Genomic DNA, 212,053 nt, shown 5'->3' with positions numbered 1-212,053 from the left:
TAGCTTAACTATAAAAGAAAGAAAAGAGGTAGCCTGAAGGCTGTCTGGTAACTAACAAGACCTTGGTGTTCACCTGCTTGACCTACACAGTTTCAGAGAATACCTGCAGCTGACAGAATAAAATCAAATCCAGGCAACTCTAAAGAACACTTCAGCTGGGTGTGGTGGCACACATCTGTAATCCCAGCACCGGAGAGGCTAAAGCAGGAGGATCATTTCAAGTTTGAACCATGCTGAGCTACACTGTGAGTTCAAGGCCAGCTTGAACTACCTAGCAAAGCCCTGTCTCAAAAAGACCAGATAAATAAATAAAGATAAAAAGAAAGAAAGAGATAGGAATACTTCAGAAACCGTATGTTATTTAGTTCCATTTTGAGAATAACAATTTTATTAATTATTGAATCAAGTACTTGTGAAATTATTAAAAAGTATAAGTAAGCAATACTCTTTTTTAAAAATCTGTTTATAAGCATTCTTAACTAAATGAAAAGGGAGTGAAATTATCCCACGTATAATATCTGATCGTGGCACACTAAAATTGGAAATCAATGGTGGAAAAACTGCACAAGCTGCATAAATGCACGGAAATTAAATTACAACCTTGTGAATAATCAGTGAATTATAGATGAAATTAAGAAATAAAACAATACCTACAATACAATGAAAATGCAGATACAACATACTGTAACCTATGGGGCGCAATGAAAGCAGTCCTAAGAGGAAAATATTTAGCAATAAATAGTCACATCGAGAAAATGGAACAAACACAAATAAATAACCTAATGCTACATCTCAAACTTTTAGAAAAAGAAGAGTAAATCAAACCCAAAATTCATAGAAGAGAGGAATTATAAAGATTAGAGCAGGGGCTGGGGATTTAGCTCAGCGGCATAAGCGCCTGTCTTGTAAGCAGTCAATCGTGAGTTCAATCCCTGGTACCGATAAAAAAGGAAAAAGACCAAAAAAAAAAAATTTAAGATTAGAGCAGAAATTAATGCAATTGAAACTAAAAAAAAATACAAAGAATTAATGAATCAAAGAGCTGGTTTTTTGGGAGAATAAACAAAATTGATATACCTCTGGCTAACCTTAAAACAAAAAACTCAATAAGGACTGAAAAGAAGGAAATTACTACAGATCCCATGAAAATCCAAAAGATCATGAACACCTACTTTGAAAATCTCTACTCACATAGGGTGGAAAATACAGAGGAAATGGACAGATTTCTAGGAGCATATGAACTACCAAAGCTCAATCAAGAATATATAACGATTTTGAATAACCCAATATCATCTACTGAAATCAGAAATATGATTAAAAACTTACCAACAAGGAAAAGCCCAGGTCCTGATGGATTTGCAGCTGAATTCTATAAGAAATTTAGAGGAGATATAATGCCATTCCCCCTTAAACTCTTCAATGAAATTGAAAGAGAAGCAGTCCTCCCTAACTCATTTTTGGAGGCAAGTATCACTCTGGTATCAAAACCAGAGAAAGACCCAACCAAAAAGCAGAACTATAGACCAACCTCACTAATAAACATTGATGCAAAGATTCTCAATAAAACATTGACAAATAGAGTGCAACAAATCATTAAGAAGATTATACACCATGACCAACTGGGGTTTATTCCAGGAATGCAGGGATGGTTCACTATACACAAATCAATAAATGTAATACACCACATCAACAGAGCCAAAAATGAAAATCATGTGATCATCTCAATAGTTGCAGAAAAAGCTTTCAATAAAGTCCAACACTTTTTCATGATGAAGACCCTACAGAAACTCAGAATAGTCGGTATACCTCAATCTCATAAAAGCCATCTATAACAAACCAACAACCAACATTATACTAAATGGACAAAAACTAAAAGCCTTCACTCTAAATTCAAGAACAAAACAAGGATGTCCACTATCACCACTCCTATTCAATATAGTTCTGGAAATATTAGCCAGAGCAATCAGACAAGAGGGAAAAATAAAAGGAATAAAAATAGGAAAAGAAGAAGTTAAATTATCATGATTTGCAGATGACTTGATACTCTACATAGAAGACCCCAAAAACTCTATTAAAAGACTACTAGAGGTAATAAATTCAGCAGCATAGCTGGTTACAAAATCAACACTCAAAAATCAATAGCATTCCTGTACACAAACAAAAAACTCACTGAGAGAGATATTATGGCAATGTTGCCTTTCACAATAGCATCTAAAAAAATGAGATACCTAGGAATCAACTTAACTAAGAATGCAAAAGAACTATATGCTGAAAATTATACTACTCTAAAAAAGGAAATTGAAGAGGAGTAGAAAATGGAAGGATATTCCTTGCTCTTGTTGGTTAGGAAGAACCAACATTGTGAAAATGGCCAGACTCCCAAAACTGTTTTACAGATTCAATGCAATCCCAATCAAAATACCATTAATATGCCTTACAGATCTAGAGAAAATAGTCCTAAAATTCATCTGGAAACAAAAGAAACCGAGAATAGATAGCAAAGGTGATTCTGGGCAACAAAGACAAGACAGGTGGCATCTCAATTCCTGACTTGAAACTATACTACAAAGTCACAGTAATAAAATCAGCATGGTACTGGCAAAGAAATAGACTTGAGGATCAATGGAACAGATTAGAAGATGCAAACACTACTACAAAGACACTCGGTCTTATATTTGACAAAGGGGCTAAACATGTTCACTGGGAAAAAAATAGCCTCTTTAATAAATGGTGTTGGAAAAATTGGCTCTACACATGCTGAAGACTGAAAATAGACCCATGCATATCACCATACACTAAACTAAAGTCAAAATGGATCAAGAAACTAAAACAGAAACACTAACTCTACTGGAGGACAAGGTAGGTAAAAATCTTGGAGACATAGGAGTAGGCAGAGAATTCATGAATAAAATGCAAACCCCACAGGAAATACTTCAAAGAATCAACAACTGGGATTTCATATTACTAAAAAGTTTTTACACTTCAAAAGAAATCACCAACAAAGTGAAAAGAAAGCCCACAGAATGGGAAAGAATTTTAGCCAACAATCCCTTAGACAAAGGACTTATATCCAGAACATATAAAGAACTGAAAAACAACAAGCCCCCCAAATTCAAAGACTCTCTCCTAAAATGGGCATCTGTGATGAACACACAGTTCTCAGATAAAGATATACAAATAACAAATAAATATATGAAGAAATGTTCACAATCATTGGTCATTTGAGAAATGCAAATTAAAATAGCATTGAGATTTCATCTCACTCCATGAAAGAATGGCTGCCATCAAGAAATCAACTGTTAACAAATGTTGGCGAGGATGCAGGGGGAAAAAGAATCACTTCTCCACTGTTGGTGGGAGTGCAGATTGGTGCAACCACTGTGGAAATCAGTATGGAGATTCCTCAAAAAACTAGGATTGGAAGTTCTATTCAATCCAGCTATGCCTCTCCTGAGTATTTTCCCAGAAAAATTGAAAAAATCAGGTCACAGACATATATGTGCACCCATGTTTATAGCAGCACAATTTGTAATAGCTAAATCTTAGAAACAACCAAAATGCCCATCAACCACAGACTGAATGAAAAGATGTGGCATTTTTATACAATGGAATACTATTTAGCTATTAAAAAGAATGATCTTGAGGCCTTTATAGGTATATGGAGGCAACTTGAAAATATCCTCCTTAGTGAAATAAACAAGACTTACATTAGTAAATATTTCACTGTCTCTCTAGTGTAAAAAATAATAAGAGCTGACAGAATAATGGGATCCAAAAAGTATAATAGATATTGTAAAAATGAAAGGGAAAGAAAGTGCTCTAAAGGATATAGTGGTATGCATAGTGTGTAAGATAGATGATCGTATTACTAAATTGGTATTTGGACCATTGAACAGAAGAGAATGCACTGTCAGTGTTTGAATGTCTAGCAATTTTTTATGTTTTGATTTGTAACTTTAACAACTATTGTTAAGATGACAATATGTAATGTATTAACTAGCAATTTTATGTTAATTTTTTTGAATTCTGTATTCTATATTTTTTCTTATTTTTTAATTTTCTTTTCTTTCTTTAAAATAAAATTTTAAAAAATTTAAAATATCTGTTTATACATTTGAAATATTTTAGTTAAGTTGTGTTAGGAAAAAGATGCATTTTCTTTTTCTTTTTTCTTTTTATTTTTTAAATTTTATTTAGGAGAAAAAGAAAAAAACAGAAAAAGGGTACAAGTTATACAGAATTTCAGAAAAAATAAACAGTAGGAAATCACTAGTTAATAGATTACATATTGTTATCTTAGAAATAGTTGTTCAAGTTACAAAATTAAAGCATATAAAGTGATTTTCAAACAGTAAGACTGCAAACTGTTCTGTTCAATGATCCAACAAAACTCAGTAACATGATTATCTATCTTGTACATTTAAATATACATGTGGTTATATCCTTTAGAGCACTGTCTTTTCCTTTCTTTTGTACAATGACAATTACACATTTTGGGTTTTATTATTCCCACAGTTCTTATTACTTTTTTTTGAAGAGAGTAAAACCAAATGTGACGTAACAGAACAGAGTCAGTCAAATCAAAAGGATGGACATAGTACATAATGTAAAAACAAAATACAAGGTGATCAACAATGGTTACCATACTGCCTCTTGCTATCTTAAAAAGAATTGCCTATATCATCAGTTATAATAAAATTGAACAAAACAGTAAAGAATAAAACCAAAACATTGGAGACATTATAAGACTTTAAAAGAAGATAATAGTCAACTAGAATGGGCGTCATAATGAATCTTATTGTCTTCACAGTTGTTGCCTATACTTTCGAACTTGGTACTATCAAGCAAAGCAGAATAGGGGAAAATCGGTCAAAACAAGATGGTGAGGGCAATACAGGGTTTCAAATCAAGTTAACAGGAAATCAAAGTGGGTTACTATAATATATATTCTGCTATTATTTATTTTTCCCTTAATTAAAAAGATAAAAATAAAAAAGTAAATAATTTAAAATAGGGGATTGAGATAAAAGAGGGCATAACAACAAAACAGTGCAGGTAAGCGTAACCATTTAGGGGCTGGGGATTTAGCTCAGCAGCATAAGCGCCTGCCTTGCAAGCAGGCAGTCGTGCATTCAATCCCTGGTACTGATAAAAAGGAAAAAGACCAAAAAAAAAATAATAACCATTTAAGCAAAATAGTGTTTCACCACAAGATATCCTGACATAAAAGTAGTTACCATAGTGTCTCTTTCCTTGAAATCTTTGAATATAACTTCATATACTGTAGCACCAAACATATCAAGACAATGTAAAACATTCAAGAGAATGATCGTATTACAGGGTATTTAGAACCAACTATCAGAAAATGAACATGGTTTCTGTATAATCACCTTGTCTATAAAAGTTTTTGTTTATATTACCACATATAATAAAATCCAATAAGATACAACCTGTTAAGACTGATGGAGACAGAAGAATAAAAGCTTGATGGGACTTCAAAACAAGATGACACTAAATCAGCACTAGCTATTATGATGTCTTGTTTTCTCCAAAATAGCTGTTCCCACCATCCGATCTTCTCTGCCTCATTTCTGTTGAGCTCTTTTTCTGTCATTTGTTGTCGGTTTGTCTTCTTCATTTCACTTTCTGCTCCATTCATTGTGGCCTCTCTGCCACTATTTCTGGAATCTTGGTATTTTTCTTTTTTAGAATATCCTGAAGTATTCTCTGTAGAATTGAATTGGTGGTTGCAAATTCCCCTAGTTCCTCTTTATCCTGGAAGCACCTTGTTTTTCCATCAGTTTCTAGGGACAGTTGTGCAGGATATATCAATCTTGGCTGGAGGTTATTATCTTTCAAAGCTTGAATTATTGCCCCCCACGCTCTTTGTGATTTGATGGTTTGTGCTGAGAAGTCTGCTGTAATTCTGATGGGTGTTCCCTTGTAAGTGATCTGTTTCTCGTCTCTGATGGCTTTTAATATTCTGTTCTTATATTGGATTTCTGGAATTTTGATTATTATATGCCTGGGTGTAGCTCTGTTTGGGTTGTAGGTGGCTGGGGTCCTGTATGCCTCATACATCTGAGTATCTTTACCTTTTGCTAAATTAGGGAAATTCTCTTGGATTATTTCTGTGAATAGCTTTTGTAGTCCATTTGTTTGTGTCCCTACATCTTCTTTTATGTTCTTAGTTCTTAAGCTATAGATCTTCTTATCATCTTCTAGCCTTTGTATTATTGCTGTTTGTTTCCTTGTTATTTTTAAGAAGTTTTTCATTTCATGCTCCCATATTACAAATCTGCCCTCCAGTTCAGATAATCTATCCTTAGTTTCTTTCAAGCTGTTATGCCAGCTTTCGATAGAGTTTTTAGTTTCCTGGTAATGTCTTTGAACCTGCTTCACATATTCTCTGTTTTCTCTATTTTCTCCATCAAACAATTCTCCCCTTTTTTTCTGTTCTTCTATTCCACCATCTGTTTTTTCTTGGGTGGTGCTTAGCATTTCTCTAACTATTCTACTTATATTTTGCTTTATTTCATTAAATACTTCACTTTTGAACTCATCTATGAGGCTCCGGAGATACTGCTTTATGTCTATTGGTGCCATGTCTGATATTGCATATTTTCTGTCCTCCTTTGCATTTACCTTTCCTGGATCAGTGTTCTCAGGACTGGGAACTGAGGACCCTTTCTTGTTGCTCCTTCTTCCCATACTTTTTGTTCCTTCCATACAAGCGTATATAGGAGGTCCCGTTTTTTTTCTTTGTCAGTTACAGTTTGTTTGAATTGCACTGGCTAGGTGTTCCTGCCCACTGCAGTGTACTAGGGAGACACAGACCTGGGCAACCTCTGCTTGACCCACCCCTCCAGGTCAACCTACCGAAGCTTCACTGCTAGGGTGCACCGACAGGTGCTGGAAACCTGGTTTGGGCTAGCCTACTGGGTCTTAGTCAGCAGCGTCACCCAGGCTAAGCGCTCCGCACCAATCCTGCTTGAGAGGGGAATATGCGACTAAAGTCACTGCAGCGTCCTGTTCCGGCTAGTCTGCCTGGTCCCAGAATGTCCTTTGCTGGAGCCTCCTACTTTATGGAAGGGTCCCCATTCCTCTCACTCACTGCAGGTTGATGCAGGGGTCCCTGCCAGTCCCGCTCTCAACTCTGTTCACTGATTCCTGCTCTCAGAGCTTTCTTGCATCTCTCCCTGCTGTGCTGATTTGGACACATCAGCAGCAGCAGGAAATTCAAATCTTTGCTTCCAATGGCGCGGGTTCCAGCTTCCATGCTGAGATTTTATCTGTTCCTGTTACAGCACTGGGATCGCATTTCCAGTTAGTTTCTCTCAGCATAGTTCATTCCTGGGTCAGCAGGGTATATCTTCCCTTGCTTAGGACTCCTCACACCGCACTATTCCTGGATTCTAAGCTAGGTATCTCAGAGAGCCTCCATAGATGCTGTTATCTATCCACCATGTTCTCCCGGAAACAAAAGATGCATTTTCAAAACAAAATATAATTCTTGTCAAACACTTAACTTAATGAACTATGTATACGTATCTTAAGGCACCAAAATATGATTAATAAATAAAATATTCAGGCCACGTCACAGCTTTTACTCAACATAATCTATATACCAGGCACTAAGGTAGGTGCTGTCAATACAAAAGTTCAAAATAACATAATACTTCTACACGTAGTTTGCCAGTCAGAACTTAGTGATATAGCCAAACTAACAGGGTAGGTTGAAAGGTTAAAGTCTCTGACAGAGCATAACAAAGCCTTGGATAAAGAAAGATCTTGTTTATCTCAAAAAGTAGAATGTTTTGAAGATGAGTCCACTTGAGATACATCTTGAAAGATACGTAGAGTTTTTTATATGAATCTCTTTTCCTCCAGGAGGAAAAAAAAAAACAACTCAATCAGGAAAGCTAACAATCTTCATAAGAGTTTATCAATATAATGTGTTTAAAGAGAACTTTGGGCATCCCTTAGGCATGCTTCTGTGTCAAAAAAGGTGTTAAACAAAATCAGTTTTCATGACAACCTCATGGTTTTATACTTGCCAGATGGAAGTATCAACCATATGATAATCCAGTTTTTTTCAAACTTACTGAAGCAATAATATCTGGAAATTATGGGTTTGGTGTGCTCACTATATTTTTAATATATTTCAAAATAGCATGAACTATTCTTGAGTCTATCTAAAGCCCACCTTATAGCTTTGCTTTGATATGAGAGCTCAGTCTTCTATTTTTTAATTTTAGTTTTTAATTGACTGATGATAAATGGTCATATCTATTAGGTACAGTATGATGTTTAAGTATATGTATACAATATGTAGTGATGAGATTGGGGCAAGTGACATATCCATTGTCTCAGATATTTATCATGTTCTTGTGTTGGAAAACATCCAAAATCCTCCCTTGTGTGCAGATGGGGATGGAGCTCAGTGGCTGAACAATGACTTAGCACACTAAGGCCCTAGGTTCCCAATATCACAAAACAACAACAAACCCAAACTTCTCCACTAACTATTTTGAAAATACAACTAAATATTGTCAACCGCAGTCATCCTACTGTGGTACAAAACATGAGAAATTATTCTTTTTCTCCAATAGCACCCAATCCCCATAGGAGACAACCTATCTGTCTCCCCTCCCCTACAAGCTTTAATTTTCTTATGATAACCTATTTATTTTACAAATTCATCATGGAATAATTTGAGTACAAGAAACTATCCATAAAGTCTACAGTTTGATGAGTTTTTACGTATGTAGGTACCCATGAAACCGATCATAATCAAGAGGATGAATGTATTTATCACCCCTGATGCCTTCTTGTACTCTGCTACTCCCAAACTTGCACCTGCTTTCCATTACCAAAGATAAATGCGCATTTGTTAGAATTTCGTACATATGGAATCATACAGCTCCTATATTCTGACATATTTTTTGTGTCAGGTTTCTTTCACTCATAATATTATTTGGAAGTATATCTGTGATGTTGTATATATCATTTATTTTCTTGCTTAGCATTTTTCCTCACAGAGACACACAACAATTTGTTATCCATTCCTCTGTTGTTGGGAATTTAGGGATTGCCAGTTTTGGACTATAAGCATTCATGTTCAAGTGTCTACATGAATTGTCTTCATTTCTCTTGGTAAACCCTAGATGTGGAACATCTGGATCCTGTGGTGTGTTTATGTGAGCCTTGTAAGAGCCTGCCAGTCTTTAGCTTCTACCATTGTACTAAAATCGTTGTTTATTTGTTACAGTTTTGGCGAGGTGGGAAGCTTTTTGGTTTTTGTCCGTACTAGGGAATGAATCAAGAGATTTATGCATGTCAGACAAGCATTCTACCATTGAACTACATCTCCAGCCCTTAAACCTGTTTTTTTCAAATCACTAATTACTTCCATGTTGCTAAGTCAGCTTTCATTACTTACCGTACCTGTAAACTTGGACACAATTGGTTTCTTCCTCCTACAAACATTTGGTTATCTGCTCTCTCTACTTTTATTAGGGGAATAGCAGGTTGAGACAGGATTTTCCTATATAGTTTAGGCTCCTGTTGAACTCACCATGTAGCCTAGGCTGGCTTTAAACTAGAGGTGATCCTCCTGCCTCAGCCTCCTGAGTGCTGGGATTATAGCTGTTCCCCACCAGGCTCAGCACCTTTAATTTTTCCTTGGTCCCCAACATTGTTTTTACATGTAGTGACCAGAGAGATCCTTAAAGGCACCAGATAATTTCTCTATTTCCCCCTGTCACTCATAGTAAAAGCTAGAGTTCTTTAGGGGCCTACAAGGCTGTTATGGATTTCATGCCCCCTGCTGCCCCATTTATGTGTTGAAATCCTCACTACCAATGGACAGTATAGGAGTTGGGGCCTTCAAGAAGTGAATAGATCTATGAGAGTACAACAGTCAGGTTAAGAACCCTTCTGATGGGATTAGTGCCCTACTGGAAAAGGCTTGCCGCTTCCTGGGTCTCTGCCACATAAGGGTACAGGATGCTATTGCTGGACATAGTGCATACTCCTGCAGTACCAGGTACTCGGGAGGTTCAAGTAGGAGAACTGCAAGTTAAAAGGCCCTGAACAACCTAGAAATGCTATTTTTAAACTAATATTTTTAAAAGCAAGAGACCTGGGAGCTGTAGCTCTGTGACAGATGTACCAGACTCTGGGTTCAGTCCTCAGTGCCAGGGTGAGGGTGGCTGTCTAATCTTCAAGAAGAGGGCCCACACCAGAACCAGTCACATCTGAGGAAGCTAGGTGTGCCACCCTCAGAAACAGGAGAAAGAAATGTTTGTTGTTTAAGTCACCCAATCTGAGGTAATCTCTTATAGCAGCCCAAACTGAGAAAAAGACCTCCTATGATTCAATTCCAAATTACCTCTCTGGGCTTTTCTCCGATCACCGTCCCCTTGCCCACTTTGCTCTAGGAAGAGCGACCTCCTAGCCTCCTCGAATTCATCAACCTTGAGGCCTGTGCATTTGCTGCTTCACTGAGGAAGCCTTGTTCTCTTGCTTCCTTCCACTGTGTGCTTAATAGGAGCACATCAGAGAGGCCAGCCTGACCTCCCAGCCCTCCTTCTCCCCAGCACACCCTTCCTTGCTTCACTTTTCCCATGGCCCATCAGTCTGTAGATCATATCTTCAGTAGCTTGTCTTTTTCTTAAAATGGTCTCTCCTTCTACACTAGAAGAGATGAAGACTTTCTGTTTTGTTCACCGCTTTGTCCTCAACATTTGGGGTAATACAGGGCACATGGTAGGCAAAAAGCAGCCAGTATTTGTGAAACGAACGAGTGAATGTGTAACCTCTGTACTATTTTCCATATCCTCAACTGTGTGATAAAAGCAAAACCCTAAAATATATACACAGACAAAACTCAACTCAAAATCATTAAGTAAATAACATGTCAATTCTAGCATATCATTAGAGACTGTCAAAAATACCTAGCTTTTGTTTTATTGGTACTGGGACTCAAATGGTGGGCCTCATGATTGGCAGGAAAATGCTGCACCGCTGAGCTACATCCCCAGCCCTTAGAACTACTCAGAAAATCTAAGCATGTTATCAGCACCTTCCTATGTAAAATAGTTTTTAGATATCGTTAGACTATCCACCAGAGGGAGCCCGTGCTTTTCTTTTTAACAAAAATCACACCAGTTGACAAAATGACCACAAGCAAACAGGAAACAGACACTAACCAAGTTTTCATCCTTTCCAGAGTTAATTTAATGTACGTTGTTTTTCCCCACTTACTTCCATACTTATTGTGAGTTTTTCCCACAAAACGCACCTCTTTCTTTTAGGCAGTGTGAACGTTTGGAACAGCATGTGAATAAAAGTATCAAAGTCAGATATAGCAGGAGCTGTTATAGTCATCATTTTGATGGTTTTTGTTTGTTTGTTTTGGGAAGTTTTTTGTCTAAAATTCACAACTGTTCTGTTCTACCTCGCGCGCTTATGCCATTGAGCTAAATCCCCCACTCCCCACTCCTTTTTGCTGTGGCTTTTTTTTTTTCTTGTTTGTTTGTTTTGATGCCCAGGGATTGAACTGGTGACTTCACATTTGCCAAGCAGGCGCTTACTCCGCTGAGCTAACCTCCCAGCCTTGCTGAGTTCTTAAAGACAAAATATTTCTAAAAATTTTTTTGGTTTATTTTGAGAACAGGTCTTGATACATATTCAAGCTGGTTTTGAACCCACTATATAGTCCTGGCTGGCCTTGACCTCAATGACCATCTTCCTGTCTCAGTCTCCAGAGTGATGGGATTACAGGAATGCACCACTGTTCCTAGCATTGTTTTCTTTTTCTTTTGGCACCACTGAATGATTTTGTTTGTATCTTTATTTTTGAAATCTCAAAGGGCAAAAATATTTTGTTTGTTTTCTTTTCTGTACTTTATTTTTTGAACAACAGCTCTATTGATGCATAAGCGAGAAACAATAAACTATACATGTTTAATGTATACAATCTGTTGAGCTTCATTGTATACATAGACCATGAAACCATTGCCACAATCAAGGTAATAGACATATCTATCACCTCCAAAATTTGCCTCGTGCCCTTTGTTGTGTATAGGAACCCTTACACATCTACTCTTTCAACAAACTTAAGTGCCTAATACATTGTCATTCGCTATAGGTGCCAAGCTGTGCAGCAGTTATCTGAGTGATCACATTGTTTTTGGAATCTCTTTTTAATGATTCTGTGACTGGGGAGGATAAACTATCTACTTTATAAATAGTCTGCACATTATGCCAATACTTAACCTTATATAGGTACCATCTTCCTTCCCTTCTGCCTTCCAAACCTTATACAGGTTCCTCCCTGGCTTGTCAAACTAGAACCACAGAGGGAAAGAAACTCCAGAAAATGTTCTCAGTCTAATCAAGGGAACACAGCAAACCCAGCAAAGCTGGGAATGGCTTATGTGAGGCTTGAAAAGGAGGTGGACTCAATGTGCCGAGAAACCGACTGAAGGCAAGGCTGGGGCTGCACAAGCTGGGAACTGGGAGCTCTGCTGTTGTCACCTGGGACCTGGAAGTTCTTGTCGCTTTCATATTAATTCTAAATTGAAGAATTTTAAGCAAGTTGGTGGTATTCTGAATTTCTCTTTACAAGGATCATTCTGGATCTTGCAGGTGATAAGAAAGCAAGAGAAAAGTTGAAAAAAAGAGGCAGCAGGGAAAAGGCAGCTGCTGAGGTAGTTCAAAAGAGATGCTGGGGTAGGCATGGGCTGTGATTGTGAAGACATAGATAACAGGGAGCCATCCGGAGGTGTGGAGCCTCATTTCTCTGAGATGCGAGATACTCTCCATCCAGAGGAAGGCGAAGCAGAGGTGACTGGGCAGGGAAGTCTGATACTTTCTAAGCACTGAGCTCTCTGCTGAGCCTATTCTTTTCTATGATCCTGAAGGAGAAGACTGACGTACAGCTAGGTTGTAGTATACTTCAAGTAAGGCCACACTGCTGCTCAGAAGCCAGAATCATGGCCCTTTTCACAGCATCTCGCTACCCCTCAGGCAAGGCCCTTATAAGAAATCAGGTCCATTAGCTGATATCTGCCCAAACATCGTGCTTGTCTGGCCTCTCATCTGTAGCTCTAATGTACAGACTGATATTCTCTGTCCAACTACAATTCTGTGTCATATTCTCCGTAAAATGTTTTTGTCCCTCAACAAGCCCCTGAAAAGACTTCCTGTCTTTATCTCAACATTGCATCTCATTAGACAAAGGCTAAAAAGTAAATGAATAAAGGACTTGTGAGAATTACTGCTAAGCATGCAATTGAGGAAGGATATGTTCAAGACACACACACACCAAAAACAAAACAAAAAACAGGATTTGTTTTCTGATAAATCTCTATTTATTGATACCACTATCTTTTAGCAAAAAAAAGTCTCAGAGTACAAAGTATATATGGCAATACTGCTTTGAGCTTTAATATTATTTGCTTAGAGTACACATGTGTCTATAAGTGATAAATGTTCATAATGTGGGAATAAATATATTTATCAAAGATATTTGGTAAAAATATGTATTTTTTTGGTTATTATTTATATACTGTCCACTTTTCCTGTGAGATGTAAGATAAGTGGGTCACAGACTCTCCTATTATGGAACTTTTTAAGGTTTTTTTTTTTCCAGAGAATTACATAGAAGGAATTGAAGAATTTCATGGGCAAAGATGTTTGGGTAGGATCATTAGTAGGCAGCCCTCCGAATCATCTGCAGTAACAATATCTGAGAAAGTAAATATAGCTTTCAGTTTCAGTCAAAGAACTCCTTTTGTTCTCAATTCACCAATCTCTCTAAGGAAGTTTTCAAGTTCACATAATCTAACTGGGCACCAACTACCCCTCCACTGAGTTTGCTGTCCCTCCAGCTCTTGGAACTTTATCATTCTCAACAGCTGGTGTGGGAACTGATAATCACAATTCACATTTGCCCCACAATGAGTTTTCTTTTTTTTTTTTTTTCCCCAATGAGTTTTCAAAAGATCTTGGCTTCTGTGTTCTCCCCCCATAGCCCACGCTTCCCTGTAGCACATACTTCTTTCCCTACTTTTTACCTGCCCCAAATTCGTTTTGCAGAGCATGTTTCTCCTCCTGTCTAATAAATGTTAAGCTTTGCTGCCATTTTTTAAAAAAAGAATCTTTGTGACTATCTTATTAGTCATAGAAAGCTTGTTAGGAATAGTACTGAAGGAATTTTTGTAGTGAATGGAGAAAGGCTGGACTGAATAACCTTTACACCACTTTTCTTTATAAGATTGTATGATTTCAGAGGTCTTGAAATTTTTATTTAAAAATTTCTAGACTATCCAAAAGTGTTCTAAAATGTGCTTCTTATTTGTTAGAGAAGCCAAGTTAACTTCCTGTCATAACAATACAAGAATGTTGCTTCATCGTTGATCCCTGTAGTGACTGTGGCCAGAAAATGAGTAAGAGGTTACTAGGGGTGAAACAATACAGAGCAGCCGGGAAGAGAAACTCCGATTGCAATCTCCTCGTATAACTACTAGAGCTGAGTTCTGGTTTTTTAGAGTTGGTGGCAGATTCAAGGAAATAAACTATGGCTGCTACACTCAAGGAACTGAATGTCTGATTAGAAAGAGAAAATAAACACTAATTAGGTAACAAAGTGCTCTTTCATGTTGTGTTAAACATAAGGGGAATGAGAATTTTAAGATGATTTGACTATCTAGAAGGTTTTAAAAATATTTTATTTAGTTATTTGCAGTGCCGGGGATGAAACTCAGAGCACTGTGCCTGTTAGGCAAATGCTCCATCCCAAGCTACACTCAGCACTCCAGAAAGGTTTAAGCACAACTTGAGCTGAGCCTTGAAGACTGTATCCACTGGAACTTAGTGGAGAGAAGACATCCTTGTGGGTTGGTGGGTGGGAAAAGGGGCAATGTCAGGCAAATAAGTCTCACAAATGAGAGAGCATAATTTGTGTAATGGAAGAGAAACAGGCATGGACTTGTGGCAGAAAGGAAAGTACTTGCCTATGTGAAGCACAAGGACACAAGGGGAAATTGTGTGGCCAGTGAGGGCAGGCAAGATGGAGCCACATCACCTCAAAATCCTGAAAGAAGTTTCCCAAGGCCACATGCTGGTGATGTCCAAAGGTGGATCCCTAGGAACAATCAGCGTGATCCCTCAGACACCTCATGTATGAGGTCTGCAGACTCTGACAGCCATTGCAGCTGGGCGAGGTCCAGCTCAGTTCCAAGCTGCTTGGCTTACTAGTATGTGGACAGGTGGGGACTCAATAACAGAGACCTCACAGTACTCTCTGGAGGATGCAGGCTGAGGCCTGGAAGCTGGCAGCTGTTGTGTGGGATGTGTCTGTGTGGCCACTTGTCCAGATGTAGTTATTACTAAGCATGTGATGAAATTCAGTTGGTTAGTGGTAAAAAGCACAAACAGCTATTGCCTCTAACAATTCTTAATTCTGTATTTTAAAATCAACTTTTCAGTTTTGGTTACAATTTCATAATAGTACTTTACATTTTCTAGTCAAATTAACAGGCCCGTGTTACTAAAGGCCATTACTTCTTAGAATTATTTTGATATAATTAAAAACAAATTTTAACACAAGGTACTTGTTGGCAAGGTGGGTTTTTATGTGTTCTTCTCTTGACAAGGAGCTTTGGATCTTTTAACTTTTATGATTTTCTTGTTTTTCTGATATTTTTTCGCTTTCTTTTGCTTTTTCTTTTGGGTGACCTGTGAAGAAAGGAAGGTGAAAGGACAATGTTTCTGAGTCTTACAATTTTTTCTTACTTTCATTGTATTTGAACTGCCCCTGGTTGTGATATTTCTTTATCCTCAAAACTAATTAAAAGTTGCCTTTCTCTCACAAGGATTCCTTTTGATTCTCTATTTTGTTCACATTGAGGAGGAACCAATAGTCTTCTAAATGCTTATTATTAGTAGTATTATTAATAATAATATTATTTTTAAAACAAGGTTTCTCTCTGCAGTCCAGGCTGGCCTCAAGTGAGTACTCCTTCTGCCTTAGCCTCCAAAGAGCTATTATAGGCACGTGCCACCAGGCCTGGCTTAAGTGCTTTGGTGTATTCTGGTTTATTACTGTTCTCACTCCAACTCCACTTACCACCTGCAGGTCCCCACTGAAACCCTCTGCAGTTTGTGCTATAATCATCTACTTTTTTACTCATGCAGAGATTTGAGACTATGAGAGGGTAACTTGCCCAGAGCAAGAGCTATTTAGTCTGTCCAACTCCTGAACTCAAGCTCCTCACCACGTACTACATGATTCTCCTCAAACCCAGATCCTCAGTATCTCAGGCAGGATTCTTCCTAGTGGTCTCAGTCTGCTTTCCCACCTCACTCCCTTTCTCTTTTCATATAAACTCCCTGAACATAGCAAGCTCTCTCATGATTTTCCTCTTGTTCCTGTGCTATTTTCTCCTCCTATTGATTTATATTATCTCTTAGCATCCAAATCAAACATGAGAAGTCCCGCTTAACACCTTTTACCTGCCTTTCTTCTCTAGCAAAGTTAATTACTCCTTCTTATATCATCTTCAAAAGTCACATATGCCTTTATTTGATATTTCTCCCATTGTGTCACAATTGCTATAAATTGTTAAAGAATACCTGCTATAGAAGGGAGGGTTTACATCTTATTACTTTTATATCTTCACTGTCTACCATTCAATTAAATACAATATAAAAGGATGAAAATATATCTTTAATGGAACTACATATATTTTTTGTCTTCCAAAGTTTACTTCTAACAGAAAGAAAATTTTGTTCCCTTGTTCACCAACCTTCTTCTCCCACTGTTTAATCAGTTTCTTTACTTTTGTTGAATCTGGATTTAGACATGTTTGATCCCCATTCCTCTTTGTAGCACTGCCAAAGAAACAGCAATGAGATTTCCTTTTCCCATTATTTATTTAGTTTTTTCACAGAAATAAGCATGAACTTAATTTATAATAAAATGTTTTCCTAGAACACAGTTAACTAAATAATTTCAAGATTTTTCATTAATTTCTCTGTACAGTATGAAAATAAGAGTCACTATTCCATATATCATCTTTGATTTAGCTATCCAAGAGCGTAAAATACCACTTAATCAAGCAATTCTAGTATCTAAAAGGTATTAACTGAGAAAGAATTGAAGACAAGACTGCCACAATAACAGTTTGACAACTGCCAAAAGTTTGAAATAACCTACATTTCTAGCAATGGCGATTGATCATATAAATTATGGCACATTCATCTGCCATTAAATTTGGCCATTAAAATTCTGTTATCAGCACTAGAGGTATACAGTTCAGTGATAGAACATGGCTCACCTGCCTGTCTTCAATCCCCAGCATACAGACATAAGACAACATTAGAAAAAAATGACATTACAGATTTACTAACATAAGAAATGTTCGTAATCATAGTGTTGTTATAAAACTGTATAGTAGCTTCCCTTATTGATGGAGCATACATTCTGAAATCTTGGGTGGTACCAAATACTATATAGGGTGTTTTTCATATACGTACATGATAAGATTTAATTATAATTTAGGCACAAACAATTATAACAATATACTATAATAAAATATACTATACTATAATAAAGTATATATAGTAAATAAATTATACTAATAAATAGTAAATAAAATATACTATACTATAATAAAAACTATTTTTAAATACTTGAATAAAAAACTATTTTAAAAACTATTTTAAATACTTGAATATTTTATATCTAGACTTTTCCATTTTATATTTTAGACCATAGTTGACTTTGTTTAACTGAAATCTAGAAAGTAAATCAGAGATAAACAAGGGTTACATTATGTGATTTATGATTTATGTGTGTATGTATAAAATCTAAAAGTATGTACATACAAAGCAAATGGAGGAACTTTGAAAGACCATATGCCAAGGAATTAATTGTATTTGTCACTGGACAATAGATTAGAAGTGGTTTTTATTTTCATCTGTTCAGTTATCTGCATTAAACATTTTCTAGGAGCGCTTTTTTCTTTTCTTTTTTTCTTTTTTTGAGATAGGGTCTGGCTATGTAGCCCAGGCTGATCTTGAACTCAAAACAGTCATCCTGCCTCAACCTCCCAAGTGCTGGGATGACAGGTATGCAACACCACACCCAGCTAGAACCCCATTGTTTTTTTAAATTTTTTTTTTGTCTTTTTTTGTTTTTATCGGTACCAGGGATCAAAATCACGGCTGCCTGCTTGCAAGGCAGGCGCTTATGCCGCTGAGCTAAATGCCCAGCCCCCAGGAGCCCATTTTCAAGATTACTTGAGTTTATGTTTTCCTGGATTACAACTCTAACTAGCTTTAGATAAACGTCAATTTTTTTTCTTTGATGTTCAGATGTTTTCTTTGATGAGCATAATATTATTGAAGGAATAGGAACCATGCTTGGTTCCTAATCTCTACCAGAAATTTCACTTTTAGGAATAGAAAAGAAAGGAGCAAGATCAGGTTTATTGAGGGGCTAATCATATAGAATTTAAGTGTCTGCATGGGTAAGTGTCCAGAGGGTAGTTAGTATTCATAGTAAATTTAATGTTCCTGGTAATATGGCATATGCCACATATGTGAGTTTTTACTTACATGATTTCTGTTTTCTCACACGAAGGAGATGGGACAAACTGTTTAAGGTCTTTTAAGGATTTGAGAGAGATTACATCATCACTGGAGTTGATGCAGTAACATCGTCCTTTCCTCATTACTGGGGTGCCTGTGAGAAAAAAAAAAGAGTACACGCCTTCTCTTCACTGTTTCAATAGAAGTGATTAACCAAAATGACACATTTGACTTAATCATGCCTTATACTATCCTTTTCTAAGTGTTTTTAAATCATCACCACAAGCTTTTAAAGTAGGCATTATATCCATTTTGTGGGTATAAAGTTTAGAAGTTAAGTAAAGAACAAAGATACACAGTTTTGATGGGGCAGGAATAGGGTTTCAGCTCAGGTCTGAATCCAAAGATATTTTTCTCAGCCATTCTCCCTTTCTTTTTTGGAGGAAAAAAAAGATTTTTACAATATTTAACAAATTCCCATTACACATTAGACACACTAGCACACAGTTTACATGTGCTACGTGGGCAAGTTTCTTAAGCAACTTCCAGATCCATTTTTACCTGATCTTGGTTGAATGGGATTCCTACAGATAGAAAGTTCTACTTAAAACAAATTACCAGTTCCATCTATCTCTCCTTCTAGATGCCTAGACTTTTCAATAGTATTTTAAATTATTGAAAAAAGTTTTTGAGACAAGGCCTTGCTATGTACTTTAGGCTGGCTTTGGGCTCACTATGCCTTGAACTTGCAGTAATCCTCCTGCCTCAGCCTCCTGGGTGTTGAGATTACAGATTATGTGCCACCACCTGGCTTTTAGAAATTCTTTAGAGTACATCATCTTCATATTTTTTACTTTCATTCAGTATATATTTCCTTATTATGCCACTTTTTTTGTTGTTGTTGTTCTGAGGATTGGACCCAGGGCCTCAAACTAAATTGTATTCCAAGTTTTTTTAAAAAATATTTTTAGTTTGAGACAGGGTCTTGCTAAGTTGCCTAGGCTGACCTCAAACTTGTGATCCTCTGTCTCAGCAACCCAAGCTTCTGAGAATATAAGCATGTACCACCTACCAGGCATATGAAGCACACAAACTACAAATTTTCTATATTACAGATAAGGAATCTGAGGTGTATAAAAGGAATTTGCCCAAGGTAACATAAATAGTTGTTGGATTAGGACAACCTCTCCTATTACTGGATTATCATTCAGTTAACCATAGACATATATATCAAGAAACAACACCAATGACAAAAATAATTTAGGAGACAGAGTTTTTCATTTCATTATCTGTGCCAGTGATGCTGATTTCACATCCTTTACTCTAAACCACCCATTTGTGTGAAATGAAAATGAAACATGCAGAAATTCCTTCTGAGAGAGAGCTTCCCATCATAAGTGTTCAAACTTCATCAAACATTTACTAGGAACACACACACCTAAACTTAGACTTTCGTTTGACTTGGCAGCCCCAAGTTCTGACCTTTGGATAGTTGACTACTTGTAAGTAACTGCTCTTTATGATTCAGTGTTATCTGGTTAATGAAGAGGTTTTCATATTGACGCACATGTCTAACTTCACTTACCTAGTATAACTCAAAACCCCTTACCTTGAACTTCAAATAGAACCAGGAAGATGATGCCCAAGAAGAAAGAAACACTATGTCCCTTCATTGTTGCAGAAGGAAGTTCTGCAAAGTCACTCCTATGTTGAATTTCAAGCCTGAGAAAATCTTCAGAGAACATGCTCCGGGGGATATTTATTTGGGAAATCTATTTCCCTCCTAAACCCTAATTGGGTGTTATCCTTGTCTGATGAAAGCAAAACTAACCACATGCTTGCTTTCCCTGGGGGAAACCCTACACTCAGATCCAAGGGAATTTCTGCATGTTTTTATTTCCATTTCATATAAATGAGTGTTTTATAGTAAGGGATGTGAAACCAATACACTGTCAGCCTTAACAAACACATAGCTGCTCACCTGGGTGAAGGACATGATGAAAACAGTATTGTGCAATAAAGGCCAGAAATGTGGCTTCCAGATGGAAAATATTAAAGTCCAGGCAAATAATTCCTTTATTATTTATAGCATACCTTTCTGTATAATAAATGGCTACATCGGTCTTATATTATCCACCCTACAATTTGAAGTACTTTAGTTTCTTCAGGAGTCAAACTATTTTCTGCTAGTAGTAAGTTCCTTTTTGTCACTGCTGCTACAGCTTATGTTTTATATTCTTAGATCAGTTAGCATAAGAGCTCAGCTTTGTGCAAGAGATTCAAATTAACAGAGGCTGAGATGGAAGCTTATTTTGCTCTAATAGAGATGGACAGACATTATGATTTGGCTCTAAAAAGGCCCCCAGAATACTAATGTACTGAGAGGTGGGACTTTTGAAGGTAACTGGATCATGAAAAGGGTCTAAATTCAACAGTGGGATAATCCACTGATGGATTCATAATCTGATGATATTCTTTGGAGGTAATGGAAGCTTAAAGGGGCTGGTTTAAGAGGGACACAGGAAAGCATGTCCCTGGGGGGCTATACCTTGTCTCTGGCCTCTTCCCACTTCTTAGCTGTCATGAGGTCAGCAGCTTTGCTCTGCCATGCCATTCCACTATAATGTTTCTGCCTCATCACAGGAACAAAAGTGATAGAGCCTAATGACCATGGACTGAAACCTCTAAAATCATAAGCCAAAGTAAGTGTTTCTTCCTGTAAGTTGTTTTTTTTTTTTTTTTTTCATTTTGTCATAGCAATGGAAAGCTAACAAAATGAACCAGCACTTGTATAGTAGCTCTTTCCCATAAGATAATCCAAGCTCCTTCTTATTGCTTATGCCCCATGTTAGGGCTGCTGCTCTCATGTATATGGTCAACAGTGACTTGATACCACATCCTTTTTCCAAGTATGGAATGGCAGAAAGGCACAAAAGTCACCTCATTCCTTTTTAGTTCCACCTTAGAAGTTGTACCCATCACTTTCCATTATCTGTCCTGTAACAGAACTTAGTCACACGATCGTATTCAGCTTCAGGGGAAGAGACGGTATCTCTACTCTGGTTTATTAGTTGAAGACTAGAGGTTCTATCATTGCATAACAGTGTTTATTGAATGGGTGACTGATCTGAGCAGTAGTCTACATCCCTCAGTGGGCCTATGACCTCTCCTGGCTCTGATTCTCCTCAATCCCCCTTGTTCTTCACTTTAGTGTTGTAGCAGCCACTTTTCCAAGCTTCAGAGGCACAATAAACTTATATTTGAAGGTAGTGGCATAAGAGGCAGATGGGCAAAATTGATACAGCTAAATAACTGAAACTGAGACAGGTAGGTTTGTTTAACTATCAATACTTGTTTTGTCATCTCCGAGGAACAGCAGAAAAAAGAACACAAATCAGGGGCTTTGTTATGGAAAAGAAAAAGTACTAAAATATCTTCAAGGAGTGAAAGTTGTTGTTTGTGGTTTTTTTTGACCGTCATATAACATACCAAGTAAAAATGGCACTAGTTCTAAATTTCCAAACAAGAAAAATATTTTTTCAGTATTAGGAATTAAATTCAAGGACACTTTACCACTGAGCTATATTCTCAGTCTTTTTTATTTAATTTTATCAGCACATATTTGCAGTACATAATGTTTACTTCCCATGTGTGGAGTTGGCACGTATATAACACGTCTCAATTCCTTTTTTAAAATTTCCTTTCCCTTTCCTGCCTCCCTCTCCTTTTATCTCTTGATCCCTTTCTTATCTGAGAAAGAGCAATCTCTCTATTTCTATCTTTAATTTTTCTCTTTATTTATGATTTAGGTTTCTCATATAAGAGAAATCATGTGAAATTTAAGCTTCTGTGTCTGATTTATTTCATTTAACATTATGTCTCAAGGTACATGCATTTTCCTACAAATGACTAATGAAGCAATGCTGAGAATCACTGGTCATTAGAGAAATGCAAATTAAAGCAACAGTATGATTTCATCTTGCCCCAGAAATAATGGGAATTGAGAAGTCAAATACAAATGCCAGTGAGGCTGTGTGGAAAATGGAGCCCTTCTACATTGTTGGTAGGAGTGAAAACTAGTATAATCATTATGGAGATTCCAGCAATTCCCTTTCTAGGTAGTTTTCTGAAAGAGCTATTTATTTATTTATTTATTTTTGGAATTGAACTCTGGGCCCCAAGCTTGCCAGGCAGGTACTGTGCTACTGAGCTATATCCCTGGCCCGCTGAAAGTTAAAGATGTCATATTACAGTAATCCTTACATACCTATGTTTATAGCAGTATGACTCATAATAGCTAAATCTTGGTAGCAGCCTATCAAGAGATGAATGGATAAAGAAAATGTGGTATTTACACACAGTGGAGTACTATTTTGCTACAAAGAAAGAATAATCTCTTTTCATTTTTGATCTTGAGACAGTCTTACTAAATTGCCCAAGTAGTCCTCAAACTTTCAATTCTGTTGCCTTCATTCTCCATGTAAATGAAATTACAAGCATGGACCATCAGGCTTATCTCAATATGCAACTTTTGAGTGAACTGGAAATAATTCCTAATTTAGGTCTTAAGAAACAGTGCTTAGGGCTGGGGATTTAGCTCAGCGGCATAAGCGCCTGCCTTGCAAGCACTCAGTCGTGAGTTTGATCCTTGGTACCGACAAAAAAAAAAACAAAAAACAATGCTTAGCTTCCACATGTGCCCCCTGCTATGCTGCCAAGATGCCCAAGAGGAAGGTCAGTTGGAAGGTACAGCAAAGGAGGAGCCCAAGAGGAGATCGGCAAGATTGTTGGCTAAACTGCTCCTGAAAAAGTGGAAATGAAGCCCAAAAAAAGGTAGCAGGAAAGGATATATCTTTGGACAAAAAAGTGCAAGTGAAAGGGAAAAGAGGAGCAAAGGGAAAAGGGGCTGACATAGCTAATCAAGAGACCAAAGAAGATTTACCTGCAGAAAATGGAGAAACGAAAAAGGAAGAGATTACAGCGTCTAATGAAGTAGAAGAGAAAGAAGCCAAGCCATGTCTTATCAGTGGTCCCTGTGTCCCTTCTCGTATAATCTGGAGGAATCTTTTTATCAACCATTTTTTAAATGCAAGTTTCTTAATAGCTCTAGAAATATTTTTTAAAAGGAAGGAATCCCACCCCATCACATGTTTTAAGTGTAAATGATTTTTTTAAGAGGTGAAATCATTTACTGGCTGTTCATTTTTTGGTACAACGAGAAAATAGTGGGATTATTGAGTTATGGCAGGCTTTACTGTCTTGGGTGTCAGCTTAACATTCCACAGGTGGTAGTTAGTTTTATATCCTGCAATACAAAGCATACTAAATGGCAATTTTAAGGACCTCATATTACAGTGACACATACCTATGTTTATAGCAACACAACTCATAATAGCTAAATGGAGAATTGCTGGGATCTCTATGCTGATTTCCCTAGTGACTGTACTAGTTTTCACTCCCACCAACAATGTAGAAGGGCTCCATTTTCCACACAGCCTCACTGGCATTTGTATTTGATTTCTCTATGGCCATTCTTTCTGAGGCAAGATGTTACTTTGGAATATGTCTTGGGTATTTTAAATGACTTTTATTGCCATTGTTGTTTTTAGAAGGATTGTTTCCTTAAGAAAACTACTTCCTACTATATTTTGGTCATGGTAGTTCAGTTTGCCTAATTTTGGTAATGTGCTGTGAAAGACCGAAAATTTGAGCATGTGGTATATATGACACGAAATTGTGAATCAGTGGGATATAAGCAACTCTATCAACATTTGAAGATTCTGGTACTTAATCCTCTTACTGAAAATCTGCCTCCAAATTTGACACTGGAAAGTCACTGGAATAACTGAAAAAGAAACAGTACATGGCTTTTTAGACTTTTTGTTATTGTGTGATAAGAGTTGTGTACAAAGTGAAATGTCTATACTGATCTTCAACACAATATAATATCAAATATGGAAGAAAAAAGAAACTGCTTTAAAATGCTACCTGAAATTTTATTTAAGAAAGAAACTTGATTTGAAAACATGACAAATGCATCAGTTTTATCTGGAAAATACTTCCTTTCCTGAGATTAATTTGAACAACTTATTATAATTGATAGAAATGACTTAGTATGATGAGGAAAATCCCCTTGATACTTTATGGAGGGCCCTTTGACTCAGTGATGATAGAAATTTAAAACCAGATCAAGAAGTATGAGGACACAGACAAAGCTTTAATTGAAAAAGAGCAGCTTTCAATGAGAAGAGAAAATGGGGAAAGCAGTTCCAAGGGAGAAGAAAAGTAAAAGGTGCACAACTCTGACAAAGTCAGACCAGCCTGTTCACAGAGCAAAGGGACAGGCTTTTATGGGGCTAAATTCTGGGTCAGGCTAAGCTCTGGTTGATGATTATCTTTGTTGTGGCTCTGGAGAAATCCTTTTCATTTAAAGGGGAATCTGGTTCCCATGGCATGATTACTCCTGCTTGGGTTCAGGGTGTCCTCCCTTCCTATCACAGAATAATTGCTCCCTCTTGAGTGATGGTTTACTGAAATCCCTTTTGAGGGTATCACACTAACCCTCTCGGAAATATGGCACATGGATGCAAGAGAGAGACAAAGAGAGAATGTTCTGCAGTTGATGGGCTCTAGGATGACTCAATGTTCTCTCTGGAACAAAAGGCCTCATCTCCAAAAGCCCATGGCTCTGATTGGTATCAATCAGGGAGGTGGGTGGGGGTCATGGCAGAGTGTGTAGGGAAAAGCAACTGTAGCCATACCAGGAACAGAGGCCTCCAATTGCACAGCACAAATAGTTTGGATGTATGCAAGGCTGGCACCTTTACTGCCAGGAACATACAATTCTTTCTGAGTGCCATGGCCTCAGGTGAGATGTTATCTCACAGTTTAACAATGGAATCACAGGCTCCTGCTCCTGCCTTCTTTCCAGTCATCAACATGGAGGCTATTCTCACCAGCATGTTGCTGCTTTGCTGTTAGTGAGACCACCAAGGCCTAGGCCGGACTCACAATTAAGAAACTGTTTGTTTCAATACAGTCAACTCTACACATCCTGGTAAATAGGGTGAAGGAGAGGTCAGGGACAGGTTGCAACAAGAGCTGTGTTTCTCAGGAGAGAGCAGCGTGGTGGTCTCCCACAGTGGCTGGTCTCATCATAAGGTAATTTGTACACACAGGCTCTCTTGTTCCTGGAATCCAAGATAACTGCAGGTTTAGATACTCCTAGGTGCCACTCCATGTGTTCTGGAACAAGGTACTGTAAAAGGAGGCAGTTGACCATCCTTGCACACTTTGAGAACACTTTCAGTTACTCTTATCGTGGTGTCTTCAGTTTTGAAGAGGAAATGATATATGGAAGGGAAATTTAGGACTAATAAGTAAGTTTTCACACAGAAATTCCTGAAGTCATTAACATGCTATGTGCTGAGCTGATAGAAATCTAATCCAAAGTTTAAAGCCAGACACAAATTGAAGATATAAAAGAAGACAGATAAAGTGAAGGGAAAGATAATGTATTACCCTACTTTTAATTATTCATTGTGCATCTCCAGGTCCAAATGAAGAGTCAGTACTTTTTAGCAAAGGCAGCTTTTAAATCCCTGTCACATTCTGACCCAATAAAGAATCTGTAGTTTTGAAGCACAAAGAAAATGAGGAAGAATCCTTGGCTATCACAGTTTCATCCAAACCTCTGTCATGGAAGTCAACCTGAGCATGAGATTTAGTGAATTTTGTGTTAAACACAATTGTTCCAACTTGCTTTTTCCAAATGTTTCAATGTGTCATTTCGTGCTTCTGATATTAATGGTGTAGCTATGAAGGATGAGATATTGTATATTTATGTCCATTTTCTAAGGGGTAAAAAGTGGACTGAAATTTTTCAGAAGTAAAAATTCAATAGCAAACAGTTTCAAATATTTAAAGCAGATATTACATCTGCCCTGGTTATTTAGAATTCTTCCTGTAGCAGAAGTTCAAGGGAAAAGTAAGACAACAACACTTAAAAGCCATGCCTAACATCCCTCAGAGAACAGTATCCTTGGGAACAGGATAAGAGTGGGAGGAAAACAAGACAAAAGAAGAATAATTCTTTTCAAAACAGAAGATGAGAAAAAAATAATTTGAACAAATAAAAATAAAAGAGCTTTGAAAGCCTTAATGCTACAGTTACTTGATATTTTAAGGTTAGACAAAAATAGCATTTGAAGATAATAAAAGAATTATAATAGTCTGAGTAAGAGGTAAATGATATTGGAAAAAATAAGTATTGGAAATATTCATTGGTCTGAGACTGCTGTACACCAGCAGCTCAACATAAATATTGAATATATTGTAATTAAAACTATAATATAACTTTCATTGTTCTATGTATTGACTATATGTACTACAATATAGCTAGGTCTTTGGTTTTTTTTTTTTCCACTCATTCTAGAGACTTCCAAAAATGGGGTTTCAATGAAGTAGCTTCTGGATTCTTCCTTTAAAGATTGCGCTAAGGGAACATCATTGGAAAAATAAGCAATTAGCATATAAAGTATTTTTTCTTCTCTCTCTTCCACCAGTGGCTCCTTCTCATCTGTCACCTTCCTTCTGGATTGATTGGTTTAACTCTTGATTTTTATCTAACTCTGAAGTCTGTGACTATTCAGGCAATCCTCCAACTTGAGGTATATCAGAAATTTCATAAAAATATTTCTGGAATAAAATAAAAATCACCTAAACAGTGTTCCTAAACATTTTTTCATTATATACTCCCCTTCCTTAAGGAAAATACATTTAAATTAACTAACATTTAAATTAAATTTCTCCTTAAAGGGAGAGATTAAATATTAATAGATCTTGTGGAGTAGAATTGAACTTTGGTAGGCCAGTATTCATGGTAATATCCAAGATGTTTTTAGCCTTCTATGAAGCAGTGTTTGTGCCCATGGAACAATAACTTCTTCCCCTTTGAGAACATATGCTGTAGAATAAGGTTAGAACAGATATCAGCAGTCTGTACCACATTGCTGTGCAAGATGGTATATGGAGGACTGGTGATGCAGATGCCTAAAGAATTTATCAACAATCCTAGAATATAGAAAAGTAAACTTACTGAGATGACAGTATACTGTGAAGAGGTGGTTGGGTTTTTTCTTTTTAAATAAAGGATTAAAGTTGAGGAAAAGTATGTTAGCACCTACTTCAATGTATTTTTTGTTCCTGTTTAATCTTCTGAGAACATCTGCATTTTAGCTAACGTTTTACATCAAAGGTTCAAAATGCTTTGACCTCACATAAGACTATTTACTGGGAGAAAAATTTACTTTTGGTTTATACTGATTTGGTTAGTGTGTTATTAAAGGACTACTTAGAATGTGTTGGACAGGATTACTGTAATGAGAGAGTTTTGCTGCTGAGGATTTTAACTCTTTGCTGCCAATTGATCTCTTCCGGACAAATCAGCAGAACGAAATCATTGATAAGGAAAGGTGGTTATTTCCATAGCTGCTCTGAGCTGCATGGGATATTGTTAGGGACATTTGAGTTTGTCGATCTGTCAGAGGTGTAGGTCTCATGTGAAATTTGAGTGTGAATCCATTGAGTGGCTTCATTAAGGGATGAAGGGCCAACACATTTTTCAGGAAGAGACCAGAATCCTCATCTTGTCATCATTTGAAGAATTTTCTGGGGCCTGGAAGACACAAATTTGACAAGGCAGTTGAGTAGACATAAGTGAAAAAATGAATAGCAGTACAATGGCAACCTGGGGCCCTTTTTATTTAGGTTGTGGCTGGTCCTTTTATATGTGAACATTTTAAGATCTGAATTTTTACTGGCAGGTCTTTTAAACTATACTTCCACTGATTGAAGACAAACATGATTCTTGGCAGAGTCCTTTGTGAGAGTTACTATCAGGCACTCATGGGTGAGAACCCTTCCTTACCAACTCTTGGCTCTATCTACCTTTAAGAGGGCTGATCCAAGTGACTCTTTCATGACATTTGCAGCTGTCATACTTTTTCTTACATTTCTCCTCATCTTGAGGAGAATTTTTCTTGGAAGGCAGCACCGCTCAACAGTTGTTTTCATTGGCCCTCTATTGGAATGCTGTTCCAGTTAATTAAGGTCTTATTTGGTCCCACATTGGAGAGATAGGTTTAGCAATTTAAAGTCAGTTTCATGGCCTTCTTTACCACATTTGAACAAATAACAGGTTTAGAAGGAGTAACTCAATCTAAGTTTATCTAGTGTCCATTGTTAAGTTTAATTTTACCTGTTTTGTAGGTGATAATTAACATCTCAAAACATTGGATTAGATCTCTTTGTTATTTCCATTTTGTAGAAGTTTGAGACACCAGTTACAAAGCTTTAAGGAAAACATAAAGTAAAACTAACCAGAGCAAAATTAGTTTTGAACCAAGATTTTTGTTGTATCCATTATTGCTAAAGATAATCAAAGCAAGAGACAATTTGTTGGTGGTACTTATTAGAAACAGCACTTCCATGAATCTGACTATATACATCAGAGAATAGTCAGAACTATTGATAACAAAAGACTTAGGAAAACCAGAATTTTGATGAGTTTAGTAATTGGTGAGATAATCTATATTATATAGCACTTTAAGATAAAAATCATGATTGACCTATTAGAACTAGGATCTCTTGTTTACAAATACATTAAATAATAGGCAATCTTTTTGATTACCAGCATGGCACTATTTGGGATGGACAATGTTTAGACTTATTTCATAATACAATTAGGAACCCATAAACATGGACTTGAAAAAGTATTATTATATCCTCTCCCTTAAAGAGGAAGGATAGAAGGGAAAAGAAAAAAATGCAAGTTAGATATACCATTAATGTCACTTAGTTCACTGAATAGGAAAGGTTGTGCTAATATTGATTGAAGAAATTTTTATGCCCATATTTTGTACTTGAGTAACTAAAGATAATGATGTGTAATTTATCAACAATTGTTACTTTTTTATTATTTTGTTGTGAAAATTTGTTTTACCTTTTCTCCTTAATATTAACAAATAAAGTAAAAAACAAAAAAAAGAAAAAGTATTATTATAAACAATTTTGGTTTGGGAAGGTGCCAATATGGCAAAATGTCCTTTCTAAACTCTGTACTTCAGAAGAAGGCTTGTATATCTGGCAAACACAAATGTACCCAACAAACAGAGAAGTCAGCAATAACAAGCATTACAGTTTTATAGGAATGTTTATGTATTATAGAAGAGCATTATATATCTATTTAGCTTTTTTACTTTTAAGGTGAAAGTCAGAAGCCTTTATAAGATTTTGACAGTACTGAAAAAATCGAAGGACAGCTTAGATCTCTTAAAAACTCAGAAACCAGGTTTAGTAATCACCTGGTGAGCGTTAGGTGATGGGAGGCAAGTTTGGTGGTGCATGCTTGTAATTCCAGCACTTGGGAGCCTGAGGCAGGAGGATTACATAGAGTTTAAGGCCAGCCTCAACTACACAGTGAGACTATGTCCCAAGAAGCAAACAAAAAACACACACACACACACACACAAACCACAATAAGTGTATCTTGCTTATATAATAGTGAAATGTTTTAGTTAAAGCCAAGAGATATAGACTAGATTTTAAATGATGGAATTGTATAGAGTACAAAGAACAGAAACATCAAAATGTTTTTATCATTTACATTTAAGGACTAGATGTATTTTATTATAAAAGAGAATCTTCACTGTGTGTATTAAACCCACATATTCTTCATCTTGCAAAATTTGTGCATCTACACATACACTCAAGTATGGGCTTAGTTATGTTTGTTTCTGTATCAGGCCAAAGGCTCCTATTTAGGGTAAGTAAATGGGTAAATTTAAGACCAAATGTATAAAGCAATTTAGTTAAGCTGTGTCTATGAGCAGTGGGTGTTATTCTAACAATATTTACTTTTATTGTATCAAGAGACATGATAAACATTTTTTAGGGGTGGGAAGCAGAAAGAAGGGATTGAACCCAGGACTTCCTGCATGGTAGGCAAGTGTTTTACCACTGAACTACATCCCGATCCCTTTTTATTTTTTATTTTGAGACAGAGTTTCATTAAGTTGCCTAGGCTGGCCTTGAACTTGTGATCTTCTTGCCTCAGGAATTGGAATTACAGATGCACGCAACCAAACCTGACATGATGCACATTTATTTGCTAGTTTCTATATGGATTATTAATGTTTAAATAGAGTATTACAGAAATCTTTTGGGAAGAAAAGTGTGGTGACATTCTTACATGGAATATTCTCATTAGCACCACTCCACTAGAGAAGGCAGGCCAGCGAGGCCCAAGTATGAACACAGTACTAGTTCTAGAAGAAGGTAGTAAAAGGCTGGCACTAACCACAGTAAAAACACACTCAGCAGCCTGTCAGGACTCCCTGCTGCGCTTGGGGGGGGGGGGGTTGTGTGAGCGCAGATCCAGCCACTTCCGGGGTCTTCACTGCGCATGCCTACGTGCTTGCGTAGCCAAGAAGGTTCCAGAATCTTTTTCAAGCAGACCTTCCTGCCAAGTACCTAACGCTCACCCTTTTTGTGGTATCGCTGTTGGTACCCACGCTGACCCAGACGCGGGAGAGACGCATCACAGGAGAGGCAGGTAGCATTTGGGCCCTAGGTCTCCCCTTCTGGGTCCCCACACTGTTTATACTGCGGACTGCTGACCAAGAGCGACCGACGGGGAGGCACAAGAGAGGGGGCACGAAGCTGCGGGATTTGAGGCCACGGGGCACAGAGGGCAGGTGTCCCGGGCAGAGCTTGGTGAAGACACAAAGATGGGTGGCTGCATTAGTCAGGGTGGGGATGCCTTTGCACAGGAGAAGGGCTGCTGCAGTGGGCTTTGCCTCCGAGTGCATGGCATGGGCTGGGCTGGGGAGTGGAGGCCTGTGAAGACGGGTGGTTCTGGGGCAAGGACCGCCTGCCTCTGCTAGTCCATAAGGAAGGAGAAAATCTCATTAAGTCTCCATTTATGGCTACACAGGGCTTTTAGGAGAAACAGAAACCTGGCCGTCTTTGACTGACCTGGGAAAGCAGCCAAGGATTGTCACGACTGGTAAAATCAACAGACAGTTACTAATTCCCTTTTGGACAAGAGTGTTTACCTTCTCTGGCCATGAAAAATTTCAGTTCCCTATCTCTGAGCAACTGAATAATGATGTAACTATGCTCCAAGAACCTGTACTTAGTTTTCACATGTGTTGTCCAGCCTCCCCCAGCGGCTTTTTGGTTATGGAATCTTTAATTAGGTACATACTGTGACTGATTATATCATTGTGAAGATGGTAGGCTTCCTTTAACTCGTGAGAGGGGAAGTTTCTCTCATATTGAAAGTTCCAGGCTTGTTAATTTCTCATGATGTGAACTTCCCCTCCTTTTGACAGCTATTACTGCTATTAAAAGATGCTGACTTGAAAAGGGTCTACTTCTTGAAAGTCTCAAAAACCCCAATTTAGATTCGGATTCTTTGTCTTTTCTCCCCGTTTGGGAATTCATTCCTTGCATTCAAAATATCAGTGTGGTAAGGAATAACAAGCAAAACATAAATTTGTGGGGATTTTATATCCTATGTTGCTTCTCAGATCAATAAGAATAAGTTCCTTCTTCATCACTCTGATCTCTTGGTTTATATTTCTAATATAAAGTTTGAGGACTGAGTTATAATTGTTAATAATTGATTTTGAGTGAGAATGTCAAGGCATCATTTTAAGGACATTTTAGTAAAAGTGATCGGTAACACCATTTGTGTTTTTATTTTTGGCAAGTCAGTTTACAATCTGATGACATAAGATTATAGTTAAGAAACTGCTGCCTAACCTGAAGACAAATGATTTTGAACAGAGAGAACAAATTTTTATTTTTAAAATAGCCATATCTAAGTGATTTGTTGTAAAATTGTTTAACTCTGCAGAGAAGTCTATAACTCTGGCCAATGGGCTCTAACACAACTGTTTGAAGTAGATCTGAAAGGGAGCCTTAGTTGAAGCTTGAAATATATTCTGAGCAAAAGGCATGAAATGTATGCTCAATTTCAGAAAATGTAAGTACTTTGGCAAAGGTGAGGGTAGTAGTGATTTAAAAGTTTAGTGACATATTTTGAATGTAGATTATGCTACACATAGTAAAGATCAAATTAGTATAGAAAATTGAAAATATAGTTAGTTGAGTGATAATGAAGGAGGGGTGGTAAATGAGGCTAGACTTATTTCAGGAGGATGAAGGGCCTTGTAAATTTCTAAAGTAAGAGACATCCAGGGATTTTTTAACCAATAGAGTGACATACAGACATGTATGTGTATGTGCACACATATATATGTACATCTAACATTTGTCATTGAACACAGTATTAAATCATATAATTTCCTTATCTATTTAGTTTATATATTTTTAAAATGTCTTCACATTTCTAGTGTGTTCTCAGTAGAGGGCATTTGAATTTCTAGTCTTTCAGTAATACAGTAGTGCTTTTATTTCTTAAAATTGTACTATATTGATGCCAGATGAAATGATGCATGCTTCAACTAATTTAAGAGATTAGGAAGAAAAGGGACATGAGAAGGCACGAAGAAGAAATTCTGCCACTGTGAAGTATTTCTCTGTCCTAACTATGGCTCCCACTATAATTGTGATATACTACATTCCTTTTTTTTGCATATCAGAATGTGATAATTATTTTTCCATTTTGCTAAGTGAATTCTCTTGATACGAGTGAAGATATTTTATAATTGGAAATATTCTAGAGCTTTCTTGCTTTGATTCTTTCTTTCTTTCTTTCTTTCTTTCTTTCTTTCTTTCTTTCTTTCTTTCTTTCTTTCTTTGTTTCTTTCTTTCTTTTGTAATAGGGTTTGAACCCAGGGCCTTCACCCTGAGTTACATCCTAGCCCTTTTTATTTTTATTTTTAAATTTTGAAACACAGTCTCACTTAGTTGTCCAGGCTGAACAATGATCTTCTTGTCTCCAGACTTTTGGAGTTACAGCATTACTACTACCCCTGGCCACTTTACCTTTTTAATATAGAGGATACATTAAAAAATAAACTGTGTAGGTACAGATTGAAGAATACCCTTTCATCTATCTGAGCCATCCCAAATTTTATGTCAGTTATTTCTTTGGCTTTTTCATATCTTACTCCTAAGAACAATGTTCAGTTTTCCTGGCTTAATTTACAGAAATGGAAGTATGCTTCATGTTCTTTACAGTGAAACACTTTTTTGTGCAAGATTGATTTTAAGATTCATTTATGTTGATATATACTTCATTTATTTTCACTGTTGTGTCTTTCATCAAACAAATAGTATCGACACTTGGATTGCTTCAGATTTTTGTTAACTGTGAACAATGCTGAAAAATGTCATCAAAATATTCTTATACATGTCATATGTCACAGTTAAAGGAATTTATCTGTGGTCTATACATAGCAGTAGTATTACTGGGATATAGGGAATATGACCCAGTAAGGTAAGATGTCAAACTTTTTGAAAGTAGTTATTTTTCTTTCACCTTCAGTAGAAGGACATTCTCATTTCTCTGCATCTTTACTGACAATTGGTATTACCCAAGGTAAAATTTCTTGCCAGTGTATCAGTGTTAAATGGTATCCTACAGTAATATGAATGTGTAGTTCCTTTTTTACAAATGAGGTTGTTCATTATTTTATGTTAGGAGTTTGTATCTTTTTCTTCTGTAAACTTTTTATACATTTCTGTTTCATGTTTTTCAAGTCTTTTTTTTAGCCATGATAATTTTTTATGTATTTTAGATATTAGTAATTTGTCAAAGGAGATGAGCAAGAAGTAGTATAGAATTACTTGTAGATTTCTGGTTTGGGGAACTGACTGTATGCTAGGACAATTAAACTAAGACTTAGAGTAGGAGAAAGAGAAGGAAATTACTTTTAGATACTTCAAAAATTGAAGTTCTTGTAGAATAGTGGTGGCAAACCTATGGCATGCGTGCTGCAGTGGTCTATTTCTTATCATTGAAAGCTCTAAAAAGTTCATCATTGCTGCAGTAGAATATTCAGGTTGAGATGGATAACAAAAAGCTCAGACCAAGTTCTCTTATGCCATATCAATCACATAGAAATCTTATGTGATAGGCCATTCAGAGGACTAAATTGATCTAGTGTCCACTATTGATACCTATCCCAACTTCTCCAGGCCAAGCTTATATAAAATAGAATCTAAGCTTCTTATAAAATAATGTCAAATGACGCACATAACACTTTGTCTTAGTTATAATTAATTTATTATCTTTTTTGTCTCTCAGTAGTTAATCATTTCTAATATTTCCAGCACAGCACATAATTTTTATTTTGAAAACCATTTAGCACATACAAAACATTTATCTAGATTTAAAAATTTCTCCAATTACTCATTTTTCTTATTTATACAAGTTGGTTCATATACAATGAAAACAGTATAAGAAACACAAAAAATTCTATTTTGTACAGTCTTTCATTAAATAGTATTTACAAATACACTTTCAGACATATTTAGCTTCCTGTAGGTATTTGGAATTGTATGTATATAATTACTGAAGAATATGAGTCCTTGGGAGGATGACAGTAGAAGCTAATAAAGATTGTTCTTAAAGAGAGGATGGCAGTAGACTACAGATTGGTCTTTAAAAAATAGATTATCACTCTGATTGTATACCTTTTAGCTACTTGAGAGTCAAAGAAGTCTGATAAATCAAGAAGTAAAACATTCCTTAAGAACCCTTAGAAAATAGAAAAGGTGAGGAAAGAGTCAATAGCAGTGTTAGGATTTGGCACACTTATTAAGAATGTAGCACCTTGGCATAGCTTATAGTATAGTGCCAGGACAGAGTTAATACTGGTTATTAGAACTTTTAGTAATACAACTAGTAACACTATTACTAGAGATATTATCAGCTCAGGATCATGACACACACATTCTCACAGGAGTGCTAGCAGCTAATTTGGTGACTGGTTGGTCACCTTTCAGAAAAACTACAAATCAGAGACAATAAGAAGTTGACATAGACTCTGTAGGGAAGTACAGAAGCAGCATCTCTGGGATCCATCTTTATCAGCACTGCAGTGATTTTGCTTCTGTCTGGTTTTAAGATCTTTTAGACCTGTAAGAAGAGAAAAGATACATAGAAGCTTGAAACTCAGACTCCAGCTTCTGTTTGGGTTCTACTTGACATACTGAGTTCAAAGCCCAAAGAGCCTCCGATAGAGGGTTTGATGAACTTCCTGCTGCTACAAAGTCATTGTAGATTATAAGGGCTTTTGGACAGAAAGAGCTTGGGGGAAACTTTGATAGTTATAGCTTGCCGTAAGTTTGAAGAGACATAACAAAATGAGTATATGATCATAATATGATCATATGGTTAACTTTTAGACAGGTAATCAGAGTGATTTAGACACCACACAAAATGACACTTCAGTATGTATGTAAATAGAGGTAAAAAAGGGCACGGTGGTAACTTTTAAGTCAGTGATCTTTCTGCAAACCCCATGCAATATTTCTAACTTCTCCAGATTGCCATTTCTGAAAAGTTCTGAAAACAACACCAAATTTACCTTTCTTTTCTAACTGCTTTCAGTAAATTCTTAATGACCTTAGATTCTGGATCCAGACATCTCTTCTCCCCATTCATTTTCATTGTGGCACTATGGAAATAAATCAAAGTAAAAATATTTAAGACAATATTGTGCCAGCAAAACAGATAGAGTACATAGTTCTAAAGCCAGACATTTAAATTTTACTCTATATTTTCTTTTGCTATACATTAGTTTTATGTCATCATAAACACTTCAACTGAGCTTTTATGATTATTATCACATATTTAATATATTATTATAACCAGGGAAGTGATTATTAAATGAGATTTTACTTACATGATCTCAACTCGTGGGCAAGATTGACTTGCAGGAATAATTTCAAGTTTCTTGAAGGACTTTGGATTAACAGGTTGAGTACTAGTCTCGATGCAGGTGCAGCGTATTGTTCTGGAATGAGGTATTCCTGTAGGAAGAAGAAAACAAGGTAGAACAGGGAAGGTTAAGACAGTGTTCCATTAGATGTGGACTAGGTAATATTTGGTAGGACCAATACTCCCATATTGTCACTATTCAATATGAGGAGAAATATATCTTATTATAACACAGGTCCGTATGTGCAAGAAGGGAACTGCAACTTGTGATCAGTTACTTAGTTATGAAATTATCTGTCTTAGCCTCTTTTATTCCTTCACATTTTTTTTGTTTTTCTCTCTTTTCTCATCTTTCCTCCTTTTATTCTACTTGTTTTTCTGACTTCATTTGTACTAGCAGAAGGAATCTCCAGTCATTTTCTTCTGTTTATAAACACACAATGAAACTTGCAAATATATTACTGGTATTTTTAGAATTTATATACAGTCTTGTTTTCTCATTTTGTAAGCTAAATATCCCTTGATGTTCCTTACCTTGAGTCCCACTCAGAGTCAGAAAGATGAGGCAGAAAATAAGAATAGTGTTGTGGTTCATGATGTGAGACTAGAGGTTCTTCTGTAGTAGATGCAGAATCTGTCTCAGCAGTTGAGGAGTGTCTTAGAAAGCATGGGCTAGTAAACGGCATTTATATGTAAAAGCACTTTCCCTCCCTAGCTCTGATTGGATAATGTGACTGTCAGCTCAGCAAAATCTGCTAGCTGTACTTTGGGGAAGTCCCAAATTGCAAAATCAAATGTATTACTTGTATTTATTATGGCTTTCAAGTTACGGAACTTCCCTCTGTCCTCTTTTAAATGAGAATGAGTTAGGTTTCACTTTCCAAAACATGAACTGTTTCTTGAAAATCAGAACTTTATTGCATGCATGGTAATTTTTAAATGAAACTTTCTTATCTTTCATCTCCTGTAAAATGCCAAGTTAATCTTTGTCAGAGTGCTAGTTTTTTAAAATTTTATTTTAAAGAGAAAATATAAAAATTTCAAAACACAAGAATTAGGGGGTAACAATGGCTAATCCATTGCATAGTGTTATCTTTACTCAGAGTATATAACTGCATTTAATTGCCCAAATAATATTAGCACAAACCTTTCTTTTCAATGAACTAAGAGAAATTAATAGTATAACTACTTTAACTATCTTTTATATATACATATAATACACATATAACATGTATAATTTCTTTCCTATTTTTAAATAGTGCACCCTAATGTTGTGCTTTGCATCCATTTTACTTGCAGCATTAAGGCATGAGTAGAAATAATTTACATAGCTTGGTATATATTACAGATATGTTATGCCTCATCATTTTCCCCCTATAATCACCCTGTGAAGAAGGTAGTAGATATTTTCATTTCATAGATCTATGAGGTTTAATGATTGTATTAGGTTGCACAAATGTTGCCATCCATTTATTATAGTTACAAAGCATTTTCTCGATATTTTTAAGCTTTCATAGTTGCTTTTGGAGGTTTTTTAAAATATATTTTTTGAGGCTGCCCTTAAGCTCACTGTGTAGTTGGGGCTGGCCTCAAACTTGTGGCAGTCTTCCTGCCTCAGCCTCAAGAGTGCTGGGATTACAGGTGTGTTCTACCACACCTGGCTTTAAAAATATTTTTAATATTAGGGCAATGTTTCATCTTTTATAGGTAAGTCTAACTTTTGGTAACAGCAAATTATATCTGATTGTTAGCTGTTTTTGCTGGGCAGTGCCCCTTGATCAATTCTATAAAGTAATATAATTGGTCTTCATAGGTGGTGCCAAATAATATGGAACTGAAAGATTTCAAAGAATTGTACTTTGACAATTCATAACATGTATAAAATAAGTGAATAACCTCTATATAACTCTTTTGAGAGAGATCATTACTTATTTGGATATCTAATTCCTGTTGCACTTCTGATTCATGTTTTACAGTGAATCCCTAAATGACAATGACATAAGATGACACCTACAGTGACTTGAGAAAAGGAGTCATAGCTATAAGAGGATTATTGTGGAAAGTGAAGTGTATTTTTAAGGAAATAAATTTAAAAGGAATTATATAATTGGAGTAGAAACCGACTTTGGTAGAACAACTTGAGCAGGAGGAAAACAGGTTGATTTAATATGGAATTCAGTTCCAGAAGATAGTCTAATGTAAAACAAAGAAGAAATTTATCAGTGGTTGAGATAGCGATGTAACTGAAATCATCACAGTTAAAACTGGGTGATAAATTGAGACAAAACTTAGTTTTTTAGCACTCAGTAGTACTTGACTGATTACCATAGTAGGTGGAAACAGTAGAAAGCATGTGATATCCTTTGTAGTGGAACAAGTATTGGATTTGACAGTTTAAATTTAATAGTATCCAAGGAATGTTGTACTGTATAATCATTGGTCATGTTCTTTATAAGTGAAGTGACATCAAGGGATTTAAAATGAGATACTGTAACAAATGCAGGCATAACTCTGTAGTAGAATAGTGAGGATGTTGATATTTCAAGCTTAGAAAATTTTAAAATAATAAAAATCTGTCATTTGCAGCAACACGAATGGAACTGATGATTATCATATTAAGTGAACCAAGCAAGACACAGACAATATCACATATTCTCACTCATTTGTGGAAAATGATAAGCCAGCCTTGAAGAAGAATGGAATGGAATGTTGGTCAGTAGTTACTGGGAAGGATGAGATGGTAGCAGAAAGATTTCAGTAATAGTACCAGACACACAGAATAAAGGAGTTATTCCTGGTTCTTCTTTAGCAGTAGAGTAACTACTGGGTAAAACAATACATTTTATATTTCTAAATGACTTCAAAAAAGTGCAAAATCCCTAATACATAAAAGTGATTAATGATTGAAGAGAGGGAAATGCTTGTTACCTTGATTTGCTGATTAATAAATATTATATAAACATTGAATTGCCATTTGCCCCATAAAGATGTATAACTTTTTTAAAAAAGGAATTAAATATCTAGAAAAAGTTTAAAATGGAATTGTCATATGCTGAATTTTATACCAAAATGAAAAGTGTAATTTCAGAACTCTGGGAGATTGCAAGCTTAAGCTCAGTTTGAGCAATTTAGTGACCTAGAAAAACCCTTATCTCGAAATTTAAAAAAAAATATTTTTTTGCTTTTTTGAGACAGGATCTCACTATGCAGTTCAAGCTGGCCTTGAGCTCACTTTGCAGCCCAGGCTGGTCTCAAACTTGCAACAATCCTCCTGCTTCAGCCTCCTTAGTGCTGGAATTGCAGGCATGCACACTACGCCCAGCTAAAAGTAAAACTTTTTAGAAAGGGGTGGGGATATAGTTCATCACAAAAGACTCTTAGTTCAATCTGCAGTATCACAACCAAAAAAGAAAAGGAAAGGCTATATATATGTGTATAATATATATATATATATATATATATATATATATATATATATATATACACACACACACACACACACAAATATGTTACTTAGTAAACAATTACACAGAGGTAGTTATTCACATATAGTATTTTTAAGAAGTAATGTTTCTCAAGGAAATAGGATGGGTGAAAAAGGGCAGAAGAGAAAAGGGAAAGAAATGCAAGTCAAGTTTACTGAGTTGACCTGGTTCATTAAAAGGAAAGTTTGTACTAATACCAATTGGAGAAATTTTTATGCCCGTATCCTGTATTATGAGCAACTACTTTAAAGGTAATAACATGAAATGTATTAACTATTGTTATTCTCCTATTATTTTGTTATGAAATTTTGTTTTACTTTTCTCCATTAAAAAAATGGTTTTCTCCCCTAAAACAGATCATATTGAGTTGGATTCTGTATTACATTATATTAAGCATTATATGCATACCCTGGAGTTTTTGTGACTAAGGAAAAAGACATTTGTTTCTTACTATAGTCTGAAATTTATATTCTAATCTTGTTAAATACATTAATTTGTACTGAAGAAGTGAATTTTTTTTTTGTCTTTTTTCTTTTTACTGGTACCAGAGATCGAACTCACAACTGCCTGCTTGCAAGGCAGGTGCTTATGCCGCTGAGCTAAATCCCCAGCCCCTGAAGAAGTGAATTTTATTGCAAATTAAAAATCACCTCAAGTTTTAGATATGCAACATTTTGTTATTTCTGTTGCTAGACAACTCCCAAGTCTTATCACCATCCTGAATGTTTTTCTTTTAGTACAAATATAAATATCTTCCCCATTTTTGATATTTTTAATTGTTTTTCCTTTTGGATTCATTATAACGTCTTTGTCTCTAAAAATTTTAGTCTTAAAATCTATTTTGTTAGTGTAGCTGGTTGGCTTTCTTTTTTTCATCATTAGCATGACATATCTTTCTCAGTTCTTTCACTTTCAATCGCTTTGAGTCTACAAACTATACCTCATATATGTATATAGTTGAATGATACAGAAATCCATTCTGCCCATCTATCTTTTATTTGCAGTGTTCAGTGTATTTACACTTCATATAATTAATGATACAGTAGGTCTTAACATCTACCATTTTACTATTTGTTTTCTATGTCTTGTTTCTTTTCTTTATTCCATTGCTATCTTCTTTTGTATAAAATGCATATTATCTAGTACATTATTTTAACTTCCTTGTTTCTTTTTAAAATTAACACATTAACATGTAAAATTAAGTGATATTTAATAGTTTCAAAGCTTTGTATAATCATTACGAAATCAATTTTAGAACATTTTCATTACCACAGAAAGAAACTCCATATTCCTTAGTTGTTACTTGACAGTGTCGCACTCTTCTCAACCTTTCTACTCTTCACAGCCCTGCAACAATGAATCCACTCTCTCTATAAATTTGCCTGTTAGGGAGATTTCACGTGAATTTAATCCTTTCACCTCATTTTACCTCTGACGTAGCCACTCATCCAATTTTTTTCACCTTAGATGGGTTTTGACTGTTTTAGAACTTCATATAAATGGAATAATTTCATTAGTGTATGCTTTTATGCAAGACATCTCTTTGTGTTTTACAGATTCATCTATGTATAGTAGTTGCATGAACCCTTTGTTCCTCTCTAAGCTACATTGGTTTGTTTCTTGTTGATGGACACTTTGACTGTTTTCAGGTTTCAGTTATATATAAGGCTGAAGATTGAAGATTTTTTTTGTATAAATATTTGATGGGGGGGGAGCCAGGGCTATTGCTCAGTTGGCACAGTGCCTACCTGGCAAGCATGAAGTCATGAATTCAATTCCTAGTACCAAAAAAAAAAAAATCAAATGATTCTGATCAAATAATTTGCTGAAGATTTAGCTCAGTGGCTCAAGCACTTGCCTAGTAAATGCAAGGTCATAAGTTTGATCCCTGATACCAAAAAAAAAATTTTTTTTTGATGGGGAGGCATAGGCCTTAATTTTGGGTCCATATTTAGCAGTAGAACAGAGTCGTATTCTAAATACATAAATTATAGTGTTAATACTCTGCTTAACATTTTCCAGAAACTTTTATTTATATTTAGAATAAAATCCAAAATTTTAATTAACCTATTTTACTACCTTCGCTGTGATTAGGCTGCTTCCTGTATGTCTAGCTTCATCTCACATTAAACTATTCATTACACGTCAGTCACAGTGACCATTACATTGGTACTTTTCTTATTTAGAATCCTTTTCTCTATTTGGGATCCTTTTCTTTATTTGGAGTCCTGTTCTTTGCATGGGCGGTTCTTCATGAACTTTTAGATTTTAGCTAGATTGTATATTCTATTCCTCCCCAATTTGAAGCATTCATGACCCTACTTTAATTCTCTCCAACGTTTCTTACCATCAGCTATTTGTTTCCGTTATTTATTTAATATCTATTTCTCTACACTGTACTGTAAATCCCAAGAGGGTAGGGATCAGTTTTTTTTTTTTTTTCTTATTCACAGTTGTATGCCCAGCAATGAGAGTATTATCTGGCATATTGGAGGAATTCAATAAATAGCTGGACTGATGAATGGATGAATGGATGGGTGGATGGATGAATTTTACAGGCTTTAGGTAGTAGCATAGACAGGTGTGATAGTGCCTGCGCTACATAGTTCAAGGCCAGCTAGAACAACATAGTGAAATTTTGTTTTAAAAAACAAAACAAAAATCACAACATAAATAATAAGAGTTGTATTTCTTCAAAAAGAATTGGATCATCAGATTTTGACACTTGGATATATTTTCCCTAACCTTAGGAACCAAGTTTTAGTTAAGATTATAATTTCCATAGAAGTTATTAAAGATATTTTCAGCTAACTATAGGTCAGAATCTTCATTTCAACAACTCTGGTGCATGTAAATAGTATTTCTTAATTACTTGTCAGTATCTTAATTATGCATGGAATGAATGAAGGAATAGAGCTCTCAGCACGTATTAAATATGTGGCTTTAGGTGGTCTTAAAAGAAGGAAAGAGAATTGGAATTCTTATAAATGTTTGTGTACTTCATTTAGGGAACTAAGTTAACAGGATCAGAGAACCTGGAAATTTGAATTAGTAATCAGTATTTTACCTCATGAGAATAAAATGAAGCAATCCTTTTCTTGTTTTGAATGGGGCCTACTAAGGACAAAAACTTCATAAATATGCTCGATGTGGAAAGTCAGGGAAAAAAATCAAAGTTTCATATATAGACAGTAACAGACCCACTATAATTTGTTTCTCTAGTATCCAACTGTATATGGGTTATTTGAATAAAAATCTAACTCTTTTTAGGTTTTTATTCAGTTCTTGTAAGGCTGTTGGTATATTCACTCTCCTAGTATTCACTGGTCTGAATCTAGTTTTGAAAGAAAATGAGAGTTAAGGAAATGTCCCATTTTAGTTTCAGTTTCAGCTGCCATTAATGTAAGTGTCTGATTATGGCATAAGGCCAAAAAACAAACAGTTTGCCTGGACAGGCTTGTGAATACAGACCCAGAAAAAAAATGCTTTCTGAGAAACTAATGTACTTAGAAGAAATTTCCTTAACAGTGAGAAGGAGGACTTCAGCAATTTTTGTTGAATGGAAATCCCCTCAGCTGGTGTAGGCTACTCTTCAGAAAGAATGAGAATTTGAGCAAAGAGGAACTACGTAGTTTTGACTTTGGGCTCTCAAAGTATTCCCTTAGCTGGAGGTGTTTGGTAATATTGGTTACATATTTTTTAATTACCCATGTATCTCATCATTCACAGCCATCTTGAGAGTGATGTTGACAGAATGGGAGTAGAGTCTCATAATCAGCATGCTTGAAACAATTGAGAATGGCTTATGTTTGGATACATTTAGACCTTGCAATGTTTTTCCTTCCTCACACTTGAGAGGGTGATGCCATAGGTCAATAATCCAGATGTCCAGTTTTATAGTTTTGTCTCTCACTTGTTCTATGATCTTGGACAAATTGTTAGGTCTATCTATGCTTCAATTTATAATACTTAAACCATTATCATTCAGATTATTCTAAACCTGACAGTAGACTTAAAAAGTTTTGGAACAAGTTGAATGACTTTTTCACTGATCAGAATTTCAGAAACATACCCATCTCTAAGTTTCAGCTTATCTTCTAGGTGTGATGAATAATATGCTCTTTCTGGATACTGCACTTATAATTGAGAGTGAATGCATCTGTTAGTCACAGATTGAAAGGCTGACTCATGGTAGAACTAAGAATTGGAATCGGGTAGCGTTTGTTAGAGGAAAGCACTTATATTGGTAACCTGGCTTTCCTATGATAAATAAAAACATATGAATTTACAAAGCAGGACAAAAATGCCCACTTTGTTACTTTTTAGATCCTAGTCTAAACGATATAATAGAGAAACTGAAGCCGTGGGAATTGGAAAGGAAGAAATAAACTCTTACACATGATAAAATTGTTTCACAGAAACCATCCCCCATAACAAGTATTAGAAACAGTAGCAAAGTTTATCAAAATGGATTTCTAGACTAGTGTATTTTATTTTCTATGCCAGTGGCGAGTAATTTAAAATGTTTTTGAAGAAGAAGTTTATAATAGCTACTATATTTACAATGTAAAATAAGCAGATCGTGGTAGTGCACTCCTGTAATTCCAGCACATGGGAGGCTGAGGCATGAAGATCATTGTGAGTTCGAGACCAGGTCGGGGTACAACATGAGCTCAAGGGACAGCCTGAACTGCATAGTGAGACCCTGACTCAAAATGACAAAACACACACACACACACACACACACACACACACACACACACATACACACACACACACACAATATTTATGGATGAAACCAACAAAAGACAAGGAGAATTTTTTATACAAAATGTAGGCAAATTTCTCTAAAATAATAAATAATAATGTAGAGATTAGATACTACACAATTACCCTTATAATAAAGTTCAGCAAAAATAAATTTAACACTTTGTTTAGGTATGTGTGTTTACATGGTAAAACTGTTTTTAAAGAGCAAAGAAGTGGTAACTGCACAACAGTGTAAATGTGTCTTAGTGCACTGAACAGCAACGGGTAGGCAGAAAAGAGCATGAGTTGGCTATTGATTTCCTTTCCTCAGTCCTTCCCTCTCCATTCCCCTATGTCCTCTCCCTCTCTGCTGCCCTTCTTCTTTTCCTTCCTCCTTTTCTTTCTTTTTTTCTATTCCTCTGCAGAGCAGTAAGACGATGGATTTGAGACTGACAAGACATGCATGGTTCTTAAAACAGAATGTGTTTTCTTATTAACTCCCTGTGTAAACTGCTAATATTAGACTTTTCTTTCTTAAAAAGAATACCAGTATTTATTGCATAATTTTTTTGTATTAAGATGTGCTGTTTTACTTATCAAATTTAACCTTAAGGATCACTTTATGAGGTATAACTTTTCATAGTAAGCTAATGTGAAATTCCATAGCAAGATGTGCATCCAGGAAGTCTAATTCTTGGTCTTCTATTACTGCCTCCATGAGTTACTTTTGTCATTAACCTCTGTTGACAAATCTGTGACATCAACCAACAAATCAGAATACTTGGTCATCCTAAATTAGAAGAGTCAACTATTCCTGAGGAAGAAACAGTTTGTTTTGCTCAGTTACCCTGAAGAGAATCAACAGGAGTATGTATCAGAAAAGGACTTGAAAGGAAACAGAGGATATCTGCATTTAGGATCCAAAGAATAGTAGATAATGATAAGTTAATGAAAAATATAAATTGTGCGTAAGGCTATCGCTATTATGAGTTAGATAATCACAAATATTCAAAGCACTTAAGTTTTCTAAGAACATTGTTCAGTATAACACATGCCAACTAAAGCATTTACTATGCAACTGGAAGACTATTTCATGAATACTTACTTCATGCAGAATTTAATGAAAACATTTTGCTCTCAGTACTAAGAGTCCTACTTTACCATAGGTAGTGAACACTTGCCAAGGTACTGTGCTGTGGATGCTACAAGCATATATATATAAGTATCACATGGTCTCAGTCTTGAAAAAACAAGTATCTTAAGATACTTAGTAGATGTTTTCAAAGTGGTGTGGTGGTACACACCTGTAATTCCTGTACTCTGGGAGACTGAGGCAGAAGGATTGCAAGTTCAAGCCCAGACAGCACATTTAGCAACTTAATGAAACCTTGTCTCAAAATTTAAAAAAAAGGGGGTGGGGTGGGGGGGTCAGGGATATAACTTAGTGCAAAGGTTCTGGATTCGATCCTCAGTGCCACCACCAAAAAAAAAAAAAAGAAACAAAGGAAGAAAAAGTTTTCTTTTGTTTGCTTCCCCCAAAGGCCTGCCATTAAAACTCAGAGATGACCAGTAGCAAGACCCAGTGATTCCTGGGTCTTCCTTCTAGGAAGGAAAGACATTATAGTTACATAAGAAGAATTATGTTTTATAAATGATAAAACACAGACACAATGGATACATTAAGAGGAAGATGATCAGTTTTTAAATGTATGTGTGGAATGCCTCAAGAAAGGATTATAGCAGGTAGATTTTTAGCTGAGTCCTAGAAATGGAATTGAACAATAAGGGCATTTTAGATTTAAAAAAGTAACGTGGAAACTGCATTTTCATGGCTAGAGTACAGATTGAAGGAAAATGATAGCATCAGTATTCAAAGAGGTATATGATATAATGCCATGCAATATGATCTCTAGGCAATGAAGAGGTATTAAAAATCAAAGAATATCATATTTGTATTTTATAAGATGCCAAAGAAAATCACAGTTGACATTAGTTACATCAATGGAAACAGATTTTTATTCAGAAACTGTTGCAGTAGGGGAAAGATGCCTTAATTTCAGTGTAGAAATAAGAGGTGTATAAATGAGCTTAATTTCAAATATAATATGGAGAAAGGGGATTTATTCAGGAATAGGATGGTGGTGGGGTTCAGTAGACAGAAAATTACTAAGGGGTTAGAGTAATTTTTGCTAAATTGAGGTAATGGATTCTTGCTGAAGGCAGGAAAATGTCTTCAGATATTGCCAGGGTGATGGTGAGAGTTGAAGAACTTGACCAGATACAGAGGGTGATCGAAGTTTAGGCATTGTCACTGAACTGGGTTATCCAAATTTTTGCTAAAATTGGATTCTACAAAAATGAACACAGAAGTTGAAGCCTTGTACAAAAGAAAGTTCAGAGAAACTTGACTAAAGTTTGGTGAAAAAGGAATCTTTTTTTTTTTTTTGTCTTTTTCGTTTTTATTGGTACCAGGGATCAAACTCACAATTGCCTGCTTGCAAGGCAGACACTTATGCTGCTGAGCTAAATCCCCAGCCCCAAGAAAGGAATCTTTGTCAGAGGTTTTTTCTTTTAATTTTGAAGAGAGTAACACCTAATGAGGCAAAACAGCACAAAGTCAATCAAAACAAAAGGATCAGCATAATATGTGACTTAAAATATAAGGAGATCAATAATGGCTACCATAATGCCTCTTGTTATCTTCAAAAGAATTGCCTATATCAGGCATTATAAAACTGAACAAAGCAGTACAGAACAAAACCAATAAAAACAAACATTGGAGACATAGGACTTCAAAAGAAGGTAATAGTCCAATGAGAGTGGGTATCGCAGTGTATCTCATTCTCTTCATAGTAGTTGCCTATACCATCAGACTTGACACTATCAAAACAGAATAGAATACAGTCAGTCAAAACAAAATAGTGAAAGCAATACAGGGCTTAATATCAATCCAATAGGAAATAAAAAATGGCTAATATATATAATATATCTTGCTATCTTTGGAATAGCTGTCCATGTCATCAAATCTAATACAAGTAGACAAACTGAAACAGAATAAAACCAAACTAAACAGAACAAAACAATATGGGCTTCAAATTATGATAATAGATTAATAATGGCCAGTGCCTTCCCTTTTTATGCAATTCTTCCCCTTTCACTTTCACAGGATGTATTGCACATTATCGTTTAGTTTTTATATTAGGGAGGCAATCTGCTATTCACCTAAGTAATTCTGAACATTTTTACCCCTGAGCATGATCTCAAGCTATTTCCATTTGTCTACAAGAGCCTCAAGGTTTTCTTTCTTTATTGCTGAGTTTTCCATTGTATAAATGTGTCATGGCTTTCTAACCAATCTTCAGCTGATGGGCAAGCTACCCCCACTTTGTTTCTGGTTCTCTGTCACATAGAGCATTGTTTTCTCATCTTTGACTTTCAGTCTGTAAACCCCTTTTCAGGCTAAATGTATTTCTTATATAAAGCATATTGATGGACCCTATCTCCTGATCCACTCTGCCTGTGTTTCTTTTTATTGGTGAGTCAAGGCTATCTATATTAGTGATTATGACCAACCTTCTCTGCCTCATCTCTGCCATGCTGTTTTTCAGCCATTGGTTGTTTACTTCTCCCTTTCATTCCACTGTCTGCCCTGTTCAGTGAGCCCCCTCTGCCACTGTTCCTGAAACCATGATCTTTTTTCTTTCTCTAGAGTGTACTTCAGTATTTTTTGTATGATTAGTTTGGTGGTCATGAACTCCCACAGTTCCTTTTGTCATGTAAGCATCTTATTTCTCCATTAATTGTGAGAAATAGGTGTGCAGGGTGCATCAGTCTGGGTTGGAAGTTATTTTCTTTCAGGACTTGGAATACTTCACTCCAAGCTCTTCTTGATTTGATGGTTTGTGTCAAGAAGTCTGCCATGATTCTGATGGGTTTTCCTTAGACATGATCTGTTTCTTTTCTCTGACAGCTTTTAATATTCTATTCTTGTGTTGACTTTCTGGGATCTTGATTATTCTATGTCTGGGTATAGGTCTGTTTTGATTATAGCTGGCTGGAGTTCTGTATACCTCACTTATCTGAATATCATTTCCTTTTCCTGTGCTTGGGAAGTTTTATTTCTACAAATATAAATAATCTTTGTATTTCATTTGTGTTTATCCCTGCTTTTTCACTCACATTTTTTATTCTTAAGTTATATATTCTTGTCATCTTCTAGTCTTTGTATTGTTACTTCCTGGTTCCTTATTATTTTTAAGAGATCTTTTCTTTCATGATCACAAACTGCCAACCTGTCTTCAAGGTTTGATAGTCTATCTTTAGTTTCTTTCAAGCAGCTTTGTCAGCTTTCAATGGGCTTTTTAATTTCCTGGTAATCTCTTTGAATCTGTTTATTGTAAACTAAATCTTTTTATAATTTTCATTGAAGGTTTCCCTCAATTTTCTATGGTCCTCTATTCTTGCATCTGTGCCTTCTTGGTTGTGATATATAATCTTTTTGATGATTTGCTGAATTATGTTTGCCAATATTTTACTGAGAATTTTTACAACTGTGTTCATTAGTGGGACTGGCCTGTAGTTCTCTTTTTTGGTTGGGTCTTTCTCTGGTTTTGGTGCCAGAGTAATACTTGCTTCCAGGAATGAGTCAGAGAGAATTGCTTCCCTTTCAATTTCATTGAAGAGTTTGAGGTGTGTCAACATTAAGTCTTCTTTGAATTTCTTGTACTATTCTTCAGTGAATCCATCTCAAACTTCTTTGTTTGTAAGGTTTTAATTACATTTTCAATTTCATGAATTGAAAGTGGATTATTCAGCAGTTTTACATTGTCTTGACCCAGCTTTGGTAATTCATATGTTTCTGCCCATTTCTTCTGTGTTATCAAACCTATGAGAGTAGAGGTTTTTGAACTAGGTGTTGATGATCTTGTATATTGCCACAGGGTCTGTAGTGATTTTGCCCTATTCATTCCTTATTACTTTCATTTGAGTTTTTTCCCCTTTTTTAAATAAGATTAGCTAGGGGCTTATCAGTTTTATTTAATCTTTCAAACAACCAACTCTTTGATTCATTGATTCTTTTGACTGTTTTCTTAGTCTCTACTGCATTGATTTCTGCTGTGATCTTTATAATTTCCTCCCTTCTTCTGGCTTTGGGCTTGACTTGCTCTTCTATTTCTAGATGTTTGAGGTGTAGCATTAAGTTGTTTTATTTGTGTTCGTTCTGTTTTCCTGTTGTGGGAATTCACCGCAGTAAATTTTCCTCTGAGGACTGCTTTCATTGTGTCCCACAGGTTCTGATAAGTTGTATTTGTATTTTCATTTGCTTGTAGATATTGTTTAATTTCTTCTTTAGTTTCCTCTGTGACCTACTGATTGCTCAGGAGTGTATTATTCAATTTCCATGTATCTGTGGGGTTTTTGCAGTTTCTTTTTTCATTAATTTCTAGTTTCATGACACTATGATCTGATAATATGCACAGGATAATGTCATTTCTTTTTCATTTACTTAAGCATATTTGTGAGCTAGGAAGTGGTCTATTTTAGAGAGCATCCAGTGTGCTGCTGACAACAATGTGTATTCTGATGTTGTTAGGTGGAACACTCTGTATATGTTCACTAAGTCCATTTGTTCACAGGTGTGATTCAGTTCTATTATTTCTTTGCTGATTTTCTGTCTAGTTGATCTATGTCTTTGTGTCAGTAGGATGTTAAGCTCTCCTATTATAATTGTGTTTATTGATTACCTGATTTTTCATTTCTGTTAATACTTGTTTTGTATATCTGGGTGCTCCCATATTTCATGCATATATATTTAAGATTGTTATCTCTTCTTGAAATTGTCCCCTAACTAGTATGTAGTGACCTTCTTTATCTCTTTTGATCATTTTGGTTTGAAGTTCACATTGTCTTAGAACAGAATAGCTACCCCTGCTTTGTTTTGATTCCTGTTGCATGAAGTACTGTTTTCCATCCTTTGACTTTCAGTCTGTGAATTTCTTTTTGGGTTAGATGCATTTCTTGTATACAGCATATGGTTCGATTGGTTCTTGATCCATTCTGCCAGTCTGTTTCTTTTTTTTTTTTTATTTAAGGAGAAAAGAAAAGAAAAAAAAACAGTGAAGGGGTACAAGTTATACAGATTTACAGAAGAAAAAAATGTGCAGTAGGAAATCACTAGTTAATGGATTACATATTGCCATCTTAGAAATAATTGTTCAAGTCACAAAATTAAAGCTTGTAGAGTGGACATTCCAACAATGATACCGCAAACAGTTCTGTTCAATGATCCAATAAAACTCTGTGATATCATTTTCTATCTTATACATTAAAATATACATGCAGTTATATAGTTTAGAGCACTTTCTTTTCCTCTCTTTTGTACCGTGACTATTACACATTTTGGGTTTCCTTGCTCCCACGGTTCTTACTGCTTTTTTGGAAGAGAGCAAAACCAAATGTGACATAACAGAACAGAATCGGTCAAGTCAAAAGGGTGGACACAATAGATAATACAAAAACATAATACAAGGTGATCAACAATGGTTACCATAATGCCTCCCGCTATTTCTAATAGAATTGCCTATATCATTAGTTGTAATACAATTGAACAAAACCGTAAAGAACAAAACCGACAAAACCAAAACATTGGAGATATTGTAGGTCTTCAAAAGTAGATAAAAGTCAACGAGAATGGGCGTTATAATGAATCTCATTATCTTCTCAGCTGATGCCTAAACTTTCGAACCTGATACTATCCAGCAAAACAGAATAGAGAAACCTCAGTCAAAAACAAGATGGTGAGAGCAATACAGGGCTTCAAATCAAGATAATAGAAAGTCAGAGTGGGTTACTATATTATATCCTGCTATTTTTTCCCTTTAATTAAACGGATAAAAATAAAAAAGTAAATAATGGAGTGGAGATTGAGAAAAAAAGAGGGCATAACAGCGAAACAGGGCATATCAAAACATAACCATTTAAGCAGAATAGTGTTTCACCACCAGATATTTCCAACCCAAAAGTAGTTACCATATTGACTCTTTCCTTGAAGTCCTTGAGTACAACTTCGTATACTGTAGCATTAAGTATATCAAAACAATGTAAAACCATTTAAGAGAATGACAGCATTATAGAGTATTTAGAATCGACTAACAGAAAATGAACAATGGTTTCTGTATAATCTCCTTGTCTTTAAAAGGTTTTTGCTTATACGATCGTACATAATAAAATCCAATAAGATACAACCTGTTTAGACCATTGGAGACAGAAGAACAAAAGCTAGATGAGACTTCAAAACAAGATGGTACTAAATCAGTATTACTTATTAAGATGTCATTTTCTCCAAAATAGCTGTTCCTATCATCCAATCGTCTCTGTCTCATTTCTGTTGAGCTCTTTTTCTGTCAGTAGCTGTCAGTTTGTCTTCTTCATTTTGTTCTCTGCTCCATTCGTTGTAGCCTCCCTGCCACTATTTCTGGGTTCTTTGTATTTTTCTTTTTTTAGAATATCCTGCAATACTTTCTGTAGGGTTGAATTGGTGGTTGCAAATTCCCCCAGTTCCTCTTTATCCTGGAAGCACCTTTTTTTCCCATCAATTTCCAGGGACAGTTGTGCAGGATATCTCAATCTTGGCTGGAGATTATTATCTTTCAAAGCTTGAATTATTTCCCCCCACGCTCTTCGTGATTTGATGGTTTGTGCAGAGAAATCTGCTGTAATTCTGATGGGTGTTCCCTTGTAAGTGATCTGTTTCTTGTCTCTGACAGCTTTTAATATTCTGTTCTTGTATTGAATTTCTGGAATTTTTATTATTATATGCCTGGGTGTTGCTCTGTTTGGGTTGTAAGTAGCTGGGGTCCTGTATGCCTCATACATCTGAGTATCTTTACCTTTTGCTAAATTAGGAAAATTCTCCTGGATTATTTCTGTGAGTAGCTTTTGTAGTTCACTTGTTTGTGTCCCTACTTCTTCTTTTATGTTCTTAATCCTTAAGTTATGGCTCCTCTTATCATCTTCTTGTCTTTGTATTATTGCTGTTTGTTTCTTTGTTATTTTTAAGAAGTTTTTCATTTCATTCTCCCATATTACAAGTCTGCCCTCCAGTTCAGATAGTCTGTCCTTAGTTTCTTTCAAGCTGTTATGCCAGTCTTGGATAGACTTCTTAATTTCTTGATAGTCCCTTTGAACCTGCTTCACATACTCATTGCTTTCTCTGTTTTCTCCATCAAGCAATTCTCCCCTCTTTTTCTGTTCTTCCATTCCACCATTTGTTTTTTCCTGGGTGGTGCTTAGCATTTCTCTAACTATTCTGCATACTTCTAGCTTCAGGTCGTTGATAACTTCATTCCTGAATTGGTCTATGAGGCTCTCTAGATGGCGCTTGATGTATATTGGTGCGGTGTCCACTATTGCCTGTTTCTCAGGATTGGGGGCCGAGGAGCCTTTTTTGTTGCTTCCCTTCCCCATATTTTCTGTTCCTTATAAAATGCAAGCTTACATAGGAGGCCCGGCTTCCCTGCCTGTCAGCCACAGCCTGATCAAATTGCGCTGGCTAGGTGTTCCCGCCCACCGCTGCACACCAGGGAGTCGTGGAGAAGGCAGCCTACGCGGGAGTCAGTCGCTCCTCCGGGCCACCGTCAGGCTCTGGGATCTGGGTTAGGCCAGCCTAGGGAGTCCGCCAGCAGCGTCACTCAGGCCAGGGACTTTTCACCAATCCCGTCCGAGAGGGGAATGTGTGGCTGGAGTTGCCACCGCGCCCTGCTCTTACAGGACTGCCCGAGCCCAAAAAGTCCTCCGCTGGAGTCAAACTGTGGTAGGGGGTCAGTTTCTCACTCACCTCGCCACCAGTCAGTTTTCGTGGACGCCTCCTTGTCCGTCCTGTTTTCGACTCCGTTCGCAGACTCCCGTTCCCGAGCTTCTGCGCGTCTCTCCTTGCCGAGCCGCTTGTGGAGGCAGCCAGCCGCCGGGCGGCGGGAAACTCAAATCGTGGTTTCCAATGGCGCGAGGTCGAGCCTCCACATCGAGCCTTTTCTGTTCCTATTTTAGCGCCAGGACTGTATTCTAAGTTGGTTTCTCTCAGCCCAGTTCGTTCCTGAGTCAGCAGAGCATATCTCTACTGGTTCGTGTCTCCTTAGTCCGCATCATTCCTGGCCTCTGAGCCGAGCCTTTCAGAGAGCCTTCGGTAGTTGCTGTTGTCTGTCCGCCATGTTCTCCTGGGTCCCAGTCTGTTTCTTTTAATTGGTGAATTGAGGCTATTTACATTAATGACTATAACTGAATCATATTGGTTTATTTTTGACATGTTATCTTTATGCTATTAATTCTTTACCTTTCCCCTCTGTTTGATTGTTTTCCTTGCTTAGTGATTTTATCCTATGTCTATCTAGAATGTCTTTCTGTATTCTTTGCAGTGTTGGTTTAGTGGTCATGGAGTTCTTCGTCTGTTCTTTGTCATGGAAGTATCTTATTTCTCCATCAATTTTGAAGGACAGTTTTGCAGGGTACATCAATCTGGAATGGTAATAATTTTCTTTTATGATCTGAAATACTTCATTCCATGGTCTTCTTGACGTCATTGTTTGTTGAGAAGTCTGCTGTAATTCTGATAGGCTTTCCTTTATGGTGATCTGTCTCTTCTCTCTTAACAGCTTTTAATATTCTATTCTTATGTTGGATTTCTTGAATGTTGATTATTGTATGTCTTGGTGTAGTTTTATTTTGGTTATGGCTATTTGGAGTTTTATATGTTTCACTTATCTGTATCTCTTTGCATTCTCATGTTTGGGCAATTTTCAGCTATTACTTCTGTAAACAGCCTCTTGACATCATTTGTATTGTCATCTTTTTTGTTTATACCTATCAATCTTATGTTATATTTCTTTGTATCATCTTGAGGCTGTTGAATTGTTATTTCCTGATTGTTATTTTTAACAGATCTTTCCTTTTCTGTTCACTAACTGTAATCTTGTTTTAAGGTCTGAGAATCTATCTTTACTTTCGGTGAGGGGGTTTTGCCAACTTTTGATGGAATTTTTTATTTGCTATATATCTCTTTGAATCTGTTTTATGCATTCTGTTTGTTTCTTATATTGGTTCATTCAGGGTTTCCATCTTTTTGCATTGTTCCTCTAATTTTTTAACGATGTGTTCAGCATTTCTTTCATTACATTTATTATTTCTTCTTTTACCTGGGAGATTATTTCTGATCTGAGTTCTTTTATATCTTCCCAGAGTTGTTTTCTTACTTCAGTTGCTATCATTTCAGGAAAATGTATGGCTTACATTTTCTTCTATGTCCATGTCACCTTGACTTGCTTGGGATGGGCTGGAGGTTTGAGATTGCAATTTGCTCTTTTGTTTTATGGTTTTCTTATATTCCCTTAGGGAAGCTGAAGGCAAGGTCTCAGTTTCTAGGGTTGAGAATATCTACCCCTGTTTCAGGGAGTTTCCTCAGTTGAGTGGAGGTCCTTAGACAGACCTTACCAGGTGGCTCCCAACCATTGGGGGTCACTGGGCTGGGCCCCACCACTCGTGGAGTGGTGTACCAAGGCTTCCTTGTGGGATGGAAATCATTGTGTGCACTTGCAGCTCACAAGGCAGAATGCAGGTGGCTGGGAGCCACTCAGGCTGGATAGAGTCAAATAGGTTCCCAAATAGGTCTAGTGCATCCTCTGGTGATGGGAGATGTTGGACAGGGCACTTCCAGTCTCAGAGCTATATGCCAAGGCTTCCCTGCGGGATGGAAATGTTGCATGCACTTGCCTGGCCTTACATAATTTTTTTTGTTTTTAGTATTGGTAATTGAACTCACAACCTTGTGCTTATGCAGCTAAGATAAATCCCTGGCCCCTTTCCTTATTTTTATTGTGGTAAAATATACCTAACACAAAATTTATCATTTTAGCCATTTAAAAGTATACAACTTGGTAGCATTAAGTTCATTCAAAATGTTGTGCAGCTATCACCAAAACACTTTTTATCTCACACAAAAATCTTATTCTCATTAAGCAGTTATTCACCATTAAACCTTCCTTGGAGTCCCTGCCAATCACTAATCTGTTTCTATTTTTAGGAATTTGCCTGTTCTGTATATTGATACGTATTTAATATGTATGAAGCATTGTACTATGGGTTAGGACCACCGTATCTTTTGTACAGAGCTTGTATTTATGGTGTAACATGATACCATACGTTAGATGGTTTTTTGTGCCTGGCCTCTTTTATTTAGCATAGTGTTTTCAAGGTTTATCTATAGTGTAGCATTTGTTAGTACTTTTTTCATGGTTTAATAATATTCTCTTGTATGTATACATAATATTTTGTTCATTGATTCATCCATTGATAACTATTTAGGCTGTTTCTGGCTTTTGAAGTTGCTATGAACATTTGTATACAACTTTTTATGTGAAAAGTTGCTAGAGTTCTTTAATGCGTAAGAGCAGTATTAATGTGTCATATAGTAATTTTGTTTAATTTACTGTAGATATAGTCTTTATTACTTTTCACACAAATATTTCTCAAAACATGGGACAATACTAAGTGGTTCACCATAGTGACATTTAGTATCAGTGAATTACTCTTAACTTCAGTTCCTCTCATTAAACTCTGGAGTCTCAATTTGGTATTAGAATGGCTTTCAGATAATGAACTGTGTTCATCTCCCTATTAGCAAATACACAGCAGGCTTGAAGCTCAGAACCTTTGTCACACAGTTCTATCTAGTTGGAATTTAGTATTTTTCCTTATTTTTCATTTTATCCTTATATTTTGTTTCTATAACATGTAATATTGATTTTACATGTAGTAGAAGTTTGCTTTTCATGTAAATGTAAGTGAAACAGTGATACACATCATACAAAAGTATTAAGAACTGAATAAATACAGTAAAAAATTATAAAAATATATGAGAATGACTTGAAGTTTAAAAATAAAGTCCTGAGGTTAGATGTGGTGGCACGTGTCTGTAATCCCAGCAGTTGGGAGGCTGAGGCAGGAGGATCACTGCAAGTTTGAGGCTAATCTGGACTGCAAAGTGAGTTCAAGGCCAGTTTAAACTGCATAGCAAGACCCTGTCTTAAAAAACCAACAACAAACAACAACAAAATAAATATCTGAGCTACTGCTATATAATCCTAATTTTCCCTTTCTTAGGCTTTCACATTATAGTTCACCTCATGTTCCATTCCTGGAACAATTTGGAATAACTTGGAATAACTTGCATAAGGTTACTCACTTATTGATGAGTGTTTAATGATTTCTTTTTTGCACAAAGTAAAATTGAAGGTTGTTTAGCTACACAGTTGATGCCCTTTATCCTTCACGCCAACCAAATGAATCTAATTATCATCCTGAAAAACCACCTTGTATGTTTTTTTAACCACTGTGTGTCCCTTCATGTCATTCTTGGGCTCTAAATTCCTTTCCCCTTACTTTGTACTACAGTTCATTAGGGTTTGATATCTATGAGGCATTGTACTATGAGTTAGGACCACAGTATCTTTTGTACAGAGCTTATATTTATGGAAGGACAGGTACTATACACAGGAATAATTCTTTAGTTACATTTGCAGTAGGTAGTGTAACAAAAAAAAGAGAATATTTTGAAAACAAATAGGATAACTAATCTAGTTGAGGTTGAAAGGATGTTTCCTTAGGCTTCCTGGAGAAAATGCCATTTAGGTTGAGTCTTAAGGGTGAGTAGGCATTAACTTAGTGAGGAAATGGCCAGAGAAAATATCTGATGATACTGAATGGGTGAAACCTTGGCTCAGGCATGCTATACTCTCATGTATTTATTTTTCAATGAAGACATATGTTACTTTTTCAATAATAATGTACTAGTATGTAATACATAATTCTGCTTTTTAAAAATGCTGACTTTACAGGCAACCTTGACTCAGTGAAATTTTTTGAAGATAATCACTTTTCAGAAATCATGGTAGAGAGGGCCAGGGATATTAGCCCAGTGGTACAGTGCCTGCTTGGCAAGTGCAAAGTCCTGAGTTCAATTCCCAGTACAAAAAAAAAAAAAAAGGAGAAAAGGTTAATGATGTAGCTCAGTGCAAAGACCATGGGTCCAATCCTCACTATCATAAAATAAAAGCAAATAAATAACTTTTTAAAAAATCACTGTAGATAGACAAATTCAGTTCTTAAAACTATCCAGGGAAGCTATATGAGAATTTATATGATATGGATTTATTGCATTAATATAGAGAGCTACATCTGATTATAATTCTGTACACATATTTTCATTTTTCAAATGTAGGGATGGCTAGTAGGTATGTCTAACCTTTTGGCTTGCCTGGGCTACATTCAATGAGGAAGAATTGTCTTGGGCCTCATATAAAATATATAGTATGGTTAATGTGTATAAGTAACAAAACTTTTTTACATTCATTAGCATAACATTAAAAAAAGTCAGGTGACTGTGGATGGTAGCCTAGACATGCCATAAAGAGTGCTATATCGATGTGAAAGTCTTTTTATTGCTGTGTATCCAGAGAAACCAGCTCTTGATAGCTTAAGGTAAAAAGGAACTTCTTTGGTACAGTAGTTGAAGAGTCCACAGGAAGATTAGAGAAACAGGCTTGCAAAATGGACAGGGTCCTAAGGAAGCTAATGTCGGGAAGGAGTAGTCACATAGTTCTGGGTGTGGATAATGGGAAGGGCCCACCCTGGGTGTGGATGCTGCCCACCCTAAGAGCATGTAACCTACATAGAATATAAGGGACAGAAAGAGGGGTGATGTTATTGTTTGTTGCTTTGCTACTTCACTGCTTGTTGCCTTCTTTCTGCTGTGCTACTCTGGGTCTGCCAACAAACTGTTTCTCCTCTGCTATGCCCCTCTGTTATGCCATCCTGCCTTGGAACCACCCAACTTTGAACTGAAATTGCTGCAAACTCTGAGTTACAATAAACCTTTTCTCTTTTAACTTTGGTTGTCAAGTATTTTATCTCAGCAATGAGAAAAGTAAGACAGGATAAGCTTGGTTGAGTCAAGACTAGCTGCTGCGTTCTCCTCCTTTTAGCCATGGTTCACATATTAAGGGATTTGCTCCAAGTAAGAAAGGTATTTACAGTAGAAGACTTTTCCCTTTCAAGTAAAACTAATTAGCTGTCCTTCACAACTACCTGCTGAAATAGAACTGTTCTGCCTGGTGACAGTAGCTGTGAGCTTCTGAACTATTAAGGTAAGATTATTAAAAGTTTTTCAAATGTTCTAGAAGGCATTTGTCTGTTTCTGTTTTATGAAGCATTATGACAGCTTACTAGGAAAAGCTGTTATTATTTTTTTCAAAGAAAACCAGTTTTATATATTTCTGAATTTCATAGTATAAGCATAACCTAATTTAAAGAGCACAGTAAAAGATAGACTACAGGAAACAAGGAGGTAGAGTTTTTGTAGATGTGAAGGAGATCTAAGAATGAATGGGGAGGAAAGTGAAGAGAGAGAAAGAGAAAATGAAATGATTGAGATGCAGTCTGTAAATGTACTGACTCTCCATGAGTAATATATTCATTGTGCATTGTAGACATACTAATTAAAAAATTAAATTGATTACGTATTTTTGTAACAAAAAGGAAAGATATTACTGGAGATGCATTTACTTTTTAGTATTTTATATTTAAAATGTGTATAAGATATTGTAATTTATAAGAATAGATAAAGCCAAAATGTACTACATATATATATTTTGATTGCTTTAAAATATCTCAAGAAAAAAGTTTAAAAACTAAAAGGATTAGTACTAATTCAAATTATAGAATATTTGTGCTTTTACCAATTTCTGAAAACTTACAGTTCTTTTCACAGTACATTTCATGAATTAGTCCTTTATGAGACATAAGAACTTTTTCTAGGTACTACATTACATTTGCTACATTACATTTGGGAAACTGTATTGTCATAAAAAATTATTTGAGGAATGTTTTGTTATACATATGCATGCTTTTGTTTCATAAGAACTTGATTCCATTAATAATGTTAATGTCACCTTTGTAACTACAGATAATATGGAATATAGCTCAAGTACCGAGAAATTACTTTTAGAGACAGAAATATAGTCACAGCAAAATAGTTACAAGTATTAAATTTCCTAGAAATTCTGTAACCTAGAAATCACAAGTGAATATTATAACAGACAAGAGAAAGAATCATTTTCCTATTACAGAATTCTTGGTGTTTCATTAGTCTCAGTTCAATTGTTCTAGGTTTTCAGATCATCTTTTCCAGGTCTTCATATATTTCAGTGTTTTAAAGAGTTCTTTCTTTCAACTTGCTGTAATGAGAAAAATGAGAATTTTACTTATTGAGCAATTGTTGTTTTTTCCTCAGTAATTATAGAATTGATACATAAAAACATATTGTAGGAAAGGGCTGCTATCATAACCAAGGTCTGACTGTCACACAGGATCATAGCAGAATCTTTCTGCAGTTTTCTATTTTCTTTTTTCCAAAAGGTTTGTTTCGGATAAAACTAATTACAACATAGAGATAATTGGGTAACCTACCTTGATTATAAGGCCTGCTTGTTTTGATCTGGGATTTAGGCATCGTTGTCCTTTATGTGCTTTCAGGGTAATACTGTGAAGATAAAAATGAATCTTAAGCTTTGGATGGGAAAACATAAACACAACAAACAAAAAAGCTCCATGATTGTCATATTCTGCAAGTCTACAACTTACATCACTTCGATTTTGTCACAGCTATTACTTGGGTAAATTATAGAGGCTTTTGCAATATCTGCCACTTTTACAGCTCTCAGTCCAGGACCAATGCATAGACATCGTCCCCTTTTGAACATAGGGAAGCCTAGAACAACAGGTCACAACACTGATTAGTAATACATCTGATAGCAATAGATGACTATGCTTTATTATCCTCATGAAAAATGTTTTCATTAAAGATAAAGTTTTCATTAAGGATAAAGATAATAATTTGTCAAAATGCACTTGTTACTTGTGTTACTGATAAAAGAGTTATTGATAATTGTTTCCTTAAATTTGTAAACTGTTAATTATAAAATCATACGAAATGTGAAGGTGTTTATTAGATGTAAAGCTGTTTGCTGCTTGCCTGTTTTTGTTTTGCCTCTTTTATGCTCAATTATTTTTCCAGGAAGTTTACATAATCCCCCCAAAAGTCTTCTTAACAGACATTAAAAATTGTTGGTAAACCTCTTGCTAGATTTTGTATCCAAATAAAAATTTGTTTGAAGTTTGTAATCTCTGGCTTTAGTAATTATCTTTAGTGTCTCCAAGATTTCTACATTTTCTGTCAAAGCTGTAACTTCTAATGTGTGAGATTAAATGAAAATTTCCATATATTTTAGGATAAAAGTGGAAGAAAAGACATTTGAAGTACTACAGAAGGAATTTATAAACTGAGAAGTAAAAAGTACAATATACCTTGAACAACTGTAGCAGAGAGTATCATAGCCAAGACTATAACCAAACCTTTCATGTTCATGTTTCTTTATTGCTGCTGCTGTTCTTGCTTAGGCTGGGATGCTCTTCGTGGAGGGAGTGGAAATGCTGAACCTGAAAGGAAATTCTTAGTTGAATGTAAAGTGCATTTTATATACCAACAACCAGCAATAGGAATTTCCCTCCTTCTTCATGTTCCTTTCTTTGCTTCCAGAGCTTTCAGTTTTGTTCTCATGTCATTGTTATTATCCCTTCCCATCTGTTTTAGTATTGAAAGTAAAATGAATGTGAAAGCACTTGGTAAAGACTAAAGTGGTATAAAAATGTAGAACGGGACAGGAACCAACCTTGTTAAGGTAACTTTTCTTAGAAGTGCATTTAATTGTTAGGCTACTCTGGGCAGTGAAATTCAAACTGAAGTTCATCAAGACTGTCTTCCTATTTTCATTCCTCCATTCTTCACATAACTGTACCAAAGGGCATTCTAAAATGTATATTTTAAGTCATCTGACAACTTTTAAGTCTAAGTTCTCATCTTGAGGAAGGCATATATTATTTGACATCAAACAAATGTTTCTTTAGCTTTTTATTTTACCTATAACTTCATGTATAAAGAAGTTTCCCTGTACTTCTATACTTACATCCATGTCTTTTTTCACTTTAAACTTTTTACTTTATATTAGCACTGTTAACTATAAATATATCCGAACAAAACACTGTATTTATAGACACTACAGGGAAAATACAAAAAAAAAAATCCTTCTTCTCTGTGAGAAAAGCTATTTAGTGGTTTGTTGGGAGGTGGTGGCAGCGGCTGCTGCTGCTGCTGTTGCTTGCTTGTGACCCTAAAAAGGAAAGACTTCATACCCATGTGGGTATGGTTTTGCCTACTTTTTTTCAGAGCCAAATGTTAGCATGGTTATTTAGTTCTTCATTTGAAAAGTTTTTAAGTAACAAATCCAAAATTATGCAAGTTATAAGAGAGGTTGGTTTTGTGCTGTAACTTTTTCACTTAATTTCCTTAAACTATACAAAAAAATAGGGCTAACTGGGCTTTGGCTGGCACTAATGTGTCTTTATTAGTCTCTTCATTAGTCTTTACTGCCTCTTCCGGTATTCTTGCTTTTCTATTTCCTGGAATGCATCATCTTTCTCTATAGTAATTAATTTGTTTATCCACTCATTTGTTCAACAGATGTTTATTTTAGGTGTATGCCACATGCTGAGCACTTTTAGGACTGTTGAAAATAAACGTCCAATAAAAACAATCAGATTCCTTCTTGTGTATTGCAAATTTTGCAACTTTTTGCCAATGTTGTAGACAACATCTGCCTGATTTTTGCTGGCTCTATACATAGGTTGAGTATTTCTTCAGGATTGATTCTAACTTGTGCTGGCCTAATTAATGTGATAGCAAATGTCTTCAAAAACAAAACAAGAAAACTATCCAAGATAATTTATTCAGTTAAATTAGAAATGGAAACTAATGTTGCCATTTACTGTAAATCAGCAGGACTTAACAGAATTGTTTTTTGAATTTATAGACAAGAGATGACTCACTGTAGTAGAAGAGATTGCCAAGCATATGTTAGGCACCTTAAATGATGTGAATAGACTGAACAGAAGGATTCATAATCCTAAACTGTTAAAATTACAGTAGTATAGTACCTGACACTCCTTTGTTAAAAAAATTAAGGAATTTAGGGAGTGGTTTGTAGATTTGGGGGGTACCTTTCATATGATGTTATTTTTGTGATTTTCTTGAAGCATTATTAAAATATTCATCCCAGAAATTAGATGTAGCCTGTGAGCTATAATCAAGGCAACTATAAGACACTGAGTAAGCCTATATTTTTTCCAAAAACATGAAATTGTATAGATAACAACAACCAAAATCATCAAGGCATTGAGACATAGCGCATAATTTATTGCTGTTGGAAGGAATTCCAGAGTGACAGTGAATTTTGTTTGTTTGTTTTGTTGGTATTAGGAATTGAACTCATGACCTCACACTTGTCTGGTAGGCACTTATGACACTGACCTAAACTCCTAGCCCAACAATGAATTTTGAATATTGCTGTTTCCGAGACTATATTGATTTATTTCTGGGACTTTGACATAAGACATTTTCAGAAATTTACTGCTAATAAAAATCTGGTATTTGAAAATAAGATATATCAGAGCTCCCATTTTATTAAGAATAACTTCATCCTTATTATGTGCTGTACTAAACATTGTAATTTCAAGTACAAACACAAAAGAAGTGACAGTTTTTAGTGGCCTCTATCACTTTATATTTTCACTTTATATCACTCTATATATCACTGATATTTCCATGCTTGAGAAAGCTGCTGTTACTTATCTATCTTTCCTTGTCAGCATGTCAAAAGGGATAGAAGCAAAACTATGGCATACCTCATATGAAGGATTATTGAACTCTCTGTGATGGGGCCGGGGATTTAGCTCAGTGGCATAAGCGCCTGCCTCGTGAGGTCGTGAGTTCAATCCCTGGCATTGCAAAAAAAAAAAGTGAACTCTCTGTGATGAATTTCTGATGTTAATAGAGAAGCAGTTAGCTAGACTCTGAAAACATCTATTTAAAAAACACAGCTTTTTAGCTTTTAGTCATTGTAGTACCAGTGTATAATGCATTTAGACATTGTAGTGCAAAAACTTTGCTTTTTAAATATGCCCATTCATGGCGATTAGATACAGATTTTCCATGTCTTATTCGTGGATTTGGATGGTTTCTTAGTGGCTTCATTACATTTATTGCACCGGAGAGGGTTTCCTGAAGTATTTAAATTATGAGCATTTTATTAAATTACAGCTCTTCTGTTTTTGGAAATCAGGTATTAAGAGTTTAATATACTCTTCTTCCTCTTCCTCCTCCTCTTTCTCCTTCTTCCTCTTCCACTTTATTTTATTCTATTCTATTCTATTCTATTTGTCTTTTTGAGACACATAGGGTTTAACTATGCAGTTCAGGCTGACCTTAAACTCACTTTGTAGTCAGGCTGGCCTCAAACTCATAGGCGTCCTCCTGCCTCAGCCTCCCAAGTGCCAGGATTACCAGGGGTACACCACCATGCTTGACTGAGTTTGACATACTCTTCTTCTGAAAAAAAAAATTGAAATATTTTACTGTCTTTTTTGGAAGAAGCTATCAAATTATAGCCATTCTTTGCCTATTTTTTTTAATCTGGCAAAGCACAGTATAAAAATACTGTTTATCTAAAGGCAAATTCATTTGCTTTGGAGTGTTACTTTTTGACATATTAGGGTAATTTTATTAGGCTCTGATTAATAAGTGTGATACTTGATATATTTTCACAGTAATTCAGGAGGACAAAAATAATATAGGTTTGAAAACAAATTCTTTTCCTTTAGAAGTTTAGGTAAACTTTTAAAAACAGTATGTCAAAATTTAGAACACAGAAGAAAGAGTAACCAAGTTCGTTACTGCACTGACTAGACCAACTCTCTTTTCCATGTCCTTTGTACCCCTCACAGAAGATTTGCTGTCATTTGTATGTTTTGAGCCAGGAGCACTGTGTAGTACAAAATAGTTTCAGTACCACTGTAAAATTCAGAGAAGTAATTTTTTCTCACAACAAAGGCAGCTCTGTGCATGGCCTTCAGTTGGTTGTCTGGAAAATGACTGTAGTCAACAACTGCTGGGGTAGTATGCGCATGTTAATTTTTCCAGGCTGTGAAACAACATGTCCATTGTTAAAGGACAAAAAACATGCGAAAGATTAGTAGTGAACAACTTTACAAACGACTAACTGAAGGAAACTTGGTTCATTAAGAAGGGAAAAATTGTGCAGTGGCTTACTTACTAGTTTATTGTCTGTGTGGGAGAGAAAGTAATACAGAAAAGGATCTTGGCTGAAGCGATAAACCCTGAATGTGCCTGGTGGAGGAGCTATGTCTGCAAGGTAAGAAGCTATATTGCGTTTATTAGTGTTTTTAATAGAATATAAATAAAATGGGCATTCATAAGAAACACTTTTAATACCAGTTTAAACTAAGGATTATGTAAATTTAATGTTTTAAATAGCAGATATAGTCAGAAATTAACAAAGACTGGAAGGACATATTTTGTTGCAAATATTTTACTTTTTATGTTAACTTAATATTGGAAACAAATGCCTGTTTTTGAATTCCAGTCAAGAACAACACCTACTTGGGTAGAGTTTTTTGTTTTTTTTTTTTTTTTTTTTTAAGGTACATTATGCTGACTGTTGCTGTTTTTAAGTAAAAAGCCAGTAAAATATTCTCATCATTTTCTTTTTTTAAGGCTTCCCCAGCATCCTAGTTCCAACTTAGAACCCACTTGCTTCTCTTAAGTTTCTTGCTTTCTCTCTCTGAGTATGTAAGAGGGTAAGCAGTAAATAATTAGAGTCAGAGAAATGTGACTCAATTCTCAGGTCTGAATGTCCACCTGCCTCTGTGCATCTGTACCATTTGGTGGGTGGGTATATGGTGGTAGCAAGATAGATAATGAAGATCAGAATAATTGCCATCATTTGTTGAATGTCTGCCATACTGTTTCACTAGTGCTCATAGCAATTTGTAAGAAAGAATACCCTTAGCCCCTTTTTAAAATTTTGTTATTATTTATTTATTGATACCAGGGATTGAACTCCTGACAACACACTTTACAAGGCAGGTGCTTATGCTACTAAGCTAAATTCCCAGTCTCCTTTAGCCCCTTTTAAAAGAAGAAACAAGCTTTAAAAGGTTATATAATTCAGTCTTAAATCAGTTAATACATTTATTAGAAAACAGTCGAATCAACAACAGTGATAAAGCATTCCCTTTTATGTTGAAATGGGAAAGAAAAGGCAATTTCAAATATCTGACATGTAATTCCCAGCCCCAGGTCTCCCTCTTAATAGAAAGTGCAAAAGAAGATTAGAGCAGAAGATTAAGTATAGGACAGTTTGAGATAAATAGAATCTGAAAGTTCTGCTGAGAAAGGAATTAAGAAAGTGAGCCTCATTTAATTTACATTTCACATGATTATTGTACATTTTTAAACTTTCCCTTTGTTAGTAATATTTGTCTTCCCTTGTCCCGTTGTGGCTAGCCATAATAACTCTTGGAAAGTCTTAGAACAGCTATGTTTATTCTAAGGGTCAGGAAATAAGAAATTGAGAAAACTGTTTACTACAATTAGCTAAGATGGACAGAAACTGATCTCAGGCAGAAACTGGCAATAGTAAGGTAGGTCAGCTCCTATCTTTGAGAATTTATACCAAATGAAGGCTATGTGGACTTTAAGAAGTTAATAAAGAAGGACAAAAGAGGCCAAGAAACTGCTTTGGACATGTTCTCATTCCCATTGCTCCATCCTACACTATTTCTCTTCATTTAGTTTATGTTATAAATTTTTTGTTATGGTTCCAGCAACCCTACCTATTACTGCTCTCCTCATCCCTACCGCTTCTTTTCCATAATGCTTGAAGTCTGAGCTTACATTTGGAAGGATATCAGGGTTCAGCCCATATAATAGATTGATTTTTGTAATGGCTAAACTAGTGAAAGTATATTTTTTATCAGATTGTATTGGTACATTTTAGATATATATAGTGATCGCATTCATCATAGACAATTTTTACCTGAACATGGTATGTTTCTTATTTTTGTTATTCACCTGTCCTCCTTCAACTCTTCCTCCTCTCCCTATTTACAAAAGTTTTGTTTGTTTTCCATATTTTCTCATTTTTTTTACTTTTCCCTTCTTTCTCCTTCCTCCCTCATTCCCTTTCCCATTTGAACATTTTCTTCCTATTTTACGGTATCTGTTACAAACTTTGATCCTTTTTTACACTTTGAGTTTCTCACATCAGAGAAAGTGTGGTTTTTACATATATCTCATTTGTTTCACTTAAGAGTGTAGTCTCAAGGTGCATCCATTTACCTAGAAATGTCTCAGTCTTATCCTTTTTTATGGCAAGGTAGTTCTCCATTGTATAAAAAAAAAAAACACATGTTCTTTATCCATTCTCAGTTGATGGGAATTTGATTTCCAAGATTTGGCTATCACAACCTGTGTCACTGTAAACATAGGTATGCATATATCACTGTCGTATGATGCTTTTAATTCTTTTTGGAAAACACCAAGAAGGGGAATACCTGGGTCAAATGGGACCTTTAGTCCTAGTTTTTAGAGAAATTTCCACACTGATTGCTTCAGTGGTTGCACCAGTTTACACTCCCACCAGGAGTGGAGAAGGATTTGAAAAATTAGTTTTACATACAGTTGGGGGATCTTCCCAAAAGTGAAAAATGTGCAGGACTCAGAGTTGAATAGGAAACGCAGAGGCCTGTGAATGTGTTCTAAAACCAGAAGCTCAAAAAATAGATCTCAAAAGCCTAGGAACAGACAGGAATAGCATGTTTGGAGTAAGGGAGCAGCAGACCTAGAAATTGCTAAAAATCAGCATTACTATTCAAGACAAGCAGAATAATTTCGGGGAGCGAGGTTAGATATATTTAAATAGATCATGAAAGGGGCAAAATTCCTATTACCTATCAGATTGGGGAAGAAGAGAATAGGAGAAAAGTACTGTATTCCTGATACGTCAGGTCAAAGCCTAGAGAATTAATACATGTTACATTAAATTTCCAGGCTAATTTACTGTAATAGTTACCTCATGATGAACTTGAAATATGAATTCTCAGTATCATGAGAGAAATCATGTTAATAGAAAACAGTGGATCTTCAAATGAATTACATCCCATGGGTAACTGGGAAATCACCTATAAATTAGAATTAAAGAATAGCCAAGGAAGCCAGGTGCGGTGGTGTGTGCCTATAATCTCAGCACGCAAAAGGCTGGGGCAGGAGGATCACTGTGAGTTCAAGGCCAGCCTGGGCTACACAGTGAACTAAAGGCTAACCTGAAGTACACAGCAACACCCTGCCTCCAAAAAAGGAAAAAACCAAAGAATAGCTAAAATTTTTAATCTTATCATTGCTCATGCATATTCACTATGAAGATAATTTACTATTAATTTTAAAAATTTAAAAAGTAATGCCAATACTTTTGAAGAATATTAATCAGTTACTTTATAGAACGTTCTTCAGTTTAACTTATCTGATGTCTTAGAATAAGGTTGTTCATTTTTGGCAAGAAAACTAAACAGTCATGTTTTCAGTGTTCTAGCAAGGTTCACAGTGTTGATATGTGTTATTATTAGTGATGTTTACTTTGATCCTTTTTATTATGTTTACATCTTCCAGAAAGGGCAGATTGAAGGAAACTGAGGAGAAATTACTAAATGCGATATAAGTTCTGGGTAGGATTCTAGAAAAAGGACATTAGTGTCAGTAGTTAGACCAAATTTAAAGAAGTCTGAAGTTTATTTAATAATACTTACCAATGTTACTTTCCTAACCTTGATAATTGCACTATAAAAGATGTTAAAGTTACGGAAAGAGGAACAAAGGAGATAAGGACACTCTGCCCTATTTCACTTTCTGTAAATCTAAAAACAATATATATATGTGTGTATATATATATATATATACATATATATATATATATATACATATATATATGTATATATATATATATATATGGTGTTTATGATGGTCAGTTTAAATTCAGTGTATAAAATCAGAACTTTATTTGGTGTCTGAAAAACACAGTTCTGAATATTCTAAGGACACTCAGATTGTACATGACTCTTTTTTTCTTTTTTGGTACCAGGAATCAAACTCATGTGTTTGCCAGGTAGGTGCTTATGTCACTGAGCTAAACCCCAGCCCCTTGTACATGATTTTTAAAGTGGGGGAGAAGCTGAAGACAAAGGAAACTCAAGTTACTATAAAGAAAGATGATACTAGTTTTTTTTAATCTTTGAAAGACTTGTTCACTTTTGAACATTGATAGTAGTCTTTGGTTTTTATGATATTCAAAAATGTTCTCTGGCAGTGTTTGTTTTTGCTTCAGAATCTTCTGATAGCATTCTGACTAATTATAGATAGCAAATGTATTGGAAACTAAGGAATCTTATCTGAGCTGGTTAGATGGAAAGATATGAGTCAAATGTTAATTGTTCATGACTACTAGACGCAGTTTGGACAATAAGGCTAAATAGAATCAGATTTCATTTAGAATTTAATAAAGTTTAAAAACAAATTTAGTCAAGTTTGCTCTTATGAGTGTTTTGCTTTTTTCATCTTTGTATCAGAGTTAGCTATCATTTTTTTAAAAAAAAAACTTGCCAACCATTCTGACAGTAGCTTTTCTGGAATAATCTTTAACACTGAAGAAAACACTATGTGTTTGAACTTGAACTTTTGGAAATATGAATGAAGTGCTTGAATCCAGTCTAATTAGCTAATATAGAACTTAATTTGACAAAAGATATCAACTGAGGGTGATAAGATGCATATGTTAACACTTACTGACTTAGTAAGTTTAACAGTTCCAGAAATCAATCACTGCTGATTCATTTTTAGATATAGTCATTTCTGTATTTCTATTTTCTAAGCAGAAAAAAAATACCCTTATTTTTTAAGAGGTGAGAAAAGTAACAGAAATTCCTTTTGTACACACATACAAAAAGTATGCAGGCTGAAGAAACTAGTTTTGGTTTTTTCCATAGTTTAACATTTTTATTACTTACTTTATTTTATTTATTTATGTAGCCAGAGATCACACTCACGACCATTTGCCAGGCAGGTGCTTATGCCTATGAGCAACATCCCCAGCCCAATTACATGTTTTAAATGCATAATTGCATATATGCGAGAAGTTGAGATAAGTACATAACACATCTTAATTCTTTTTACCCCATCCTCTTGTTCTCTACTCATTTTAACTGCCCATTTTGGAAAAATTCTATTTTTATTTTCTTCAATTCCTTTTTAATCCCAGCCCTCTCCTCCTCCCCCCTCCATCTCTCATTCCCCTTCTCATTTCAGAAAGATATATCTATTTCCTGATATTTTTATTTTATTCTTTGTTTATATTGTATATTCTTCATACAAGAGAGACCACCATGTGATATCTAAGCTTGTGTGTCCAATTTCTTTCACTTAATATGGTCGAGATACATCTATTTACCTGTGAATGCTTCCAGTTTATTTGTTGCTGGCTTATATAGGCTGTTTCCAAGATTTAGCTATAATAAATCATATTTCTGTAAACACTGGTATGCATGTATCACTGTAATAGGATGGCTCTGAATCTTTTGGTAAGATACATAGAAGGGGAATAACAGTCAAATGATACTTGTATTTTTAGTTTTTGGAAAACTCTCCATGCTCATTGCCATAGTGGTTGTACAGGTTTACATTCCCACCAAAAGTATAGAATGCACCTCACCCCCAGACTCATCAACATTTGTTACTATTTGATTTTTTGATAGTCACTCTTTGTAGAGCAAGATAGTGCCTCACTGTTTTTTTAATTTGTATTTCTCGCCAGACCAGCAATGTGGAACATTTTTTCATTTATTTATTGGCTATTTGTACTTCTTCCAAGAAGTATCTATTCACTTGGTTACCCATTTTTTGATTGGCTCTTTCATTTGGTGGGGAAGGTCTAACACTTTTGAATTCTTTGTATACTCTAGATGTTAGTCCTCTATCCAAGGAATAGCTAGAAAATATTCTTTCCACTCTGTAGGTTATCTTTTCACTCTGTTGATTATTTCTTTTGCTATGCAGAAGCTTTTTAATTTGATATCCAATTTGTTGATTCCTCATATTATTTCTGGTGCCACTGGGGTTCTATTTAGAAACTTCTTGCTTATGTCTTTACCTTTAAGACTGCTATCTATTTTATTTTCCAGCAGATTGTTTCTATTGTAACATTATGATTTTAGTTTAATACATGGTGAGACATCTAGGTCTACAATCAATCTCTGCATGTGCGTATTAAGTTTTCCTCACACCATTTATTAAAGAAGCTGTCTTTCCTCTATTGTATGTTTCTGGTCCCTTCGTCAAAGATCAAATGACTGAATATGCGTGGGGTTGTCTCTGCTTCCTCTGTTCTGTTCTGTTGATCCATGTCTGTGTTTTCTTCCAGTATTATGCTGTTTTCATCACTGTAACTCTGTAATATAACTCCAGGTAATCAGGATTACTTTTTATTCCTCCTCTTCCTCGTTCTCCTCCTCCTCCTTCTATTTTGATAAGGTCTCACGGTGTAGTTCAGTGTTGCTTTGAATTCACTGTGTAGTCTATGTGGGCCTTAAACTCACAGCAATCCTGCTTCAGGCCCCCAAGTGCTGAAATTATAGTTGTGCCACAATGCCTGGCTGCTTTTACTATTTTGGGTCTCTTTTGGTTCTATATGAATTTTAGGATTGTGTTCTCTATATCTGTGAGGAATATTGTTGGTATTTTGATTGGGATTCTGTTAAATCTCTGTATCATTTTTGGAAGTTGTCTTGGTTACCTTTTTCCCATCATTGAGACGAAATACACAACACCTAGAGTTAAGAAGACAGCTTTATTTAGCTCCCACTTTGTAGAGGTTTCAGTCCATAACTGGCTAACTCCAAGGTAGCATGACAGATGGGCATCACAGAGGAGAAACTATTCATGGCAGGTAGAAGCAGTGAAGTAGCAAGCAGCAAGCAAGTAGCACCAGCCCGCTTTCAGTCCCTTATATTTTATCCAGGCTACCTGGAATGTAGCACACTCAGGGGAAGTCTTCCCATTATCCACTCTCAGAACTATGTCAAACCAGTCAGTGAACTAATTTAGTAATCACATACCCGTCACCCCACCACCACACACGCTAGATCCAGCCACCTCTGAAAAGGCCCACCTATGACGACATGGGGATTTGGGGGGATCTAGATTTAACTGTAATAGAAGTTTAGCCATTTGACTATTTTGGTTATTTCTGTCTAGGAACATGGAGTATCTTTTTCTCCCCTATTTCCCTACCCTCCTTTCAGCATCTCTTTTTGTTTTCTGATGTCTTCTTTTATCTCCTTTTTCAGAGAGATGTAATTACATCTTAGAGGGTTTTCATTTCCTTGATTGTATTTATTCCTAAGTGCAGTACTTGATGCTGTTGATGAAACATATTATTTTTCTAATTTCCTTCTCAGTGAGTTCATTGTACAGGAATATTAGTGATTTATGTGTGTTGATTTCATATCCTGCTACATTGCTAAATTTAGTTATTCAGTGAGTCTTGGTGGAATTTTATGGGTCTTATAAGTAGAGGATCATAACAGCTACAAATAATGATACTTTGACTTCATTTCCTATACATATGCTTTTTATTTCTTTTTCTTGCCCGATTTCACTGGCTAATATTTTGAGGACTGTATTGAACAGGAGTGGTTGTAGTGGGCCTTTGTGTCTTATTCTTGATTTTAGAGGGAGAGCTTTCGGTTTTTCCCTATTTAGTATGATATTGACAGTGGGTTTGTCCTAAGTGGCTTTATTCAGACTGACATAAGGTCCTTCTGTATCTATTCTTTTTTTATTTAAGGAGAAAAAGGAAAAAAACAGAAAGGGTACAAGTAATACAAAATTTAAAAAATAAACAGGAAGAAATCACTAGTTAATAGATTACATATTCTCATCTTAGAAATAGTTGTTCAAGTTACAAAATTGAAGCATATAAAGTGGACTTTCAAACAGTGAGAGTGCAAACAGTTTTGTTCAATGATCCAAAAAACACTCAGTAATATGGTTATCTATCTTACACACTTAAACATATATGCAGTTATAACCTTTAGAGCACTTTTCTTTTCTTTTGTACAATGACAATTACACATTTTGGGTTTTATTACTCCCACATTTCTTACTACTTTTTTTGAAGAGAGTAAAACCAAATGCGACATATCAGAACAGAGTCAGTCAAATCAAAAGGATGGACATAATAGATAATGTAAAAAAATATATACGGTGATCAACAATGGTTACCACACTGCCTCTTGCTATTTTAAGAAGAATTGCCAGTTATAATAAAATTGAACTAAACAGTAAAGAATAAAACCAAAGCGTTGGAGATATTACAGGGTTTTAAAAGAAAATAATAGTCAACCGGAATGGGCATCATAATGATTCTTACTGTCTTCACAGTTATGCCTATACTTTCGAACTTGGTACTGTCAAGCAAAGCAGGATAGAGGAAAATCAGTCAAAACAAAGTGGTGAGGGCAATACAGGATTTCAAATCAAGTTAACAGGAAATCAAAGTAGGTTACTATAATGCATCCTGCTATTTTTTATTTATTTTTCCCTTAATTAAAAAAATAAGAAAAAAGTAAATAATTTTAAAAAGGGGGATTGAGATAAAAGAGGGCATAACAACAGAACAGCGCAGATCAAATCATAACCATTTAAGTGAAATAGTGTTTCAGCAAAGATATCCTGACATAAAAATAGATACTATAGTGTGTCTTTCCTTGAAATCTTTGAGTATAACTTCTTATACTGTAGCACCAAACATATCAAGTCACTATAAAACCATTCAATAGAATGACATTATTACAGGGTATTTAGAACCAATTGACAGAAAATGAACAATGGTTTCTATATAAACTCCTTGTCTATGAAAGTTTTTTCTTATATTATCATATATAATAAAATCCAATAAGATACAACCTTTTAAGACCAATGGAGACAGAAGAATACAAGTTTGATGGGACTTCAAAACAAGATGATACTAAATCAGCACTAGCTATTATGATGTCTTGTTTTCTCCAAAATTGCTGTTCCTACCTTCCGAACTTCTCTGCCTCATTTCTGTTGAGCTGTTTTTCTGTCGTTTGTTGTCAGTTTGTCTTCTTCATTTCATTTTCTGCTCCATTCATTGTGGCCTCTCTGCCACTATTTCTGGAATCTTGGTATTTTCCTTTTTTAGACTATCTTGCAGTATTCTCTGTAGAGTTGAATTAGTGGTTGCAAATTCCCCTAGTTCCTCTTTATCCTGGAAGCACCTTGTTTTTCCATCAATTTCTAGAGACAGTTGTGCAGGATATGTCAATCTTGGCTGGAGGTTATTACCTTTCAAAGCTTGAATTATTTCCTCCCACGCTCTTCATGATTTGATGGTTTGTGCTGAGAAGTCTGCTGTAATTCTGATGGGTGTTCCCTTGTAAGTGATCTGTTTCTTGTCTCTGATGGCTTTTAGTATTTTATTCTTATATTGGATTTCTGGAATTTTGATTATTATATGCCTGGGTGTAGCTCTGTTTGGGTTGTAGGTGGCTGGAGTCCTGTATGCCTCAGATATCTGAGTATCTTTACCATTTGCTAGATTAGGGAAATTCTCTTGGATTATTTCTGTGAATAGCTTTTGTAAAGTCCATTTGTTTGTGTCCCCACTTCTTCTCTTATGTTCTTAATTCTTAAGTTATAGATCCTCTTATCATCTTCTAGTTTTTGTATTGTTGCTGTTTGGTTTTTTTTGTTGTTGTTGTTATTTTTAAGAAGTTTTTTATTTCATGCTCCCATATTACAAATCTGCCTTCCAGTTCAGATAATCTATCCTTAGTTTCTTTCAAGCTGTTATGCCAGTTTTCGATAGAGTTTTTAGTTTCCTGGTAATCTCTTTGAATCTGCTTTATGTATTCTATGTTTTCTCTATCTTCTCCATCAAACAGTTCTCCTCTTTTTTTCTGTTCTTCCATTCCACCATCTGTTTTTTCTTGGGCAGTGCTTAGCGTTTCTCTAACTATTCTGCTTATTTCTTGCTTCAGGTCATCGATAACTTCATTTTTGAACTCATCTATGAGGCTCTGGCGATAGTGCTTTATGTCTATTGGTGCCGTGTCTGCTATTGTGTGTTTCTAGGATTTGGGGCCAAGGACCCTTTCTTGTTGCTCCCTCTTCCCATATTCTTTATCCTTATATTTAAGCGTGTATAGGAGGCCCAGCTTTCTTCCCTGTTGGCCACAGTCTGTTTGAATTGCACAGGCTAGGTGTTTCCGCCCATCGCAGTGGCACCAGGGAGACACAGACCTGGGCAGCCTATGCTGGGCCTGCCCCTCCAGCTCAACCTACCAAAGGCTTCACCACTAGGGTGCACTTCCAGGTGCTGGGACCTGAGTTGGGCTAGCCTATTGGCTCTCAGCCAGTGGTGTCTCACAGGCCAGGCACTCCCCACCCATCCCGCTTGAGAGGGGGATATGTGACTGAAGTCACTGCAGCTTCTCATTCTGGGAAGTCTTCCCAGTCCAAGTATGTCCTCCGCTGAAGCCTCCTTCTCTATGAAAGGTTCCTGATTCGCTCACTCACTGCAAGTTGATGCAGACACCCTGCCAGTTCTGCTCCCAAGTCCTTTCAAGGCTTCCCACTCTCTGAGCTTTCGCGCCTCTCTCCCTGCTGTGCTGACTGGGATGCAACAGCGGCTTCAGGTAATTCAAATCGCAGTTTCCAGTGGCACGGGTCCAGCTTCCATGCTGAGACCTTATCTGTGCCTGCTATATCACCAGGATTACATTTCCAGATGGTTTCTCTTAATTTAGTTCGTTCCTGGGTCAGCAAAGAATATCCCTCCTTGCCTGGGACTTCCTGCCTGGCACCATTCCTAAATTTCAAGTGCAGTTTTTCAGAGAGCCTCCGAGGCTGCTGCTATCTATCTGCCATGTTCTTCCGGACTCTTGTATCTATTTTCTTCAGGGTTTTATCATGACTGGATATTGGATTTTGTGCTATCTCTTGCTTTTTTATTGACCCTGATCAGTCTTCCTCGTCCCTTGCTATTTCATTAAATCTTTCTTTTCCTGATCACGAACCACAATTCTATCTTCTATATCTGATATTCTGTCCTTACATTGGCTTGTTTTGCTCCATATACTTTCAGTAGAATCTTTAATCTCCTGAATATCTGTTTGAATCTGTTTCATGGATTCCATTTCCTATGTTGGGCATTCATAGTTTCCATCATTATCCTAACCTCCTCTATCTTTTTATCTGTATAGGCTCTTAGAGTCACTAAGCATGCCTTTCATTATGATCACCACCTCTGTAATTATCTGAAAAATTGTTTCTCATCCGATTTTTTTTCTAGAGTCTCATTCATCTGCTTTGTTATTTCTGCTGTTATCACTTCAAAGAGTCCAGAGAGATGGCTTTTGGATTGTTGCATCTCATTGCTCCCTGGGTTTGCCTATGGTGAGCTAGAAATCTGGAACAGCATCTTATTCAAGTGTCTTCTCATTTTCTTTTCTTTTTTTAAAATTTAATTCCCAGGCTGATGCTTGTAAAATGCTTATGGTGAGTAACTTTATTGTTAGTATTTATAACCCTTAGGAAATGACTACCTCTCAGAGGTGTGTTGAGGTGTAGCTGGCTTTTGGGTTTTGAGTCTATTGCAAGATCCTCCCTCTTCAATTTATTGTGGATGTGAAGTTGCTGCCTACTGGTTTCCAGCCCCTAGTTCTTTGGAATTGGCCTGCAGTATTTTTTAATTACCCTTAGGTATATCAGGAAGAGCAGCTACTTAGAACAATTACGTTGCTTTGGCTAAAGTAGTACAATAACAATAACTGGCATCAAACAAAGCCTAGAAAATGTCAAATTTGGTAACTATTAATTTGCCACTTTTAACCATATGAGCTAGATTTGTGAACATATAACAAAATCTAATATGAATCATAAAATTATATATAGTAAATAGTTCCTAAATATGGTGATTTTACCCTCACAGAAGAAAATTTAAAAAGGATTAGGGAGAAAAAACAGAGAAATAGAAGGAGAAGGAGAAGAAAAGATTAGAAAAAAGGCTGGAGGAGAAAGGAAGATCACACAAACTTTGGGAAACTGATAAAGAGGACGAGACAAAGAGAAAGAAGAATTTAGAACAACATAAAAAAACTAAAAACATTTTAACACTTGCATAAAAACAAGAACAATTAAAAAAAACAAAAGCAGGCCTGGGGATTTAGCTCAGTGGCATAAGCGCCTGCCTTGCAAGCAGGCAGTCATGAGTTCGATCCCTGGTACCGATAAAAATGAAAAAAGACAAAAAAAAAAAAAAAGCAGAAATAAGAGAGGGAAATAAAAGAGGAAAATGTTTTCAAATGTCCACTTCAAGGCATGTCTCTGCTGTCACTGGTAGACAATGTGAGCCAACAGAGTCTAGACTGAATTGATTGATCCCAGCAAGCCAGCTGGGTAATTCTAGCATTACAGAGGGGTAATCGATAATCCCAGAAAGCTTGCATCTTTAGTTCTGGCTGTGAGGCTGGAACTGGATTTGTTTAGCCTAAGACAGTCCATGTGCCACAATCTGACAGCCAGCAAAGTCCTGAGAGGGGGTGATGGGAGATTAAGAAAAAACTAGACACATACTGAAAGGAAAGCTGGGACTGAGTGGAATCTGACCTCTCGGTGGAGAGGCAGTAATATCCCAGGGTATTCTGTCTCTATTTATACACAGTAAAAAACTGAGGGAAGCACATGACAGAGTCAAAAGTGCAAAGTGAAACAGTGTCAAAGTATGTGTGCTATAGTTAACAGGAGAATACCATGGCCAGACACCTCCTGGACTGGACTTACTCTAGTTCCAACAACTTGTTTACATGGCTTACCTCTGGAGCTCTATGTTGTCAGGGGGTGGGCCTTGCTCTAGCCCTGAATGAGTGGTAGATCTCCAGCTCAGCTACTACCCATATCATGTGCCTCTTGCTATTTTAAACTAAGCTTCCTAACGTATCAACTTGAACTCAGCAGCCTCACCCTGACATTGTGAGTCACTAGATGGAGATGGCCTGCAGCTTCTCTGACTTTGAGCTCAATTGGCCCCTCTGTAAGATGACTACTGATCCATCACTGTATCCTGGAGGACATCTGAACTCAAATAACTTACCAGTCACCATAGTCCACTATGTCCACTGCTCCATTCTATTGGTGTGTTTCTTTATGAAAACCTCTGGGATTGACAGTAGTCACCAAGCATCAACAGGTTTGAGCTGCACCTGTCCTGCAGTAAATCCGGGCTCAGGGAGGAAGCACTGCTTGTTACCTCCTTCGTTGAAGTCTCTCTCTTAATGCTGTCTGGGGCTTCATTTGTTGTTTCAGATCCTTGGTGGGTCCCAGGGATCCACTTCCTTCCTCCTTCTATTCCTCTCATTGCTATATTCCAGTGTCTGGATTGCAAATCTCAGAGACTTTTTGTCTGCTGCTCACCACCGTGTAGATATTGCATTTTGTAAAAATCTTTTTTTTTTCATGGTCTGTTCAGATAATTTTGTCATTTTGTGCTTGCTTCTGTTGGATTATATTTGTCAATTTTCATATGTTGAATCTTCTTTGCATCCCCATGATAAAGCCTAATTGATAGTTGGGCATTTTTTTCCTATGTATCTAATTAAGATTTATAAATAGCTGCAACTGTGTTGACATTTTTGTTGAGCTGAGATTCACTGGGCAGGAAAGAATCTAGTAGTAGATATATACTTTGGAAGGCAGTTGTCAGAGTTCTTTTAGTTTTCTACTATATTTATTTTTTCTTGTATTTTTTCCTAGATCTTGACATCTCCAATTTATTTTCTTCCACCAACCTTTTTGATTGAGTGTAATACAGAATTCTCTTTTTTGTCTTTTTGAAACAGGATTTTGCTGTGCAGTTCAGGCTGGCCTTGAACTCATTTTCTAATGCAGACTGGCGTCGAACTCACAGCAATCTTCCTGCCTCGGCTTCCTGAGTGCTGGGATTATAGACATGCACCATCACATCAGGCATGAATTAAATTTTTAAAATATGTGTAAGACTTACTTTTAAAAGGTTGTTTCTTGGCCTTGTGATAGAGCCTTTTTTTGGTTTTCTAGCTAAAAACTGTAAGTGGTTTTTTGGTAATATAACTTTTCAATTGATTTTTCCACCTTGTCAGTATCTCAGAGAAAAGAAAATGTCCTTTGCCTGCCATTCAGTGCTGTCACTAAATTTTCAGGCAACTCCAAATTGTATGGACAACTAGATTAAAGTACTACATATTGATAATTTAGTGAAATTATTAAAGTTTTTACCATTGAGACAGAGGAATTTACTTAAGAGAAAAAAACAAGCAAATCATAAGTTTAATTACTGTGTTTTGTAAGTTTGAAATAGAGATGAAGGATACAGAATAAACCGTACTGAAATGTGTGTTATATATGTGACACTGGCAGTTAGAAAATTAGTAGGCAATTGATCCTGTTTGTGGATCATTGGTTTAAGAAATCAAAATTTGCTTTCCTATAGATGCTTTAAAATGGTGAAAGTGATTCATCAACTTTCCTGCCCTGGGACAATCCAGGGCGAGAACCTTACCTGTTACATTTTCCATCTCAGTTGGCTTATATAACATAGTCTTTTTTTTAAATTTGGCTTTTGTTTATTGACTATCAAAATACAGGAATTATAAGGAAAAAGTAGTCTTAATTATTATAAATATTATAAAAACTATTTCTGTATTTCTTCTTATAAAATCCCTCTTCCATTAACCCTTCTTCCCTTCATCATTATATAGAGCAGAATTTTTTCCAGGGAAAGGGAGAATTAGTATGCCAGTTGGTCAGTCAGAAAGCCTTGTTATAGCTCTTTCAATTGCTTTCCAGTTAAGCAATCTTTTTTATAAATGCAAAGCATATAGGATACTATTCTGTGAGAATCTGATGTATAATAGCATCACTTAGGGATCATAGGAGTAGACAGAGAATGGGGAGTGATGACTATTTTCTAGTAGCAGCTTCAAATCAGTCTGCAGTTGGTTTTGGTTTTTTCTCCATTTTTACTAAAACCTTTCAATGTATATAAGGATAACATTCTTCATGGGGAGTTTATACATGTACATAACACATCTTTTTTAAAAATATCCTTTCTCCATCCTCTACCCTTCTTCCAAGCAGTTATTTTGGAGGATTTGGAGAAGCTGCCTCTCAGAATAGATTGTGACTTATGGACTTATGTAACTTCAGAAGTGTGATCTAAAATTAGACAGGCTTTGTGGAAGGTTAAAGGAGTAGAGGGAATTTATATCGGAAGGAGAAGCTGAAATATGACTAGTCTTTAGAGAAATGAGTATTGGAAGAGTATTAGCCCATGCATTAGCAATTATGGATTTTATCTAGATTCTTCTAGCTAATTAGGTATTATATGAATGATTCCATAATTTTGGAAGGTAGAGGGCATTGGATCATGTGATTTCTAAGGTCCCTTTGAACTCTTAGTAATCTATACAAGTGGTGGTGAACGCACGGCACATGTGCTGTGGTAGGTTCTTTGTATCACTGAAACCTCTAAAATGTTCAACATCATTAGTCTATACCTTAGTATCAACAGCAGTTGACGTTTTTGAATACCTTTCTTTTTGAAATCCTCCTTTGATTTCTGCAACATCATATTTATGGCTTTCCTCCTGATTCTGTAGTTGTTCTTTTTTATAGGCCCTTATCTTCCTCCTTGTTCATTAAATGTCATTTATACATACATGTATAAATGTTGTAATATTATATAAACCTCAATGTATAAATCTACCAGTTGCACAAGTCAAAAACATTCGAATCCATAGTCTTAATTACCCAGCATCTACCCTGGATCTCCCCTTATCTGGTTATGACAGTAGAGCCAGTAATTTTTTAAGGACAAATCCAATCTTTAGTCTCTTCAATGAAAAATTCAGTTGTGTTGTGTTGTGTTGTGTTGTGTTGTATTGGGTCTTTGTACTGAGCTACATTTTTTATTTTTTATTAACCTCGTATCACATAGTTCAGTAAACATTTAAAGAGTAAATAAGAAGAGTGTCAAAGTATAAAGATTGTGCACTACTAAATAATTTTCCAGATGAACCCACATCAATTTTTATAGACTCCTTCACTAGATATTCTAAGGAAACTTTAAGTAGAAACTTTGTCTACTGTAATGCTAGGATGATCTTTTTGTAAAGAGATAGATGTATTGGTATGTACCCCTAATCTTAGCTATTTGAGAGGATGAAACAGGAGCATGGCAAGTTTGAGCCCAGCCTGGGAAAAATATTTCAAAATAAATTTTTTTAAAAGACTGTATCTCTGTGACAGAATACTTGTCTAGCATGTGAAAGGTCTTAGGTTCCCTTAAGAGGGGAAAAAAGCTAATAAAACCAACATTTGAATTTACTGTTTGCAGTAGGAGTACTCAGCACATTGAAGAGGCAAAAGCCACCCTGGGTGGTGAGACACATGTAAAAATGGCACTAGACCCACTCATGTAATCATCTACTATTCCCATAAAGCAAAAAGGGGTTACCCCTTTTAGTTTTGCTTCCCCTTTTTGAGAGTTAAGATTTCCTGTTCCAGAACAGAGTATTCTATATTTTTTAAATTTTATTTAAAGAAAAACTAAACAAAACAGAAAATGGGTAGAAATAATACATACATTCAAAGAAAAAAATAAACAGTAAGAAATCACTAGTTGATGTTTATATACTGTCCTCTTACAAATAATTGTTCAAGATACAAAGGTGGAACATATAAAGTGGTAATTCAAACAGTGAGACTGCACCTAGTTCTGTTCAGCTATCCAACAAAAACTTAGTAATATGGTTGTCAATCCTATACACTTAAACATACATGTAGTTATCCATATCTTCATTTATGCTGAGATTAAACTAATGCAGGTTAAAATCATTCTGAACAAAGAATAATAGTATTGCTGGATTTCACATCATGACACTCAGGGATCAGCACTGGGAACTATAGTGTCTCTTTTTAAAATTTATTTTAAAAAAGACTAAAAAAACAAAAAACAGGTAAAAATAATACATACTTTCAGAGGAAAAAAACACTAAGAAATCACTAGTTGATGATTACAGATTGTCTTCTTACAAATAGTTATTCAAGATACTAAAGTGGAGTATATAAAGTGGGGATTCAAACAGTAAGACTGCAACCAGTTCTGTTCAACTATCCAACAAAAACTTAGGAATATGGTTATCAATCCTATACACTTAAACATACATGCAGTTATCCATATCTTCAATTATGTTGAGATTGAACAAACCCAAGCAGGCTAATATCAATCTGAACAAAGAATAATACTATTGCTAGGTTTCACATTATGACACTCCAGGATCAGCATTGGGTACTTTAGTGTCTCTTTTTCTTCAAAGTATTTGTTCATTTCATCATGTGTCATAAGACCAGTTCTCATAAACTGTTTATAGATTCTACCCATGCATGAATCTTAACATGTATTTCTATCCTTTCTATATTAGAAGGAGAAACAAAACAAAGCAAGACAAAACATATTCCTATAAACACATGAAATGAAAAAGACATATAAGACCATTGTACTAGGAGTTCTACCATAGTTCCTGTGTTATCTCTTGTTATCTTCAATAGAATTGGCTATATCATCAGACATAGTATAATTGAATATATCAGTACATAACAGCATTAATAAAAATACAACTTTGTATATAGTATAAAACTTCAAAAACAGGCAGTTATCAAACCAGAATGTGTATCGTACAATCTTGTCATCTTCAGTGTACTTGCCTTTACTTTCAGACTTGATACTATCAATCATATCAGTTTTGAATAAAATCTGTCAATACCAAACAGCAATCAAACAAACCAGATTTAACTAAGATCAGTCATGATAAAACAGTATAAGTCATACAGGGCTCCAGATTTAAGTTAATAGGAAATTAAAGATGATTACTGTGCTATATCGTGATGTTTTGGGGATAGCTGGCTGTGCCCTCAATCTAATGCAAGTAGACAAACTGGGGCAGAATGAAATCTATCTAAGCAGAGTGGTGCGAGTAATGTGGAGTTTAAATCCTGATACACTAGTAACAATATCTTCTGCCATCTTTTTGAAGACTCTCCCTCCCCTTTCACTTCCCCAGGGTACACTGTGCATTTTTGGGTCTGACCAAGACCTTTGGTTTTAAATGGGGGGGGGGGCAATCTGCTATTTACTTAAGTGGTTCCAAACCTTCTCTCTCCTGGACTTGATCTCTAATTATATTCCTTTATCTATTAAAGCCTGTCTTTCCAACCTATCCACAAATACTGGTCTAGTTGCCCCTATTACTCTCTAGTTCTCTGTCACATAGAGCATTGTTTTCTCATATTTGATTTTCAGTCATATACTCTTTTTCATGTTAATTATATTTCCTATAAATAGCATCTCAGTGGACCCCTACCTCCTGATCTACTCCACGTGTGGTTCTTTTTTTTTTTTTCTTAAAAAAATTTAGTGTATCAAAGCCATCTATATTAGAGATTATAACCAACCTTCTCTGTCTTGTTTCTGTTATGCTGTTTTTTTGCTACCAGTTGTCTGCTTATCTTCTTTATTCTGTTTCCTGCTCCATTCATTGAGGCCTCTCTGCCACTGTTCCTGGAATCCTAGTACTTTTCTCTCTCTAGAATGCCCTGCAGTATTCTCTGTAGAGTTAGATTGGTGGTTGCGAATTTCCCAAGTTCCTCTTTGTCTTGGAAGCATCTTGTTTCTCCATTAATTTCTAGAGACAATTTTTTAGGGTACATCAGTCTGGGCTGGAGGTTATTTCTTTCAGAGCTTAGAATATTTTGCTCCAGGCTCTTCTTGACTTGATGGTTTATGTCAAGAAGTCTGCCATTATTCTGATGGGCCTTGCTTTATAGGTTATCTGTTTCTTGTCTCTTAACAGCTTTTAATATTCTGTTCTTGTATTGAATTTCTGAGATCTTGATTATTATATGCCTGGGTGTAGTTCTGTTTTGGTTGTAGGTGGCTGAAGTTCTGTATGCCTCATATATCTGAATGTCATTTCCTTTTCCTATGTTTGGGAAGTTTTCCTTAATTATTTCTGTGAATAGTCTTTGTAGTTCCTTTGTTTGTACCCCTGATTCTTCATTCACATTCTTTATTCTCAAGTTATGGATCCTCTTGTCATCTTTTAGCCTTTGTACTGTTACTGCTTGTTTTCTTGTTATTTTTTAAAAGTTTTTCTTTTCATAATCCCACATTGCAAAACTGTCCTCCAGTTTGGATAATCTATCCTTAGTTTCTTTCAAGATGATTTGCCATCTTTCCATAGAGTTTTTTATTTCCTGGTAATCTCTTTGAATCTGCTTTGTGTATTCTATATTTTGTTTATATTCTTCATCAAATGGTTCTCTTCTTTGTTTGAGTTCCTCTCTTCTTCCATCTGTGTCTGCTTGAGGGGTACTTAGCATCTCTTTTATTTGTCTTCTTATATCTTGTTTTACTTGGCTAAATATTTCACTTTTGTACTCGTCTATGAGGTCCCAAAGATATCCCAAAGATGTCCACTGGTGCCATGTCTGATATTGCATGTTGCTGTTCTCATTCTCCTTTTTATTTACCTGTCCTGGGTTAATGTTCTCAGGGTTGGGACTGGGGACTTTTTCTTGTTGCTTCCTCTTCCTACCTTTTTTGTTTCTTCCAGGACGCCCCAGTTTCTTTCTTTGTTGGTTACAATTCTTCTGAAGCATGCTGGCTAGGTGACCCTTCCCACTGCAGTGTGCTAGTGAGTTGCAAACAGGGGCAGCGTATGCTGGCCCCTCACCTCTGGATCTGTCAAGCTTCTGAGGCCTTCACTGTATTACTGTGCGCCACCTCCCTTCCAGGTCATTCAAACTTCTGACGCCTTCACTGCATTAGTGTGTGCTGCTGCCATAGGGAATTGATTTCAGATAACCTATTGGGTCTCAGCCAGGTTGCATGACCCAGACCAAGTTCACTCCACCAATCCCATTTGGAAAGGGAACAACTGACTGAAGTCACTGCTGCCCCTTTTACTTGCCAGTCCTGCCCGGTCCCAGAATGTCATCTGCTGGAGCCCCCCTTTCTGTGGAATGGCTTCTCTCCTGTCACTCACCACAGGTCGATGCAGGCTCTCTGCCAGCTCAGCTTTCTGTTCAGCTGGTCAGCCCTCCCCCCCCCCCTCACCTCAGTGTGAGTCCGCCTCCAGTGAGTTGAAGCCGCGGGACCATGTATGGCTTGGCAAGTCGCCTGCTGCGGCAGGAGCACTGAACCTTTAGCTGTTCCAATAATAGCACCAGGACTGTATGTTTGATTGGTTCTTCTCCCCTTAGTTTCGTCTTGGGATAAGAGCATTCATCTCCCTCTGTTCGGGACTCCCCATGCTGTATTATGTTGAATGCTAGGTTGACTATCTCAAGGAGCCTCTGTAGCCAGCTGTTACCTATCTGCCATGTTTGCTCAAATCCAGTACTCCATATTTAAAAACATTAAGTTATCTTCAATTTTCTTTTACATTCATGATGGGGCCATACATAATTCATGTCTCACTGCCAAGCAGCTTGAACCACTAGTGGTACAAGCATGACTATCCCATCAGGTGAATTTTTATTAATTTTATTATTTAAAAGACTGATAAGAGTTACTAGATCTGTTTAATACTACCATGGGTACAAGCCACTGATGGGACAGTCATGCATGTACCACTGGTAGTTCAAGCCAGTGGGAACATCTTATCTGATATTCTAACAATACTTACTTCATGGGGCCTCCAGCCTTGAGAAAAGAATTTATAACTGAACTTTTGATTACAATATTAGTTAAGCGCAGGTACAGAGTTTTATTCTATTCTCCACATTGTAGAAAATCTTCAACTATTTAGCATACCCCTTCCATGCATTTACGAAGGAAATACACATAGCTTCAAGTAAATTTTTCTCATCTTATTTAAGAAGGCCTGCAGTAAATTAGATCCTATTGCATGGTGTTCTCAATCCATAAGATGATTTGATCCTTTTTGATACCTTATAGCTGATAATGAATGACAGTAACTTGTGTCTCATACTTTTAAAAATATTTTATTTCAATGAAATCTGTGGAGGTTTATTTTGAATGTACTACTTACTACATTTATGCAATCATGACCCTAATACTCACAGTGAGATATACCCTTAACTCTAGATTTCACATTGTCAAATTAGAAGCCTTTAAGGAAAAAAAGCCCCATCTTCATGTGTGACAATGTGAAAATGAGAATACTATATTATTGTAACTGAGATTTCTCTCGTGATATGCCCTAATTATCAACTCTTTCTTCTTTGAACCGATCTTAATGTATCTTGAATATATCTTAAGTATATTTTAAATATAATATATGCTTATAAATATTCAAGATATAGTATATCTTAGGTATATCTTGATGTGGAATTCCTACACTTTGATTTTAACAAGTCTAGCTAAGCAAGGTAATTAGGGTCACAAACTAGGTTGCAAAGTTCTATATGAAGGTCCCCAGCAAGAGCAAGAGAGCTAGTGTAGAGTTCATGGAATGAAAAGGCATTTGATGTGGTTCCACTTTATAATAACTAATGCTGGGAGGCAATGACTACAGAATTTACCAACTGGACACTCAGAATTTGTAGAAAATACTAAGATACTGAGCCATCAATTAAATGTCACCATTGCAGGATATCAGATTAATAACTAGAGCCAACAGAGAACAAATTATGAATTTTCTTAATATCAGACTGTTAGTGGAGAGCCACATGCAAAAGTAGCTGTATTTCTCTGTATTGAAAATCAAGCCAGGTATGATGGCACATGCCCATAATCCTAGCACTCAGGAGGCTGAGGCAGGAGAATCACTGAGAGTTCCAGGCCATCCTGAACTAATACCAAAGCCCTGTTTTAGAAACAAACAAACAAAAAAACTACTTAGTTAATAAACCCTCATGTCCACTACTGGTAAAACATTAATTTTGTCAACTAAAATTTAGTTATTTCTGACTTGAAGCAATCTTCTTTGAGTAAATATTTAGCTAAATTTAGAATTTTTATATTCTACTGTGCTTTCTAATGGCAGTCCAAATTCTGTCATTGAAATAGAAATACCATGATCTGGTGTTGACCTCCTGTGGTCATTGGCCTGCAATGAGTTGTGTGATACTGCTTTGTGTTTGGATGGTAGTAATTTTTTTTTCATTGCTGTAATGTTCTGCCTTGGCCTCCAGTCTCTAAAATATTTGCATTTTACATTTACTGTCTCACAATTCTGGGTTCTTTTGGATCATCCAGCTCTCTCAGACTCATCTGTGGGCTTCTCCAACATTATAGATGCTTTACTGTAGTAGTTCATATACCTTTGTGAGAACCCAGATAAACTGGCAGGAGCATATAGGCAAGATGGTTTTTCATTGTTGGTAGTGATTAAAAATCTACTGAAAACTAGATTTAGGTATGATCCATAGAAATTTGAATATATAATTCTGACTTCAGACAACTGTATGTCATTTATACTATTTCAGTTGTTATATAAAACCATCAATTCAGTCATGATATAAAACATTACCCAAAGACTTCTTTCATTTCTATATTGTTGCGTGTTCTATAGTACACTCCTTAAAAGATAATCTGAGGCAGTATTCAGATACCATACAATTCACCTGTTTAAAATGTAAAATTAAATGTTTTTTTAGAGTATTCCCAGAGTTACATAACCATCACTACAGTCAATTTTAGAAATACTGATATGAAACAACATGGATGGATTTGAAAGCATAATGCTAAGTAGTCAGCCACAAGGACCCTATATTGAGATGATAACATTTAATATTTAGAAGACATGGAGAAAGGCAAAAGTATAATAGAGGAAGCAGATTATGACTGCCATGGCTGTTGGTGGAGGGGAAGAGATTGACTTCAAAGGTCACACAGGAACTTCTTTGAAGTCATAAAATGTTTTCATCTCTCTAAAAAAAAAACTCTTCTCCATTAGCAGTCTTCCTTATGCCTCCCTTACCTCTCTAGCCCTAAGAATACTGCTGATTTTCCTGTCTACATAGATGTCTATTCTGGACACTTCTTACAAATATGACTGTATCAGTACTTAATTCTTTTCTCTGTAGCCAAACAGTATTTTATTGTATGGGTATATCACAGTATCAGTTCATTAGGTGATAAACATTTGAGTTGAAATCTAGAGCAAATTTTTGGCTATTATAAAATAGGGGATTGAGACCATGTTGGAGCTTAGGACTCTGGGAAGCCAAGCCAGCATCTCCCCTCCCTGCAAGCGGAGGCAGGGTGGCAGCCTGCAGCCCTTCCAGGGGGAGAACTAGGAGTCTCTCCTGAGATCCACGCCATGCTGGAACTTAGGACTCTGGGAAGCCAAGCCAGCACCTCCCCTCCCTGGTAAGCGGCGGTAGTTTAGCCCACTGCAGCCCTTCCAGGGGGAGAACTAGCAGTGTCTCCTGAGATCCACACCATGTTGGAGCTTAAGACTCTGGGAAGCCAAGCCAGCATCTCCCCTCCCTGCAAGCGGAGGCAGGGTGGCAGCCTGCAGCCCTTCCAGGGGGAGAACTAGGAGTCTCTCCTGAGATCCACACCATGTTGGAGCTTAGGACTCTGGGAAGCCAAGCCAGCATCTCCCCTCCCTGTAAGCGGAGGCAGGGTGGCAGCCTGCAGCCCTTCCAGGGGGAGAACTAGCAGTGTCTCCTGAGATCCACGCCATGCTGGAACTTAGGACTCTGGGAAGCCAAGCCAGCACCTCCCCTCCCTGGTAAGCAGCGGTAGTTTAGCCCACTGCAGCCCTTCCAGGGGGAGAACTAGCAGTGTCTCCTGAGATCCACACCATGTTGGAGCTTAGAACTCTGGGAAGCCAAGCCAGCATCTCCCCTCCCTTTAAGCGGAGGCAGGGTGGCAGCCTGCAGCCCTTCCAGGGGGAAAACTAGCAGTGTCTCCTGAGATCCACACCATGCTGGAACTTAGGACTCTGGGAAGCCAAGCAAGCACCTCCCTTCCCTGGTAAGTGGCGGTAGTTTAGCCCACTGCTGCAGCCCTTCCAGGGGGAGAACTAGCAGTGTCTCCTGAGATCCACACCATGTTGGAGCTTAGGACTCTGGGAAGCCAAGCCAGCATCTCCCCTCCCTGCAAGCGGAGGCAGGGTGGCAGCCTGCAGCCCTTCCAGGGGGAGAACTACGATTCTCTCCTGAGATCCACGCCATGCTGGAACTTAGGACTCTGGGAAGCCAAGCCAGCACCTCCCCTCCCTGGTAAGCGGCGGTAGTTTAGCCCACTGCAGCCCTTCCAGGGGGAGAACTAGGAGTCTCTCCTGAGATCCACACCATGTTGGAGCTTAGGACTCTGGGAAGCCAAGCCAGCATCTCCCCTCCCTGTAAGCGGAGGCAGGGTGGCAGCCTGCAGCCCTTGCAGGGGGAGAACTAGCAGTGTCTCCTGAGATCCACGCCATGCTGGAACTTAGGACTCTGGGAAGCCAAGCCAGCACCTCCCCTCCCTGGTAAGCGGCGGTAGTTTAACCCACTGCAGCCCTTCCAGGGGGAGAACTAGCAGTGTCTCCTGAAATCCACACCATGTTGGAGCTTAGAACTCTGGGAAGCCAAGCCAGCATCTCCCCTCCCTTTAAGCGGAGGCAGGGTGGCAGCCTGCAGCCCTTCCAGGGGGAGAACTAGCAGTGTCTCCTGAGATCCACACCATGCTGGAACTTAGGATTCTGGGAAGCCAAGCAAGCACCTCCCCTCCCTGGTAAGTGGCAGTAGTTTAGCCCACCGCTGCAGCCCTTCCAGGGGGAGAACTAGCAGTGTCTCCTGAGATCCACACCATGTTGGAGCTTAGGACTCTGGGAAGCCAAGCCAGCATCTCCGCTCCCTGCAAGCGGAGGCAGGGTGGCAGCCTGCAGCCCTTCCAGGGGGAGAACTAGGATTCTCTCCTGAGATCCACGCCATGCTGGAACTTAGGACTCTGGGAAGCCAAGCCAGCACCTCCCTTCCCTGGTAAGCGGCGGTAGTTTAGCCCACTGCAGCCCTTCCAGGGGGAGAACTAGCAGTGTCTCCTGAGATCCATGCCATGTTGGAGCTCAGGACTCTGGGATGCCAAGCCAGCTTCTCCCCTCCCTGTAAGCGGAGGCAGGGTGGCAGCCTGCAGCCCTTCCAGGGGGAGAACTAGGAGTCTCTCCTGAGATCCACGCCATGCTGGAACTTAGGACTCTGGGAAGCCAAGCCAGCACCTCCCCTCCCTGGTAAGCAGCGGTAGTTTAGCCCACTGCAGCCCTTCCAGGGGGAGAACTAGCAGTGTCTCCTGAGATCCACACCATGTTGGAGCTTAGAACTCTGGGAAGCCAAGCCAGCACCTCCCCTCCCTGGTAAGCGGCGGTAGTTTAGCCCACTGCAGCCCTTCCAGGGGGAGAACTAGCAGTGTCTCCTGAGATCCACACCATGTTGGAGCTTAGAACTCTGGGAAGCCAAGCCAGCATCTCCCCTCCCTTTAAGCGGAGGCAGGGTGGCAGCCTGCAGCCCTTCCAGGGGGAGAACTAGCAGTGTCTCCTGAGATCCACACCATGCTGGAACTTAGGACTCTGGGAAGCCAAGCAAGCACCTCCCCTCCCTGGTAAGTGGCGGTAGTTTAGCCCACCGCTGCAGCCCTTCCAGGGGGAGAACTAGCAGTGTCTCCTGAGATCCACACTATGTTGGAGCTTAGGACTCTGGGAAGCCAAGCCAGCATCTCCCCTCCCTGCAAGCGGAGGCAGGGTGGCAGCCTGCAGCCCTTCCAGGGGGAGAACTAGGATTCTCTCCTGAGATCCACGCCATGCTGGAACTTAGGACTCTGGGAAGCCAAGCCAGCACCTCCCTTCCCTAGTAAGCGGCGGTAGTTTAGCCCACTGCAGCCCTTCCAGGGGGAGAACTAGCAGTGTCTCCTGAGATCCATGCCATGTTGGAGCTCAGGACTCTGGGATGCCAAGCCAGCTTCTCCCCTCCCTGTAAGCGGAGGCAGCGTGGCAGCCTGCAGCCCTTCCAGGGGGAGAACTAGGAGTCTCTCCTGAGATCCACGCCATGCTGGAACTTAGGACTCTGGGAAGCCAAGCCAGCACCTCCCCTCCCTGGTAAGCGGCGGTAGTTTAGACCACTGCAGCCCTTCCAGGGGGAGAACTAGCAGTGTCTCCTGAGATCCACACCATGTTGGAGCTTAGAACTCTGGGAAGCCAAGCCAGCACCTCCCCTCCCTGGTAAGCAGCGGTAGTTTAGCCCACTGCAGCCCTTCCAGGGGGAGAACTAGCAGTGTCTCCTGAGATCCACACCATGTTGGAGCTTAGAACTCTGGGAAGCCAAGCCAGCATCTCCCCTCCCTTTAAGCGGAGGCAGGGTGGCAGCCTGCAGCCCTTCCAGGGGGAGAACTAGCAGTGTCTCCTGAGATCCACACCATGCTGGAACTTAGGACTCTGGGAAGCCAAGCAAGCACCTCCCCTCCCTGGTAAGTGGCGGTAGTTTAGCCCACCGCTGCAGCCCTTCCAGGGGGAGAACTAGCAGTGTCTCCTGAGATCCACACCATGTTGGAGCTTAGGACTCTGGGAAGCCAAGCCAGCATCTCCCCTCCCTGCAAGCGGAGGCAGGGTGGCAGCCTGCAGCCCTTCCAGGGGGAGAACTAGGAGTCTCTCCTGAGATCCACGCCATGCTGGAACTTAGGACTCTGGGAAGCCAAGCCAGCACCTCCCCTCCCTAGTAAGCGGCGGTAGTTTAGCCCACTGCAGCCCTTCCAGGGGGAGAACTAGCAGTGTCTCCTGAGATCCACACCATGTTGGAGCTTAGGACTCTGGGAAGCCAAGCCAGCATCTCCCCTCCCTGCAAGCGGAGGCAGGGTGGCAGCCTGCAGCCCTTCCAGGGGGAGAACTAGGAGTCTCTCCTGAGATCCACGCCATGCTGGAACTTAGGACTCTGGGAAGCCAAGCCAGCATCTCCCCTCCCTGCAAGCGGAGGCAGGGTGGCAGCCTGCAGCCCTTCCAGGAGGAGAACTAGCAGTGTCTCCTAAGATCCACGCCATGCTGGAACTTAGGACTCTGGGAAGCCAAGCCAGCACCTCCCCTCCTGCAAGCGGAGGCAGGGTGGCAGCCTGCAGCCCTTCCAGGGGGAGAACTAGGAGTCTCTCCTGAGATCCACACCATGTTGGAGCTTAGGACTCTGGGAAGCCAAGCCAGCATCTCCCCTCCCTGTAAGCGGAGGCAGGGTGGCAGCCTGCAGCCCTTCCAGGGGGAGAACTACGATTCTCTCCTGAGATCCACGCCATGCTGGAACTTAGGACTCTGGGAAGCCAAGCCAGCACCTCCCCTCCCTGGTAAGCGGCGGTAGTTTAGCCCACTGCAGCCCTTCCAGGGGGAGAACTAGCAGTGTCTCCTGAGATCCACACCATGTTGGAGCTTAGAACTCTGGGAAGCCAAGCCAGCATCTCCCCTCCCTTTAAGCGGAGGCAGGGTGGCAGCCTGCAGCCCTTCCAGGGGGAAAACTAGCAGTGTCTCCTGAGATCCACACCATGCTGGAACTTAGGACTCTGGGAAGCCAAGCAAGCACCTCCCTTCCCTGGTAAGTGGCGGTAGTTTAGCCCACTGCTGCAGCCCTTCCATGGGGAGAACTAGCAGTGTCTCCTGAGATCCACACCATGTTGGAGCTTAGGACTCTGGGAAGCCAAGCCAGCATCTCCCCTCCCTGCAAGCGGAGGCAGGGTGGCAGCCTGCAGCCCTTCCAGGGGGAGAACTAGGATTCTCTCCTGAGATCCACGCCATGCTGGAACTTAGGACTCTGGGAAGCCAAGCCAGCACCTCCCCTCCCTGGTAAGAGGCGGTAGTTTAGCCCACTGCAGCCCTTCCAGGGGGAGAACTAGCAGTGTCTCCTGAGATCCACGCCATGTTGGAGCTCAGGACTCTGGGATGCCAAGCCAGCTTCTCCCCTCCCTGTAAGCGGTGGCAGGGTGGCAGCCTGCAGCCCTTCCAGGGGGAGAACTAGCAGTGTCTCCTGAGATCCTCGCCCTGTTGGAGCTTAGGTCTCTGGAAAGCCAAGCCAGCATCTCCCCTCCCTGTGAGTGGAGGCAAGGTGGCAGCCTGCAGCCCTTCCAGGGGGAGATCTAGCAGTATCTCCTGAGATCCATGCCATGTTGGAGCTTATCTCAATCTCTCCCTTATTCTTTAAAAAATTATTTAGTTATTTCTTATGTTTGTCTTAATTAAGGGGAAAAATTTAAAAAAAATTTGCATATTTTATAGTAACTCTTTTTGATGTCCTATTTACTTGTTTTGAAGTCCTGTAATGCTCCCACGATCTTGTTTTGACTGATTAGACTCTGTTCCATTCTATATGATAATATCAAGTTTGAGGGTATAGGCAACTACTTTGAAGGCAATAAGATTCACTAAGATGCCCATTCTGGTTTGACTGTTGTCTCCTTTGGAAGTCCTGTAATGTTTACAATGCCTAAGTTTTATTGGTCTTGTTCCCTACTGTTTTGTCCAACTTTATAATATATAATGAGATAGACTATTCTTTTTAAGGAAACAAGAGACAACTTTGATAACCATTGTTGATAACCTTGTACTCTGTTCTTCATCATGTGCTATGTCTATCCTTGGTTTTGACTGACAGCTTTGTTTTCCATATTTGACTTTATTCTCTCCCCCCAAAAAAGTAATAAGAACTAAGGAGTAATAAAATCCAAAAAGTGTAAATTTTGTTGTAAAAAAGAGAGGGGGAAAAAAAAGAGCTCTAACGGATATAACAGCAAGTGTGTTTAGGGGTGTTAAATAGCTGACTATATTAATGTTTTTGGATCATTGAACACAGCTGTTTGCAGTCTCTCTGTTTGAATGTCCACTTTGTATTCTTTGATACTGTGATTTGAGCAACTATTTCCAAGATGATAATATGTAATCTATTAGCAGGTGATTCCTTACTATTATGTTTTTTTTTTTGTAGTTCTGTATTACGTGTACCCTTACACCACTTTGTTTTGTTTTGTGTTTTTCTCTTTTTCCTCTTAAATAAAAAAAAAAAATAAAAATAAAAATAAAAAAAATAAAAAAAAATAAAATAGGGGATTGAGATATACTTCAGTGGCACAGGCCTGCCTGGCAAGTGCAAGGTTCTGAGTTTGATTCCTGGTACCCCTCTCCCCTGCAAAAATAATAATACTGCTGTGAACATTTCCCATTGGGGCATATGTTTTCACTTAGGCATATATTGCTGTGTGCAACCATGGTGGTCTAGAGAATTAATTACTCAGAGACTTAGTTCAATCAATGAGAGGGCCCAAAGGGATTATCTCAACCAAGAGCAGCCATAGTTAGGGAGACTCCCAGGAGAAGCCCCAAAGCCACAAACTCGCAGTCTTTTTATTTAGAGTATTAGTAGAAAAGAAAAAAGCAGAAAAAAGTTTGGGCAAGGAGCTGTCTCAGGCTAGACAGTTTTCTTGGGGAAGGAGAAACAAAAATGGCCACCAGACACAACATGTTTCACTAATCTAAACTTCTTTAGCTTCTCACAGAGCCTGGGGTGCTTTTGCCCCACAGTTTAGCCATTAACTTCACACAGAGCCTGCGTTACTTTCTTTGAAGTTTAACCATTCACTGCTTGGCCAAGTCTCCCACAGGTATACACCTAGGAGTGGAATTTATGGGTCATATATTATAATAACTCTGGTTTAACACTTTGAGGAAATGTTTTTTTATTAAGTAGTACTGCATTTGTTTATCTCTTTACTGATCAGTCAGAATTTTGGTGGTTTCCAGATCTGTACTGTTGGTAAACATTTGAATACAAGGCTATGTCAACACACCTGGGTAAATTCGTAGAAGTTGGATTTTACTGACTCTTACGGTAAATTCATATATTTAATTTTATAAAACATGGTAAATAACTGGGTGTGGTGATATACACCTATAATCCCAGTACTCAGGAGGCTGAGGCTGGAGAATCACTGAGTTTGAGGCCAGCCTGGGTTATATAACAAGTTTAAGGCCAGCCTGGACTGGATAGCAAGACTCTGTCCCAAAAAACAAAAAAAATAAATAAAAGCTGGTAAATAATTTTTGAACACAGTGGTGCCATTTTGCATTTCTATAAGCAAATATGGAGAGTTTCAGTTCCACACTCTCATCAACCTTTGAGGCTATAAGACAGATTTTAACCTTTTTAGTGGATGTAGAGTGATTTTAATTTGCTTTTACCTGAAGACTAATAATGTTGAAAATCTATTACTTGTTTGTCATTCATGTCTTCATTGGTGAAATGTCAGATCTTGATGCTGATAGTCATTTTTATCTTTGCCTTGTTTGAAAAAGCTACATCTTTGATTCAGTCTAGTTTTGCTTATTCTATATCTATTCATGGAACTGAATATATCTGGAGAAAAACACGATCATTTTGAGTAGTGGGAGGTCCTTTTGGATACCTTATAGCTGATAACGAATGACAGTAACTTGTGTCTCATACTTGTAAAAATATTTTATTTCAATGAAATTTTAAATTTGAAATTCAGATGAGTCCTTAATACTTTCACTCTTCCTTTTTTCACTACTTTTCTGGAAAACTGTTTCATATCTTTCTACAGTCTCTATCAATTCAACCTTCATTTTGCCGATACTTTCTTTGAGGAAATTGAGGTTGTTAGTGCATTCTCACCACAATAACCTCCATTTTCCCACATCTGACAATCTACTGTATCTGCCTTCTTTTTTAAATTAGGTGAACTCTTCTTCCTTTTGCTTAAGGCCACTTCATCATATATACTAGATGTCTTGTTTTTCTCATGGCTGAGACAAAATATCTAACACCTAAAGTTAAAAGAAGAAAAGTTTATTTAGTTCAGAGTTGGTAGAGGTTTCAGTCTATTGTTGCCTACCTCGAAGGCAGGGTGGCATGGCAGAAGGACATTACAGAGGATAAACAGTCCATAAAGAAGTCCAAGCAGAAGCTACAAGCAACTCTCTTTCTGTCTCTTGTATTTACTCACACTTTTAATCCTGGTATCCCACTGTGAAAATCCCAGCATCACGTTCTTCATCCCAGCATCACACATCCTAGATCTGGCCATCTCCAAAAAGCTCCACCTATGACTACATGGGGCTTTGGAGGGATATCTAAATACAAGCCATAATACTAGGGCTCAACCGCTTTTGCCCATTCAAGTACACTTTTCCAGATATTCCCTTGTCTTCTCTATTATGAATTTCCCTCTTCCTCTAATGAATCATCATTTGAACATGATGCTATATTCCGTTTTTAAAAAGATAAAAAAACTTCTCTTGGAACTTGTCTTTTACTAAATTCATCAAGATACTGCCTCGTTCTTTTTCTTTCTTTTATATAAAAAACTCCTTGAAAGGGTATGTTGGCTAATAAGGATAAATTTGGGATTTTTTTAAGTAAATGGATATAACTTGAGACCATACTCATAAGTGAAATAAATCAGAACCACATGTATAAATATTGTATTGTCTCCCTTGTATGAGAAATTGAAAGTATAAAGGCCCAAAATGTGCAATACGTATTGTGCAATGGGAAAAAATTGTTCAAAAGGCTAAAGGAACTGGAATGGGTGAAAGGGGAAAGCACAGTAGAGAAAAATTTAAAAATGCAAATCAGTTATACTATTAGTGGCTCTTAGTTCATTAAAAAGGAAGATTTGTGCTAATATCTATTGAAGAAATTTTTATACCCATGTCTTATACCCTGAGCAGCTACTTTAACTATACCAACATGTAATACATTAACTATTATTATTCTACTATTATTTTGTTATAAATTTTGGTTTTATCTTTTTCCATAAAACAAACAAAAATTTGGGGCTGGGGATTTAGCTCAGCAGCATAAGCACCTGCCTTGCAAGCAGGCAGTCGTGAGTTCGATCCCTGGTACCGATAAAAACGAAAAAGACAAAAAAAAAAAATTAAAACAGCATATTAGCTAACTTTACTTTTTCCCCTATTCTCTCCTAGACCATTGTGACCAGGCTTTCATCCCCACTTTTATTCTCCCCTATTCACCCCCACTGTTGCATCACAATTGCTCTTTTCAAAGATGTCCTCCACATTGCTAAATCCAATGGTCAGTTCTTGGTTTTTATCCAACTCGATGTATCAGAAGTAATTAACACAGTTGATCTTTCTTTCTCTTGAAAATATTTTTTTCTAGGATACTTGTTTCATACAGTCTTAACTATTTCATTCAGTAACATTTCCACCCTCCTGGTTATTCAAGCTAAAATTCTTATTCTTCTTTTGTTTGTATCACACATCCAATCTATCAGTCCTTTATTGTCAAAACCTTCAAAATATATCCTGAATTTAAGTCTAAATATTTAAATAATCAGTATCCATAAGAAATCCCATTTACAGTTTTTGAATTATAACATTTTTGAAAATATAAGACTTTTAGAGTCCATAAATACTTTGTATCATATCAAGAAATATTACCCTTAATTTAATCTTCAAAAGTAGAATTTTTGCTGTCATGTGATGAGCTGCTTCCTCTGCTCAGGTCCTTCCACCACACTATTTTTGTTCTGTAGTCAATTAACTGTGGAGTGAAACCTATACAAACAATGAAACTGAGATCAAGAGAAAACAGGTTACCAGATGAGGTCCCAGAGCAAGTAGGTGGAAGAGACTAGACTTAAAGCTCACACCCTTGACCATGATGAGATGCTTTCAACCTCTTCTTTTTTTCAAAGTACTCTAGAAGCATTCACATTGTGAAAACTGAGAGTTTCCTAAATTATAAGAGGGTCTACAGGTTAGTGGGTACCAAATGAATAAAAACTGAATAAAAGAGAGACTGAATAAATGGATGGGTGAATGCAAGAGGCTATCATTTAAAAAGGAAAATCTTCACATATCTATAATCCCAGCTACTCAGGAGCCTGAACGGGAAGATTGCCAAGATGAAGGCCAAGCTGGGCAAGTTAGACCTGTCTCAAAATGAAATGATGACATGAAATGCTAGAGATGTAGCACAGTGATCCCTGAGTTCACTCTCTAGTACTATAAGGAAAAGAAAGAAAGAAGGAAGGAAGGGAGAGTGGGGAAGAGGGAGGGAGAGAGAGAATAAAGAACAAAGAAATCTTCTTGACTCTGAAAGCCTGGGAATATGAGACAGGATGAAGCTCTATACTTTCACATTCTTGAGAGGCATTAGGAAAAGGAAGAATTATAGAATCTGTGTAATTGGAAATACAACATGGACTTCCAAATTTTTGTTTCTAGTACAAAAAGAATATGAATGTATGGGCTGCCCAGGACCCCATAAAAGGGCCACTGGTGATTTTTGAATTTTGTTTTTAGAGGAGTTTCCTTGGAACTCCAGTAGCCTATGGAGTTTGAAACTGTCAATGTTTTTTCTGTTTTGCAGTCTTGTGCCTTTGGGAGCATGATAATAAGGAAAGTCTAGCCACAAACTATTCCTTAACAGCAGCATTTCGTCGTTATTCATGACAGAACTACACTGAAAGCACTTTGGTTGTGTTAATTACACAGGAACATTGGGAAGCGGATAAAATTAACCCCAAATGGCAGTTCAGTGGTTGGTAGAACATTTCGGAAACATCAGGAAGGGAAAATATTTTCTTGTAAGAAATAATAGAATCTGTAACATAATCTGTAAAAATGACCTGTTTATAACAGTCAAAAAACAAAAACATTTTGTGATGGTTATTTTAAATGTCAATTTGACTAGATTAAGAAATCTAGTCAGGGGTCAGGAACTTAGTTCAATGACATAAGCTCCTGACTGGCAAGCGCAAGGTCATCAGTTTGATCCCCAGTGCCAAAAAGAAAAAAAAAGAAATACCTAGAAACTTGAAAAGGCATTATTTTGGGTGTTTCTTGTGAGGGTGTTTTCAGAGGAGGTCAATATGAAAATGAGAGTGGTTAAGGACCTGCCCTCCTCCCACACTAGACTGGGCCCTGTAGGTTTCGAGGCCTGGCTGGGCCACAAACTTCTTTCAATCCAGGGAACTGGGGCTGCCGGAGGTGAGTTCCAGCACACAGGCTCTGGCTCAAGGACAGTTTAAGATCATCGCTCCCAGTGGTTAAGTGCCCGCCCAGCACTAGACTATGCTTGGGAGGTTGCCCAGGCCAGACTAAACCACGCTCAGTGAACTTCTTCATTCAGTGGGGCTGAGGGCATGTAAGTTAAGTTTCAGTGCATTGTTGCTAGCACAGGGAGAGCTTTGGACCATCACCCACAGTGGTTAGGAACCCACCCCACTTCCTAGAACACCGGAGGTGGCACGGAAGGTCCTGTGGGCCTGACTGGACCAGGAGCCAAGGGCATAGGAGACAATTTCCAACATGCCCAGGGGAAGTCTTAAAACAACACTTGAAACATGGAAATATAGGAAAATGACAAAACAAAAGACCAAAGTGGAATCTCAAACCTCCAGCCCATCCCAAGAACACCTAGGAGTCATGAACATAGAAGAAAATATATGCCATACAGCTGAAATACCTGGATAATAGCAACTGAAATAAAGAAGCAAATCTGGGAAGCTTTAAAGGAATTCAAATTAGAGAAAATCTCCCAGGTAAAAGAAGAAATTTAAAAAGTAATGAAAGAAATGCTAAACACATCTAAAGAAGACACATTTAAAAAATTAGAGGAACAAAGCAAAAAAGATAGGATCCCTGGATGAACTATATAAAAACAAACAATACATGAAGCAGATTCAAAGAGATACACAGGAAATCAAAAATTCCATCGAAAGTTGTCAAAACACCTCAACAAAAGTGAAGATGGAATTTCAGACCTCGAAGACAAGATTGCAGCTAGTGAACAGCAAAGGAAAGATCTGTTGAAAATAACAAGGAAAAAACAAAATCAGGAATTAAACAAAAAAATAAGGAAATAGGAAATAATTCAACAGCTGCAAGATGATTCAAAGAAAAATAACATAAGACTGATAGGTTTAAACGAAAAAGATGACAACACAAATGATATCAAGAGGCTGTTTACAGAAGTAATAGCTGAAAATTGCCCAAACATGAGAATGAAAATTGACATACAGATTAGTGAGGCATATAGAACTCCAAATAGTCATAAACAAAATAAAACTACACCAAGACATATATCACCATCCCAGAAATCCAACATAAGAATAGAATATTAAAAGCTGTTAGAAGAGACAGATTACCTATAAAGGAAAACCTGTCAGAAGCACAGCAGAATTCTCAACACAAATAATGAAGTCAAGAAGCACATGGAGTGAAGTATTTTATACCGTAAAGGAAAACGACTTCCAACCTAGACTTATGTATCCTGAAAAATTGTCCTTGAAAATGGATGGAGAAATAAGATACTTCCATGACAAAGAATAGATGAAGAAATTCATGATCACCAAACCAACGCTGCAAAGAATACTAAAAGACATTCTAGATACACATAGGAAAAAAACCACTAAGCAAGGCATTAAACAGAATAGAAAGGTAAAGATGCAACAGTAGTAAGATAACATGTCAACAGTAAACCAATATATAACCATTATAACCATTAATGTAAATGGTCTCAATTCACCAATTAAAAGAAACAGACTGGCAGAATGGATCAAGAAACAACATCCTACCATATGCTGTCTACAAGAAACCCATATAACCCAAAAGGAAACTCATAGACTGAAAGTCAAAGGATCGAAAACAATACTTCATGCAACAGGAACCCAAAATAAAGAGGGGGTAGCTATTCGGTTCACAGAAAATGTGAATTTCAAGAATAATCTGAAGAGATAAAAAAGGTCACTACATACTAGTTAGGGGAAAACTTCAAGAGGAAGAGATAACAATCTTAAATATATAGGCAACAAATTCCAGAGAACTCACCTATACAAGGCAAGTGTTAACAGAAATGAAAAATCAAACTAGCAATAACACAATTATAACAGGAGCCTTAACATACCATTGACACCAAGGGACAGATCAACCAGACAGAAAATCAGCAAAGAAATAACAAAACTGAATCACCTGTGAACAAATGGAATTGATAGATGTATACAGAGTGTTCCATCCAACAACATCAGAATATGCATTCTTCTCAGCAGTTCATGGGACATTCTCTAAAATAGACCATATAGTAGCCCAAAGAACATTTCTAAGTAAGTGCAAAAGAGTTGGAATTATTCCATGCATGTTATCAGATCATAGTGCCATGAAACTAGAAATTAATAATAAACTGCAAAACTCCCACAAACACATGGAAATTGAATAATACACTGGATCAATCAGTGAGTCACAGGGGAAATTAAAGAAGAAATTAAAAAATACCTACAAGCAAACAACAACACCAGTACAACTTACCGGAATCTGTGGGACAAAATGAAAGCAGTCCTCAGAGGAAAATTTACTGCACTGAGTTCCCACATTAGAAAAACAGAACAAACACAAACCACCTGAAACTACACCTCAAACATCTAGAAAAAGAAGAGAAAATCAAGCCCAAAGCCAAAAGAAGGGAGGAAATTATAAAAATTAGAGCAGAAATGAATGCAGTAGAGACTAAGCAAATAATCCAATGAACCAATGAATCAAAGAGTTAGTTCTTTGAAAAATAAATAAATCTGATAAGCCCCTGGCCAACCTTATTTTAAAAAAGGAAAGAAAAACTTCAAATTCATGCAATAAGAGATGAAAAAGGTGAAATCACTACAGACTGTGGAAATACAGAAGATCATCAACACATATTTCAAAAACCTCTACTCTAATAGGTTCATCAACACAGAAGAAATGGACAGATTCCTAGATACATATGAAGTACCAAAGCTGGGTCAAAAAGATGTGAGACTGCTGATAACCCAATTTCTATTAATGAAATTGAAAATATAATTAAGTCCCTACCTACAAAGAAGAGCCCAGGCCCAGACAGGTTCACTGCAGAATCCTACAAGGAATACAAAGAAGACTTAATGCTGACACTCCTCAAACTCTTTAATGAAATTGAAAGGGAAGCAATTCTTCCTAAGTGATTGCTGGAAGCAAATACTACTCTAGTTCCAAAACCTCAGAAAGACCAAGTAAAAAAGAGAACTAAGGCCAATCTCCCTAATGAACACAGATGCAAAAATTCTCAATAAAATATTGGCAAACAAGATCCAGCAAATCATCAAGAAGATTATGTACCACAACCAAGTGGGATTCATCTCAAGCATGCATGGCTAGTTCAACATAAATAAATGTAATCCACTATATCAATAGAGCCAAAAGTAAGAGCCACATGAGAATTTCTATAGATGCAGAAAAAGCTTTTGAAAAGGTCCAACACTCATTCATTCTCATACAGAAAATTGGAATAGATGGTCTTTACCTCAACATGATAAAGGCCATCTAAGACCAACTAACAGCCAGCATCACATTAAGCGGCCAAAAACTGAAGGCCTTTACCTTAAAATTAAGCACAAGACAAGGATGTCTCTTATCACCACTCCTATTCAACATAGTACTGGAAATATTAGAGCAATTAGACAAGAGAGAAATAAAATGGGTAAAGATAGGAACAGAGGAAGTTACATTATCATTGTTTGCAAGTGACATGATACTCTACATAGAAGACTCCAAAACCCCATTGAAAGACTTCTAGATATAACAAATTCAGCAGTGTAACTGGATACAAAGTCAGTACTCAAAAATCGGTAGCTTTCCTATACACTAACAACAAAGTCACTGAGAGAGAAATAAGCTACACCCTTGATACTAGCATCCAAAATAAATGAAATACTTAGGAATTAATCTCACAAAAGAAGTAAAAATCTATACAGGGAAAATTATAGTACCCTAAAAAAAGAAATCGAAGAGGATCTCATAAAATGGAAAGACATCCCTTCTTCATGGATAGGAAGAATAAATATTGTAAAAATGGCCATTCTCCTAAAAGTGTTATGCAGATTCAATGTAATCCCAATGAAAATACCATCAACATATCTAATAGATCTAGAGAAACCACTGCTAAAATTCATCTGAAACCAGAAGAGACCTAGAATAGCAAAGACAATTCTAAGCCACAAAGGCAAGGCAGGAGGCATCACAATCCCTGATTTGAAGTTATACTACAATGCTACTGTAATAAAATCAACATGGTGCTGGAATAAAAACAGATCTGAAGATCAATGGAATAGATTACAAGATACAACCACAACTACAAACACAGTCACCCATCTTATCTTTGGAAAAATGACAGTCTCTTTAATAAATGGTGCTGGAAAAACTGGCTCTCCATATGCTGAAAACTAAAATTAGATCCATGCCTATCACCGTGTACTAAAATAAAATCTAAATGGATCAAAAATAAGAATATTAAAACAGAAACACTAGATCTGTTGGAAGACAAATTAGGTAAAAATCTTGAAGACATAGGGGTAGGTAGAGAATTCATGAACAGGAATGAAACTGCATGGGAAATATTTCCCAGAATCAATAACTGGGATCACGTCATATTAAAAAGTTTCTGCATGTCAAAAGAAATCTCCAGCATAGTGAAAAGAAAATCCACAAGTGGAAAAATTCTTAGTGAACTGTCCCTCGGACAAAAGACTTCTGTCTAAAACATATAAAGAATTTTTTAAAAAATCAGACCCCCAAAATTCAAAGACCCAATCCAAATTGGGCATCTGAGATGAATACACAGTTCTCAGATGAAGAAATACAAATGGCAAATAAATACATGAAAAAATGTTCATCATCTTAGTCATTAGAGAAATGCAAATTACAACAATACTGAGATTCCATCTCACTCCAGAAAGAATGACCAGGATCAAGGAAACTACCAACAACAAATGCTGGAAAGGCTGTGGGGGAAAAGGAACTCTTCTGCACTGTTGGTGTGAATGTACAACTACTGTGGAGATCTGTCTGGAGATTCCTCAAAAAGCTGGGATTGGAAGTCCCATTTGACCCAACTATTCCAATTTGGGTATATTCCCAGAAGCCTGAAAACCCATACCACAGTGATATATGTGCACCCACGTTTATAGCAGCACAATTTGTAATAACCAGATGTTGGAAACAACCTAAGTGTCCATCAACTGAGGAATGGATAAAACAGATGTGGTATTTTTATACAATGGAGTACTACTCAGTTATAAAGAATGATCACATTGATATTATAAATAAGTGGATGCAACTTGAGACCACACTCATAAGTGAAATAAATGAAACTCATATGTATAAATACCATAAAGTCTCCCTAGTGTAAGAAATGGTAAGAGTACATAAGATTTTATGGTAATCATGTTTCCCCATTATGTTGCTTTGAAATCTTATAATGTTTTCATTCATTAGTTGGAATAGTTTTATTGTTTTGATTTTATTATGTGTGATGGTATGCACAGCTATTTTGAAGAAAACATTATGACAGCCATTGCTGATTTAATATCATCTTGTTTTGATGTCTTACCATGCTTTTGTTCTTCTGTTTCCATTGGTTCTATCGTGTTGTATCTTATTGGATTTTAACATGTGTGATAGTATAAACAGATTTTTTGTGGAAAATGAGATAAGATAGTAGCCATTGTTCATTTTATGTTACTTGGTTCTGAATGCCCTGTAATACTTTCATTCTCTTGAGTGGTTTTATACTGTTTTGTTATGTTTGGTACTATTGTGTGTGAAGGTATGCTCAACTATTTCAAAGAAAGAGACATTACGGCAGCTACTGTTAATGTTGGGTTGTCTTGTGGTGAAGTACTGTGTTGCTTACATTTTTCTGTTCTGATCTGCTTTATTCTGTCCTCTTTTGTCTTAATCTCTTTTAAAAATAAAAAAATATGAAAATGAGTGAACTAGGTGAGAAGGACGACCTCTTATTTATTGTAGGCTGACACCATCCAATTGACTAGGAACCCAGGAATCAAAAACAGAAGGTGAATTGATGTCTCCCTGTAAAATCAGGAACATGCTGATCTGCTTTTTTAGACATCAGAAGTCCATTCCTTTGGCTTCTGGATCCCAAGATTTATACCACACTCCCTGCCTCTTCTTTGCATCTCAGGGTTTGGAATGAAACCTTGAGTTTTGCCATCATCTTCCCTAATTTTGTGACCTTTGGAATTGGAGCAGCATCTTAAGGTCTCAAAACTTCAGTCAACCTGTCGAGGGGCTTCTCAGCCACCATAATGGAGTAAGTCAATTCTTCTAATCTCCTTTCATACCAAATCCTTTTGGTTTGGTCTTTGTGGAGAATTCTGTTTCTTATCATCTCACAGCAGGTGTAATACCCATTTCACACTTTTAGTAGTAACAACACCATTCCACTATAGTCTCTTTACAATTTATTGTAATAAATAAAACTTTATTATACTAAATAAAACTTTGTTATAATAATGTTTATGATGTTTATTATAATAAACTATCAAAACTGGTTTTCTGTCAGCCTACACATCATTGTTCACACAACAGTCACAATGATCCTTTTAACAAAAAATATCCCAGATAATGCCATACTTCTGCTCCAAACCTTGAGGTTTATTCACTTTCTCTTGGAATAAAAGCTAACTCCACCACCCTAGTACTGGACATTGAACCCAAAGCTTTTACATTAATCCCTAGTCCTTCTAATTTTTTCCTTTTCCTTTTCCTAAGTTGCTTTACTTCCCACGTAGCTGTAATTAACAGGTATGTATCACTACATGTGGCTAATGTTTTTATAAAGATTACAAAGACTGGAACAATCTTCCCACCAACCCTATTACCTCTTATTTCTTACTGTTATTCATTGCTTGTAATCTTTTGTTCCAGTCATTTGGCCATACCAGCTATCCCTCAGACAAAATTAGACATTTTCTTGCCTCAATACAGTCCTCATGGTTAATCTCCCTCATCTCTTTGGCTCTCTCCTCAGATACTACCTTTTCATTGAGTCATCCTTAACCATTCAATTTAAGTTTTAAACTCCCCGTGCACTCTGAATCTCATTTGTGCTATCTTAAACACATCCTATGATATTTACTACTGTATATCCTAGTATATTCATATACTTACTTATTTGAGATATTATTTGACTGCTTCTTCCACAGGGATATAAACTTAGGAGAGTAAATGATTACCTATTTTGTTCATCTACATACCTCTAGTACTTAAAGAAGTGTTAGTACATTGTAAAGATTCAAGTATTCATGAATGCAGAAAATCAAGAGTAAAAAACTAATATAAAACAGAGATGCTCAAAACCATATTGAGGATATACAAAGCCAAATTTGCTTTGAACTTATCTAGCATTTATGTTCTTTTTGGTAGATTCAGTCTTTCATGTGTTATATAGATAAATATGGCAGATTTTGAGAGACTAGAAACAGAACTCACTACCTTGTTTCCTGTAGGCCCCACATATGGTTGAGAATTAAAAACAGGTCCATTAGTCTAAGGCCTAAAAGCATATCATACCCTTTTTCCCTAATGTTAAAGTCCCATTCTCTTCCCCTCTGTCTCGCTGCTTTCCTTCTTTCCATTTCACCTCCAGCAAATGACACTATTCTTGTGAGTTTGCTCTGTGTTCTTAATCTTAGATTGCTTTATCATAAGGTGGAAAAAAGTTAACTGTCTTAGAAACGATTTAAATGGTAGAGATGGATTTAGCAAATAAAGTTAATTTATTTGAAGTAAAAATACAAATTTTCCCCCAGAAACACTTCTACTAAAGACTGAGAAAACACTGCCTACGTTACACAATAAAATGAAAAAAAAATTCTAAGTATAATGGCACATGCCTATAATCCCAGCAATTGGGAGGCTGAGACAGGAAGATCGATGCAAGTTCCAGGCCATCCTGGGCTACAAAGTGAGTTCAAAGCCAGCCTGAACTACATAGTGAAACCCTGTGTCAAAAAGACCAAATAAATAGATTAATTAATCTAACTAAAAATTTATAAACATGTTTCGTTTTTTCTTAGCAAAAAGGTCCTTCTTTAAACAAAAATTTATCTCAGTACAAAGGCTACATTGCAACTGAAAAAATGCCAGAAAAACAAGGGGGAAAAAAACAATAAACAAAAATATGAGCATAGAAATACATATTCAGTAAGTCAGACATGAAGAAAAAATATCTACCTTGTGAAAGATCATTGCAAGTCAAAATAGAAACTCTTATAGCTTCTATTGAGATGTCCCTTCAAAGCCTCATGCATTGATAGGTGGGGATTTGTGGAGGAAGCTGATTCGTGGGTATGTGCAACAGGGATTAAGGGTGTGTGAAACTGGCTTAGTCCACTAATTGCTTATTATAGTACTGGATGTGGATAATGGGAAGGCCAACCCTGGATGTGGATGGCACTACTCAAAAGGCTTGTAGCCAGGATGGAATAAAAGGAAAAGAAAGGCTTGCTCCTTGCTTTCTTTCCTGCCACAGACTCTTTCTCCTCTGCCACGTCCCTCTGCCATGTCACTCTACCTTGGAGCCAGCCAACTATGGACTGAAACCTCTACAAACTATGAGCTAAAATTAACTTGTGGTTTAACTCCTTTAACTTGTAGGTGTTGGGTATTTTGTCCCAATGGTAAGAAATACAGTGATTAAAGGTTTATTTTCAATTAGAATAAGGGTTATCCTTATTCTAAATGATCCTACCTAATGACTGCTGAGCTGTTTTGAAGTTTTTGCTACATATGCCATATGTTCATGAGTATTACCTTTTCTTTGATAAATTATGTTCTCTTTAACTTTCTGAAAATAAATACATGGTCCAACCAGAACACAATACAACATACGGAATATCATAAACATCAACCTGATGGCTGCAGATGAGAATGACAATCTGTGTATTGTCACAAATGACAAATGTGAAGTGAGAAATTAAAATGCAAAGCAGACAAAGGTATGCAAATTAGTATTATTATGACTCTCAAGTATTGCTTAATATTGGACAATTGCAAATTAGTATTGTTATGACTCTTGTTTAATATTGGCCATTGTTCAGTAATATGGTTATGATAATTAAACTACTAATAATTAAAAGGCCAATTTCTTCTTTAAAAATCAAGAACAGATACACAGATTTCCACAATGCTGTAAACCCTGAAGTAGTACCCTCTCTTTCCCTGCTTGTTATCTACATCAGTACTTCTAGCGGGGTCAGACTTGGACTAAGCTTCAGTGAAACAAAGCATGATATGACAGAGATTGTCATCTACCTTCTTCACCAGCAGTCTGTGGGACTTCCACTGAGCATATGTTTGCTCTGAAGAATTCACAGTGATAATGTAAAAAGAACTGGACAAACTTTCCACTATGCATATTGTAACTGTGGGTATACTTCAAGATAACTTTAAATGTTTTATTGAGACTTCCGGGAGATGGTAGATAGATAACAGCAGCTTTGGAGGCTCTCTGAAAAACTGCACTTGAAGTCCAGGAATGGTGCTGGGCAGGAAGTTCTAGGCAAGGGGGGATATTCTTTGCAAACCCAGAAACTAACTAAATTAAGAGAAACCAACTGGAAACACAATCACGGTGATACAGCAGGAACAGATAAGATCTCAGTGAGGAAGCTGGACCCCGCGCCACTGGAAGCTGCGATTTGAATTTCCTGCAGCCGCTGTTGAGTCCTGGTCAGCATGGCGGGGAGAGAAGCGTGAAAGCTCTGAGAGTGGGAAGCATTGAATGGAGTTGGAAGTGGGACTGGCCGGGTGCCCTGCATTGACCTGCGGTGAGTGAGCAGATTGGGATCCCTTCCATAGAGAAGGAGGCTTCGGCGGAGGACATACTTGGACCAGGCAGACTACCTGGAACGAGATGCTGCAGTGACTTCCGTCACATATCCCCCTCTCAAGTGGGATTGGTGGGGAGTGCCTGGCCTGCATGACGCCGCTGACTGAGACCCAGTAGTAGGCTAGCCCAACCCAGGTCCCAGCAGCCTGGAGGTGTGCCCTAGCGGTGAAGCCTTTGGTAGGTTGACCTGGAGGGGTGGCCCTGGCATAGGCTGCCCGGTCCGTATCTCTCTGGTGCGCTGCGGTGGGCAGGAACACCTAGCTGGCGAAATTCAAACAGACTGTGGCCGACAGGGAAGAAAGCTGAGCCTCCTATATACGCTTGTATAAAAGGAACAAAGAATATGGGAAGAGGGAGCAACAAGAAAGGGTCCTCAGCCACCAATCCTGAGAAACATGCAATAGCAGACGCGTCACTAATAGACATAAAGTGCTCTCTCCAGAGCCTCATAGATGAGTTCAGGAATGAAGTTATTAATGACTTGAAGCAAGACATAAGCAGAATAGTTAGAGAAATGCTAAGCACCGCCCAAGAAAAAACAGATGGTGGAATGGAAGAACAGAAAAAAAGGGGAGAATTGTTTGATGGAGAAAATAGAGAAAACAGAGAATACATGAAGCAGGTTCAAAAAGAAACTAAACTAAAAACTCTATCAAAAACTGGCATAACAGCTTGAAAGAAACTAAGGATAGATTATCTGAACTGGAGGGCAGATTTGTAATATGGGAGCATGAAATGAAAAACTTCTTAAAAATAACAAAAGAAAACAGCAACAATACAAAGGATAGAAGATGATAAGAGGATCTATAACTTAAGAATTAAGAACAGAAAAGAAGTGGGGACACAAACAAATGGACTACAAAAGTTATTCACAGAAATAATCCAAGAGAATTTCCCTAATCTAGCAAATGGTAAAGATACTCAGATATATGAGGCAAACAGGACTCCAGCCACCTACAACCCAAACAGAGCTACACCCAGGCATATAATAATCAAAATTCCAGAAATCCAATATAAGAATAGAATATTAAAAGCTGTCAAAGACAAGAAACAGATCACTTACAAGGGAACACCCATCAGAATTACAGCAGACTTCTCAGCACAAATCATCAAATCACGAAGAGCGTGGGGGGAAATAATTCAAGTTTTGAAAGATTATAACCTCCAGCCAAGATTGATATATCCTGCACAACTGTCCCTAGAAATTGATGGAAAAACAAGGTGCTTCCAGGATAAAGGAGAACTAGGGGAATTTGCAACCACCAATTCAGCTCTACAGAGAATACTGCAGGATAGTCTAAAAAAGGAAAATACCAAGATTCCAGAAATAGTGGCAGAGAGGCCACAATGAATGGAGCAAAAAATGAAATGAAGAAGACAAACTGACAACAAATGACAGAAAAAGAGCTCAACAGAAATGAGGCAGAGAAGATCGGATGGTAGGAACAGCTATTTTGGAGAAAACAAGACATCATAATAGCTAGTGCTGATTTAGTATCATCTTGTTTTGAAGTCCCATCAAACTTGTATTCTGTCTCCATTGGTCTTAAAAGGTTGTATCTTATTGAATTTTATTATATGTGATAATATAAGCAAAAACTTTTATAGACAAGGAGATTATACAGAAACCATTGTTCATTTTCTGTTAGTTGGTTCTGAATACCCTGTAATAATGTCATTCTCTTGAATGGTTTTATAGTGTCTTGATATGTTTGGTGCTATGGTATACGAAATTATACTCAAAGATTTCAAGGAAAGAGACACTATGGTAACTACTTTTATGTCAGGATATCTTGTGATGAAACACTATTTTGCTTAAATGGCTATGTTTTGACCTGCGCTGTTCTGTTGTTATGCCCTCTTTTACCTCAATCCCCTTTTTTAAAATTATTTACTTTTTTCTCTTTATCTTTTTAATTAAGGGAAAAATAAATAAAAAATAGCAGGGTACATTATAGTAACCTATTTTGATTTCCTATTAACTTGATTTGAAATCCGTATTGCCTTCACCATCTTGTTTTGACTGATTTTCCTCTATGCTGCTTTGCTTGGTAGTACCAAGTTCGAAAGTATAGGCAAAACTGTGAAGACAATAAGATTCATTATGACGCCCATTCCGGTTGACTATTCTTTTTTTTTAAAGTCCTGTAATGTCTCCAATGCTTTGGTTTTATTCTTTACTGTTTAGTTCAATTTTATTATAACTGGCAATTCTTAAAATAGCAAGAGGCAGTGTGGTAACCATTGTTGATCACCGTATATATTTTTTTTACATTATCTATTATGTCCATCCTTTTGATTTGACTGACTCTGTTCTGATGTGTCACATTTGGTTTTACTCTCTTCAAAAAAAGTAGTAAGAAATGTGGGAGTAATAAAACCCAAAATGTGTAATTGTCATTGTACAAAAGAAAAGAAAGTGCTCTAAAGGTTATAACTGCATATATGTTTAAGTGTGTAAGATAGATAACCATATTACTGAGTGTTTTTTGGATCATTGAACAAAACTGTTTGCACTCTCACTGTTTGAAAGTCCACTTTATATGCTTCAATGTAACTTGAATAACTATTTCTAAGATGAGAATATATAATCTATTAACTAGTGATTTCTTCCTGTTTATTTTTTAAATTTTGTATTACTTGTACCCTTTTTTTTCTTTTTCTCCTTAAATTAAAAAAAGTGTTTTATTGAAATAATATATGTATATATAAAGAAAATTACATATAAATATTTAACTCGGTGAATTTTCACAAACTGAACAATGCAAAAGTATAATCAGTGTGCAGAACAAAGAAGTAAAACATACCTAGCCTCTTAGATGCATCCTTTATACCCTTTTCACTTACTACCTACCACCTTGGGTAACAGTAGTTGACTTCTTAATGACATAGATGTGCTTTGCCTGATTTTCATACTCTACATAAGTCGTAAAGTACATACACGTCTATATATCTTGTTCAGAGCTTTATGAGATTTGTCCAAGTTGTTACATGATAGAGTTTGCTCATTTTCAATATTATATAAAATGTCATTGTGTAAGTATATTTCATAGTTCTTATATTCTATTGATTTGAATAGTTTTCCGTTTGTGGCTATTGTTGAAAAGTGCTACTGCCAACATTCCATTAATGTATTTTGATGTAAGTATGCATGAATTTTCCAGGATATCTCTTTTAAATGTAGAATCAAACTTTTTTAAGTGTTACCCAGTATTGCCAATATATTTACAAATATGCTGCTAGTATATTTACCATTGTACCTTATTCAAATGAGAGCTATAGTTGCAAGAATTACTAGATCCTTCCTTACAAAGGAAGGCTTTGTCTGTACTCAAGGTTCTTAATTGTGTTCATATTTGTGTCTTTTATTAGATTGTAGATATCTTTTAGTACTTTGTTTTATTTGCTTGTGTAACCTAGCACTTGGCACAGTATCTGAAAGATGGTAGCTAGTTGGATAAAAGGTGACAGCCATTACCATTACCAGTGATTAATAAAGCAAATGGTCTTAGTTATGTGAATTATCCAGGTAGAGTAAAATCAGTGCTTGAGTCTGACATCTTAGTGCAGAGGGTTAGAGTGGGAAGTAATTTCTTTCTGCAAGAAGTCCAGAACTGTGGATTCAGAACTGAATATGCGCATGGATAGAGGGAATAGTTGTGGCTTTACGGGCCTCTTGGAGATTTAAAGTGTTAACAGCAATGATTCCAAGATATAGTGTGGGGGGCCAGATATAAATAGCAAAACACAAGTGGAGTAATATGCCTCTGCCAAGCACTGCTGGGAGTGTTTATAAAAAGAAAAGCATTCCCTTCTCAGTTCTCACTGTCAACAACATCCCATCGTGAGGACACAGTCACCACAACTGAGAGTGGGGAATCAATTTGAGATCTAGCATCACTTAAACTTCCATCAAAGGCACAAAAGCCAGGTAAACATTTTAACTTTTTTGCACTCAGATTACAAAAGTGAAGAATTGTCAGGAAAACCCTGAACCAGAGCTTTTTTGGCGCATAACTGCCTTTTAACAGATATCTACTAAATACTACATTTCAAACACTTTTTTAGAAGGAGAAGTTTAACAAAGAAGTTTACACTTTGGTACTATATTTTAATAACTTTAGTTAAAGAAACTAGTTCTAAAGATAGGAGCATAGGACCAAGTATTCTATAAAAACGGAATGCTATCTCCCTTTCACTATGCTGTTCATTCTTATTTTCAGAATCCAGATTATGGTCATAGGTGGGATAAAATAGAAATTTCATTTCAGTTCTAGTAATGTCACCTGTGTAAATATGTAGGAGGAACCAGAGGCAGATTTGCAATCCTTAATTGAATTTTAGGTATTAGCTCTGTGACAGTTTTAGTCTTTGTGAACCTCTTACCCTGCTGTTTACCCCTTTCATCATCATTAGTACTGGGATTAATATTGAACATTCATCTGATGGAGTTATTTAATCTTGTCAGAAATGCTGCTACCTAGGTCTTCCTTATTTTTATTCCCATTTTCAGAAAGTATGCAAAACCCTTATTTAACTTTAGGTTTCTGTTGATTGTGAATATATGGAAGAAGGCAGCTACCTCTGATAATCTGCTTGGTACTACTGTCAGTCTTGTAATTTCCACCTTCCTATCCAAATTGGCATGATTTAGGTTTATTTTACAAAGAATGTAGAAAAACACATGATGTATGTGTACATGTTCCTAGAGAATTCCTAACAACTGGGAATAGGGGGCTTGTTTGAAACTGTGGTAGTTTGGTTTGACTATGTTATTTCTTGTGGATAGATAGGAAAGATTTAAAGATAGGGAAAAATTGTTCTACTAGTGATAATAGTAGGAGATACAACATGTCTGGAGAAATGTGGAAATAAAATATTTAATTTTGAGCAAAGCACCAAAGTTCTCTTTTTGTTTTGTTTCTAGAATGAAGGTGCTAGATCACTAATAAAAACATAATGGCTTTTGCAGCCATTAGGAATTTATCAATAATCGCTTTCTGATCATCTCAGTATCCACTGTCATCCAGAATAAACATACATAGTTATCTTGCTCTTATTCCTCTAAACTCCTCTTTTAAATCTACTGAATTGGAATTTCTTCATTTTAATTTAGAAAAGAAAAATGAAGACAGGACATCTTGAAATGGTCATCATGTTCCTGGCAGCCATGATTCTAATGGATGTCTTCCAGGTAATGTTGGGAATGGGAAGCATGTGGTGATTGGAATGCAAATTCTTCATATAACATTGCCTGAGGCATCTGTAGAAATAAAAGAAAGTAGGATAGGTAAATGAATTTATTACAAGACATTTTTGTTTAACATATGTTAACTGTAGAATGTTAACATATGTTACTGTAGAAAGTTGAAAAATTGAAGAGAGCAGCAAAATTCATCCATAATCTCTTTATTCAGAGAGAAAAGTTCTTAAGGTGTTGGTATACTTAGTCTTGGATTTTCTCTCTGTGAGTATATAATTTACAAAACATAAATTCATACTATACATAGTATTTTTACCTTGATTTTTTATACTGTGCTACATGTCTTTCCGTGTCAGTAAATATTGTGTGTTTTTATCCAAATAAGATAGTATTGCTTTGATTTTTATTAAGTTATATAGTGACTATTTTCTCATATTGAGTTTTTTCCTGGTAGAAATTTTATGATTGTATTTCCAGTTAAATCATTAGACATTCAGTAACACTTTTATATAAAATATAAAACAGGTATCTCACTTTACTTTTTTTCTCCATTTATTAGCTGTCATGCCACTGCTAAATATTTTTACACTAATTTTGAATGCCTTTGTTAAAATATCATAAATAATAAAAATTTGAGTTTTTTTCCAATACTGGAGATCAAAGCCAAGTTACACTCAACTACATCCTCAGTCCTTTTTAAAATGTAATTTTAAGAGAGGTGCTGTCTAAGTTACCCAGGCTTGACTCAAACTTTCTGTTCTCCTGTTTTAGCCTTCCTAGGACACAGGTGTGCACCACTATGCCTGGTTTCATTTTTTAAAATTTAATTATTTGATCCATTATCTAGAATATCATTATATATACTGTTGGCTACAGTTTGGTTTCTTTTTAAATTAAGTTATAACTCACATACCATAAAAAAATCTCAGTCTTGAAGTGTATATTTCATTGGATTTTTGGTATATTCACTATGTTGTACAACTATCATAACCTAATGAATATGTTGTATTCAATTACATAAATTTTTGTCACCCTAAAAACAAACCCTTTTCTTGTTGATAGTCAACTCTTATTCCCTCCTTTCACTATTCTCTGGCAATCATTAATCTATTATATGTCTCATGGATTTGCCTATTCTGGACATTTTATCTTAAAATCTTAAAATATATGGGCTTTTCTGTCTGTTTTCTTTCATTCAGCATAAATACTTCAAGACCCATATATATTGTAGCATATATTGCTATTTTTACTGATAAATAATATTCTACTGTATGGTTGTACCACATTTTGTTTATCCATTCATCAATTGATGGACATTTGGGTTGTGCTCACTTCATGGTTGTTACGAATAAAGCTGCTGTGAACATTTGTGTACAAGTTTTTATATGAACATGATTCTCTTTGTGAAAATTTTTTATAATAATCTTTTTTTACATACCTGAAGGATAATACAAGTACTATTTGGCAGCATTTCATAGTATTTTATGTATATATGTAGGAAATACATATAAGTGAAAATGGATTTGCAGGGATTATGCTTTATGCTAATAACAGAATAGCTCATTATATATATAACTCATTATATAATTACTGAATATATGTTTCAGTTCTCTTTGATATGTATTTTGAGTAGCATTGCTGGGTCATATGGTGATTTATGTTTAACTCATCTACATACTACTAAACTGCTTTTCATAATGGTTGCACCATGTTACAGTCCTCCTTGCAGTGAATTAGAATTCCACTTTCTCTGCATTCTTGTGTTATTTTCCTTCTGTGCTTTTGTTTTACCATTATATCCATCCTAGGTGGTGTGAAATAATGTTTCACTGTGATTTTAATTTGTATTTTCTGTTTTCTAACATAATTTTAATGTTTGTTTTACTAATCTTCTGTAGTTTACTTATCTTCTTGAGAAATTGAAATTTTCACATATTTGTAATAATTTTTGATAATTGAGTGTCTTAGTTACTTTTTACTCGTCGCTGAGACAAAATACCTGAAGCCCAAAGTTGGGAAAGGAAAGGTTTACTTCTTACAGTTTTTGGAGGTTTCAGTCCACACTCAGTTGGCTCCAAGACAGGCAGGCATGGCTGGGCTGCAGTTCATGGCAGCCGCCAGCAGCAAACTCAAACCAGCAAAGAGAAAAACACACCTTCTTCCTGCCATTACATCACATCCTGGCTCCACCCCCATGTGGGTGGAGCACTGACATCATCAATCCAAGCACTATACAATGAACCATCACATATGAACAATGCAAACTCATGAGGCCTGGGGGACACTTTAAATTTTATTTTAGAGAAAATAAAACCAAGCAAAATAAAACAGAATAAAACCAATCAAAACAAGACAATGTAAGTAACACAGGACCTCAAAACAAGATAATAGGAAATCAACAGTGGCTACCATATTGCCCCTTATTGCCCCCAAAACAGTCATCCATACCTTGAGCATAGCAAAATCATACAAAACATAAACAGAATACAACCAATAAAAGCAAAAACACGAGACAATAGCAAATCCAAAATGGCTACCATAATGTATTTTGTTATCTTTGAAACAGCTGCCTGTGCCATCAGATAAAACAATAAAACTCAACCAAACAAAGCAATGAGAATGATACAGAATTTCAAAACAAGATAACAGGGAATTAACAATGGCCACCACCTTCAGAAGTTCCCCCATATATGCTACATTGTGTATTGTTATCCTCTGAATAGATAAGTACCAGCTTTAGTGCGTGCAAAGTCCGTGAAATGCTAAACACTACAAGCATTAAGTTTTACCTCATTAGCTATCATCACATGCTGTGTGATGTTTTACCTCATTAGCTATCATCACATCAGCCCGGAGCTAACAGCAGGAGTGGGGGAGGCAACACATTGGTTCTTCTTGCCTCTTGCCCACACACCAGCAAGGGGCTGGCATCTGGCTTCCCGCCAGTCAGGCCACACATGGCGCCAGCTCACAGGAGAGGGCTGATGTTTGGCTTTCGTCCAGTCAGCCTAAGGTGATTGAATTTTTATCAGTGTAAGTTTTTTATATCTGTGGATAAGTCAGAGGGAGAAAATATAATCAGTTTATTCATCTAGCCTTTTGTGTGTACCCATTTCTTAGTATCCATTCAATTGTGCCTAAATGCTGGTGATATTTGTGAGCTTTGTCACAGCTCAAAGCGAACATTATACACAACACACAATCAGTTGTGGAGTGTCTAGCCAGAAAGGCTTGATGTCTAAAATTAGACAAGTAGAGACTTGTTAGAGACATTTAAAAAGACAAGAACACACTAGATCAGCTTTGCTATGATGTGAGGAATGTGGGAGGTGGTTTCAAGGCTTGATGTGTTATGTTGAAGTCTTGAAGATAAGTCAGGCATTGGTGCTCAAGCTGAACTCTGGTACATTCTGTACTGCACAGGGTGATTTGATCTCCCGCAGCTCAAATATGCATGTCAAGAAACTGACCTACAAACCCAGGAGTATAGAGTTCTCAGTGACTTCCGCAGCAGAATACCCTGTGGCTAATAATCAAGACAGTTTCTGATGTATTCCAATTCCCTCATTTGTAAAATGGTATTAATAATTGTCTGCCTAAGTTTTGGTAAGAGTTTTTATAAATACAAAATTACCCTTTTTTTTTTTTTTTTTTTTTTTTTTGGTGCTGGGGATTGAACTCACAACCTCATGTAGGCACTTATGCCACTGAGCTAAACCCCCGCTACCCTTTTAAAAAATGTTACATAAATGTCAGTGGTCTCATCAGTGGAAACATTCTTATTCTTTAGAATACAGCATTTTGGTTAAGACAGCAAGACTCTTAAGACCAGACTGGCCGTTTCAAATCCCATTAAGTCATAATCTGTCTGTATTTTAGTTTCCTTATTTAAAAAAAAAAAGGTGGGAGTAAAGCGACATGCTGGGACATGGCTATAATTCTAACTGGAACTGAGGCAAGCAGATCACAGGTTTGAGCCCTGCCTGGGCGACTTAGTGAGACTATTTCACAATAAATAAAAATGAATAGGGATATAGCTTAGTCTGAAGTCCTAGGTTCAAGTGTCAGTATGGACAAAAGGGTGGGGTGGGACAATTAATTATAGTACCTACCTTACAAAGTTTCTATGAAGATTAAATGAGATAATTCATATGATATACTCAGTTCCTGACATAGAAAACTTTGAAGCTGTTTTTTAGCTTTAGAGATGGGGTGGCCACACTTAAAACTGAGAAGGAAGTACCTAGGAAAACTTCAGTAACAAACAGATACTCTTAAATAAGAACCAGGTGATTGTAGGTAGTAATTTTATCGGTTTGGTTTTTAGACATTGGATCAGTCAGTGCTTACTATAAAAACAGATTTAATGTAAGATATACAAATATATAAGAATTTACAAGATTAGCTTACAGTAGCCATCCTCATAGTCAGATGTGGAAAAGTGCAAAAGGTCTGTCTATGTGCTGGAGATCCAAAGGATCCAGTTGAAGGCATGGAGCCCACTGTAGTATCCTGTGTAGTACCCGGAGTCCAGAAGGGTCTGCACTGGAAGCCAGCAGATGATATCCAAGGTAAAGATGAAGACATGAGATCCTCCAAAGAAACAGAAGTGAGGAATCCATCTTATTTTCCCTTTTTTAATTATTCCTTTATTTTCCATTTTAGGGAGACAATCCTACCTAGGGTGGGTCTTCTACACCCAAAACTGTTGGTCCAATTTAGTTGGACCTTTCTTACTCAAGTTAACACAACTGGTTGACTGTCACAGATATGTTACATTTGAAGGGTCTTTTGGCATTCAAATGAAGGTATCAAGTGGGCAGTTGATGTATAGGTCTGGCATTTATAAGACAGGTCAGAGATATCTACATGATATTTGAAACTATGTGTTTGGGCATGATTGTCTAGGGATGGAGTTGAGAATTAGAACATAAATTACCTTGACAAATTCCAACACTAAGTGATCAGTAAGAAAATACTGGATGATGCAAAGCAGTTCTAAACAGCAATGCCCACCTAGTGGGAGCTGTGTGAATGAAAGAGTAGAGATGGAAACAGAATGAAGAAGGCAGAAAGATAAGTGAAAAGATAGAAATCTTTTAAGTAGTTTGAGAGAAGGGGAAGAAGACGCAGAATCAAATTTTGCTTTGCTTCTTAAAAAGAATTGTATTCTCTCTCCCTCTCTCTCTCCTCCCCATTCTTTTTATGAAGGTTTCACATGGAATTGATAACTTTAATAGTGTCTTATTATTTTCATAAGATCTCCAGATGAGGTCCCTTACTTATGCAAACATGCAGCGTACAAACATGGAATAATGGAAAAAGACTCATTATCCTTTTATTTATAGAAACCTATTAATTGTATTCTCTAGATTGGCTGTTGGTCCATAAGTCAAAGTTTAGGGTTCACCTGAACTATTTCTGCCGTGTTTTATACTAGATTTTTGGAATTCAAAGACAAATATATTTAAATTCTGCCTTTGAGAAAGTTGTAGTATAATACACAATTCCTATAATAAAATAGCCTTGAATCCATAATGTTAAGTGAAGTAAATCAGACACATGAGCTTAAATATTGCATGGTTTCTTTTATGAAAAACCCAAATTATAAATAAAGAAACAGTAAAAGATAGATAATAGGAAGTAGGGAGATAGATCTTTTATGCATGTATGTATTTATTTATTTATTTATTTGAGATATATCTTTTCAAAATGGGAAAGGGATCAAGAGATAGAGGGAACAGAGGGAAAGGGGATGATAAAAGTAAAATATGTGTGAGTACCAACTCTACACAAAGAATGTAAACATTATGTAATATAAACATGTACTAAAAATAATAGGCACAGTTTAATAGATTTGATATGTACCACATATGTATTAAGAGCTTTGCATATATTCATTATGCAATGTAATCTTTGTAATAGTTCTGCAATTAAAATATTATTTTAGTTATGTGTAGTATGTCTGTAATGCCAGCCAGTTAGGAGGCTCAGGCAAGAGGATCACCAATTCAAATTCAGCCTAGGCAACTTAAGACACTGTCTCAAAAAGAAAAAGAAAGGGGGAAAAGAAGTAGGGATGTAGCTCAGTGCAAAGGCTTTGGGTTCAATCTCTAGTACTTGGGGGAAGAAAAAGAAAAAATTATTTTCTTCACCTTAATTTTTTGAGACTCAGAAATGTGAAGATTTCATGTTTTCCATATGTAGTTAGTACCTGATTGATGATGGAAATGGGGGGGCAGATCTGTCTGCCTTCAAATTAATGTTACACTACTCTACTTTATATGGTATGTGACTATGTGTATCATTCAGCTAATACATTGGGCCATTTCTATTGTATGTAACAGAAACATAATACAAACTATCCAAGAAAGCAGAGGGTTTTTTTCTGGTACTAAGAGTTGAAGCCAGATCTTCATGTATGCTAGGTAAGCATTCTACCACTGTGTCCAGGAATTTATTGCTTTTTATGACATAATCTTCAGATCCAGCTAGATTAAGGGCTGTTATGTTTTCCAAGTCTCATCTTTCTTTTTTTACTTTAAGTTCTGCAAGTATTTCTTTGTTAATTTACTTTATCCAGAATTCTCCATAGGACCACAAGAATTATTTGAAGCCCCCAACCAGCATTGGCCTGAGAACTTACAGTTTCAGTAAATGTGATACCAAAGCAAGCACCAGCTTATAGTTTTACAGGAAAAAATACCCATTTTTTTCCTTTGATAATGCTGATTGCTAGGCCTTGATTACCTGCTTATACTTTGTGCTAGAGGTACCTATCATCCCTATCCATTCCGTATGCATGAGGAACAGGGAATGCCCAAAAGAAAAAGGTTACTATTTGCCATTATTTGTCTGTTGTATACAGTGTATAATACATGATATTTCAGATTCTCCCAACAGTCATAAAGAGACCTGGGTGAGGATGTTTCTTAAAATCAGGTCATCCAATTCTTCAGTTTTCTCTGCACCACAAAGTGGCGTTCAAGTAAATGAATTAGAGGCACATTCTGCTCATACCTGTCATTGACTGGCATTTACTCTTTCATATAAATTATGTCATAACTGAGAAAAGTTATCAATAGCAATGCAGTAAACTTCATACATAAAAATTCTTCAATGGGGATAGTAACATGAGAGAAAATGATAGAAAACATCTTATTTCAATAATATTAATTTCCTTTTCCTTCATTTCAGATGAAGGCTGAAGTATTAGACATGGCAGATAATGTATTTGATGATGAATACCTGAAATGTACTGACAGGATGGAAATGAAATATGTTCCCCAATTGCTCAAGGAAGAAAAGACAAGTCATCAACTCTTGGAGACTGTGTGGGAAAATGCAAAAGCCAAATGGGAAGCCCGGAAGACTCAGCTGTCTCTCCCTACAAATTTTAAGGATAACCATGGAATAGCCCTAATGGCATATATTTCTGAAGCTCAAGAGGAAACTCTGTTTTACCATCTGTTCAACGAAGCTGCAAAATTGGCTGGCCAATCACGGAAAGATTATATCTATGGCTTCCAGTTCAAAGCTTTTCATTTTTATCTCACAAGAGCTCTACAGCTGCTGAGAGGACCTTGTGAAGACAGTTACAAAAATGTGGTATATAGAGCAAGCCAGGACATTTCATTTACATTTGGAGGGCCAAACCAAGCCAGACTTGGCAGTTTCACATTGGCATATGCCAAACCTAAAGTAGCTGAGGACCAACACTTTATGTTAATTATCTACACATGCTTTGGAGTTGCTGTTGAAAAATTTTTTGATAAAGAAAGTGAAAGAATCATTTTAATACCCCTAAGTGAAGTTTTTCAAGTATCACAGGAAGGGGCTGGCAATAACTTTATCCTTCACAGCACAAACAAGACTTGCAGCCATTATGAGTGTGCATTTTTAGGTGGTAAGTGTCTCATTTTTGCTTATTTTGGTCTGGGAGAAAAGGAATGGGATTCTTAGGCAGAGGCAGAGATCAGGTAAGGAAAATGACAGTCATTTGTCAGTAGTCAGAAACATTTTTAGTTGTCGCAACTGGGGGTGAGAGTGGCTGGGTATTAGGCATCTCATGAGTAGAAGTCAGGGACATGGCTAGAAAATGCATAGGACTTCCACAAGAAAGAATTATTTGACCCAAAATGTCAGTAGAATTACTATTCAAAACTCCTACCATCAGTACCCTGCCCCACTGGCTCCAGTTTCCACTTCTCAGTAGCACCTGTTTTAGTTGTTTTAGCTCTTGTTTTTTTTTTTCAGGTATTTACTGTCATGTTTCTACGTAGCAAGATTCAACATTTCTAGAGTTAAAAATTTGAGAACAGATATTAAGCCCTCATGTACCATGTGTTAAGAATTGTCACTTTTGGGGCTGGGGATTTAGCTCAGTGGCATAAGCACCTGCCTTGCAAGCAGTCAGTCATGAGTTCGATCCCTGGTACTGGTAAAAAGGAAAAAGACAAAAAAAAAAAAAAAAAAAAAGAATTGTCACTTTTGGGGCTGGAGGTTTAGCTCAGTGGCATAAGCACCTGCCTTGCAAGCAGGCAGTCGTGAGTTCAATCCCTGGTACTGATAAAAAGGAAAAAGACAAAAAAAAAAAAAAAAAAAAAGAATTGTCACTTTTGGCTTTGATCAAAACTTGACTGATAAGTTCATTAAATAAATCTAGAGATTGGATAACTCAGACTCTTTCTTTTCTACTACCCTTAAAATGTTGAGTTTTAGATTCATTTGTACTGTATCTGCTACAGTTCTAGGTATGAATCCATATGCAAGATGGAAAGGGAGGAAGAATGACAATCAAATCAATCTATTTAATGAAAAAAGTGAAAACTTTCCGAAAAACCTTTAATAGACTTCTGACTCTAAATCATTTACCAGGACAGTTTCTTGGTCATCCATGCCTACCAAAAAAAAAAAAAAAAAAAAAAAAAAAAAAAAAAAAAAAAAGGGCTGGGAAAGCGGGTAATTGGCTTTTCTAGTCAGTAATATAGGGAGACAAAGGAGAAGGAAACGAACTGGTTAGGTCAGTGATAACTACCACCTTCCTCTCCATTTCCCATCTCTTATAAAGACTAGTCATAGCTGCATCAACCAGTTGTTTTTCTCTGTTGAAGTACCTGTTTCTGCTTAGGGTTATTTTATGATTTTTGCTTGTTTGTTTAAACTTTGTGTTCATCAGTAATTCACCTCCAATTCTTTTGACAGAAATAGTAATTTCTTAATATATTAAGAAATATCAAATTACCTCTTATTTCCTCTTCTGTTTTTTCCTGGTTATGTACTTTCTACATTCCCCCATCATCGTGCCCTATAATACACTCTTTAGGCTTGCTGAATGTCCTCAAGTCTCTTTTTACCAGTCTGTGATTCTGCTTCTAAGAGACCTACTATTTCTTGGATTTGCATCTTTTCCTTGAATGACTCCTTTGTTGGGTGGAATGGGTCTGGGAGTTCTATAGAAGTTTCCTGAGAAATAGTACATTGAGGCAAATTTTCTAAGACTTTGCATGTCTGTCATGTTTGTCTTTAAGCTCAAATAATAGTTTTTGTAGATTTGATTTCTGTTTTAGAATTTATTTTTCTTTGGAATTTTCAGTATGTTCCTCCAGTGATTTCTATGCTCTGGAGCTATTGTTGAAAAGTGTGAAGCCATTCTAATTACTTAAAGTTTGAATGAGACTTGTTGTTTTGTTTGTTTTGTGGTATTAGAGATTGAACCAGGGCCTCATACATACAGGCATTCTGCCAGTGAACCTGAGACTTGTTTTTGTGGAGGTTGTTCTTGTTGTTAAATCTGAAAGATTTAGGATGTTCTCTTTAATACCATATACTCTGAAAGTTTATGGTATTGTGCCTTGATGAAGATGAGTAAAGAGTTAATAAAATCCTTTCTACTATGTTGATCTTCTAGCGTTATTTCTGTATCATCTACTAAAGGTAGAATGTCAGCTGTGTAACTGTCAGCACTGTCTGTGGTAAACAATAAATACTTGGGGGGAGACTTTCATTGAAGTGACAGGTTTAATGCTGCTTTGTTACTAAACACTATGCTGTGTTCTCTCCCTTGCTTTTTTCTGCAAAACTTGGTAAACTGTTAAGGAGTTCCCCTTTTTGGGTCTTGTAAATATGACTAAGTGAACCAAAAGTGATTTCTGCTGTGTTAGGCAGAACATATACTGCAGTAGACCTGAGAAATAGACTTTTAGACCCTGACTCAGTGTGAGTCTATCTGACTCAGTGTGAGATTAAAAGACTAACGAAATGTAGATGAGGTATCATGCCTGTGTGGAGGGGTGATACATTTAGGATTGGGTGACAGAAGCTGTGTAGCCCTTAAGGTGCCTAAAGTACAAAATTTAAGGAAATCCACACTTTTAGGGGATGGCTTTACATGATTCTGAAAGTGACTACACCCTTAAATTTCATACTCTAGGCACTTGTTTTGTCCTGCATTTGAGCTGTATCTGAGTATGATTGTTCTTCTTGAGGGACAGATAATTTATAGAAAAAATAAATGTATTAAAAGGGAAATATGTTCATACCATTTACCAATTATACATTGGATCTAACCAAAACCAGCTAGAGCAAGCTTACATCAGCTCATAGAAGTTAATTTTAGGCAACAATCTTCTTCCTAGGTACTCCAACATTACAGTAATAATTTCTATGCCATGGTTCATGGCATACTTGAAAATTGGCCATGGCTTATTTACATATATTAAAATTCCCTTATTTGCCAGGGATATGTTACATGATTCCCATAAATACCTAAAATGGTAGATAGTCCCACACTCTATATAAACTGTGTGTTTTCCTGTGCATACATACTTATGATAAAGTTTAATTTGTAAATTAAGTACAATAAGGGATTAATAACAGTAATTAAAAGTTGGAGAAAGTATATGAATGATGATTGTCTTGAAAAAATAAAAACAAATACTAGTTTGTTTTGTTTTGTCTGGTACCAGGGATCAAACTTATGACCTCACACTTGCCAGGAAGGCACTGTGCCACTGAGCTATATCCCCAGCCTAAATCTACATTTTTTTTTAATAGCAGGAATCAAACTCAGGACCTTGCTCTTGCCAGGCAGGCAGTTGTACCCCTTAGCAATATCCTTGGTCTGAAACACTAGTATTTTCAGAACACAGTTCTGGTAACTGAGACCACATAAAGTAAAACTAAGTAAAAGGAGAAATTGCTATGGAAATCAACAAACACCACAGTGTTAAACTTTACCAGCACATCTCAGCCAGAACCCGGTGACTGTTCAGGCAGACGTTATACCATTTTTGTTGCTCCTGACACATTCAGCCAAATGCCATTTGTAGAGTGTTGGGTGTGTTATATGAAATCTCTTGCGCCAGGCAGAGTTAGCACTTAGATCTACTTGATGGGCTGAGACAAACAGTACCACTGACAGACTCCTTATTTGTCATTGGAATTGTAATACAGTTATCATTGGAACCATGGGATTGATTCTGAATGAACCAGGACTCAGACCCACATGGAGAAATGCATTATGAGCCACATGTCAAGAAATGGGGAAGGAGATAGGGATTAGGCAAAGGCTACACAGAAGTTTAGTGTTCAAGTCAGTTAGTTTACTGCACTGGAGTAAATCCTAGGCTGAAGTAAGAACTCTAGACTGGAATCTTCTGCTGCCATCTAGAGATAACTAATGGAAACACAGAGTCCAAAACTCCCTTATGGAAGGCCAGGCTCTAAAACCCCCTAAGGTCAAGCCTGTCTGTTTGAGACATTTGTGGTAAGAGATTTTAGAAGCTCAAACCCAAACTAAGCATGGTGGCACACACATATAATCTCACTACTCTGGAAGCTGAGGCAGGAGGATTCCTGTGAGTTCAAAGTCATTTCGGGTTATACAGTGAGTTCAACACCAGCCTGAACTACATAGTGAGACCCTGTCACAAACAAACAAACAAAACAACAAGTGAAAGAAAATGAGCCTATGGAGTTATCCAGATTTTGTTCTTATACATCTACCCCTAGGCCTTGAGGGCTTATTAAATATATGTTCCACCATTAGTACAGATTTGTACTCATTAGCATTTCTTGGTAGCATCAGAGTTTCTGTGCTGTTGTCTGGGATTCTCTGGGATTAGAGAATCTATCTGTGTAGCTGGGACAGATATTTTAACCAATCATTAAGAGTCAGTGCCTAGAACAATTTGGAAGGCTGTTTATCTATCTATATTCATAGGAAATGATAGAAATATTCAGTAAACAGTCCTCTTCAGACATTCACTCACTTAACACTGCTCTATCAGCCAAAATTCACTTTAGGATATATAATTAGCAGGAAATACATATTTGAATATTTATTGGAAGGAATTGGATTACACTGTCGGAGGATCTGGCAAGCCAATTCTGAAATCCAAACGTCAGACTGTGAGGAAAGGCAGGCTGAGACTCCAACACATTAGTTTAAGCTGCTATTCACAGGCAGAATTTCTTGTTCTGGAAAGAAATCCTTTTCTTTCAACTGAGTGAATTAATTAGGCCTACACAGGTTACTTTGGATAATCTTTCTTATGCAAAGTTAACTAACTATGGACTTTAATTCTATCTACAAAATACCTTCATCGTAATAACTAAGTTCATGTTTGAATAACTGAGAACTGTTGTGGACAGGTTGATGTATAAAACCTACCCTCAACCTTTGCTAGATACCTATTACATAATGAATTACACCAAAACTTAGTGTTTTTAAGCAGTGTTTATTACTATACAGTAGGTGTGGGTCAGGAATCTAAGCACATCTTAGGTGTGTCCTTTAACTAAGTCTCTCATAATACTGTGGTCATTTTAAGGTTGACTAGAAAAAATCTGCTTCTTAGTTCATTTCATGTTACTGGCAAGGCATAGTCTTTCATGAGTTGTTCAGCTAAGGCTTCAGTTCCTTGTGAACTCCTGGCTGGAGGCCCTTTTGTTTCTATCCTCCACAGAGCATCTCAGAGTATGGCAGCTTACTTCAACAAAGTGAGCAAAGAGAGTGCCTACAAGTCAATCTTTTGCAACCTAATAATGAAGATGATGTATCTTCACTTATGTTCTATTCTATTTGTTAGGAGCAACTCCATAGATTCAGTTCAGGGGGAGAGGAATCCCCAGGGGTTCAATGTCAGAAGCTGCTTACCATAATCTCAACCTAATCTATTATATTCTATCATCTCCTCTTGAGGATGATCCAATTAAATTGTCCTTTTCCACAAATGATGATTTCTGTAGTGACCTCTTGGGATATAGAAAAGTAGGCAGACTATCTTTGGAACCAAAGTCAGCATCTAATTTTGTAAACTGGTGTTTTTGATTTGATTAATGTGATCTGTCCTTTGCTGAGATTACATGAAATATATATTCATTTACTGAAGTAAAACTATATACTATATGAAAACTCACCTACAGACTGTTAGAGTAAGTACACCTGCACAAGTACATCCTTTCTCTGTTCCCCCACATTCTCCAACTCTTGAGTCCTTGATGCTTGAAAACTCAGCTAAACCAGAAATCAGCATGGTTTTGTGCATTTTGTAAATAGCTGACGACAGCCAGACCAATTAACCCTGGAGAATTTTTATTGGAGAAGCTAGTAGAATTTTTCAACTGAAGCCCTAGTCTTTTAAGAATGATTTCCTGGGTCTGAAAATGGCGGCGAGCTAGGGGATCGAGCGAAAAGTCTCTCCAGAGAATTCAAACTCAAAGCTAAAAAAAAAGACAGCATGGAGAGGACCAGACAAATCGATAGCGATTCTTATTAACCAAGACAGTACAGCTGGAGGATTTAAAGTCGTGCTGAGATCGGAGGCTGCAAATCCCGCGCCCTTAAATCAACGAACAGACTCGTGGACCCAGCACGAAAAGCTGAGTTGCTTTTGGGGACTGCGGGAAACTGAGACCCAGATCGAGACTCCAGGTGGCAGCCAGTTCTGCACCGCTGCACCAGAGCGGATGTACAGAGCTCTGGCGTTTCGAATCTAAACGGTGCACAGAAATCTGACCGGTCAGCGCTGAGCCGCGAGGGGGGGAAAAGTGGACGGCTTGGTGTGCGGCGGTCCCGGAGCGGGGACTTGCACCGGACTCTGGTGAGTACAGAAAACCCCGCGGCTGCTGGGTTTGGCCAGAGAACAGCTGGCCCGCCACCACGGGGAAATCAATAACACAGAGTCTGATGCAGACATATTAGCCTGGCGGCAGAAACCGCAGCTTGGTGACATCACCAGGTCCCCCTGTAGGGAGGGCTGGTGGAAGACATCTTAAGTCCTGGCAGAGTCTGATTGCTTGCTGGCTTCAGCTCTGCACGGAGAACTTAGTGGGAGCCATCTTGGTTTTGGGCAGATCTGCTTTTCTGGTGCTCCTATCACAGAGAGGTTTGGAAGAGAACGGCTGGGACCTGGGCAGAATCCTGTGCCATTACTCAGCTGCTTCTGACTCAGGGAGAACTGGCAGGAGCTACTGGGGCTAGACCAGGCCTCTGCTTGGGGCCCAATGGGCGGATGCAGAATGGTCACAACTCAGTGACAACCAGAAAGTACAGCCTAATTTATGAACTAACTGACACAGAGGCTAGAGACTAGACTGTACCGCCCCTGCATCCCAGCCTACCCCAGATAACAGCAAATTGGGGAGGACAGCAAAAACTCAAGCCAGCACGCTTCTGAAAGGCCCTAAGCAATTCGGAGAGGGCCATAGAACTCCAGGACAGTCTGAAAGAAACCAGAAACATGACAAGAGATAAAAATAAAAAAAAATCTCCAGCTGTTCAACAGGAGAAATTAAACCCAAGAGAACTAAACACTGAAGAGAACAAACACAGTAACCATCCATTGCTCGACACAGCATCAGCCGAAATTAAAAAGTACTTACATGATCTCATAGAGGAATTTAAAGATGTACTCCTGATACAAGTGAGGCAAGATATAAAGAGATTAATTAAAGAAATGACAAGCCCCGCCCAAGAGAACACAGATGGAAGAACTGAGGAAATCAGAAAAGAAAGAGAAGCATCTGAAGAAGAATTTAAGCATAACTTAGAATACATGAAACAGATCCAAAGAGAATATCAGGAAACTAAAAACTCCATTGAATATTGGCAAAATGCCTTGACAGAAACTAAAGACAACCTTCTGAAACTTGAAGAGAGATTTAGGGCTTATGAACGTGAAAGAAAAAGCCTCTTAAAAATAACAAGGAATCAGAAAGAAGCAATTCTAAAACTGGAAGATGATAAAAAGATACATAACCTAAGAATAAAGAATGTGAGTGAGGAAGCAGGAACATCCAAAAATGAAATACAAAAAATATTCACAGAGATATTAAAGCAAAATTTCCCACGTATAGCAAAAAGAAATGATATCCAGATAAAAGAAGCATACAGAACGCCAGCTACCTACAACCAAAACAGATCTACGCCTAGGCATATAATAATCGAGATCCCAGAAATCCACCAAAAAAACAGAATATTAAAAGCAGCCAGAGAAAAGATGCAGGTTACCTATAACGGGAAATCTATCAAAATAACAGCAGACTTATCAACACAAACTCTTAAGTCAAGAAGGGAGTGGGGAGAAATATTCCAAGTCCTGAAGGAAAAAAATATGCAACCTAAGTTCATATATCCGTCAAAACTCTCTCTAAAAATTAATGAAGAAATAAGATACTTTCAAGACAAGGAGGAACTGTGGGAGTTCGTGGCCACCAATCCAACCCTACAGAGAGCGCTGAAGGACAGTACAGAGAAAGAGAGGAAGAGATATCAGGATTACAGCTACAGTGGCAGAGAGGCCTCAGTGAACGGGGCAGACCATGGAATGAGGGAATAAGGTGGACAAATTATAGCAGAAAAGTGGAGTAGCAGACATAAGGCAGAGACGGTAAGCTAGTCTTTAGTAGAGACAGCTCTGAAACTATATTTAAAAAAAAAAAGCAGAGGTCATTGCTAATGGTGTATAACGATTTAAAAGACACAGTAGTCCTAGTGCCATATTTAGATTGAATTAAATTTGTTCTGGTCTGTCCACTCATATCAGATTTGAGGACACAGACCTCTAGAACCAAAAATAGCAGGTTATACCATGGTAACTATCCTTACTTTCCTATTGACTTAGGCTGAAATCCTGTATTACTTACATTGTCTTACTATGACTGATCTTAATTGTATCTGAATCATAAGACTATTGGTTGGCCTTGACTGATCCTATTTGAAATCAGTATGCGTGTTAGAATCAACCCTAAAAGTAGAGGAAACTACTCTGAGCATGACAAGATGTAAAGGATATCCATACTGGTATGAATCAGTAACAGCTCTCAAATACTATAATGCAGTCAAAGATAAGTTTTTATAAAAATAGGTGATAGTATATTTAACTATAATAAGCCAGTGTTGTCGACAAATCTATTGAAAATAACAAGAGAAAACATAGTAGCTACGGAAGATCATTTATATTATAGTTTTATAAGTCTTATCCATTGCATGTTTATCTAGGAAATTGTTTCGCTGTCTTGTTATGACTTGGTTTTCCCTATAATACAGAGAGGATAGGAACAAATACTCTGAGGAAGAGACCTGAAAAACCCGAGGCTTATTTTGTAGCATTATAATATAAATTCTAGCAATCTATTGCTTGCTGATTAAAATGACTCTGGACTGGTTTCTTCAGCTCAACTTCAGCATATGCAGAGATGGGGACGGCTATCACAAAGAGAATGAGAGATGCGATGGTAGTTGGTAATGTCTTCCCTAATTTGGAACTTGAGGACCTAAAAAGACTCCATCGTCCTGTAATGATTTGATCAGTTCTATAATATGCAATAAGTATAGAAAGTGGGTGAAGTTAGGGACAACTATTTGTAAGAAGCTAGAGACAGTTAGATAAGGTAGATCTCCAGTGGACTTGCTTTGAAATCTGTATTTCTTTAAATTGTTTTTTTTTTAAATGTTCTGTTCTGTTTTGATATGGTTAACCTTATCCTCTTAGAGATGTAAAACAAATAGGTGGGACTGATAATCATATTACGGAGCTTTTGTTCGGCCATAGAGCAGAATGGTTTGTAGGGTCACTTTTTTGAATGTCATTCTAAATACTTTAATTCTATAACCTGAACAGCCATTTCGAAGATGACAATTTGTAACTTATCAACTGGCAATTTCTTACCTTTTGTTTGTCTGTAATTTAGTATTATTTCTACCCTTTTTTTTTTTAATCTCCATGTATTTTTTTTTCGTTTCCTTTTCTTTAAAAAAAAAAAAAAAAGAATGATTTCCTTACTATGGTGGATTTGTTTACAGGCCCATTATGTGTAATGGAGACAGTGGTCATATGGTAAGAGCCTCATGGGATTTGTTAGTCTCCAGATGTATTCTTTTTTTTTTTTTTTTTGGTCTTTTTCGTTTTTTATCGGTACCAGGGATCGAACTCATGACTGCCTGTTTGCAAAGCAGGCGCTTATGCTGCTGAGCTAAATCCCCAGCCCCTCTAGATGTATTCTTTAGACGTACTTACTCATGTGCATATATGTGTCTAACAAGTTTGAGTTCACAAGTTTCACTTATTGCATTTATTCCTATAGATAGAGACCAAATATTGGTTTATCTTTAGTAATCCAATTTGAGATATTCCAGGAATCTTACCATATAGTCAGGGCATTAGTGTTGTCATATGAATCTATGTCAAGGTATAGTTAGTCAGTTTCAAGGTGTTGTATTTCCTGCCAGACAGAAAACAAGTTTATCTTCACAATGAGTGAACACAGCATTCCTTTACATTTATCCAACCTCGGAGCAGGCTGCTTTATAACTGAACTGTGTTATCTTTTCAGGTTTTAAGGAAGGTATTCTAGGTATTATAGGTATTTCAGGTATTATAAGGAAGGTCCTCATTGAGCCGATAATTTGGATAAAATAGATAAGGTTTCTGTAGTGTCTACTGCAGAGGTTCTCAGACTTTTTCAGTTCATGATACCCTTGGGGTCATATTTTTCACTCTCCCTTGGCTAAAAAAAAATGCCTAACATTTATTAAAGTCAAATAATCTTAGTGTATATATATATATATATATATATATATATATATACATATATAGTATTATATAAATACTCTTTAATGCATATACTGTATCATAATCTTTATATGTGTAATTTTTGACACTAAGGTCTTAGTTCCTTGTCTCCTAACATCCTAGGAACTGAAAAAATAATGCATATGCTTTTACTTTGAGTTGTTATTTCATGCTTACACACATAATACTTGCTAATGGGATATATGTGCACATTGCACACTGCACAGCTTCTTAGACCTTGGAGTCACTACCAGTCACTTAAGACACTACCTCATTTCCTGTTTCACTTTGATCTTCACATATAAGCATTTTGCTTTTCATCAAAACAGTTGTTTAGACCCAGCTTTGCAAATATGCTATCAAACAGAATATAACATAATATAACATGTAACTTTGAAATTGTCCTCTATATCCAGCTAATAGTTTGCACAATGCCCTGACAGATAACAGATATGAACATGTTTATCTTTAAAATTGAAAATATTTCTTGGTGACTTTACTACAGCATTCAGGAGTGTAAGTAATATTTGAAAACTAGGTATGATAGCTATGCAGCCATCTGTGAAAGTGGCTAAGTTTTTAGATGCCAGGTTTAGTCTTTTATTAATTTCCATATTACAATAGCACTCTTAGGAATGTGTCCTACCTAATGGGACTTTAGTTCAGAGAGAACCCATCACAGTAATACATTTGTTTGGTGAATTGTGACATTCCTTTCAATGAGACAGTCTATCTCAGGCCCAGTAACAGGGTGATAATAGCAGCTTTGCAAAGGGAGGAAGTGTTTATGCCCAAAACCCCACTGATTGACAAATACTGGTGTGTTTTTGTTGCCAAAGATGTTAATTATGAATTTGGTTATGCATATTTGTAACTTTTGAGGATCTAAAAGAGATAGGGAGGACAGCTGTATTATTATCTGAACAGCTTCTAAAGCTTATTGTACAGTTTCCTACTAAACTATTGGCTTTTTTTTCTTTTTTGGTACTGGGGATTGAACTTACAACCTTGAGCTTTCCAGGTAGGTGCTTGTGCTACTGAGTTAACTTCCCCCCAGCCCTGGCCATTTTAAACATCTAGTATTTAACAAGTTTGAGGTTTTCTTCTGGTAGGGAAATAGGGATTAAGTTCAAAACCTAGTCCTCTCTCTCTGTTCATCCAATCTTCATAATTTAAAAGCAGTTTTTAAAACAGCTTTACTTAAAAAAAAAAAAACCAACTCTACTGAGGTATAGTTGACATGTAATAAACTAATTGAAATAAAATTTTGATAAATTTTAACCTATGTAACACAATGAAGTTATCACCAGTCATAACACATGAGTATTTCATATCCACTTCTTAAAGTTTTCTCATGTCCTTTTGAAATTTTTTCCTCCTGTCTTTTCTTAACCATATCCCTAGGCATCTAGTGATGTATATTCTGTCCATAAAAATTTGTTGTTACTGTCTGGAGTTTCATTTGAATTGTATAATATTCTTTACTGTCTGGTTGGTTTCACTCAGCATAATTGAAATTGATCCATGCTACTGCATGTGTTAATAATTCATTCCTTTCTATTGTTGAGTAGGGGGTATGCCCTAGTTAGTCTGTTGACCTGCTGATGAACAGTTGAGTTTTTGCCAGTTTTTGCCTGATACAAATTAAACTTCTATGGATTTTATTTACAAGTGTTTGTATTGATACATATTTTCATTTTACTTGGGTAAATACCTAGGAGTACATTGATTGGATGATATAGTGGATGTTTGTATTGCTTTGAAGGAAACTGTTTTTCCAAATTGTATAGTTTTGCATTTTCACCAGGAGTATATGAATTCCAGTTTCATTACATTCTTACCAACACATATTATGTAATGTCTCTTTCATTTTAACAGTTCCAATATGGTAAATATGTAGTGGTGTCTTATTGTGGCTTTAATTTGCATGTTCATAATGAGTAATACTGATGAATATCTTTTCATGCACCTATTTGCCATTTAGATACTGTATATGTAATGAAACACCTGTTCAAATATTTTGCACATTTTTATGAAGTGACCTTCTTGAGAGTTCTTTTCTTTTAGTTTTTTTTTACTGGTACATTTTAGGTATACAAAATGATCACATTCATTATAGGGAACTTGTATCTATACATGATATATATTGATTATGCTTTTTTTTTTCATTCCTGTTCCCTCCCTTCAGACTTCATTGCCCTCCCAATTCACAAAGTTTTGTTTTCATTGTTCTTTTTTTTTTTTTTCGTTTTTATCAGTACCAGGGATCAAACCCAGGACTACCTGCTTGCAAGGCAGATGCTTACGCCGCTGAGCTAAATCCCCAGCCCCCATTGTTCTTTTTTTGTAAAGAAAAAAAATTATGTGAGTGTACCCTTAGGTTTTTCATTTGTTTGTTTGTTTATTTGTTTGTTTTGAGACAAGGTTTCACTATGTGTAGTGCAGACTAGCCTTAAACTTGCTTATGTAGCCCACGCTGGCCTCAAACTCACAGCAATCCTCCAGCTTCAGCCTCCCAAGTGTTGGGACTTCAGTCATGCACTACCATGCCTAGCTTCCTGAAAGTTCTTTATGCATTCACAATACTAGGTTTTTTTTTGAACAAATGATTTGTAAGTATTTTCTCCCAACTTGTAGGTAGTCTTTTGACTCTTTTTACAGTGTCTTTTGAAGAATATGTTTTAAATGTTATCAGCATAATTTATCACTTTATTCATTCATGTAACTTTCCATTGAAATAGATAAGAAATTTTTGTTAAACCCAAAGTAACAAAAATTTCTTCCAGAAATTTTAGTTTTAGCTTTATATTTTGAGTCTTTGTAAATTTTTTAAATTTTTTTTATTTTAAAGAGATTAAGACAAAAGAAGACAGAACAAAGCAGATCAGAACAGAACAATGTAAGCAACAGCATTTTACAAGACAACCCAGTAATTAACAGTAACTACTATAATGTCTCTTTCTTTGAAATAGTTGAGCATAACTTCATATACAGTAGTATCAAACATAACAAAATAGTATAAAACCATTCCAGAGAATGAAAGTATTACAGGGCATTCAGAACCAATTAACAGAGAATGAACAATGGCTACTATATATTCTATTCCATAGAAAATTTGTTTATACTATCACACATAATAAAACCCAATAAGATACAATATGATAGAACCAATTTTAAACAGAAGAACAAAAGCATGGTAGGACTTCAGAGTAAGATGATATTAAATCAGCAGTGACTATTATAATGTCTCGTTTTCTTCAAAATAGCTGTGTAAATTTTTATATTATACCACATATGGCATTTTTTAATATTAAAAGGACTATTCTTTTTTCCATTGAACTACATTTTTACTCTTGTCAAAAAGTAGTTGCCAGTGTAGATGTGGTTCTATTTCTAAACTTTGTATTACATTGATTTGTGTGTCTTCGTGCAAGTATCCCAAATTAAAAACCATAGCTTTATAATAAACCTGAAAAACAGGTAGCACTTGTCCTATAACTGTTCTTTTATTACGAAGTTATTGTGGTTTATTTTGTTTGTTGCTTGGTTGATTAGTTGGTCAGTCTGACATCTCCTCCCCCCGCCCCCTTACTAGGGTTTGAGCTGGGCCTAGCTACATCCTCAGTCCTTTTTTATTTTGAGACAGCATCTCCATATGTTGCCAATGGTGGTCTCAAACACTATCCTCCTGCTTTTGTCTTCCAGAATGGTGGGGTTACAGGCATGTGCCACTATTCCAGGTCCACAAAGTTTTGATGACTATAAATTATGTTTCTGTATGAATTTTAGAACCATCTTGTCAGTGTCTATAGTTTCTGCTCAGAGTTTGGTTAAGTTTGTCTTGAATCTATAGATCAATTTACCATAAGCACATTTTAGCAATAGCTACTTTTCTAACTCAAAAACAAAGTATTAAATTAGACTTGGTAGCACATACCTATAATCCTAGCATTTAGGAGCTGATGCAGGAGGATCACTGCAAGTTCAAGGCCAGCCTGGACTACAGCAAGACTGTCTCAAGACAGACATATAGATAGATAGATAAATAGATAATTTTTTTCCTTTTTCTTTTGGCTGGGCAGGAGTGGATGGTAGGGGATAGAGATTAAACCCATGGTTTCATGAATGCTAAGCATAAGCTATGTCATTAAGCTACAGTTTTGGCCTCAACCATTTTTTTTTCTTTTTTGGTAACGTGTCTGTGCATGCATGCATGCAAGCATATATGTGTAATGCTGGAGACTGAGCCCAAGGTCTTGGCAGTGAGCTACATCCACTTTTTTTTTCTTTTTCTTTTCATTTCTTGTTTTTTTTTTTTTTTTTTTTTTTTGAAAAAGGGTCTTGGTAAAGTACTATACTTTATAAATCTTGCCTCACTGTTTTGATTTTTTTTTTTTCACTTTCATTGTTTCTGATGAAAGACATCTGTTTTGGTTACTTTTCTCTGGTTGTTAGGACAAAATACCAGACACCCAAAGTTAAGGAAGGAAAAGTTCATTTAGCTTACAGTTTTTGGTGGTTTCAGTCCATAATCAGCTGGCTCCAAGGCAGGGTGACGTGGCACTGAGGCAACGCTTAAAGGAAGCAGCCAAAGCAAAATGCGGTGGGAGGGGACTTCTTTTATATTGTACACAAGCCACCCCTCTCCAGGGCAGGTGTAACACTAACAAAATATCTGTGCTCTCCTCTTGCACAGGATGAGAATATTTATAAAATAAGGATCCTGGCTTCCTGTTGTGAGGCTCTCAGTAAAACTTCTAAACTCCTCAAGCTGATACAATGTATCAACCATAACAACATGTTATAACTTTGTTCCTCTTTATCTAATCTGTGTGTTTCTGCTTCTCAAACCTCTGCTGTTAAGACCTCTTTACCACAGATAGTTTATTATTTGGAGCAATTTGATTATGATATGTCTCAGTGTCGTTTTCTTAGTATTTGTGCTTAGAGTTCACTGAACTTTATGGATGGGGGTGGGGGGTTGGTTTTCATCAAATTTAGAAAGTTTGGCTATTGTTTCTTCATCCTTTTTTTTCACTCCTCCTTAATTCCTTCCCTTCTAAGGGCCAAGCGCTTGTATCAATAGATTCATTCCATTCTATTGTAGAATAGGAGATATGCCACAATTTGTCTATATACCTGCTACTGAACACTTAGGTTGTTGGCACTTTTTGCAACTCATTCCTCTACTGTAGTCCCAACACGTTCTCCCCCTTCTTTAGGGATTCAATTTATATATATATATATATATATATATATATATATATATATATATAAAGTGACTTTGAGAGTGTTCCACAACTGGTTATTCTTCTTTTTGTTTTTAGAAGGGTTTTTGTTGTTGTTGTTGTTTCATTTTAGATGCTTTCTTTTGTAAGAGTTCTGTTGCTTCTGGAATAAATCACAAATGTAGTGGCATAAGACAATGAAGACTTACTATTTTACAGTTTTACATTATAGTGATCCACTTGAATCTCACTGAAGTAAAATTAAACTGCTAGTAGGCTGCATTCTTTGATGGAGTTTTTATTTAAAAACTCTTATTTCTCTGGGCTGGGGATTTAGTTCAGCAGCAAAAGCGCCTGCCTGTCAAACGTGGTCATGAGTTCAATTCCCCATACCAAAAAATCTATTTCTCAGCCTTTCCCAGTGTCTAGAGATTATCTGAATTCCTGTAGCCTTCCTCATCTGCAAAGTCAGAAAAAGCTATGTTGAATCTTCTGTTCATAATCACCTCTTTGGCCCTCTCTTCTGCCTTCTCTTTCAAGCATTATGTAATTAGATTGAGCTCACCTGGATCATCCAGGATAATTACCCCACCTGAAGGTCAACTAACAGCAAGATATTTGAGTTTCAATCTTAATTCTCTTTTGCCATGTAAAGTACTATATTCACTGATTCTGGGGCTGGGGATTTAGTTCAGCGGCATAAGCATCTGCCTTGCAAGCAGGCAGTTGTGAGTTCGATCCCTGATACCGATAAAAAGGAAAAAAGACAAAAAAAAAAAAAAAAGTACTATATTCACTGATTCTAAGGATTAGGCTGTGGACCTCTTTGGAAAGGTGAAGTCCTGTACCATACTGTGTCTCCAAGTTTGCAAATCATTTTTGTGCAGTATCTAGTTTGTCAAGAAATCCCTCTAGTGTACTTTTCATCTCAATATTTTTATGTCTAGAAGTTCAATTTAGATCTCATTTTTTTAATCTTTCATTATTTTACCGAACACTTGTTGGTAGCACTAATATTTAGTGAGCTTAATGCTAAGTACATGCTTTGTCATTAAACTACAGCTTTAGCCCCACCGTGATATTTGGATTTTCAGCCTTTAAAAGGTAATTTGCTTTAGATGAGGTCAGGAAGGCATTTGTAATGACTATTTTAATGTACTTTTCTGATAATTCTAACATTTTGTCAGTTTTGGATAAATTTCAGTAGATTGAGTGCCTTTTTTGCATACTCAGTATAAGTTTGAATACCAGATATTCTAAATTTTACCCTGTGTGCTAGATAATTTTATATTTCTAAAACATTTTTGAGCTTTGTTGCATCTTTTAGGACATGCTTTTCAGATTTTTAGGGAGAATTAAAGTCAAGTTAATCTGGGAGTAATTCCTCACTGTTGAGAGGAATTCTAATATTCTACCCAGTGCCTATGAATTATAAAGTTTTCTAGTATGGCTGGTGGGAATAGGCTCTGTCATCTCCCTCAATCTGCCTCCCACCTCAGGATGCTAGAGATCAAACTCCTCAGAGCTACACGTGCTAGGCAAGTACTTTGCTACTGAGCCACATCCCCAGTGCCCCTAGATGCTAGGTTATTCTTGAAACACTGTGTTCTTTTTCTAGCAAGTCATTTTCTCACACATAAAAGCAGCTCAGTATTGTCCTGCTTTTTTTTTTTTTTTTTTTTTTTTGTGCTGGGGAATAGAATTCATGACCTTGTGCTTGCCAAAAAAACACTTGTACCACTAAGCTAAATCCCCAGCCCTATACTGAATTTTATAATCTATGGAGTTCTTTATGCCACTCCCATGTCTCCATACTTTGTAACAATCAAGTTATCCTGGTATTTTCTTTTTGGAAAAAATTTAAACTGCTTAGTGATTATATACCATTTGACTTTTCTGTTTATTATGGAATTATTTTTAGTAAGTTTTGCCTAGGAATTTGTCCATTGGTCCGTATTTTAAATTTATTAGAATAAAGCTGATCATAGTATTCTTTTTATGGTTCAGTCCATGGTTTTGTTTTCTTTTGCATTATTTGTATATTTGTGCCTTATAATTATTTCTGTACAAATTTCTCAACCATTTTTAATGCTGCTACCTTTCTCTTTTCTTTCTTTCTGATGGTACAGGGAGTTGAACCTAGAGCCTTCACACTGAACTTTAGCCCTTTTAAAATTTTGAGACAGGCTAACTGATAGAGTTATTTCCAAAAGATGAAAAATATTAACAAAAGATGAGAAATATAAAATAAAAAGCGGCCTTTATTCTGAGAACACGGAGAGAGATGACCGGCACCCCACCGCTGGCGTCCGGCGATCTCTCCGGCGGATACGTGGCGTGGGGGCCTGTAAATAGCCTCGGTTTGGGGTGGAACCTAAGGCGGGCATTAGGGATACACAGGTAGCCCATTGGTCCTAGGTTTGGCGCCATATGTAAATTCCCAGGGGCGGGAAGATGGCGTCACAGGTAACTTCCTAGGGGCAGGGCAAGATGGGGCTTCCTGCTTCCGGTTGTGGCTTTCCTGGCTACAGTGTCCTGTCTGGGCCAAAACCTTTCACTAACCTTGAACTTGTTATCCTGCCATAGCCTCCCAGTTGCTAGGATTATGGACACACATGCCACCCTGCCCAGTTTAGCCACTGCTTCCATAGAAACTCAAAATAGTTTGATTACTTTCCTGTTCTGAAATACTACTGAGAAATTTAAGCCAGAGTCGACTAGGGGAGAAATGCAGTCTTCACAAAATTGATCTGTGTTACATGTTAAGGGTACACATCCTTTACTATTTGCACAAAACTTGTACATAAAAATCACTTAGAGTGCTTGTTATACAGATTATAAGGCATCCCCTCCTGTGTCAGTAGTTTCTGTGTCAGTAGTTCTGTGTCAGTAGTCCTGGCCAGAGTCCTAGAATTTGCCATTTTAATAAGCATCAGATGGCTCTAAAATACGTGACTGAAAAACTATATTTTGAGAAACATATTTTAACTTGTGCTAAAAACCAAAGACATATACTTTTAAGAGCTTTTACTTTCTAGTCCCCAGGCTGCATCTTTTTACTGTCTAGTATCTTCTCATCTACAAAGCCTATCACCTTCATCTCATCCTCAGTTAAGCTCTCTGGATGTCCCCAGGCTGCATCTTTTTACTATCTAGTACCTTCTCATCTACAAAGCCTATCACCTTCATCTCATCCTCAATTAAGCTCTCTGGATGACCCTTTACCCACTCATCTGCAGCTGAGACAGCATTGTATAATAGTTTACAGAATTGTTTTAAAAATATTTCTAGCCAAATCCCTGCATTTAACTGTAGGGCACTAACCAGATTTAATTAAACCTATTATTTCTGGGCCAGTAGAAACTGGACCAAGTTACTTGTATTATTGCCTCAAATTCTACAAGTGGAGTAGAATGTAAGAGCAGATTGTAGAAGAGCATCTTTCATAGTGGAGCCAAGGTCTCTCATGGATTTATCTTAGCAAAAGACTCACCCTCAGGTAGGTGAACTTCTAGATTAGATCAGTGAGCTAACCAGATGTGAAGAAGTGATCTTAAGGCAGTTAGACCTTCACCAAACACTTCAGGTCTCCATAGGTTAGTCTGGCCATCTATATACTTTCTCACCTTCTTATTTTATTGCTTTTGGGCAAGAGGGCAAATTTCCCTTTCTGTCAAGTCAAAAGGGAAATAGCTATAGCACTAGCAACTTTTTTCTAGAGCAACACCAAAATGTCTACAGTCTTACAAAAGTACTAGTAAATGTCCTATTCCCATTCTCCAAAAATTGTGGATTTTCCCACATACAGGTGAATTTTCTGATGCTTATCAACTGTTCCTCTATATGAATGTGAAGGATGTTTGTTTATATATTAAAGGATCTTGAAAACATGATTGAGATTTTCTCCAAGGGAAAGTAATTGTTAGAGTATAACCATGGGTTTGACTGATAATGTTTATTATCTAAAGGGAGGAGTTAACGGCACAGGTAACTGACCTCCTTTTTGTAGTCTGACTTTAGAACAGAATAGTAGTGCTAGCTCTCTATGAGTCCTCAAGGATTGTTAGAAGAGATCTAGTAGAAGATACAGATAAGGAAATTAAAGTCCAGAAAAGTTAAATTTTTTTTCAAAGGTCATATAGCTGTTTGGTGGCTATTCTATGAAAACAAAAATATTAAATTCTGCAGTTTACATGTGACTAAATTATGGGCCTGATAGATTAGAAGGTGACAAATTAGTTATCAATAGGTAAAGATTAACTGAAATCTTTACTACAATCATATCTAACTTACAAACTTTTTATTTTTGTATTTCAGGACTAAAGAGTGAAAATTGTGCTGAGAACCTAGGTAAGATATACTTTAAAGTATTATCTCTGCAGTGGAAATTTTTCAGTGTTATTTCTTATAATTATGGGTCAGAGCCACTTCACTCAAATCTTTATTAGTAAACATTTAAAAGTAGACTAAAGATCCAGGCTTAGTTGTGCATGCCTTTAGTCCCAGAATTCAGGAGACAGGCAGGATAATATCTGAATGAACAGCCAATCTAGACTACATAGTGAGTTCAGGCCTAACTTAGACTACATAGTATACTGGCAGCCATTGTTTTCTCAGTGGTCTGTAGTTCACTGTGTAGTCTAGAACGGCCTTGAACTGGAAGCAGTCCTCTTGCTTCAGCCTCTGAAATGGTGGGATCACAGGTATGTACCACCACACTCAGCTTGACTGATGCATGTTCTCAGTGGGTCTTTTTGAAGATTTATTTACTAAAAGATTTGAAATCATATGTCTGTTTCTACTATCTTTGTATGGCTAGCTTTTCTGTGACTGCTTTATGTAATTAATATGCAGCCATCCAGGTGTGGTAGCACAAACCTGTAATCCCAGCACTCTGAAAGATTGAAACAGGAGTATCACAAGTTAGAGGCAGCCTGAGCAAATTACCAATTTACCGAGACCCTGTCTTGAAATAAAAAAAAAAAAAAAAGCTGATTAGCTGCCGCGCCTGGCCATAGGTCTGCAGAGGAGGAGCTGGGCAGATCTGGGGTGCCCTCACCGGCCTCTCTGCGTGTCTGGAGGACTCTGGATATCTGCGCCCAGACTGCTGGAGTTCCCCCAGGCTTCCAGGTGCAGTGAAGGAGAGAGGTGGGTTTGAGGCTTCCACATCAGCCTCCCCATTCCGGCTTCACTTGGAGACCTGCTGAGCTCCCGATAGGTGGGCTGGCCCACACTACCAGCCTAGCCCAGCCTGTTTAGCTGCCGCGCCTGGCCATAGGTCTGTAGAGGAGGAGCTGGGCAGATCTGGGGTGCCCTCACCGGCCTCTCTGCGTGTCTGGAGGACTCTGGATATCTGCGCCCAGACTGCTGGAGTTCCCCCAGGCTTCCAGGTGCAGTGAAGGAGAGAGGTGGGTTTGAGGCTTCCACATCAGCCTCCCCATTCCGGTTACACTTGGAGAATTGCTGAGCTACCGACGGGTGGGCGGGCCCACGCTATCAGCCTAGCCCAGCCTGTTTAGCTGCCGCGCCTGGCCATTGGACTGCAGAGGAGGAGCTGGGCAGATTTGGGGTGCCTGCATTGGCCTCTCCATGTGTCTGGAGGACTGTGGATATCTCTGCAACCAGGGAGGGTCCACAGGTTCCTGAAGCGCTGCGGCCTGTGGTGAGTACCCTAACCCGGCTGCGATTGAAGAACTGTGGAGCTTCCAAGGGGCAGGTGGGCGCACAGTGTCCCTGAGGCCCAGCTTGTCTGGAACTGCGGAGTTCTGAGCAGGCAGAGGAGGGCCACTGGTTCTGTAGGCCCAATGGCTTGGGGTAGCGCGGCGCCAGAGTCTCAGTAGCTCCAAACATAGAAGGGGATTTTCAACAGATCCTGAGGAAGCTTTCAAATAACACTTGAAACACAGAAATATAGAAAAATGACAAAACGAAAGACCAAATTACAACCTCAAACCTCCATCCCATCTCAAGAAACCCTAGGAGCGATGTATATAGAAGAAAATATATCCCATCCACCTCATATATCGGACACAATAGCCACTGAAATTGACAAGCAACTCCAGGAAGCTTTAAAGAAATTCAAACTTGAAATAATCTCCCAGATAAAAGAAGAAATGATAAAAGAAATGAAAGAGATTCTAAATATATCTAAAGAAAACACAGATAAAAAATTGGAGGAACTAAACAAAAAGATAGAATCCCTAGACGAGCAATATAAGAAACAAACAGAATACATAATGCAGATGCACAGAGATATACAGGAAATAAAAAACTCCACTGAAAGTTGTAAAAACCGCCTTAATGAAAGTGAAGATAGAATTTCAGACCTTGAAGACAGGATTGCAGCTAGTGAACAGGAAAGGAAAGATCTTTTGAAAATAACAAGGAATCAGGAAACAACAATTCAACAACTGCAAGACGATGCAAAGAAGAATAACATAAGAATGATAGGGATTAATGAAAGAGAGGGAGACAACATGAAGGATGTCAGGAGGATATTTAGAGAAGTAATAGCTGAAAATTTCCCAAGCATGAGATCAGAAACTGACATCAGGATCAGTGAAGCATATAGAACTCCAAACAGTCATAACCAAAATAAAACTACACCCAGACATATAATAATCACCATCCCAGAAATCCAACACAAGAATAGATTATTAAAAGCTGTCAGAGAGAAAAGACAGATCACTTATAAAGGAAAACCTATCAGAATCACAGCAGACTTCTCAGCACAAACGATAAAGTCAAGAAGAGCATGGAGTGAAGTATTCCAGATCCTAAAGCAAAATGATTTCCAACCAAGACTGATATATCCTGCAAAACTATCATTCAAAATAGATGGTGCAATACGATACTTCCATGACAAAGAACAGCTGAAGAACTTCATGAACACCAAACCAACCCTGCAAAAAATATTGAAAGACAGTTTAGATACACAAAGGAAAAAAGCACTAAGCAAAGCAAATAATTAAACAGAACAGAAAGATAAAGATGCAACAGCAGAGAGATAACATTCCTACAATTAACCAGCATTTAACAGTAATAACCATTAATGTAAATGGTCTCAATGCACCAATCAAAAGAAACAGACTAGCAGAATGGATCAAGAAACAAAATCCAACCATATGCTGTTTACAGGAAACCCATCTAACCCAGAAAGATACTCACAGACTGAAAGTCAAAGGATGGAAAACAATTCTTCATGCAGCAGGAATCCAAAAAAAGGCAGGAGTAGCCATTCTGTTTGCAGACAACGTGAACTTTAAACCAACAATGACCATAAAGGACAAAGAAGGTCACTACATACTCGTAAGGGGAAAACTCCAAGAGGAAGAGATAACTATCTTAAATATATACGCACCAAACTCCAGAGCACCCAGTTATATAAAACAATTATTAACAGAAATGAAAACTCAAATTATCAGTAACACAATTGTAACGGGAGACCTTAATACACCACTGACACCAAGGGACAGATCAACCAGACAGAAAATGAGCAAAGAAATAACAGAACTGAATCACACCTGTGAACAAATGGGTTTGATAGACATATACAGAATGTTCCACCCAACAACATCAGAATACACATTCTTCTCAGCAGTACATGGATCATTTTCTAAAATAGACCATATATTAGCTCACAGAACATATTTAAGCAAATGCAAAAGAGTTGAAATCATCCCTTGCATATTATCGGATCATAGCACTCTGAAATTAGAAATTAATGACAAAGGATACTGCAAAAATTCCGCAAACACATGGAAACTAAATAACACACTCTTGAGTAATCAGTGGGTCACAGAAGAAATTAAAGAAGAAATTAAACAATACCTAAAAGAAAATGAAAATGCAGATACAACTTACCGGAATCTGTGGGATGCAATGAAAGCCATTCTGAGAGGAAAATTTATTGCACTGAGTTCCCACATCAGGAAAACAGAACGAATACAAATAAATAACTTGATGCTACACCTCAAACAGCTAGAAAAAGAAGACCAAGTCAAGCCCAAAGCCAAAAGAAGAGAGGAAATTATAAAAATCAGAGCAGAAATCAATGCAATAGAGACTAAGAAAACAATCCAAAGAATCAATGAATCAAAGAGTTGGTTCTTTGAAAGAATAAATAAAATTGATAAGCCCCTAGCCAACCTTATTAAAAAAAGGAAAGAAAAAGCTCAAATTCATGCAATAAGAAATGAAAAAGGAGAAATCACTACAGACCTAATAGAAAAACAGAGGATCATCAACACCTATTTCGAAAACCTCTACTCTCAAAAGTTTGATAACACAGAAGAAATAGACAGATTCTTAGAAGCATATGAAGTACCAAAGCTAGATCAAGAGGATATAAAACTGTTGAATAACCCAATCTCTGCTAATGAAATTGAAAATGTAATTGGGTCCTTGCCCACCAAGAAGAGCCCAGGCCCAGATGGATTCACTGCAGAATTCTACAGGAAATATAAAGAAGACCTAATGCCGACACTCCTCAAACTATTCAATGAAATTGAAAGGGAAGCAATCCTTCCTAAGTCATTCCTGGAAGCAAATATTACTCTAGTACCAAAACCTGAGAAAGACCCAACTATAAAAGAGAACTATAGACCGATCTCCCTAATGAACACAGATGCAAAAATCCTCAATAAAATATTGGCAAATAGGATCCAGCAAATCATCAAGAAGATTATACACCATGACCAAGTGGGATTCATCCCAGGAATGCAAGGATGGTTCAACATACGCAAATCAATAAATGTAATCCACCATATCAATAAAGCCAAAAATAAGAATCACATGATCATTTCTATAGATGCAGAAAAAGCCTTCGATAAGGTCCAACACTTATTCATGATAAGAACTTTACAGAAAATTGGAATAAATGGTCTTTACCTCAATATAATAAAGGCCATTTATGACAAACCAACAGCCAGCATCATACTAAGTGGCCAAAAATTGAAAGCCTTTACTTTAAAATCGGGTACAAGACAAGGATGTCCTTTATCGCCACTCCTATTTAATATAGTACTGGAAGTACTAGCCAGAGCAATTAGGCAAGAAAGAGAAATAAAAGGGGTAAAGATAGGAAAAGAAGAAGTTAAGTTATCACTGTTTGCAGATGACATGATACTCTACATAGAAGACCCCCTAAACTCCATTGAAAGACTCTTAGATACAATAAATAAATTCAGTAATGTGGCTGGATACAAAATCAATACTCAGAAATCAATAGCATTCCTATACACGAACAACAAAATTACAGAGAGGGAAATAAGAGAAACTGGACTATTCACATTAGCAAGCAAAAAAAAATGAAATATTTAGGAATTACTCTTACGAAAGAAGTGAAAGACTTGTACAGTGAAAATTATAATACACTGAAAAAGGAAATTGAAGATGATCTCAGAAAATGGAAAGACATCCCTTGCTCATGGATAGGAAGAACAAACATTGTGAAAATGGCCATTCTCCCAAAACTGTTATACAGATTCAATGCAATCCCAATAGAAATACCATCAACATACCTTATAGATCTAGAGAAATCACTCCTAAATTTCATCTGGAACCAGAAGAGACCTAGAATCGCAAAGGCAATTCTAAGCAGCAAAGACAAAGCAGGAGGCATCACAATCCCTGACTTGAAGTTATACTACAAAGCAACAGTAGTAAAATCAACATGGTATTGGAATCAAAACAGAGCCGAAGATCAGTGGAATAGATTAGAAGATACAACCACAACTACGAACACACTCAACCACCTTATTTTTGATAAAGGAGCCAAGCAAGTTCACTGGAAGAACGACAGTCTCTTTAATAAATGGTGCTGGAAAAACTGGCTCTCCATTTGCCGAAAACTAAAGCTAGACCCATGTCTATCACCATGTACTAAATTAAAATCTAAATGGGTCAAAGATCTGAATATTAAAACAGAAACACTAAATCTATTGGAAGACAAATTAGGTAGAAACCTTGGAGACATAGGAGTAGGTAAAGAATTCATGAACAGGACTCAAACCGCACGGGAAATACTTCCCAGAATCAATAACTGGGACCACTTCTTATTAAAAAGTTTCTGCATGTCAAAAGAAATCTCCAGCATAGTGAAAAGAAAACCCACAAACTGGGAAAAGATTTTAGTGAACTCTCTCTCAGACAAGGGACTCTTGTCTAAAACATATAAAGAATTAAAGAAACTCAGACCTCCAAAATTCAAAGATCCAATCCAAAAATGGGCATCTGAGATGAATACGCAATTCTCAGATGAAGAAATGCAAATGGCAAATAAATACATGAAAAAATGCTCATCATCATTGGTCATTAGAGAAATGCAAATTAAAACCACACTGAGATACCATCTCACTCCTGAAAGAATGGCCAGGATCAAGAAAACCGACAACAAATGCTGGAGAAGCTGTGGGGAAAAAGGAACTCTCCTGCACTGCTGGTGGGAGTGTAGACTGGTACAGCCTTTGTGGAGATCTGTCTGGAGATTTCTCAAAAAGTTGGGACTGGAAATCCCATTTATTCCAGCTATTCCACTTCTAGGCATATTCCCAGAAGAACTGAAAGCATCATACCACAGTGATATATGTGCACCTATGTTTATAGCAGCACAATTTGTAATCGCCAGATCTTGGAAACAACCCAAGTGTCCATCAACTGAGGAATGGATAAAAAAGTTGTGGTATTTCTATACAATGGAGTATTATTCAGCTATAAAGAAGGATCACATTGAGATATTTATCAATAAATGGGCGCAGCTTGAGACCATACTCATTAGTGAAATAAATCAATCTCGCATGTGTGAATACCGAATAGTTTCCCTAATGTAAATAATGATTCAAATATATAAAAATATGTGGTAATCATGATTCCCCATTAGGTGGCCTTGAAGCCTTATAAAGTTTTCACTCATTAATTAGAAAGGCTTTATTCTGGGCTTCTTGATATGAAAATATTTGAAGCTAGAGTATATGAAGTTTTATCCAAATATTTCAAGGAAAAAGACACTATGGTAACTACTATTAAGTCAGGTTATAAGGTGGTGAAGTACTAGGTTGTTGAAACAGTCATGCTGTGACCTCTATTGTTATATTGTTATGTCCTGTTTTATCTCAATCTCCCCCTTATTGTTTCAAAAAAAATTATTTAGTCATTTCTTATGTTTGTCTTAATTAAAGAAAAAATTCAAAAAAAATAGGATATATAAATAGTAACTCTTTTTGATTTCCTATTAACTTGTTTTGAAGTCCTGTAGTACTCCCACGATCTTGTTTTGACTGATTAGACTCTGTTCCATTCTATATGATATAAGATACCCATTCTGGTTTGACTATTGTCTTCTTTGGAAGTCCTGTAATGTTTACAATGCCTAAGTTGTATTGATCTTGTTCTCTACTGTTTTGTCCAACTTTATGATATCTGGTGAGATAGACAATTCTTTTTAAGGAAACAGGGGACAACGTTGATAACCATTGTTGATAAACTTGTACTCTGTTCTACACCATGTGCTATGTCTATCCTTGGTATTGACTGACAGCTTTGTTTTGCCATATTTGACTGTATTCTTCCCCCCCCCCCAAGAAAGTAATGAGCACTAAGGAGTAGTAAAATCCAGGATGTGTGGGTTTTGTTGTAAAAAAGAGAGGGAAAAAAAAAAAAAGAAAAAGAGCTCTAACGGATATAACAGCAAGTGTGTTTGGGGTGTTAAATAGCTGACTATATCAATGTTTTTGGAACATTGAACACAGCTGTTTGCGGACTCCCTGTTTGAATGTCCACCTTGTGTTCTTTGATACTGTGATTTGAGGAACTATTTTCAAGAAGATAGTGTGTAATCTACTAGCAGGTGATTTCTTACTGTTATGTTTTTTTGTTTTGTTTTGTTTTGTTTTGTTTTGTTTGTAGTTCTGTATTGCGTGTACCCTTACGCCGCTTTGGTTTGTTTTGTGTTTTTCTCTTTTTCCTCTTAAATAAAAAAAAAAAAAGTGGTAAGGTGGCCTAAGAATGTAATGTACCTCAGTGTGAAGGGCCTGGGTTCAAGTCTCAGTATAGAACATAAAATACATCACTTGTTTTTGAAATTTTACATTTCTTAAAATAACCATATTTAATGTTTCTTAAATGTAAGACAACTCAAATCTTTATTAGTAAACATTTAAAAGTAGACTAAAGATCCAGGCTTAGTTGTGCATGCCTTTAGTCCCAGAATTCAGGAGACAGGCAGGATAATCTCTGAATGAACAGCCAATCTAGACTACATAGTGAGTTCAGGCCTAACTTGGACTACATAGTGAGACCGTGTCTAAAAGAAAAAAAATAAAACCCAAAGCTGTCATTCACATCTGAGCATAGTAGCGTGTAATGAAAATATTTGTATTTCAGAATATATTCAGGCCATCTCTGTCTACTACCCTGGTGAGTAGACTTTAATTTTTAAATGTAATTTTTACAGGAATGCGTAGCATCTTTTCCTTATTTAACAAATGTATTTCTTAGCTGAATAAAAGACATACTTCATAATTTTAAAGCAGTAATTTGGCAAGTATGAAGGAGTCAAACAACCTGTTTTGTGGAAATTTACCTCCTTCCAGTGAGAGTGCTCTGAGGGTAGTAATATGGAAACTTTCTGGGAAATAAAGTTAGTAGGACCTGAAGACCTAGTCACCTATGTAAGATGACTCAAATCTTTATTAATAAACCTTTAAAAGTTGACTAAAGACCCTGTGAGGTAGAGCTTTGTATTCAGCCACTGACTAAAATTAGCCCGTGTGATGTGAACATTGAAAGACAGATACTCAGCATATTTACAACTGTCAAATATATTTATATTTGATATGTTCACAAAGAATAAAAACCTTAGTTGAGAACAGGGAAAATTATATTTATATGTGGCCAATTAGGAATGCTATCTGGGAAAACACCAATTCAAGCAATCTTAAAAATGTGCTTTGAGGTTTTACGAAATGGAAGCTGCGTTTGCTTTTAACTGCAAAAGAATTGGAAATTAGATCACTTATGTGTGGGAATTATGATCAGTATTGATAAAAGTTTAGCTCTCTGTAAGAAAGGGAAAGAGTGTGGTCTGAATTTCTGGTAGTTTGGGAGGAGCCTATTGTGCAAAAATCAGCAGAGATTAACAGTGTTTCAGAGATCAACTTTCATCTGGGAGTGGAGTTACCTGTTACCCAGCTAGGATCTGATAATAATGGCATGCCTCCACCTCCTCCATCCATCTCCTTTGTAATCATCATACTGGGAAGTGAACTGAAGGTTTTTGTACTAAACTCGTGCCCCTGCCCTTTGTTTTAAATTTTGAGACAACATCTTGCTATTTATTGTTCAGTAGCCCAGGCTGGGCTTAAAGCTGTAATCCTCCTGCCTCAGCCTTCCAGGGTGTTGGTGTTGCCATGGGTAGTGGGGTCCTAGATGGATTTCTAAGTTCTTGTACACAATGAACAAATTGGAAAAGGTACTTGACAGTAAGGAAAATGTAGCAAAGTTTTTAGGCTATGTTTACAGTAAGCAGGCTTCTACCAATGGAAAGGAAAATGGTAGGTGTGCTGAAAACATGGGTTTGAGAATTTAAAATGTCGCATTGGATCTAGGATGCGTCCCAATGACTCTTCCAGAGTGTAATTGACAATGTGATTGACAGGGTGCTGAGTCATGTCAGGTGTATCTATTGAGCAAATTCTCCATAATTCAACTGTTATAATTAGACATATGAAATACAATCCATATGCTGAATTTTCAGTGAGCTTCAAGTGAAGAAAGGTTACTTACTATAAGTCAGTGATGGTGAACCTATGGCATGTGCGCTGCCACAGGCATACATGCCACTGCTGGCATGCAGAGCCCTGTCAGCACATGAGCCAACAGCTTGCTGAACTCAGATTACAGGTGTTTTTTGTAAACTAAAACCTCAGAGTTAATATGCAGTGCAGACCCTTTGTGATAAATAAGTAGGTTTTGGGTTACAATTTGAGCAATGGATCTCTGATAGGTTTGCCATCACTGCTATAGGTTATGCTGGAGAAGCCAGGCCAGAGGTCTTTGTTTTTCTTTTCTCTGCCTCATGGTAGTAAACAAAGGTCAGGGTATTGGCCCTAAAGTGTTGTCCAGGTTCAATGACTGGAGATGAGTGATATCACAGTCCCAATTATACTATCCATATTATTCTTCTAAGAGACCCAGTTTCTGAAAATCTTTAAAGCTGCTAAAGGTGGAATCTTCTTCTATAGCTGCTCCCTGCTGAATAGGGTCTCTATGCAGAGACCATGTAACTCCTGGCCTGCCTGATCTATGAGGCTAAGGGAGCCATACTTGTCCTTTGAGGATTTGTTGATGAACTATAGATATGAAGGTGGGTTTTGGTCCTTTGCTTGTATCATCTGTAGTGTAACAGCTGTTAAATGATAAGAAACAAAGTTGACCTGATTAAGTATGCACAGTTCAAATAAGATTATGAGAAGCATTAATAAAGGTCTTGTCAAAGGAAATCCCAGTGGCTAAAGGAACTGGAAGGGATTGGGTATTGGATACTACATGGATCATGGATCTCTGGGGCCAGATAAACAAGGATATATATTTCTGTCCAGTTTGCTGGAAGGCATAAGTAGGAATTAGTGCTACACAGGAAGAAAAGTCCCTGAGTTTCAAGACAGAAATTATTTTCAATATAAAATGTATTTTCCTTGATTGTTTTCATTTTCCCAGACAGATACAATCCCTGCCAATATAGCTCTAGTCACAGGCTAAAAGGACCTATGAGAAATACCAGGAGTAGCTTCTGGCAGTTTTATTTTTCCACTGTGTAAAATTTCTTTTGGTATTTACTGACACTCATTCAGCTGAGTTTTATTTACAGCAATGGCAAATAGTCAGTGATTGTGGGCGGAGAGTACTCTTCCCCTGGGAATATAGAGGGTCTCTGTTGGCAATAACTTTAAATCCTATTTCCCCAGCTTTGTGTGTCCAGGGACTGGGACTGCTTCTGTGAGAACCACACCAGATTTTTTAAAGGATGCAGCTTGGTTCACCTGGATACTAGCATGATTCAATGAAGGCTTTATTGTTAGCATTTGCTTGCAAAGGAAATCTTCTAATGTGCCCAAATCTTGACTGTGGCCCCAGCCTTGAGTTCTCTTTATACAAAGGAATTCCTAGAATTTAAGTAATGTGTGAATGGATATTGAGCCCCAAATGGATGGTTTTAAGCAAGAAACTTGAAGAAAATTACCCTGATAATATCTGAGGGAGGGTATCAGCCCTTCCCCATTGAGGCTACCCTGGTCATTTCACTGACCTGAAAAATAATACAGGTTATTTAAGGACATTAACTGAAAAGGAAACCCCCTTGATATTTCGGGTGGTAGGTCATCTTTCCAATAGCCCAGAGTTGAGCTGGGGTGGGCACAGGAGTATATTGGCTGGAGAATGGGGAAAGATACAGGCTGCAGTGTCTCAGCTAAGCTGGAGTCAGGAGAATTTAGTAAGAGAAGATTTACAGTTCTGTGTAGATATGCCTGCCTTTTCCTGTGAGTCAGTGCCATTCTGGACTGCAAAGGAGAAAAACAAGAAGCTCAACAAGAACCCAAGCCCTCCCTGACAGTTGGTATAGGGCATGGGCTACTGGGGGGAGAACCAGATGCCATTTCCCTTTTCCTTCAGTCTTCTCTACCAGTTTCCCCAAGTTGGGAGGGTCCAACTTTGTCCTCCAACCTTGCTTGTAGTCTCCTTCTCTTTTTCCACTTCTCTGTTTTCTCCTTAATCCATTTTAAATTTCAACCCCAAAGGCAAAATTGACATATAATGGACTTACATATTGCACATAATTATCTGGTTTGTTTTACATTTTGTTATATAATCACAAATCTAGTTCATACAACTAAAAATTGCAAATTAAGGATTAGCACAGTTTGTTGTTTTATAGGCTGTGTTTGATGCTCTTGGTACTGCTACAGGCAAAATTGACACAGTTGTTCTAAACAGCTGTTGGCCCTGATAGTCCATGACTGAGATTAACTGAGGGTCACAGAAAATATTGTGCCACCGTGCCAAAGAACCAGCGACTAGGCCAAAGAAGCAAAAACTTCTCATCTCCAACAAATTGAAGAGACAAGATCTTCCAACAGACTCAAAACCCAAAAATCAGTTAGCTATACCTGGAAGATACCTCAGAGAAGTAATCATCATGTAAGGGTCCTAAATACCACCAATAAAGAAACCCACCATAAGCAACTTACAAGCATCACCCCAAGAATTAAACTAAAGAAGAAAATAAATGAGAAGACACTTCAAACAAGATACAATGTCAGATACCCAGTTCACCAAAGGTAAACCCAGGGGCAGTGAGGTGGGACAATCCAAAAGCTCCTTACCAGGTCTCTCTAAAGTGATAACAACAAAGCAACTGAATGAGGCTCTAGAAAAATTGAAATCAGAAATAATCTCTCAAATAACTACAAAGATTAGCAACACCATTCTTAGTAATGTAGAGTAGACATAGACAAAACCAAATAGACAAGCTTAAGCAAATTATGGTAGCACAGCATAGGAAACAAATGGAATCCATAAAGCAGATTCAAGCAGATATCCAGGAGAACAAATAATCCATTGAAAGTATTTGAAGCAGATAAGGCCAATGTGAGGACAGGATCTCAGATATTGAATACAGGCTTGTAGGTAGCAACCAGGAAAAGAAAGATTTCTCAAAATTAGCAAGGGATCAAGAGAAATCAATCCAGCAGCTGCTAGATGAGAAGAATAAGATTAATTGGAGTCAATGAAAAAGCGGGAGAAACCACAAGTGACATTAAAAATATGTTCACAGACATCATGACAGAAAACTTTCCTGGTAGAGAAAAAGAATTGAAATATAAATAAGTGATGAATATAGAACTCCAATTAGGAATATCAAAAAAAATCTACATCCAGGCATATTATAGTCAAGATTCCAGAAATTCAACACAAGAGTAGAATCTTAAAATCTGTTAGGGAAAAGAAAAAAATCACCTATAAAGGAAAGCCCATCAGAATCACAGAAGCATGAACTCATAAGTGTAGTACTTCACTTGGAGTGAAGTACTACAAGTTCTAAAGGAAAACAACTTTCAACCCAGATTGATGTATCCTACAAAACTGTCTTTCAAAATTGATGGAAAAATAAGATACTTCCACAACAAAGAACATTTGAGGAAATTTATGACCACCAAACCAGCACTCCAAAATGTTCTAAAGGACATTCTAGAAAGAGGTAATCTAGAAAGGACTATGGCTCCATGAACCCCAACAGAAGGAATCCACCAGGAAAGACAAATAATTAGAGGGAAGGAAAAAAATAAGGGGAGCCACAACAGGAAAATAACATGACAAGGATAAGTCAATACATATCAGTTTTAACTATCAATGTTAATGGTCTCAATTCACCATTCAAGACACCCAGACTGGCAGAATGGATCAAAAAGCAAGATCCAACAATATGCTACATGCAAAAAACACATTTACTTCAAAAAGAAATTCATAGACTGAAAGTCAAAGGATGGAAAACAATACTCCATGCAACAAGAATCCAGAAAAAAATAGGGATAGCTATTATACTTGCAGGCAAAGTGAATTTTAAGCCAAGACTTGTTAAGAGAAAGGTCACTACATCCTTGGAAAGGGAATAATCAAAGAGGAAGACATAACAATAATAAATATATATGCAACACATACCAGTGCACCAAACTATATAAAACAAGTACTAATGGACATGAAAAATCAAATAAGCCCTAGCACAACTGTATTGGGAGACCTCAATACCCCACTGTCACAAAAGATCCACTGGACAAAAAATCAATAATGAAATATTAGACTAAATCAAACTGTTGAACAAACAGACTTAGTAGATGTCTATAGAGTGTTCTACTCCACAACACATTCTTCTCAGCTGTACACAGGACATTCTCCAAAACAGACCATATACTGGCTCATAGAACATGTTTACATGTAAATGTAAAGGAATTTAAATTATCCCATGCATGCTATCACAGTGCAATTAAATTGGAAATCCATGCCAAAGGAAACCACAAGAAAATACATGGAAATTAAATAGCACCCTACTGAACAAACTAATGGGTCACAGATTAAATTAAAGAAGAAATTAGACAGTTTTTACAGTTGAATGATAACAACAATATAACATGCCAGAACTTGTGAGACACAGTGAAAACAGTCTTAAGAAGGCAGGTTAAGGACCAGAGATTATTTTAGTGGCACAAGTGCCTGCCTGACAAGTACAACATTTTGAGTTCAATCCCTGGTACCAAAAAAGAAAAGAAAAGAAAAGAAAAAACTAAGAGGGAAATTTATACCAGTAAATACCCATATCAGGAAAACAGAGCAAGCACATATAAACAACCTTATGTTGAACCTCACATTTCTAGAAGAAGAAGAACAGGCTAAACCAAAAGCTTGTATAAGGGAAGAAATGATAAAATTCAAAGCAAAAATTAATGTACTGGAGACTAAAAAACAATACAAAGAATCAATGAATCGAAGTGTTGGTTCTTTTGAAAGAGTAAATAAAATTGATAATTCCTTGACCAACCTTATCAAAAAAAGGAGAGACTCAAATCCACTCAATTAGGAATGCAACAGGTGAAATAACAACAGACCCTATAGAAATCCAGAAAATCGTCTATACTACTTTGAAAACTTGTACTCAAATAAAAGGGAAAATACAGAAGAAATGGACAGATTCCTAGATACATATGAATTACCAAAGCTCAATCAAGAAGATATGAAACTCTTAATTAACCCAATATTAATAAATGAAATTGAAGATGTAATTTAAAAACCTATCAACAAAGAAAAGCCCAGAATTCACTGCTGAATTCTACAGGAAATTTTAGTGAAGATCTAATACCACTACTTCTCAAACTCTTCAATGAAATTAAAATGGAAGCAATACTCCCAAAATCATTCCTGGAAATAAGTATTTCTCTGATTCCAAAATCAAAGAAGGACCCAACTATGAAAGAATTACAGGTCAATTTCGCTAATGAACACTAATGCAAAAATCATCAATAAATACTGGCAAACAACAGTGATAAAATCAGACGATACTGGCAAAGAAATAAACCTGAGAATCAATGGAACAGATTAGAATATGCAAGACAACTACAAAGACACTCATCCACCTGATATTTGACAAAAGGGCTAAACATGTTCACAGGAAGAATAGCCTCTTTAATAAATGGTGTTGGAAAAATTGGCTTCCACATGCCGAAGACTGAAACTAGACACATGCATATCAGCATGCACAAAACTAAAGTCTGTATGGATCAAAGATCTTTAGATTAAACTAACATTAAAACAGAAACACTAAATCTACTGGAAGACAAGGTAGGTAGAAGTCTTGGAAACATAGGAGTAGGCAGAGAATTCATGAACAAAATGCAAACTGCATGGGAAACACAACTGGGATTTCATATTATTGAAAAGTTTCTGCACTTCAAAAGAAATCACCAACAAAGTGAAAAGAAAACCCACAGAATGAGAAAGAGTTATAGCCAACAATCCCTCAGAAAAGGACTTATAACCAGAACATACAAAGAACTGAAAAACATCAAGCCCCCACAAATTCAAAGGCCCTCTCCAAAAATAGGCATCTGAGATGAACACACAGTTCTCAGATGAAGATATACAAATGGCAAATACATACATAAAGAAATGTTCACCATTATTGGTCATTCGAGAAATGCAAATTAAAACAGCAGTGAGATTTCATCTCACCTCAGAAACAATGGCTGTGGGAAAAAAGGAACACTTCTCCACTGTTGGTGGGGGTGCAGACTGGTGCAACCACTGTGGAAATCAGTATGGAGATTCCTCAAAAAACTAGGATTGGAAGTTTCATTCAATCCAGCTATTCCCCTCCTGGGTATTTTCCCAGAAAAATTGAAAAAATCAGGTCACAGAGATATACGTGCACCTATGTTCACAGCAGCACAATTTATGATAACTAAATCTTGGAAACAACCAAAATGCCCATCAACTACAGAGTGGATGGAAAAAATACAACGGAATACTACTCAACTATAAAAAAGGATGATCTTGAGGCCTTTTAGCTAAATGGAGGCAACTTGAAAATATCCTCATTAGTGAAATAAACAAGACTAATATTACTAAATATCACATTGTCTCTCTAGTGTAAAAAATAATAAAACCTGACAGAATACTGGGATCCAAAACGTATAATAGATATGGTGAAAGTCAAAGGGAAGGAAAGTGCTCTAAAGAGTATAATGGTATGTATAATGTGTAAGATAGATGACCATATTACTGAATCTATGTTGGAACATTGAACAGAAGTATTTGCACTGTCAGTGTTTTAGTGGCTAGCCATTATTTATGCTTTGATTTTGTAACTTTGGCAAGTATTTTTTAAGATGACAATGAGTAATGTATCAACTGGAGATTCTATGATGATAATCTTTTTAAATTAGGTACTGTTCTGCCTTTTCTGTTTTTCTATTTTCTTTCTTTGAAAAAAAAGAGAACAATATGCAGTATAACAACCATTTTTAAATTTCATTCTGTTTTGAAAACCTATATTATTATTGTTTTGAGTTTGATGTTTTTTGCTTTTTGTTTTTCTTTTCTGACTTTTCTCTTTTTAAAATAAAAAAATAATATACTGGCAAACAGGCTACAGCAAATCATCAAGATGATTGTACAGCATGATCAAATGGGATTCATCCCAAGTATATAGGGATGGTACAACCTATATAAATCCATAAATGTAATACACCATATTAACAAAGCCAAGGAAAAAATCATATGATCATCCCAATAGATGCAGAAAAAGTCCAGGACCTATTCATGATAAAAAAAAAAAAAACGTACAAAAACTGGAATAGATGGTCTTTATCTCAATATGATAAAGGTCATCTATGACAAACCAACATCCAACATCATACTAAATGGACAAAAACCGAAAGCTTTCACTAGCATCAGGATCAAGACAAGGATGCCTACTGTCTCCATCTTATTCAACATAGTTCTGGAAACCAGCTGGAGCAATCACACTAGAGAAAGAAATAAAAGGAATAAAGATAGGAAACGAAAAGGTTAAACCATCATTATTTGCGATGACATGATTCTCTACTTAGAAGACCCCAAAAACTCCACCAAAAGACTTCTAGATTTAATAAGCAAATTCAGTAATTCAACACTCAAAAATCAATAGCCTTCTTGTACACAAATAATAAACTCACTGAGAGAGAAATCAGGGGAAAAATATCTTTTAAAAAGTGAAATACCTAGGAATCAATCTAACAAAGAATATAAAAGACCTCTACATAGAAAACTATGTACTCTCAAAAAGGAGATTGAAGAGGATATTAGAAAATGGAGAGATACTGCATGCTCTTCGGTAGAAAGAACCAACATAGTGAAAATGGCCATACTTACAAAACTGTTACACAGATTCAAATACAATCCCAATCAAAATTCTAATAGCATATATCACAGAATTAGAGACAACAATCCAAAAATTCATCTAGAACCAGAAGAGACTGAGAATAGCAAAGGCAATCCTGGGCAACAAAGAGAGGACAGAAGGCATCACAATCCATGACTTGAAATTATACTATAAATTTACTGTGATAAAAACAGTGTGGTGCTGGCAAAAAAAAAAAAAAAAAGACCCAAAGATCAGTGGAACAGATTAGAAGATGCAGAAACAACTCGAGACACACTAAACCACCTTATCTTTGACAACGGTGCCAAACACATTCACTGGAAGAAAGATAGCTTCTTTAATGATGCTGGAAAAACTGGCTCTACACATGCTAAAGATTAAAACTGGACCCATATCTTTCACCATGTACTAAGCTAGAATCAAAATGGATCAAAGATCTTAACATTAAAACAGAAACATTATATCTGCTGTAAAGTAGAGTAGGTAAAACTCTTGAAGACATTGGTATAGGCAAAGACTTTATGAACAAAACCCCGATTGCACAGGAATTATCACAAAGAATCCACAAATAGGATCTCACCCTACTGAAAAGCTTTTGCAAAGCAAGAGAAACCACCAACAGAGTGAAGAGACAACCCACAGAATGGGAGAAAATGTTTTCCAGCTGTTCCTCAGACAAAGGGTTACTATCAAGAACACATAAAGAACTCAAAAAATCATTTCTCCCAGATTTAAAGACCCAATCCAAAAATGGGCATCTGAGATAAATATATACTTCTCATATGAAGAAGTACAAACAGCAAATAAATACATGAAAAAATGTTCAATATCACTGGTCATATCAAAAAATCAACCAGCTGGAGGGGCTAAAAAAAGAACTACTGTTCCCACTGATGGTGGGAATGCAGACTGGTGGAACCACTGTGGAAATCAGTGTGGAGATTCCTGAGAAAACTAGGACTAGAGATTCCTTTCAACCCAGCTATTCCCTCTGGCTATCTTCCTAAAAGAATTAAAAACATCTTATCACAATGATATGCATGCACCCATGTTTATAGCAGCACAGTTTACAATAGCCAGATCTTGAAAGCAACCTAAATGCCCATCTCCTGAGGAATGGATAAAAAAGAAGTGGTATTTTGTACAATGGAGTACTACTCAGCCATAAAAATTATAGCAACATCTAATGTTTTGTTTTAGGGGAGGTGTATGTGCTCTGACACAGCAGGTGAGGTGGGTGTGCTGTGTCCTAGCAGAGTAGGCATTATTCCCTAAGGTTAAAGTGGCTGTGAACTAGTGTCACAGGAACTCAGGGAAGCTGGGGGGAGCAGGTGAGAGTCAGACCTATCATTTCTCAGGTTTTAAGGATAGTAAAGACAAGGGATTGGGCATGGTGATATGACTCCTCATCAAGCTGCTTCAAGATGAGTGGGGGCAAAGTTGTAGGGCTGAAGGAGCAACTGGTGAGAAACAAGGTGGTGAATACTTGAGATGTAAATTGAGGCATCTGTGTCTATATGAAGGTAGACAGGATGGAAAAGAAACCAGGGGCAAATGTATTGGACAAGGAATATTGGAACAATGAGTCTGAGATGGAGTATGAGCCAGGAGCTCTAGGAAGTAATCAGCTAGCCAGGAAGGGTCTGGGACAAGGCCCAATTTTGTAGAACAGTAGCTTTATCACATCGTCTTTTGATGCCATCTTGTATTCAATCCAGACTTGTTGGTGAAGAAACAATAGGTTTTTCTGGAGAAAGGCACAGAGTCTACCACTTTATGGTGAGCATGTATAGACTTAGCAGTGTTTTTTTTAATTTCATTTAAAGAAAGACAAAACAAAACACAAAATGGATAGAAATAATGCATACTTTCAAAGAAAAAAATAAGCAGTAATAAATCACTTGTTGATATTTACATACTGTCCTCTTACAAATAGTTGTTCATGATACAAAAGTGGAACATATAAATGGGAATTCAAACAGTGAGACGGCAAATAGTTCTGTTCAACTATCTAATAAAAACTTAGTAATATGGGTATCAATCCTATACTCTTAAACATAAATGCATTTATCCATATCTTCATTTTTGTTGAGACTAAACAAACCAAAGCAGACTAAAATAATGAGCAAAGAATAATAGTATTGCTGGATTTCACATCATGACACTCCAGAGTCAGCACTGGGTACTGTAGTGCCTTTTTTTCCTTCAAAGTATTTGTTCATCATGTGTCATAAGATCAGTTCTCGTAAACTGTTTATAGGTTTTATACAAGCATGAGTCTTAACATGTATTTCTATCCTTTCTATATTAGAGGGAGAAACAGAACAAAGCAGGACACAACAAAATATATTCCTATAAACACCTAAAACTAAAAAGACATGGGGCTGGGGATTTAGCTCAGCGGCATAAGCACCTGTCTTGCAATCACGTGGTCATAAGTTTGATCCCTGGTACCGATTAAAAAAAAACTAAAAAGACATATAAAACTGCTGTACAAGGAGTTCTATCATGGTTATTGTGTTGTCTCTTGTTATCTTCAATAGAATTGGCTATATCATCAGATATAGTATAATTGAATATATCAGTACATAACAATATTAATAGAAATACAACTTTGTAGATAGTGTAGAACTACAAAAACAGGTAGTAATCAAATCAGAATGGGTATTGTAGTGAATCCTGGTCATTTTCAGTATAGTTGTCTATACTCTCAGACTTGATACTACCAACCTTAACAGTTTTGAATAAAATATGTCAATAACAAGCAGCAATCAAACAAACCAGATTTAACTAAGATCAGTCATGATATAACAGTATAAATCAGACAGGGATCCAGATTAAGTTAATAGGAAATTAAAGATAATTACTGTGCTATATCCTGATATTTTTGGGAGAGCTGTCTGTGCCCTCAGATCTAGTGCTTGCATACAAACTGGGATGAAATAAGTTCCATCTAAGCAGAGTGGTGCGAGTAATATGAGTTTTAATTCCTGATACACTATTAGCAATATCTTCTGCTGTCTTTTTTAAGACTGTTCCTCCCCCTTAACTCCCCCAGGGTATACTGTGCATTTTTGGGTCTCCCCAACACCCTCGGTTTTATATTGTGGGGGCAACCTCCTATTTACCTAAGTAGTTCCGAACCTTCTCACTCCTGGACGTGATCTCTAGTTGTATTTCTTTACTTAATAAAGCCTGTCTTTCCAACCTATCCATAAATACTGGTCCAGTTGCCCCTATTACTCTCTGGTTTCCTATCACATAGAGTACTGTTTTCTCATATTTGATTTTCAGTCCATATACCCATCTTCAGGTTAATTGTATTTCCTATAAAGAGCATTTTGGTGGACCATACCTCTTGATCCACTCTGCCTGCGATTCTCTCTTTTTTTCCTTAATTTAGTGTATCTAAGCCATCTATATTACAAATTATATCTAACTTGCTCTGCCTCATTTCTGTTTTGCTCTTATTCTATCATTAGTTGTCTGTTTGTCTTCTTCATTTCACTTTCTGCTCCATTCATTGAGGCCTCTCTGCCACTGTTCTTGAAATCCTGGTACTTCTTTCTCTCTTTAGAATGCCCTGCAATATTCTCTGTAGAGTTGGATTGGTGGTTGCGAATTCCCCCAGTTCCTCTTTGACTTGGAAGCATCTTGTTTCTCCATTAATTTCTAGAGACAATTTTTTAGGGTACATAAATCTGGGCTGGAGGTTATTTTGTTTCAGAGCTTGGATTATTTTGCTCCAGGCTCTTCTTGACTTGATGGTTTGTGTCAAGAAGTCTGCCATTATTCTAATGGGCCTTGCCTTATAGGTTACCTGTTTCTTGTCTCTGACAGCTTTTAATATTCTGTTCTTGTATTGAATTTCTGGGATCTTGATTATTATATGCCTGGGTGTAGTTCTGTTTTGGTTGTAGGTGGCTTGAGTTCTGTATGCCTCATACATCTGCATATCATTTCCTTTTCCTATGTTTGGCAAGTTTTCCTTAATTATTTTTGTGAATAGCTTTTGTAGTTCCTTTGTTTGTACCCCTGCTTCTTCATTCACATTCTTTATTCTCAAGTTATAGATCCTCTTGTCATCTTCTGGCCTTTGTATTGTTACTGCTTGTTTCCTTATTTTTAAAAAGTTTTTCCTTTCATGATCCCACATTGCAAACCTGTCCTCCAGTTTGGATAATCTATCCTTAGTTTCTTTCAAGCAATTTTGCCAGCTTTCAATGGAATTTTTAATTTCCTGGTAATCTCTTTGAACCTGCTTCATGTATTCTATGTTTTCTTCATATTCTCCATTAAACAGTTCTCCCCTTTTTTTTGTTTCTCCCTTCTTCCATCTGTGTCTTCTTGAGAGGCTTAGCATTTCTTTATTATTCTATTTATATCTTGTTTTACTTGGTTAAATATTTCACTTTTGAACTCATCTATGAGGTCCCGAAGATATCGCTTTATGTCCACTGGTGCTATGTCTGATATTGCTTGTTTTCCGTCCTCAATCTCTTTTGCATTTACCTTTCCTGGATCAGTGTTCTCATGGTTGGAGGCTGGGGACCCTTTCTTGTTGCTTCCTCTTCTCATTTTTTTCCCCTTCCATACAGGTGTATATAGGAGGCCCCAGTTTCTTTCTTTGTTGGTTACAGTTCATCTGAAGTGTGCTGACTAGGTGTTCCTGCCCACTGCAGTATACTATGGAGGTACAAACAGGGGCAGCGTATGCTGGGCCCTCCCCTCCAGGTCAGTCAACCTGCTGCATTCAGGCTTCCCTGCATTAGGGTGCACTGCCAGGCATAGGGACTTGGTTTGAGCTAACCTGTTAGGTCTCAGCTCAGGGCGAGACCCAGGCCAGGCACACCTCACCAATCCTGCTTGAGAAGGGAGCAGCTGACTGAAGTCACCACTGCTCCTTGTTCTCACCAGTCTGCCCGTCCCCAGAATGTTGTCTGTTGGAGCCTCCTTTTTCTGTGGATTGATTTTATTCCTGTCACTCACTGCAGGTCGATGCAGGTTCCCCACCAGCTCAGCTCTCAGTTCGGCTTGCCGACCCCCGACTCAGTATGAGTGAGTCTCCAGGGAGTTGAAGTGGTGGGCTTTCGGTAGCCCGGTAAGTCTCAGCTGCACGAGTTCAAGAGCTGCAGAGGGAGCACCGAGCCTTTAGCTGTTCCAATAGTAGCACCGGGATTGTATGATTAATTGGTTTCTCTCAGCTTAATTTGTTTTTTGGAATCTAAGTTGACTATCTCAGGGAGCTTCTGTAGCCTGCTGTTATCTATTCGCCATCTTTACCAGAACCTAGACTTAGCAGTTTTGAAGCACAACAGCAACCAGTTGAGTTGATTTGATCTTGTAAGTTAATGAATTCAAAAGGTGCCTGCTTATGGGGAGTTCAGCCAGGCAAGATGGACAGCAGGGCAGTTGAGGAGGAGGGTTGTAGCAAGCAGAAGGCATTCACATGTTGCAGAGCAGTGAATTTTATTCTTGGTTGGGAACTGAGGCTATTAGCATGGACAACCATGGGGGTGTGGCTGTTTCTGGGAAGGCCCCCTGCCCCCTTCCAAGTTACTGTTGTTAGGGAATTAATCTGTCTTGAAAGTTGGAGGGTTTGAGATTTGTTTGAAAGAGCTGAGAAATGGTAGAGACTCAGTTTAGCTGACTAGGTGCCATCATTGAAGAGGCATTAACTGAACAACTTAAGATCATTGTTATGGGTAATATGCTAACTAAATTAATAGAAAATGAAAACAGAAGGTGAAGAAGTTGATCTGGGATAGAGAAAACTCATTAAGGTGTCTGAACTAGAGGGCAGTGATTATTTCTGGGAGCAAAGTTAATGGAGAGGATATTCTCATAAGAGAGAAAGGGTAAAGTGAGTGAGTTCAGGAAGGGAGACAGTCATAAAGTCAACAGGTCAGTTTCTGGGAGAAACCTGAAGGGAAGAAGCACCGAATAGCCTTAAAACCCAAAAAGGGTTGAAGGTAGTAATAAGAAGGGCAGGGTGCAAAAGGCAGTGAGAACAGGGATGATGAGGACCACATAGGTTGGCTATCAACTCGCACTGCCAACATTAAATATTTAACTGTAGGTCCCAAGAATGTTACACAGGTGACCCCTGTGTAAGGAAAAATGAAATTGACTCACCCTTAACCAGAAGAGTTCCCCTGGCCTCTTGTGTGGTGATAGGCTAGGGATACAAGAGCCATAGGCCCCATCAATCTTTGATTAGAAGGAGAAGTCTGATTAGGTGAGCAGCAAAGGTCACAGGAATGGATGACCCATTCTTGTTTTGAAGTGGAAACAGTTCATCTTTCAGTGGCCTTTTCAGGTGCAAGGAGACAAGGATTTTGTGGAGCCCTCAGATTTAGATATTGCTTCTCCCAGTGCCCCATTTTGCTGCATTGAAAACACGGCCCAGGGGGTTTAGATTTCTGTTAGAGCTGAAATGTTGTTAAAAACAGATTTATTGGAGGCTCTTCTGCAGACCTGTCCATCAAGTTTTCAGTTTTGGTAGCCCGTTCAGGCAGTAGTCAAGAGATTGATTGGCCGCAGGAATTTGAGGCCCATCCTTGAATATTTTGAGTTTTCCCCTGATATCAGGGACTGCCTGGGAAATGACATAAGTTGAGAAATTATTGACAAGGGATCTAAGTGGGCTTTTAGTGTCTCTGCAAGTTGGGCCATCAGTTGGTGTGGGTTCTTGATAGATTTTCTGGTATTTGTCCAAGTTGATGGACTTGATGGAGGCCTTATTTAGACTGGTGAGAATGTGTTGGATAAAGTCTTGATGTTTTTCCTAGTCTTTATGACTAGGCTCATTGTTCTGCTGAGGATCCTGTCTAGCAATAGCAACTGTCCCAAGGGTCTTTATGATAATTTTGGATGTGGAGTTTATTGGCTGTATGGGTAGCCATCTTCCATTATCCTTCACTGGGGAGGAGAGTGGTAGTGAGAATGATGATTATGAAGGGTCTGATGAGAATGAACTAAGGCAAGTTTCTAGTTGGGAGAGACTAGAGAAGGAGAATGGGATGTTACATGGGTAGAGCCATAAGTTCCAGCAACCTTTTGTGAAGGGTACAGGGTTTTTGAATTGGGGGACCCAGCAGATTCAGCAGGGGTGGTCTTTTGGGAGAAAAACTGGGTCACAGGCAGTGAGGGTGGGGGCAAAGGACAGAGAGGGAAAAATTTGAGTCAGTAAAGAAAGGGATGAGGGTGGAGGGCAAAAAAGACCTACTTGTAGGGGACCTCTTCCCATTTGTCTGAACTCTGGAGAAAGTGATCAAGGTCAGAGAGGATCTGAAAATTGAACAAACCGTGTTTTGGTCAAAAAACCTATTATTTACAACTACTTGTAAGTGGCCCAACCATGTTACAGAAAAAGTGAGACAGGTTATTCAGGCACCTTGCAGGGGTGGAGGTGTATTTAGGAGGGACAGAGGCTGTTCTTCCCATAATGGGTTAGGACTGAAAGTATTCAACAGAAAGAAAGGGTAATCAGCCTCAAAAGGACTGTCATCTAGATGAAGACAAAAACCTGAATGACTGATAAATAGAGCAACCCACATCCAGATAGGTGTCTGGGCCAGAGCTGAAGGTAGGCCTAGTCAGGACTTGGACAGCCAACTGGAGGAATAGACACCCTCAATTCCTCCCCAGGAGAATTTACCCAGTCTTGAGTGGCAGGATTTAGGCAGAGAAGAGGTATACTGGAGGCAATGAATTCCCTGATTCTCACTGTCTAGAAAGGGTAGAGGTTAGAGAGGCCCGTACCAGAGCAGATTCTAGACTACTGTTTCCCAAGTTTTCTGCATCAGATGTTAAATAAACAATGATGACCCAGTGAGGAACATAGCCAGCCTCAATTTAGGGTTCTGGGTGGGTCCACCTGAAGTAACTCAAAAGGAGAGTCCAAACTAAGTTTATTGAGCTGGGTCTTTTTAGGATGGGGTAGGGAAGTTTGTGGGCTGGGTTTAGGTGGCTAATGTTCGTTGTGGCCTATTAAATGAAGCAGGTATGCTGTGTCCTGACAGAGTAAGTATTGTTCCCTGGGCTCAAGTACCTGGGAACAGCCATCTCAGGATTTGGGTGGCGGGGAGCAGAAACAGACTGAGGTCAGACCTATCACCTACTGGGTGATAACATTATGGAATGCCTGTCTAAGGAAGAGTAGTAAGTACTTCACTCAATAAAATCCAAATAAATTTCCCTGCATAGTTGTTTCTTGGAGACCTTGACTAACAAGTAAGTAATTTGACAAATGACCTTAAACCATCTGGGGTAATAGGCCTCTAAGTCCCAATAAATTTTTCTCCTAACCATTGCAAGTAGGGCAGGTAGGGCTCAGTCCTTGCAAAGAACTGAGCAAAGTCTGATGGGCAAAGAATATAATAAGTGACACTCCAAGAACTGAGGCTAGATCATATTCCTAGGGAAAGAGACCAAACAAACTGGGAAGGCCATCTGAGCTGCTGTTAGATTAAGAGAGCTAGAATTCTGGACCTCACTGCTGCCAGTAGCCTGAGTGGTACCTTGCTTTAGAAACTTGAGCTCAGGAACTCTCCCTTTAGCCATGGTGTTCCCTTCCTATGTCCAAAGCTCCCCTGCATTTCTGCTAACCCACATCAGAAGAGGATACTAGTTTCCTGGTGGGTGAAAGCTTCACTATAAGAAGTCGTTTAGCAGCTATAAACCATATATCATTTTAGATAGGAGACAAACTTTAAGCCAAAATTATCATATGATTACAGTAACCAGGTAAGATGGAAAAACAACCTCAAAAGGCCCTAGGAAAATAATACCTACAGGCATCCCTAGGACCCAGGAAGCTTGTGACAGATAGGTGAGAAGGACTGGAGTTGTGCCCTTTCTGTGCACTGCAGGCCTTTAAAACATGGAAGCCACTTGCTTCCCTTCCCCATCCCACATGGTAGGACACACTAGGCTCCTCCAACTTTTAGTTCTCTGACAAACACTCATTTTTCTAGAGGCTTATGTGTCTCTAGCTACTGAAAAGATATCCTTCATGGCAAAAATGAAGTTATAAGATATAAACCTGAATGATGCATAGAAGTTTTATCACTTCTTAATGTATTGTCATAGCAGGGCCCAGGGATCTGGAGGTCTCCTGTAGCACAACACCCTCTCCAGGTTCTAGCCCTACACCCAGGAAAAGAGTGTAAGGATGGGGCTGACTCAAAGCTAAAGAAGGTCTCTCAAATGAAAAATAAAGTCAGGCCATCAGGGATACAGAAGGAGCAACTTGGAAACAAAAGTAATGTGAAACAGGTTTGTTTATAAGATGGCAAAGGAAGAGACAGAGCTGTTGTATGACAAACTACACTTGCAGAAGTTCAAGTGAACTTCTCAATGTGGTGGCTTTGCACTGGCCATACTTATAGGGGTTCTAAGCTAATCAGGGTCTTAGCCTTTGTTTTAATGGTTATAGAGTTTTCATTGAATACTGTTTCTAGGCCAGTTCTTAGTCTTTGTTCCTGGGACAGGCTGTTTCTGAGGGAGCTGTTGTTGGATGAGAATGGGATTTGGGGGATTTTTTAGTGAATGCAAGATCTCTAAAAATAACTGTCCTACACCAGCAAAGTTTCACAAGAGGAAATTTCTAGTAAATAGGTGATCATTTATTCTATAGCTGTCTGCAGTCATGTCTGTTAGACACTGCTCATCTCTCCTAACTGACCCTACACTCGTGGCATTTAACATCCTAACCTGTCCACAAAACAGGCAAAGAAGTCACAAAAATGGCAAAGAGAAATAGCAAGAGAAAAGGAGCATAAAATCTTCCCCAAAAGAGGGCTTGCCCTCTATTGTTATGATGAGTGATGGAGTTCTTAGATGGGCTTCAAGATTCTTCTGTGTGATGAACAAATTGGACATGGTACTTCACAATAAGGAAAAAGCAACAAATTTTGTTTGTTTGTTTGTTTGAGACAAGGTCTCCTGTATAGTTCAGACTGTCCTTGAACTCACTGTGTAGTGCAGGCTATCCTTGAACTTGTCCTTACAAGTCCTTCTACCTCAGCCTTCAAAAAGTGCTGGGATGATAGGCATGTACCACCATGCCAAGCAACAAAATTAATTTAGGCAACAGTACACTCAAAAGTGAGCAGGCTCATACCAATGAAAAGGAAAGTGGCCTGACTGCTGAAGGTACTGGGTTTACAGGCATTTAAAAATTGTACTGGGCCAAGGGCACTTCCCGTTGGGTTTTTGAAGGTGTGACTGACAGAGTGCTGAGTTATGTCAATTGTATCTAATGTGAAAACCCTTTCTCATAATTCACTTTGTTATAATTAGATATCTGAGATTCAGTCATTATGCATGAAACTGCAGTGAGCTCCAAGTGAGGAAAGGTTAACTATACTTCATGCTGGAGAACTGGCACACATGCTTTTTTGGTTTGGAATTTCAGACTTTTCCAAGGCAGGCCCAGGGGTCTTTGTCTTTCTTGTCTCTGCCTCCAAGAGATAAATCATAAGACAGAGGTTTGGGGGTTGGCCCTGAAGCATTGTGCAGATTCAGATGAGTAGAGGCAAATGGTTCCATAGCCCCATTTGTATTTTCTATCTATATTACTGAAATTCTAAGTATGCATCACCACATCCAGCTCAGATTTCATTTTAAGTACTGAGTTTAAATTTTTTTCCTATACAGGTATCATGACTAAAATATCTAGATGATACAGATTTTTTTTTTTTTAGTTTTCACTTATAGAAATATAGTCAAATCATTTCTTTGCATTAACCACTTAACCTAAGTGGTTACCGTAAGGAGTAACCTAACTGGTTTACCTAACCAGATAAACCTAACCAGTTTACGATAAGTGTGACTTGGGCAGCGCATTTGTTTACATATTGACTATTCCAAGCATCCACTTGGGCAGGTGTCAATTCCATGTGTAGTTCAGGCAGCTCAGTTTGCAACCCACTATATAGGAAGCCTCAAACTTAGGGCAGTCTTCCTGCCTCAGCCTCCCAAATGCTGGGATTACAAGGATGCACCACCATGCCTGGTTTATTATTATAATGAAATATTTATGTACCTTCCGAGCCATACATTATGGAACTCATTTGTTATTTATTCAAAACTAGGGGGTTCAGGAAGTCATTTACAATTTAGATTAGGTCTAATAGACCAAATAATTAAAAAATACAGATAGTGAAATGCTAATTTTTCTGTTATATTATAAAAATGAACAAAAATGATATTTTTGGTCATCCTGTATTTAAATAATAGGACTGGTAAGTGGTTAAGTCTTTTTAAGAGCAGAATATATTTGGTTAAGTTTCTTATTATATGTTTTGCCCATGTGACTGCAGTCCATTTTTCTTCATTGAAAGGAGGAAAAAAATCAGCCTTTAAGTATGTAATTTCCTTTATGTGCAAAATAGGCATTTTTCTTCTGGTTGAGACTCTCGAGATACCTAAATATGATAGTTTTTCCTAATGGAAATAGAGGTGGAACTTCAGCCTGTTAGCCTAGGTGTGTTTAGATTCTGTTGACACTTAAAAAGTAGCAATAGTTACTAACCATATCAAATGTTTGTAATGACCATGTTACCCTGAAAATAATTTCGCTGAGCTATAGTTAAGTCTCAGTTCTTTTGATTCCTTGTTTAAATAGATTCCCCCTTCTCCTCCCCCCCCCCTTTTTTTTGTAACTTAGGTGAGGAGAACCAGAAGCTTGAAGACCCAGGTAAGACATTATCTTAAACTATTCCCTTGTCCACTGCCATTTCTCGAATTTTTCTGAGTATAAAGTTAACTTAACTTTCAAGTGGAATGATTTTTTTTTAACTAAATAGTTCTTCTATTTTACGCTTGGGAATAAAAAGGCAGCACTCACTATATTACTTGGTAAATGAATCATCTTTTTCTTACTTGTTGAGACTAGCTACAAGATTAGGAAGAGATGAGGACTCAGTGTCACAGGACTGTCTTGAGGTTTCTGCAGCTGAGATAAGGAACATAACCTACTCTAAACATAGGATGTTTAGAGGTTCAGTGACAGTGACTCTCACAGTAAAAGAATTTTCAAACTAGTCAGTAAGAGGCAGGAGAGAGGTTTTGTTAGGCCAAAATTAAAGAAACAATAGTAGGGGGGAAGAGGGAGAGGGAGGGACCTCGGGTGTGTTTAGCTCAGTGGCACAAGTGCCTGCCTGGCAAGCATGAAGTCATGTTTGATCCCTGGTACCCAAAGAGAGAGAGAGAGAGAGAGACAGAGAGACAGAGAGACAGAGAGAGACAGAGATCTAGGATGTATGAATTCCTGTTGTCTGTCAGGTTACTCATCAGGCAAGCTATGTCAGAATGGAAACTATTTACATGTATTTGAAGTTGAGATATGCTGCCCAACAATACTGGTGCTTCCTAGGGGATGTGGGAAGTGTAATTTACAGCTAAAAAGGACAGTTTCAGAGCCTAATTTATATAGGCTTTCTGTTTCTTTAAGACCTTTGGGGTGTGTGTGTGTTTTATTTATTTATTTATTAGTAATTTTCACTCAAAAAAGGAAAAAGGATTATGTAATTTTTGAGTCCTAAAGTTGCTGGGGGGTTTTATGTGTGTGTGTGTTTGTTCTGTCCTTTTGAGACAGGGTTTCAGTATGTAGCCTGGAACTTGCTGTGATCTTTGTGCCTCAGCCGACCAAGTGCTGGGATTATAGCACCATGCCCAGAGCTGCTGTTTTTCTTAAAAGTATAGTTTTAAAACCCCAATTTCTTTGCCATCTTTCTGCCTATTTTTAAAAATTGTTTCTCTTCTACCTCACTAGGACTAAGAACATTACTAAGCATGGAAAAGCTAGAATGGGGTGTGGGAAACTTCATTTATTGTTTTTTATGTTCCATGCAATGTACCAACCATTTTTATGTAGTTATTTGTGTTAATCTGCATTCCTTATATAAATGAGGACTTCCAAGTTCACAATGATTAAGAACCTGGCCAAAGTCATAGAACTAACAACTTTAATGTCAGTGGAGCTAAATTAAGCACAGACTTTAGCATGGTATAGTTTCATGTAAAAATGGATGTTTTAGGTCTGTCTCATAAAGATTGGAGAAATAAGGATTAATTCCTGGAAGTTCTTGAAATCTAGCTTACAGTTTGAACTTCATCTTGTTTAAGAATGAAGAGCTGTTGAAAGTGTTTTGTTGTTGTCATTTTTCCCTTTGAGGGCGCTGGTGGTAAAGGAATTATGTAAACAAAGGGAGCATTAACAGTGCAAAATGAACTAACCAGTATTCATTTCTGCATTTAGGTGTGAAAATTAGTGAGCCCCCTGAAATACCTGGTAAGATGGCTTTCTGACAATTCTCTTGAGCTCAAATATGAGGTGGAAATTAATCTCCCAGGATTAAAGAGAATATTTTTCTTATAAATGTGTGCTGGTCATCTAAAAAGATTTTGGTAGATGTCTTAGTTACTTCCTTGTCACGGGACAAAATACCCAACACCCACAAGTAGTAGGAGAGGTATCTTTTTGTTTATTTATTTTTAACTTTTTGGTACCAGGAATTGAACTCATGACCTCATGCTTGCCAGGTAGGCAGTGTGCCACTGAGCTATTGATAGGGTTTTCGGCGTGATAAAAGAGAGAATGTAAAATTAAAAAAGCTTTTATTCTAAGGTCGCGGAGAGAACTCCATGACCGCGGGAGCCTGGCTTTCTCTGCCAGAAATGTGGGGCATGGAACATACATATAATTTCCTACTGGGGTGGCGCTTAGGGCAGCATTGTTGACGTTGGGGTGGTCCTTAGGGCGGGCATTGCTGACAGCTGAAGCAGCCTATTGGAATTTTCTTCTCGCAAACAGGAGCTAAGGAAGAAGCAGGAAGTGGTAGGCATTCCCGCTTTGGCCTTCCACCTCGTTAGACCACCGCCATAGTTTCTACTGGGGCAAGAACCTTTCAGCTATATCCCCGGCTGAGAGGGAGTTGGCTTTGCTGGAAATTAGATGTACCTTCCTGGTTTTACAGCTAAAGTTACTCAGTAGAAACTTCCACTTCTTACATAAGCTGTTGGCTTTGTTCTGGGGTCTCTAGGTAACAAAACACAGTATTATCCTGGCATAACACACAGTAAGGTGCTATGGCAGAAGACTCCCTTGGTGTGGGGCTTAAGGAAGGGCTTATGGAGCCACAGCTTTTCAGTCAAAATCTGCAAACTATAGCTCAGGGGAAACTTGGGGGCTTGGTATCTGAATTTCATCAGACAAAAATTTGAAAATTGTACTTATTGGACCAAATTGCAAGCCACTGAAAAGTTTTTTCTCATTTAGGAATGAAAACTCCACAACCTTTTCCTCTACCTGGTAAGCAATAGTTGGCATGCCAGAAGGGAAAATGGTGTTTTGGGAGGTATAGACATGAACCATCACCAAAAAACATGTAGAATGGCTAAGTACTTTTATAAGATTACATAAATGAATGAAGTACTTAGATCTTTGACCAGATATTTGTTTGTTCCTCGGTACTTGTGGTTCCTCAAGTGTTTTTTCCAGTATGTTACCACAGCAATATTTAATCTATTACATAAAACTATTACATTGCATATTTTTAAGCTGAGAATTGAGGAGAGGCCATTGAGAGACACTGAGCTTCTGTGATTAAGAGAAACTGAACAGTGACTTCAGTCAGGTTCTTCAGAGTTTTATGCTTACAGGGAAGGGGAAGAAAAGCTACTCAAACTAATTTTCATTCCTGAGACAAGTAGAAGTAAGAAAAGAGGAATGATTTTTTACAAGAGAGCTTTGAATAGTCACAGCACCTGTATGCCTCAGAATGTTTTTCTTTCAAATGTTGTGGACATTTGTCATACTACCTCATGGAAATAACATCACATTTACATCATGAGACTTTCACAGGGTAGTCGCTTATACAGTGCTTAAAATCCTTTCTCCTGAGTTTATGTAGTGCTTTGAAAATAAGTTTTAAAAGTTTTGTTATTATGGAAATAATGATTATGTTAAATTAATTTTTAGGATTGCTAAATTGTAACTATCCATAGTGCTGAGCCTTGTCCAACTTGACTGTCTGCGGATACTGCATGTTGTGTACAGAAACAGCACTTCAGTTTGTTACATAAAGCATAGATAGAAGCTCAGAGGGTCCAGCAACTCTTTCATATTGACTCAGTTTAGCAGTGATGCCTTTATTTGGCCACTTTAAAGTCAACTAGTGCTTCTGATGACACACCTTCTCTGTCTACATCCCTTCTTTTCTCTAGATCTGAGTTTATAGTTCTCTGGTTGAGATTTTAGTACTCATACTGTGTAGCCACTGAGCAGAGTTTGGGGAATGAACATGAGATATGTAGAGAGAACTGGCTTCAGGAAGTTGGTACCCTTTCTTCTATATAACTTTTTCTATATAACTTCGTATGTTACTTTACTTTTTTGTACCTCTGCTTTTATGTCTGTAGAAAGACATTTCTATCTTTAGGGCTAAGGACCTCATGTAATAAACTACCTGAATATTAGTAAAGTAATAGTAAATGGTAACTGACATTATTGTTATCTGAAAACATTTTTTTTTTTCATTTAGAAATAAAAGTGTTACAACCGGATGAAAACTCAGGTAATGAATTCTTTATTGGAATGGAGGCACCACTGGGTTCTAAGTCCTTTACCATAATCATTTAGTTCAGTTGTAAGGAGTTTGGGGAAAGCATCTGTGCTATGTAGTTTTGACATTCTAGTCTACATGCTAGAGGAAAAAAAATATTGAGAACTCCTTTTAGTGTGAGTGGTGGGCCACTATTATGGTTCTTAAACAGAAAAAAAGGTACTTGACCTAAAATTGAAACAGTTACCATCCAACTGCCCTTGTCTATTCCATAATAAAGCAGGAGGCTTCCCAGAGTGAACTGAAACTGGGAGGAAATTCTCAGACACAGGAATGGCACATCAAAGAAGTGTGAATGAGAAAGTACACAGCATGCCAATATTGGGACCAGCCATTCTGTGCTCCTCTCTCTGAGTTCCCGTCCTCCAATAAGCCACTGGCTTGTACTGTATTGTGCCCACTCCTGGAAAGCTATGTGTATGTAGTGCAGGCTTTGAAAAAGGCAAAGTAACAGAGTACCTAGAATCACATTTAACCCATTTAAGATAGTGCATATACCTCTAAACCTAGTATCCTTCTTTCCGGCCCACTCTCAGAGATAATCAAGTTTCTTTAATCTTTAATTAGATCTTTCGCTTCTGGATAGATGTATAATGCAATTAATGCAAAATCTGTTTATATTTTAGAAGACAGACATCAAGAAAACATGGATAATCCTAGTAAGAAATATTTCAATTGATAAATGTTTGTGCAATATAGGCAAAACTATTTTCCTCAGTAAAAAAATTTAAGAGTTCAAGAGTTGAGATTAAGCATCATAACCAAATGTTTTAACTTTCTTAATCATTTCTGCTGCAGTTTAGAACAGTTCTGTCTTCTCAACCTGATTTTCCTTTATAACAAATATTTGATAAAATTTATTGCAGAATTACAGTAAATGCTAAGATTTAATGAATGCTTAATGAAGTAGGCAGATGGTTAGGTTTACACAAATAAATAAATTTGGATTTAAGAGATTGGAAGCTGTACAACAAATACTAGAAAATAAAAATGAAACCGTGGGCACTACATAAAAACTAGTATTGTGTTTTTTAAACTATCTGAAAATATTTTGCTTCTGTGTAAAACTGATTCTGGGTTTGATAGGTTTTAAACATGTTTAGCAGTATATTTGAAAGTTGTACAGGAATTAAGTCAATTTTTCATTGTATGAGACTATCCTGAGTATTTCAGAAAATCAGTATGTTTTATGTCTACCCCATTGTTAGGACAACTGTAAAACAATTCTTTGACAGTTGTCCAGATTTCTCTCTCAAAGTAGAAGACTTTAGCCTTGAGAATCAGTGGTCTACAATAACATAATGCGTGAGTGCATCTTGCCTCTTTTCTTATGTATACATGTAACTGCATTTTATAGCTATACCAAGTAAATTGATATGAAGGCTTTTAGAAAACAAAACAATAGCTGCATTTAGAAATCTGACTGGTTATTCGATTTGTATAAACTTTCAGTCAATTTCCTCCTATTATGTAATCTGTTTAAACAAAAATAGCCATAACTTAGGTATCTGAGTTTAGAGCACAATGAAAGATTATACTATAGATGGACCCTACTATTCCTTGTACTTGTCTGGATAAACGAGAAGCACTTTTTACCAGAGCTGCATAAATATAGAGAAAAAAAATTTGGGGGGGGGGGGTCAGATTCTGAGGACATGTATTTTAAAATTCATCTATGTCCAATTGTATACTGGCAGCTGTTTGAATGTGTATGAACTATATTGTATATGAACTATAGAAGAGTTAAACTTTACCTTGCATATATATACAGAAATCAAAACAGAAATATTGCTGGAAACTCTGGAGAACTTGAACAAAAAATAATAATTGTCTTGGCTATGTAAAGAATAAAAACCCAGTGCAGTCCTAGATAAAGCCAAGAGCAGCATTTCCTGATGATGTATGTACAGAAATACAGCATGAAATCTGTAATGAGTTACATTTATTTGAAAGTTGTTCCTATTTGAGAGTACTGTAGTTCAGTAAATGTCCAGCTGTTTCAGTGTTGCTGCTTACATGTTTAGGACATATGGTATAGATGGATGACACTTCATACCAAAAATGTGTGACATGTATTCTCTTTAACAGCTCCAGGTCCAGGTCCAGTTCTTGTTCCAGGTCCCAAAACTCATCCTTCTGCATCCTCTGGCAGTAGGCTGCTTCCACCGCTTGGGGCATTCATCATTTTAATCAGTGCTTCTGCTGTAAATCTTTTTGTTGTTCCATAGTTTGATATATTTTTAAAAATCTTATTCTTCACTTGCAATGCACTGCTGTAATCCCACAGGAGAGCAAAAAGAGAGATGTATTTTTTTCATTTGTTGGCCAGAGTCACTTTGTAAAATGAGAATTGTATATTTGTTATTTGTTTTGGCAGTTCATAAAGTTGTCCAGATATGGCACAAAATTAACTTTTCATTTATTTGTATTAAGCTTATGATTTTTTAAAAAAAAACCTAAAACTGTATTCTCTTGATTGGATCCAATAAAAGACTAAGATTGCAAGGTACTTCTGTAGACTTGCCAGTATTTGCCCAATTGTAGTATTAGTGGCTAACATAAACTTAATCAAGAATTTTAAAGACGCTGTAACCTCTTTAAAGGAAAAAAACTGCCGTGAAATAGTATCATTCCTATTCCTTCAGTCTCACTCATTTCAATATATAGTTCTACTTTTTATAAACCAAATAGATTAGTCTCTATCATGTTAATCAAGAAGTTAAGATACTGAATATGTATGCTGAACAAGGAAAAGTGAAGTTCATAGTACCTTTTCCTGAGGTATTATGGTGAAGTGACTGATATAGGGATTGTAACTGATGTTTATATTTTGCCAGTGTTTCAAAAAGCATTTAAGCTATAGAAATCTAAACTAAGTGTTAAGGATTCAGTGTGCTTTGCCAACTACCTCTCATTCAAAATTCTGAGGGAAGCCAGTTGAAGCTTAAAAACAGAACTTCAGTAAATTTTTACACACCTTAGTACTAGGTCTTTCTTCCTCCCATCTAAATTTAGAACTTGATGTCTTAGTCTGTTTCTCACAGCTCTGGAAACTAGGCAAAACCAAGATCTAGGTGCTGGCAGATAGATTTGGCTTCTGTTGATGGTCTCGTTGGCTTATAAAGGGAAATACCTTCTCACAGTCCTCAAATATTGCAAGGGACAAGATGGGTAGGATACTAATTCTATTCTTTTACGTCTCCACCTCATGATTGGATCCTCTCTAAAAAGCCCAACTCTTAATGTAGTGATACTTTAGTTAGCAAACGTAATTCATTCCAAATTCATATTTGAACACTGAAAAATTCAACAATTGAACTTATTTTTCCTGTAAGGAATAATAGAAAAACAAGTAACTAGTTCTGAGACCCAAAAACTACTTATAAATTCACTTTTTCAGGTCTTTAACCAATTTTGCAATGACTTCTTTTATCGTAGTTCTGTTTTCCTCTTAGCTTTACTGCTGGTGTTTCTTTTTGGAGCCATAGTTATGATAGTTTCCGTAAATAAAGTGCAAAATAAAATAAAACCAGCACAATGAGGAATGTTTCACCCACTCTACAGTATATGCTGTATCCTGGGTGAGAGCAATGCTTAGACTGAAATGTCTGTAGAGAGACAGACAGAAAGTATGACAGCTATACAGGTTTTATCAAGTCAGATTTTTGGTTGACTGCCAAGCAGTTTCTAACACTAAGCAGATTTTCTTTTTCAAACTTTGCTGTCCAAGTAGTGGAAAGTTTGCACTTGGAGCAATTTGACCACCGAGGTATCACTGTACTGTCATACTGGATGTCAGAATTTCAACATGAATTTTTGGAGACAAACATTTAGTCTATAGCATACGATCACTTGCTTGGAATACACCTATGGTACTACTACGGCTGTAGTTATTTAATCAGCTATATGATCAAGGACCAAAGACTTGCCTTACTCATTCAGTTACCAATGAGTTAGATGCCTAGAAGGATGACTGGACTTGTCTTTAAAATGCAAATTCTGTGGGAGGCTGAGGCAGAAGGATCACTGTGTGTTCAAGTGCAGGCTGAACTCGATAGCAAGACTCTCAAAAAAACAAGAGCCAGAGCCGGACATGGTGGCTCATGCCTGTAATCCCAGCACTCGAGAGGCTGAGGCAGGAGGATCATTGCAAATTCGAGACCAGCCTGGGCTACAAAGTGAGCTCAAGGCCAGCCTGAACTGAATAGCGACACTCCATCTCAAAAAGACACAAAATAAATATTTATCTTGTGTCACTAAGACCTAACATTAACAGAACACAAAAATTAAAAAGCTAGAGAAGTATGCAGGTATGTATGATCACTGATACACACTAGATTATATAGCTCAGTAATTAACAGTTCTTTTTAAAAGTACCAGTTTTTCTCTGCTGTAATATGCTGCTGGATGCATCTGTCTTCCAAGCCAAGTGGAAAGTATGACAAGAAAGAAATTCTTGACTACTATAATTCCAATAATGGGAGGAAAGAATGCTGAAAGAAGGGTATGTGGAGATTTGCATGCCATAAACTCAGCAAAAGTGGCTGCAAAATTCTTACAGCTAACTTAGGAAAAAAACAAGTTCTCAGTCTCCTGAGACAGTATGTACAATAGGTACAAAATAGCTATTGTACTTTGCAGTAAGGACAGAATTGTTAGTGGACTGTTAAGTCAGAGGGTGGATTCTGGACGTATGTGTATAAATATTTCTCACTGTCCCCACAATAAATACAATAGCAAGATTCATGGAGCCTATTTCTTATAACAACTCTCAATACAACCCAAAACATTACACAGAAGTGGCAAAGTATATCATTTCAAGAAGGCCATAAAGCTGGGTGTGGTAATACACACCTATAATCCCAGAGGCTGAGGTAGGAAGATTGCAAGATTAAGGCCAGTCTGGGCATACATATTCTAAGATCCTATCTGAAACAAAAACAAAAAAGGTTCCAAGATATATTCCAAATATATAGCCTTTAGTCAGAAGTATTATTTAAAATGATTGGGTTGTTAAAGAGTCACTATTGTACAACTATAATGTCCAACTTAGGTATTCTATATTTTCAGACACCTATGATGTATTAGGGAATTTTTTTTTACCATAAATACTTTTATTTGCCACCCCCTAGTCAGAATATATCAGAACTGAGAGAAGTCCTTGAGAGCAAAGATCAGATTTAAGGAAAGCTAAAACTCCTAGATTTTGATTATGAATTTGGTACTTGTATGAACATAAATGATCTTTCCCTAAAAGTCAAATAAAGCACCAGATAAAATTATATAAAATTTCAAATTAAGAATTTATTTTAAAAGTTTTCATTTTTAGAAATAAAGGTTTAAAAAACAAAGTTGCAAAACCAGTAATTCTGTTGTATCCTAATTGCTTGGATGTGTTCTATAAACTTCAAAAAGTCAAATAATAAAAAAATATATTTTCAAATCTTATAGAACAAAAAGAAATCACATTAATCATTAAATACTTTGGGATTTTCTTTAGGCCTCCCAACTTAAATTCACATATATAAAAATTGATGTCCACTTATACTCTACATCAAATCTTTAATAGCCAAGTAATTATACAGTATATGCAAAGTATGTATTTCATGTTTACTTGCCATAGAAAGAATGGAGATTAATTGCTATAATGTTTAAGAAAATGTTGTTGTAAAAATGTTAATTATGTTCTCTCTTTTGATATACAGCTTTTTAGATGTATATCTTTTGAAGGTTATTTCTGAAGAAATGTGAAGTGACTACTCAGATTTAGTGAAGAGTAACTTGTCAGTAATCTCCTCAAAAATCCAAGCCAGGAGAGGGTCATTTTCTTCTCTTTATTTTTTTCTCCATGTGGTCAGATTCACTCTTAAGGAAGGCCTGATGCAGTAAGAGGATGCATTTCACAAACTTTGAACACAAGTTTGTCAACTAAAGACACCACCTCTGATGTGGATGGTTTCATTCAATCCATGTTCTACCAACTTTATATCTTCTAGATCATCTTTTATAATGCTAATCAAGTGGCTAAGGCCTTCTTGTTGTTGTTTCAAATGCTAGAATGAAAGAAAACAGAACATATAAATACATTATCAAACAGCAAGATACAGGAAAGACTTTTAATAGCAATACACATCTTTGGCTAATAACACCTCATGTGACCAACAGTAAAAAAAGATACAATTCAAAGTACAATAAAACCAAATATTTATGAATAGTATTCTAAATAGAAATGTTTTTAGTAGCTGTTTCCTTGAATCAACCTGTGATAAAGGTGTATTAAAACTCAAGACACTTTAATACTGGGCCAGGGATATAGCTCATCAGCACAGCGCCTGCCTGTCAAGTGCAAGGTTGTAAATTTGATTCCTGGTACAAAAAAAAAAAACTTTAAATATTTGAAAATGGTTTCGTGTCCTGTGACACATAAGTTTGTTATGGTAATGGTAATGATTACTATAGTTGGTAACATTTTTTAGGAGTTCTTCCAAAGTGCTAAGGTACTGTTGTAATAGCTGTATTGGCATCGTTAAATTCATTTAAAATCCTTTTGAGCAGCTTTTGAAGTACTAGGATCATTTCTACTTTAAAGAAATTGAGCACAAGTAATTTGTCTAAGTCATGAAGGTTGTAAAATAAAAACTCATGATTCAATCCCAAAACAATATACTGCTTTTCTTCATTTTTAAAAGGTAGATGGTGAGGCTAGGGTCAATGGTAGACCACTTGCATAGTATGCACAAATTTAGATTCAAACACCCAATACCACATACAAAAGATGTTCATATATTAAAATATGTAGGCTCTTCAGTATGGATCTAGATTATGTGTTACAATCTTGTGCCTCAGTTAATTTTATTGCAAAGTGCTGTACTTAAATGATGGAATGACTATTTCTATGAGCTCAGAAGTCAAGCTACTTTTCAGTAATAGCCATCCAAATGTATATAACATTAGATTTGTGTAACACTTATAGCCATCTCAACATAATTCTTAGGGCCAGGCCTATAGTCCTACATAATATGTTCCACAAAGTTTACCATCTTGTGGTGGTATTCCTTTAGAACCGTGACTAGACAGTTTTTATTAAGCTAATATGTATACTAATGAAAACAAGCTATGAAGTGCTTCTCAAGTTTTTTTCATACAAAATGAACCCTACAAAGGTGACTGAGGCTCTGGTTACCTCAGCCCCAGCCAGGTCCTCTTAGGGCTGAGGGAATCAGTAATTCAGTACAGTACATTTATAATTGATATAGAGGTTGGGAAGGCATGATTCAGGGCAATTGCTACCCAATTTAACATGCATATAAATCATTTTATGATACTGATAAAAATGCAAGTTAAGTAGAGTTGGAGTAAGGAGTGAAATCTGGGGTTTATAATGTCCTTCCTATTGCTGTTATTCTCGGTGGGGGAATGATGATAGAAATGATTTTCTTAAAATTGTGATAAAATAGATATAAAATTTACTGTTTCAACCATTTTTAAGTGTACAGTTCAAGGATGCTAAGCACTTTCACCCTGTTGGGCAGAAATTGCTGTCTCTAGAATTTCTGGAAGTGAAATTCTGAACCCATCAAATTATCTCCATTCTCTCTTACCCTGCCAATGACCATTCTCATTGTTTTAATTGTACTACTTTTGTTACTTGATATAAGTACAATCATATTTTGTTCTTTTATAACTAGCTTATTTCACTTAGTATAACATATTCAAGGTCAACCCATGCTGTAATATGTGCCACAATTTCCCTTTTAGGAAAGAATACCCATTTGTCTCTGTGTGTGTGTATCTGTTCAAAGTCCCTTCTTTCAGCTTCATTGCTCAAACATCTAAAAGAACTGCCAGTCTTTTGGTAATCCTATTTTTATTTCATTGTAGTTTGTTTGTGTATATGTATTTATTTGGTGAAACTGAAGACTGAACCCAGACCCTTTTTATTTTTTACATTGGGACAGGCATGTGCCACCATACCCAGCCTATTTTTAAAGGAACAACCATACCATATAGGCTGCATCATTTTATGTTCCTCAATAGCACATGAAACTTCCAATTCTTCCACATTCTCACCAACATTCTATTTTTTGGATAACAGCCATCCTAATGAATGTAAGCTCACACTTTTAAAAAGCGCACCTTCGTAAACACTTACCTGCTTGATTTCTCGTAACAGATCTGCATCTATGTAATACCTTTCTTCAGATCTGACTGCTCCAAAATGGTTCTGCATCCTGATTTGAGACATCAGTTCATTTAGTCGGCCCTGAAAATGAATCAAAATGTAACTGTTAACAGTAGAAGCACTTTTAACAAAGAATGTTTTCTTTTGAGAAGATGGCTTCAGAACATTAATTAAAAATTTCCACTAGGGATGGTGGCCCAAGCCTGTAATCCCAGCACTGGGGAGACTGAGGCAAGAGGATTGCGTAGTCAAACCATGTCTTAAAAAAACAAAAAATGTCCGGTTGTCTCTATATTCATTATTTGAAACACAAACTGAAAGAATTATGACTAAGAGTTTACTTTAGAAATGAACTTTTTAATAATAAACACAGCTTCACAAAATTCGTTTTAAGAGTATTCGCCACTTTTCTGTAGATCCATCTGAAGTAAATTCTAGCTACATGGTCTTAGAAGTGCTTACCTTGAACTGAGTAGGCGCATTTAGTTCAGACTGAATTGTATCCAGCTGAACCCTCAACTGCTCTTCATCAGCTTGGATAGCATAACCACTCTTTCTTTGAATTTCCTGTTTGATTAGGACCTATACAAAGAAAGGCCACAAATAGTAACAAAATTAACTCTTATACAAGTCATTCTATAACAATTAGTTTTTGGAAGAAATCAGCTGGAAACTAACTATACAGTGTTCACTCAGCTCACAAACTTAATTTGTTCTTCAATGTTGGAAAAGATGATCACATTTGTGTTCGTGTGGAAAAGACAGCAATAGTAGTCACCCGATGCAGTTTTCAAACAAAAATTTTGCCAAACACATCTCTTTGCAAACCAAACTGTTTGCAAACACAAGTGCTTATGAACCAAGATACCATTGTAGTAGGACTTAACATTATGACCCAAATTATGTTTCTGTCTTTTGGGCGGGGGGAAGGGGGGGATGTCTTTTTAACGTAAGGGTTTTACTAATGCAAATGCAGGTCAGGCTGGTCTTTGTAACCCAGGCTGGCCTCAAACTTGCAGTGCGGGGATTCTGCTGCCTCAAGTCTCCCGAATGCTGGGATTATGGGCATGTGCCACCACACCCAGCACAATTCTTGAATTTGTAATCCCTTGATTTGGACATCTTCCCTTCACCTAGCCCTGTAAGAACCCTCTCCTCCAACTTGAAGGTTTTACTGAGAAAGTTTAATATCTTCAATTCAGACTATTATTTTTCTGAGTTTTTTTTTCTATTATAAAAATCTGTATGTAACACCCATTCCACACATACCTTACAAATGTTTAGGGAAAGCCGAGGGTTTAGCTCAGTGGCTTAAGTGCCTGCCTGGTAAGCGCAAGATTGTGAGTTCGATCACCCGTACCAAAAAAAAAAAAAAAAAAAAAAAAAGTTTAGGGAAAAAACATCTAATTACTACCTGTAAGGTTCTATGGGAAAGATCCATGAGTTTCCTCTTGTACTGTGCAATTTTGGCCATACTTGTAGTCTGATTCTTTTGCAGCTCACTAATATCTTCAGATATTATCTGTTTTTAAAAAGTTAGGATAAGTATGTATACCACAATTATTGATCAGGTACACCTATATGTAGAAGCAAAGTCTAATTCTGAGATAAGCCTGAAAGTCACTTCTCAAAATATAAACTCTTTTTCTTTAATTCTGCATTCATATTGCTTCCTTTATTACACATCTAAAAATTAAAACATACCATTCAGAGAATTCTTTCATGCTCTAAGATATTTAGTGATGAGGTAATGTACAGTAAAATTAACACATTTTATAAATAAAGATTGTGAGTAATACTATGGAACACAAACCAACAACCAGACCAGAGTAGAAAATGTTAATACAATGACAAGCTTAGATTTTAGAGACAATTAGCCTTAAACCCACTGTTAGAAACTTAAAGGATACTCTAATATTTACTAATGACTATGGAATTTTAAATTGTTCTAAAATTGAGTGTGGTGGTTGCACAACTCTTTGAAGAAACTAAAAATCACTGTATCATACACTTGGTTTTTTTGAGACAAGGTCTTGCTACGTAGCATAGGCTGGGCTTGAAATCACCATTCTACCTCAACCTTTTACGTAATGAAGTAACAACAGATGTGTGCCACCATGCCCCACTGGATCATATATTTCAAGTGGGTGAATTGTATGATGTGTAAGTTAGGTTTCAATAAAAATGTGTAAAAGAAAACATTACATAATACAAATCTTCCAAGAAAACGCAATTCTAGGCCAGGGACATAGCTCAGCAGCATAGTACCTGCCTGGCAAGTGTAACATTGTGAGTTTTGAATCAAAAGAAAATGCAATTCTAGATAAGTATGTATCTAACAGTCAAAATACATGAAGGAAAAAAACTGCAAAAACTGACAGAACTGAAAGGAAAAAAAGGCAAATGCAAAACTAAAGTTGGAGACTTCAACTATTTTATAACAGCTGAACTGGAAAGCAGAGAAATCAGACAGAACTAAACAATACCACCAACCAAGTGAATCTCAATGACACTAACAGAAAGCTCTACCTGAACAGAATTTCTTCTTGAAGGCTCCTGGGTTTAAAACCTTGATAAAATTAAAGGAACTGAAGGCTGGGCATGGTGGTGCATGTCTGTAATCCCAGTGCTCAGGAGGTTAGGGCAAGAGGATCACTGCAAGTTCAAGGCCAGCCTGACCTGCATAGCAAAACCCTGTCTCAAAAAGGGGGGAAAAAAAGGGAACTCACATAATTCTCTAGTCATAACAGAATTTACAGTAGAAACTGACAACGAGATATCAAGAAAACCTTCAAACACTTGGAGATTAAAGATACTTTTAAATAATCTATTAGTGAAAAAGAAAAAAATCTCTGAAGTCAAAATGATTTAATTGGAAATTCATGTTTCGAATATCAAGAATGAAAATATACAATTATTGGGGCTGGGGATTTAGCTCAGCAGCACAAGCACCTGCCTGGCAAGCATGAGGTTATGAGTTCAATCCCTGGTACAGAAAGGAAGACAAAAGAAAGACAAAGAAAGAAAAAGAAAGACAGAAATGAATGAAGAAAGAAAGAAAGGCAAACAAACCCAAGGCAAGCAGATTAAATGAAATATGACTTGAAACTAATGAAACTGAAAACAAAAATGTATAAGAAAAATCAACCAAAAGCTTACTTGAAATCATCAATAAAACTGACAAATACCTAACAAGACTTAGCTTCTTTGGTCTTACTTTGAACTATTAAGAACTTTGGTTATAGCTCAGTCACTGTACTATAAATTTATTTTAGAAGTGATGATAGGTTAAGTGTGTCTTCTCTAACATAATAAAGAGCCTGGAAATAATGCATATCAGAAACCATGCTGGGAGTTTTTAACTAGAAAAGAGAACTCTAAAAGTGATTATGATGTTCAAATATTTATAGGCTGTCACAGTTATTACCCACAAGACAATGCCAGAGAAAATGGATGTTGGGCCGGGGATTTAGCTCAGCGGCACAAGTGCCTGCCCAGCAAGTGCAAGGTCATGAGCTCAATCCTGGTACGATAAAAGAAAAGAAAAAAAAAAGAGACAGGAAGGGAAGAGGAGGGGAGGGGAGGGGAGGGAATGGAAGGGAAAAGAGAGAAGACAGGAGAGAGGAGAGAAAAGAGAAGAGAGAAAAGAAAAGAGGTATAAACTGACAGATACAATTTAATACAAGAATATAAATATTAACAGAGCCGGTTGACAATGAAATGGATTCATAAAATGGTAAGCTCTTTATTATAAGTCTCAATGAAATGCGAATTCAATGTAGGAAAATATGGAGCTGACTTTTAAGAGCCTTGAAGTATTTGATTATAAGAATCTACTCTATAAAATATTAAGCAGATTTAGGAATTTAAATATTTCAACAATGTAAAATAACACACCAATATAATTAGGACAGTGTAGTACTTGTTGCCTTCATTGTCATAAGACCCCATAAATCAATAAAAGCATTCAAATAAAACAATACGAATGACTGGCCAGAACTGGAAATAAGAATCTAATTAAACTGCTAGACCAACCAGCAAATCTAAATTCACTGTTAATATGTCAGCTCAGAATTATTTACATGATTTTGGGTACTCCATTATAAAAAGCTGGTCTATAAAACCATCACTATTAACTCATATTGGTTCTCCTTAAGCACAATTGGCAAAAAATAATTAAATGTCTACAATCCCTTTTTCTACTCTCAGGGCTAGAAAAATGAAATAAATTACTTACATCTAATCTGGTCTGATGCTGTTTAGTCATCTGATCCTGAACCTTCAGTCTTCGGAGAAGTTCCTTAAATCCTACCATGGGTACAGGGATTAACCTGAAGAAATGGAAGCAGTCAATTTTTGGATAGTAAGCCCATTACCACAAAACACAAGAAGTTAAGATTTTCATAATATTCATTTAATAGTACATCAATCTTTTAAATCCATGACTATGAAATTAACAATATTACAGTAGAGATTTTATTAACCTCTCTATTTAAAAATGAGGAACTAGGCTTCAAAAACTTGTATTACTTAAATGCAAATATAAGTAGGGGACTGATACTCAGGTTTCTTCATCCCTGGCTGTTTTTTACCACACTATGCTACTTACCATAACATGGAAGATATAATTTTAAAAAGCAATGAAAATGAAAATTCCCCCTGAAGTATAAGAATTACAATTGCCCACCACACATTTGTTTGCTACCCTAGTAGCATGTTCGTTCATGTATAAAACAAAATGAAGATATACTTACTTTTCAGAATCAGGGTTATCCACTTTGGCTTGTTCCCAAATAATAGGATCAACACCTACCACACAGAAAAAGTATATTTTTCCAAAATAGGTTTCTGTTTATAGTAATATATAAGTGGGGAAGACTTTCTAAAATACAACTCAGAAGTGATAATGAAAAATGAGTGCAAATAAGATTATAAAAATAAAAATTTTGTACTATAAAGCTAAAAAAATACGCACTGAAAGGAAAAATCTACCACCTACAGAACCTATGAATCAAAAAGGAAGATAAATAATTTTACAGAGCATGGGCAAAAGACATAAATAGATAATAGAAAAAATACAAGCACAGAACTAATCAACATATGGGAGATGTTGAACTTTACTGGAAATCAGGGAAATGAGAATTAAAGTAAGTATTTTTAGGCTGAAGATGGCAGTGTATGCCTGTAGTCCCAGCACCTGCATAGGCTGCGGTGGAAGATACTTAAGTTTGAACACAGCATAAGCAGCTAAACCACAAAGACCCTGTCTCAAATTTAAAAAGGCTGGGAATGTAGCACAGTGCAAAGGCCCTGGATTCAATCCCCAGTACTACAAAAAGTAAAACACAGCACATTTGTAATACCAGCACTTGAGAGGCCGAGACAAGAGGATTACTGCAAGTTCAAGGCCAGCCTAGACTATAAAAGTGAGTTCAAGGCCAGCCTGGAAAAAAAAAAAGTAAAATATAAAAAGGCCATCAGTGGCAAAAGGGGAGAAAGGGAGAAAGCCTGAAGAGATAGCTCTGTGTTAGAGCACCTGCTTAGCATGTACAAGTCCCTGGGTTCAATCCTCAGTACTCCCCTCATGACCAAAAAAAAAAAAGAAAGACCAATGGTTGTTACTCCTTGTTATGAATGTAAATGGTACAGCTTTCTTTAGTGTCCAATTAAGCAGTATCAGACAGACCTAGCAAACATACTGTTGACTATCTCATTACCAAAGATCCATTCTAAAAAAAGTATACGTCGGGCTGGGGATTTAGCTCAGCGGCATAAGCACCTGCCTTGCAAGCAGGCGGTCGTGAGTTCGATCCCCGGTACCGATAAAAATGAAAAAGACAAAAAAAAAAAAAAAAAAAAAAAAAAGTATATGTCTATCTGTGTGTTCTTACACATATTTAAATGTTAACTGTTGCCTAACTTATAACAGTGAAAACACAGAAGTAACATTAAGGTTAAGTAAAGGTATTATTTCATGGAACACTATAATGTTTTGTTTATGCTTCTGGGTATTCAGTATTGAGGCCAGGGCCTTTGTACTAAAGTATACCCCTATCTCTTTTTATTTTTATTTTAAGAAAGCAATTCAGTAAGTCGTCCCAGCAGGACTTGAACTTGGCAGTCCTCCTGCCTCACCCTCCCCAGTGCTAGGACAACAGGCATGGATCATCATTTTTGACTCTATGTAATGCTGCAGTAAAGTACAGAGGCAGAATCCTTTTTCAAAAGAATTATATATGCTCATATTTAAAATCACATAGGCAAGCAGGGTGTGGTGGCACACAGATATAATCCCAGCACTAAGGAGACTGAGGCAGGAGGGTCACCAAGAGTTTGAGGCCAACCTGGATTACATAGTTGAGTCTGAGGCCAGCCAGAAAGAGTCCCTGTTTCCAAAATAAATCAAATTACAGATAATGCAGGAAAAGAATATAATAAATTAATCATTCTAGGGAAGGAAGATAAAGAATTTTTAAAAAAAATTTTTTTTTTACATTTTTTATTGGTACTGGGGATCGAACTCATAACCACACGCTTGCAAGGCAGGTGCTTATGCCACTGAGCTAAATCCCCAGCCCCGAGATAAAGAATTTTAACAGTTAACCTAGTTAGGATACCTAGAATAGTTTGCAGTGAGCATAGTGAGATTATATTTCAATACTCAGTTAATTAAGTTAAAGTAAAAAAAAACTTATAAATTTTACAAATACACCTATGGATAGATAGGCTATAGACTATTTTTTTTAGTTCATCATTTTCCAAAATTTCTAACATATAACTATACAGCTAAAAATTACATGAAAAGAGTACTAGTATATACAGTTGTTCAGATACATATTTACCAAATAAACATATGATAAATTCATACTGGTTTTATGAATACAAATAACCAATTGCCCTCACAAAAGAGGGGGAGCACTTAATTATTTCTAAATTTTTCATTTTCTCAATTCTATGACTGTAGTAACATACCAGCAGGTGGATTCTGTAAAAGCTGCTTGATCTGTGCAGGAGAAAGTTCTGTTCTAGTCATAGAAAGGGTTACACCAAGTTGCTGCAACTGTGTTTTTATGTTGGCTTGTTCAAAATGCGCATATAGTGTGGTAGCTGGAACTCTTCTTGAGGTACCATTTGGAGAACGTTCAACAACATAAATGACAACTTCTGTCCTGGAGGAAAATAACCTATTTATAAAATACTCAGTATATAACCTGCAGCTACAAATATCAACACAGCACATAATTTTTTAAAAATTAAATTTACTGGTACAATTTAGATATACATAACATTCATCATAGGAGATTTGTATTTGTACATGACATACTTTGATTCCTTTTTATTCCCATTCCCCTTCCTTTTCCCTCTTCTTCTTCTCCCCTCTTCTCCTTATTAATAAGCTTTGTTTCCATTTTATCCTCCCTTTCTTACTTTTTTTCCACAGCGTGTGATTTTACAAAGGTGCTAATTAAATTCAGAAATGGATTTTTACAAGGGAATTATTTTGTTAAGTCCTGGGAAATAAACATGTACTTAAGTGATAAAATGAGGCAGGTAAGTTAAAATAAAATTTGTACAGTCTCATAGAAATGTTATTTTTTTCCAGAATTGAGAAGTACTTTGGAGATTGTGCTGAAACTTACAGGGTGCTTCTCTGCAATTAAGACCCAAGAAGTAAAATCTATTTCAGTTACTATCTCTCACTAAGCATGATTTCTCTAACCCTACATGTCCTAAAACAAATGTCTTGCCACTAAGACTACCAATTATACATGGGACAAGAGAAGTAAAGCAACTATATTTTTCTATGAGTGACCATAAAATAGGAATCAGCTGATAAAACTTTCCAGTAATATCTTTACGGTACTCATTTTGCAGAAAGCCATGTAATTCAGATCCTGGACCTGAATGAAATTATTAGCATCTAGTAAAAAATGCAAAATTAAGAAAAAAGCTTTTAAACTTTTCTAACATTAATCTGAGAAATTAATAATCTGTTCTGGTAATTAATTTGTGCATCAGCAACAACAAACACTGCTGATCACTTTCTTTGGATCAGGGCACAAAAAAAATAAATGATACATTTAGTATATACTTACTGATCATCTGGCAATGTTTTAATACCTTCTACATTTACAGCAAGCGTCTGGTTTCCTCCCAAAACTTTATGCAATGATTCTACCAACTGCTGTTGCTGGCTTCGGATATCTGTTTCTTTTTTGTTGAAAACTAAAACTACTAGTCCATCTTCATCTTTATTATCAGGCATACAACTATAACCTACAGCCTGTGAAATGACAAATAACATCAAAATATGTAAGATCTTAAAATCAAGTGGTTAATATTAGTTTAGTAGCTCCTAAAATGAGAAAAAATAATAATGTCTGATGATGAGGTCAATAGCTCTTCCTATATCCTAGGAATCACACAATTATGTATAAAGAAAAACTCTACTGCCCAAGAATAACATAAACATACAGTGAAATTAACATTTTGTCTCAAGACAGTAACTTAAAGAGCTTTTTCCTCTGAAGAATTTTGGTATCCATTATTGCTGGGCCTTTCTGAATCACTGAAACAAACAAGAAGTCATTATAAAAATGATTGCAAAGCCAAGCGTGGTGGTATATACCTATCCCCCCAGCAATGATTGCAAAGCCAAGCGTGGTGGTGTATACCTATCCTCCCAGCACTTGAGAAATTGAGGCAGGGTTGCTACAAGTTCAAGGTGAGTCTGGGCTACACACTGAGACCCTGTCTCAACACACTATTCCTATGACTATAAAAACCATAGAACAAATGTATTTGTTTCATCATGTATCTGACTATAGAATCTTTTTTTGTAATACTGGGGGTCAAACTCACAGCTTTTGCACCTGCTAGGGATGTGTTCTTGTCACTGAGCTACAGTCCCAGCCTTTGATTTGAAGACTCTTACCCTAAGTTTTAGACAAATGATTTCAAACACTTTTAAGGACCAATAGTAATACCATCAAGTTAGAAATATTATAGAACAGCTATAATTTTATAATTTCATGTAGCAGAGAATTTTGTAAATCATTAGGTTTTTAAATATAATATTAAATATGACAAAACCTTGCTGAAAATTGGTCTTTTATTTATGTATTTATTTTTTGTCTTGTGTGTGTGGTACTGGGAATCAAACTCATGTCACACTTCCCAGGCAGGCACTGTGCTGCTGAGCCATGTGCTGGACCTTTTTTTGTCTTTTTGAGACAGGGTTTCACTATCTAATTCAGGCTGGCTTGAGCTCACTTTGTAACCCAGGTTGTTCTCAAACTCACAATGATTCTCCTGCCTCAGCCTCCCAAATGCTGGAATTATAGGCATGCACCACCACACCTGACTTGAAAATTGGTCTTTTAGTTTTAGATTTTGGTTCCTTGTTACCACTTACCCACAACTTTTAAAAAGTATTTAAACTCATCTAAGTATATATATGCATTTTTACCTTACGTATAGTCTACTTTTTTAAAAAAGAAAAAACTTTAAATTGTACATGTCTATTTTATATCCTATCACTAAACATAAATATTAAAATTTCAATTAATGCATTTAAGATATGTAAGTTGAATGCTCCAATCTGACAACCTGAAGTCTAAAGTGCTCCAAAGTCTGAAACTTTCTGAATATCAAAATATGATGCCACCAAGTAAAAAATTCCACACCTGACTGTATGACAGGATACAGTAACAACGTAAGTGCACTAAATATCCTGTTTGAAGTTGTCTTTTGGTATGAATAGAAGCTGCATATAATACATAAATGAATTTGTGTTTCAAGAGAGGTCCCATCCCCAAGATTTCACATGTATATTAAAATATTTCAAAATGTGAGAAAGGATGATATTAGAAGTACTTCTGATCCCAGGCATTTTGTTAGTATTTTTTTTTTTTTTTTTTTTTTTTTGTCGTTTTCGTTTTTATCGGTACCAGGGATCGAACTCACGACTGCCTGCTTGCAAGGCAGGCGCTTATGCCGCTGAGCTAAATGCCCAGCCCCAATCCCAGGCATTTTGGATGAATCATTTAATCTGTACTTTTAATAGAGTGATGAATGAGATAAAATGACCACTTTTTGTTCTTTAACCGAATTACTTTGATTTTATTTCTTTATATTTTCAAAAATTACGATCACATCATCTTCAAAGCACAAATGCTAAAGGACAAAGCAACTGCTTTCCTTATGTAATTTTTAATTTAAAAGTCATGTTTTCTTTTACATATACTCTCCAAATGAAGATAATAGTACCTTAAACCGGCAAAAAGGATTTTCTTGTGTGAATTCCACTGGTGGAATATTATTGTTGAAATATCCTTTTCCTGTTCCCCAGAAAGCCTGCAGTTGATTCCATTTTGCTAAAATAGCATCTCTCTCATCTCCCAATAGTGTTGGAGCAGAAAGAGCACTTGCAGTATTTATCAGCTGGTTGGACTGGGTAGGAGCTTGTGTAGGCTGACTGAAGAGACCACCTAATGCTTTTAAAAAAAAAAAAAAGAAAAACACAAAAAAACTTAGATTCTAGGTGTGGTATGCAGGTTACTGCCTCCCCCAAATGTCCATATCCTAATGTATAGAACCTATGCAGTAAGTTATATAGCAAAAGGGACCTGAAAGATGTGACTAAAATTAGGCATGCTTTGATAGATTATCCTACATTGAAGGTGGAGCTCAGTGTAATCACACGTGTCCTTTACAATGGAAGAGAGCTCAAAGCTCAAGTGAGATTTGCAAATACTAGGCTGCTGGCTTTATACATGGAGGAAAGGACCACAAAAAAAAAAAAAAAAAAAGATGAAAACTCTAGGAGCTGGAAAAACCAAGGGAACAGATTATCCCTCTAGAACTTCTAAAAGTAATATAGTCCTGACACACTGATTTTAACACAATGAAACTCCATTCTGAATTTATGATCTCTAGAACTGTAACATAATAAATTTCTGTTGTCTTAAATCTCACAGTAATCAGTTATGGCAGAAATAAAAGGTTAATATACAAAACTGGACATGGTGCGCTTGGGAGGCTGAGGCAGAAGAATTGTTACACATTCAAGACCAGCCTGGCTACAAAGTGAGCTCAAGGCCAGCCTGAACTGCATAGCAAGACTCTGTCTCAAAAAGATAAAAAAAAAAAAAAGATTAATACACAGCAAGGCATGATGGTTATTAGCACTGCAGGAGGCAAGGCAGGAAGATTGCCAAGTTTGAATCCAGTCTTGGGAACTTAGCAAGACCCTGCATCAAAATAAAAAAAAGGCTGGGGACGTAGCTCAGTGTGAAGACCCTAGGCCCAGGCTCCAAGTACAGCCAAAACAACAATAAGAAAACACAAAATATTAAAAAAGCTGCTACAACCACCACAACAAAAAGTCCAAAACCACTAGGACAAACCTCTGTATTAAACTTGCCTTCCTAACGATGCTATCAATACAATAAGTACCATCACTAGATGCACAATATTAGACTATACTCACCCACCTCCCCAAAAGAAAAGGAAATATCTATCATATAGAACAGAAAAGTGAAGTTTGTAAAATTGAGAGGTTTTTAAATTTTTTTAAACAATTTGTATTGGTGTTGTATTTCTATAATATAAATTGAAAAATACAAATTATATCTGTATTAGTTTAATACATTGTTCTCTCATGGCAAAGCAATACATAATGAAATAACAAATACTCTTAGCTGTGAGGGTCCAAGCTAAAGCTTAGTTGGGCTATATAAGAGCAAGTCTCTGGCCTACAATTTCTCCAGTGGAAAGGACAAAGTTGGTAGAAAGTTAAACACTACTCAAACTGTAAAATAAGTACCCATGGTCTATGAAATTACAGCTGTCAAGAAACAGCAGTTATAGCCAGGCATGGTGGCTCACGCCTGTAATCCCAGCATTCGGGAGGCTGAGGCAGGAGGATCGTTGCGAGTTCAAGACCAGCCTAGGCTACAAAGTGAGCTCAAGGCCAGTCTGAACTGCACAGCAAGACCCTGTCTCAAAAAGACAAAAAAAAGGAAACAGTAGTTATTAAATGGCACTAATTCATGTACCAAAACAATCATTCTTTCAATGATCTGATTATATCAAAAGTCTAGGGTTGATGCTACTATGGCTATTAACTCTGGATGACAACTGCTTATCATACTTTTTAACAAAGAGAGGAACAAGACAGAAAGCTTATTAACACTACTGTATGTTCTTTGTACTTAATTTTGGTTACCCTTTCTTTATAGCAAATGATACTGGTTTTCTACTTATAGTAGCAATACAAACTTTTCTTAAAATCACTATTTAATATTTAAGAGAAAACATCTGAAAAAAATTCCCGAACAATAAAATGGCACGTAGATAAGAAAAACAAACAACATGAAAACCTAAATTGACCTGAATTTAAGTTCCCTTTCAGCTTTAAAGACTAAGAGTACCTAACATCTATGATGCTTCTACAGAAATAGAGGGGCTTCTTTGTACCCTCCAGAACAATACTGTTAACTCCCAAAGGGGAATATACAAAATCTGGAACAACTGGACCACAAGTCTGACACCTGAATCTTGGTTTACGATAAGCCAATGGTGGCAAACTTAGAATGCACGCTGCAGTGGGCTGTTCGTATCACTAAAAGCTCAAAAAGGTTAGCCATCACTGCTACAAGCTTATTCCAGAGTTCTGAGCAAGAAATCCCTAGGCTTTATCTTCCTCAGTGAAACAAGCTATGTTCCATACTAATTTATGTTCTGCCTCCCTTTTTATACTTCACCCTAGAGTACAACCATACTAGTCTACTCAAAGTTCACTAGTGGGAAGACACTGATGAACTTAAATTGTGAAATCCAATAGATTCTTTGTAAGTCTTACCATATTAGATTTCTTGTACTGTCCTAACTTTTCAGGACCCTTGTACTGTCAAAAGAAAATCACCTTCTGCCAAATGCACACACTCCTTGAAAAACCTTTCTCCCTTTAGATTTCCTGATAATCCAGTCTCTCTTAATACACACACACACACACACACACACATATTCATTCACTAGGTATTCATGCAACAAATATTTACTAAGTATCCAGTAAGTGTCAAGCACAGAGTTAAATGTCAAGGATTTAGTGGCAAAAAGACAAGGTTCTTTAAACAAACTGAGCACATTAATGTAGGAAAAAAAGTATTAGGGTACTAAATGGCTCCCATTTGCCACAAACATGACAAGGGGAACATCAAAAAGAGTAACAAATGTAACTAACTGAAATATATTTAGTAAAGCTCATACATTCAATTGATCATTTTTTAAAAGTAGAGATTAAAACTTTTTAAAAAACTACTAAGTGCAGTGCCACATGTCTGTAATGTCTAAATCAGTGATAGTGAACCTTTTAGAACTTTGCCATAGCTTTGCCTCTACTGGTCTAGATATTTGGGAAGCTGAGGCAAAAGGATTCTAAGGAGGTAACTTGGGCAACTTTATCAAACTTGTAATAAAATTTTAAGAAGGGAAGGTATGTAGCTCAGTGACTGAGCACTTTCATAGCATGCTTAAAACCCTGGATTCAACCACTAGTACTGCCAAATAAAATTTTAGATTCCAATTCCTTGGACACCACTGATTTCATTACCAAAAAATTGCCAACTAGAATTTTTCCAGCCTTTCCCTTACAAATTGCATATCAGGGTGATCAAATAGGCTTGGGGGAATGAAGAAAAAGTTTCTTTTACACATGCATTTAGGTATGGAAGGAAGAAATTAAAATTGTCATTTTGCAATTCCTAATAAAACCAATGACTAAGGCAATGATCCTGGAATCTCATGTTTAAACAGCACCAGATTCAAAACTTCAATTTTCCTAACAAAACCATATATAATTACAATTACTCATAGTTGGAAAGATCTATTTCAGGAAACAAAACTATTCCATTTTTACTTTCCTTACTACTTAGAAGATTAGAGAAAAGATGAATGACTAGAATACTAGAAATAATTTTGATACTATTACTTTCTTCATTCTACTGGTTAGGCAATCCTTGAAATCTTTAATATAGTTAGCCAATTGTCCTATGAAAAATGAAACAAAAGTAATTTTAAGAGTTGCAACCTGTTAAGTACAAAGACCATTATACAGAAAGTCAAGGAAGTTCAAATTTCATGTTATTATACCTACTGTAGCAAATTAATTCATGATAACCCTGGCACCCACTGTCATACCAGCAAGTAGGTAAGCCATCAACCAGTGATACCAGACATGCATCAAAATGCTTTGGGAGCTAACATAAAAAGCTTGCACTGGCCAAAGATGGAACAATTTAAACAGCAGTGAGAATGACTACCGTGGATTAAAAAATTAACAATTTAAATACTGATTTCCTGACGTTAAAAAAAAGTTGGGAGCTAGGTATAATGATATATACCTATCATCCCTATATTCTAGAACACCAAGCAAGGAATATCCCATGTTTGAGCCTAGCCTGGCAAATTTAATGACTTAGTGGAACCCTACTTAAAATTAAGGGTTGGGATACAGCTCAGTGTGAAGGTCTTGGACTTATTCTTTAGTACCATTAACTAATAATAATAGTAATAATAACAATAATAAAATGGTCACCTTTCTGAATGCAAGAGAACCAATTCTTCATTCTAAAAATCAGGGGGAAAAAATTTGACCAAATAGTGGTACCCTGGTTTCTGAATACTTTTGTTTGCAAACAATTTGGTTCACAAACAGAAGCATTTGACAAGATGTTGTTTCTATTTGCAAACTCCGCATTGGATGACAAACACAAATATAGCCAATATAGCTTTTCCAAAATCATGGAACAAGTTCAAGAACTGAAGTAGGGCTTTTCATCATAGATATAGTCCAACAAATATCAAGACATCAAAGTGAAATAGCACATTTTTTTAATCTTTAATGAATCTAGGTCATGATCACCATAGACATTATATAACTCTTGATGAAGAATTCACTACCAAGGAAGAAGTTCTTAAAACAAGAAACTCAAATATATCAATATAAATAAACCCCTAAAACTACCTCAATTATTAAGAAATATAAAAGATAAAAGAATATGTTAAAGTATACCACAAGAATGCAATCAGTAAAGTTCTGCGTCAAACACTCTTAAAAGACGAGTGACATTTCGTCAACAAATTGAAAAAGAGATTAAAAAGGGAACCTACAACACTATACATGAGTGATAAAATTATTAAGAAAAGTAAAGAACTGATCATAAGAGACTAGACTGCAGTTCCTCTATTGGGGATGTGAATGTGAGGGGCTGGTGCATTCCTTTTTCCTTTTTCCTGATGCATTCCCAAGGGTGCTCACCTTACATATAATGCAGTGAGTTGTACTCTTATGTACTTTCCTCTATTTCTGTTACTTTTAACAACAAAAATTTTTAATGGAATGATTCTAAACTCAAGGACAATATAATCCTAATCATGCCAATAGTCTTTTCCTTAGTTGCTGTCATATACAAACATGAAAAAATAGGTTTTGGTATCCTTTCAAATATATTTATAATCCTTAAAAAAATTAGATAACAGTGCACTCAGTAATGTTAGCTATCACTGTACTTTTGAAGACAAAAGCCTCATACTCACTGGACTGTTGTTGTTGCTGTGTGTTAAATCCTCCAAATCCCAGGCCAGTTCCCAAACCAGTACCTAAACCAGTACTAGTTCCTGTTGTTGTGCCAAAACTGGTGCCAAATCCAAAACCTTTGTTCTGAGTACCACCAAAGAGTCCTTTGAATGGAAAGTTGGAATTATGTCAGTTAAAAAAAATTTGACCTTTACCAGATTTAGTTGTATAAATGACTGGAGATGGCATCTTACCAGTAGTTCCTGTGTTAGTTGGGGCAGAAAAGGTAAATGCAGAACCTGCAGTTGTAGATGTTGTCCCAAATCCTCCAAACCCACCTAATTAAAAAGAATAAAAACAGAAAGGAAGATTATTTTGTGTACCTAAAGGCAATTTATTTTTCAAGTTCTTTTATAAGTAACTGCTACATATAAAGTCAAAATACAATGATCTAATTTTTTTCTATTATCAATATAAATTTTTGAAGTTACACTACTAAGAGGTCAACATACTACAAGAAATAAGCAGCAAAGTATTTTAAAGAGAAATACTGCAATGTTATATACCTTTCAACTGGAGAGCGATAAACAATTTACCAAAATATTAAACCTATTCGCATAATTCTAAAATGCTTTTAGTATAGGGATTCCAAGTTCTAATGCCTACCAGATTTTAGACTAATAAAATTATGAGTAAAGTAGATATTTACTGACAGAACTGTTTAAAAGTTGTTTTTAAAAATGGCAGCAATTCCGAAATTCTAACAAATTACTGTTGCAGAAGAAAGGGAATTTATGCAGTATATTTCCATTTTTCTCTACAAGAAATAAGAAATTTGGATTTTCTATGTAAAATTCATAGGGAACTTTTGTTGTTGTTTGTGTGGGTTTCTGTTTGTTTTGTACTGCTGGAATTGAACCTATAGGTTTCAGGTATGCTAAGCAGGCCAAGTATTCTACCACTGAGTTACATTGTTAGCACAAATTTTAGGTTTTTAAACACTAACGTCTTTTGCAACTAATTCAAATATTTTAAAACTAGTGTGACAAGGGACTGGGGATTTAGCTCAGTGGCACAAGTATCTGCTTGGTAAGTGTGAGGTCATGAGTTTGATCTCTGGTACCAAAAAAATTTAAAAATTTAAAAATAAAAAAAAATGACAAGCACATGTCAGCAAACTATTGCTATTTTATAACCTTGATTTTGGTGAGTTAATTTCTATCTACCTTAGGTTATGTTTTTAGTTAAGTCTGTGTCAAGACTAAGCAACCTTTTAAAAGAAACATAACAATACACTTACATCTATTCAATAAGAATGTGCTTTTTGAGCAAAGATATAAAGAATAAAAAACAGAAGTAGTGGTAGGGAAGGTGAGCAGAACTTTTGCGGGCCTCTTTCACAGTATGGAAACTGACAAATTTTATTTTTTAGAAAATTTGGAAACAAAATTAATCTTAACAACCTCTAATAACATATGAATGGAAGGGAATACTAGCAAATCCAAAATCGTTTTTTAAAAAGTTTATTTCCAATCTTTGACTGATTACTAATGTGGTAACAAAAACACTTTCAAGGCAAATGTTTCAACTATTAATACCAAATTATACGGCAGGTTTTCTGAGTTCTAACTTTAATCTCTTATTTCTAGTGATGAGACAGATTCATCTTTGTAACATGAAAGATGTAAAACAAAAAACAACCATTTGATTGTTCTGATTTGGAAAATTACTCAGAGTAGATTGCATATTGTTTATGAAGACTCAAGCATAATCTGTTAACTTACAGATTTTATTGCAGTACTGAAAGCAAAACATCCTGATAAAAATTAAGTACTATTTTTAGTCTCATTACTCATTTCCACAGAATAATTATGATATAACCTGAACTGGCTACACGATAGAAACACTAGTCAGTACTTTATCACATTCTATAATATCACAAATGCTTTATTAATAATAGTGGGTGCATGGATGCAAAATAAGCACTTCTATCAGCCTGTTGAAGTCTAAGTTAATTAACATATAAAAGTAATTAAAAACATTGTATGATTACAACTCAAAACTTAACACTGATAATTCCAAATGAACATGAAATTGAGCAAATATCAACAGGTTTATTTATTACTGTTGAATTATATTGAGCTGGATAGCTTTATTCAGAAGCACAAATTTCCAAATAAGGTTTTACCCAGTGCCAATTTTAAGCAAATAGGGAAGAGTAAACACACCAAAAGATAATGATGTGAACACTTCAAATATATCTTAATAATGGGTTGTTTTATCTTTAGAAATTTCAAATATTTTTCAACTTCCATGCTGAAGTAACATTTACATTGCAACCAAAATAAAGGAACAAAATGCCTGAATTTCCAAATAAGTTTCAGGAAGTAAATGTTTACCATATGCATATAATTGGCATGGGCATAAGTGGCATAATGTAAAAGTATGGATGGTAAATTCATATACGAGCAGCTGAAGAATGAGATTATCCTATGGGTCACTGTAAAGTACACGTAAACCTATTTTAAATTTGGATATATATCCCTTATAGTTTGCATTTTGCAAAAATTTTGCAAAAATAAGCAAACAATCCCGATTGTTTTAATCCTCACAATTATCTTTTTCAGTGCAAAGCTACCTAGCCTTTTACAGTGATGTTATCTGACAAATTAAACTGTTCTTTGAGAATTTTCCAGTAAAGAATCCAGTAAAATGGAAATTCTATAATTACTTTATAGAATGTATCCTAATCTGATAAGATCACTAAAGAAATATAATTATACAGCTTAAAAAAATAAAAGATTAATGCTGTTCGTATAAGACTTGTTTCTCTTAGAAACACAAAGACAATGATATCCTGATGAAAAATGCAGGAAAAAAATGAAGTGACTGCAGGAGTCCAAGAATTCCAAGAAAAGGGGTCTGATTAGTAAGTTTACACTTTAGAAGATGTATCTACTAATTTGAAATATACATTATTTATAAAACAAGAATTCACTTAAAATTCTTATCATTTGGAAGATACTCTGTTCAATTAAATGCAAATCTAATAAGGGAACATTATAACTTGCAAGAACTTCCACAACTTTTATCTTTTAAAAGTCAAAACAATATAAATCCTTTTTTGACATTAGGAAATCAATTTCCTCCCTTCATTGGACAAGTCATTCTTTCCCAAACTCCAGGGTTAGAGTATGAAATATTCTTGGACTCCAGCTCCCAACACTCTTACACGTACGACCCGCAGTATCTACCTGCACTTGCCAGACTGTTACCAAAATTGAACGGAGTCGCCGAAGTGGTAGAAACACCGAAATTGCCAATATTAAAGTTCACTGCAGGATTAGCAGTTAATCCGAAACCCCCAAAATTAAACCCACTGGCGGTGGAGTTGGCAGTCTCAAGCCCACCAAATCCTGATAGGCATGTAGGCAAAGAAAAGTTTTTAAAGCGGGAGGGAGAAGAAGAAAGAAGAGAAAAAGCAAGACAAGGATTAGAAGAATCAACAAGAGGTTTCACAGGAGGAAACAAACCTGACTTCGTTCCAAACAAAAAAGCAGAGCGGGAGGGGACAGAAGGCAGGACCAGGAGGGTGAACACCACCACCACCAAAGGCCCTCCGGGTTTGGGACCGACCCGGCGGCAGGGCAGCACGGTGATACCCAGGCCTGCGCTCGCTGGGGAGGCTGCGGTGGGAGCCTCACTACAGGGATACAGGAGCGTCTCCACCCACTCCGGGTCAACCTCTCAGCGGAGGGAAACTAGCCGCGAGAATGGGGCCTCTCTCAGACCAACGCGCCAGGCGCGACCCCCTCTGGGTCTCGAACACCCCCGCGGCCTCCTTAGGAACCCCTTCCGCAGCCCGCCCGCCTTTTTCTACACCCCTAAAGTCTTCTGGGCGGTCGGGGGCCCCCACTATGCCCACGCCGCAGTCTAGGGCTGAAGGGTCGGACAAGTTCTCTTCCCCTTCTGGGGGAAGATCTGGGTATAGAACTCACCCGCGGGTGCTGCGGTGGCTGCAGCGGTGCCCGAGGTACCCGAGGGAGTCCCAAAATTGAAGGCCATGTCGCGGGAGCAAGAGCCCAAAGCACAGCTCCCGCGACGCGGGGCTGAGTCCGTTCTTCTTTTCTGTCCGGCAAGGAAACAGCCAGCCTAGCCACGGAGTTCCGCCTAAGAAGCGGGAACCGACCGAGGGTGGATGGTGAGTCGGACCGGAACGCCCTTGGACCCGATGGTTTCCGGTTGAGGCGTGGCTTCACAGGGAAGGTGAGATGCCAGGAGGCTCTGGAAAAGCTTCCCGGAATCTACGTGGCGGGAGGGCTTCACGCTGGGTGCTGAGACACGCAGGGACCGGGAGTCGTGGCCCTACGCTGGGTTCACTAGGTGCAGCCACTCTACTGGTCACTGGTTGCATATTTTAATTCAACCTCAGATGTCGAGTAAGAGGCTATGTTTAGAGCAAGAAAAGAGCAGAGAGAGGCTGCGTGTAGAATACGCTGTCAACCCCGAGCGGGCCGGGTGGGTGGGAGGGGAAATGAGAGCGCGCCTGGGTCCTGAGAGCGAACTCAGTGTAGGCTGCAGTGGACCCCGCTCACTGGGGAGGTAGGAGCTCCAAGGTTAACGCTGCTAAGCCAGGTACCTGAGGATGCCCAACTTGTAAACTCTAGGGACTAGTTTTGAACTCAAGTTCCTGACCTCTAGATTAAAAAAAAGAATGGGGGTGGGGTGGGGAAGAGATTGTTTTAAACAACCAGCAAGATGTTTGAAATTTTTGTGAGACAGTGTCTCAGTTTTCAAAAAGGTAAGGTAGTAAACAGTACCTGCACAATCCCAACAATCACGTAGCCAACATTTTAGATATTTTGGCCTAACACTGCTGTACTGGAAGGCAAAGAATATGTGTATATAGTGAAGGCAGAAGGTAGGAAAGATTCAAAACTTCATCCTCTGTGGAAAAGAGTCAACCAATAATACTAAACCGAAATTTACAAAGCATTGTGTTGTAGAGAGTTCAAAGGGCTTTGAAAAGAAACAGCTAAAAGAGGTGCCACTGGATATGGTGTTTGCTTTTCTCTTTGTAACATGTGATGTAGAATTCTTAAATCTATGTACTTGTGTAATTTTAATAAAAACAAGGAAGCCCATATGTTTATCAAGAAATTACAAATCCCCTTGACCCAACAATGCTACTTATAGGAATTTTGTTATAAATGCCTTGGCAAAATTATGAAACACAAGACCATTCATTATGGCGTTATTTATCATAAATGACTGGAAACAAAAAGGGATCTGGATAAGTCAGCTTGCATTTGTACAAAAACAGTACTAGTCAGCCCTAAATACAGAACAAAAAAAAGGCCCTACATACTGGTAAGATTTCAAAATAAATTACACAAAATGTACAATTCAGAAGACTGTTCTACAATTTGAGGAAAGGAAGATAGGTTACATACACATATTCAAAATATTCCTGCAAAGACACACTTTTTAAAAAAGTTTTATTAGTTGTGTCTGGGATGACGGATGGGGCAGCTGGGAATCAGGAGTGAAGGAAAATTTTGCAACTTAATACCTTTTATGCCTTTTGAAAATGTAAATGAGTTCACAGTGGTTATTGCAGGATTCCTAGTTAGAACATGGGTATGCAAATGAGGACGGTATGCAAATGACGACGGTATGCAACTGAGGAGGCAGGGCTAAATTTGGAGGCTGGGTAAGGGGAGAGGGAAAAGAAGTTGACCAGAGTGGGGCTGTAATTCCCCAGTAATGCGACTTGAAGAAGACAATGTGAGCTACTTTTTTTCTTTACTAATTGAACAAGCTTGCTAGGGCTATCCAGCCAGTGTTTGGATATGTGGGGCGGAGCTCACGTGTAGGTTATAATTTGAAGTAAAAAATGAAGTAGCTTGTTAGGGAGAGAGTATTGGAGAGAAAGTTGCACATAGGCATTGTTTTTGCTATTTGGTGGTGCTAAGGATAGAACCCAGAGTCTTGTTTGTGCTAGCCAAGTACTCAACCATTGAGCTACATCTTGACTTTATTTTTTTTTTGGAGGGGACAGTCTTGCTAAGTCCCCCAAGCTGGCCTGTAACTTGCAATATTCCTACCTTGATCCCTGAGTATCCTTGATTACAGATATGCACTGGGGATTTGACCACCAGTACATCTCCCTACTCCCCACCCCCACCCTGCTATTGAGGATTGAACTGAGCTACTGAGCCTTTCTACTGAGCTTCATCTGTATCCTTTTTTAATTTTTACTTTAAGACAGGGTCTCACTAAGTTACTAAGCTGCAGAAACTGGGCTTGGGCTTGATATCACCCTGCTTCAGCCTTAGGATTAGAGGTGTGTGCCACCAGGCCCTGCTGAACACTAACTTTCAGAGGAGAGCAGAGAGCCCTCAACAGGAGTCAAATACAGTGGCCAAGTCTGTTGTGTTTTTTGTAAAACACAACATTACTGGAACACAGGCACATCATGTTGTGTTTACAGCTGCTTTCACACAACAGACAACAGAATTGACTGGTTGTGATAGAGAATGTACTTGTAAAACTGTTACAAATCAGCTAAAGGTTCTTATGTGCAATTTTTATAGAAATTGGTATATTATTGGATGGGTCTGAGGTGGTCCCCCAAAGAGAACACAAGGACCTCAACTTGCTGTCTACCCTAATAGGTTTGTTGACTTTTGTCACAGAAAAAGAATTTTAGGACATATCAGTGAGAGACAGGCAGATTTATTAGGCAGAGAGAGAGAAAAATGGGGAAGCAGGGCTTTAGGTTGAGGAGCCAAAGAAAGCACAACTCTGATGACCAGAACCACCCATTAATAAAAGGACAGGCTAGCTTTTATGGCTTTTCTGGGATGGGCCAAGCATTGGTATGTTGCCTTTGGATCTAAGGTATGGCCTTAGGTTTTAAGGAATTTTTTGTTTGCAGGTGCAAATGTCAGAAAATCCTGGCATTCCTTCCTGCTGCTATAGTTCACCTGACCCTTGCAATAAAAGTAAGGAATAAAGGGTACATTTTATACACTGGGAGCAAGGGAGGTCAATTTGACTGGATTGAGAGATGCCTACAGATTAGTATAACTCAATGCTGGGTGTGTTTGTGAAGATGATTGATGTACAGGCCAAAAAACTGAGGGGTGAAGGCCTACCTTGATTGTGGGTGGCACCAACCAATAGACTTATATCCCAGATGCAATACAAAGGGAAAAAAAGAAGTTTGCCCATTTTTAAGGAGTTCTAGTTATCTTGAGATGTGTTCTTTGCCACCATCACCTCTGGACATTTGTTTCCAGTTGCTTCAGCCTTCCAATGCAAACTCATTCTGGTGACTCTTCATTGAGCTTCTAGTTCCTTTAACCTTGGGCTGGTGCTGTATCCTTGATCCATCATGTTCTGCAGCTTTCATCCTCCTGGACTAAGTGGTTACTGAATCCACCAGCTCTCAGCATGCAGATGGCCACTATGGACACTCTTTTTCTGATCCTAGAAGCCTACCTAATGTATCCCCTTGCACAATTATGTATATGTGTTCTATTAGTTCTGTTCTTGTAGAAAACCCTAACTAAAATGGCAAGATAGAGGAAAAAAATGGAATTTCTCCATCTTTTGTAAGACTCAAGGATTAAGGTTGAAGATCCATGTCCCCTCTTCTGTTAGAGCACTTGTCCTATTTCAAAGCCAAAACTATTTTCTTACAGCATAAGTTTATCAACCTCACCTAAACCTTACAGCAGCACCTGCATTGCAGTGAGCAGGACTTCCAAGTATGAGCTGGGTAGTTCATTCAGGATTGCCTAGAGAATGAGTTAGCTGGGGCTGTAGTTTCCTCTTCTTGGGGAAAGGCTAACTAAAACTCAGGTTCCCAAGGGACCAGTCTTTCCCCCAACAGTGGAGGCTGTGCCATTCTAGGGCAGCTGGCATTCCCAAACAACTGCAAACTTAGCACACCAAAGCCAAACACTTGCTGCTCAACAGTTTACATAATGCCCCTTGGACAAGACTGATTCTTCAGTGATGTGTGTCCTGTATTAAGGGGGACTAGTTGGAGCAGAGGACATCTTACTGAGACAGCTGCTCTGGCCCTCTGCTCACCTCTCCATGGGCTGCCTGGAGGATAGAAGGTCTGTACTTTCTTTTTTTTCTAGCAGCTTGACCCTATTCAGTTTAAATCTGTCCCATAAAGCCCACCCCTTAGCCTCTGCTGCTATGTGGCTTCTTGGAATTCACCTGGAAGGGTGGTGCACAACAGCTACACCTTAGAGAAGACCTACCTTGATGCTGGTGGGGATGCCAAGGAGAGCCATTTAGCACAAGAGCTTCCTGGAATCCATGTTGACTGCCAATTCATTCTTCCTGTGGCCAGAATAGGACTTTGTAAACATACCTGCTAACTCAGTTTCTCCTCCAATGTAGTAGATGACTTGGGCAGCTCCCCTTTAATGCAGAGCAATTGCTTCAGCATTATTTACAGCAAACCCTGTCTCTATGTACTGTTATGTACAGAGCTGGCTATACTGTTTCCTTCTCCCTTCAGTTGACTCTAAGCAGTGCAAATAAGGCTAGCTAAGGTACTGATACGTAATCTTTGAAGACAGCTGACAATTTCCTCACAGAGTTTCCCTGCACCTGTTCGGTATAAACAGTTGAGTACAGTGGGATGGTACAACCAGATAGCTCCAAGAATGTCAATTAGATTGAGCCACAAGACAAGAGGCTATGACTTCCCAGGGCACAAGTTTGCATATCAGAAACTGAAGCAACAGCCTCCTACATCATTCAAATACTACCTTAATCAAGTTATGTAGATTGGTCTTTCTGCATACCCTTCTCCCTGCATGTTGCAGAAATGCGTACTCCATACCTGGCCAGTTCACATAATTTCCACCAATCTCAGGGTCACTCACCCTTGAATCACTCCCTTTTTAAAAAAAATTTTTTTAAGAGATTAAGATAAAAGAGGACATAACAAAGCAGATCAGAACAGAACAATTTAAGCAACACAGTATTTCACCACAAGACAACCTGATACATCACTAGCTACCATAATGTCTCTTTCCTTGAAATAGTTGAGTAAAGCTCCATACACAGTAGTATCAAACTGTCATGGTTTATGTTGGTGGCCCCCAGGCCTCATGCATTTGCATCATGCATTTGTGATTGGTTCATTGTCTAGTACTTGGATTGGAAGTATGAGTGCTATGCTGGCCTAGGGGTGGAGCCAGGATATAATGTCATGGTGGGAGGAAGGTGTGTCTTGCTCTTTTGCCAGTTTCCTCCTTGCTGTTTGCAGCTGCCTTGAACTGCAGCCACACCATGCCACCCTACCTTAGAGCCAACTGAGTATGGACTGAGACCTCCCAAAACTGTAAGAAATAAACCTTTCCTTTCCCAACTTTGGGCTTCTGGTATTTGGTCTCAGCAACAAGTAAAAAGTAACTAAGACACAAACATAACAAAATAGTATAAAACCATTAAAGAGAATGAAAGTATTACAGGGCATTCGAACCAAGTAACAGAAAATGAAAAATGGTTACATTATCTCATTTTCTATAAAAGATTTGTTTATACAATCACACATAATAAAATCCAATAAGATACAACATGATAGAACCAATGGAAACAGAAGAACAAAAGCATGGTAGGACTTCAAAACAAGATGATATTAAATCAGCTATTAAATGGCTATTATAATGTCTTGTTTTCTTTATAATAGCTGTTCATACAATCACGATAATAAAATCTAACAACCCAGGATAAAACCATTCCAAACAACGAATGGGAAAATTGTAAGGGTCCAAAGCAATGTAATGGGGAATCATGATTACCATAAATTTTTATGTACTCTTACCATTTCTTACACTAGGAAGACTATATTTATACATGTGAGTTTGATTTATTTTGCTTATGAGTATGGTCTCAAGCTGTACCCATTTATTTATAAATATCTCAATGTGATCCTTAGTACTCCATAGTATAAAAATACAACAACTTTTTTATACATTCCTCAGTTGATGGACACTTAGGTTGTTTCCAAGATCTGGCTATTACAAATTGCACTGCTATAAACATGTGTGCACATATATCACTGTGATATGATGTTTTCAGTTCTTCTGGGAATATGCCTAGAAGTGGAATAGCTGGAACAAATGGGACTTCCAATCCCACCTTTTTGAGATATCTCCAGACTAACCTCCACAATGGTTGCACCAGTCTACACCCCCACCAACAGTGCAGGAGAATTATCTTTTTCCCCACAACCTCTCCAGCATTTGTTGTTCATAGTTTTCTTGATCCTGGCCATTCTTTCTGGAATCTCAGTGTGGTTTTTTTTTTTAATTTTATTTAAAGAAAGACAACACAACGGAAAATAGGTGGAAATAGTACATACTTTCAAAGATAACAATAAACAGTAATAAATCACTTGATGTTTACATATTGTCCTCTTACAAATAATTGTTCAAGATACAAAAGTGGAACATATAAATGGGAATTCAAACAGGGAGATTGCAAATAGTTCTGTTTAGATCTAATAAAAACTTAGTAATATGGCTATCAATTCTATACACTTAAACATGTATGCATTTATCCATATCTTCATTTTTGTTGTGATGAAATAAACTAAAGCAGACTAAAATAACTCTGAGCAAAGAATAATAGTATTGCTGGATTTCACATCATGACACTCCAGAGTCAGCACTGGGTACTGTAGTGCCTTTTTTTCCTTCAAAGTATTTGTTCATCATGTGTCATAAGATCAGTTCTCATAAACTGTTTATAGGTTTTATACAAGCATGAGTCTTAACATGTATTTCTATCCTTTCTATATTAGAGAGAGAAACAGAACAAAGCAGGACACAACAAAACATATTCCTATAAACACTTAAAACTAAAAAGACACATAAAGCTGCTGTACAAGGAGTTCTACCATGGTTACTGTGTTGTCTCTTGTTATCATCAATAGAATTGGCTATATCATCAGATATAGTACAATTGAATATATCAGTACATAACAGTATTAATAGAAATACAACTTTGTAGATAGTGTAGAACTATAAAAACAGGTAGTAATCAAATCAGAATGGGTATCGTAGTGAATCATTGTCATTTTCAGTATAGTTGTCTTTACTCTCTGACTTTATACCAGCAACCTAACAGTTTTGAATAAAATCTGTTAATAACAAGCAGCAATCAAACAAACCAGATTTAACTAAAATCAGTCATGATATAACAGTATAAGTTATACAGGGATCCAGATTAAGTTAATAGGAAATTAAAGATGATTACTGTGCTATATCCTGATATTTTGGGGATAGCTGTCTATGCCCTCAGATCTAGTGCTTGCATACAAACTGGGACGGAGTAAGTTCTATCTAAGCAGAGTGGTATGAGTAATACGGGTTTTAATTCCTGATACACTATTAGCAATATCTTCTGCTATCTTAGGAAAATATTCCTCTCCCTTCACTCCCCCATGGTGTACTGAGTATTTTTGGGTTTCCCCAACACCCTCGGTTTTATATTGGGGGGGCTACCTGCTGTTTACCTAAGTGTTTCTGAACTTTCTCACTCCTGTACTCTAGTTGTATTTCTTATTAAAGTCTGTCTTTCCAACCTATCCATAAATACTGGTCCAGTTGCCCCTATTATTCTCTGGTTCCCTATCACATGGAGTTCTGTTTTCTCGTATTTGATTTTGGTCCATATACCCTTCTTCAGGTTAATTATAAATAATAAAGAGCATCTTGGTGGATCCTACCACTTGATCCACTCTGCCCGCGATTCTTTTTTCCCTTAATTTAGTGTATCTAGGCCATCTGTACTAGAAATTATATCCAACCTTCTCTGCCTCATTTCTGTTGTGCTCTTTTTCCATCATTAGTTGTCTGTTTGTCTTCTTCATTTCACTTTTTGCTCCATTCATTGGGGCCTCTCTGCCACTGTTCCTGAAATCCTGGTGCTTTTCTCTCTCTTTAGAATATTCTGTAGTATTCTCTGTAGGGTTGGATTGGTAGTTGTGAATTCCCCCAGTTGCGCTTTGTCTTGGAAGCATCTTGTTTCTCCATTAATTTCCAGGGACATTTTTTCAGGGTACATCAGTCTGGGCTGGAGGTTATTTTCTTTCATTTTGCCCCACGCTCTTCTAGATTTGATGCTTTGTGCTGAGAAGTCTGCCATTATTCTGATGGGCTTTCCCTTGTAAGTAATCTGTTTCTTATCTCTGACAGCTTTTAATATTCTGTTCTTATATTGGATTTCTGGGATCTTGATAACTATATGCCTGGGTGTAGTTCTGTTTTGGTTGTAGGTGGCTTGAGTTCCGTATGCCTCATACATCTGCATATCATTTCCTTTTCCTAGGTTTGGCAAGTTTTCCATAATTATTTCTGTGAATAGCCTTTGTAGTTCCTTTGTTTGTACCCCTGCTTCTTCATTCACATTCTTTAGTCTTAAGTTATAGATCCTCTTGTTGTCTTCTAGCCTTTGTATTGTTGCTGCTTGTTTCCTTGTTATTTTTAACAAATATTTCCTTTCATGAACCCACATTGCAAACCTGTCCTCTACTTCAGATAATCTATCCTTCGTTTCCTTCAAGCAGTTTTGCCAGCTTTCAATGGAGTTTTTAATTTTCTGGTGATGTCTTTGAACCTGCTTCATGTATTCTATGTTTTCTCTGTTTTTTTTCATCAAACAATTCTCTACTTTTTTTATGTTCTTCCCTTTTTCCATCTTTTTTTTGAGATGTTCTTAGCATTTCTTTAACTCTTCTACTTATATCTTGCTTTACTTGGTTAAATACTTCACTTTTGAACTTGTCTATGAGGTCCCGAAGGTATTGCTTTATGTCTATTGGTGCCATGTCTGATATTGCATGTTTGCTGTCCTCATTCTCCTTTTCATTTACCTTTCCTGGATCAGTGTTCTCAGGATTGGGGAACAGGGACCCTTTCTTGTTGCTTCCTCTTCTCATATTTTTTGTTCCTTCCATACAGGTGTATATAGGAGGCTCAGCTTCTTTCTTTGTTGGTTACAGTTTGTCTGAAGAGCTAACTAGGTGTTTCCACCCACTGTGGTGTACTACAGAGATACAGACTAGGGCAGCCACTGCTGGGCCCACCCCTCCGGGTTAGTCAACCCACTGAAGGCTTCACTGCATTAGGGCCCTGCCAGGCATAGGGACTTGGTTTGGGCTAGCTTATTTGGTCTCGGTCCAGAGTGTGACCCAGGTCAAGTGCTCCCCTCAATCCTGCTTGAGAAGGGTATAACTGACTGAAGTCACTGCAGCCCCTTGTTCTGGCCAGTCTGCCTGGTCCCAGAATGTCATCTGTTGGAGCCTCTTTGTTTATGGAAGGGTTTTTATTCTTGTCATTCTCCGCAGGTTGATGCATGGTTCCCCACCAGCTCAGCTCTCAGTTCTGTTCGTTGATTCCCATCCTTAGTGCGAATGCATCTCCAGTGTGTTGAAACTGGCAAGCTTTCCAGTAGCTTGGTAAGTTTCCGCTGTGTGCGTTCAAGTGCAGCAGCAATAGCAAGTTCAAGTGGCAGTACCAAGACTGTAGCTGTTCAATAGTAGCACCAGGACTGTATTTTTAATTGGTTTCTCTCAGCTTAATTTGTTCCTGGGTCAGAAGGGTCTATCTCCCTCTGTTCCAGACTCCCCACGCACCCAAGAGATGGCCCTTATCATATTGAGGTAAAGACCATCTATTCCAATTTTGTGTAAGGTTCCTATCATGAATGAATGTTGGACCTTATCAAAAGCTTTTTCTGCATCTATAGAAATGATCATGTGATTCTATTATTTTTGGAATCTAAGTTGACTATCTGATGGAGCCTCTGTAGCCAGCTGTTATTTATCTGCCATCTTCTTCAAGTCCTCTCAGTGTGGTTTTAATTTGCATTTCTCTAATGACTAGTAATGATGAACATTTTTTTTCATGTATTTATTTGCCATTTGTATTTCTTCATTTGAGAACTGTGTATTCATCTCAGATACCCATTTTTGGATTGTGTCTTTGAATTTCAGGGGTTTGATTTTTAAAATTCTTCATATGTTTTACACAGAAGTCCTTTTTGTCTGACAA

The 212,053-nt window shown here is 37.0% G+C and overlaps 5 protein-coding genes across 15 annotated transcripts; 1 reads left to right on the top strand and 4 right to left on the bottom strand.

Moving 5' to 3' along the window:
• Positions 1 to 13,590: 13,590 nt before the first annotated feature.
• Positions 13,591 to 20,369, bottom strand: Cxcl9 (C-X-C motif chemokine ligand 9). Its single transcript, XM_003477648.3, has 4 exons — positions 20,213 to 20,369; positions 18,631 to 18,757; positions 16,818 to 16,902; positions 13,591 to 15,747 (listed from the first exon to the last, which is right to left on the bottom strand). Exons 1-4 carry the CDS (start codon positions 20,346 to 20,348, stop codon positions 15,643 to 15,645), a joined length of 453 nt encoding a protein of 150 aa, XP_003477696.2. The 5' UTR covers positions 20,349 to 20,369; the 3' UTR covers positions 13,591 to 15,642.
• A 10,749-nt stretch (positions 20,370 to 31,118) lies between these two features.
• Art3 (ADP-ribosyltransferase 3 (inactive)) lies at positions 31,119 to 176,707 on the top strand. Of its 7 annotated transcripts, XM_063247244.1 has the most exons (11): positions 31,124 to 31,216; positions 31,598 to 31,669; positions 113,709 to 113,786; positions 120,993 to 121,701; positions 141,418 to 141,450; positions 170,241 to 170,270; positions 171,834 to 171,866; positions 172,854 to 172,886; positions 174,118 to 174,150; positions 174,825 to 174,857; positions 176,287 to 176,707. In XM_063247244.1, exons 3-11 carry the CDS (start codon positions 113,718 to 113,720, stop codon positions 176,424 to 176,426), a joined length of 1,113 nt encoding a protein of 370 aa, XP_063103314.1. In that variant the 5' UTR covers positions 31,124 to 31,216; positions 31,598 to 31,669; positions 113,709 to 113,717; the 3' UTR covers positions 176,427 to 176,707. The 7 variants fall into 7 exon arrangements, with proteins under 7 accessions (XP_063103313.1, XP_063103314.1, XP_063103315.1 ...); XM_063247243.1 differs by lacking the exon at positions 31,598 to 31,669 and having other exon boundaries at positions 31,119 to 31,216; XM_063247245.1 differs by lacking the exons at positions 31,124 to 31,216; positions 31,598 to 31,669 and adding an exon at positions 64,950 to 65,123.
• On the bottom strand, positions 34,839 to 37,199 carry Cxcl10 (C-X-C motif chemokine ligand 10). The gene is made up of 4 exons (XM_003477649.5): positions 37,055 to 37,199; positions 36,486 to 36,612; positions 36,168 to 36,257; positions 34,839 to 35,716 (listed from the first exon to the last, which is right to left on the bottom strand). The coding sequence occupies exons 1-4, from the start codon at positions 37,113 to 37,115 to the stop codon at positions 35,701 to 35,703; spliced, it is 294 nt and encodes a 97-aa protein (XP_003477697.2). The 5' UTR covers positions 37,116 to 37,199; the 3' UTR covers positions 34,839 to 35,700.
• On the bottom strand, positions 57,930 to 74,021 carry Cxcl11 (C-X-C motif chemokine ligand 11). Of its 2 annotated transcripts, XM_063247248.1 has the most exons (6): positions 73,901 to 73,916; positions 64,188 to 64,300; positions 61,165 to 61,296; positions 60,442 to 60,568; positions 60,268 to 60,340; positions 57,930 to 60,035 (listed from the first exon to the last, which is right to left on the bottom strand). In XM_063247248.1, the coding sequence occupies exons 3-6, from the start codon at positions 61,223 to 61,225 to the stop codon at positions 60,003 to 60,005; spliced, it is 294 nt and encodes a 97-aa protein (XP_063103318.1). In that variant the 5' UTR covers positions 61,226 to 61,296; positions 64,188 to 64,300; positions 73,901 to 73,916; the 3' UTR covers positions 57,930 to 60,002. The 2 variants fall into 2 exon arrangements, with proteins under 2 accessions (XP_063103318.1, XP_003477698.1); XM_003477650.3 differs by lacking the exon at positions 64,188 to 64,300 and having other exon boundaries at positions 73,901 to 74,021.
• A 2,770-nt stretch (positions 176,708 to 179,477) lies between the features above and the next one.
• On the bottom strand, positions 179,478 to 202,112 carry Nup54 (nucleoporin 54). 4 transcript variants are annotated; one of them, XM_063247238.1, is made up of 13 exons: positions 201,959 to 202,112; positions 201,215 to 201,376; positions 198,215 to 198,298; positions 197,981 to 198,124; positions 192,650 to 192,876; positions 190,477 to 190,664; positions 189,353 to 189,564; positions 187,135 to 187,189; positions 186,618 to 186,711; positions 183,795 to 183,902; positions 182,843 to 182,962; positions 182,351 to 182,461; positions 179,478 to 180,251 (listed from the first exon to the last, which is right to left on the bottom strand). In XM_063247238.1, exons 1-13 carry the CDS (start codon positions 202,023 to 202,025, stop codon positions 180,123 to 180,125), a joined length of 1,701 nt encoding a protein of 566 aa, XP_063103308.1. In that variant the 5' UTR covers positions 202,026 to 202,112; the 3' UTR covers positions 179,478 to 180,122. The 4 variants fall into 4 exon arrangements, with proteins under 4 accessions (XP_063103308.1, XP_063103309.1, XP_063103310.1 ...); XM_063247239.1 differs by having other exon boundaries at positions 189,353 to 189,549; positions 201,959 to 202,110; XM_063247240.1 differs by lacking the exon at positions 201,215 to 201,376 and having other exon boundaries at positions 201,959 to 202,110.
• Between the last annotated feature and the right edge of the window lie 9,941 nt (positions 202,113 to 212,053).

This window comes from Cavia porcellus, unplaced genomic scaffold (genome assembly GCF_034190915.1).
Source record: "Cavia porcellus strain 051 isolate PalLab524CR breed Dunkin Hartley unplaced genomic scaffold, mCavPor4.1 scaffold_4, whole genome shotgun sequence".
Taxonomy (NCBI): Eukaryota; Metazoa; Chordata; class Mammalia; order Rodentia; family Caviidae; genus Cavia; species Cavia porcellus.
Note: the sequence above shows the minus strand (reverse complement) of the source record. Positions and strands in the feature narration are given on the sequence as shown.

Bases quoted from the DNA above. Each gene is read 5' to 3' on its own strand.
- Cxcl9 (XM_003477648.3), bottom strand. From the start codon at position 20,348: ATGTTCTCTGAAGATTTTCTCAGGCTTGAAATTCAACATAGGAGTGAC. The intron at 18,758-20,212 runs GTAAGGGGTTTT...TTTTTCTCACAG, and splicing joins GGTTCTATTTGAAGTTCAAG to GCACCCCAGTAATGAGGAAA. The intron at 15,748-16,817 runs GTTGGTGAACAA...CTTTCTTCACAG, and splicing joins TTAAACAGTGGGAGAAGAAG to GTCACCCAAAAGAAAAAGCA.
- Cxcl10 (XM_003477649.5), bottom strand. From the start codon at position 37,115: ATGAACCACAACACTATTCTTATTTTCTGCCTCATCTTTCTGACTCTG. The intron at 36,613-37,054 runs GTAAGGAACATC...TTCTTCCTACAG, and splicing joins GACTCTGAGTGGGACTCAAG to GAATACCTCATTCCAGAACA. The intron at 36,258-36,485 runs GTAAGTAAAATC...TTATTTCCATAG, and splicing joins TGCCCACGAGTTGAGATCAT to TGCCACAATGAAAATGAATG.
- Cxcl11 (XM_003477650.3), bottom strand. From the start codon at position 61,225: ATGAACATGAAAGGTTTGGTTATAGTCTTGGCTATGATACTCTCTGCT. The intron at 60,569-61,164 runs GTATATTGTACT...CTGTTGTTCTAG, and splicing joins CTCTGCTACAGTTGTTCAAG to GCTTCCCTATGTTCAAAAGG. The intron at 60,036-60,267 runs GTAGGTTACCCA...TTCTCATTACAG, and splicing joins AAGCAGGCCTTATAATCAAG to CAAGTTGAAAGAAAGAACTC.
- Art3 (XM_063247243.1), top strand. From the start codon at position 113,718: ATGAAGACAGGACATCTTGAAATGGTCATCATGTTCCTGGCAGCCATG. The intron at 113,787-120,992 runs GTAATGTTGGGA...CCTTCATTTCAG, and splicing joins TTCTAATGGATGTCTTCCAG to ATGAAGGCTGAAGTATTAGA. The intron at 172,887-174,117 runs GTAAGCAATAGT...TTTTTCATTTAG, and splicing joins ACAACCTTTTCCTCTACCTG to AAATAAAAGTGTTACAACCG.
- Nup54 (XM_063247238.1), bottom strand. From the start codon at position 202,025: ATGGCCTTCAATTTTGGGACTCCCTCGGGTACCTCGGGCACCGCTGCA. The intron at 198,299-201,214 runs GTAGATACTGCG...CTTTTTAATTAG, and splicing joins TAACAGTCTGGCAAGTGCAG to GTGGGTTTGGAGGATTTGGG. The intron at 180,252-182,350 runs GTAAGTGTTTAC...CTTTCATTCTAG, and splicing joins TGTTACGAGAAATCAAGCAG to CATTTGAAACAACAACAAGA.